This window comes from Meles meles, chromosome 20 (genome assembly GCF_922984935.1).
Source record: "Meles meles chromosome 20, mMelMel3.1 paternal haplotype, whole genome shotgun sequence".
In the NCBI taxonomy this organism is placed as follows: Eukaryota; Metazoa; Chordata; class Mammalia; order Carnivora; family Mustelidae; genus Meles; species Meles meles.
This window is the reverse complement of record NC_060085.1, coordinates 37,293,352-37,581,709: the sequence shown is the minus strand read 5'-3', so window position 1 is coordinate 37,581,709 and position 288,358 is coordinate 37,293,352. Positions and strand designations below refer to the sequence as shown.

The 288,358-nt window shown below is 42.4% G+C and overlaps 1 protein-coding gene, 1 non-coding gene and 1 pseudogene across 6 annotated transcripts; 2 read left to right on the top strand and 1 right to left on the bottom strand.

The window, feature by feature from the left end:
* Window positions 1-35,627: 35,627 nt before the first annotated feature.
* Window positions 35,628-35,758, bottom strand: LOC123933333 (annotated as a pseudogene).
* A 10,949-nt stretch (window positions 35,759-46,707) lies between these two features.
* On the top strand, window positions 46,708-266,336 carry FRMD4B (FERM domain containing 4B). 5 transcript variants are annotated; one of them, XM_045991686.1, is made up of 24 exons: window positions 97,383-97,500; window positions 144,752-144,851; window positions 152,165-152,230; window positions 154,192-154,286; window positions 160,917-161,009; window positions 172,206-172,290; window positions 197,682-197,738; window positions 198,540-198,562; window positions 225,123-225,206; window positions 226,912-226,977; window positions 229,830-229,887; window positions 231,499-231,585; window positions 243,063-243,139; window positions 244,600-244,738; window positions 245,222-245,363; window positions 246,254-246,387; window positions 246,481-246,600; window positions 248,122-248,350; window positions 251,312-251,368; window positions 253,489-253,636; window positions 256,154-256,273; window positions 257,377-258,188; window positions 261,327-261,459; window positions 265,851-266,336. In XM_045991686.1, the coding sequence occupies exons 3-24, from the start codon at window positions 152,165-152,167 to the stop codon at window positions 265,957-265,959; spliced, it is 2,934 nt and encodes a 977-aa protein (XP_045847642.1). In that variant the 5' UTR covers window positions 97,383-97,500; window positions 144,752-144,851; the 3' UTR covers window positions 265,960-266,336. The 5 variants fall into 5 exon arrangements, with proteins under 5 accessions (XP_045847643.1, XP_045847638.1, XP_045847639.1 ...); XM_045991687.1 differs by lacking the exons at window positions 97,383-97,500; window positions 144,752-144,851 and adding an exon at window positions 46,708-46,791; XM_045991682.1 differs by lacking the exon at window positions 144,752-144,851 and having other exon boundaries at window positions 97,016-97,500.
* LOC123933326 lies at window positions 260,257-260,404 on the top strand. The gene has a single exon (XR_006816561.1). It is a non-coding gene; the product is annotated as a U4 spliceosomal RNA (small nuclear RNA).
* Window positions 266,337-288,358: the final 22,022 nt, after the last annotated feature.

The window sequence follows — 288,358 nt, the reverse complement described above, 5'->3', positions numbered from 1 at the left end:
TGATCTCAGTATCATGAGTTTGTCCTGAGTTGGGCTCTAGGCTGGGTGTGGACCCTACTGAAAAAAAAAAAAGAAGAAGAAGAAGAAGAAGAATATCCACCCTTTGCTCACATGGATTTAAGGCAGTATTTTTGAAAGACCTACACCACACAGGTATAGAAGAGGAATCCAAATAAAGAATCAACATCAAACGAACAAAGGGCATGCAATAAACATAGCTGCCATGATGTCATGTATAAAAAGGAAAGAAGGATAAGATATATTTTATTTCAAGGAGAACCAAATCTGTAAGCTGAACGCACGAAAGGGTCACTGATCAGTGTTCTGGCTTCATTATTTATTTGTTGGATGTAACTGGCTTTTATTTTTAAATGACATTTTCTTTCGAATGAAATAATTCAAGGCTTTCAGAAACGTCATCACAATGGAAATTAAGTCTTCCATTTTATTTCAGTTGATTTTTTAAAAATATTTTATTTATTTGACAGAGAGAAATCACAACTAGGCAGAGAGAGAGGAGGAAGCAGGCTCCCTGCGCAGCAGAGAGCCCAATGTGGGGCTCGATCCCAGGACCCTGAGATCATGACCTGAGCTGAAGGCAGAAGCTTTAACCTCCTGAGCCACCCAGGCGCCCCTCAGTTGATTTTAAAAATAATTCTATGGGTCCACAGTCAGTTAATGTTTATTGCTTTTATTTTTAGGAGTTGGCAAAGGGACCATCTGTTTTTCCACCAACGGTTTCCAGGTTTTCTGTGTCTTCCCCTCTTCATGAAGTTTCCCAGCATGAAGTGCCGGGCAATGTTCCTGCTGGTGACCAGTTCCCAGGACGGTCCCGTGTTTTTCAGGGTTTGACCATTGATATGAGATGAGGCAGTTCTACAGTCCATTTGAAGTGTCCTCTTAGTCCAGCACGGATAATTGGCATCCTTTCCTTCCAAGGTGGACTTCACAATATCCACATTGGACTCCACAATCTAAGGGATTAGACTGAAGATTATAAGAGGAAATCTCTTTAGGACTCTAAATTGTTATCATCATGACCATCATCAACATAAGCACCTGATGGGGGACAATGTTGTGCTGAAGAAGCAGCCCGTAGGGCTCGAGGCTCAGGTGAAGGTCTCGGAATACAGTGGTGCTTTTCCCTACCCAGAGTATTTGTTACTCCCATGCTCATTTGGATTTAGAACACGAGGTCTCCTTTGACCCGGAAACCTCACCATTGAACATGCTCACTGACTAAAAGATATTTCCACTGAATCTTTGTTACATCAGGCACTACGGCTCCTGAGATTTCTCTTTAAATTTGCTGCCTTTTTTAAACTTAAAAAAAAAAATTCTAGGTAACTTCACATAACTACTATAAAAGGAATACAATCTTCATAGCCTAAAATTGAATGTTATCAGAATATTAATTGCAATGAAATCACACCAGTATTACTCAGTTCTGTCTACATCCGCTTGCCCACCAGAGGCTCTGCTTTCTCTCTGTACCACAGGGGACAGAATTGGTTTTAGAGATGGGCCATACATGTAACAGCACCAAACTGAGGCTGCCTGAGGGCTCTTCAGAGGGATTAAAAGAGGACCAGAAACAGATAACTTTTTACCCTGGGACACAATGTTACATCGCGGCCCCTCTGGGAATCCCATGATGTCATCTCAAGCAACGACCCAAACTCTACCCTTTAGCAATCCCTGGGTGGATTGGCAATTTCTGTCACCCCCAACATATTTTAGAAAATGTTGGTGAAAGCTTTCATCCTTAAATTAAAAGGGAATTGATGTAAGTGAGCTTACAGAAAAAAATCTCCGCTGTGAATGCCTGCATGAAGTTTGCTCTTTAAAGAAAGGTGTTGCAGGGGATGTGTGGGTGGCTCAGTCAGTTAAGCATCTGCCTGCGGCTCAGATCATGATCTCAGGGTCTAGGTCATGATCTTAGGGTCGTGGGATCAAGACCCACATTGGACTCCCTGTTCAGCTCCAAGTCTCCTCCTCCCTCTCCTCTGCCCCTCCCCCTGGCTCCTGCTCTCTCTCTCGCTCATGCTCTCTCTTTCTCTCTCAAATACAACAAAATCTTTAAAAAAAATTTTTTTTAATTAAAAAAAATATAAAAAGAAAGATGTTACAGCTGTGGCCCATATCAGACTGATTCAATCTTCTTGTCTCCCTCCTTCAATTTTTCCCTTCCTTCTTCCTTCCATTTTTCTCTTTCTCCTTTCTTTTCCCCCCACCCTTTCTCCTGCTTCTCTTCCTCCTCCTACTCCTTATTAGTCATCTTCACAGAACACACACCTGTGGGAGTTCATTAAGTGCAGGAGCAGACACACTTCAGATGTCCCCAAGGTATGCCCAGTAATTCCCAGTTAATCTAGGTCTGTGATATTCTTAGGGCTGCAGAAAAGCTCTCGGCAACAGTGCTTCTTTAGTTGTTTTTTGGTTTGTTTTTTTGTTTTCTTTTTTGGCAGGTAAAAGACAAGACCTTTATTTCTCAATGTTTAGGGTATTTAAAAATGCTGTGTCTCACTGCAGCTTTTACCCAGCTCCCGTCTTCTAAGAAAAGAAACCCAAGTCTAAGGAAATTGAACTTGGACATTGAACCACAGGTTCACGAGGCTGTGTTGGCATAAGCAAAGCCCATGCACATGTGTTGAGTGATTTCTGACACCCAGGTGATGATTCTTTCCCTCAAACAGAATTTTAGCTTTTATAAAAGAATGTGTTTCATTTATTCAATTAGGGGTGTCTTTTGCAGAGAAAACTTAGTCAACATTTTTTGGCTTTTCTATTCAGCTCTCCTTCAATCTCCTTCTTTTGGGACTTGCCCAGCCATGGTCTGTTTCCCTAGTCATTGTAGGAGCAGCCATTTTACACTGCAGGACCCTATTCTCTTTTAGCTCATGGTTTGTCTAGGGACAGTCACCTAACTTCAGGTAGACCAACTGCAGCTCTTCCTGGGATGCTTGAATTTGGGACCCTGGAGGTTGAGGTTTTCTCTTTCCAGGGATTGAAGTTATAAAAGGTGAAGCTTGGGAGCTGTTGTGTTTTTTATGCAGTACATCCCTATAATTACATTTTTATTTCTTATGATTTCCTTAATAATATTTTCTTCTCTGTAGCTTATTTCATTGTAAGAATATAATCTATAATACATATACCATAGAAAACATGTTATTCAATTATTTATGTTATCAGTAAGGCTTCTGGTCAACGGAAGGCTAATAGTAGTTACGTTTTGGGAAGTCAGAAGTTATCTGTGGATTTTTGACCACGTTGGGTAGGATTCGCACCCTTAATCCTGTATTGTTCAAGAGTCAACTCTAATAGTCTTTCTCCATATTATGGATTAGAACCCGAGGCCCCAAGAAGTTAGGAAATAGTCTCAGAATTACCCAGCTAGTAAAGGGCAGAACCAGGATTTGAACCTATGATGGTCCAACTTCAGAGCTTATTGGTTTCCCCAGATTCACCATTGTAACCTCCCTACTCACAGTTCTTTGATATTCTTTTATATGTGATAGCTGCCTTTTGTTGTAAAGGACGGACTGAAGACGGCAGTCTGACTGGCAGTCTCTTCCAGGATTTATAAAGATGGAAGGAACCTTCCAGGTTAAGTTCTCCAAACCCTAACATATTTTATAGATCAGGAGCTATAGCCTAAGAGGCAGGGGTATGTACCCAAGGTCACGTACCTAGTGTAAGGCAGTCCTGAAACTTGAATTTATCTTCTAGCACCAAGAAGTTTGCTGTTTCACTTAAACACATTCTTTTGGTCTGAGCTTAAAAACCATTTCCTCCACAAAACCTTTCCAATTCTTAGACTGGATGAATTGCTTCTGCTATAGGGTTTCCTACTACCCTCCCTTTCTCCACTCATAACATTTTACTCCTGCCTTATGTGCCTGTTAAACAGCCCATGTGCCCCAAATAGATAGTAGCCTCTGTGAAGGCAGGAACCCTGTGGGTCTTGTTCATTATAGCCTCTTGGGTGGCATATGCTTACTGTGTCTAAGTGGCAAATCAATGAGTGAATAGAGCGGCACCTGGGATCTGCAGCCATGTTCTGGTGTTTAAGGCAGTTGGACTGTATGGTATTAGAACATCTCTTCCAATCAAAATTCTTTGGTTTTTGCTCTGTTGAACATTTGCTGTTGTAATCATCTGTGTAGCATTTAAACTTATAGCTTTGGGGTCAGAAACACTCATAGATGAATTACCAGACACCATGTTTCTTTCTTCCTTACACATTAACTTCAGTTTGCTAGGACAGGTTTTGGTCTCATGGACACAGTAGTCCCTAGCAGGTACATGAGCTAAGACAAGGCCCCAGATGAGAAAGTGGGAGGAGAGCCATTAATTCAAACCATTGCGTACATTACTGGTGGTCTTCAGCATTTGTCTTTTGGAAGAAGACTGGGATGACTGAAGTGAACCTCTAATTTTTGAACTGGCAGGAAAGGTGTAATGAAGAAAAAAATTTATATGGCAGGATGGGAGCAGCCTAGTGAGAGAAGGTGGCCCAAGAGATAAGGCTTGAAAGATCAAAAATATCTAGGTGAATGACAAAAGAAGGAACAGGCTTCCCTTACTGAATTGAATAGGTGTTCTGCCTTTTGACTAAAAACTGTGTTGGATCACCTCAAGTCTCTTGCCTAGAGCTCATCTGCTTTTTCTCCTAAATTTTTATTTCACCAGTTGTATCAAACTCATTATTAAGAAACACTCCATGTACCCATGCAGCTGGATTATAAACCATCAGTTGAGTTTCCAACAGACACAAAACCATAAGAATGTTGGAGAAATGGAAATATATGTCCTTAGATGACTCTAGAGAAGAAGGCAAATATGTCTGGAGAAATATATTAGCCTCAAATGTAAGATGACTCTATGAAAGCCCCACCAGGTGTGGGGTTTGCAAGGGATAATCATATTACCATGTCTCTGCAGTCGGAAGGAGGAATGAAGTGAGGATCAAGATAAGAGCTCTACTGATGATGAAGCCACATTGTAGACTTGAACCAAAATTATCTTTGTTATATTCCATCTCCATATCTAGACTTTGGAGCCCAAACTTGGGAAGAGTTGAGGTGATATAGTAGACCCTTACCCACTAGTCTCATAGAGGATTACAACGGTAATGTGTCAACCCCAAGAGCAGGGCAGGTAGAACGTGCACACTTGCTGTAAGTATGCAGTTGAGGAGGGGAGAGGTCAAAGAGAGCAGAGTATATTAATAATTGGTATATTAATAAGTGGTCTTCTGCCATTCTTACCAGGTAAATTTCTCCTAGAGAGAGTCCAAAGGTTTGTCCTCTAGCCTTCATCACTTTTAGGGAATGTCCTTTGTTCTCTGCTTGGAACCATAAACAGTGGAGTTAGTGAGAATACTAAAGAGGTTAGATCCCAAGTTGCTCTTATTTCATTAAGATAATGTTGGCAAAGGATACTAGCCAAAAATACAATTTCCCAAAGACTCACTGCAAGGCTTGAAAATGCAAATACAGCTACCAGTATGGACAAAACTTGCAGTCCTTTGGAGCTCTCCATTCTTGATATGCCCAGGGTTTCAAGGCCCTGGTCATTTGACCTATGGCAGTCTCCTGTAAGACAGCATCTTGGGACTTGCCTCATAATTTATGGTAGAAGTTTCAAAATAATGTCTTTCTACACAAAATCCTTTTCCAAGGAATAGAGTCATTTGAAATGACCAGCCAGACTAAAAGATTTAGTATCTCTTGCAAGGTCCTCATGAGCATGCTTGAGAAAGAGACACATCTTGGCAAAACAGTCGACTTCCCTATTAATGTAAATAGGATTTCCATAATGAACCACGTGGTGGTGCCTTCTTGATGTAATTGCAAGATGCCTCCTTGGACGTGCTGAGAAATTTTATTTGCTACCATAAATGATAAACTTGTTTTCTGCAAAATACCCTCTTTGGGGAATACAGATCAGAAATATTCCCATCATCTTGGAGCCTTTAATGTGTTTTGCAGCTGAGTGTCTTGGGGTATATTTCAAGAAACCTCTGAACTAGAGTTTCTGATTCTGTCCCACAGAGAGCCGTGCTGTAGTGCTATTAATGTGAAACACTTGCTGCATCACAGCAATTTGGTGAAATTATAATTGAAACATGGTACTTGACCCTGAGGGGACCATGAAGAAAGGGATTTGCTTTGGTGGCTTCTCATGCATCATTTAAAACTTGCTGTCACTGAATCAAAGTCTCGCTTATATCTTAACTATGTGAACCCTGTACTGCCAGCCATTTCCGCTGGGTGACAGAATACCGTGCTCCTTGCCAGCCCTGTCATTTTGTTCTATTTGTCTGTCTTTATTTTTCCATAAATTGGATTACTCTGATTAATAATAGGATTGTGAAATAAGGGCTTGTTATGGGATTCTGGTGACTATCAAGCAGAATATAATTAAGCCACCGTCATGCCGTCTAATTGAGGAAAAGACATTTGGAATTAAGGGAAGTTGGCGACGTTCAGTTATTAATTTCATGTATCCAAGGTATTAAACTGAACTAGCAGGGGATTACTGATTGTCGGAATCCTTCTGAGATCCACCTAAAAAGAAGAAATTAAAGGGATGAAGTAAACAGGCTCTGTTAAATCATTGGGGGGGGGGGAGTTTGCTCGAGAGCATTTCTTTTAAGTCTTGTTTATGTTCTGAAGTCGTTTTAATTAAAAACTGTCAGTTGAACCAAATCAATTAACCCTCCCTGCTTCTTCTGTGGTGGAGGCTACTAGATGTGCCCCAGTAATTTTTCCCTCCTTTTTTCTAGTAGGAATAGAACTGGACATGTAGCCACTCAGACTCATATCTGCATTTCTCAGCCTTCCACCCCCAGTGGGTTGTGGCCATGTGACTATATCCCGGCCAATGAGACGTGATGTGAGGAATTAATTTGGGGGTTGTGTGTCCTAAAGACGTCGTGTGTCTGCATCATCTCCGTCTTCTCCCCAGTGGCTGGAGGCTGTCTTCTTCCTGAGCAGCTGGCTGAGATGAGATAGAAGCTGTGAGCTAGGGAGGGTAGGACAAACTTGGTTCTAATGTACTGCAGAGCCCCCTTAACCGGGACTCCCTGCGCAAACTTGTCCGTGCGGAGGAAATCAGAAAAGAAATCAACTGGATTCTTGAAAGCCAGAAAATCAAGAAATCATCTGATCAGTCAGTGTAAGCGTCTGACTGTTGATTTTGGCTCAGGTCATGATCTCGGGGTGAGATTGAGCCCTGTGTGGGCTTTGTGCTGGGCATGGAGCCTGCTTAAGATTCTCTCTCCTTCTGCCCCTCCCCCACCCCCTGCCTGCACATGCGCACATACTCTCTCTCAGAAAAAAATTTTAAAAAAAGAATCCCTTTGCTACACCATCCTAAACTGGTTCCTTCATTGGCCTTTGAAACCCACACGGTAGAGGTCACAGGTCTGTATTGAGGACAAAGTTGAGTGCTTCCAGCAGCAAATAACAAGACACCTGGACACACACAGGCTTAAACAGTGAAGCACATTTGTAAGTCTCAGAACATCAAGTTCAGACACCAGGCAGGCTTTTTGCGTTGCAGATCGAGTGGCTCAATCGTATCCCAGCCATATCAAGAAGCCCTCCTTTCCTTCTCCCTGTCCTTTGCCATCCTTGATAAGAGCTTCAGCCTCAAGCCAGGGGCAAATATGGGGGTTTCAGGCCTGAGCACCATGTCCAGACAGGACAACATTCTCGGGGAAAAGAGAGACCATTTTTTCTGTGGCTGCCTTAGGAGGGCAGAAAACTTCCTGGAGATCTCTTGCAGCACAGTTCCATTCATGTTTCAGTGGCCAGTCTTGACTCATCTTCCTGACCATGTCACTGACAAGGAAAATGAAGTTACCCAGGTCCACCACAGGGGCCGGAGTAACGTCTGCCTCTCTGGCTGTGTAAGGGAGGCATTGAGAAAAAAATGAACACACGTTGGATACAGTAACTGAAAAAGTGAGTGATGCTAGGCCTCCAACAGGGTCTTCTACAAAAAGGAACATAAAAGGATCTGGAAGAACATTTGAATGAAAAGGTTAATGTTGGAGAGTGACTTCAAAATAATGTGGGAAAGGGGATGGATGTGAGTGGAGTATAGACAAAACAAAGCTATCCTTGAATTAATAATTGTTGGAGTTTATGGGAATTCATTAGACTTTGCTTTCTGCTTTTGCATCTATTTGAAATTATCTGTAGTTAAAAAAAAAACAAACAAACCGTGAAATAAATAATCCAAGCAAAGCAACAGAAGAAAAAGTAGCATGCGAAATTTGATCTCTTTTCATGTTGGCAATAATGTTATCTAACATTTATTAAGTGTTTGCTCTTTGCCAGGAGCTCTATTAATCCATTCAGAATGGCTTAGGCCAGCAGGAGAATTTATTTACTGGTGGGACTGGAACTTGCAGGAGTAGCTTCAGGCCTTGGTAGGTGCATTTTTTTTTTTTTAAAGATTTTATTTATTTATTTGACAGAGAGAGATCACAAGTAGACAGAGAGGCAGGCAGAGAGAGAGAGAGGGAAGCAGGCTCCCTGCTGAGCAGAGAGCCCAATGCGGGACTCGATCCCAGGACCCTGAGATCATGACCTGAGCCGAAGGCAGCGGCTTAACCCACTGAGCCACCCAGGCGCCCCAGTAGGTGCATCTTTGTTTGTGCTCTCTTCCATGTTTGTGGGCTCTCTTTGCGCTATGGCCTAATTGCTCCTGGCTGGCTCCCATTTTGTAAGAATCTCCCCGCCCTTACATGTGGGGGAAGCTTTCTAAGACCCTCAGAGGGACAGTACCAAACCCTCTGTATACTGTTTTTTTTTTTTAAATACATACATACCTATTATAAAGTTTAATATGCAAATTGGGCATAGTAATAAATTAACAGTAACAAGAATAAAATGAAACTATAAAAATATACTCTAATAAAAGTTAAGTGAATGTGGTCACTCTCTCTCAAAATACAGTATTGTACTCACTCTTCCTGTGCTGATGTGAGATGATAAAATGCATGAAACTGCCTGATGCAATGAAGTGAAGTGAATGAGGAAGGCGTTGTAACGTGGTAGGTTAGGCTGCTATCGACTAATATGTCTAGAGGACCATGTGCCTGCGGACCAGAGCCGGCTATAGGTAACTGAGCCCATAGAACACCAGTGCAGACGAGGGGGACTGCTGTGGTTGGCAGCAGTGAGTCCCACGATGGGATCCCATTGAGCCAGTGTGAATCCCATACCCATGTCCAAGCAAGTCATGGCTAGGAGAGTGGGGTGCTTTTAGAGACCAGTCAAATTCCCTCCCCTTGGAACTGAGAATAGTGTCATTGCTGCTCAAACACCACTGACTAGTCTGATTCTTGTAAAGAGCATCAAGGGACCGTGCAAAGGGAAACAGCATGTTTACTGGGCAGGCAAGAACAAGAAAACAGATGGCCCTTGCACTTACACTATTGTGTCTGTTCCTACTAAAACCCCTCGGTGTATATCGTTATTACCCCATTTTACAGATGAAGAACCTGAGGCTTAAGAGGTCAAATGACTTGCCCACAGTCACATAACTGGTAATGATAAAACTAGGATTCAAATGGTGGAAGCGGATTTCGGGGACCACGTGTCCTACTGTCCGCTGGGAATCTCCAAGGTCAGTTCTGGTGAGATCTCACTACCATGGGTTTTGGAGTCAGATGGATCTCAGTCCAAACCACAATACTCACCCCTCAGGTGCTGGCTCTCTTAATCAGTGCGTAAGGTAGTATTGGCCTCATTCCAGAGCCGGGGAGTTTGAAGTCAGAGAACCTAAGTGACTTGTCAGAACGCAGAGTCAAGGCACTAGTCTGTCTCCCTGGCCCGAAAGCCTGAGTTCTTTCTGCCCCACCAGCATGATTCAAACTGCTTCCAGGGTGGGAGGGGTGGCGGATGGAAGCAAGCAATGCATGTTCTGGGACCTCTTTTCAAGATGGGAAGTCCATGTCAGGTTTTGTTTTTTAAAAGAGTTATATGCCTTTCTGTTTATTTTTTTATCTTTGAATTATGGGAAAGTCCAAATATAAAATATATACTCATATCTGTATACACAAAAAGATCATATACGAAAGACAAAATGATAGGATGATCATCTCTGTACTCGTTACCCAGCTCCGCTGATTTTAGCTCGTGACCAGCTGTGCTGTATCAATATCCCCATTCTCCCCTCCTTATCATTTTTAAAAAGATTTTAATTATTGATTTGAGAGAGAGAGAGAGAACACAGAGGGAGAGGGAGAGGGAGAAGCAGACTCCCCACTGAGCAGAGAGCCAAAGCGGGGCTTGATCCCAGGACCCTGAGATCATGACCTGAGCTGAAGGCAGAGGCTTAACTGACTGAGCCACCCAGGTGCCCTGCCCCATTATCATTTTGAAGCAAATCTCAGGTAGCATATCACTTCTTCTGTAAATATTTTAGTGTGTATCTCCAGAGTGTGTAAATATTTTAGTGTGGCATTTTCCACAATGCCAATGTTATATCTTTAAATTTAACAGTAATTTCTTTTTTTTTATAAAGATTTTAATTTATTATTTGACAGAGAGAAACACAGCGAGAGAGGGAACACACGCAGGGGGAGTGGGAGAGGGAGAAACAGGCTTCCTGTGGAGCAGGGAGCCCAATGCGGGGCTGGATCCCAGGGCTCCGGGATCCTGACCTGAGTCAAAGGCAGAAACTTAATGACTGAGCAACCCAGGCGCCCCTTAACAGTAATTTCTTAATGGTGTCATACATTCCATTAGTGTTTACCTTTTCATTTGTCTGATGGATGATATATTTGCAGATTGTCTGAATCCAGATCCAAGTAACATCAATCCACTGAGAATGGTTATGTCTTTTAGGCCTCCTTTAATCTATCAGTTTCCCCTCCATATCTTTTGTTTTCCCCTTGCAATTTGTATGTTGAGGAAACTGAGTTATTTGACCTATAGAATTGCTCACTGGCTGGATTTTGCTGATTTCATCACCATGGTTCAATTCACTGCATCCTGTTAATTGGTCCCTGGTAGTTGGATAGAGGGGTTTGATCAGATTCTGGCTAGATTTTGCTTTTTCTTTTTTCTTTTTTAAGATTTTTAAAAAAATTTTATTTTTAAGTAATCTGTACACCCAACGTGGTGCTGGAACTCACATCCCTGAGATCAGGAGTCATCTGCTCCACCGACTGAGCCAGCCAGGGCCCCCTCAATTTTGTTTTTTCAAGAGGAATTTATGGATGCTGCTCTCTTCCCTCAGGAACCCCGTAGTGTGGAGGGGGTCTTTCTGTCACGTTGAAAGACAGCAGAATCATGGTTGCCGAGGGATGAGAAGAATGGATTGACCAGGAAAGGACCTGAGGAACTTTCTGGGCTGATGGACGTGTTCTAGATCTGGATGCTGATATAGGTTACCTAGGTATTTGCATTTGTCAAAAATTACTGAAGGTAGATTATGCTCAACTACAAAATAAAAGGTTAGGTGCTGACACCTTATTGGAGAGTGCAATCCCAGGGACCAGGGGTGAGGGCAGAAAGGGGTGAGGCAGGGAAGGAGACAAGGTGCATTTAAGGAAGTGTGTCATAAACAAGGAAGCTGGCCATGGCTTTGGGACAAGTTGATCACTTGATCTCACAGGGGTGTCCTCGGAGAAGGAATTATCAAGCCTCAGGATAGTACAGATAGAGAGAGAAAGAGTTTGTCTGACAGTCCCTGGAGAGGCCAGGGGGGATCCATGAGTACCTCAATCTGTGGCTGAGACAGGCAACAGCACCTGGGTCTATAGCTAAAGCTAAAGCTAAAGCAAGTCATTGCAAAGGCCTCTCAGACCAGAAACAAGGCCACTGGGTAACTGCTAGGTGATGCACGATCGACTCAGGGGTAGGCACACAAAAGTCATTGACTATGGTTAACTGTAAAGTCTCCAGAGCCAGGTTGTGTGGCTCAAGTCCTGGTCTCCACAACCTACCAGTGAGGTGGCTTTGGGCAACTGACTTAACTTCTCTAAGCATCAGTGTCCAGAGAGCAGATGCCGTTGGTGCTCCTGGGCCTATCCTGGGACCCTTCTCTGTGGGGCTTCTGTGGACCCTTCTCACACACGCTGACAAAGCTCTTCGTGTCTTTCACCTGAGGGTATTCATTCTCTAATCACAGGAGTGAGCTCCTTGAACTGTGGACAGACCAGACATGCAGGAGGGAGAATCAGTATTTTCAGGAATGACCCTCAACCAATAAGAGATGGGAGCTGTGAAATAAAATGGCAGCTTCCTTGTCCCACTGTGGGAAAATTCTGAGGCATGCTCACAAAACCTCTCAGAAGGCTCCCAGAGAAACTGAGCCCTGGTTATTCACAACCATAACCAACTCCAAATGTTCTATGTATTGGCTTCCTTCCTTGCCCTGTCTTGCTCCCTCACTCCCCTCTCTATGCTTCTGGGAACACATCCCCAGAAAACTACTTGTCCCCAAGTCCTTGTCTCTGGGTCTGCTTTTGGAAAAACCCAACCTAAGGGCATCAGCCATTGGCAAAATATTGTAATGATCAACTGCGATAATATAGATAAAACCCTCAGAGCAGTGCCTGCTTCTTAGGAAATATAAAATAAGTAGAGCAGTTGTTTGGGCCCTTTTCTTTCAAGGTCACGACCAAGGATGACCATGCAATTTATCATCCGGTCTGGGTATGTTTGAGAATGAAAGTGGGTGCTCTGTGAATTTAAGAGACAACAGGTGAAAACTGGCAGTATTTCTAGAAAATTAGGATGTATTGTCAGGCAAGAGTCATGATTTCATTGGAACAGGAATTCCCTAAACAAAGGAATTTATAATTTTAAATACTCTTTAACTGAACTGTTTCATAAATTCACATTTGTACGTATTACCCTTCCTTCAAGTAAAGGCTCTGTTGATACTTGTGTTGTATCACTTTAGTGCCCAAAAGGGATAATGTTGAATCTCTCATTTTCAAGTCAATAATAAAATTGTCACTTACAAAGAACTAACAAGGGACATCAAGCACAGAACGGCGTGCTTTTCAACACAGTGGAAAGAACTATTCAAACTTCTCCTGGAAGAGAATTGAATTTGGAGAGAGTAAAAACTTCGTATGTGGAAAGCTAATACCCAAATGGGATGTGTTTGAAGGAATATTAAAATTACTGTCTAAATAGTGTTGACTGAGAATAGTCAATTCTCACAGTGAAGAAAGGTAGAATCCCAGGTTCCAGTAAGAGCTAGAAGGAGACTTGCAGTGCTCAGTATGGTGGTTCCCTTGTAGACCATCTGGAAGAGCTTTGGCAAATATACAGAGAGTTGGTTCTCACCCTGTGGAGGCCACACTGGCCTACAACAGGAGTCAGCAAATCATGGCCACAGGCAAGCTGATGACATCCAGCCATGCTCATTCACATACATACCGTGTATAGCTGCTTGGACTAGACATTGGGGGACCTGAGTGGAAGCAGTTGCAACAGAAATCATACAGCCCACAGGCTAAAGTATTTGCTCTCTGGCCCTTTATAGAAAAAGCTTGTTTGACTGCTGGCCTATTTTATTTTATTTATTTTATATTTTTAAGATTTACTTATTTATTTGGCAGAGAGAGAGGGACACAATGAGAGAGGGAACACAAGCAGAAGGAGTGACAGAGGGAGAAGCAGACTTCCCGCCAAGCAGGGAGGCTAATGCGGGGCTTGATCCCAGGACTCTGGGATCATGACCTGAGCTGAAGGCAGACGCTTAACCACTGAGCCAGCCAGGCGCCCCTGGCCTATTTTAAAAAGCATTCCAGAAGATTCTGGCATACCACCAGGGTTGGGAATTACTGTTGATCATTTGCGTCCTTCATTTATAAAAACAGGAAGCTGAAAGGCCCAGAGAGGTGAAGTGACTGGCCCAAGATTGCAACGCAAAGACAAGACTGAGAAACTTCTCACTTGCCTACCCCAGCACCTTCTGTCTCTCATAATGGGATCCTAGCTTCTGTTAAAAATCAGCCGCTTCACTTGACCGCTGTGGCGCTCAGCTGACAGCGATCTGTTTCGTGGCTGACAACATTTGATGATGAATAACACAGTGAATTGGCTTGTTGTCTGGCAGCATGACTTTCCCGCGTGCCAGAACGCCTTCCCTTTGTCACCGGCACCATCTGGGTGGAAAACTGTGTGGAATTTCCAACAAAGGGCATTTGACAGACACGTGCCGTAGAAATCTCTGAAGTGAAAGTCTTGTCGAGAGTGGCAGGGTCGTGTGTCCCAGAAGAGAGTCATTTATTCATTAGTTCATTCATTCAGCAAGCCTTTGCTGAGCTCGGTGCCGGGCTCAGGGAATCTAGCGTTCATCTTCATGGAGCCTATAACTCGATGAAGGAGGCAAACAGACAGTAATAAATAACTAATTAAAGAGAGAGGTAAGTGGATAGAAATTGATGACCACAATTGCCATATTATAGACAAGACAGGATACAATAGTAACAAGAAAGAGGCAACAATTACTGAGTGCGTGTTTAGCCGCAAGCTAAACTCCTACTGGGTTTGCGGGTACTGACTCATTTCGTGTTCGCATATAGGATGGGACTGCTATGATAACCCCCATTTTACAGATGGGGAAACTGAGGCGCACATTGGTTAATTGGCTTTTCCGCAGTCACGGGGCTAAGAAATGGTAAAGCCGGGAGGTAAATATACACAGTCTAGCTTGAGTCCCTAACCACTGTGTTTTATGCCCCGTGTGGAGGGATGCAGACCAAAGAAGGAACAGTTTATACTGACTGGTGCCTTTGGCGATGCTGGGGCCTAGATAGTAAATGTATGAATGAATGAATTAGTGGGGATATTCATATATCTATAAACATATATATGTATATTCTTAAGAATGATGTCTGGCGTAAAACGAATTGTCCTGAGGCCAGCATTACCCATGCTCATTTCTTTCCCTTCCTGGTGTCTGAGCTATTACCAGATCTTTCAATCCTATACTCTCATATAAAAGGTGAAATGCAATAATTAGATAGAGCTCATTAAATCAGTTAAATGATTCTGAAGTAGGAACCAGAGAACCATAATTTACTAAAATGTTTGAAGTATTAGTATGCAGTGAGAATAATAAAAATAAGAAGTCAAACTTACAAGATTACTATAAGAAAAAAAGGCAATCGATCGTGAACACAGAAGCACCGAAGATGTATTTATTGCATTTCCTTAGTGTACAAAGCGTTGTGCAAAAGTGCACGTGTTTGGGCAGAAACAGGCTAATTCAGATTCTCAGGGAATGTGCGTGCCCTAGAGGTTTGTAAGGTTCAGATTCTCTAAGGCTGCTTGGGGGGAATCAGCAGGCGAGCATTCCTAGTAAACCAATTTAAGGTGACATCTTTGGGAACCTAAAGCTGTGGGTCTTTGAAACAAGTTAGAGTGTTTTTTGCCACCCAGTAGAAGAGTCACATTCTCCCTGGTTAACAAGAACAGAATCCACCAGTCACTGCCTCCGAAAGCAAGGATGTTCCTTGGGGCTATGTTTAAATCTTTACGGCCAGCTTTGGCCTTCTTGGTAATTAGTACCCTGAAGGTGTCCAAGCACCTGTTGGGTTCTGGGGATACCTAACTCATGTGAGATGAAAGGGAAGACTATTTGCTGACTTTCAGACCTTTAACATGCTTTGCCAGCCCATCACTTCTCCACCTTTCTTGCTCTGTCTCCCCAAACAAAGGAAGTATCAAAGCCTTTTCCTTCTCTTCATCTAACTGGCCCACAGGGCCCTGTTTCCACGTTGTCTTCTTAAAAATCTCATGCTGGGCACACCTGGGTGGCTTCGTCGGTTAAGCGTCTGACTCTTTATTTCAGCTCAGGTCATGATCTCAGGGTTGTAAGAGATCGTTGGGCTCCACACTGGATATGGAACCTGCTTGGGATTCTCTCTCCCTTTCCCTCTGTCCCTTTCACGCCCCCCCCCTCCCTCTCTAAAGAAAACAAAAACAACTACCTCATGTTGATCATCTCAGACTGGGTTAGCGAAGGCAAAAAGAAAATGCCACCCGAAGATATACTGCTTTGGTATATAAATTATTCTGAGCTCTAGGTCATCGAAAGGCAGCAGATTTAGGAAGAGGCTTTCTCTGAACTGCTTGTATCAGCCTTAAGATAGGTCCTCCTGAAAAAATTCACTTGGCATAGATGGCCTCCTCAGGAATATCAGCAACTAGGGAAGGTTGGGTCTTAACCATTGCAGAGGAGACTAGAGGTCAACACCACACACAGACAGGTTTTGTCACAAACTATCATACCGCCTCATGACACCACCTCATACCTTGTAAGGGCCTGTTCATCTCCTAAAAATTATTTTCCATTCCTGGAGGGGCTCCATACCCCACCTCTCTCCCTATTAAGATGGTATTCAAGCCTGAATTCTAAGCCACCTCTTTGAGTGACTCATTTTTCCCTGGGTATGTAATGTGTATACATGAGGTATACACATTAATAAATTCTGCTTGTTTTTCTCCTGTTAGTCTTTTATTACAGGGGTGTCTGCTAAAAAACTCAGAAAGACAGAGGCAATTTATTTCTCCTCCCCAACATTAATCTTTCCTATATTTTCCTGTACTTTCATTGTACAGTTTGTGTGGTCACTGTTGAACATCTCGCATCTTCCATGAGTGTAGACTGTTTATCTAGTTCAGTTTGCACACCCAGCATGCATGTGGCCCCATACAGCAGCCTACTAAATAGATGTACAATGAAGGAATGTATTCTAGAAATGGATGAACTCTATTTCCTACCATCTTTGAGAGCTTTCTGGGGGCTCTGTGGTATAATTCTTTTTATTGGTTTGATATTTGCTTATGAGCTCTCTTAGTCGGAGTTCCTCTAAAGCAGAATCCGAAACAAGATTTTCAAAGCAGGAAGCTAATATGAGAGGAGATTTCCAGGAAGCAAAAGAGACAGGAGAAGGGAGGAAGGGAAGGAGAAAAGACCAAGAAATATGGTCTCTATGGGCAGTTGGTTTTCATCTCTGCCAGGACCCTGAGGCCCAGAGGCTGGGGTATCCACCGCTCCCTCACTGGTGAAGGTTACCCCAAGGGGTATTACCTTATGTTACCTGCTACAGAGGCAGAAAAGCAGAGAGGTACACAGTTGATGCATGAAGTGAGAGTTGTCAACATGGCCAGAACTGTCCACCTTGGCTAAGACTAAAATCAGGACAATGGGACCGTGGTGGGGGACACTGTAAGTGTCTCATTACTAAAGCAGGAAACATCTTTTCCAAACACATTTTGTAATCTAGATAGAAATGGTAAGCTGTGCTTTGGAAAGAATTAATCCACTGAGCCACCCAGGTGCCCCTGTGCTTTGGAAAGAATTAATTGGATTTTTTTTAATGTAATGTAAAGAGATTTTCATCTAGGTCAGATCGGGAGCCAACATTAATACCTTTCAAAGAAAGGTGGCCCTGGGTACTACACTCTCCATCTTGGCCATGTTTTTGTTTTACTGGAATTCAATAAGGCAGTGTGCTGAAAGGGGTGCACCCTGTGACCCCAAGGGCATGTCCCCTTGTCTGTAGACTGGGTACTTTATTTTCACTGTCTTTCTTTTCAATATCACTTATTTTCTCTCTCTCTCTCTTTTTATTATGGAAGCAAAGCATGTTTATTCTGGAAAATTTAGAAACTACAACAAAGAGCAAAGTCAGAAATAAAAGCCATTATTATATTTCCCTTGTCTTGATACAGCTAACCTAACCTTTTTGCGTATTTCCTTTCAGTGATTTATCCAGTCATTACAAAAATGTACCCATACTTCCTACCATATTTAAAATTTTCAACTTATTGTGAACATTTTTTCATATTGATAAAAATAGATAAGCAATTCCCTTCCTCCTTTCTTCCCTCTTTCTGATTCACTCTCTCCCTCCTGCCTTCCTACAATCCTTCCTTTCTTTTTAAAAATAATTCTAATTTTTGTTTGTTTACAAAAGTAATTCGTGTTCAATATAAGAAATATGTTATATACATATGTATACACTTATAGACAAACAGACACACACACACAGATACACACATAGATATAGAGGTGTTGGAAGAAGAAGGTAGAAAGAATTCTACCATCTAGAGCAGGAGTCAGCCAACTTTTTCTTTAAAGGGTCAGATAATCAATATTTTCAACTTTCTAGGCCACACAGTCTCTGTTGCAACAACTCAACCCTGCCTTCTAATGCAAAAGTAGTGTAAAAGAAGAGTACAGCTGTTCCAATAAAACTTTATTTACAAAAACTGGCTGCCAGTCCAGAGACCATGGTTTGCTGAGACTTGATCTAGGGAAAAGCACTAATAACATACTCCCAGAAGTACATCTTTTTTTTTTTTTTACAAAAATGGAATCATACTATGTTCATAAGCTATCTTGTATGTATTTAAATATTTATGAATGTCTGCTATGTGCTGACTCATGAACAGTGATGCGTACAGTTATGCAAACAGGATTGACCAGGGACCCTGCTCTCATGGCATTCACTGCATGAGACACACAATGAACTTAGCAAGTGCTCTGAAAGTCACTGGGGGGCTGTGATAAACATTTTCATGTATCATAACTTTTGCAACCAATTCCATATTCATGGGTATTTAATTTCCTTAATTGGTTCTTTTTTTTTAAGATTTTATTTATTCACTTGTTAGAGAGAGAGAGCAAAAGCAGGGGGGAGGGGCAGAGAGAGAAGAAGAAGCAGCCTCCTTGCTGAGCTAGGAGCCTGACTTGGGGCTCTATCCCAGGACCTGGAGATCATGACCTGAGCTGAAGGCAGACTCAACCATCTGAGCCAATCAGGCGCCCCTTCTTAACTGCTTCTGTCATAGATTACACAGTCATAAGAACTCTTGGGATTAAATCTTATGAAAAACTGGCATTTTTTACTTGGGCTGAATTCCTTAAAATGGAATTGCTGAGTCAAAAGGCATACAATTTATTTTCAGTCTTTTATTTGCTAGACATCGCCAAACTGCTTTCTAGAAAACTTACTCCGACTTAGACTTTCACCTGAGCTGAACTTTTTTCCTCCCTTCCTTTGTGCAACCAAATTGAGCTTCATGAATTGACAAAGTAAAATGAAAGTGACATAAATCTAAGCCATGAAACAGAAATGACGAGGTAGGGAACCATTTGTGGGAGAGGAGCCCTCTTTCAGATGTTTCGTCTCTGGGGACATCCTGTGATTTGATCTCTATATAAAGGTTAAAAATAAATCTCAGAAGTTCTTTAGAGCTAGCTAACATCCTTTATTAACTGCCTTTACCATGTGCCAGAAACTATGCTAAGCCCTTCATGGTCCTGATCTGAATTAAGCCCTCAAATGGAGCTGAGAAGCTACAAACAGCCCAATGATGGAGCAGGACCGTGACTTTGAGCTAGAGGAGACATCTCAAGCTGGTAGCCCCACAGCCCATTTCCCTTGGCTTACACAGTGTGGCCCAGTACAATGTTTAAAAAATGTATTGACATGGTTCTAACCATTTTAAAACTGCAAAGTCTGCAAGATCTAGGCACCCTGGGGCCCCACTGCCACGTACTGTGGGGTGGGTGAGAGGGTGGCTTCTTCTGCAATTGAACTTGTATTCTTTTTTTTTTTAAGATTTTATTTATTTATTTGACGGCAAGAGACAGATCACAAGTAGGCAGAGGAGGGGGGAAGCAGGCTCCCCTCTGAGCAGAGAGCCTGATGCGGGGCTCAATCCCAGGACCCCAAGATCATGACCTAAACGGAAGGCAGAGGCTTAACCCACTGAGCCACCCAGGGGCCCAGGGACTTGCATTCCGATAGAGATATTATTGAGCTAAGATGAGCAACCGCTCTGAAATTCATCCTCTGTCAACCAATAGTAACTTTGTTGTTGGGACAGGGCAGGGAGGTGTGGGGAGTAAGGGCATCCTGCCTCCTCGCCCAGTTCACTTCTCTTATTTCGTTGCTTGCCTGAGTTTGCGGCCCCTGTATTAACCGACAGGACTGCGGAGAAGGGGGCAGGTGTATGTCCAGCCACCATGATCCATCATGGGCCCCAGTGAAGGCGCACCAGCGGTTGGGGGACAGCTGGCTAGATGACTTTTGGTTTCTGGGCTCCTGCCTCTCTCCTCTCACACAGTCCTTTCTCATGCGTGCTTTGTTCATCCTCCAGATTCCGTTGGCGTACACGTCACCACACACTTCTTGGCCACGGAGTAGGTCTCTACTCCACCTCACCTTAGAGAACGGACTTGGCCATGACGTGCACATAAAGGATCAGACCACTGTCTCCTTCCCTTTCCCAGTCCATCTCTCTGCCAAACGCCAGTGCCCGAGACCAGGCCCTGCGCCCGCCTGTGCCCTGCTTGGAACCATGCACAGATTGGCTTTCTGCTGGGAATGGTTCTGACATTCGTTTAGCTCCTAACTCTCTGCAGCTAGAGAGCAAACTGAGGTTCAGACAGGCCTCGGGGCTCTGGGAGCCAGTGCTGGGCTAGCTCAAGTCTTTACCGGGCATCATCTTTATTTACTTAGAGCCCAGCTGTGCAAAGAAGAAATTGCTCTTACATAGCCCTGCTTCCCCTACCCCGGGCAGTGTCCCAGGTGAGGGGCGCCAGGAAGGAAAGGAGGATCTGAGAGCCTGAGGGGCCAGTAAAGAGTAAAATCTGCGTGTGGCCCCTGCACCAGCAGGAAACAGATTTAGGGACCCCTGAGGCCAAATAAGCCCAGAGAAGGAGGCTCCTCTCGGGTGCTACACAAAGCCTCCATGCCAGGAGAGAGCACTTAAAAACACCAGGTCTTCCTGTTCCTGCCTGCCCCATTCTTGCCCCATCCTGTCCATGCGTCCACCTGGCAGCCTCTGTCTTCAGCTAACTCTCACATCTCCATAATCTTCTAGAACTGTGCTATCTACAGAAGCCATTTGCCACATGTTAGCCAGCTACTGAGCACCTGGCATGTGGCTAAGCCAAATTGAGTGGTAATTTAATTATAAAATATACACAGGGTTTGGGGCTTAGTTAAAAAAAAAAAAAATAGGGTTGCATGGGTGGCTCAGTTGGTTAAGCATCTGTGTTCAGCTCAGGTCATGATCTCAGGCTCCCAGGATGGAACCTAGCTTTGAGCTCCCTGCTCAGCAGGGAGTCTGCTTCTCCTCTGCCCCTCCCCATGCTCATGTTCTCTCTCTCTCTCTCTCTCTCTCAAAAATAAATAAATAAAAGATTGCAAGCTATCACATTAATAAATTCATGATGGTTACATGTTGAAATGATAATATTTTGGCTATCTTGGGTCAGATATATTATTTTTTTAAACAGTTTATTTGGGGCGCCTGGGTGGCTCAGTGGATTAAAGCCTCTGCCTTCACCTCAGGTCATTGTCCCAGGGTCCTGGGATTGAGCCCCGCATCAGGCTTTCTGCTCAGCGGGGAGCCTGCTTCCTCCTCTCTCTCTGCCTGCCTCTCTGCCTAACTGTGATCTCTGTCTGTCAAATAAATAAATAAATTCTTTAAACAATTTATTTATTTGAGAGAAAGAGAGAGAGACCACGGGTTGGGTGAGAGGGTGAGGGAGAATCTCAAGCAGACTCCCCACTGAGTGAGGAGCCTGACTCTGGGCTCCATCCCATGACCTTGAGATCATGACATGAGCTGAAATCAAGAGTCAGACCCTTAACCAACTGAGCCACCCAGGGAGCCTCTTGGTCAAATATATTATTAAACTTTATCCTATTGGCTTCTTTTTACCTTTATTAATGTAGCCCCTGAGATTTGGAAATTGTCTATGTGCCTCTCCTTTGTGGCTCATGGCGTATTTCTATTAGACAGTCCTGTTGCCAAGTTCTCCCTGAGTCAGCCACTTTAAATGTGGTTCTTTATGACTTTTCTATGTGTTTGTTACATACATACACACACACAGGCACACATGTACACGTGTGTGTATGTATGGAGAATAGAGTATATATTCTCTGTCTAGGTAGAAGATAGGATTAAGGTCTCTTTACTGTGAAATTTTTTACTCTCTGCCCAAGTGCCCCTTGTGCTATTAGAGACCCAGTGCATGTTCAATAATGATTCTTTCTTTTTTTTTATTAATTTATTTTTTTCAGCGTAACAGTATTCATTGTTTTTGCACAACACCGAGTGCTCCATGCAATACGTGCCCTCCCTATTACCCACAACCTGTTCCCCCAACCTCCCACCCCCGACCCTTCAAAACCCTCAGGTTGTTTTTCAGAGTCCATAGTCTCTTATGGTTCGCCTCCCCTTCCAATTTTTTTTTTTTAATAAACATATAATGTATTTTTATCCCCAGGGGTACAGGTCTGTGAATCGCCAGGTTTACACACTTCACAGCACTCACGATAGCACATACCCTCCCCAATGTCCATAACCTCCCTACCCCTCTCCCGACCCCACCTCCCCCCAGCAACCCCCAGTTTGTTTTGTGAGATTAAGAGTCATTTATGGTTTGTCTCCCTCCCAATCCCATCTTGTTTCATTTATTCTTCTCCTATCCCCCTAACCCCCCATGTTGCATCTCCATGTACTCATGTCAGGAAGATCATATGATAGTTGTCTTTCTCCAGTTGACTTATTTCACTAAGCATGATACGCTCTAGTTCCATCCATGTCGTCGCAAATGGCAAGATTTCATTTCTTTTGATGGCTGCATAGTATTCCATTGTGTATATATACTACATCTTCTTTATCCATTCATCTGTTGATGGACATCTAGGTTCTTTCCATAGTTTGGCTATTATAGACATTGCTGCTATAAACATTCGGGTACACGTGCCCCTTCGGATCACTGCGTTTGTATCTTTAGGGTAAATACCCAGTAGTGCAATTGCTGGGTCATAGGGTAGTTCTATTTTCAACATTTTGAGGAACCTCCATGCTGTTTTCCAGAGTGGTTGCACCAGCTTTCATTCCCACCAACAGTGGAGGAGGGTTCCCCTTTCTCCGCATCCTCGCCAGCATCTGTCATTTCCTGACTTGTTAATTTTAGCCATTCTGACTGGTGTGAGGTGATATCTCATTGTGGTTTTGATTTGTATTTCCCTGATGCCGAGTGACGTGGAGCACTTTTTCATGTGTCTGTTGGCCATCCGGATGTCTTCTTTGCAGAAATGTCTGTTCATGTCCTCTGCCCATTTCTTGATTGGATTGTTTGTTCTTTGGGTGTTGGGTTTGCTAAGTTCCTTATAGATTTTGGATACTAGCCCTTTATCTGATATGTCGTTTGCAAATATCTTCTCCCATTCTGTCAGTTGTCTTTTGGTTTTGTTAACTGTTTCCTTTGCTGTGCAAAAGCTTTTGATCTTGATGAAATCCCAATAGTTCATTTTTGCCCTTGCTTCCCTTGTCTTTGCCGATGTTCCTAGGAAGATGTTGCTGTGGCTGAGGTCGAAGAGGTTGCTGCCTGCATTCTCCTCAAGGATTTTGATGGATTCCTTTCTCACATTGAGGTCCTTCATCCATTTTGAGTCTATTTTCATGTGTGGTGTAAGGAAATGGTCCAATTTCATTTTTCTGCATGTGGCTATCCAATTTTCCCAGCACCATTTATTGAAGAGGCTGTCTTTTTTCCATTGGACATTCTTTCCTGCTTTGTCGAAGATTAGTTGACCATAGAGCTGAGGGTCGATTTCTGGGCTCTCTATTCTGTTCCACTGATCTATGTGTCTGTTTTTGTGCCAGTACCATGCTGTCTTGATGATGACAGCTTTGTAATAGAGCTTGAAGTCTGGAATTGTGATGCCACCAATTTTGGCTTTCTTTTTCAATATTCCTTTGGCTATTCGAGGTCTTTTCTGTTCCATATAAATTTTAGGATTATTTGTTCCATTTCTTTGAAAAAATGGATGGTATTTTGATAGGGATTGCATTAAATGTGTAGATTGCTTTAGGTAGCATAGACATTTTCACAATATTTATTCTTCCAATCCAGGAGCATGGAACATTTTTCCATTTCTTTGTGTCTTCCTCAATTTCTTTCATGAGTACTTTATAGTTTTCTGTGTATAGATTCTTAGCCTCTTTGGTTAGGTTTATTCCTAGGTATCTTATAGTTTTGGGTGCAATTGTAAATGGGATTGACTCCTTAATTTCTCTTTCTTCTGTCTTGTTGTTGGTGTAGAGAAATGCAACTGATTTCTGTGCATTGATTTTATATCCTGACACTTTACTGAATTCCTGTACAAGTTCTAGCAGTTTTGGAGTGGAGTCTTTTGGGTTTTCCACATATAGTATCATATCATCTGCGAAGAGTGATGGTTTGACTTCTTCTTTGCCGATTTGAATGCCTTTAATTTCTTTTTTTTTTTTTTTTTGTCTGATTGCTGAGGCTAGGACTTCTAGTACTATGTTGAATAGCAGTGGTGATAATGGACATCCCTGCCGTGTTCCTGACCTTAGCAGAAAAGCTTTCAGTTTTTCTCCATTGAGAATGATATTTGCGGTGGGTTTTTCATAGATGGCTTTGATAATATTGAGGTATGTGCCCTCTATCCCTACACTTTGAAGAGTTTTGATCAGGAAGGGATGCTGTACTTTGTCAAATGCTTTTTCAGCATCTATTGAGAGTATCATCTGGTTCTTGTTCTTTCTTTTATTAATGTGTTCTATCACATTGATTGATTTGCGGAAGTTGAACCAACCCTGCAGCCCTGGAATAAATCCCACTTGATCGTGGTGAATAATCCTTTTAATGTACTGTTGAATCCTATTGGCTAGTATTTTGGCGAGAATTTTTGCATCTGTGTTCATCAAGGATATTGGTCTATAGTTCTCTTTTTTGGTGGGATCCTTGTCTGGTTTTGGGATCAAGGTGATGCTGGCCTCATAAAATGAGTTTGGAAGTTTTCCTTCCATTTCTATTTTTTGGAACAGTTTCAGGAGAATAGGAATTCTATTCTTCTTGAAATGTTTGGTAGAATTCCCCTGGGAAGCCGTCTGGCCCTGGGCTTTTGTTTGTTTGGAGATGTTTGATGACTGTTTCAATCTCCTTACTGGTTATGGGCCTGTTCAGGTTTTCTATTTCTTCCTGGTTCAGTTGTGGTAGTTTATATGTCTCTAGGAATGCATCCATTTCTTCCAGATTGTCAAATTTGTTGGCGTAGAGTTGCTCATAGTATGTTCTTATAATTGTCTGTATTTCTTTGGTGTTGGTTGTGATCTCTCCTCTTTCATTCATGATTTTATTTATTTGGGTCCTTTCTCTTTTCTTTTTGATGAGTCTGGCCAGAGGTTTATCAATCTTATTGATTCTTTCAAAGAACCAGCTCCTAGTTTCATTGATTTTTTTTATTTTTTTATTTTTTTTTTTAAGATTTTATTTATTTATTTGACAGAGAGAGATCACAAGTAGACAGAGAGGCAGGCAGAGAGAGAGAGAGGGAAGCAGGCTCCCTGCTGAGCAGAGAGCCCGATGCGGGACTCGATCCCAGGACCCTGAGATCATGACCTGAGCCGAAGGCAGTGGCTTAACCCACTGAGCCACCCAGGCGCCCCATTCATTGATTTTTTTCTATTGTTTTTTTGGTTTCCATTTCATTGATTTCTGCTCTGATCTTTATGATTTCTCTTCTCCTGCTGGGTTTAGGGTTTCTTTCTTGTTCTTTCTCCAGCTCCTTTAGGTGTAGGGTTAGGTTGTGTACTTGAGACCTTTCTTGTTTCTTGAGAAAGGCTTGTACTGCTATGTATTTTCCTCTCAGGACTGCCTTTGCTGTGTCCCACAGATTTTGAACCGTTGTGTTTTCATTATCATTTGTTTCCATGAATTTTTTCAATTCTTCTTTAATTTCCTGGTTGACCCATTCATTCTTTAGAAGGATGCTGTTTAGTCTCCATGTATTTGGGTTCTTTCCAGCTTTCCTCTTGTGATTGAGTTCTAGCTTCAGAGCATTGTGGTCTGAAAATATGCAGGGAATGATCCTAATCTTTTGATACCGGTTGAGACCTGATTTGTGACCCAGGATGTGATCTATTCTGGAGAAGGTCCCATGTGCACTAGAGAAGAATGTGTATTCTGTTGCTTTGGGATGAAATGTTCTGAATATATCTGTGATGTCCATCTGGTCCAGTGTGTCATTTAAGGCCTTTATTTCCTTGTTGATCTTTTGCTTGGATGATCTGTCCATTTCAGTGAGGGGAGTGTTCAAGTCCCCTACTATTATTGTATTATTATTGATGTGTTTCTTTGATTTTGTTATTAATTGGTTTATATAGTTGGCTGCTCCCACGTTAGGGGCATAGATATTTAAAATTGTTAGATCTTCTTGTTGGACAGACCCTTTGAGTAGGATATAGTGTCCTTCCTCATCTCTTATTATAGTCTTTGGCTTAAAATCTAATTGATCTGATATAAGGATTGCCACCCCGCTTTCTTCTGATGCCCATTAGCATGGTAAATTGTTTTCCACCCCCTCACTTTAAATCTGGAGGTGTCTTCTTGTCTAAAATGCGTTTCTTGTAGGCAACATACTGATGGGTTTTGTTTTTTTATCCATTCTGATACCCTGTGTCTTTTGATTGGGGCATTTAGCCCATTAACATTCAGGGTAACTATTGAGAGATATGAATTTAGTGCCATTATTAGCCTGTAAGGTGACTGTTACTGTATATTGTCTCTGTACCTTTCTGATCTACTACTTTTAGGCTCTCTCTTGCTTAGAGGACCCCTTTCAATATTTCCTGTAGACCTGGTTTGGTGTTTGCAAATTCTTTCAGTTTTTGTTTGTCCTGGAAGCTTTTTATCTCTCCTTCTATTTTCAATGATAGCCTAGCTGGATAGAGTACTCTTGGCTGCATGTTTTTCTCGTTTAGTGCTCTGAATATATCATGCCAGCTCTTTCTGGCCTGCCAGGTCTCTGTGAATAAGTCTGCTGCCAATCTAATATTTTTACCATTGTATGTTATAGACTTCTTTTCCCGGGCTGCTTTCAGGATTTTCTCTTTGTCACTAAGACTTGTAAATTTTACTATTAGGTGATGGGGTGTGGACCTATTCTTGTTGACTTTGAGGGGGGTTCTCTGCATCTCCTGGATTTTGATGCTTGTTCCCTTTGCCATATTAGGGAAATTCTCTCCAATAATTCTCTCCAATAGACCTTCTGCTCCCCTCTCTCTTTCTTCTTCTTCTGGAATCCCAATTATTCTAATGTTGTTTCGTCTTATGGTGTCACTTATCTCTCGAATTCTCCCCTCGTGGTCCAGTAGCTGTTTGTCCCTCTTTTGCTTGGCTTCTTTATTCTCTGTCATTTGGTCTTCTATATCACTAATTCTTTCTTCTGCCTCATTTATCCTGGCAGTGAGAGCCTCCATTTTTTATTGTACCTCATTAGTAGCTTTTTTGATTTCTACTTGGTTAGATTTTAGTTCTTTAATTTCTCCAGAAAGGGCTTTAATATCTCCAGAGAGGGTTTCTCTAATACTTCCATGCCTTTTTCGAGCCCGGCTAGAATGTTCAGAATCATCATTCTGAACTCTTGATCTGACATATTACCAATGTCTGTGTTGATTAGGTCCCTAGCCTTCGGTACTGCCTCTTGTTCTTTTGTTTGTGGTGATTTTTTCCGCCTTGTCATTTTGTCCAGATAAGAGGATATGAAGGATCAAATAAAATACTAAAAGGGTGGCAAAGACCCCAGAAAAATGCACTGTAACCAAATCAGAAGAGACCCCAAATTGTGGGGGGAAGAAAGGGGATAAAAAGAGGTTCAGAAAAAAAAGAAAAAAATTTAAAAATAAAACAAATAAAGAAAAAATATAAAAAAGAATGGAAAATATATATATATATTTAGATAAACTAGTCAAAAAACATTAAAAAAGAAAAGGGTAAAAGTTTTAAAAAATTAACAGAAGAAGAAAAAAGAAAGAAAAAAATTGAAAAAAGAAAAAAAAATTGAATTAACCGCAAGACTAAAGAATCATGGGGAAAAAGCCATGAGTTCCGTGCTTTGCTTTCTCCTCCTCTGGAATTCCGTTGCTGTCTTAGGAATTGAACCTGCTTTCCTTGATAGATGAACTTCGTCCTGGCTGGATATTTTGTTGATCTTCTGGGGGAGGGGCCTGTTGTAGTGACTCTCAAGTGTCTTTGCCTGAGGCGGGATTGCACTGCCCTTACCGGGGGCGGGACTAAGTAATCCGCTCGGGTTCGCTTTCCAGAGCTTCTGTTCCCTGAACGCTTTCCGTAGAGTTCCGGAGGACGGGAATGAAAATGATGGCCTCCTAGTCTCTGGCCCGGAGGAGCCGAGAGCCCGGGGCCCCACTCCTCAGTGCGCCCCCCAGAGGACAGCACCCAATCACTCCCGTATCCGCAGCCTCTAGCCACGCTCCGAGCTCACCCAGCCCGCGACGAGTTCAAGGTAACCCCGAGCTGAGAGTTCAGTCCTCGGCTCTGTCTCTGTAGCCGGCTTCTCTGTTCTAACACCTGCGAGCTCTGTGACACTCTGACACCCCCGATCCTTCTGTGACCCTGCGGGACCTGGGGCCACGCTGACCCCGCATGGGCTTCACCCTGGTTTAGCCTCTGGAGCACTGTCCCTCAGTGGAACGGACTTTTAAAAGTCCTAATTTTGTGCTCCGTTGCTCTGCCGCTTGCCGGGAGCCGGCCCCTCCCCCGCGGTCTATCTTCCCGTCGTTTTAGATTCACTTCTCTGCCAGTCCTACCTTTCAGAAAGTGGTTGATTTTCTGTTTCTAGAATTGCTGTTCTTCTTCTCTTCGATCTCACGTTGGATTTGTAGGTGTTTGCAATGTTTAGATAAGCTATTGAGCTGATCTCCTGTTACCTGATGTCGTCTCAGCCTGCTACTTCTCCGCCATCTTGACTCCTTCCTCCAATAATGATTCTTTCATTCATTTGACAAATATGTGTTGAACTCCTACTCTGGGCCAGGCTCCCCTGGGAGCTTAATAAACTTTAACTCCAAAGCTAGCCTAGTCTCTATAGGGTATGAATGATGAGCTTTGTTTTGCAGATAAGGAAATTGGAGTAGGAAATTTAAGTGACTTGCTCATGATCACCTACTGCGGCTGGAGATGGGATTCCAGCACTCCTTGGTCTGCTCCAAATCCTGTCCCCTTTCCCCTGTAGCATGTCCACGCTGTGGACGGTTCTTCAGCCCGGCCCACTCACTCCCTAAACCCTGACTTCTTCTCTGTGTATACATACCCATTACATGCTTGTTCATGGTCCATCTTTCCCAACAAACTTCATGGGAGGACAGAAACCATTTCTTTTCTGAGCACTGTTGCATCCCTGAAGCCTTGCGTGTATGCCTGACACCCAGGAAACACATAGAACATGTGAAGGGATAAATTATGGTCCCTTCTTCTCCTCACCATTATACAATTCATGTTGAATTCCATTTTCCTGGAGAGTATACAAATAGGAATAAAACTCTATAGCCATTCTCTCAAGAACCATAGTCACATAAACATTTGTTTTGTGTTTTATTTATTTAGAGTTCCATTATGCAAAGAAAAAATCCATTTATGTGAAAGCCTGGGGAAGAACTCTCTCTCTCTCCCTGTCGCTCTCTCTTTCTGCACGTGACGTTATGTCAGACCAACATGACAAAAACCAGTCACTTGTCTTTTGTCAAGATGGAGCATGCGTCCTCCTGACAGCTGGGTGCTGGTGGTTGCCAGAACCTTGGTGCAAACCTAGGACTGGAGGGCTTTTACAATGATCTTGGCATAACTTATTCATTATGGAAGCATCTGCATGGACTGTAACATGCCATGACCACCTAATGGTTATTAGACAGGAAGCCATCTTGCCCACCAAGAAGAAAGGCAGCCAGGTGTGAAGAGAGGACTCCTGAGTGATAAACCATAAGGAGTGATCCCTGGTCTCAACTTTGCCACATAACTCTCTCCCTAACCAGGAGAAAACAGGATGCATCCTGTTTTCTCATGGCTGTGAACCTTAGCTTTTGTATCTCTAAAATTGAGGACAGTGAAATTGATCCCAGAGAGGACAGGAATGTCTACATCTACCTTGTATAACTATTGAAAACAAAATTTATGGGGCACCTGGGTGGCTCATTGGGTTAAAGCCTCTGCCTTCGGCTCAGATCATGATCTCAGGGTCCTAGGATCAAGCCCCGAGTCGGGCTTTCTGCTTGGCGGGGAGCCTGCTTCCCCCCACCTTCTCTCTCTCGCCTGCCTCTCTGCCTACTTGTGATCTCTGTCTGTCAAATAAATAAATAAAATCTTTTAAAAAAAGGAAAGAAAACAAAATTTCTACATCTACCCTAGATAACTATTGAAAACAGGAAGGGAGAAAATGTTTTGGAAAGAAAAATCACAAGACTGAGACTCTGGAGTTGGAGTCAGTGACCTGAGTTTCACACCCAGCTCTTCTCAACAGGTTGTCAGACCTTAAACTGGTCATTTCATTTGTCTGGGCCTTGGTTTCCTTTCTGTAAAATGTGATCACTGGACTGAATGATCTTTACAATTCCTTGTAGGTTGGAAGTAATCTACATTTATTGGGGTGAGGATTAGGGGGTGGGTTTGGGGAAATGTATTCACTACTTTGTTTTTGTTTTTTTTTTCCTCCTACAAGGTGATGATTACTTAGGAATCAGAAACTCTTTGGAGGGTCACATGGTGTAAAAAAATGCATAGTGATTCCTGTGTGAATGTTCTGGAAGAAAATAATCTTTTCTTTAGAAGCATGAGACCCTCTAAACAAATGTGTTAGAGCACAACTTTTGTGGTCATCCTAAGAGTGTTCATGCACAGCTTGGCCTTTTTTAGGTACCATCCATTTCTGTCATCAATGTCTGTCTGGTTGTCTAGTCTAAATTGAGGGGTTTTGTGGTGGTGAGGTTGCGCAGGTAACGTTAGAGTTAAAATACATGGTGTTTTATTAAGTTCGTCTCATTTATAGACCTTGAGAGGCCTTGGGGTGATAAAAATCTGAGTTATGCATTGCATTAAGCAGAGTTATATAAAGCCTGTTGAATATTAATTTTGTAATGATTCACCTTACAGTTTTACGAGGCTAGATATAAAAAGATACTGTGAATAATTGAGCCTATGGTCCATAAAATGAAGTCTAGGGAAGAGAGAAATAATTGGAAGTGAAGAGAGCCAAGACTTTTCCTTCTTTGCTGAGATCAAATTAATTCAGTCTCAGCCCCTTTCTCCAAATTCAGGCCCCCTGGTTTCTTAGAGCATTAGATGAACACATAGTACAGAATTCAGCATTCATAAAATGTGGACTATATTATTGTTTTCATTATTTTTAGTGTAGCCTCAATATATTTTATCTTTATAGTCTGTATATTTTCTCTATCCTTTTTTGGGTTACATTTTTCAAAATTGCTTCTCAAACAAAGCAAAGTCTTGCACAGAGGAGATAAAATTATTTCTGTTACGTGTCTCTAAAATTGCACTTTGTGTAAGTTATACAAACAGTCAATAAGCATGTAAGAGGGTGCTCAATGTTATTAGCATCAAGGAAATGCAAATTCAAACCACAATGAGATACCAGCAAATACCTACTAAAATGGCTAAAATTAAAAGCCCGACAATACCAACTGCAGATAAGAACATGGAGCAGCTGGAACTCTCATACACTGCTAGTGGGAATACAAAATAGTTAAACCATTTTAGAACAGTTTTCGGTTTTTGTAAAATTAAAAATACCTCTCTTATAAGACCTATGAGACCTAGCCATTCTCCTCCAAGGTATTTACAGGAAAGAACTGAACAAACCTACAAATCCCTACAACGACTTGTACTGGAGTGTTCATTCCGCTGCATTTATGATAACTGCAAACAAGAAACAATCCACATATCCACCAGGAGATGAATGGCTAAACCATTTGGAGATATACCCATAAAATAGAATACTTTTAAATAAAACAATTTTAAAAAGAACAAACTACTAATAGGTACAACAACATGGGTGTATCTCAAAGATATTAGGCTGAGCCAGAAGGAGTCAGACACACAAAGAAGTTCGGACTATATGATTCAATTCCTGTGAAATTCTAGAAAAAGCACACTAATGCATAGTGACAGAAAGCAGAGTCGTGGTTGCCTGGGGCAGAGAGAGGAAGTAAGAGGGAGGATATAGTACATAGGAACATGAAGGGGATAGAAATGTTCTATATCTGGATTGTGGTGATAGGTATCAAAGTGTGTGTGTATTATCTGATGAACTGAACACTTGAAGTGGGAGTACTTTATTGTAGGTAAATTACACTTTAATAAAGCTGATTTTTAAAATGCCTTTTGGAGTATCTGTTGTTGGTTCATTTGTACCTCTAGAAACTGATCTTTTAAGATCTAGATTCCAAATCGAGGTTCAATATTTACTGATTGTTAGATTGTGAGTCTCATATACAGAATATAAAGTAGGTATCATAACTACCTTTGGCCAACCTTCGGAACCGCCTTAAGAAACAAAAGAGAGGGTGAATTTGTAAAAAATGATTTATAAATCATGATACTGTGCAGAAAATTGATTGTAACTACCATTATAGGGTTCACTCTGCAAGTCGGAATGACATTACCTTGATTTGGGCACATTTAAAATTAGTTGAGCCTCTTATCTGGACCCAAAATGAATTCTCCCCCTATTGAACACTGTCTAAGGGTACAGAATATCCTAGCAAATTTCCATAGCGTTTTAAAAATATCTACCTGCCTCAGTCCATGTGATATACTGATCAACCCACTCAGACTGTAAGCCCTTCACTTCCAGCAGTGACAACCTACACAGTCGTTCCTCTAAGTCAAGACACACCATATAATTCACCTGAGCTTGTCAACAAGGTTTAAATTTCATTTGACATCTCCAAAGAATCCTGCTTTCAGAGCAATGAGCTCTATGTCAGAGAATCTAGCCTAGTTGTAGGATAACAATGCAAATATTCACAGAGAGGCGTATGTCTCTTCTGCAAATTAACAGCTTGTATGCTGGGCAAGAAATTGAGTTTTGATTCTGAATGGACAGGGAGCGCTGAAAAGTTGGGTCCCAATTTAATCTAAAACATCACGCACATTCATTTGACAAAAAGGCACCGAGTACTATTTGCATTGTCCTGGGCTCTGGGGATCCAGCGGTGAATAGGACAAGCAAGGTCTTTCTCCATAGGGAACTTACATTCTAGTAGAGGGGTGAGTAACAATCAAGCAAACAGTGTAATTTCAGGATCATATGGGAAATACACGGGAGGAGAGAGTAACACAAACATGGGTTGGTACTATTTAGGATATAGTGGTCAGGGAAGATCATACATGTTGAGTTAGGATGATGAGATGGAACCAGACAATCTAGAGAAGGAGTGATCCGAGTAGTGGAGACAGCAAGTGACAACGGGCTTAGCGAAGTAAGGAAGGAAAAGGAAGCCAGCGTGGGAAGTATCAAGAGTGGAAGGAAGACCATCCTGAAATGAGGCTTCAGAAGAGAAGAGGGGATAGAGTTGAAGTTTTGTTCCCTGAAAATGAGAAGACATTGGAGAGTTTAAAACAAGGGAAAGAAATGATCTGATATGTAAATATGGCCCCTATGTGAAGAAAAGATTGTCTCGGATCAAGTGAGGAAATTAGTAAGATGGCTGTTGAAATAGGCTATGGGAAAGATGATCGCAGCTTTGAATAGACTGGTGGCATTTGAAATAAAGAGATGTGAGCAAATAGAGTGGTGTGTCCTAGAGGTAGTGCTGCCAGGGTCTGAGGAATGGAAGTGGGGGCGGGGGATGGGAAGTATACATCGTTTTCTGTCCTGAGCAAACATGAGCTGATGAAAGTGTTTCTTAGGAGACCACCTGCAGTGATAGGCTAGGGTGTCTGCATCCTTGGTCCGCCAGTAGGACCGTGGCCATATTACTCTGAAGGTTGGAATGGCAGTTGAGTATTTGGAAATATCCTGGGAGGGGAACTCCAGTTGTAAAGACCCTGTCATCTCTCTTCTGTGATTGTCCAGACATGCTAATAAGTGGGTGCTGGAAATGCCATGATTTTCTAGTCACAACATTTTTTTCCCCTAAAGTTATTTTCAGCAGACATCAGTTCAGGGCAATAGCCAAACTCTCTCTGGCTGCTGTCATTTACTGGCGTGTCACTGTTCCCAACACTCTCACACAGGAGACATGCTTTGAGGGATATACTTATGCTCCGGAAGACTTTTTGGAAGCTTGTCTCTTTTTGTTCATTATGGCTTGGGGATACTTTGTCAGAAATTTTGAACTTTGAAGTGTTAAAAAAAAATTATAGGGTAATATTAAATATTTAAGTATTGGTCATTTCTCCATGTGGTATGTGATTTTGGCTAAGACTGAATCTTTGGGCTGCTTAGTTCCCATGTTTATCATGTTGTATAGAGTCACAGATTCAATTTTGCCCTATTTAAGCAAATTTTAAATTTGTTTCAAACAAGCAAGGATGCCATTAAATTGCCCTGACCTCGGTATGTTGAGATTTTTGTCTTTTCTTTGTATTCATGGAGAGTAGTGAACATGAACACTGAAACAGAAGGACCTCAGCTTGTGAAAATCCTGCTGGAGTAACAATGAGAAAACTCTTTTAAAATGTTTAGGATTCTTTTGCATTATAAACATGATATAAGCCAGTCCTAGACAGTTTGGAAAGTTCGGGGGGAAAAAAAAATCAGCCATAGCCCAGTCATAAAGAAATTCATGAGATGTTGAAGTTGCCCATAAAATTCTAGGGTGGGAAGGGGCTTGTTGAATGATGGGATCCAACTTCTCGTTTTGCACGTGAAGAAACTGAGAGCTCTCGCTTCCTCACTGCCAGTTTTGAGCTGTTAACATGATGGTTTATGTGACTTCATAAGCACTTAGATTCTTGGGGACCTGGTAGAGACACAGAACCTGCTACAGCCTGTTTTTGAGCAAAGGGGATGTGAAGGTGTACCTGTGGTTCCCTCTGCCCCCTGGTGTTCAGGAGGAGACATGGTCTTAAATAGGGTCAGTGTTAACATTGCCTTGACCTCCATGAGCATTTCCCAGAGTGGTTTTTGGGCCACCTGCATTAGAGTCATTGAGGGTCCTTGTTGGAAATGAAGATTTCTGGGACTCAGCCCTGGTTTGTGAAATCAACTCTAGAGCTGGAAGCAGGAATCTGCTCTTTTTTAAAAAAAATTTAAACTTCAGTGAACATACAGTGCAATATTAGTTTTTGCAGTAGAATTCAGTGATTCGTCCCTTACATACAACACCCACTGCTCATCATAACAAGTGCCCTCCTTGATACCCATCACCCGTCTAGCCCATCCCCCGCCCACCTCCCTCCATCAACCTTTAGTTTGTTCTCTATCGTTAAGAGTGTCTTATGGCTTGTTTCCCTCTCTCCTTTTTCCCTTTTCCCCCTTCCCACATGTTTATCTATTTTCTAAATTTCACATACGAGTGAGATCGTATGGTATTTGTCTTTCTCTGACTTATTTCACTTAACATAATACACTCTAGCTCTGTCCATGTTACTGCAAATGGCAAGATTTCGTTCTTTTCCATGGCTGAATAACATTCCATTGTATATACAAACCACATCTTCTTTATTCATTCATTCGTCCTCGTGGACCCTGGAGCTCTCTTCAGTCTGGCTGTTGTTGATAATGCTGCTACAGACATGGAGGTGCATTGAATCTGTATTTTTGTATCCTTTGGGCAAATACCTAGTAGTGCAATTGCTAGATCATAAGGTAGTTCTATTTTTCAATTAGCAATAATCACGCCTTGGCTAAACCTCATTGGCTATGATACTGTCACTGCATAAAGCTGGTAGTTCTATTTTTAACTTTTTAACATGCATTTAAATTCAGTTAGCCAAGATATAGTACATCATTGGTATTTGATATGATGTTCAATGAGTCATCAGTTCAATATAGCTTTCTTTTTTTTTTTAAAGATTTTATTTATTTATTTGACAGATAGAGATCACAAGTAGGGAGAGAGGCAGGCAGAGAGAGGAAGAGGAAGCAGGCTCCCTGCCAAGCAGAGAGCCCGATGCGGGGCTCGATCCCAGGACCCTGGGATCATGACCTGAGTGAAAGGCAGAGGCTTAACCCACTGAGCCACCCAGGCGCCCCTCAGTATAGCTTTCTTAACAAACTCACCCATCCGTTGAAAAATAAGTTTGTCAAAAAAAAAAAATAAAACTTCCCATATTGAATCATTCAAATTCTCTAATCTGTGATAAATTGATGATGGAGATAGGTGGGTAGAGAGAGAGAGATACTGAGTAAATGGGTGAAAAGTCAGGGACTCTGCACAAAGAAATTGTCAAAGGGTTTTTCTGGGAGTGGAAAGAGGGTGAATGAGAGAATGGTGCCTCCCCTGTTCTATATAACTCAAAAACCTGGATTTGCAGAACACAAATCCTTTGGAATTCCTTTTTATAAGTATTCCTGCAGTCAAGCTATTTTTCTGAGAGACTAGGAATGCCTACAGAGTATTATTTCTTTGCTTGAGTGACGTGTATGGTCAGTGGGAGAAAGGGAACACTCTTTGTTGATAGAAGAGGCCATAGAAGGATCAAGCAGGGGAAGAGGTGAGATCCAGGTTCATTCATTTATTCACTTACTCGTTTATTCAGCATTTGTTCATTGAACACCTTATGTGTGCCGGGCATTGTGGGAGATGCTGAGGACCCTGGAGAGAACAAGACAGCAGGGTCCCTGTTTGTGCAGAGCTTATGGTCTATTATGGGGAAATGTCAATAGAGTTTAACAAGTTAATTTCAAATGGTGGCACGTGCTGTGAAGAAATGAGGGCACTATGCCAAGTATGAATGGTTCAAGAGCCAGTCTCTGGCGGGAAGGAACAGTGTGAGAGATGGCATCTGACCTGAGACCATAGTGGCAAGAAGAAACCAGCCATGTACATATCTGGGGAAGAATTTGCACAGAAAGGAAGCTGCGAGGACATGGTCCTGAGGGGCAGTTAGCTTGATATGTTTAGGGTGTATAAAGAAAACAGGCATGGCTAAAGCTTAATGACTAACAGGAGATTCAATATAAAGTTCCAGAAGAAGACAGGGCCAAGCCACATACTATAATCATGCCACAGGGAGCAGTGTGGACTCTATTTTAAGTGTAATAGAAAGCCTCGGGGACCTACATTCAGGGAGGGATGTTGATGTTTTCAGATTTGGGTTTTTAGAAAAAAATCACTTCAGCACTCAAAATTACATAGAAACTTAGAATCAAGTTTTTAAAAGATATGCAACTCCTTCAGGAAAAGAAAGCCATTGGAAACCACAAAAGAAGAACTAAAGAAATGGTCAGATCTATCATCTACATGGAAAGGGAAGATCGCTATTATAAAATGGTGGTTTTTATCAAAAAAGGATTTCTAAATTCACTGCAGTTCTAAACAAATTCCCAACAGCATTCTAAAATTGAATAGAAATATACAAATGCAAGAATTTAATAAGGGAGGTTTGCAAAAGAAGAAAAAGGAATGAGAACTTCCCCTAATTATCAAAATTTGTTATAAAGCCATAGTAATTAAAACACTGTATTATTAGAGGGGGGGGATTAAGAAATAGATCAATGGGACAGAATAGAGAACCCAGTGATGGACTGAACATGCATGGACCCTTCACAGGAGGTGTTGAAATTCAGAATGGAAAACATAGACTACCAGAGGTAAATGAGTATCAAACTTCAGAATATCAGAAGCTTCCTAATTTACACTTTGTACAAAAATAAATTGAGATAAATTGAAAACCTAAATATAGAATGTAAAAATTCAAAACCTTTAGGGAGGGAAGAATAGGATATCTTTATACCCTTGGGATAGAGTGGATTTTATAAGCTAGAGACACAAAAATCACACTCAAGAATAATGAGCTTGATGGATTTCACTATATCCAAATGTATAACTTCTACACAAAATAACATCATAAAATGAAAAGGCAAGCGACAAGCCAGTAGAAGATATTTGCAACCTGATATAACCAACAAAGGCTACATTTCTAGAATCTTTAGCAAATTCCTCTTAGTTCATAAGGAAAACTCAAACTATCTAGTAGAAAAATGGGCCACTTATTAACAGGCACTTTCCTGAGGGGGAGACATCAGTGAGCAATAAAATTGCAAAAAGGCTTTCCACTTCCCTGATCAAAGAAAGAAATGCAAGTGTAAAATCCCAGGGTATCATTTTATGCCTATTGGAGTAGCAGAAATTCAAAAGGTTGAGTTAACAAGTCACACTTGGCAAGGAATTGAGGTAAACAGGCACTTGGGAGAGTAAGTTGTCATTCTCTAGTTAGACTTGAAATTTCACATATTCTACAACAGATTCTATTGCAGACCGTAAGCAATCAACAGTGTTTCTCCAAGGAGGAGCTCTCGGCATTTTGCAAGGGACAAGTCTTTGTCACTCAGGACTTTCATGTACCTTAGAAAATTCAACATCGCAGCTCTGCTCCACCCCCGGCTCACAAAAGAACCCTCCCCCACTTCCAAACGCCCCCCCCCCCCCCAAGAGAGTTGGACTTAGCAGGAGAATGCCCGGCAGGTGCACAGGGCTGCCACAGTATGAATGTGCTGGGACAGCCTCTGCCACTGAATGGAGAGATCTGGGCCCTGAAGGACCGTGGAGGGTGTGCACTGGCGCATCCTTTGTTAAGACCAAAAACTGGACACCGTCCGAATAGACATCAGTCCAGAAAAGGAAAACAAAACTATGATATGGTTGTCTGATAGAGCGCTATACAAGAATTCATGACCTAGATCTGCATGCAGCAAAGTGAAAAGAGCTCAAAAGCAATGTTGACTACAGTGCCATATGCAGCATGATACGCTTTATAAAAAGTGTAAAAACCACAAGACTGGAGGATGTATTGTTTTGGGTAGACATGACACACAAACACACACAGGCACGCACATGTGTGAACTGGGCGGTTTAAATTCTGTGTGGTTCTATTTCTTGAAAGAGTAAATGGATGTGAAGAACAACATTAGTTCATTTTGGGTGATGGGCACATGGACCGGAGTTTGCCACATTTTCCTTTGCATAGTGCTGTGTTTTCACCCTCCCTCAGGCTGCTGGGTAGACAGTGGATAGGGCGAATGGAAAGGTGAGCAGGGCAGTGTGCATGGAGGCGGGGCAGTGAGGCTGTGCTGGACATGGATTCCGTCACTGGAGGAGCTGCGGGAGGACCCCGGCGTCCTGCCAATACCACTTTGACCTCCAAGGGAATGTGACCACTTTTGTGCTTCATTTCTCTATTGCCCAAAAGTTCTTCCTGGAATAACACTTCCTCTCGCTGCTTCCTCTGTCTTCTAAGCTATGATATTGTCACCTAAGCAACTCAAGGATTTGTCAGCTGCTCATATTTTTGTAGCAGAATGGGACATTCTGTATAAACAATTTAGGCGCTCTCCAACCCCATCCCTGCAGTTATGCTACTACACTTCTTTTAATTTTTTTCCTGCGTATTTTCTTATTGTAAAAATATACATAAGGTAAAAAATGACCATTCTAGCTATTTTCATCTTATTTTTATTTTTTAAGATTTTATTTATTTTCTTTTAGAGCAAGCTCATGCGAGCATAGGGAGGGGAAGAGGGAGAGGAGAGAGAATCTCAAGCAGACTCCACTCTGAGTGCAGAGCCCAACGCAGGGCTGGATCTCACAGACCCAAGATAATGACTTGAGCCAAAACCAAGAGTCAGAAGCCCAACTGACTGAGCTACCCAGGTGCCCCCCCATTCTAACTATTTTCAAATGTGCAACTCAGCAACATTAATTATATACACAGTGTTTTGCAACCATTATCACCATCCATCTCCAGAACTTTGCCATCATTCCAAATTGGAACTCTGTGTCCATTAAATAGTGACTTCCTTTCTTCAGTCCCCTTGTCCTCTGATAACCTCTCTTCTCCCCTCTGTCTCTATGAATTTGACTACTCTAGGCACCCCGTACCAGCAGCATCATACAATATATGTCCTTTCACATCTGGCTTATTCAACCTATATAGTGTTTTTGAGATGGATCCACAATCCATCAGGATTCCATTCTTTTTAAAAACGAATACAGTGCCATTGCATATATATACCACATTTTGTTTATCCACTTATCTGTCAGTAGACACTTGTGTTAGTTCTGTCTTTGGGCTACTGTGAACAATAAAACATATAATGCAGCTATGAACAGGGGCACAACTGTCTGAGTCCCTGCTTTCAATTCCTTGGGGTAGATACCCAGACTGGAATTCCTGGATCTTATGGTAATTCTATGTTTAATTTTTTAAGGAACTTCCTAGCCAGAACTGCCCACAATGGCAGCACCATTTGAAATTCCCATCTCTAATGTGTAAGGATTCCAACTTTTCCACATTTTCACCAACACTTATTAATTTTCAGTTTGAAAATAGCCCACCTAATGGATATGAAGTGGTGTCTTATTGTGGTTTTGTCCTATACTTCTCTTACAGTTAGTGTTAAGGAAGCATCATACATGTCCTCTGTCCAATCGATTGATCCATGATACCCATGGTTTGAGTATTTCTGCATTTCTCTAACTGCATTCCATGGAACACAGGTCCTGTTACAAGCTTCTGGCGTTGGGGGCTCAAGAGATATGGGATAGGAGAGGTTAAACTGAGGACCAATGCAAACAACAACAACAAACCCAACTCAAAAACCTTCCAGCAAAGTCAAATCAAGTACCTATCGGCAAATTCAAAATGTAGGTGTGAGTTGGTATCCTGACTCCCCATTCCTTGGTAGATATTAGTTCTTTCAAATTTCTTACCATGCTTACAGGGATTCTGGTATTTAAAGGTAGGCAACTTTGTATACAAGTGGCCCATAAAAATAAAAATGCCAACTCTTTCATGTGGTGCTCAAAAACAATTTTATCTGTTGCAACTTTGGAGGAAAAATTGGCCATATTGATGATGATGTGCAAAGATGGACTCTGGTGTGGGACTTCCCTTAAGGGATCCCCAGTGTTAATTGTGACCATACACCCTTTTCACTTTGAGTTAACTTTACAAATCATTTCCCATGCAAGATGCAATTTTACTGTATGTCCTCCCCCTTGAAGTTTGAAATATATATTTTCCAGACCCTGAAAAGTCCTATGGTAAAGAGACCCAACCAACGTAGTTTAAAGCAGTTGGCAAGCTATCTCTGTGAAAGGCCAGATAGTAAATACTTTTGGTCTTGTGTCTCTGGCACAGCTATTCAACCTGAAGAGTAACCATAGATAGTCTTTAAATGACTAGATGTGGCTGTGTGCCCAAAAAAAAAAAAAAAAAAAAAAAAAATTACTTGCAGAACTAGGCAGAGGTCTGGATTTAATTCACAGGCAATAGTTTTCTGACCCCCATTTAGACCATTGTGATTGAAGTTTGTTGCATCATGACCTTTCCCTCCTTTGTTTTTTTAAATGTAAAACCTGTAGTAGACCCTGAGATTCTGGAATTCAGATTTTAGAGGGTTTTAAATCTTTGAAGTGACACTGAAAGTTGATGGCATGTAACAGCTTTGTCACTTTTCTAGTACCTGGGTTTGCACTGGCGTGACACCAGAAGCAGTTACTTAGGGGGTGGTCTGGGCTAATTGTGTTCTACCATGCATAGACTGAAGCTCTGACCCCTTATATTTCAGAATGTCACTATATTTGGAGATAAAACTTTTGAAGAGGTGATTAAGTTAAAATGAGGCTTCTAGAGCAATCATGAAAAAGAACAACAAAACAGGAGGTATCACAATCCCATATGTCAAGATATACTACAAAGCTCTAATAATCAAAGCAGTATGGTACTGGCACAAAAGTAGATACATAGATCAATGGAACAGACTAGAGGGCCCAGAAATAAACCCATGATTATGTGGCCAATTAATCTCTGACAAAGAGGCAACAGTATTTTCAGTAGGAAAAAGACCATCTGTCCAACAAATGGTGTTGGGAAAATTGGACAGCTACCTGCAAAAGAATGAAACTGGACCATTTTTGTACACCAGACACAACAATAAAATGGAATAAAGGCTAAATGTGAGATCTGAAACCATGAAATTCTTAGAAGAAAATAAAGGCAGTAATCTATTTGATAGCAGCCATAGAAGCATTTTTCTAGATGTCTCCTTTGGCAAGGGAAACAAAAGCAAATTAAACTATTGGGAATCCCCCATGTTAAAAGCTTTTGCACAGTGTCGGAAACCAGCAACAAAACAAAAAGACAACGTACTGAATGGGAGATGTTTGCAAATGACATATCCAATAAAGAGTTAATATCCAAACTATATAAAGAATCTATGCAACTCAACACCCAAAAACCAAATAATCCAATTTTAAAATGGGCAGAAGAATATGCAGAAACATTTTCCCAAAGATAACATACAGATGGCCAACAAACACTTGAAAAGATACTCAACATCACTAATCATCAGGAAATTGCAAAGCAAAGCTATGTTCTAAACTCTAAAGTTCTGAGCCATTTCCTATTTTTGCCTAAAGAAATTCAACTGGAATTTTTATTGGAATCAGGATAAATGTTTGAAACAATTTGGGAAGGACTGCCATATTTACAATATCTTCATATTGATGACCATAGAATATATTACTTCATTTAATCAAGTCTTTTATGTCAATAAAATTTTAAAGTTTTCTTCATGTAAAAAAAAAGGGGGGGGGGGAAGGAAACCACAATGAGATATCACCTTACACTTGTCAGAATGGCTAAAATCAGTAACATGAGAAATGACAAATGTTGGCAAGGCTGTGCAGAAAAAGGAACCCTTGTGCACTGCTGGTGGGAATGCAAACTGGAGCAGCCACTGTGGAAAACAATATGCATGTCCCACAAAAAAATTAAAAATTGAATTATCACATGATCCAGTAATTCCACTAGTGAGTACATATCTAAAGAAACAAAAAACATTAATTCAAAGAGATACGTGCACCCTTAGGGTTATTACAAGTTTATTTATAATAATGAAGATTTGGAAACAACTCCAGTGTCCATCAATAGATGAATGGATGAAGAAGATGTGGTGTATATATATATATACAATAGAATATTACTCAGCCATAAAAAAGAATGAAATCTTGCCATGTGCAACAACAGGGATAGATCGATGAAGTTATAATGCTAAGTGAAATAAGTCAATTAGAGAGAGACAAGTACCATATAATTTCACTAATCTGTGGAATTTTTAAAATTTTTTTATTTATTTACTTGTCAGAGAGAGAGAGCACACAAGCAGGCAGAGTGGCAGGCAGAGGCAGACAGAGAAGCAGGCTCTCTGCTGAGCAAGGAGCCTGATGTGGGACTCGATCCCAGGACTCTGGGATCATAACCTGAGCCAAAGGCAGACACTTAACAGACTGAGCCACCCAGGCATGCTGCATCTGTGGAATTTAAGTAACAAAACAAATGAAAAAAAAAAAAGAAAGAAAGAGAGAGTGAGAGAGAGAGAGAAGAACAACAAAATACCAATCCTAAATTATAGGGAACAAACGGATGGTTTCCAGAGGGCAGTTGGGTGGGGGATGGGTGACAGAGGTGAAGGGGTTTAAGAGGATCCTTATTGTGATGAGCACTGAGTTATGTATAGAATTGTTGGATCACATTATTGTGCACATGAAACCCACATAACACTGTTTATTAATTATATGTGAATTTAAAGAAAAATAAAATGAGGCTTTAAGGTAGCCCTAATCCAGTCTGACTGGTGTCCTTATAAGAAGAGGACATTAGGACATACTAAGAGACACCAGGGATGTAGGCACACAGAGAAAAGACGTGGGAAGAGGCAGCTAGAGGGCAGCCACCTGTAAAGGAGAAACCACCCTTGCTGCCACCTTGATCTTGGGCTTCCAGCCTCCAGAGCTGTGAAGGCCATTCGAGCCACCCAGCATATGGCATTTGTTGTGACAGCCTAAGGAAACTGGTACAGAGGTGATCATATGTCATCTGCCCTAACTTGCTGAGACCTTGAACGACTTTGTTCACCCTCGGGTACTTAATATCACAAGTATCCTTCACTGAGTTTTATAGGGAAGTTACAGGATATGCTCTAATTGCATTTGCATATTTGGTATATTCAAAGATCTTAAAGACATATCCTTCATAAGTGCTACCAGTTTTTGTGGAATATATTCCCATAGTGCTTTTAGTTTATTTCTCTTTAGGAAGGACACATAGGGAGCCAGAGAGTATTATGCCAAGTGAAATAAGACAATCAAAGAAAGACAAATACCATATGATTTCACTCATATCTGAAATTTAAGAAACAAACGAGGAAAGGGGGAAAAAGTGAGACAAGCCAATAAACAGACTCTTAACTATAGAAAACAGAGTTGCCAGAGGAGAAGTGGGTGGGGGGATGGGGGAAAATAGGTGTTGGGGATGAAGGTGTGCACTTGCGATGAGCACCCCGTGATGTATGGAAGGGCTGGATCATGATATCGTACACCCAAAACTTATATAACACTGTATATGAAGCATGCAAGAATTAAAATTTAAAAAAGAAAAAACAAAAACAACGAAGAACTCACTAGCTGTGTATTACCTCAGACAAGGTACCATATTTCCCCAACTCTGTTTCCTCATCTTCGTAATATAATAAAACCTGTATGGGGGTGCCTAGGTGGCTCAGTGGGTTAAAGCCTCTGCCTTCGGCTCAGGTCATGATCTCAGGGTCCTGAGATCGAGTCCTGCATCAGACTCTCTGCTCAGCGGGGATCCTGCTTCCTCCTCTCTCTCTGCCCGCCTCTCTGCCTACTTGTGCTTGCTGTCTGTCAAATAAATAAAATCTTTAAAAAACAAACAAAACAAAAACCTGTATGATTTTCAGAGTTCCTAGAAGCATCAGCTGCAATGTGAGTGATTTGCCCCCCATACTGTATGGCTTATGGTGGGCACGCAATGATTAGTTGCCTTTCCAGGCAATCGGGAAATATCTGTTTCTCTCTTTTATGTCCTTGTTGTTGTTGTTTTAAGACTTATTGATTTATTTTAGAGAGAGAACAAGCCCAAGTGGGGGGAGGGGAAGAGGGAGAGAATCTTCTAGCAGACTCCCCGCTGAGTGTGGTGGCTAGTGCCAGGCTTAATCTTAATCCTAAAATCATGACCTGAGCCGAAGTCATGAATCGGCCACTTAACTGAGCCACTCAGGCGCCCCTCTCTTTTCTGCCCTTGTGATCTGAGCTGCTATCAACTGTGCAGTCTTTGTTAACACTAAAGAAGTAAGGGATTTAATGAGTTTCCTTATACCTGATGCCAGATGCTGCCTGTTCTATTATTATTTATAAGACTTAATTACCCCTCAAGGAACTTATGTTACCTGGTGGACACATGAAAGTTATAGAGAGATGTTTTGATAATGCAGAAAATGTACTGAGTCGTCATAGTGCCGATTCCCCCCATATCCTTCTGCAAGACACCTTCTCTCTCTCCGAGCTGCCTTTATCTTATCTGTAAAGTGGAGTCTGGGACTACACTATACCTCTAATATATTCCAAACCCAGTCTTTTAGCTGGAAGCCATGGGACCTAGGAGATGTGAGAGGTCTTCCTCCTGGTTGGGTACTACCCAAACCATCACCCTAGTCCCATGGCTACGCTCTAGCAATCTGAGATCCCACTATTTCAGTTTAATTTAGTTAGCATTTTAATGTTTACTGGGAAATACCTTACATAAAATAAGTATCTTACTAGCTTTAAGAGTCAAAGATAAGTGAACTGTTCTGTTTCCTAAAACAAATCTATTTTTGTCCCAAAAGGATACTGAAAATATTGCCTGCAGGAGACTCCCGACCTAAACCATGCCATCATTGTGGTGGTACTCCTGTTACAAAAGATGGACGGGTCACATGGTGTCAGTAAGGAGACGGGGGCCAAGGCACTGATGAACAAATCGTACCGAGTTCTTTCTGCGTTCTGCCGCCATCTTCCATGTCACCCCTGTGTCCTTGCCCAGGGAGAGCTGAGGAGCGGGTGGAGTGGGAAGGTGCTGCCGGGCTGGTCCCACAGTTGAATTTTATTTACCCACATGGCAAACCAGGGAATGCCACCCCTGACGCTTCCGCCCTCTTGTCCAGTTTGTGCACACCGGTGTGTGTGAAACAGTTTGGCCCATAGTTGACAAGGAGAAGCTCACTTCCTGACTCTCGGAGAGCTTCTGAAGAATGGCTATTGCCCTTTCTTTTATAGGGAAAATGCCAAGTACATGTAAATGAACATCTTCTGGCATAACACACACACTAAATTTCATCAGTATTCATGACATGCATTCCCTTCTCTCCACAACTGACAGCTGTTAAAAATGAGATTGGGGAGCGCTATCCTGGTTCCGGTGACTCTGGAACATGGATTCGGAGGGGAGGTTTTATTGATTACTCCCATTTTCACAGCCCTGCTTTTACAGCTTACTGTAATAAGGGTTAGCCCTGCAGAATCTCCCCTCCAGAGACAGCGACACCCTCTAGTCAATGAAATGCATTATGGAAGGGGCCAGATCAGTACCAGATCTCTAGTTGTTGAGGATTGCCTCAGTTTCATTTGTATTTTGAGATCTCATTAGGGTAAATTTCTAAAACTGTGATTAAACTGTAGCCAGCCAAGGGAAAATTAGAAGTAAATTAGAAGTATCACCAATCTGAGAGCTCCAGTTCTTTCCTTTGCGCATACAGAAGTTAAGGAGCCTCTCTTTTCTGTGTTACAGGCTTTGATGAGAAATCCAGAAGAAAGAATGTGTGAAAGAAAAAGATGACATCTGTGCACGGCCAATCCAATCTGAAGATTATTACAGTGAAAACGAAAAGAGGGCAAGAGAATACTTACTAGTAAGGTAAGCGGACATCTGTCTTATGCTGAAGTCTGATGGCTTAGAACAAGAGAGTGGGTTTCTACATGCCCATGCGTGAGTGTACATTGACTTGTCAAATGGGGATAGGATAGGATAGGATAGGATAGGATAGGATAGGATAGGATAGGATACATGATATGATCTAACATCAAAATATTTGTGCTCTAGCCATGAGGAAGAAAATCAGTACATGCAGTTAGCTTCCTATTCTCAAATGAAACCAAAATGCCCAAAAGTTGAATAATAGACTTGGTTTTTATAAAGGGGTTCTCTTCTCAGACAGCAAAACAAACAAAAACCTAGTAAGTCCTGCACTAATTACCCAGCGCCATCGACACGTTTCCTCCAGTGTATTTCTAATATTTTATACTCTCGGTTGTAAAATTACTATCTTTTTGTTCACAGCTGAGCACTTGACCCGCGAAGTCTAGTGGGCAGTTGAGCAAGCTAATGGTTGATTGTTTTCATGCATGCAATGATTTTCATGCTTAGCTTTGTTGTAATAAATGTGTGCTTTGTACATTTAGTATTAATACTTAGGGGATTTTTTGCCCCATTTTCCACTGCTTTTTATAAGATAATAAGAGGGGCAATGAAATATTTCATTATGGCAGTGCTATGCAAACCAAACTGCCAGGCGTGTCGGTAGTCTCACTGTATGATATCTCAGATGTTTCTTCATTAGCTGATCTCAAAAGTCCCTATTTGATGCACAAAGGTAATTTGAAGGATATTGACGTATAACATGCAGAAGTATGGGTTGTGCACAAGCAGAAAGTACAACAGTTCAGAACAGTATTTTCGCAGTCACTCAAAATGCTTCCTTGAGTGAAATAAATACTTGGATTACAATGTCCACATGCCTGCCAGGGAGGATTGTCACCTAGCCATCAAGGACACGGACTCAAGATTCTTGCTCTTCCACGAACCACTTTTATGAGTGTGGCCAAAATGATTAATCTTTCTTTGCCTCATTTTTTTTTTTTTTGAGTCGGTGAGGATGAGTAGATGAGACGAATTAATAGATACAAAGCGCTTGGAAGAATGGCGAGCTCACAAACAGGGCTCAGTAGTTCATAGCCGATTTGATCACTGAACAAAGTAGAGTGTCCTTCAGGGATGGAAGTTACCGTTGTTGGTTCTTTGTGGAGTAGGATGTGGAGGAGCCTAGAAGATGTAAGGGAAGCGGAGGGGACCGTCTAACCCCGCGATTGTAGGCACTGTCCACGCCGCTATCCCGGGAACCCATGACATTAAGGATAAAAGCTCTCAAACTCTTAGTCATTTAAGTACTTTGAGAAGAATCAGAAAATATAAACATTAAGTGATGTAGGATCTTAAATTACAAATCAGGTCATCTCAGACTCTTGGCTGTAATCTGTAAGGCATGGTATGATCTGGCCGTGGTCACTTATCTCACCCCTCTCCCTCTTAGCGTTCTGGGCTCATTCATTCCTTCTTCCTGTCCCTCTGAATCACACCAGCTCTTTTGCACACACTATCTGCGTGACACGTTACCCATGAGCCTTTGCGCTCACTACCCAGCACAGCCCTCCCTCCCTGCTCCTGACCCCCTTGCATGCTCCTTTCTGTCTGTCTCAGACCTGTCTGCTAAAGAGAAACCCTACCCCATGACATCATCTCCCAAAATATCGCCCCTACTGACATTCTTATCAACAGTAAATGTGATAGCCTTTTTGTCCATATCCTACCAACCGGGAACTTTGAAAATTCTTTTCATCCTTGCCATCTGACAGGTGATGAGCTTGGCTATTTAAAGTAGGTAGAAGAGAGGGGCGTCTGGGTGACTCAGTCAATTAAGCATCTGTCTTCAGCTCGGGTTCTAGATCCCACATCAGTCTCCCTGCTTAGCGGGGAGTTTGCTTCTTTCTTCACTCTGACCCTCCCCCCTCTGTTTATGCTCCCTCTGTCTCTCTCTCTCAAATGAATAAATTTTTAAAATTTAAAGAAATAAAGTAGGTAAATAAAAAGAAATAAAGTAGGTAACAGGATGCACAGATCGGCAAAAAGGGCAGGAGTTAAACATTCATTCACTCATCACTAGAGCCTGTCTCCTCTATGGCACTCATTCTTACAGGGAATTATTTTCTTTACTTGGTTCTTCAGTTATTTTTCCTACCTTCCTTACTGGTCTGTAAGTTCTGCAAGGCCCAGGATAGTGTTTTCATGGTAATATTCTGGGATCCTGGTCCAGCAGCTGCTATATATGATGTACTTAGAAACCATTCTGGGAGTGACAGAATGAAAGAAAGTGACGGGGTCCCTGATCTCAGGAGCACAGGTCTTGTTATTGAGACAGATGATTGCTTTACAGGACTAGAGGTTTGGAACTAGAGCAGGGAGATAATCAGTGGACCTCACAAAAAATTAGCCTCATGGGAGCAGGAGCGAGATTCTAAATGCTGACTCATCAACGCAAATAAGGACCAACTTGAACAGTTGTAGACCTGTACGGTTGGGCAGGATGTTTACCCTTCAGATGCAGGATTGTGTGGAGGTGGGCAGAGTTCAAGGGTGGGGCTCAGGGCAGTGATCACTTGCCCACCATTATGGAGAAATTTTAGTATTTTAATATCAATGCAGCTGCATACATGCATTGTTACTGAATATCAGCCCCAATTATAGTATACCTTGTTTAAATAACCAACTGCACCTGTCAGACTGGCAAGGATGAAAAAAAAAATTCTAAATACCCTCCGTGGGGAAGACATGGACAAAAAGGCTCTCAGAGTCACTGTTAATGAAACTGTCAGTAAGAGCAATATTTTTGGAAGCTAACTTGGCAGTATTTATCAAAATGTTAAATGCACATTTCCGTTAACCAGATAATAGAACTTTATCTTCCAGACAAACTGGTATGAGTCCAAAATGCTGTGCGTTCGCTCTAGTGTTGTTTTAATAACAAAAATATGGGAGCAGTTTATATTATCTGTTAATAGAAAAGCAGTAAATAAGTGATGGTATTTCCATCCAATAGAACGATGTGGCCCATGACATGTGCTAAGGGTTTCCTGCCGGAATTGTGTATGCTCTGCAAATAGTATAGCAAAGACTGTTTGTTGGAAGCAAATGAACATAACCCTATGTCCATCAGCGGATGAATGGACAAGCAAAATTTGGTCTTCAGTGGAATATTCTTCAGCCATAAAGAGGAACGAACTTCTGATACGTGTTACAATATTGATGAACCTTGGAAACATTACGCTAAGTGACACCAAAGGACCAACATCACACGATTTAACTTACATGAATTATCTGGAAAAGGGAAATTTATAGAGCAAGTAGAAATTTTCAGGAGCTGGGGATGAGGGAGGAATGGGGGGTTAGTGATTAATGGCTACTGTTTGGGGTGCTGGAAAAGTTCTGGAGACGGACATTGGTGGTGGTTGCACAATATTGTGACTGTAATTAATGCTAGTGAAATGTTCACCTGAAAATGATGAAAATGGCAGATTTATGTCCTGTTTTATCAGAACTTTTAAAACTTGAAAGAAAAAACAAAGGAACAAAATAAAAATTAAAGCAGGCACACACACACACACACACACACACACACACGTGCACGCGCGCATGTCCACGGGTACAATATAGTCTGGAAAGATACCTGCAGATTTTTTTAAAGATTTTATTTATCTATTTGACAGACAGACATAGATCACAAGTAGGCAGAGAAGCAAGCAGAGAGAGTGGAGGAAGCTGAGCAGAGAGCCTGATGTGCGGCTCGATCCCAGGACCCTGAGATCATGACCCGAGCCAAAGGCAGAGGCTTTACCCCACTGAGGCACCCAGGCGCCCCACAATACCTGCAGATTTTGATGGCAGTTGTCTAAAAGATTAAATGAGTAGGCAGAGCAGGAGAGAAGAAAACTTTGTCCTATATACTTGTGAATTTTTTGCATTTTTCACAGGAAGCATATATTTTAACATTTTTTGAATTGGAGGGTTTTCTTTAAGTCATCCTGACCTGTAGTAAAACCATGGAGTGTACAATTTTCCAGTCTGCTGCCAAAACAGTCCTGAAAGGTCTGTTTACAATTGAACATGTTCACATCTAATATCCCTCTGCAATGTTTAACCTGGAGTACAAATTTAATTACAATTTAAAATGCGAAATCATTTTCCTTTTCTAGATTAAATGATATCTTATGGAAAACAGGCTCTTGATATAGAAAGAATTTGGTCTTATCCCACCCTCAATGAAGACGGACTCCTCCATCTCATAACTTCCTGCAAAGCAAGATACTTGTATTTCTAGTTTTATATCCCCTTTGCGGGTAAAGCATCTAAGGCATGTTGGCTATAAAAAATAAGCCTCAATATCGGAACATCCAGAAATTTTTATGCATAACAGATTTTTTTAAAACCCTAATAAAATTCCATAAAAATAACATTTTAATGGGTTCCCCATTTTCCAAAATGTTTAAACCCTATCCCATGGTCACAAGTTTATGTAAGTAGAGAGAATATATGGAAGGGTGCACACCCCTTTATATACCTGTGCATTGTTTAATTGTGACAACTGAGGGCTTTCCTTAGCAGATTCCTGAAGGTATAAATGGCCAGCCATAAACTGTGCATACTCAGAGTATAAAATTTCAGGGGTGCTCGGTGGGTCCGTCAGTAGAGCATGCAACTCTTGATCTCAGGGTCATGAGTTTGAGCCCCAGGTTGAATGTAGAGTTTACTTTAAAAAATAAAGAGATAAAAAATAAAGTGCATAATTTGAGGGAAAAAATGTTGTAACTATCTGAGGAGAGGGATGTTATCTAAATTTATTGTGGTAATACTTTCACAATATGTTTATGTCAAGTCATTATACTGTACACCTTAAACTGACACAGAGCTGTGTGTCATTTGTGTCTCGAGAAAACAAAAAAAGTGTACACACACACATACCCCACAATGGGATATTACTCAGCCATCAAAAAGAATGAAATCTGGGGCGCCTGGGTGGCTCAGTGGGTTAAAGCCTCTGCCTTTGGCTCGGGTCATGATCCCAGGGTCCTGGGATCGAGCCCCACATGGGGCTCTCTGCTCCGCTGAGAGCCTGCTTCCTCCTCTCTCTCTGCCTGCCTCTCTGCCTAGTTGTGATTTCTCTCTGTCAAATAAATAAAATATTAAAAAAAAAAAAAAGAATGAAATCTTGCCATTTGCAATGCCGTGGATGGAGCTAGAGTGTATTATGTCAAGCAAAATAAGTCAGTCAGACAAAGACATACCACATGATTTCACTCATGTGGAATTTAAGAAACAAAACAGGTGATTGTAGGGGAAGTGGGGTAAAAAAGAGAGAGGGAGGCAAACCATGGGAGATTCTTATCTATAGAGAACAAAAACTGAGGGTTGCTGGAGGGGAGGTGGGCAGGGGATGGGTTAGATGGGTGGTGGAGATTAAGGAGGCCACTTGTGATGAGCACTGGGTGCTGTATGTAAGTGATGAATTACTTAATTCTTCTCCTGAAACCAATATTACATTATATGCTGACTAGAATTTAAACAAAAATTTGAAACAAACAAACAAACAAAAAAACCAAAAAGGCAAAAAGAGGGAAAGGAGAACGATGAAAATGACAAAATATTTTCAAGTATTATTAAGAAAAAGGATCCTCTGAGAACCGTGTCGTACCTTCTGTTGCATGTTCAAGCACTGTTTTGGCAATAAAATGAAGCAACACCTTAGAGCTGAAAAGCCAAAAAAAATAAAAAAGTAAAGTGAACAGTTTGATAAGTTTTGACGTATGTTTCTACTCATGAACCCATCACCATAATCAAATTAATGAAAACAACCATCATTCCCAAAAGTCTCCTCATGTACCTTTGTAATTCCCCTGGCACACCTACCCCCCCCCTTGCCCCAGACAGCCATGGATCTTGTTTCTATCACTGTATATTAGTTTGCATTTCCTACAGTTTTATGAAAATGAAATCTTACACTGTGAATCGTTTTGTCTGGCATCTTCCACTCAGCTTCATTATTTTGAGATTCATCCATGCTCTAGGATTGTGGATGTTCTGCTCCTTTTTATGGTTGAGTTGAATTCCATTATATGAATAACCTCCATTTGCTTATTTGTTCACCATTGGTGGACAGTTGAGTTTTCTAGTTTTTTACTATTACAAATAATGCTACTATGAATATTCGTGTATAAATCCTTATGTGGCTATATGCTTTCACTTCTTTTGTGTAAATGTCCTGTGGGAGTGGGATGGTTGGATTGCACGGTAGGTATACGTTAAACCTTTTGAGAAATCACCAAACTGCTTTCTAAAGTGGTTTTACAATTTTACGCCCCACCTGCACTGAAAGAGAGTTCCAGGTCCTTCACATTCTTGTCAGTACTTGGTATGACCAGTCTTGTTCCATTTTATCCATTCAAATAGGTATGTACTGACAACACGTTGCAGTTTTAACTTGCGTTTCCTAAAAGACAGCTGCTAAATATCTTTTCATAGTCTAACTTTCCATCTATATATCTTCTCAGCGAACTGTCTGATTCAATCTTTTGTGCTTTTTTTAAAAAATTGGGTGTTTTGTTTTCTTATTGAATTTTGAGAGTTCTTTATATATTCTGGATGCAAGTCCTTTCTCAGATATATGCTTTGCAAATGCTTTCTCCCAGTGTCTAGCTGATTTTCTCTATGTTGTCTTTTGAAAGGCAAAGGTTTTTATTTATTATTATTATTGAAGATTTTATTTTATTTGAGAAAGAGAGTATGAGTAGGGGTTGGGGGGACAGAGGGAGCCCACTGAGCAGGGAGACTAATCAGACTCAATCCCAGGATCCTGAGATCATGACCTGAGCCAAAGGCAGGTGCTTAACCAACGGAACCACCCAGGTGCCTCAAAGGGCAGAGGTTTTTAATAAGTTTAATTTGTTTCAATTTGAGTTATTACAGTGAGGGACATTTAAAAATATTTGTCAGCCCTAGTAATTTTTACATTTAGATACTCACCCTACATGATATCAAGCATATTAAAACACACACATATCCCACATTAAAGAAATTTTTGCTCTATTCCTTTTTAAAAGACTTTTTAATTCTGATTTTGAAATTATTTGTTTTATGAAACTCATCTAGTGTATTATTGGCTGTAATTCTTCAAGACTCATCCTGTATCCTTGATGATTCATGCCAAGGAAAAAAATGTAACTTGAAATTATTCTAAACCATAATGTAATTTAATATAAACTACAATTAATTTATCAACTAACAAAGTTTGACAGTATGTTAATTTTTGTAATTTTGTATCAATGCGAAATTTAATTTAACTTAAATATTTCTTACTTTAGGTTGAGTAGGTCTTTTTCTTGTATTTAGAAGCCATTAAGTTTGTTTTCTTCTTTTTTAGCTCTAAAATAATCTTTCTAGGCTCCTGGAAAATGTGTAGCTTCTAGACTTCAGATAAAACAGACTGGCTAAATTACATCTAAGGAAAAATATAATAATAAATTAAAATAAATAGAAAACCAACATGAGTTCTTTTTTCCCTTCAAAGCAAGAAATAACTTTAAAATCATCAAAGATGTGTATGAATATAGAAAAATCTAAATGTCAGATGAATGGTAGGGATCAAAATATGTGCCCTTCCTATGAAAGTCTGCTTCAAAACCCCTTAAAAACGATGAATACTCAACATCACTGATTATTAGGAAAATGCAAATCAAATTCCACAATAAGATACCACTTCATGTCCGTTAGGATGGCTACTGTGTGGGTGTGTACGTGTGTGTGTGTATTTCTAATAACTGTTGGTGAGGCTGGTCAGAAATTGGAATCCTGTGCACTGTCGGTGGGAATGCAAAATGGTGCAGCCCCTATGGAAAACGGTATGGTGATTCTTCAAAAAATTGAACTAGAATTACCATGTGATCTAGCACTTCTGTCCCTGGGTGTGTATGTAAAAGTACAGTAAACAAAGTCTTCTTGAACAGATATTGATACACCAATGTCGATAGCATTATTCACAGTAACAACAGGTAGGAACAAGCCAAACATCCATTGATAGGTGATTTGATAAACAAAATGTGGTGTATACATATATCCATACTAATGGAATATTAGTCAGGAACCAGAAGAAATGAAATTCTGACACATGGTACAAAATGGAAGAACCTTGAAGACTTCTGCTAAGTGAAATAAACCAGACATGATATGACAAATATCGTATGATTCCGTTTATATGAGGTTGCTAGAGTTGTCAAATTCATAGAGACCAAAGGTGGAATGATGGTTGCCAGGGGCTGGAGGAAATGAGGAGTCACCGCCTAGTGGATACAGAGTGTCATTTTGTGATGATGAAAATGTTCTGGAGAGGGACGGTGGAGTTGATTGCCCAACCGCATAAATGGACTTAATGCCACACAACTGTACACTTAAAAATGGTTCGAAGGGTAAGTTTTATCCTACGTATATAGTTTTACTGCAACTGTAAAAAACATTAAGAGGAAACATTTCCAAGTATTTCCAAATTTAAAAAGTTAATAGCTAAAATATCATCCTAATACATTTTAGTGATAGCCCACATTTCTTAATGGTGTCATGGCCCAAAATGACAGAACAATATTTTTAAAGGGAAAAGAATTATTTTCCTTTTAAATGATGCTTCATAATTTTGACTTTAGTAGCTCAAATTCAGAAACACAAATTGCTAACTGCCAGGCACTCTTAAGGCTTTACATGTATTGACTCATCTAATCTTCAAAGACTAGGATAGACTGTTATTTCCAGTTCAGAGATGAGGAAGGACATTGAGAACAGAGAAGTTATGTAACATGCTCAAGGTTACACAGCTGGTGAGAGGTATCGACACCAGAAATATGGCTCCAGAGCCCACAGTGTGTTTTCCTACCTACTAACTATTAAGAGCTGTAGTATCAGGAGAGCGGTCTATAAACTGCATGATCATTTCTAGAATTTCTACTGGATAGTTACACCTGAAAAATTTGAGTGTATTGATGCTCTATTAGTTTTTCTTCAGCAAAAGCTTGTGACTTGAAATATGTAAATATTTTATCTCCAACTGGAAATTATCCTTTACCATGTACACAGCTTTTTACTAGTGACAATGTTGGAGGAGATGAAAGAGAATGCTATACATAAAAACATAAGTTTTCTAGACTTTATCAGGGAAGCTCTGGAAAGGGAGTCTCCATATTGGAAGAAAACGTGAACTTATATTCTTTCGTTCCCCTTAAGATTTATGTCTCTCAAAATGTTAGGTTAATTTTAAAAATAATCATGTCTATGTTCAAGTAACTTTAGGAAAAGCTGAATTAAAAGGAGTTAGAATTTCTTTACTGTGGGACTTCTTAGGGGCTTAAAATACTATCAAATATTGTAAACTGCCAAGAAAGGGAAATCATATGTATAATATATTAAGTAATATGAGAGTGTAAATTATATAATATGCAGTTGTTTCCCAGAGTTCTTTTACCACTACTTCTCTCATGGAAAATCTTGAGCCCTGAGTGCTTCCAACACTTTGGGGCATCTTAGACACACTAGGGATTTTCCAAATCTACCACCAGGGGGCAGTTCCCCTCCACTTATATGCTGACAAACCTTAACCAAAACTTTATTTTCCCTCAGCACACAGGAGACAGGCTGACATTTTCCAAGCAGACTTTGCTAAAGATTTTCAAGAGATGAAAAAAAGAAATAAGAAAAATAGGAAACCCAAGAAATAGTAATTCCTGAATAAATAGCAAATCTGCAAAACTCTCCATCTTGGGCCAGTGTGGAATACAAATTCTCAGCCATATTGCTCGCCTTTTTTCCCTCCTGTTTCTCACCCAAGTGATTGTTCTGTCATCTGGACCTCCCAAGAGCATCTGTGGGTTTATCATCTCACAACTGAGGATAAATCCCATGGACCCTTGGGTTTTTACAGCTCAAATTATTTCTAATTTAAAAGTCCCAGGTCTGCACTGTGATCTTTCCTCTCAGACCTGGTTGGCAGCTCTGAGGTACCTCTGTTGTGAGGAACAGATATGGCAGTTCCATGAATGTTCCAGTCATGACTAAATGTGCAGTAAATGGATCACCCTCATGTCCCTTGCCAGGGCAGACATTATTAATCAGCAAAACATGTTTTCTTTGTAGAAAACTCAGAACATGTCTCACAGCCCTTCCTGACATTGGGCTCCAGGCAAGCATTAATTTTTTTTAAAGATTTTATTTATTTGACAGACAGAGAGAGAGACCACGAGCAGGGTGAGTGGCAGGCAAAGACAGAAGCAGGCTCCCCACTGAGCAAGGAGCCCAACTCGGGACTTGATCCTAGAACCCTGGGATCATGACCTGAGCTGAAGGCAGCTGCTCAAACGACTGAACCACCCAGGCGCCCCTCCAGGTAAACATTACTACCACTGGATGGCTGATAATGTGAGTAGGAAAATTCTCTCATCCAAGCCCCCATCTCAATTCCACCCCCTTCTGGAACCTCCTATGGCAACTCTCTCAGATAATCTCCAGGAACCTTTACCCCAAACACACACACACACACACACACACACACACACACACACACACACACATATTTGTGGGTTGAGCTTCTGTCTTCAGCTCAGGTCTTGATCTCAGGGTCCTGGGATCAAGCCCTGCATTGGGCTCTCTGCTCAGCAGGGAGCCTGCTTCCCCCTCTCTCTCTGCCTACTTGTGATCTCTCTCTCTCTGTCAAGTGAATAAATAAAATCTTTTTTAAAAAAGTCTATTTTAGATCCCCAATAAGGAAAGTCTCTATTATAAGCCCATCCGAACCTAATCCATACCTTATGTATAGTGCCCTACACATATACACACCTAATTAATTGGAAGAAAAGGGTTGTTAAATCCCAGTATGTTCCAGAGGCTCCAAACTTGGCCCACTCTGTTTTTAACTTCTGATTGGTAATGATATCATGTGATTATGCCCCATTTTGACTAGCATGTCCTTGGAGCTGCCTTTGTATGAGCTGCTCAGGAAACAGCCTGTGCTCTCTTCAGAACTTCAGCAACTGTCAGGCATAAAGAGGCCTTACCTGTTATGGGAGGCTTTGAAGCTAATTGTCATGCGACAGGTGGTTTTCTTTCTTTCTTTTCTTTTTTTTTTTTTTTCTTTCCTTTTCTTCTAACGCTGAAAGCTTATTTTAGCATTTAAGAATAAGAGGAGCAATACAAGGGTGCCTGGGTGGCTCAGTTAAGCTTTTGCCTCAGCTCAGTCTGTCTGTCCTTCTCCCCTGTTCCCCACCCCCCAGCTCATGCTTTCTCAAACTCACTCTCTCAAATAAATAAATCTTAAAAAAAAAAAAAAAAAAGGAGTAGTGCAGTGTAGACAGTAAGCTTGAAAGCTTGAACTCTGGTTGGATGGGTTCTACTCTTTACTGCACACTTAATTTCTTTAGAGCCTTTGGTGAGTTACTACCCAACACCTCCAAGCCTTCTAAAAAATAAGGTCAATAGTAATACCTGTCTTGCTGTGGTTCATTTGTAAAATAAATGTTATTGTGTCTCTACTTTGTAGCAAGGACAAGCAGCATTGGGTGGATTTAATGGAATGAGACATGTAACTAATTCGCCTACAGAATTGTGACTCCTTTGTTGTTGTTGTTGTTGTTGTTGTTGTTGTTGTTACTCCTTTTTTAAAGTACTGGTGTTTCTGCTGAAGCTGAAGGGGCAGAAGGAGACTATGGCTCTTGAATTCCAAATTGATTAGACATGAAATTTAGTTGGTAGACCAGCAGTCAGGATTTCGTTTTTATAAATTGCGCCTGCGGGGTGAACTTCCCCCAGCGGCCAGTGGGGTGTGCTGTGGGAACAGAGTTACTGCGGGACTGCCACAGGGGGTTCGGGCCACCAGGTCCTGCTTCCCCTCAGGGGTGTGGGGCTCAACTGGGTGAGCAGAAGGTTCACCCGTGCTGCGAATTCTGGCTTCTCTTTCCCGTTAAGTTTATCTCCGTCCACATTCTAAGGACAGCAGAATGAATTCACGTGTGCTAGACAGCCTCTCTGAGTTATAGGCTTTTGCTGAGAAAACGATGCGCTTGAGGAAGCGTGAGGCAGCAGCGACATTGAGGCTTTGGGTAATTGTTAAGAAAACATTATGGAAATACTATAAATGGAATATTAATTGCTGAAGAGAGATCATAACACTGCGGAAAGCAAGACAAGGGAATCTTGGGAAGCACTGGCGTGTCAGCCACCTTCCTGTTGTGGGAAGTTCCAGCCTGGCCACAGTGGCCAAGTTCTAATTAACAAAAGCTGAAGTGCTGTTGACAGCATCTATGGCTTTTTTAATATTGCTTTTATTTGGTTTGTGATTTTGAATCTCGTGTTCATTCTTTTAGCCTTGCCTCTTTTTTTTTTTTAAGATTTTTATTTATTTATTTGACAAATCACAAGTAGGCAGAGAGGCAGGCAGAGAGAGAGGAGGAAGCAGGCTCCCCGCGGAGCAGAGAGCCCGATGCAGGGCTCGATCCCAGGACCCCGAGACCACGACCCGAGCCAAAGGGAGAGGCTTCAACCCACTGAGCCACCCAGGTGCCCCTTAGCCTTGCCTCTTGATATCTGCTTCAAAAATCAAGCCAAGCCACCTGAGCAAATTTCAAATTCATCTTTTGATATTCAAAAGAAAGAACTGGGTCTTTTTTTTTTTTTTCTTTAAGAAAGAACTGGGTCTTATTCCAAATACGAATTTCCATGTTAAGATTTAAGGTAGTCAACATATGTCTTATGACAATTCATTTGTCTTATAAAATAATTACACTTCTGACATTTTGATAAGAGAAATATTCTTATCTTGTTTAATATTTATTCTTATCAGTGACATTGAGGATTTTTTTCCTTCTATTTATTCGCCATTTATATATCTGAGGAAAATGGCCCGTTACCATCCTCCTTTTTCTATCCATTTGTTCACTATATTAATAGATCAAGAAGGAAATCATTGATTCGGGGGTGACAGACCAAAGTACAAGTAATGGGTGTTTAATACAATCTAGATCACAAAGCCACTGCAAACAATTGGAGAAGGTGAATTCTCAGCTCCTGCCTAGTCTTTAAAGTTAGGTGTTATGTTTTGACATCTCCCTCTTGGAGTCAGTCTGGAGCTCACAGATGGCGGATTCATCTTTCTGAGGTGCGTATGGTCTCTGTGAGCTCTGTGGCAGGTTGCAGAGTGCTGGGAGAGAGAGGGAGTCTCGGCAGTCCATGCAGAGCCCATAGAAGAAGTGGGTGGTGCTGCTTGACAATCCTCCTCGAGAGAAGGCAGCGGGGGCATTTGTCTGTGAAGGAAGATGGCTCCCCAAGAAAGGGAGCTGCATGGTTCCTCCACCAGTCTGGTTGGTCATTGACTGAATCATATTCATTTCTCTATCTTGCATTCTGGGCAAATGTTGGTTGGGATGACGGGAGAATAAGGTACCAGTGACTCCGTCTGCCAAAATATTCACAGGGCACCTGGGTGGCTCAATCAGTTAAGCGTCTGCCTTCAGCTCAGGTCGTGATCCCAGGCTCTTCGGATCGAGCCCCACATTGGGCTCCCTGTTCAGTGGGGAGTCTCCTTCTTCCTCTCCCATTGCTGCTCCCCTGGCTTGTGTGCTCTCCCTCTCTCTCTCCTTTCTGTCAAATAAATAAAATCTTACCCAAAAAATCAGTCAGGTCGTTGAGTCCTTTTACAGAGAAAAGTTTTGTGATATAAAAAATTGTGATATAATAACAAAGGTGTTTATTAATGCAGTAAAGAGCAAGGTCAGGTGTACCATAATTTCAATCTAATCAGGACTGTGAACAGAATTGGGGGATACAGGCAGTCACGGTCATGTGATAGAAGATTATCTACGATTTCTGTTGAGACCAAGTGACCTGTTTCGCTAATATTTCTGTAGTTGGTTACTTATATTCAGAACTGAAAGAGTACTGATTTTTAAGTAGAAGTGAGTGAAAAAAAATTACACTTTTAAAGATGTAATTTTGACACTTATCCAAGTTCCATTCTTGAAATCCATACAAGGGTCCCCTGGAAGTCAGGGACCCCGACTGAAATCCCTCGGTCTCTGGCTGGTGGAGGCAAAGCGCTGACGATGCAGGGGCATGGAGGGATTGTTTGAGGTGATAGAACTGTTTAAGCTTGACTGTGATGGTGGTTAAATTACTCAAAAATGAGGAACTTCACATATGAAAATTAGAACTGAAAGAGAGGGATGGGGGAGAGAAACGAACAGAAAGGAAGATGAGTTCTGGGTTGCATATTGCCGCTAACAGGAGTAGCCCCTAAACGTTCCTTGTGTGTCAGAGCTGGGTTTCTTCCACAGTCATCGCTTTCTGGAGAGTCAGGGTAGCAGCAGTAGTGAGGCGAAAAAAGGACCCTGGAACAAGACTTTCCAGGTTTAAATCCCGGCTCTGCCAGATATTTGCTGGAACCCAGGGCAAGTCACATGACCTCTCTCTGTCTGTTTTATCGTCTTAAAACGAAGATGGCAATAACCGTCCCTACTTCATAGGATTATTTGGGGATTAAATGGGTTAATATATTTAAAGTTGATAATTAAAATAGCGCCTGGCATCTAGTAAGCACCGTAATGTCATCTAATATTTAGAAATGCTTGGGGGAGAAGCCAAGGTCATGACGAAGAGTTCAATCAATGCCAGTGATGGCATCAGCAATCACAGAAAGACTGTTTGGTCAGGAGAAGTTCATCATTAACCAAAACGAGTGTGTTTATATGTCCCTAAGACACATCAACTTACTTTTACTAATCTTCTAAATGCATGTGAAACTTTTTTTCTTTTTTCCTTTTTTGGCTCTGCCTACACCTCACTTCTCAGTTGTATCAACTCCCAACATCCTCTTCCTTTTCCAAATCACTTCCCCTGCTGGACCACCTCACATGATGTGTTTCCAGAGGACAAAGCCAGGGCCTTTTATGCAACGTTTGCAAATGAAAATCACACCCATAATAAAGGTGCCAGTTCTCTTATAAGACCCTGGATGACTTTACCATGAATATATAGGTTGAGGTTATTCATTATGACTGATATTTAATATCATTCAGATCGTCTACAAAACGGTGTTGAATATTTACAACATGGCAAAGTGTTCACCTGCCAAGTTTCCAACAGAATCCTGCTGGGATTTTCGTCCTGGGGTGTTTAATCTGCAAGTGAAGAATTTATTGAAGATAAGTTTCTCTGCCATCTACCAGGCAACAGCCCATTTATCTGGAGAATGAGAAACTGGGGAATCATGCAAACCTAAAATTATGAAATAATCCAAAAACTTCATTTAAACTAACTTCAACCTTCCTCAGTAAACCTTAAAGGCAATTCATAAGGAGAGAGGACATACGGGATATCACAGCAAGTTCTTTTTAATGTCAGTAAAAATGTAGACAGTCCGTTCTCATTTTTTTTGTGGAAGTTCTGTTGTATAACTGAATTAGGACTGGATTAGTAAATGCTGAAGCACCTTCTAAGGGAAACACAGGGTTAGGTTCTTGTGAATCTCTGGTCACAACATTTTCATTAACCAATTAATATATAACCTTGGTTTATGTGTGTTTCTGTTTCAAGGCACTTTACTGACTGTGTATTGTGGATCCATTAACATTGAACTCATGGTCAACAGAACTGTAACTCATGCCTGAAAGAAATGTCTCCAACACCCACATTTTCTCCATAAGGCACATCACAGTTTTCTTATTCCTAGAGACACTAACCAGCATTTCAGTGCTACGCTTTGGGACCATTTTAAGCAACAAAGTCACCAAAAAATGCACAAAAAAGCAAAATACAGTGTGCTAAAAAGACCACGACAAGGACACTTTTTCATGGCATGTGCACCGAAATAAGAAGGCAGGATGTCATCTTTGTTGACTGTAACCACGGGGCTTTGCTCAAGAGGTGAATTCACATGTTTTGCCCCCTGCACCTGTCTGAGAATGACTCTAAATGCAGCACATGTTTGATTTGGGGTTTGCAAGTAAATTTTAGCAAGTAGGTGAATTTGCAAATACAGAATCCGTTATAATGAGCATCACTTTATAAATAAGAAAAAGAACAAAAAAGAACTTATGTGGTCTGTCCCTCCATTCCTGAATAGGATTAGCTAAGTATAGAACTTACACTGGATAAATGCCCAGTGAATCCTATGTATATGCCAGAGCACAGCCCTCCCTGGCTCAAAGCCCACCAATCTCTCCATCGGAGAACTTGCAGAACTCGGTGAGGGGGTCAGCAGACTCCAGTCTGTGGGCCAAATCCCTCATGCTGGCTGTTTTGGTATGGTCCCAAGCTAAGAAAGGGGTTTTTTTCTTTCTTTTTATTTTCTTCTCTTTTTTAAATGGATGGGGGAAGGGGATCAAAGGAAGACTACTTCATGACACTTGAACATTTTATGAAATTTAGATGTTGGTGTTCAAAGGTGATGTTTTATTGGAATACAGCCCATGCATATTTGTTTACGCACTGTCGATGACTGCTTTTGTGTAATGTGGTAGAGATGAGCCCTTGCCACACACCGTCCACAAAGCTGAAAATATCTGCTATCTAGTCCTTTACAGAAGAACTGGATGACCTGTGATCGAAAACATTGCTAGTGGTCACAATGTAGGGTCTTGCACAGGGGATTGAGAGCTCTGCGTGTGGGGTGCCTGGGTGGCTCAGTGGGTTAAAGCCTCTGCCTTCAACTCAGGTCATGATCCCAGCGTCCTGGGATCAAGCCCTGCATTGGGCTCTCTGCTCATCAGGGAGCCTGCTTCCCCCCTTTCTCTCTGCCTGCTTCTCTGCCTACTTCTGATTTCTGTCTGTCAAATAAATAAAATCTAAAAGCTCTGTGTGGTGGGAAAATGTTATCTAGCAGGGGAGGAGGTAAGTTTTAGACAACAGTAAAGAGGACTTTTCCTTTCCTCAGCCCCACGTCCTCCTTTTCAGACAAGGTTAGATTTCAAATGGCTATTAATTAAGTAACTTGAGAATTTACTTCACATGATGAAGCAGGTTAGAAACTATCAGGTTGTTCCTGTGAACAAATCTGTTGAAACCAATTTAGGTGCAACTAGGGGAAATTCAACAAGGAGAAGTGAAAATGATGACACCAAACTTCTTGTGTTGGAATTATGCAACAAAATTCCAGAAGCTTTGTTTCCTATCAATTAAGAAAGTATAGGGGCACCTGGGTGGCTCAGTCGGTTGGGTGTCCGACTCTTGATTTCAGTTCAGGTCATGATCTCAGGGCTGGGATTGAGCCCCACATCTGGCTCCCTACTCAGTGGTGAGTCTGCTTGTCCTTCTCCCTCCCCATCTGCTTCTCCCCATCCCGCCCCTCTACCCCTCCCCAGCTTGTGCAAGGAGGCATGCTCTCTCTCTCTCTCAAAAAAGTACAGTTCATTTTATTTTGTCTGTATGTGGAGTTTTAATAGCTGAAAGTTGTCCTAGAGATCATTTAGACCAAGATCACCCAAGAGAATTTTCTGCATGTCTGGGCAGGTCCTGTATCTACATTATCCCTAATGGTAGCACTGATACATGCGGCATTTGAAATGTGGCTGGCAGGACTGAGGATCTGAATTTTTTGTTTTTGTTCAGTTTCAGTGGTACAGTTTCCTGTACCTTATGGAGCAGGTTGCATTTAGACAGACTTACGATGACAAACTGGCCGGCAGGCTTTCTTAAGTTTGCCTTGAATAGGGTTTTTAAAGGCTTTGGATTGTTGCCAACATTTGAAGACTGGGGGATTTTATATAAAGGCCCAAATTCTGGCTTCTTATGGGACATGGAGGTACCTGGAGATACCAGGGATGCCCTTTCTGGACAAGATAGTGGGATCTCCACTCCCCGCTGCTCCCTATTGTCTTATACTCAGCCTGCTGTATCATTTTCATTACCTGCTTGGTCTCTGTTGTCATTTGAATATGCAATTGCTAATCTAATTCAACCCCCAAATTTTCATATGGGAAACTAAAGCCCAGAGATAATAAATACCTTACCCAAAGTCTTCTGGTAATTAATAGTAATTAATAGCCCAATGGCCTTGTTTGAGCCCAATGGCTTAAACAAGAATCCAGGTGCCAGGCCAGCACTCTTTCTACTCCAGAGCCCTGACTGAGATCTCTGGGTGTGTACAGACAGTGGGAGAGGGGGTACCACCCGGTACCTGGGTGTGTCTGAGCTATACTCACAAGCCCTATTCTCCTCTACTTCCAGGCCATGGAGAGGTTGGACATTGGGTGAGTGAGGTCTCTGCTTTCCTCCCATCTGGGCTGACTCAGTGAGAGTCACAATGGGCAGTGAGGGCGTGGAAGGGATATAGGCCTGAACTTTCCCTGGCCATTTCCCTCCCCGACTTCCTGCCTCATTGTTTACCGTTGACATTTCCAAAGTTGTCAATGATGGCGCATCTGAGAACCCATTGTTGGCTGTTTATCCCACCTTGTATCTCTGCTGTCCCTCTGCTTATTTGGGTCCACCTTTGTTTTTCCAAAGGCCTTTTGACTTATCTCTGAGGTTCTAGTCAATTAAATCTTGGGACAAAAAACTTAAATGCGCTAAGAAAGCTTTTGAAACAGTCCTTCACAGAATGAGTTAAGTTGTATTGGGCATTTCTCTGTTCTCTTGTCCTGTTCAGGTCAAGGCTAATTCAGAAAGAGATATAGCTTAGTGACTTTGGAAATATATTCACCTGGATTTGAGCCCTTGCTCTGCCAGTTGCCAGATCAATGACCTTGGGGGAAAAAAATCCCTTAACCTCCTGGGTCTGAGTTTCCAGAAATGTCAAAATACCTACTTCATAGGGCTGTGGGTAAGGAATAAATCTGATAATAAATATAAAATGGAAGAAAGCATGGCGCCCGTGTCCTAACGAGTACCTCACAGATGGAAAAGATGGAGCGTTCATTTTTACCACATCCCTTTTCATACATCTGACATTCTTTCTCTAGAGAGGAATCTGCCCTGTTAATCAGGCCACACACCTTCTGAAATCCTTCCCTGGGGTTATCTTGTTTATAAGCTCAGCAGATCAACTACCGACCCATTTTAACCCCAAACATGTTTTCTTACAGTGCATTCTCCAAGTTCTGCTCTGTGTGCTCGGCATGGAAACTTCCACTTAGTACTTGATTCCTGACTTAAAAAGCCCTCTTCCCTCCTTTTTCCAAGTGTGGAGCTAGAGTTGGCATTCATGTACTTCTGCCTGTGATTCTTGCCTGCCCAGGATCCAGTTCCTCTTCTCCTAAGAGAACCCCAGAGAATTAGCCTTTAGGCTTGGGTGAGGCTCCTCCCCAGCCTTTTCTGGTATGAAGTTTAGACATGGGACTGAGGTCTGGCCAATCAGAGCTGGGGAAGAAGAACTGAATGATCCTGTTGGAATTATTAGGGAACAGAATCTCTCTTTCCACAGGAGTTGCTAAACTAGCTTGGTCCTCGGGCTCCCCTGGGAAGCAACAGGGAGATCAACCCTGAGGAGAGAGAACTGAGAGACAGGAGGGACAGAGTCCAGAGCATCAGTGCCTGAAGGCAGATACCCATGGGCTTTGCAGAAGTGTGAGCCAGTAAACTCCCCCCATTCACCTTTATGAGCTTTATTTATCCCTGTTTGCTTTGATTGGTTTGAGCTGGAGTTCCATCTCGGAAACTAGAAGAGTTCTGCTTAAACTCTGCCCTTTCTAAATTTCCCCCAAATCCATCTCCCAGTGTATTTCCAGTTACTGTACATCCATTTGTTGGTTCTGAATGATGTCATGTTTGCTGCATGGCTTTTCCCCCGAAGTGTACTTTGCTCTCTGGGAACAAATTGACTTGAAATCAATAGTATTAGTTTTCTATTGCTACATGATGCATTACCACAAAGCCAGTGGCTTCAACAACACATACATATTATCTCACAGTTTCTGTGAATCAGGAGTCTGGGCACAACTTCAGTGGGTCCTCTGCTCAGGGTCTCTCCAGGCTGATATTTAAGTGTTGACTGGGACTGTGATCTCATCTGAAATTCAAGATCTCTTCCAAGATCACTGACTATTGGCAGAATTCAGCTTAGGAGAACTGAGTAGAACAGTAGGAGAACTGAGGCCCTCACCTCCTGGAGGGTACCTGCAGTTCCTTGTCATATGCCCCCCACCAACATGCCAGTTTGTTTTGTCAAAGACACCAGAAAATCCTCTTTCTCTCCAATTTGCTAATAAGATAGAGTAACAATGGCCAGTGACAGCCCATCGCCTTTGGCACGTTGGGGGAGTCTAATCAAGAGAGTGACAGCCCATCATCTTCTCCATATTCTCCCAGCTGAAATCAAGTTTACAGGTCCTGGCTACACTTAAGGGAAGGAGATTACATCGGTCCTAACACCAGGGTGTGAAAGTCATGGGGGCCGTATTAGAATTTTTACCTACCACACCAACTTTACCTCCCACCAAACGATCTAAATCCAGTTTGGAACAGTAAGATACATCGATGAGTCAAGTTGTTCTGCATACATGTAGATTTCTAGTAAATACGTGTTGTTAGTTATAATGTGTGTGTGTGCATTTAGGATTGAAAAGATAGCTGCAGAAGGCTGAAGATTTCCCCCCAAAGCTATCAGAGCCTAATCCCTAGAATCTGTAAATGTTGTCTCATATGGCAAAGACTTGGCAGATGTGATCAAGTTGAGGTTCTTGAGATGGGAGGATTATCCTAGATTCTCTGGGTGGGCCCTACATGCCGTTACAGTTGTCCTTAAAGAGGGAGATGAGAGGAACACACGGAGGAGAGAGCAATGTGAAGACAGAGCTGGAGGTTGGAGTGATGTGGCCACAAGTCAAGAAAACCTGGCAGGCACCAGAAGCTGGAAAAACAAAGACAGGATTCTTTTCTCATGCCTCTGCAGGGAGTGTGGCCCTGTTCGCACCTTGATTTGAGGTCAGACCAACTAAATTTGTACTCCTGACTTCCTAAACTGTGAAAGAAGACATTTCTGCTGTGCTAAGCTGCTCGTTCTGTGGTCATTTGTTACCACGGCCGCAGGAAACGAGCATAAAGGCCCTACTGATGAATTGAGAATCAGATTTACAGTTCAGTTTTCGTAGCCTAGAGACAATTTGGCCAAATTTCAGCCTACTTTTAAAGGAATGCTTTTTCCCAGTGAGGTCCTTAGAGCACCTGCTTTGCATCTTGTGAGATGTTTATTTACAAACAAGTTACTCAGAACCACCTGTTCACCAATGCCTGTTATTAAGGGCAGATCACAAGTTTGGCTCAAGCCACTTGGGGCTACTTGGTGGCCAAAGCAAAAAGTGGTCTCCCAATCTAAAACTTTTCATATTCGATCTTTCTGGCTTTCTCCTCTTTCTTACTTTCTTCAGCGAGGGGGGTCGAATCCCCCCCCCCCCCCCGGGTAAGTGACTAATTCCGTGGGCACTACCATCTTTTATCTGGCCTCGAATATGTCAACCAGATACCTTGAGTATTTCTTCATTCAGCAAATATTTCTCAAGTTCCTGCAACGGGCCATGAGAGATGGAGATACAATAATGACCAAAAACACACAGCATTTCCTGTTCTCAAAAAAACACAGCCCATGAAAAGACAAATATTAAAGAGTCCCACAAATAAATGTGTAATTGCAGACGTTGGTAAGTCTGAAGAAAAGAAACGTGTTTTGAGAAGATTTCTTAGCATAAGAATGGTGCCTTGTCTGGGAGAATCACGGATGACTTTCTCCTGGACCTGACTTTTCAGCTGGGAGCTGAACGTGAGTTGGACTCAACCAGTAGATGGGGAAGTGGCCGAAGTTCCATGGGAGGCAGCAACCTACAATCCCCGTGTGACCAGAAGGCATGGTGCATTTGGACTGAGAGGAAAGTGGGAAAGTTGAGCAAGGTAGGACTGCAGAAGTAGGCAGGGTCTGACTGTGGACACAGAAGACTCTGGAAGGAAGGCGAAGCAAACATGGCTAACATGAAAAGAACTGGGGACATACATCTGCTCCCTAGCCTTCCACATCCTGCGACCCTGATTTCTTTTTTTTTTTTTTTAAGATTTTATTTATTTATTTGTCAGAGAGAGAGAGAGAGAGAGCGAGCACAGACAGACAGAGTGGCAGGCAGAGACAGAGAGAGAAGCAGGCTCCCCGCCGGGCATGGAGCCCGATGTGGGACTCTATCCCAGGACGCTGGGATCATGACCTGAGCCGAAGGCAGCCGCTTAACCAACTGAGCCACCCAGGCGTCCCGCGACCCTGCTTTCTTTTGGAAGCGGTGGCCCAGACTCAAGAAGCTATTATGGGGCTTTCTGTCTGTTCACTTGAGTGATTCACTCATATCATTGTCTGTTCACAAAATATGCACGTCTAACATTCTTGATTCTCACCTTAAAAGACTGTGAGCTGTGGATTGCAGCCTCAGTAATAGCAAAGATTAGAAAGCCAGGTCCCCATGTGCATCCTTGGAGGACAGCACGGCTGCCTGCAGAAGGCCAGCGAACACCTATGATGGTGTCGCAATGCAGCCTGGTGTAATGCGCTACACATCAAACCCAATTTAATGGCTGTGCTAACCCTCAGCAACAAACAATGTGTATTGATTCAACCCTCTTGGAGATCTAAGATTACCATTGACTTTTTCTGCCCATGGACCACTAGACTTGTGTTGAAGTAACACCTTCTAATTTAAAAGGAAGCATATTTTTTTCCTTGCTGCAAGGCAGAACCATTTGTTTTCTAAGATACATGGTTCTTGGCCACATAATATACATTCTCAAGAGGGGAGGGAGCATACTTGAGGTGCAGAAGGGTTTCTGCTGCTCATCCTGCTCCATGGGCATTTCTAGTGTAGTGTGTAACTGTCTGTTGTTAAAGCAGTGCTTTATTTCCTCCCGACTGAGGTATTTTGAGGAGAGCACTGTGTGTTTTATACAAGATCTCCTGGTTCTATTCACATATGCATCTATTACCTAGAACCACCTTCCTCCTTTGGCTGGATGGATGAATGAAATATTGCCACGGGATAATTTCTTGTCTCCCTGTGGACGTAGGAACATCCATGTCATGAGAAACAGTTGAAATGATTCTCTATGTATACCGCTCTCCCAGATCAACATCAACCTTATTAAAAAGAAAAAAATTCAGCGTCATGAAAATCCCAGCTAAATAGGCAGAGTCAAGAAGGTTTCAAGAAAGTTTCAGAAGGTTTCAAATCCCCAAGGAAGGAGGATGGCATGGCTATAAACAGGTAGGAGAAATGAAGCAAACAGAAATTGTTCACTTTTTTCCCCCCTTTTATCTCTGAGAAATAACTAAGAATAGTTGCTACAGTGTTCTTCCTATTGTCCTTTCCCATGCAGTTCACAGCGGTTGAGATGCGGAGTTTTATTGCCTTCATTCTGCTGCTTCTCAAAATGCTGCCTGTCTTTGTGATGCATGGTGAAGTCATTACTGTTCCCTTGAGATTGCCAAGGCAATCAAGGCAAAGTCTAAAGCTAGTGAAAAGGGAAGAGGAGGGGAAATCTTGATATTCTGAGCACCTTGCCTACTTGTCTCTGTCTGAAAGCTGCTGTTAGGATTAGATGACATTTGGGGAAGCCTGGATATGAAGCGGGGGTTACAGTCATTGGTGACTGTGTGTGGGTGAGTTTTGAGCAGGGTGGATGGGGGGGAAGTATCTGAGAAGAATTGGTGAGAGAACATGAAACTGCCTTCAGGCAGCAAGAGACAATGTAGGGCTAAGAGATCTGATTCTAATATCCAGTTACCACAGGTCAAATCCAGGTGCCTCCTGGCTGAGTCCAAGCTAAGCTGAGTGACCTCGAGTATATCATTTCATTTCTCTGTGCCTCAGTTTTATCAACTAAAAAATGGATCTCCATTTTATGGAGATCTAGATAGTCAAGTCAAGTCCATGGACTATCTAGATAGTCAAGATAATATCTCCATTAGAGAGCAGTTGGGAGATTAAGTGAAATTATTGTACATGGAAGTACTTGGCTCCTTAGTGCCCAATTAATATTAGTGACTGTTTTTATTGATATTATTGACCACTTCCATATGTTGACCTAGCTGGGTATCTTTAATCGACGCACTCAACAAACATGACTCTTGTGCCTAGCATATGTCAGGGACTGAGCTAGGTGTCAAGAATGTAATGAGTCGTGATCATAGAACACAGGAATTACAGTAATAGAGATGTGAGTCGACTATCCAAGTGGATCCAGAGAAGAGACATGATAACTCTGAGACCACCTGTACTGTAGAGAACCACAGAGAAGGTTTTAGTGCCCAGAAAGTATAAAGTTTCCCACTGAACTTGGAGGGTCTGAGAAGAATAAGGAGTTTGTTGTTGGCATTCTCTCAAGTATCCTCTGACTGCCCTCCATCTACTTCCCAGGGTGCTCATCCCAGTCCCTGCTGCCCGAGGTCCCCAACTTGAGCGTTTGACACAAATTCACACTTATCTGCAGTAAAACTTAGATGATTGGAAAGACTCATTTCAAGTTCTAAATCTCAGACAACTTGAGTAAATTCATGGTTGGGAAGGTAAGGAATGTCTGATGAGCTCAAGGACAGCCATTTGTGCTTTAGACTGAAACTCAGTCACATGGATTTCCCATTCTGCCTTCATCTCTTCCCCTCCCATGTCTACCTATGTTCACTCCACTGTGCTCTCTAACTTTTGGGTTATAAAAGGAAGGAGGGAAGGAAGGAAGGAAAGAAGGGAGGGAAGAAGAAGGAGGGGAGGAAAGAAGGAAGGTGTGCCTGGGTGGCTTGGTCACTTAAGCATCCGACTCTTGGTTTCTGCTCAGGTCATGATTGTGGGGTCCTGGGATCAGCCTTGGGCTCTATACTCAGCTGGGAGTCTGCTGGAGATTCTCTCTCCCTCTCCCTCTGCCCCTTCTCCTGCTTATGCTCTCTCTCTTTCTCTCGCTCACTCTATCTTATAAGTAAATCTAAAAAGAAAGAATGGGTGGAATGGAGGGAAGGAGAGAGGGAGGGAGCAAAGAAAGAAAGGAGTCAACATAAAATCAGCCTTCCAAAAGCTGGCCAGTCAGCTATATAGTCTCACTCCAAAGACAAGGCCTTCTATATTCCAGGTGCCCTTTTTCTGTGACATCGGTGGCCTCAGTTTATCTTTCCATTGTTATAAATTCAAAAGGTCTTTTGAAGTTGCATTTCCACCCATCGAGGCAGTTAAGGCTGGGTTTTGAAACCTGGATCCATCACCCACTGGCTGGAAAACCTGGTATAATTTCCTTGACCCTCCTCTGCCTCATCTGACAAAAATGGGGATAATAATAGTACCCACTTCATAGGGTTGGTGAGCACATGAGCAAGTTCACAGATGACGAGTGCCTAAAGTAGAGCTTGGCGCGTAGTAAGCACGCGATACATGTTAACTATTTTATTGTCATGTAGAGAGAAGTGAGATTTCTAGCTACATCAGCAAGCGGGGGAATATTCCTGCTGTGATTCTGAGCACTCAGCCCCTTGTGTCTGCAACTCGGCTTAAACACAACTTTAAAAATCACTCAGTCAGTGATTTGTTTGGATTTGATCTAGATGATTGTTCAAAAGCGCGATCCTTGGAAATCTTCCACTTCAGAAGGGTATGTCGAAACTGAGAATTGAAGCTGGTCTGTATCATGAACTGGAATTTCCATGTGAATTGTATTATAGACACGTCCCCAGACGGTTGTCTGGGACCTTGTAAGTTCCTCACTCCTATGATGGACTCCTTCAGAGCTCCCCCAAAAAGGAGTGCAAGGTCAGCTCTGGAACTGGAGAGTTTTGTTCATGCAAATATTTTTACGAAGCCAACGAGACAGGACAGCTTCTAATTTCTCATGCTTGCGACAAAGATACTTACCCTGCTGGGGGATGGGGCCCTGTGTGATTCATATCCTGTGGGATGAAAAATAGAATTCAGAAATCCAGAGGCCCCTTCCTCTCTGTCCTAGGCCTGAATGGCATTGCTCAGGTGCATTTCTGGTCATCCAAGCATACCTCACCTCAGACCGAGGCAAGGCGGCCAATCGTACCTTGTGTGAGTTGAGTCATATATGTCACAAGAATTTAAAAGGGACAGTGGTGAGTTCTTTCTTTTTTAAGATTTTTTAAAGATTTAATTTATTTATTCGACAGACAGAGATCACAAGTAGGCAGAGAGGCAGGCAGAGAGAGAAGGAAGCAGACTCCCCGCTGAGCAGAGAGCCCAATGTGGGGCATGATCCCAGGACCCTAAGATCATGACCTGAGCCGAAGGCAGAGGCTTTAACCCACTGAGCCACCCAGGTGCCCCTGTAACAAGAATTTAAAGGGGTCCTAAGTTAACTCTTTTCAAATCTAAAGAAGCCACTGAGAATGCAAGCGTAGGTGGCACCCTGGGGACTCAGAGTATATACCGTGTGGGTTAGTGGCCACCGCATAGAAAATTGGGATGGTCCCTGTAGAAACCTGGATAACATGTCTGGTGTGTTTTGTTTCACATTCAAGACCCCCGCAGGGCCACACCATTACCGCTCATGGACATCCAGGGCTAAGTGGCAGTGCATCCCCCCCTTTCATTGGCCATGCTGTCTTGGTTGCCACAGGAAAACATGGCCCTCGGGACTCATATCACCAGGATGACCCCCTTGGGTTTGCAGACCCTGTTCCATAGGCCAACTACAGATTTTCAGACATTAGGTGATAGCATATTCTATTCCAGTGAAACTCTCCTGCCTGCTTTCTTTCTTCCACAATTGTTGCCTTACTCTCATTAAAAGAGACTACTGTGGCTTCTGGGTAAATCATGATGCTATTTTTCTTCTTCTCGGTGACCAGTCCTAGGTCATAACTGCTTCCTGTCATCAGAAGACATTGGTTTGACAGTTTACCCTGAGAGGGAGTACTTATCCAGAGACGTTTGTCCACACACTGTATATGCTCCCATATGCTTGTGCTCACTCTCAGACACACGCACACACGGACACTCACACATTGACTCCTTTGCACCAGAACGCCAGGAGAACGTACAGACTTAGGAGCGGGACAGAGCTGATAGTGGCTTTGAACCCTGAGGTTGGCCAGATTTGGTTGATGGCAGATCATCCCGAAAGGAATGTCAGGACAGAGAGGAACAGCCAGGAGCAGGAGATGGGCTCAGAGGGGAAAGTGGGAAGCTGTCAAACTTCAGCTTTATCCCTTTGTCCTTTTGCTACACAGCCTGAGGGCAGCAAGCCAGGGTCTGCTCTGTGTACTAGGAAATTTCATTTGTTGTCAGAAAATCTGGTACATGGGAGGAAAGGGTGGAGTTTTGTTACCATTGCTGAAAGGTTTGGGGATCCTGGAGTGAGAAGAGCCCGTATGAACAACAGAAACTCCAGTTTGAACTGCCTTAAACAATAAGGGCAGTTTATTGGCTCATGAGACTGAGAAATCCAAAGAGTTTCTAACTTCAGGTGAGGTTTGATCAAGAGGCTGACACAGTTCCTTGAATGCTCTCTGTTCTGCCCTCCCCACGTAGAGCATCATCGTCACATTTTCTTCCTTTACTGTGGCAAGACCGGCTGTGGCAGTTTAGTCCTCACGTCTGTGCCTTCCGTGTACCGAGAAGAGACGGTAACTTTAGCCCAGAATTCCAAGCAGTAGTTCTGAGACTCTCTCTGACAGACTAGCTATGTCCCAAGTTCACTCCCATGCTCATCAGTTTATGCCAATTAGGTTTGCCCCTGAAAGTGGACAGGGGTCAACACAGGGGTTGTGTGAAGATAGATAACATGTAAAATTGGGATTATAACACCAAGAAGGAGGATGGGAGCTAGTGGCCACCTCACCACCAGGCCAACCTCTTGGCAATAGCTCATGATCTTCCTCAAGCCTTATTGGGACCGATGGCTGACACACTACTACCCTTCCCCTCTAGGCATCGTTAACATTGCTGCCTTAGACGTGGGGAAATGGAGCCCTGCCTAAGAATCTACCTGGCTTATTGGTTTCCTTCCGGACGAATTTTTATTTGAAATCTCTCCACAGCCCAGTAGATCTGCCTCTCCAGAAGTTCAGATGCCTCGCTCCAGGGAAATGACTAAGCCAGAATTCGCTAGTAACCTACTCCCTCTTCCTTTCATGGTGTCTGATTTACAAAGAAGTGCTGAACCAAGTGAAAGGCAGTGTCCTGCTAAGACAGTTTGAGTGGTAGAGAAATGGACACTGCTTTCCTGAAAACTCACTATGAGCCAGGGACTGTCGCTGGAGACACTGGAGGTGTGCTCCTCATTGACATGGCGGTGGTTTCTCTGTTTTACAGATGATGAAGCAGAGCTCTAGAGGGGCAACACAACTCCCCCAAGGGCTGAGAGCAGCTAGAGAAGAGCTGGGATTTTTACCTCAGGTTGGGTAGAGTCTGACTTCGAACCCTGAAGCGTCCTCCTCACGTTGAACTTGGGAGCGAGCGCTCCAGCCTTCTCCTCCCTGTTTGAAATTCTCCCCAAGCCCAGCCACCCACACTGTACGAGTGACCCTGTCATCCCTCTGCCAAAATCCATCAGTATCTCCAAATGCTGGTGGGCTCCATCCCAGGAGAGCCTGTCTTGTTCACCGCCCTGTCCAAACCTACCCCGTCCATCCAGTGCAGTGAGCCCTGACTCTTTTCTGATTTCATTTCCTTGTTTTACAGCACTTTCCATTGAAAATGTACATGTCCAAGTCCGCCTCCATCAACCCCTGCTGTCTATTAACTAATATGTTCCCCAAAGCTGGTGGGTTGTTTTATTAGTGTTCCATGGAGATGGGTTTGCTTTCCAAGAGTCTTCTGAAGAAAGTGTCTTGCTCACTGGGCGGAAACTTCAGATTACCAAAAATGGTGTCTGTGTGAGCATTTGGCTCTCAAACTGCAGTGGTGGGGACAGTGGTGTTTTATTAGCACGTGGGGGAGCCCATGATTGTTTTACTATTAATTGAAAGGAAAGTCTCATGTGTCAGAAATGCAGAGTTCTCCATTACGTCGAGGGGAACTGCTCAGGTCCGGTTTGCTCCTGAATTCCTTTTCAGACACAAATTTCCTCCCCCTCGCACCGTCCTGTGGATAGCAGTATCTCCTATCCATCCCCTTGATCAGGGGTCAGCAGGCCATGACCTGTTTTTGTAAATAAAGTTTTATGGGCACACAGCCATCCTGTTTGTGTATGTGTTGTCTCTGGCACTTTTTCACTAAATGGCAGAGTTGCATCGTCATAACTGAGACCCATTGTCCCACAAAGGCTAAAATGTTTACAATCTCGCCCTTGACAAAAAAAGTTCTGAGCCTGATCTAGGTCAGTAAGTTCCACACATATTCCTCCCAAACTGCCCAGCCCCCTTTCCCCAGGAATAAAACCTCACATGGCCTGGGCTCCCTCAAGGAAAAAAAAAAATTGAATACCTGGTGTTTGAAAGCGAAAGAGACAATCTCAGCTTCAGTTCAATCTCAAAAAAAGCAAGTGAGTGACACTTCTGTAACCACTTCCTATTGCTGGGCCCCTGGCAGACATTGCTAATCAACCATCGCACTCTTTCCCACAGAGCCGCAGATTCCTTCTTGAAAGCAAAGCCCAGGCAGACCCTACCAATCAATCAGAGTTGGCATTTGAGTGGAAAATCCCTTTCTGTCTCTAGTCCAGTGGCTGCCATCAGGTCAGAGAATCACATAAGACAAAAATCATGTTAAATAAAAAATTCTTGAATCTTCTTTCGGTTGCCATGTCAGAGACAGACATAGCATCTCTTATTAAGTCCAGAGCTGGAAATTAATCCACTGTCTCTGTTTCTTTGATGAAGTCATTGGCTTGTAATTAGGGCCCATGCTATATGAAAAGTGCCTCTGCCTACTATTTAAAAATAGGAGATTTAGGAGATTGAGGACTCAGTGCAATGTCCCGTGAGAGGCACCCAGGAACGGAGGTCCACTGAGAATACTCTAGAGTCTTATATCAATGTCATCCTCGTTGAGTGGCTTCACAGATGGAACCACTGGGAGTGTTTACATCATTTCTTTCTTACTTATAGCTAAACCTTATTCTTTCTCCTGTTGTTGAATTCATATACGGTATTGCCATGGGCTAGAGTGGAGGTATCTAGGTTATTACCATAGCTTCCTTAAAGCAAGCCACACTCATCCTGTGTTCTGGTTGACTCAGATTTCAGGAAGCCCCCTGCAGATGCTCTTTTCAAATGCTGGTGCAGTTACTTCCTCAAAAAAACTGGTGTTAATGGTGATAGTTAAGAATCCACTAAAGACAGGTATCCATTGACAACTGCGGTGACCTGCCCCAAAAACCATATTTGCTGCCACAAAACAGACTGTTCTAAGGAGGAGGCAGCATCCCTTTGCAGTTTCTTGCTGCTTTTTGCCTCCAGAAGTTGGAGAAGAGGACAGGAAGGAAAGTGAATATTTTACAAAGGAAAGGAGGCAAGCCTATTTAAAGGGGCAATTGGCAGGAGAAAGATATTCCGTCCTGGCTGGGGAGCATCTGAGCGCGTAGAAGTGATAACTGTTGACTGGAAGGACCCAGGTGCACTGGAACGCTTTGGTTTGAGCCTTGCACAGTTGGCATCGTGACAGCAAGTTGTAGGCACCGCTGTGGAGTGCTGGCTAGAATCCAGTGCAGGTTTTTCCAAGAGCCATTGTTCATCGAAACTGAAGCTTTAAGTTTTAAGTGAGTGACGGAGTGAGCATGCCTTCGGCCATTTAAAAATCATTTAAAAACCAACCTTGGCAAAAGGTTTTAGCATTTGGCACCTTGTGCCTTTTATAGAAAGGGAATAAGAAGTGCCCTCCCAGATGGCAGTAGTGGTGAGGGCCTTTTTAATAATATTTTAAGCTTTTACATTTATGAGGTCCCAGTAAAATTAAGAATGTGGTGTTATTGATATTCTGTGGGTGAAAAGGTAAAAAGAAATGCATCTATCCCTGGAACAGATGTAAGAATTTAATATGTATTATACCTGAGGTGCCTTATAACCAAATCATTGAAAATCCAAACGAATATTATTGGAAGTCACTTTAATATAAAGACTGTTACTATTAATTCTGGGGTACTGTTTCACTAGGAGGGACCAAGTTAAATTTAAATTTGAGTTTGATGGGCTGCCATGGAACTAGAAGGTCTTCCTACAGACCAGGAAACACGTCATCATGGATTATTTAATTTCTGGCACAGAGAAAGAAAGGACTAGAAAATATGGTACCAGAGTAAGCCAGACACTGTGGTGTATTTCAGGGCAAGGTCACTATGATTTAACAATGGTTCTACCTTAGCTTGTATGTTAGCTTTTCTCAAAGGTGAGAGGCCTCATAGAGAACATCAGCTGTTTCTGCCACCTGGCATCGCTTCACCTCCTTCTCTGGTAACAGGAACTTCCTTCACTGGGGTACATGTTCTTTCCACACTCTGACCAAGTTGTTCAGTAGAGCACTGCCAGCCATGCTACCCCACCCTCCTGGACCTTGGCATGGCTTCTGCTTCTGGCTGATCCGATCACTACGCACACCACCATCCCCTCCATGCAAACCACAGTGCTTACAAAAGTTATTCAGCATGCTCTCCCATGATTTAACCTACTGGAGCTGGCAGGGAAGAGCTGGCTCATGAGTAGGTTAGAAAGACATATGTCCGGAGCTGCCTTTGGTTGAGGGGGTTTTTTATACCCTGTTGAGATAGCACACCTGAGAAAACGAGTAGACCATGCAAAGGAAGTATTGGCAAGGGCAAGAAAGAAGAAAAAGTTCTTGGCATCCTCAAGGCCCATTTGACCCTGCCTATCCCCCCATTTAGGGAAGTTAAGAGAGTGACAGGTTAGATTCAGAGAGTGGAAGAGAGGTAGACATTAGGGGTACCCCAGACACCCAGACAATACTCTTCCTGTTTTGCTTTAATGAGTTAGTATTATGTTTCTGTTGTTTGCAAGCAAAGAGCTCTGGCAAATAAAGACATTACAGGCTCCGTGTAGCTGGCACTGACACCCCACATTTCTCTCCTAGCTGCTGGACCACACTTCTAACCCCTTCCATTCTTGCCTGCTTCAGCAAGCTTTCCTGGTGCTTATTAATATGCCATCACTGGGCTAGCACTGCCCTAAGGGTAGACACACATGGATATAACAAGACCTCTTGCAGCCTTATTCCATTCCCATGGAATTTTGGGTTCTGATCCAACCAGCTCATCTTTCTCCATGCCTTGTTGATGTCCTCATTCTCACTCACTCATGTGAACTTGACTTTTTATCTTTCTTGACCTACTTTGGTTGTGCCCAACTCCCCAGTACCAAGTGCTAAACCTACTGTTCTTCCTTGACTACTGGCCTCTGGATACCCCAGACTCTGCCTCCAGTGTCTGAATTGAACCTGTCACTTCTTCACTGCTCTATGCCTCAGTTTCACCATCGGTAAAATTGACCTATTAATAATAACTATTTCATAGACCATGGTAAGAATTAAAGGCTTAATGGATGCTTTATAACCAAAATCAATAGACTATAACCAAAGCTCTATCTGATACTTCTAAATCTAATAAACAAGTTTAAATGAAAAGTCACATTTTTTCATCCTTAGTATTAAAGAAAATGATATGATGAAAATGATTAGATTAGAAAAAAAGAAAGAATATGATTAGATTAGAAAGCCTGTAAATTTTTAATTTTTTGGAGTTCTATTATTGGACCAAAATCTCAGGGGAAGGAAATATATTTACATGGATTTTATTTCTTTTTTTGGGGGGGGTGGGCATGTATTTCCTATTTGAGTTTTCTTTAAGAGAACCCAGAAGAAAATATCCTTAGGGATAGACTTGTCTCTGATTTTAAGTAGAATTAAAGGTGCAAAGAGAGACCAGTGTGGTGTGTGTGCATGTGTGTACATTTGCACACATGCACACATGTGTGGAATAGAGAGAGAATGCTACACTGTATTTCATAACTGAAGTACATTGGACTTGTAAGATCTGACCCTGTCCTTAAGCCTCTTTTGTTTTTAAGCTGATTGCATTTGATACATATTTAAGGTTTCTGCACTTCAAAACCTGTCCAACCTGTTTCTCCTCCCTGTGAAGGATCCTGTGACTCTACTTGAATAGTGCCCGATGTTTCATAGTCTCAGGGGTAAGCATTAATGGCAGGAATGAGGTCCGCTTCTCCAGTTAACTGATGGGGAAGTTACCCTCTTTCCTTGTTGAAATTTCCCCCTCACTGAATCCTTTGCTTTGCTAGAAAAGGTTCTCTTGGACAATACTAGGTTACATGGCATTCTTTTTTACATTTGCTCTTCCTTGGTTAATGGAAGACACTGCCTAGGTAGGCCAGTTTTAAAGGGGGGATGGCGATAATACTTTAGAGTTTTTGAGGACATGAGGATGGGTCCATGTGCGTACAACTCCCTAAATCAATGCCGGACATGTAGCTTCTTTTCTAAGGAATATCAGAAGGGACTAGATCTTCCTTTTCTAAGGAATACCCATGTGTCCATTTAAGGCCCCTCAATCCACACTAAATGAGTACCTGTACGAGCCAGACAGTTCATACTAATGAGGAGGCGGGGATCTTACGTAACCTTTGTGTTTCCCCAGCGGAGATGCACACACAGGGTATCATCAGTATTATCTACACACCCAGCTAGTACTGGTATTCCTCCTGGCTGTTTTACAAACACACGGGCACTATACCTCTCCTGCATTCTGTACGTGAATGAATAGTACCAAAATCTGGACATGCCAAGATGGCGCTTCCTTCAAACAAAATAATCGTTCTGGATCTTTCTCACGACTTCCTTAGCCAGAGTTCTTTATCCCTTTCAATTGCTGTTTTTCATATATGTTATTAATGATATATTGAGGTCAACTGTAGTACTAGCTCCTGATGCCAGCAAACTCACCTCCCTTCATGTCATAGTGTCTATAATCTGGGCTGCTCATTTGGGTTAGTTAGAGATCTAGAAGGCCTAGAGTTGATGAGGAAACCAACTCTGTACATCTTAAGGTTGATAATTGGTTCAATTTCATCCCGCATATATTAATTAGGCCCTTACTATCTGTAGGATGCTGTGTTAGACTCTGGGATACAACAATAATAAATCATACATCCTCCTGTGATGTAATATGCAGCTGATGAATCACTGAACTCTATTTCTGAAATTGGTAATGTACCAGATGTGAATTAACTGAATTTAAATAAGATAAAATTTTAAAAAAAATCATACATCCCGCCCTTGACAAAGTTCCAGTCTAATGTAAACTGTATTGTTAAAGATCTCCTAAGGCAAAAGAGAAATCACACATTAATTGGCTTAATTGATAAGGAAATCATATGATCTCACAGAAGTGGGCATCCCACACAGTGTTTGAAGACTCCAGTTTCGCTTGTTGATCATTGGCTTGCTTAAGTGGAATCTCTGTCTGGCTTCATCATCAGCGAGTGGTAAGGTGGCTCTGCCCGTTCTAGAAAAAGTATCCCAGAAGCCCCCTCAAGAGACTTCACCTTGGTTCTTAATGACCAAGACTGTATCAGATGCCCTTCCTAAACCAATCATATGGGAAGGAGAATGGGATTAGCATAATTAGTTTAAGCTACCTATTTTGGGTAGAATGGATGTTGGGTAATTGCCCTAGGACCACTTGGACAGGCATAAGAAATAAGAAGTTCACTCCAGTGTAGTATATGCGATGATAAGAATCTCTGAGGTTCCAGAAGAATTGTCTATACAGAGTTTACCATATATTTTTATTTATTTATTTATTTTATAGAGCAAGAGAGAAAGCATGGTGGGTAGGGGTAGAGGAAGAAGGAGAGGGAAACTCAAGCAGACTCCATGCAGAGCACAGAACCCTAAGCGGACCTCGATCTCATGACCCTGAGATCATGACCTGAGCGGAAATCATGAGTCAGGCCCTTAACCAACTGTGCCACCCAGGCAGCCAGATGACCGTATTCAATCATTTGTTGATGCAAAAACTTTTTTTTAACTAAGCTAAAAGCTTTTCTGAAGTTTGATTAGACTATAATGATTGCATCTCCCAATGTCTGCCTCTGTGCTTCTTACACTGGGTTCATGCACTGTCCTCAACGGGTATTAGGAGGTACCCTAAGGGTGTATGGGAAACCAAAAATAAACATTGTGGACCTTCCTGTACCAGCATTTTTACTTAGTGTATTTTTAAAAAGAAAATCAAAGATATATTATGGAGAAAAATACAAAATCTCCGTGAATCTTTAAGATAAAAATTAGTGGAGGCACCTGGGTGGCTTTGTGGGTTAAAGTCTCTGCCTTCGGTTCAGGTCATGATCTCAGGGTCCTGGTGGAGCCCCACATCAGGCTCTCTGCTCAGCGGGGAGCCTGCCTCCTCCTCTCTCTCTCTCTCTGCCTGCCTCTCTGCCCACTTGTGATCTGTTTGTAAAATAAATAAATAAAATCTTTAAAAAAAAAAAAAGATAAAAATTGGTGAATTCAATTTCCCATTATTAAAATTGCTCTGGAGCCCACCCTTGGCCCCTGAAGGCTCTGCCATGTAGTTTACTTGAATGGAATAGTTGAAAAGAGCCAGTCTGCATACATGTTACTACTGTTGTGGAAGGAAATTAAATTAGTCTGGATGCTCTCCTTTCTACACAACCATATTCCAGTGATTGTGGGCCTTGGAAAATTCTTCTCCAGCTTGAACATAATCCGATGGATGTTTTTGGTAGTTGTGTTTTATCATGTAAATGAAATGTTTGGCGTTTATTTAATTCCATATTGAGTATCTTAAATTACTTATTTCAATTCTTTATCATCTCTGAAACTATATAGTGGCACGTATGGAAAATGACATTCAAAAAGGATGTCAGTAACTGTTGACATTCTCAGCACTCTTGTAGTTAATCAGTTAACAGACTTAAGTATTCTGTTTTAGAAATAGAAACAGGGAACAAATCCACAAGGCAAATGAGTTCAAGTCTTCTTATCTTGCTCTTAGCATAACTTGAAGTAATAGAAACAGAACTAGTTTCTGAACGTTCCAAGCACTCTTGAAAGGGGCTTTAGAGAATAAGCCACTTAGGAGGACAAATATGTCTTGTATAATCCCACTGCTACTGTCAAGACCTATTTGAATCAGGTCAAATTAAAATCAAGATGGTTCCACATATCACCTTCTTAGCACACAGTGTCCTCTGCTGTAGTAGAAATAGCTCACAGTTAAGTCATCTGATCACCTTCCTAGGTCCTAACCATTTTTTCCCAGTCTTGTTTTTCATCTGAGAATTGCCCTAATCCAGCCTCATTTTCTCCCCACTTTTTCTTTGGAAGACACTTCTAGTCCTAAGGAATAGTTTGCAAGCCTTGTTATTTTTGGCTCTCCGTTAATTCTAAGCTTTCTTTTAAAGAACACTCAATTTGTTTAAATGGGTGAGGCTCTCCTAGGACCATGGATAGCTTTTGCATGGGCATTGACTCAATGGTCAGGTTTATTGAGAACCTACTATGAGCCAGGTGCTAAGCGATGGCGGCACAATGGTGACAAGGCAGGCGCTCGTGGTGTGTATTGTCTGGAGGGGTGTGATTAAGCTGCTGTGATGGGGTACTCTCCTGCTATAATGGATCAACATTCAAGCTAAGGCTGGAAAGATAAACAGGAGTTCACTGGGTGAAATTCTGGAGTGAAGAAGAGTGTTCAGAACTGAAGGAACAGCAGATAAAAAGCCTGGGGCAAGGGAGTTGGAACCCAAAAGAAGACCGGTGTTGCCTTCTGTGATGAGGAAGAACATGGAGTAGGAATCACAGATAAGAAGCTGAAAACGTGACTCGGAATGTCAGAACAATCCTCGCAGTCCGATCTCATTATTTGAATTATTTACTGGCTTACCCATCATTTTCCCTCAATAAGTAGAAACTTCAGCTCAAGTTGAATAAATAGAGAGATATTAGGCTCCAGATTAGTTAGAGTGTTCTGCATTTCTGTGTGAGCAATTCTCTTTGTTTTCAAGGACATTAGAGTGAATGAAATGGAAGTGCCAGGCTTCATATTGGGGACACTCATTTCCAGGTTTGTCAGGAGATGAAAGCCTTTCTAATGCTCTCCATAGTGGAAGCTGGACCATGCGCAACACCACCGTACTCTTCTAAGCTGGGGAGCGTGTGGTGAATTAAGTACCAGATATCAACCCACTTGGCCACTGCATTTCAATCAATTTCATTTGCTGCTTAAACAACATACGTGAATTGGAAACTGCTGAGTTGAAAGAAAATCCAACAATCCCTGCACTGAGGATTCTTCCCTTAAGACTTGTTTGTTACAAATAGGTTTTTTTTTTCTTTCCTTCCTCTTAATCCTATTTTACCTTCAGTGACTTCTCTAGAAGTATTTCAATTCTGATTATATGGTATTGTTTTCCTGGTATTTCTTTATTCCTTTTAAATAACTGTTTCATCCATACAGCATGATGTATCTGTTTAGATAACATGGACTGTATCTGGAGGGGCATACAAAAAACTAGAAATAGTGGTAGCCTTTGTGGAGGGGAGACGGGCAGGCCTGCCACTTCCTTACATAGCATTTTCATGCGGTTTAGATGAAAAGGATTGTTTCCTCAGAGCTATGAGTTATGGCTTATCCAGCAGAGCCCAGGCTCGATTATAACCTCTCCTCACTTCCTCAGCCACATACCATTGTGCAGTAAACAACTTGAGCAATCTTACATGGCAGTTCTGGAAATCAGCGGGGGAACCAGGATGGGAGAGAGAGGTAACATTTCATTCACTGGAGAATAACCTGTGTATGATTTCATGTGCATTTCAGAATTAGAAATCTAAAAGTAATATGTGCTGATATAGCAAAGCAGGAAAAGGAAGGCCTCCAAAATAATAATAATAATAATAATAATAATAATAATAATAAGCATCAAGTAAACCAAACTCAAAATCACTATCATTAATTTGATGTATTTTCCTGTGGTTTTTTACCTGCCTGCATTTACTGAGTTTCACAGTAGAGTTCGTGTGCAGTAATTTCCTGCTTTTATTTTTACTCTGTTTTGTATAATAGACATTTTTTTCCAATCAAGAAATTCAAACACCTTTTCCTGAGAAATAAGTATTGTATGCTCATTGTAGAATATTCAGAAAATATAAGTAAAGATTTGAATGTATTCTATTTTTTTAATTTATTTATTTGTTTGCTTATTGGTAAGAGCTTTATTGAGATAGAGTTCACTTTATGTGTTTGAAGTGTATAGTTCAATGGCTTTTAGTATATTGACAGAGTTGTGTTCTTCACTATAAGCTAAATTTATGACATTTTCATTGACTTAAAAAGAAACCCTGTAACCGTTAGCAGTCATTCCCCATTTCCCCTACCCTCCATTCAGACTGCCCCACTGAGCCCTAGGCAACCACTACTTTCCATCCCTATTGACTTGCCTAATTTTATGTAAATGACATCATTTTTGTTGTCTTCTTTCACTTAGCGTAGTTTTTTTTTTTTTTGAGATTCATCCATGTTGTAGCATGGATCAGTATTTCCTCTTCTATTGTTACTTATTTTTTATAATTGCTTGATTATTTATTCTTGATTAATTTAGTCACAAATCATAAAATTCACCCTTTTAAAGTACACAATTCAGTGGTTTTTAGTATATTCACAAGGTTGTACAATGATCACCATAATCTAATTACAAATTATTTTCATTACTATAAAAAGATACCCCAGGGACTGAGTCAGTTAAGTGCCTGACTCTTGATTTCAGCTCTGGTCATGATTTCAGGGTCATGAGCTCCAGCCCCATGTTGAGCTCATGCTGGGTGTGGAACATGCTTAAGATTCTCTCTCTCCTGGGGTGCCTGGGTGGCTCAGTGGGTTAAAGCCTCTGCCTTCGGCTCAGGTCATGATCCCAGGGTCCTGGGATCGAGCCCCGCATCGGGCTCTCTGCTCAGTGGGGAGCCTGCTTCCTCCTCTGTCTCTCTGCCTGCCTCTCTGCCTACTTGTGATCTCTCTCTGTCAAATAAATAAATAAAATCTTAAATTAAAAAAAAAAAGATTCTCTCTCTCCCTCTGCCCCTCCCCCTCTTCTCTTTCTCTCTCTCTCTCTAAATAATTTTTTTTAAATAAAATAAATTATAAAAAAAAATTCCGTACTCATTGCTAGTCTCTTCCCATTCCATCCCCCCAAAACCCTAACAACCACTAACCTATTTTAGGTCTCTATGGGTATATGGCTTTTTGTCTGGTTTCTTTTACTTAGCATAATATTTTCAAGGTTTGTCTATGCTGTAGCATGGGTCATTACTTCATCCCTTTCCGTGGCTGAGTAATATTCCTCTATATAGCTGTACGGCCTGATATGTGTCCACTACCAAGTGACAACTGAGCTGTCTCCACTTTTTGACTCTTATCGATAATGCTGCTATAATCATTTGTGTGCAACTTTTTGGGTCAACATAACGGAACATATACTCATTATTGCTAACTCATCTTATATTATGTGGATATATCACTTTCTATTCAGTCTGTTCATCAGCTGAGAGATGTATGGGTTGCTTCCACCATTTGGTTATTAGGAACAGTGTAGCTATGAGCATTTGTGCACAAGTGTATATGTTTTTAAAACATATGTTTTCACTTCTTTAGCGTATATACCTAGGAATGGAATTGCTGGGTCACAGGGTAATTCCCTGTTTAACCTTTTGATAAATTGCTTATCTTTTCCACAGTGGCTGTGCCCTATTTTACATTCATACCAACAATGTGTGAGGTTCCTTTTTTTGTTGTTGTTATTTTTTTTTATTTGTTTATTTTCAGCGTAACAGTGTTCATTGTTTTTGCACCACACTCAGTGCTGCATGCAGTACGTGCCCTCCCATTACCCACCACCTGGTTCCTCAACCTCCCGCCCCCCCACCCCCGCCCCTTCAAAACCCTCTGGTTGTTTTTCAGAGTCCATAGTCTCTCATGGTTCATCTCCCCTTCCAGTTTCCCTCAACTCCCTCTCATCTCCATCTCCCCATGTCCTCCGTGTTCTTTGTTAACATGCTCCACAAGTAAGTGAGACCATATGATACTTGACTCTCTCTGCTTGACTTATTTTGCTCAGCATAATCTCTTCAGTCCCGTCCATGTTGCTACAAAAGTTGGGTATTCATCCTTTCTGATGGAGGCATAATACTCCATTGTGTACATGTACCACATCTTCCTTATCCCCTCATCCGTTGAAGGGCATCTTGGTTCTTTCCACAGTTTGGCGACCGTGGCCATTGCTGCTATAAACATTGGGGTACAGATGGCCCTTCCTTTCACTACATCTGTATCTTTGGGGTAAATACCCAGCAGTGCAATTGCAGGGTCATAGGGAAGCTCTATTCTTAATTTCTTGAGGAATCTCCACACTGGTCTCCAAAGTGGCTGCACTAACTTGCATTCCCACCAACAGTGTAAGAGGGTTCCCCTTTCTCCACATCCTCTCCAACACACGTTGTTTCCTGTCTTGCTAATTTTGGCCATTCTAACTGGTGTCAGGTAGTATCTCAATGTAGTTTTAATTTGAATCTCCCTGATGGCTAGTGATGATGAACATTTTTTCATGTGTCTGATAGCCATTTGTATGTCTTCATTGGAGAAGTGTCTGTTCATATCTTCTGTCCATTTTTTGATATGATTATCTGTTTTGTGTGTGTTGAGTTTGAGTTCTTTATAGATCCTGGATATCAACCTTTTGTCTGTACTGTCATTTGCAAATACCTTCTCCCATTCCGTGGGTTGCCTTTTTGTTTTGTTGACTGTTTCCTTTGCTGTGCAGAAGCTTTTGATCTTGATGAAGTCCCAAAAGTTCATTTTCGCTTTTGTTTCCTTGGCCTTTAGAGACATTTCTCCACATCCTTGCCAACTCTTGTTATTATCCTTCTTTTTGGTGATAGCCATTCTAGTGGATGTGAAGTAGTATACCACTGTGGTTTTGATTCGAATTCCCAAAGGATTCATGATGTTGAGCATCTTTATATGTGCTTAGGAGGCATTCATGTACCTGTTTTTAAAAAAATGTTTAAATCCCTTGCTTTACTTTTAAATTAGCTTATTTGTCTTTTTCTGATTTAGTTGTAGCTCCTTATATACTTTAGATAAAAGTTCCTTATCAGATAAAAGATTTGCAAATATTTTTCCCAGTCAGTGGCTGGGATTTTTCCCCCCCACTTTATTTATTGTATTCTTTGAAACACAAAAATTTTTAATTTTGATGAAGGCCAATTTATTTATTTTTTTTCTTTTGTTACTTATGCTTTTCATAGCATATCCAAGAAACCACTCTCTAACCCAGTGCCACAAAGATACACAATTATGTTTTTTATTTCACTCTTACTTTCATTTCTTTGATCTATATTGAGTTAATTTTTGTATACGATGTGATGTAGAGGTTAGAATTCATTCTTTTGATGTTACTGTCCAGCTGTCCTACCACCATTTGCTGAAAACACTACGCTTTCCCACTGAGTGGTGTTGGTGCTCAAAAATCAGTTGACCATCAATGTGGATTGATTTCTGCACTTTCGATCCTTATTCCATTGAGTTATGTATCTATCCTTATGCCAGTACTAGTCTGTCTTGATTACTATGGCTTTGTGGTTAGTTTTGAAATGTAATCTATTGAACATAACAAAACATCCAACTAAAACAGCTTAAACTATATAAGGTCTTTTATTGTTTAAGTCTCACTGCGAGTTATCTGAAAATAGACTGCTCCCAGGTAGATCTGACATGTAAACAAAGTCATCAAAGACCCAGACTTTAACCATCCCTTTTTCTCCTGTCTTTGGTTGTCAGTACATGTCCTCTTGGTCACAAGATCGCTGCTATGGCTCAAAGAATTATCTTCATCCAACAATGCCCCAAGCAGGAATCAAGGAATATGCTGACAAAATTCTTGTGTTCCTTTTTTTCAGAGGGAAATGTTTTTCAGAATTCTTTAGTGGGGCACCAGTTTAGTGTCTGCCTTTGGCTCAGATCATGTCCCAGGGTCCTGGGATCAAGCCCCACATGAGGCTCTCCACTCAGTAGGGACCCTGCTTCTCCCTCTCCTTCTGCCCCTTCTAATACCCCCCCACCCCCATGTGGCCTCTCTCTCTCTCGCAAATAAATAAACAAAATCTTTTAAAAAAGTTTTTTTAGAAAGCTTCACTTTACATCTTATTGACAGATGGAATGTCATGCTTTCCCTTAAATCAGTCAAAATGAAGGGTCTGAAAAGAGGGATGGTTGATGAATAGACAGCCGACACCATCTGCCAAAATATATAAACAGACAAAGAATAAATCAAAATCACCTGCAAGCCCACCAGACTGAGATTATCATGGAATTTTTTTTAGAGTAAAGGACATCTACCTTAAATTTCTTTGGTGCCAACTCCTTCTGGAGTGAAACTCCTGTTTCTTTCCTTTGTTATTGATTGAAGACCAGATCATGAAGTTCTTTTCCTCATTCTTCTCAAATACTGCCTAGAGCTCTCTAAGCTCTGGATCTGAAGAATATACAACTGTTTTCTCGACTCTATGAAGTCTCCATAGGCCCTGGGCCTGTAGCTTGCAGCTTTCAGCAGCTTTCTCTTGTTGACAGTCCCTTTTGTAGTTGAGAATGCTACGTCACTAATATCATCTTTAAGTTAATTTTAGGAAAGCAAGATAAAATAAATACCTTTATTTCTTTTCTTCTTCTTTTTTTTGTTTTTTTTTTTAAGATTTTATTTATTTATTTGACAGAGAGAGATCACAAGTAGACAGAGAGGCAGGCAGAGAGAGAGAGAGGGAAGCAGGCTCGCTGCTGAGCAGAGAGCCCGATGCGGGACTCGATCCCAGGACCCTGAGATCATGACCTGAGCCGAAGGCAGCGGCTTAACCCACTGAGCCACCCAGGCGCCCCTTTTTTTGTTTTTTACATGCCAAACTTTGTATTTTGTTCTTGCTGCCTAGGGCCAAATAGTCGAAATTCCTAGTAATAATCCTACCAAATCATTCTGTATTTTTTAGTAATAACAGGAAAATGTATTTTTTATAACTTCTTTGTTTGATGGCCAGAGTATACCTAGTCTTGTGAATTCTTACTACTTTGTAAACCTTCGATCTTGGCTGATTTCTCTTTTTCATTTTACTAGTTATTGCTACATACACAGTTTGATTGATCTTTGGAGAGTCAAGATTTTTTATGTATCTTTGGTTTTCTTCTTTCATTTATTGCATAGAAGTGAAGGTCCATTGGGTTTCAAGTAACAGCTCTTAACTCCCATAAAAAAAGTATATTACTTTTCATTTTCTTCTTCTTCTCATCACTGTTTTATTCTTACTTAAATTGGGTAACTCCAAAAGGTGGGCATTTTGTCCCCTTCACTTCCTGGAGGGATAAATAAGTCCCAGAGCCATTCATACCCTATAAATTATAGTATGGGGCCAGAGAAAATAACATCAATACAAAAAAAAATGGTCCTTTTGTCTCTAAATTAGGATTGAAAATTAGCAGGTATTTAAGATGCTTTTAAATGCTCTTCCCTCTGATCTCAGCAAATCACCCAGCTTCTCTTCGCCTTGGTTTATTTATGCATGAAATGGGACCAGCAAAACCTTTCTCCATTTGACCTTGGGAGAATACTGTGGAAATCAACTGATGCTATGCGTGGACCTGACTTTATTTAGAAAAAAAAGGTGCTACAGGGGCTTCTGGATGTCGCCAATAGTTAATCGACCGACTCTTGGTTTCAGTTCAGGTCTTGATCTCAGGGTCCTGAGATGGAGCCAGGCATCAGTCTCCTCACTCAGTGGGGGGGTCTGCTTGAGACACTCTCTCCCTTTCCCTCTGCCCCTGCCCCTCCCCTCCTCTTTCTCTCTCTCTCAAATAAATAAATAAATCATTTTTTTAAAAAGGTGCTAAATAGACCAATTTCTTACTATTTTAATTTTGTCCTAGTTGGTATGCATGTAAATTAAGTATAAATAAAAGGTGACAAATTATGGGGGTGGGAGGTAAGTCACAACATTGATACTATTCTTCTTTCAAGAAGGAGGTCAGCTCTTTCCCACTCACCTCTGTGGGCTTCTTTGGAACCAACATCCCCTCCAAGTGCTTTCTTATCTACATAGATGACTTCTAAAATTTGACTTGGCAGGAGCTTCCACTATCTGTTCAATGGATTAACTAGTAAAAATGGAGACAATGTGGCATCTAGCATGTTGCCCCCCTTTTGTACCTCATACAATAAAGACAACATCTCTCCTTTTTCCTTTGAGCAAGAAGAATTTGGCTTAATAAAATAAGAGATGAGATTTTTGAGGAAGATGAGAAGGCTTTGTTTTGTTTTGTTTCTTCCTTTTTTTTTTTTTCCTCAAGGAGTGGAATGAGTTTGCCAAAGGACAGAAACTGGATAGATGCCTTCGTGCTGGATATTATTTAGTTTGTAGTGTTCTTAGATCTTTATGATGCCAAAAAGCCATTCAAAGTCAGGACGGCGGCTGCAGCCTACTGCTCAGCCTAGTGGTCAGCCCTGGGCAATCTTAACTGGTTCCTTCCCCTTCTGGATTCTGCTACTTCCACAGACTCCCTTCCATCGCCTCCTGCTTGAGTCCAAGACTGGAAGATCCTCCTCACTCTCTCAGCCAAGCGGAAAGAGGAGTGAACACAGGGATGAAGGGAAGAAGACCACCCAGCCTCTGGCTCAAGGGGGATCAAACCAGAACTTCTCTCCCCACCAAGCCCTCCTACCTCTTCCTTGGTTGGGGTGGGATATAGAGGGGGGGAGGGGCAACCAGAGCCCCTGGATGAGGAGAAGCCTGCCTCTGCACAGTTGCTTTGAAGGGAGCACCTTCACCCATCAAATCCTCACCCTGTTCTGCAGGTTAACGCCCTGGGGTCCCCAGGGAGGGGTGGGGGGTGAGAGAAATGTTGACTCCTTTGGCTTAGTTATGTAGACATTCCCACAAGCCTATGCTAAGCCTTTTCCTCTCACCCCTGGAACTCTGCAGCTGCTGCCCAGATGGGCTTCCCTGCCTCTGCTACTGTTCAAACATCCTTTACTTCTGGTTTTTCTAAGTTCCACAAATCTGGGATCCGTCTTACCATAGAGGCCTCATTCTTACTGCTTTCTGCGTGGAATGTTATTTGGAGCATTATTTGTGTGTGTCCTCCCCGTCACGGAGCTCTCCCCTACTCACCCCTCTGTCTCAGCTGCAGTGTCATGTGATGCATTCCCTGACCCTCCCCCCAACCCCCTGCCACATCCTACATTCCATGTCTCCCTTATAACTCTTGTGGCAGTGCCCGCTTCCTCTTGTTACTTGGTCAGTTGTCTGCCTTCCCCCACTCTACTCTAAGACCCACCGGGACAGAGATCATCTCTGTTTTGTTACAGTGCATTCTAAGTACTTAGTCCCCTGCCTGACATATAATGCAAACTCAATACATAATTTTTTTAAGCTACAAGAGTATGTATTTGGGAAATGGAAGACCTTCTTTCTGTATTCACTGTTGAGACAAACAGTCATTCATTTGTCCGTTCAATAAGCATTTACTGGTTGCCTGCTATGTGCCAGCCACTGGGGAAAGAAATATGAATAAGACCTTTTCCCTACTTCTTCCAGTAGTTTCTGAATGGGGGTAGCTCCTACCCTACCCAGGGGCATTCAGGATGTGTGGAGGTGCTTTTGTCACTGATATCATAATGACTGGGGGACTCCTGGCTGAGCCCAGGGTCACAAAACATTTTCCAGTGCAAGGGGTATTCTTCAACCAAGAGAGACTATCCAGCCACCCACCCCCAAAACACCCCCAGGGCTTCCTGATAGAGCTTATAGTCTAATAGAGAAAAGAGGAAGTAGGGGAAATATCCTGTCACAGGAGAGATTCTGTAGCATTGCATGGCCCAAGGGAGACATTAGTGTTATAACTTGGCATCATTGTGGTGGAAATTTTTGTAATGTGCCCCACAAAGTCTTTCCCCCCAACTAAGGAGCCTCTAATTTAAATGAAATGATAAAACCAGAAGTCAAAGTACCATAATAAAAATAGTTGATGATGAAAATTAACTATTCCACATTTTTATGATAAATCACCAAAGGTAGGTGAAGATAATAGCAAATAGCATTCCAGTTCTTTCTCAAAGGACGTTAAGTTCATTATCGCTCTCGGTAAGTACCCGAAAAGCATCATAGGATCATAGTTGCATTCTTCCCTCCCCAGTCTGCCTCTTGGGAGAAAATATCAAGAGGGAAGAGTGTTTCCTCCCACAGAAGTCATGTAAGCGGAAGAGCGGAGTGTAGCATTTAACTAGACCAGGGTTCATCAGTTTGCATGACTGACATTTTAGATGAAGAGTTCCCTTTTGTGGAGGCTGACCTGGAGATTAGAGGATGTTGAGGGCCATCCCTGGCCTCTACCCAGCAGACTGCAGTAGCATTCCCCCCCACCCCCCAGCTGTGACAACCAAAACTGTCTCCAGATATTGACAAATGCCCCAGAGGGAGGGATGCAAAATTGCCCCTGATTGAGAGCCATTGAACTAGATATTGTTTTCATCCCCCTCAAGCCCAGAGTCAGATATTCAAGCTCTATCAGAATTTAGCCATGCTGGCTTTTCAGGTGTGTAGACAATACTATTTACAAATGTCCACTGGCACAGGGGTGCCTGGGTGGCTCAGTGGGTTAAGCATCTTACTCGATTTCGGCTCAGGTCATGATCTCAGGATTGTGAGATCAAGCCCCGCTTTGGGCTCCATTCTGGGCATGGAGCCTGCTTGAGATTCCCTCTCCCCCTCTCCCTGTGCCCCTCTACCCTCTCCACCCCCTTGCACTCTCTCCGTCCAAAAAAAATTGTCCACTGGCAGTGAATTTTTCATGGGCAGAAGGGACCACTGGAAGCTGCTATGTTACCCACTGGCTATCTCCTTCTAGAGACAGGAGTTGGCATTTCATGCTGTCTTCCCAGCATTGTGCTCTTCTTCCTGCTGATTGCTCAAAGGAGAACCTACAGGAGCCTCAGGGATAATGACAATTTCTCTTTTACCTCCGTAGCAGAACTCCCAGGTGTATGAGTAATGCTGTCACCTGAAGCATCTTTTTAAGTCTCCAGAGAGAGCTGCAGGAAATTACAATGTATTGCAGGGAACTGTGATGCTGAAGAGGAAAGAAAGTCCTCTTCTAGAAAGAAAGAAAGGAAATTATGAGCAAGATAATTTTGTAGCCTGCTTGATTTAGCTCCCTTTCCACTGGAAATTGCAGGCCAGCTTCAAGGGTGCGTGCCTGCGATCTGGTTTGTCCCATGTGGTTAGTCCATTTTAAGAATGATGCCACACTTGGGTCGCTCTTTTCTCCACAGCTGCACATCTGGGTTTAGTGGCCACCCTCCTCCCCCACATTTGTCCCTAGTGAGGAGGAACTTGCCCTTCCTTCCCTGTCCTAGAGCTCTGTACTTCTCCTTCTGCAGGAGAGGAAAGCTGTGTGGGGAAGAAGCAGCACCAGTGTGGACGTCGGTGTCTTTATTTGTCTTAGATCCAGCTCTGGGCATCCACGGCCTCTCCACGTCCCCCAGCAAAGGTTGGCTGTGCTGCAGAAGATGGAGCTTCAACAAGCTTTTCCGGAACTTGAATGAAAGTGACAGACTTGCCCCCTGCAAACTAATCACCACCGACTGTAATCTCCAACCCAGAGAAAGAGCTAGGAAAATAGATGTAGATGATGAGTTGAAATTAAAAAAGAAAAAAAAAAAAAAACAAGAAACAAAAAACCACAAACCTTACTTCTGTTTCATTGAAAAAAAAAATTTAAACAGTTCATGATTTGCGTGGAGTGGTGGTGGTAGTTTGTTTTCTTTGGGTGCTTACCCTTTGCCAGCTGCTACACTAAACACTTTCTATGGAATATTTTATTTCATTTTCCCCAAAACCCTAGATGGTGGATTCTGATATTATCCCCATTTTATAGATGAGGACACTGAGACTCTGTGGGTTTTTGGAACTTGTACAAGGTCTGAAAGAGCAGGGATTTAACTCAGGTGTCTTTCTCGTAGGAGACTCGTCTTCTACACATGTCCTACAACAGTGCTTTTCCCATGTAGTGTGAATCCCCCCAGAGGCCACGTGAGCACTGGGATTGCTGACCTCACACCAAGAGTTTCTGATTCTGGAGTGGGCTGAGAACATGCATCTCTCACCAGTTCCCCCAGTGATGTTGATGCTGCTGGTTCAGGTCCTGCACTCGGAGAACCTGACCCCACATCCCACTTCCCAGAAAATAGTATAAGCACTGACTTCGGAAATCTGGAATGTAAATGACTGTGGTCAGAATTGAGTGCTGACTTTAGACCTGTGCACAGAGAGATAAGAGCCCCAGTTTCTAGAGCATGTCTTCTGAGAGCCTGGTGTCATGAGACAGAGATAATTGACCTGTTGGAGGTTTTATTCTGGTATTCCCCTTGCTGCTCGACATTTCCGAGAATACAGTCACGCTGCCTCATTAAATCAACGTACCACCTCCATTCACTCATACGAAAACTCCCTTCTTGAAGTCCAGTAGTATTCCATTACAAGGATGACATTTCATTTTCAAATGATACGTAGTTCAGTTTCTTTTGATTCCGTAAGACCTAGTATACGCTTATTCTGTGTAAACACTGGGACCATTGTGTTTGGAAAACATCGCCAGAATGCTAATACTCGTGAGCCCAGAGGGTAGACTTACCGGGAAGAATTGTTTCCAAATCTTGGATCAGGTCGTGTGTCCAATGAACTAATTCAACAAAAACTCATACGTGATTTTACTGGTAATAAGAATAAGTAAAAAGTAGTAGGAGAAATGTTATTTAAAATTTCCCGATTATGGGTCCTTCCAAAACAATGGGCACTTTGAGAACACATTTTTGCATTCTGACTGATTGAGTTTCACCTGAAGTAAGATTCCAAAGGCACATCTGAAACCTGAAATAAAGCTGATTTACTTGTCGATAATCTGTTCTGAAGCCTTCTGAGCTAGTTCAGGAAAAGGGTTTTAGCACCTTACCTCTCTGCCACTTAATAGCCAAGATAACAGCCCAGGTGTGAAACTACCAATAAAAAGACCATTGTCCTACAGATGAATTCAGGAAACAAATAACATCCTGAAATTGGCTACAGTGCTTTTGCTATAAGAAAGTGAGTTGGGGGAAATCAGAGGGGAGACAAACCATGAGAGACTGTGGACTCTGAGAAACAAACTGAGCGTTTTGGAGGGGAGAGGGGTGGGGGGTTGGGTGAGCCTGGTGGTGGGTATTAAGGAGGGCACGTATTGCGTGGAGCACTGGTGTGGTGCATAAACAATGAATTTTGGAACACTGAAAAAAAATAAAATAAAATAAAGAAATGTTATACCATTATATGGAACTGAATTCTACACATATTCTAAAGGGAAACAGGGACTGGTGGTATGTGGGCTCCTTGGGCTCCTTTTCCCAAATGCCTTAGACGATATCAATTCCAGGGGGATAACTTCAACAACAACCACAACAACAAAACACTAATTGTCTGGTGACTTCAGGCGTGGTCCGTTTCCTTCAGTTTTGAGTCAGGAATAAACTACCTGTGCTGTTTTGTGCTAACAGCTGCGGCTAGACATATCCAGAGGCTGAATTTTCCAGAACCCAAGCAAGGATTCTCTTGTGAGCTTCTATGTTCCAGCAAATAGTGACTGGAAGCTATTTGCTAAAGACCAAGAGCACTCTTTGTTTTTCTCAGGAACAGATTGCTGCATGGGTTTTAGTACAGTGGATACGTAGGTGGGGGACCCTGCACTCCGGCTGGCAACAACGGGCAGGTTGTCATTTTCTTGGAGACCCTCACATGAGGAGCAAAATCGGGTTGTGCAGCCTCACAGACACTTAGTTGCTCTGAGACTGGTGTCTTCATCTCCTGCCTCCAGCACAACCAAGGAAACGTTCAGGGCTAATTTCCCCAGGGAAGTAGGGTCCACAGGGATGCTGTGGAGGGTTTTTTTCCCCCCTCCTGCCTCTGTGACTGCCCAGAGGTATTTATCAGCGTGTGCAGAGCAAAGCCCCTGTAGTGTAAAGTAAAATGCTCCCCAAAGCGGTTTAGGAGACGGGGCGTGTGTGTGTGTGTGTGTGTGTGCGCGCGCGCGTGTGCGTGCAGAGAACGTGCAAGCAAGAGCGCTGAAATGCAGCTCTCGTCTTTGCATGCGAAGAGTCGCTCCACGTCCCCCTCTGCCCAGCGCACTCGGGGAGCGCCAGGGGGAGTCCTCGCAGGCCAGGGCTTCCCGCGCCCCGGGAGCGCCGAGGGCTCGCCTGGCGGAGCTTAGCGCAGCTCGCTCGGCGCTGCCAGCCGGCGGAGCGGGCGGGGGCGGACACTGGACTTCTGTGTGCCAGCCGCAGCCGTTGGCTGGCAGGCGCCCAATCCCGGGGCATGCCGCCGGAGGCTGGCCTGGACGCACGGTGAAAGACGAGTTTGGTGGCAGGCTTGACCCCCCCGGGCTGCCCGCAGAAGCCGGCGGTCGGGCCGCGGCGGTGGGGCTGGGCTGGGCTGAGCTGCAGCGGTGGGAGCCGGGCCGCCCCGGGGTCCCAGGGAAGGGGGCGGCATGGCTTCGGTGTTCATGTGCGGCGTGGAGGACCTGCTGTTCAGCGGCAGCCGCTTCGTGTGGAACTTGACCGTGTCCACGCTGCGGAGATGGTACACGGAGAGGCTGCGGGCTTGCCACCAGGTGCTGCGGACGTGGTGCGGGCTGCGGGATGTGTACCAGGTGAGCCTGGGCGCGCGGCGCCGCGGGGGCCTCGCAGGATGCCGGGCGCTCTTGGGAAGCCGGTTCCACCTGTATGATTTGATTCTCTCTCTCCCTCCACCTCTTTTTTAAACTCCTAGCGGACTGCTTGATTCCTGGGTCCAGTGTTCAGCATCCGTGGATAACTGTTGCCTGACAAAGCTTGTGAATTTTCCCCAGTGGGCATGGGGACGCTTGCGAGTTAGACCAGCATTTGCAGACATCTGGTTCAGAGCGATGGTGTACTGCCTGGCACTTAGCTCAGAAAGCTAGCTAGCTGGAGCTTTGCAGCAGAGGGTCTGCGGGAAGCGACTTTGACATTCAGATGATTCCTCCCTTTTCGCTTTATTAGGGTGGATGGGAGTGAGCACTTCAGGACCGAGGATTTCACACCGATTTATGGTCAGAGGGGCCTTGCTGGATTGGCATTCTTTCCTTTGATTTTATTTCAGTTTTCCACCAGGCAGCCCCAACTTGCAAGGCAGAGCCAGGAAAAGCTGATTCGCTGTCTACTGGCTTTTGGAGGAAGGACAGCAAATTGTGAACACTTTGCAGGAGGATGATGGCTAGGGTAGGAAGGGGTGGCCTCGCAGATGGTTGGAATGCTTACGTTTGGATTTACTCTGCTCACACAACACAGCCTCTTTATTTCCCTGCTAGGTCCCATCCTGCAGGCAAAAAATGCAGCAACTTTGTTCAACTAAGAGACCGTTTATCTTCTCTGGGACTGCAGCTTCCCTGGATTTTTTTTTTTTTTTCCTTTTTGACAGTCATTTGTGGATTTAAAAGTCCTTTGCCTGGGTGGGTTAATATCTTTGAGATTAAAAAAAAAAAATCTACATTGCATTTAGGATGATTATACCTGGTGTTTACTATGGGACTGTATCATCACGTTTTCTTCCATGTGATGTGAAAGCAGCTCTATTACAGTTCCTCGATGCCCCCTACCCTGACCCCATGCCCACTATGGCTATCATTTATATATCATCATACTGAATCCTATATGTGATCAAGCCTCTGGTTTTGGCAAGCTGTAGCCTTCCACCCATCAAACAAAATGAAAAGAGCAGCCCCTGAGGTTAAACTGAGGGGATGTAAAGAATCAGCATCCCCTTGTCATTGTTGATGTCCGTCCGTATCATCCTTGTTACAACGTGAGCGGCATTTCCTTCATGCTTTCAGGACTCTTGCTTTAGAGAACATGTCTGTGATGTCTTGCATTTTGGGAAAATTCAGAAGCCAGGCTGAGATGCAGGACGGCCTGTGGGGGGTTTGAGAGTATTATGGAGCTGTGGACATATGCCTTCTGGCCACAGTACACAGATTACCTGGCTTTTGGGAGCCAGAAGTGTCTGCGTCTCGGTCTTTTTGTCTTTAGGGAAATCACTGTTGCGTTGGTCTGTAGGAGAAGTGACCCCCATAGAGTTTTGGTTTTGCTTTTTAATGTTGGAGAAACTTTCAAATGGAGAACAAAAATATTGGAACCAAACAGACAGTCTCTATGCATCTCTGCTCAAGGTTCAGGTTATGTATTTCTTATTTCTTTGCTGATAGTGACTAATGAGGTTAGGTTCCTGAATCCTGAGACACACACACCCCCATCATGGAGTCTCTATAAGTTTTATTCAATTATTATTTGTTAGCAGAAGTGCAGCTTGAAGGACTATCCTACTAAATTGTAAGTTTTCTCTTCTGTAAAATGGATGGTTACTGAGTCAGTACCCTCTCATGATAATAAGAGAGAGCATCTAAAATAATGGTGGCCATTTTTATGAGTATATTCATAAGTAGGAAAAGATCTCTAAAGTTTCCTAGGCTTTGGGAGAAGTAAGAATTCTCAAAATATTTTAAAACTTGGGAGAATCATGGATTTCTTAATTCTACAACACAAGTTAATTGTTAGCAAAGAAACACCATTTTCATGAATGTCTTTTAAATACTGAGCAAGAAAATAGTGACTTAAATATGTACAGAACTGAAAGGCAGTAAAATGAAGTGGTTGGTACCTTAGACTCCAAGTTAGAGAGACATAGGAATAAATCTAATCTCTCTCTGTGTTTGATCATACGTAAGTTACTTCATCTTACCCTGATTCAGTTTATCATTCATAAAATGGCAAATACAATAGTGCTAATCACAGAGGTTGATAAAAGAATTAACTGAGGGATGCCTGGGTGGCTCAGTGGGTTAAAGCCTCTGCCTTTGGCTCAGGTCATGGTCTCAGGGTCCTAGGATCAAGCCCTGCATCAGGCTGTCTGCTCAGCAGGGAGCCTGCTTCCCTCTCTCTGCCTGCCTCTGCTACTTGTGATCTGTCTGTCAAATAAATAAAATCTTAAAAAAAAAGAATTAATTGGTACATAAGATATTTAGCACATTGCCTAGAGTTTAAGAAGCATCATGTAAATACCATCTGCTCTGTCATTTGGGATTTATAATAATAGGAAACCCAACTCTAACCTACAAAATAAAAAGAAGGGACTTTTGACAAACTGAAAAGTTTAGCAGTTGATGAACTTCAGGTATGGCTTGATCCAGACACAATGTTTGTTGTCCAAGATACTTTTAGCCTTGTCTTTTTCATGTATCGGCTTTTTCTTCAGCTGGTTTCTTTCCTCATGATAGCGGATAGCTATAGCAGTTCTAGGGCTTAGATCCACATATGAACCCATCTAGAATGAAAAAAAAACATTTCTCATCTCCACCAGCTATCCAAAAAAAAAAAAAAATCCCAGTTTGCTCTCTGATAGATTAACTTAAGGTCTGTGCCCACCCCCAGTGCCATGCACTAAATGGCTTGGGAAATGAGATTATAATTCAGGCATTCTCAGTGGGAGTGATAGGAACCCCCTCCCCCCCCCCAGCAACAATTATTTCTTGGGAATGGGAAGGGGGCACCAAAAAATCCTACTCTTTTTGTGTATAAAGCACAGATATGCATACAATACCTAAACAGAGATACAATATATTTTTGGCATTAGAATTTGCAGGGGGAGGGGGTGACTAGCAAACAAAAAACTATCTATAAGACTCCTTAAGACGATGGTAATGAATGTAACTGTTGAGAAACACTAATTATACTGATAGGCTTGGACCAGTGGGGGAGCAGACCCATTTCTGCAGCTGGGAGTGAGGTTGGTCCCAGGCAGACCACATAGCTGCCAAACAATGGGGGAGGGTCAGTGCTCAGTTGGGGTCCAATCCGCAATGTCCACTGCACCTGCCTTTTTATTTATTTTTTATTTTTTTTTAAAGATTTATTTTTTTTGACAGAGATTACAAGTAGGCAGAGAGGCAGGCAGAGAGAGAGAGAGGAGGAAGCAGGCTCCCAGCCAAGCAGAGAGCCCGATGCGGGGCTTGATCCCAGGACCCTGGGATCATGACCCGAGCCGAATGCAGAGGCTTTAACCCGCTGAGCCACCCAGGCGCCCCGCACCTGCCTTTTTAGACTCTCAAATCTAGAGCTCTTTAAGTAAAACAGTTATTTGCCTAGATAAGTACAAAGATTCACGGCAAACACATTTCTAAGCATTTTGCCGCAGTAATTCAAGTTAACGGGGTGGGGGCCCATCATTAGAACACCCTTATTGCTCTCCAATAATTACTATTTCTCAATCAGTGTCCAGTGGTCCAGCCCAGTTCACTGGCTCATGAACTGGAAACCCCGTAGGGTTACATGTTTTATTGAACCCCATTTTTTTTTATCATCTTGATAATGAAAAGGTGTCATTTTCCTGCTTCTAGGCTGAAAAGTCTTTGTGGGAAATCCAGGGCTCGGGGACTCCAGAGAGAAAGAAGGGTGGTGCAGGAGGTATTTGTTACACGAAATACCTGGCAGTTCCCTGGGGGTGTTTTGTGTATTCATATACTATAAGTGAAATAAGATCTCCCACCTATTCATATGGAATTTGTCAACAACACCGTCGCCTGGCTGGCACAGCTGGGAAGGCATAATTTCTTTGGAATTGAACACTTCCTCTACGCCTAGATATTGGAGAGGCATGAGACTTGATTTGCCAAAAACCATGAATAATTAAGAGACTAGCTATAAGGCATTTCTGTAGTAACACGACTAAATAAAGAACCGGCGGAGGTTGTACTGGGGCTGCCTTTGAACAAAGACTTACTTTATGAGTGAAGGTCTGATTTCGGTTCAGGTCACAGGCAGGGATGTTCACCTTCAATCTGGAGCTAAATCTTAAAAGCTGATTCATTAGCCATGTATCTGTCCTGCTGATATCTTGCCTGGATGGGTTCTGTAATAGCAATTAATTAAGTTTAACAAACAACTGAGGTGGAAAATGATGGGAGAATGTGGTTGAAAAAAATCAACACCTTTGCTTTTTATTCAGTGTGACATAGTCTAACAAAGCCCTCAGTTTGTTCCTTGGGATTAAGTTTTCCCCTCATCCCGACACCTCAAAGCTAGAAATTCTTGCTAACCCTGAATGGAGTCGTTGCCTGCAGCAACTTGGACAGAATCCAAGATATTTAAGGGCCATAAGAGGCTGGGTCAGGTCCCCTGGGGCAGGCAGTTAGTCCTGAGGAGTAGCAGACCATGCAGACCAGGCAGAGGTTGTAGGCTCCAAGTCCAGCAAATTTGACCTTGACCAAATTGCTTTCCCTCCTTGAGCCTCCTGGGTCAAAGGGGAGAACCTGCGCAGGATGAAAAATTCATGAGATAATATCTATAACACTGAACACCCTGCCTGGTACAAGCAAATGCTCAATTAATGTTAGCTCTTGGGTATGTATAGTACGTAACACCAGACCCATAGAAGGTCCTTGATGAAGGGTAGCTAAGGGTGTTAGCTCTTGTTCTTAGAGGTGATACCAGTTCTCTGGAAACTAAATGCAGGCAAGGATGTTAAGTAAGAGAGACTGTGGCTTCCCTCATTGTATATTGGGTGAGCCTTGGGATTTGCACTTGGATTCACACAATAGACCCACATTTTTTTTTAAGATTTTATTTTTATTATTTATTTGACAGAGACACAGTGAGAGAGGGAACACAAGCAGGGGGAGTGGGAGAGGGAGAAGCAGGCTTCCCACTGAATAGGGAGCCCCAATGTGGGGCTTGATCCCAGGACCTGGGATCATAATCTGAGCCGAAAGCAGATGCTTAAGGACTGAGCCTCCCAGGCACCCCAACATTTCGTTTAAGCCAATACAAAAAATCTAGGAGATCACAGGCAGCTCCCATTAAGGTCTCTAAGGAAATAACCTCTCTATATGCAAGACTCTGATGATCCATAAACTGGTAACACATGAAATTTGCATCCCGCCACGTTGGCTGGGAAAGACCAATTCCCCCAAAAGTCAAGTTCCTCATTGAGCACTCTGTGGCCTGGATGCATCTCAAACCATGTATATTTTGCTTGTCCCCAGCCTTCACTCTCCACAGTCCTCTGAATTACACAGACTAGAAGAGGGCCAACAACTGGGAGCCACAGGAAAAAACTGCCCTGTCTCTCATTTTTGTAAATAAAGTTTTATTGTCATACAGCCTCCTGTTTTCAGAAATAAAGTTTTATTGGCACACAGCCCTGCTCATTCATTTACACGCTGCCTATGGCTGTTTTTGCACTCAGTGGCAGAATTGAGTCCTTGTGCCTTAACTATTTACAGTGGAGTAGTTAATACAAAGACCATATTGGCCACAAAGTTGAAAATATTTACTGTCAAGTCCTTTAGAGAAAGTTTGCTAGTTCGCACACTAGAAAAAAAAAGGCAACATATTGGGTAGAGAATGCTAGAGGAAGAAAAGTCTAAAATTCAATCATAGAAAGAAATAGAACTTGAAGGAATATGAAAGAATTTTCTCATCAAATGTCTAGTCGCCAGGAAATTAGTGAACAAATATTCAGGATGAGTGTTCAGGTTACTTTTACTAGGTCCTTTGTTGTGTTACATGATTGGAATTAGAGATTGATTCATTCTGTTGTTGGTTTATTTGTATCTAAAATCATGATCCAAATGCAGATCCAGCTCTGCAACTGTGCCAAGGCATTAGCAACACAAAGTCAAAATGGGCATTTTTCCTGCCCTCGAGGAATCTATTATCAAGGAAGGAGATAGTTAAGGAGATGAAACTTCAGGTACACAGTGGAGGCGATCTAAATCAGCCTGGATTAAAGCCAAATGGGTGGGGAAGGGAGCCAAGGAGGCTTCTTGGAGGAGGCAATTCTGCAGCTGAGGTTTGAGGGACAAGTAGGAGTTGGATAGATGAAGAAAAGCAGAAGGGCATTTCAGGCATAGGAAACATGGTTTTGGGAGGGGGCAGGGGAGATTATAAACAGTTTTTTAAGACCAGTGAGGGGAGAGAGGAGAGAGAGGGAGTTAGAGTCAGAGATTTTGATTGAGAATAATGTCTGAACTTGAATGATCTTTTACTTTAGGATTTTGATGTTTTTTCTTCAGAACTTCAAGGGCAAGGGAGAGGTTGATTTAGATCCCTCCCTGGCAGCAGTGAGGCTGATAGATTTGGGAGAGAGTGGCAGAGTGGAGGCGGGAAGGGGAGCTGGGAGGCTGTTGCAGTGATACAGATGTTAGTCAGGAGAGGATAGGTTGCGCTCTGGCAACAAAGGGCCCCAGTATCCTAATGGCTTAAAGAAGCAAATGTTTGTTTTGGGTTCACACTGTCTCTCCAATCACAGGTTGTCTGTGAGCTCTGCTCCCCACTGTCACTGAGGCTCACAGAACATTCCTGCACATTGCCAGTTACCAGGATAGAGAGTGAAGAGCTCTCTGGGGCTTTACCCTGGCAATTAAATGCTTGGCCTCTAAGTAGCTCATGTGACTTCTCTCAGGTCATTGGTCGGAGCTGATTATGTAACCCTCCCCATCACAGGGCCAGGAAGAGTGATCCTACCATGGTACCGGAGGGATGCTGTTGCAGATTTGGTTCCTAAAATGCATTCATATGCAGGATGCTTTCTACAGAGGACACTGAGATCAACACCTGTAGACGGGAATAGAAAGAAGCAGGAGAAGCAGAGGAGAAATTGGTCTATAATTCAGGCTCAGTGAGGGCTTCAAGCTGCCCTCATGGGTAGCTCTGGAATGGGGAGAGTTGTCCCCATTTGGAACAAGAGGGCTGTCCTTCCCCCGCCCCTGCCCGCCCAGCCTATGTCAACACATCATTGGAGGTTGGCTGCCCTTGAGAATGTGGAGTGACCTTGACGTAGGCTTCTCTTTAAGGGAGGCCAATCACCAGAAGGGGCTGAGAGCTGTCAGCTCAGAATGCTTCCGACAACTGAGGGAATAAGTCTGCGCACCACATCACAGCATCTTCTATGGATGCCTACCCAACAGGTGCCAGGATCAAAACCTGAACTGAGGAAGGGCCCATGGGAAGGAAGTGGGGAGTAAGGATTGCACTGTTGTGAAGGATGTAGAATCTGGCTTTATTTTAGAACACGGCCTGCCTCTCAGGCTCCCTGTTGAAGGGATCGGGCAGCCATGGAGTCAGTTAATAGCAATAATACCTACAGAAAGGAGAAAAAAACCTGGCAGATCCATGAAATGTGAGTCTCCTTATCATCACAGAGAAAATTCGTTTGCCATCTTTTCTGGTAATCACAGCCTAGGGTTTTATGGCAAGGAACGGAGATGCCAAGATCCTGAAAACTATGTTAATGTTCGAGCCCATCACTTCACAGGATGGGAAGACTGTAGAAGACTGCGAATATTTAAAATCAACAAGATCGGTCTCAGTGTCTTTGAAAAGCATTTTGGAGCCTTTGTGGCAAGCTTGAAAAACTAAATTAAGAATAGACTCTCCTGCCTTTTCAAATCGGCGTTTGTTTTTCCTCCTATCGGCTTGTCTTGGTGGAGCTGAGACGCAGAATAACTTCCTTTGAGTTGACTCCCCACTGTGTTTATCATGAACATTATATTTGGGATGTCCAATGTGGTGGTTGTGGAAAAGTGTAAATGATTCAAATGGGAAATAAGATAGGGAGTTCTAAATTTTGTAGACGAGATAATATGACGTAGGGCTGGGAAGGAAGCAGAAATGAAACTCGCATGAAAAAAGTTAAAGTGGACATCCATATGTAATTACATACATGGGTGCCTAGAGGTGTTCATACATAACCGGTATAAATTCTGGCATCCTTGAAATAGACTTGGCCTGAAAGAGTCTCATCCATATGATAAATTATATCGTGCCATTTTCCCCTAATGTCTTAATCGTTTTCAGTCTCTTAAATTTTGTGTTTGGGCAAAGCTTGCTGCTTAAATAACTATGTTTCTTTAACTGATGTTTCTGAATAGCTCACAGCCTTGACTTGGCTATGAGTTACTAATTATCTAGTAGCTGCTGTGTGCTGGGCCTTGTGCTTGTCACTTTGCGTGTGTTATCTTAAAGCAAAACAAAAACCCCTTAAGGGAATTTTCCAATATAGAAAAATATGAAAGATGAGTAAAAGTCCATGCACCTACCTCTCCATGTTAAGACATCTTAATATTTTGCCATGTTTGCTTTAGATACATTTTTGAAGTATAATAAATTTGAAAAAAGAGAAATATAATAAAATTGTATAGAATCAATTGAAACCACCATTGTACTTCTGCTATCTCCCTAGAATCCTCCCAAGAAGTTCATGTTTCTCATTCCTGGGCATGTTTTTATAATTTTGCCACATATGTGTGTATGTGTTAATATATAGGAAGAATCTTTACTACTTCTGTGTCTGGCAGATTTATATAAGGATGTATCATTCTGCTCCCTTGTTATTCTCTCAGCAAACTTTGGGGACTTGCCTCTAAATTTGTTTCAATCCCTATATTCCATTGCATGAATATAACCAATCTTTTGTAGGTGGACACTTTGTTCATTTCCCATTCTTCAGGGACTCAAAATACTGCAGTGAAAATATTTGTGTTTGTCTCCTTGTGCTTATGAGCTAGAACTTCTCCAGGGTACACACAGAAGATCTTTAGCTATAGGAGATGATGTGCCTTACCTTTGTCCTTCTAACAGTGCTATGAGATGATATCATGGACCTCACTTTATTGGTTTTGTATACTTATTAACTATTAAGTCACAGTGTTGGAGTTTGAACAACTCTGGTTGACTCCAAGACTCAGCCTCCTGCCACTGACTTGCTGCTTTATCTATTAAAAGGTAAACAACAGGGCGCCTGGGTGGTTCAGTGGGTTAAAGCCTCTGCCTTCGGCTCGGGTCATGATCCCAGGGTCCTGGGATCAAGCCCCAAATCGGGCTCTTTGTTCGGCAGGGAACCTGCTTCCCTTCCTCTCTCTGTCTGCCTCTCTGCCTACTTGTGGTCTCTGTCTGTCAAATAAATAAATAAAACCTTAAAAAAAAAAGTAAACAACACATAAAGGTAGAATCTCATCAATTCATTCACTTACTCACTCAGCAAACACTGAGGAGAAACAGCCCGGCACTCAAAAATGCAATCTGTACTACTCAGGCTGACTGAATTCAAATCCTAACTCACCTTTTATTACCCATGTGAATTCTTGGGAGACTGATTTCTTTTTTTTTTTCTGCTGTAAAATATGGATAATTATAGTATCTCACTTAAAGTATTTCTCTCCCAGGATCATTACCGAAATTCATTGTAGTGATAGTTTCAGTAAACGATGTTAGATAGATGTGCGGGTGGATGGATGGTTGGGTGGGTGGGTGGAGGGATTAGTGCCCAGCAAAACGTTACCTTTATGTGTTCCATGTGCTCAGTGTCTTATGTATATGAGTAACCATCAAACCCCCTACAATCTGCATAAGTCTTGGCTCCTCCTTCCTCCTCTCCACCCCGGATGAAGAACTACAGACTAGGGGAGCAAGCAGGACAGGGGCACCTGAGGACTCGGGGAGACACTGTGTCCCCATGGTTGCATGGCACAACTTTTGTTCTGAGACCCTGACAACTTCTGACTCTGGCACGAGAGCAAAGATGCTCCCAACTATTTAGTTGTTTTCTTTCTTTCTCTGCAACTGAAGCTATTGAACTTTCTTCTTCTCAACCCTGACCCCTAGACTCATATGCACGAAGGCTCTGGGACCCACTGGCAGCTGTCTCTCTCATCTGGGTAAGCTCTCCTCCGATATGACCCTGAGATTGGCAACTGCTAAGGAGACCCAGTTATTTACAAGCATCATGCTACCCTTGGGTAATGTAGCCAGCAAATATTTTTACAGAAATGAGTTTGTCTCATTAAAATGTGATTAGATGCTTATTATCTGAGAGAGAAAAGGGCCTTGATAAAATAGGGAAATAGAATGAGCTGTAGTCAGCTGGACCTGGTTTAAAATCCAGACTTCATGACTTACCAGCTGTGTGACCTTGAGCCAAGCTGCTTAATTGCTCTGGGCCTGTTTCTTTGCCAGTGCAAGAGATAAAATAAATAATACTTACATTTACATGGTTTGAAGGTTAAAAATAACAGCGTTGAGAAATGGTAGCTTCTTGGTTGGGAAAATGTGGACCCTTTGCACAGACTTGGTCCTAAGCTTAAAGTAATCATGCTACAAGTTATGTGAGTGCAAAGACTGACCAGGGTGTGATTCCAAACATGATCGTTTCATAGCTGTGTGACATGGGCCAATTACGTGACCTCTCTGTGCCTCATCTTCTTGTGCATGAGATGAAGATGATAATGGAACCTATCTCCCAGGGTTGCTGAGGGGACAACACAGATAAATCAAGATGTCACTAGGGTGGCTGGCTCATAGTAAGCATTTGAAAAGTGTTAGTGATGGTTATTTCTGTGTCAGGCATGGTGCTAAGCACTTCATAGTCACTATTCCATGTAATTCTCCCAACAGTGACAGATAACAGGTATTACAGAACGCACTTGGCGAGAGTGGGAGGTGCGCGGAGCTGATGAGTGATGTGTCCAAGAGCAGAGATGGGAGTTCACTTCTGTCCAAAGACAAACCCCATGCCCTCAGCCATCACGTGCAAGGCGCTTAGTTTACAAACAGCTCAGCCCCTTCCTTTGCCCCCTTTGCCTGCCTGATGCCCTAGGACTTCCCCAGACCCCATCTCTCCCTCGACCAAACCCCGTAGCCATAGCAGGAATCGGTGAACTGGTTGAGAGTAAACGGTGTGCTTGCTCAGTCCAGGCTCCAGAAGTAATTCAGCTCACGCCATGCTCCTATCTGAAACCCTCCAGTGACATTCCCAACTCAGAAAAAGCCAGCCCCACCAGACCAGCGTGGCCCTGCATGACTGGCACCCGTTTCTCTGGGTTCTCTTCACCCCCGCTGCTAGCGAGCACACTCAGCCTCTCGTGGTAGCACCTCACACTCGTCCCCTAGCTCTTCTCCGGCGACACTGGCCTCCCTGCTGCCCAGCGCGTGCCAGCCTCAGAGCCTTTGCCCTTGGGGTGTGGTCTGCCTGGAACCCGGTCTCCTAGAGTCCACATGCGCGCTCCCCGCCTCACTCCCTGCAGGTTTTTCTTCAGATGTCTCTCCACCCGCCAGGCCACCCCGACCCTTCCCTCATCCTGCTCCATTTTTCTTCCTAACCCTATTGCCAGCTGACATTACACCTTTGTTGAGATGCTCCTGTGAGTCTGCCCAACCCCAATGTTGGCTGACGACGTGCAGGGACTTGGCTTTGTTCACTAGCCTCAGTGCCTGGAACCTGATAGATCCTTAGGAAATACTTGTTGACAAAATGAATGAAGGAATCTGCTTAACATTTTAAGAAGGTCACTCTAGCCACCCTGCCAGCTATGGCCGGGGAGGGGTGCTGCTGCTTTTTTTTTTTAGTACATTTTAAAAAAAATTTTATTTATTTATTTGACACAGAGAGAGAGAGAGAGAACAAGCAAGGAGAGCAACAGAGGGAGAGGGAGAGGGAGAGGGAGAACCAGGCTCCCTGCTGAGCAGAGAGCCCCACATGGGGCTCGATCTCAGGACCCTGGGATCATGACCTGAGCCGAAGGCAGATGCTTAACCTACTGAGCCACCCAGGCACCCCAGGACGCTGTTACTGATGCTGGGGACCTGGGTAGGAGTGGCAGCAGCATGTGGTGTAGGGAAACACTAAGAATTTGGAGGACAAAAAAGTAGCATGAGGGGATCTCTGTCCAAAGGGAAAGGTTGTGGTCTATAAAGTTCTAGAAACTTCATAGAGGAGGAAAAGACATGCAGGTTGAAATGTGTTTGAATGTGGATATTTATTGTTTTTCAGTACTGAAAGCAGCCCCAAAACAATATTAAATATTGATGATTGATAATAAATCTGTTTGGGTTCTCTGATGTGTCTGTGTTCCCAGTTCATTCAAGAAGCAGGGTTTTGGATAGGAGAGTGGGTAATTTCCTGCAGGGCACATGAAAATGGGCTCATCCGAGAGCCCCGGCTCTTGTGGACAGCCAGCTGTGAGTCCCCGTCTGAGCCCAGCCCAGGGTGGGGAAGTTGGCAGCTTCTGCCGCTCTTGTCAGCTCCGACCGTCAAGTGATCGCCGCTTCCTGTGCCCAGCCCTGTGGTTAGGTTCTGGAAGGTGCCCTGTTTTCCCTGATGAATGCTGACAGACACTTCAGACATTTGCTTTCTTTTTCTTTCTTTCTTTCTTTTTTTTGGGGGGGGGTGCATTCTGTGGACATTGCTTATCACTCTGACCCTGTCGCCTGCCATTCCCATCCACTGGGTTTATGGATAGGAGGACCCTTTGGATTTGCCTGGATTCCTGAGAGAAGAGGGGAAAAATTTTTTTTTTTCTGGTCTTCATTAGTGTTTAATTAAAAGCTTGTTTCCCCTAGCTCTTTGGCTGTGTCCGGGCTTTTTGAAATTCTGCAAGCACAGACAATATAAAGAGAATCTGACCCTTTGAGTTACAAGAGCTGGTTATTGTGTCTAATTATCAACCTCAAATAATGACAGAATCATAATCCCCAGCACAAAAAGTAATACTGGGAATTTCCCAAATAATTCAAGACAAAGTACACTTACTTTTAATAGTCTAATGCCAGTTTTTAAATGAAATTATTATTTAAGTTTGAAACAATTTGGTCAGGATATAAAGAATCCTAACTCTCAACTCATATTTAAATTTATGGGGTTCTTTCTTCCCAAAGGTTTTTATATATTAATATTCTAGGTCTCCATGCCAGGCATAGTTCTAGCCAAGCTCATAAGATTTTGCTCTCAAATACCTTTTGGAAATGCTTTTTTTTTTTTTAAGCAAATGTGTTTTTCCTTTAATAAACTTCAGAAGCCAACTCCAAGTTTCAAAACAAAATTTTTTTTTGAGATGTTAGTGCCAGAGTCTGAACAGTACCCTTTATTCACAACCAAACTGGATCAGTTTAGGGTTTTTTTTCAGGCTCCTACACTACATAGGTGACAAATACAAAACTTTGCCATACCTTTATGCGGTATATTGTGTATCTTAAGCAAATCAAATTTAATTATGGTCTTTCCATCCTTTTCTTTTTTCTCCTGACTTTTTTCTTTCTGTATATTTTCTCAGAGCTAACTAGGTCATGTTTTAAGGATATGAATAATTTATCACATATATATATATGTATGTAGGTGTTTGAGTACAAATATACAAATAAATGTATAAATACACATGCACATATATATGTATAAATATATGACTATATCTGAAGTTTTCCTGCATAGGAAAACCATGAACCAACATATTCACCAAACATAACTTTTACCTTTTCCCCCCAATCTTCAATACCGCTTTTTTTTAAAGATTCCTTTATTCATTTGAAAGAGAGAGAGACAGGGTCAGCACAAGCAGGGGAACAGGCAGAAAGAGAGGGAGAAACAGGCTCCCTGCTGAGCAAGGAGCCCAATGTGGGGCTCGATCCCAGGACCCAGGGTTCATGACCTGAGCCAAAGGCAGACGCCCAACTGACTGAGCCACCCAGCTGCCCCTCAACATCACTTTTAAGTTAGGTTATGACCCTGAAATAATTGCTCAGTATCAATAATATGGTTAAGTTCCATAATGGACGGTATTTTTTAGGAAGTTGCTATCAGTTTTAAGTTTAAGGCATGGGAAGTTGTTATCCATTTTAATGAAGTTCAGCAAGTGAAAATTAGTGAACAATGTCATTTGTTTCCATTGGTTTAAAGGGAACAAACTAGTGAACCGGAGAGCTGCCTATGTGCCGAAGGGGCCCTGTCACCTCCCGGCTCGGCTCCCCGACCTGTGAAATGGGGCCATGGCATGTTGCCACAATGCGGGGGGACTGAGGATTTCAGTAAGAAGAGTAATGCAAGTCGCTCACAATGTGGTGCTTGCCCACTCTCCTTCTTCCCCAGCAACCACCCACCCTGTGCAAGACCAGGTGGGTAGTTACAGGCAGGAGGAGGGGATGATGAGAAACACCCATGAGGTGCGCCTGGGTGGCTCAGTCAGTTAAGCGTCGGCCTTCGGCTCAGGTCATGATCCCAGGGTCCTGGGATCAAGCCCCACATCCGGCTCCCTGCTCAGCAGGGAGTCTGCTTCTCCCTCTCCCTCTGCCTGCCTCTCTGCCTACTTTTACTCTCTATCTCTCTGTCAAATAAATAAATAAAATCTTTTAAAAAAAAAAAAGAAAGAAAAAGAAAAACACAGACCAAGAGGACGGCAATGCTGTGCCTTCCTATGCCAAAGCAGCTTCGTTCATTATTTACGGGTATTTAATGACATCTGTCTGTTTTAATAGAACTTGTAATGAGATGAAAGGCTTTATCTGTTTCCTTTGAGGGATATACACTAATCCTTTGGGAGCTGAGGATGTTGGAGTCAGATGGATGTGAGCCATGATCCTGTGCCTCATCCCTGACTGGCAGTGTGGCCCAGGGCATGATGCCTAATGCCTTTGAACCTCAGTCTTGTCATCTATGAAATGGGGACATGATATCTCCTAGTATCATTGGCGGGTTTAAATGAGAGAGTGCTGTGGGACTTCTTAGCCCCACACCTGGTGTGTGACAAGAACTCAATAAATTACAGTTTAAGGAAAAGACCCCAACCACTAAAATAGACAGAAAAGACAAGAACAAACATGCTAGAAATGGGATGCTCTTTTCTTCTCTGTCTCAGGAAACTTACCTAAAATAAGGTAAGTTGCTGCACCTTTTTTGGAGGCAAGTTTAGTGATATCCAATCAAAATGTGAGAGGTGTGCCCTCTCTGACCAAACACTTCCGCTTTAGGAAGTCATCTTAAGAATATTCTCACATAATGGTGTGTGCGCAAGATTTTCATTGCACCATTATTTGAAATAGCAAACCACTGGGAGACGTGAATAGGAGAATGCATGACACAATGGTAATTTCTTTACCCCGCGGCATTCCATGAGATCGGGAGGAAGAAGGAAGTAGAGCTATAGATCACAGCTTCCCCAGATTGTCGGGAGATAATTTTGAGTAAAAACAACAGCACGAGACACAAGATGAGTGTGTGTGTGTGTGTGTGTAGAGAGAGAGAAAGAGAGAGGAGAAAGAGAGAAAGAGAAACAGATATAGACATCAACCAAGAAATGTGTGTATATATTCCTTTCCATGGGAGAACGGGGCTGGAAAGACATACACCAAACCATTGATACTGTTTACCCCTGGGCAATGTAAGTGGTTGAAGGGAGCGCTTTCCACTTCTTTTACTTTCATAATTCTGAATTTAAATTTTTTATAGCAAGGCTTTATATAATTTTTGTACTTTGTAAAATTTCCTACTTAACACAGTTGAACCAGGCTATTGTGAAAAGTGCTTCTAGGGAACAGGAATCTGTCCCACTTAACCATGTGTCACTGCTCCCAGAATGAAGTATGCCCCCCCCCCAAGTGTTGGTCTTGTATGTCCCTTTAATAATGATTACTAATCATTATTGATGTGGTTACTATTGAATAAAATCTAATATCTGTACTCATTTAAATGAGTACCATGGAGTTTTTTCATCATTAAAAACAACCAAAGTCCGTAAGTATAATTGTTATAGAAATGCATGGCTTATTTTTTTAAGTAATTTATTTATTTAATAACTTTTATTAATTATAAATTAATAGAAATAAATATTTATTGGTTATTTGTTTATTTATATGACAGTGAGAACATGAGCAGGGGGAGGAGCAGAGCAGAAGGGATAGGGAAACTCAAGCAGGCTCTGCACTGAGCACAGAGCCCAACATGGGGCCCTATCTCAGGACCCTGAGGTCATGACCTGAGCTGAAACCAAGAGTTGGACGCTCAACTGACTGAGCCAGCCAGATGCCCCAAAATGCATGGCTTAAAAGTGAAGGTACTTTATCAGTGGTATATATTCATGAGATTTTTTTTTTAAATGTATAGTGGCATACATATTATATTAATGTGTATGCCAAGTTTTTTACAAAGGTGAGACCATCATATATACATCTTATCTTAAAATGTATTTATTTACTTACATGTTTAGATACTGATCTCATTATTTTTGGTAACTGTTGTATATTCAGTCGTACGACTGTACCATAATTACTTTCATGAATCCCCTAGTAGTGGGCATTTAGGTTATTTCCAATTCTCATTAAGACAGTGCTGTAGTGAACATCTTTGTATAAAAAAACATTTGTGGAAGAATTTCTGTAAGATAAATAAATATCTTATGAGGAGGGAATTTGGATTTCCAGAAAGGTTGTACCAATTTATCCTACTGTTGAAGGAATAAGAGCCTTTCTTTTTTTCCATACCCTAACCAATAACTTTTGATTTATGCCATTCTCCTAGCCAAAAATTTAGCTCTTATACCTTTTAAAAATTTTATTTCATTTATTAGTGGAGCTGTCCGATTTTCATAACATTCTTAAGGGCCATAATGCTCAGAACACTGGGATTGTTCTTGCCTGAGAACACCGGGAGAAACACATTCTGCATTTTAATACAGAATCAAGTGGTTTGCATGTTTTCGAAGCCAGACTTGAGAGCGAATTTTTGTGTCTTAGAAAAGGTTTGTCATCTCATTAATTCTGTAGAATTAATGTAAGTCTATGTAGAGCATTGCTGATTAAAATCCAAGTATCATAAAGATAAATTGTCATTCAGCCTCTCCATCATGCCCTACAGTCTGAAGATTCAGAAATAGCGGGGAATACATCTTTCTTTTTACATTTGCTCTATGTTTGTGTCGTACTATGGTTTCCCTGTTCACTCTCGAGTGAATTTCAGCAATTTTATCTCTTCTGTAAATGTTCTCTACTTCATTTAGAGAAGCCGGAAAAGGGCTCGCCAAGGCTTTTAGTTATTTATTTTGTAATAGGGGATAAAGCTTGGGGCAGGAGAACAGAATGATTCACCATCTATCCTCTCTTTCTCATCTTAGATGAGAAAGGCCTCGAAGCTTCTCTGGCCCTCTAAATCCATATTTATTAATTTAAACATAATTTTGCCCCAGTTGAATTGTCTCAATGAGATTTCATCGCCACAAGTGATCATGAAGCTGTCTTTCGTCCCATCTTGGGAGCCACCAGAACCGATTACGTAGATGATGGAAACTGCTGGTCCTGTTAAGGTCGTGTTATTGGAGGGAGAGCACCCCGAGAGTGAGGGCGGATTGACCTGCAGATTTGTTTCTATATGGAGTTCCACCAGGGCCGGCCTCACCCGGAGGTAAATTGGACCTGTCACAGGAAGCCCTTCAAAGAGGGCTTTGTCATGTTTTAACTGCACAGCTCTCACGTTGGCGTTCTGCTAGCATACCATCTCCCTTCAGGAGGCATTCACCGGGCAAATGGCAAGAAGGCAGGTCCTGATGTGGATTTCCTACCATGGCGGCCAAGGAGACTAGTCTTCCTCGGTCTGCCCTCCAGTTCAACTAGGGCATAGGCCCAGGGCCTCGACCTGGTTCCCAGATACCTGCACGCCCTTGCATTCGGAGTGGAGAGTGGTGTGGTGAACTAGAGGAAGGAAGGAGTGGAGAACAAGTGTGGTGAGCTGGAGAAAGGAGGTTTGAAAGTCAGAACCATCCAGGCATGTGGGTAGCCACATAGACACGATGGGTACATGACATGATCCTGGCTGTGTTTGTCTCTGGTGGGTTCTCTTGTTTCCTATTTGTTTTCTAAGCCTGCTTCCAAGAGCCACTTTTTTCCTTCTTCTATCCTGAGAGGCCTGATTTGGTCAGGAATCAATATCACCCTCCATGTAACTTGGGAATATCCTGGTTGGTCCATCAGCCAGTGCTTCCCAACTTCTCTTCAGGTGATACAGTACACAGACGGCGATAATGTTGGTGTGGCTCTCAGGATCAACATTCATGACGCTGCTCAAGGCTTGGGTCACCAGGGTCTCAGGCTGCTATTAAGGGCTGAGAGGACCAATAGCTTAGGTTAGCTCTTCCCTACTGTGTTTACAGATTGGCTGTGAAGCTGCGGTCGAAGGGCTCCATGATGACCTTTTCCTCTTGCCACTGATTGGTTTAGCATAAATATATGACCCAGGGTGGCCGGCGGTGGGGGTGGGGGGGGCGGACAGTTTGCTGATGCATTTCCTGAAAAGCTCTCTTTACTCTTAAAAAGAGACAAAGAAGAAAGAGATGGTCCTTCTTTGGAAGTAGGCATGTGATGCCCAAAAGAGTGACAGTGATATTGTAACCAGGAGGAAATGTCAGCTTGAGGAGAACATTCTGAGTGGAAAAACAGAAGGAACCTGGGACTTTGATGGCATTATTAATAATGTAGACCTCATCAACCTTGGAACAAACCTACCCTTAGATACTGAGATAATGGATTCATGTCATTTTTTAAAAGATCTTTCTTTCTTTCTTTCTTTCTTTCTTTCTTTCTTTGAGAGAGAGAGAGATTGAGAGTACGAGCTGGGGGAAGGGCAGAGAGAGAGGGAGAGAGAGAATCTCAAGCTGACTCCTCACTGATCTCACAGCCGAAGGCGGGCGCAAGTCATGATCTCACAGTCATGAGATGAGAGGCGGGCTCAGTCTCATGACTCTGATATCATGAGCCAAAACCAAGATTCGGTGGCCCCATTGATCCATATTATGAAAGTTATTTTCACTTTTTATTACTTACTACAATAAGTTTTCTGATGTAATACCTGCTCGGGACTGAAGATCAGGACTTACAGAAGAGTTGTCCAACCAAAAAAGTGCTTAAAATAAGAAACTTTTGAGGAAAGAATGGGGAAAGATCTAGAGATATATTGGTGAAAGGAAGATATTTAAGTTCAGAGTGAGATGGATAGAAGTAAAAGAAAACTCCTTTTAAAAAAGTGTTTTCTTTAAAAAGTATAGTTTCCTTATAAATATGACAGTAGTCTTGACTGGATATATTTTCTAGCATTGCAGCAAAATATTAGAGAAAGGGAAGGGATTCTAATTAATAATTGCAAGATGCAAAAGATCGTACAAATCAGAAGCCTGAACCTGGAGCCAAGGTGTTTAATTTCAGATCCTCCATTTGCAAGTTCCTCGCTGTGTGACTTCGTGTAAGTTACTTAACCTCTCTTTGCTTCTGTTTTCTCATATGTAAAATAAAGATGGGGATAGTAATAGTCCCTGCCTCAAATGTATTGTTGTCTATATACTTATAAATATGGGAACAGGATCCAATGTATATTAAGTATATATAATATATAATATATACATTAAGTATTATATAAGTGGTATTATTATTTACAGTTAAATTAAATAATATGATACAGATGATACAGTTATCATCCAAACTTGTACTCAATACAGATGCTTCTATCACTACACAGTTACTGGAGTGGATAAATTAAGAAGACCTATAATACCAAGTGTTAGCAAAGACCTCCCATATATTACTGGTGGCAGTGAAAAAAAAGTGTGGCCTTTTGGGAAATTGTTTGGCAGTTTCTTAAAAAATAAACATATGTCTGCCTTATGATTATTAGTCAAAAGACATGAAAACATGTACATTCATATACATACACAAACACACACACCTGGTAAAAGTATTCATGGGATATTTGTGTATAATATCCTCAAAGTGAAAATAGCTTGGGTCTCCGTTCATGAGAGAGGGGATAAATAAACTACAATATAGTCATGAGGTAGAATACTACTCGGCAATAAAAAATGAACAAACTGCAAATATATGCAACATCATGAGTGAATCTCAAGAACGTTTTGCTCAGCAAAAGAAGCAGGCATACGGGACTATATAAGGGACATTCAATCTGTGTACATTTCTAGAACCAGAAAAACTAAATCTGAACAATGGTTGCTTGTGGGGAATGGGGAAAGATTGGCAGAGGTAATTTTCTGGAAATATTCTACATCTTGGCAGGGCCGTGGAGACATAAGTGTATACATTTGTGAAAATCAATCAAATTGTTAATACTGAAAATACATATATTTTACTATATAGAAACCATAACACAGTTTTTAAAAATGAAAGAAAAAGCACTAGTGGATGATTTACAGGTTGTGGGTGGTGAATACCTTTTATCCCAGGTAGCGGGAAGATACCAGAGACTTCTAGGGTCACACCCAAAGGCCCCAGGAGATGATTCACGCTCCTTGTTAGCCAAGACTCAACAATTCAAGCATCAGTAAAGGCAGTAGTCTTGATTGTAGGGTAGTACGGTTTAAAACACATACAGGGGCACCGGGATGGCTCAGTCGGTTGAGCATCAGAGTCTTGATTGTGGCTCAGGTCATGATCTTGGGGTCAGAATATCAAGCCCCACGTCAGGTTCCACACTCAGCGGGAAGTCTGCTTGAGATTCTCTCCCCCGTGCATGCTCTCTCTCTCTCTCTCAAATAAAAATTTAAAAATTAAATTGAACACAATGTAATGTATTTAAATGCGTGTGTTTATAAATACTTAAAAAAGTATTTTGGCCACCATCAGAAGTGCCAACTCGTTATTTTGAAAACTAGTAAGTAAAGAATCAGACATATGCTCTGTGTCTCCTATGATGAATTGTATCACTGGGTAACCTATCAGTAGATAAGAGGAAAGGTCTCATTAGAGAAATATTCCAGCTACTAAGTAAAGGGTAATAAAATTAGAAATTCACCATATTGCAACCCTTAATCCATTAAATGATCTGCCCTATTGAACTAACATCACAAGAGAGAAGGCCCTCCTAATGAAAGAACACAGGTGGTAACTGTGAGACAGTCTTGTAAAAGAATATCCAGCTGGGTGGCTCAGTGGGTTGAAGCCTCTGCCTTCGGCTCAGGTCATGATCCTATGGTCTTCAGATCGAGCCCCGCATCGGGCTTTCTGCTCAGTGGGAAGCCTGCTTCCTCCTCTCTTTCTGCCTGCTGCTCTGCCTACTTGTGATCTCTGTCAAAGAAATAAATAAAATCTTAAAAAAAAAAAAAAGAATATCCAACTGGACTCTGATTGAACCCTCAGATTCGACCAACTTGTAAGAAATACAGTGGACAGAGGACCATGTTTAATGACACCATAGAGATGTAGTCAGCAAAACTCAGATGGTGGAATGTACAGGACAAGCAGTCTAGTTTCCTCAATAAATTAATTGCAGTGAGAGAGAAAAGAGAAAATGAGCAAGAAGGGTAGAAGGAGAACCCATAGATTAAGAGAGACACAAGAGAAAGATTGACAAATGGCGACATATGGATCTTTTTCACATCAATGTTCGAACTTGAAAAAAAAAACTTATTAACAAGATAGTTGGAAATTGGAGCACTAATTGGAAATGTGATGATATTAAAGAATATTTTTAGATATATATCTATAGATATAGATAGAGACTTTTTTAGGTGATTGGCACTATGCTTTTTAAAAGAGTCCCTATCTTTTGTATTGAAATATTTACAGATGAAATTATTTGACTGCTTAGATTTGCTTCAAAGCAAAAGGACAGACGGACAGACAGCGGGTGAGAATATTAATGAAACAAGACTAGCTGTGTGTTCATACCTGTTGAAACTGGGTGAGGGATGCGTGATTGTTGACCCAATCTGTCACTTTTTTAAGTGCTTGAAGTTTTCCACCATAAAAGGTTTTGTTTTGTTTTGTTTTTTTTAAAGAAATGCGAAGGGAGAGGGAAAGGGGAAAACAAAACAGCAGACTGTGCAGAAATACAGGAAGGAAACCCAGCAGCATGCCTGAACATTCTCCCCTGCATGCATTTCTTATGGCCTCTAGCAGCCAAATGGAAAGGCTGTGTTTAAGAATGTAAGCCCTGGGTTCGAATCCTTTACACCCAACGTGGGGTGGGGAAGGGGGTGCCGGACTCCCTAGGGCCCAGTTTCTCATTTGTCAGATGGAGAGGAACTAGTCCTCACTTCAGAGGGTCGCTGTCAGGATGAAAGGAGATAATCTTCATCAAGCCTGGGACCTAGTATCTGGTACCAATTAGCACTCAGTAAATGTGGGCTCTGGGTTATTACTTTGTTGAATGTGGTCTTTAAAATGAGAACATTAGACAGAAGTGAATACATACACTTTTCCATGGATGTTGGCGCCTTTTGGATGACTTCTGAACTTCAAAGGCCTTTTCTGGTTCCTTTTTCCAAACACAGAGATAAGATCAGATTTTGTAGTACTTCTGTCCATCCCCTGAAACATTGCATGTGCCTGTGGTGATACCCAGGCAGAAGTCAGAAAAAGTGACAGACGTTGCTTACCTTTCTCCCTACCTCCCTTTCACCTCTGTTTTTTCCATTTATGGGTAAAGAAAGCAAGAGAATCTGGCTAGAACAAGACACTTCCCTCTTTTTCTTCCTGGAGGGGAACATGAGTAATGGACTTTTCCATCAGGGTTGTTTTTCCTGGACATGGTGTCCCCCACTCCAACGGCTACAACATGCGATCCTGAAGGAGACCTTAAATAAACTTCAAATGTTCCTTATCGGGCAGCGATGCTGTCCCAGCTTCTAATAAATTATATAAGTTATGAAGGCGTTTTCTGTATTCAGTGCTCTTCCTTTGAAAACAGAAGTTCTATTCATTCACGGGATTAGGTGAAAGTTTGCCGTGTGCTGTATGTTACATAGCCTTGAACTAGGCAGAGAAGGAGCCATGTGGCTGGCTTTTTCATCCCCTCCAGGCCTTCCCAGAAGTTCACCCTCACCAGCACTCTCCATTTTTCTTTATTACATCCTCCTGCTTTCTTGAAACATGGGTCTTTCCCTCATCTGAAACTACCTTTATTTATCCATTTATGTGTGTGGTTTTTTTTATTTTTTGTGCCTTATAGATGTCTCTCCTTTTCACCCCTGCACCCCCAACACCTAGCCCAGTACCCAGAGAACCAGCTCCAGGACCAGGCTCTGATTTTTAAGTCCTAGTGCAAAAAAGAAATTGTGAAGGCTCCCTGTATTAAGGATTACAAGACAGCAGAGAATAACCTCAAGCCTGGGCCATTTCCGAACATGGGATCCTGGAGAATTACACTGGTCATACGCTCATTATCATGAAGCCTGGCACCTAATAGACACCCAAAAAATAGTTATTGGAGTGAAAGCAAATCTAAGAAACACCAGGTCTCCAAAGAGCTCTGATATACAAATTGATAAGAGATGAAGAACAGAAACCAGCACATGTGTGAAAGGGATGCAAATTTTTCAACTGCAGGGTTGGCCATGAGGTTGAAAATATAATGATCGCTCTGCTCCCCTTGTGAAACCCCAATCTAGGCTGTAAATCCCTGACTTCCTTCGCAGGGCCCTTCTCCTACACGGTGCTTAGTGAGTCTCTGGGCCAACCTGAATTAAGTTCTAGGGGAGGAAGGAGAGCAGGATGAGGAGTCATGAAGGAAAAACACACCTTTCTTGAGTGCAGGTCTCACTGAATTTAGGAGATGAGCTGGCTGTCGAGGTTGCCCTCTTGGTTGATGAAAAATGGCTCAGAGCGAGGCTCAGCCGTCAGAGTTTTAGAAAACCAGTACATAGCCTGTGATGGGCTGTGGGGGTGTGTCTGGCATTCATCAGGAACATAAAATGTTCTGTGATCTTTTGGGGGAAGCTTTTCACAACGATTGCTAAGACTCTCTCTGCCTTTGAAAATTGAGACTGCGCTATGGTATAGTTTTCCTTAAACTAGTGGACATATTTCCCGGGTCCCGCTTGCAGCAGTGGTAGAAATCCCCACCGAGTCACCAGCATGCTAGTCCGGGCTCACCAGTTAGTTATCTGGTCATGGGATGGTGTCACAGTTTGATTTTGTAGATGTCATTTCACGTATGTTCTTATGTCACTGGGACTTATTCCAGAGTATAATTTCCTTACTGCTGGGATTCCTTTCCAGGGCTCCCTAATGTGGTTCGTCCCTGCCCACTGTCTGTCTGCCTAGCCATTGGGAAGACTTGTTTCAAATGGGGTGTGGGGTGAGCTTTGCTGCTCTTCCTGTTTGGGCCTTGGAATTCCAGTTTTCTAGGGCCAGCGCCCAACTGATTCCCAGAACTTCTGTCTGATACCTGGGTAATACGGGATAATTATCACTTTCCCGAAGATGGAATCCCTGGCACCCAGACCACCCTGTGATTTGCACCCAGAGCCCCCCAAGATCCCCAGTTCTGGGTTGATAAGCAACCCCCGCCCGTGGTGGAGCAGTGTTGGCCACCTGGTTAGTGGTATCTGATATTGCTATCTGTCCTCCCACAAATGGATGTGTTTTGTTTGTTAATGAATTTGTTTTTTTTTAATTTTTAAAATTTTTTAAATTTAAATTCGATTAATGAACATATCATGTATAATTGGTCTCAGAGGTAGAGACCAGTGAATTCTTTAAAAAAAATTACAAGTAGCTTGAGCACAAGTGGGAGTTGGAGTGATGCAGACATCTTCGGAGTCGGTCTCCCACTCTTCTGCCTGGTGTGAGATACCCCAGTAGCCTCAGACGCATCACAGGAGACTTACAATTCTAGAACAAAGCCAAACACACTTTTATGATCCCTATAACTGAGGACTATGGGGTAGAGGGTTTTTTTGTTTTTTGTTTTTTGTTTTCATTATTTCTGAATCATATGTTCATTGCATGATGGGAGGGGGAGGTTAAAACAGAGATCTGTGATAAGGAAGAGATGAATCAGACTCTGAACAGGCAAAACCAACAGACACTCCGACAGTCTCTCATTTTAACCCTCCCACATGCTCTCATGGCCATAACCTAGCCTTGTCCCTGCCCTATATTTAGAATGTCAGCCTTCTCTTGGCCCTTCAAGTTGGCCTGGCCTCAAGGGTTTAGCCTGTCCTGTTGCCTCTGTTCTGAAACTGGTCATTGAAAGTCTGATTGTCCTTCAACATGAGAAACTTGTCCCCATACAGCTGGCAATGTCCCATTGATTCTCTCAGGAGACTCTCCAACCCAGCGAGACAAGTTGCCATTTACGGAGTTGTTACTGCCATATGTACACAAATAGAAGGTTCCACAAAATATAAAGTAATTCTCCATTTTCCCAGTAAGAAGATTCAATACACATGTTTGGGGCTACCTTGAATATATACAAATTTAGGAATGCAGGTTACATAGTGGGATACCTCCTTTTAGGATTTCAGATCATGTGTCCTATAGATTGAGAATTTGAGTGATTATTGTCTGGCGCTCTCCCTCTTTACGCAGTGGTTTTTTTCAGCCCCTTCCCCTGTGCATTGGCCCTGAGACAGAAGCCCGTCTTTGAGTTGTCCTCCTAGCTATCCCAACCACATCTTCACTCTGGCCTCAGACATTTGAACAACAGTACTTTTTTGAGTCTCCATAGGTGATATTTCACTGGGGAAATGATTGCATGACATTTTTCCTTCTCCCATTCATCCTGTAAGGGCACATGCATGGTCTCCCGGCATAACCACCTGCTGCGTGACCTTTTACTTTTTTTTTTTTTTTAAGATTTTATTTATTTATTTGACAGAGAGAGATCACAAGTAGGCAGAGAGGCAAGCAGAGAGAGTGAGAGGGAAGCAGGCTCCCTGCCGAGCAGAGAGCCCGATGCGGGACTCGATCCCAGGACCCTGAGATCATGACCTGAGCCGAAGGCAGTGGCCTAAACCACTGAGCCACCTTTGTTTATTTTAGAGAGAGATCAGGTGAGTGGGGGAAAGGGCAGAGGGAGAGAGAGAATCTGCAGCAGACTCCCCACTGAGTGCACAGCCAAGCATGGGGCTCCTCTCATGACCCCAAGGTCATGACCTGAGCCAAAATCAAGAGTTGGACCCTGAACCCACTGAGCCACCCAGGCACCCCTGCATAGCCTTTTAAAGTGATATATAGGGGTGCCTGGGTGGCTCAGTCGTTAAGTGTCTGCCTTTGGCTCAGGTCATGATCCCAGAGTCTTGGGATCGAGCCCCATATCCGGCTCTCTGCTCAACGGGAAGCCCGCTTCTCCCTCTCCCACTCCCCTTGCTTGTGTTCCCTCTCTCGCTCGCTCTCTCCGTCAAACAAATAAATAAAATATTTTTTTAAAAAAAGTGATATATAAGTAACTTGTTTATTCTAACATTCAGCCCCTCCAGTTGTGAGGTCACACACCCACAAATAATTACTAAGTCTGTATTGAATTCTTTGCCACCTTTTCCACTGATTTTATCAAGTGAGCTGAATAAGCATCCAAACCTGGCATTGATCGAGGTTATTTTATGCTATTGTGTCTTCCCAGACTGTGTGTTGTGGCTCAAAGTAATCAGAGTCTTTAAAAGGACTTCAAGGTAAAGCCACTCCCTCACTGCTCAGGGGTAAGATATTTTTTTTGGTAGAGGGAAGTGGGAAGGACTTCCTCATTAAATGCATGTGCTATCTGCCTATCTACCAAGCAAATTCTTTGTGTTCTATTTGCAGCATCTCATTTAATTCCTCCAACACTCCTAATAAGATGGGGACTTTTATTTCCACCTTACTAAAGAGGAAACGGATTTTCAGAGAGGTCGAGTAACTTTCCCAAGGACAAACAGCTATAAAATCCTAAGTTTGACTCTAGAATCCATATCCTTAACCGTACCACACTTGCACAAAATTTCAGAAGCTTCTTTTTATTTTATTTTATTTTTTTTTAGATGGAGCATGGTGCCATGTCACAAGCTCTTACTTAACCATTCTAAAAATAACACACGGATTTATTATTTTTCCTGGATTCTGTATATTTTTCTTTCTGCCCCACCTCGGAGTATAATACACTGCTACTATTCCCTATCCATTCGGTAATTTCAATAGTAACGCTTCTGTTCAATGCAAATGATGAAATAGATCCATTTTTGAGACCATAGCCATCCTGCCAAGATTTTTTTTTGTTTGTGACTGGCATCTCTGCTCTTGATTGATAGTTCTGAGGCTGTCTCATGGAATTCTGAGTTTCTTTCTGGGGCATGAAATGGGTGTGGGGACACAGTTGAGTTCAGTATTCCTTCTGGGTATATGCATTCGGTCGCCTGCCTTGTGCAGGATATACACAGACTGAAGTGCCAAAATTGACCTGTGGAGTTTCGATCGGTTAGCCCATTGCTGAATAATGATCCGTCCCATGTCGTGCATCATCGGTGAAGTTTAGAGAATAGTAAACAGCATTTCACCATGTGTTTTAGAGATGTAATGAAGAGAAATTTTAGGTAGCCAAAAGAAATAGCAGAAGTTTTGGTGCACCCCCCCCCCCTCCCCATTGCTCTCCTGACTCATGTTGAAAGGCTTTTGTTTCTAATCAAAGCAACAAAACGGTAAGGTCATTTCCTTGCGATTATACTGCAGCGGAAGGCGTCAGGGTTTTCAGATCCCTACTTCCACCAGCTTTTATTTGGAGAAAACACACACACACACACACACACATCACAAGCTCTTAATACATGTGTCTTTTGTCCTGCACCTTCTCTCCAGTCCCTTTAAATGAGCCGAGATCATGGTTCGGAGGTAAGAACAATTTCTCTTACAATGTCTGACTGTATGTATATATATACATATATATATATATGGTGCTTCGTGAGCTCTCACTGGCATTTCTTAGCAAAATCTTGGGCAGATTTTAATATTTTACTGGGGTGGAGTCCTCTAAGTACTAATATTCCAGGATTTGACTTTCAGAAAAGGAAACTCCAAGGAAAGTTTATCTCCGCTCTTTTCAAAAAATTACTCTTTCCAAAAAAGAGTTGGCTCTGCTCCAGTTTGACACCAAAATGAAGATGGTCCTTAACACCTACCTTTTGGAGCGTTTTCCTGTCTTTGTTTTAAATGTGATCTCTGCTCCCTTAAAGGTCCTAAAAGGCTGGTTTCTTGTTTTTACTGTGAACTTAGCAGTTGTGGTTGACGTGTGTCCTTCTACCTCCCTGTTCCCTTCCCCCACACACCCTTGTTCTTTTCTTTCTTACTTTCTTTTTTTGTGGTTGTTAATTTGCAAGGCTCGAGATCCTTTATGAATATGGAAAGGACAGGGAGAGGGCAGGAACTGTGTCAGTAAGCAGCACAAAAATGGTTTTGGATTTTTAGTTTTTAATCATGTCCTCAGTACAATATGTGTGGTGACCGCTTCTCTATCTTTGTGAGCTCTTGGCAGCAAAGATTCTGTGGGGATGGACCTAGAACTCATTAGTAGCCTTTCTAAAAGGACCCATCAATGTTCTTCCCTGTTTTGCCAGGAAAAAGAAGCAGGAAAAGCGAATTCTGTCCCCGAGTCTAGTTTATGGCGAAGATGTAATGTTATCAGAATTCAGAAGCTCAAGGCACTGACCTTGGCAATATCATTTTGGGGGTGGCTGTTAATTAATTCATAAAACTTGTATGATTTGTCATAGGAAGTTCTACATCCTAATTTAAGAAATTCCCTAATTTAAGGGAAGCGTTTTTTTTTTTTCCCCCTTTCCTCCCTTGTAATGTAGTGTTGGTAAACTCATCAAGTTTAAATCTGAGTGTCCAGTTTTGTTTTGGTTTTTTTTTTTTTCTGATAGGTAGATGTCGGAGATGGAGGAGGGGAGGAAAATCTGGGTTGACTTTAGAAAACAAAGGAAATTGTCTCATTCAGGAGACTGCAAAACCCTTGGGTATAGAAGGAAGTCTGTGAAGGAAGTGGGTAGGATTGGGTACAGAAGAGAAACATCAAGGAAATAAATACATCACAATAGGGACTGGGGTAATACACCCTTGCCACAATGTAACACCACAGTGTGGCCTGAGAAATGAATCAGCACTGTCTAAATTAATTCTGTGTAAAGGTTTCCTATGATCTGAAGGAGTAGAAAGGAATAATCTTAACCAAAATGTAGTCCTTTGACCTGGTTCTCAGACTGGCATTATGGTGACCCAGGGGCTCATGTCAGATGATCCTATTCTTTAGACAAAGGCCGTAGAACCTCTCTAGAAGTGGGACTCTCTTGCAGTGCAGTCTGTTTGGGAATCAGAAACTATATTTTTTAAGCAGAAGATTTAAAATATTCCCTGACATTCCAAAGTCCAGGTCAGAGCATTTTCTGTGCGTTCCAGGGAGCCATTTATTTGGTCCTCCCTTTGGAGTGTACAGGAAAGTGGTGACCACTAGAATGGGTGTTCTTACCCCCTGTCTCCCCACCCTGGTGCAAGTGTTCAATAACTACTGGGTAGGAGAGATGGGTGGTGGACAGAGACCACTGGTTGAGTAGAATTGTAAAATAAGTTCATGCCATGGAATATTTGAGCCCAAAGAAACCTTGTAAGTCACTTTCTCTGGTCCCTTCATTCTATTACGGGCAGGATTAAAATCCAGAGTTGTAGGGGAATGTTTTGAAGATCTTATCTCCCATTAAGGGCAGGGCACAGCTTCAAATCTCCAGATTCCTGATTCTATACTCTGTCCACCACTGTGTTGTTTCTAAGACCCGCTGATTGCTTTGTCTAATTCCCAGCATCTCTGAATTACATGCAACTAGGGTTATTTCTCATTTATGCATTTCTAACTTGGGACTAAAAATGCCCAAATGAAGTTTTGCTTCTTCTTATGCACTGCTCACAACTATTGGCAAAAACCAACAAGCAAGGGCATGAACGACCTTAAGAAAATGAACCCCTGCCTTGTCACTTTCACCACAAGCTGTGGTCCTACATAAAATATACTCCAACACTTTCTCTTCGCTTTGAAAATATTGGAGGAACCGAAAAACACTAGTGAGCTCTTAGTAAAGTCCTGGCTCAAGATCATAGTTCAGGTAGAAAACTATTGTTTGTCCCTGCGATGGATTTCATGAAATTCCAATTAGGACTGTTTTACTTTTTTTGCTTGATGTTGGAAAACCGCAAAAATTTTCAAATGAAAGATTTTTTTTAACTGGAAAGAGAAAGCTGAATATAGGCTAAAATATACATTAACATATGTTAATATGGCAAGGATAGGCAGACAGTTTATCATTCCAATAAAAGTAAGTAAAGAAAAGCAAGATAACGGGAACATTCTGTTAATTTTAGAGGCTTCCCCTCACCCCAAAGGATGTTGGGGTGTAGATGAGGCTGTAAAGATATGTTCACTTCTGTTCTCTTCTATTGGTTTATTTTCTCTTTTGGTTTTGTTTTCTTCTGTCCTTGAGAGTTAGAATGAACAAGGCAACAGAACTTGTATTTACTTTCAAGATTTTACCGAATACCACCCTTTCAATTTAATGTGTTTAGATTCAGGTTTTCCAGTCAGGAATGGAATTAGTCCAGAAACTGACCTTCCGTAACAGAGCATCTTTATCTGGTAGAGCAGCGGGATGGAGCTGAACGGTACAGCGGACAGAGAGGGAATGGATGGCAGGTATGACTCCGCCACTTACCCATAAGCTCTGTGGGCTGAGGGGAGTTCATTCTTCCCATTCAGGCCTCCAAGTCCACATTCATGGGGAAAGTAGTTAGACCGCTGAGGTTCATTTCCAGCTTTGAAATGTTCTGCCTCTATTATTTGTAGTGACTTCCTTGTCACCTGGGAAAATGGCAGCTCTCTCTGTCTCTCTTCTCTGCTTACCTCCACCTCCCTCACTCTCATTCCTCTTTTTCTCCTCCTCTCTCCTTTCTTCCTTCCTCTCCACTGACTTTTTCCTTTTCATCTAGGAAGGAGTTTAGGGCACGGGCTCCAATGACCCAGCTGCCCGTAGAACCCGTGGCAGGAGAGGGGGAGGAGCATATTAAGTCGGACCAAGTGGGAAATGGCAGAATTACTGAACCTACAAATGAACCAGACCCCAGGATGCCCTCTAGGAAGAAATCAGGACCTTGTAAAGAGCAGAAGCAGCTCTTGTACTGAAATGGGATACTGCTTCTTGGATCCCAAATTCTTTAGGAGGCAGTAGCTATTTCTCCCATGTGGGTGTGCACTGCCTCGGTGATGGGGGGGGGGAGGGGGTTGGAGGCTCTCAAGGGTGAATGAGTTGCCTCTACTGCACTCTTAGGAAGGCTGAGCCAGCAGGAAAGCGCAAATGGGAACTCTGTAGTGACTCTTGGTAGCTCTTAGAAGTTTGACTTGTAGTTCATTTGCCACGTACTCTAGGGGAGTACGAAAAGCTCTTGACGGGAAATGGCCATGAGTAGTGGAATTTAATTAACCTGATTTTGAAGTCAAAGGATTAAACTAACAGGGGTGCATTTAGATAGAAAGCAGACAATGTTGACTACAACCGATGGTGACACCAACATGTTCAGCAACCCGCTGGTAACGGTTCTGTTTCGGATGGGCTCTGTCTCAATGACACCAGAGCACGAGGAAGTGGTAAGAGTGCAGGGTTGGGCATCTTTGCCTGGAAACCCCGCCTTGCCCCTTAGGAACTGAGTGACCACGCCCCCACCCTCCCCCAACCCCAGACCATCTGTTGGGGCTAGTTAAAATTGCCTGATAAGGTTGTTGAGGGGATTAGAGCTAGCCTCTGGCATTGAAGCCATACCTAATAAAAGAGAGTTAGTATTATTTAATGTTGTTATTATTATTCATCTAGCCCAAGCATAGGAAATGAAGTGTCAGAAAATAGGCAGACACCACCAGCAGTTGGAGTCTGTGCAGTAATGATGGGTCATTTTCTTCAGGGCCCTTCATGTTCACAGTAGCATAAATATGAACCAGTTATTGGTCATCCCACATTTGGATCTCTGCACAGCTTGTCACTGTAAAAAATTTACCAGCCTTCTGTCATTTCAGACATATGGGCTTGCCTGAGCCATAGTCATTTTTCTGTATTTTACTGTATGCAGGTCCACAAATAAGTGATCACAAGGTGTCTGTTGTAGCCTTCGACCTTGGGCTTGAGATCAAGGGTCTATCTTTTTAAGGACCTGGTTCTAAAACGCTTTAAGGATATGGACCCAGTACAAATCAGATCAAAATTATAGGAAGTCTTGGGGCACCTGGGTGGTTCAGTGGGGTAAGCCTCTGCCTTCAGCTCAGGTTATGGTCTCAGGGTCCTGGGATCGAGACCCGCATCAAGCTTTCTGATCAGCAGGGAGCCTGCTTCTCCATCTCTCTCTGCCTCCCTCTCTGCTTATTTGTGATCTCTCTCTGTCAAATAAATAAATAAAATCTTTTTTTAAATTATAGGAAGTCTTCCTGGCAAGAGTCTCACCTGGACATTGTGCTTATATTGGGGGAGGGGGCAATGTTTTTAAACCCCTCTTACCTCATTAGACCTGTGAAAGGTCTTTGTGTCCCAGCTAAGGAGCGGGAGTAAACAGTGTCTTTTAGAGACATGGTTAAGAAACAAGTTGGCCTCTGTGATACCCAAGAAATGAGTTTTTCTGGAACCTTCTTTTTATCCCTTGAAGTGTGGTATCCCCGAATTGACATGGGCTCCACAGAAGGCATTCAGGATCTAAGAGCCAAGTCTTTCCATCTGCTCCTCTGCAGCCTATTTATACCGGTCCTCTGGGAGCAGGAGTCAGAACTTTAGCAACAAGCAGGGTGTGGAGGAGGCAGGCTCCCTCTTGGTACTTGGCCTTGTGTTGAGTTGAGAGTCAGGTCACTCTAGGGGGATGTGAAGGTAATTGCTCCACTCACCGTTAGTACTGCCATCCGGCTTCAGGGATTCGTCTGAAAATCTGCAGAGATTTTTGCAGTAACCGCTACATTTGAGCTGGAGCCGTAGGATGTTGTTTATGGTAACAAACATCCCCAAGCGCCCCCCTCAAGGTGCAAGCACCCCTCTTTATTAGAGCAGGTACCGAGCTCCAACAGGCCCCCAAATCTTGCTTTGCATTAATTATCTTTTTTAAAATCTTTTCTTCTTTTTTCTTTTAAGATTTTATTTGTTTATTTGACATAAAGGGATCACAAGTAGGCAGAGAGGGAGGCAGAAAGAGAGGGGGAAGCAGGCTCTCCGCTGAGCAGAGAGCCCGATGCGGGACTCAACCCCAGGACCCTGGGATCATGACCTGAGCCAAAGGCAGAGGCTTAACCCACTGAACCACCCAGGCACCCTTCTTTCTTCTTTTAAAAATAAACTACTTGTAACTAGTAATCCTTTTAAATATTTTACATGCAGAAAGACTATATGGCTTCTCAATTTTTTAAAAAATGAATGAAGTAACTCCATTCCTTCATTCAAGTGAAGTTTACTGAGCAGCTGGTTGTTTTGTTTTATTTTTAAGATTTTATTTATTCGAGAAAGAGAGCATAAGCAGGGGGAGTGGCAGCAGAGGGAGAGGAAGAAGCAGGCTCTCCACTGAGCAGGGAGGCTGATGCAGGACTCCAGCCTAGGATCCTGAGCCAAAGGCAGATGCTTCGCTGACTGAGCCACCTGGGCACCCCATGACCAGCTGGTTTGATAGGGTGCATGCTACAAGCTGGAGAAGAGGGATGAAGAGACAGACAGGGTCCCTGGAGGAAGATCCTATAAACAAATTATATCGTTATTTAATTACAATTGTGAAAAGTACTGCAAAGAGAAGTACAGAGAGCTAAAAGAAAAAGTAGCACTCCTAATAACAGTTACAGAGCCCAGAGCTATTCCAGACCCTCTGTGTACACCAGCTCATTTAAACCTCAGAGCACAGCACCACTGTTGTGTCCCTTATGCAGATCAGGAAACTGAGGAACAAAGGGATGAGGTCGATTGCCCCTGGCTGTGCTGCTAGCTAATTAGCTGAATCAGGATTGGAGCCCCTAACAATGTGACTCTCAAGTCTTCAATCATAACAAGTACACAGTTTGTGGCTTCGATGGTAAAATGACTTTTAATCTTTATTTTTAAGGATAAATTGGGTTGGCCCAGCTGGGTTAGAGTGCACTTTCCCTACTCTCTTGTGCTTTGAGGTGGGAAAGAGATCACACAGAGGAAAAACTAGAAGAGGACCAGGTGGCTGGAGCCCAGAGGGGGAGGGCATGGCTGGGCAGGAAGCAGGGGGGCAGGGTGAGGTGGGTGGCATCGGGGATGGGCGCTTTAGGTCAGTTCTGAAGATAAACCCCTCCATTAAGACCCTTTCGGGAACCTTCCATGCCTATGATATAAAGACACTGAGTGGATGGAGCTCTCCTGAGCTGGCACGATTCTTTCAGATCAACTGACTATTCTGTATAGAAAACGACCTGCTTAAAGTTGTTTTATGTGCATCATCAACCTGACCCATTGAGGTCTTTTTTAAGACAAATATGTTTTCCACCTCTCCGGGGGCCCTCGGAACTGCAGGCACCATGATGGTTCACGTCGCCACGTTGTACCTGTGGCAGGTCCAGGGGTCAGCATCATCGTCATCAGCATCACCACCATCATCATCATCCTCACGGCTCACACGCTGGGGCAGGCACTGTGTGGGGCACTTTCCATGCATTCTGGTGTTTCCGTCTCAAATCCATGAGGTATGTAGGTAGGTAGGTGCTGGTACTCTGAATTTTTCAGATGGAGGAACCGATTTACAGGGTTTCGCTCACTGCCCAGCGTCCCGCCAGCAGAATCAGGTCTCGCAGCCCGGGTTGCCCGGTGTCAAAGTCCAAGCGTGCTTAACCCAACGCTGTGTTGCCTCCCTGCCTAGGGCATTTCCTATTAGACAGAAACCCATCCAAAGTTAATGACAGAACTGATTCTAAAGCTTGGTTTTTACATTAAGTTTCCTTTTCTAGCCCAACAGTTAAACCTCGTGGTAAAAAAGAGACTGGATAGAACACCATGACTTTCACCGTGACCTGAAGCAGCCTTGTATGTTATTGATTTACTGGCCCATAGAGATAGATACTTGACCAGCCCAGCCGCAGCGGAGTCGGTTAACACTGGCAAAAATAGGGGGATCTAAAGGGATTGGGAGATCTGTTTTTGGATACATCTAGCCAGTGGTTGTTTGAAAGAGAGAAATAAGAGGCAAACCAGAACGGTATTAATAATTATTGGGTGCTTACTATGTGCCAAGCACTGTGCTAAGTTCTTTACTTGTATTCATTCCTTTGATGCTCATGCCAGCTTTATGAAGTTGGCTCAGTCCTATCTCCATGTCACAGATAAGAACCAGAAGACTTGTTTCTCATTCTTCCATTTTTGCCTCTCCTTGCCCTTATCTCATAGTAACAAGATTTTTCTATTATAGGTGTCCCCAGGTCATGTCTCCCCTACACCTAAAAGCCTCCGATAGCCTTCCCTTGCATTTAAAATAAAGCCCACTCCCCTTACTATGACCCACAGTGAAGTAAATGACATAGCCCAGTGTTTTCCAGACGTCAGTATGTATCCAACTGACCCAGAGGGCTTGCTAAAACAGATGGCCGAACACCATTCTGCATTTCTAGCAAGCTCTGGTGGATGGGGAATACACTTTGAGGACCACTGATGAGCCCCTTATTAACTCTGTGACCTTGTCTCCTGTCCTTTTCCTTTTGGCCACCCAGCTCCAACCACACTTGCTGCCATTTTTTTTTTTTTTCTTAAACTGTTGATTCTTAGTGATAAGACTTCACTCCCGAGGGAGTGAAGCTTGGTTCTTGGGGGGCAAAAAAAACCCTTAGATATTATAATAGTTTGGGTCCCTTCAAAGCTGAACTCCACCCAATAGGAATACAATGTATCTGTGGTTTTAAAATTTCCTAGAGGAGGAGGGTATGGTGGGGGGAGGGGGGATGGAATGTCTAGAGTTTCCTCAAGAGTGCAATAATGAAAAAAAAGTTGTGCAGCATATCTTAAACAAAGCATACTCCTACCACAGGGCATTAGCACTTATTTGGCCCTCTTTCTGGAATGTTCTTTTCCCAAATATTCCCAAGTCTGACTCCTTACTATTCCCAACTCAGGTTAAGTATCATTTTCTCAAATGTCCCTTCCTGATTACTCTAAAGTAGTAAGTTTCCTGTATCACATTATTCTGTTTTCTTATTTTCATGGCACCCGGCATGATCTGAAATCATCCTGGTATTGATTAGTTTTCTTGTTTGTTGGCTCTCTCCTCTACTAGTGGGCCTTTAAGAAAGGAGCTCCTTGGCTGTATCCCTGCTGAATATCTAGAGTCTGTGATAAATTCTGGCACCGAACCAGAGCTTGGTAAATATTAGTGAATGCAGAAATGGTTGGTAATCACACAGTTGATAAAACGGTCATGCAGAGATGTGAAGCCAGACTTTCAGACCTCAGACCTCCTGAGCAAGCACCCCCGAACCTCAAGGGTCGTTAAGTGCGGGCGCCTCGCAGGCATGGAGCTGTCACATATCCTGGGTCCAGCAGATTACTGCCCCCCCACTCCACCTGTGTCATCTAACAGGCAGGGGGAAGAAGCAAATTTTTCCAAATTTTTTTTCCAAATTGCTGAATTCCAATCCTACCACTTAATTTTCTCCCATGGTTACCACAAGCAGGAAAAAAGGGGAGGAAAACCCCATTAATTTCAGATGGGGAGATGAGTGCAAAGAATTATAGATAGTCATATCCTCCCATTTTACAAATGAGAAAACGGTGGCTCAAAAACATTTGACCAAATGCCCAAGGCCTCAGATCGAGGAAGTAAAGAGGCTGTACAGAGTACCTTTTTCCTTCTCCTCCTCTGGGGTCTCTCCTCGAGGCTGACACCCCTGGCCATAGCTCCATCATCATTAGAGCGTCAGCCATACCCAGCAGTCCCCTCGCCCCAGAGCATTTCCTGCATCCCAGGGAATTCTACTGGACACTGATGTGAAAAGCTGTGCCCTTTTCCTTTCTGCCCTATCTTGATTTAGGAAAGCAGGAAGGTCACTTATCATCTGTACACCAGGCAGAGAGAGACAGAGAAGCAGGCTCCCCGCTGAGCAGAGATCCCGATGCGGGGCTCGATCCCAGGACCCTGAGATCATGACCTGAGCTGAAGGCAGAGGCTTTAACCCACTGAGCCACCCAGGCGCCCGAGTAGGTGGTCAATTTAATGAATGTAAGCAGAACGTCAATTAGCTGCAACACAGAAAGAATGGCATAATGGTGGCCATTTATATAATTTTATATAATTTGTTCTACAAATACTCCTAATTCCCAGCCACAATATTCGTGGAAATCTGAGGGTGACTTCTGCAGGTTCCCCACCTTCCGTCCCTGCCAGCCCCACAGGATCCACTTTTCTTGTTTAAATAAATCACTTCTCTTTGATAAAACTCTTCCCTGTTCCAGTGCCTTAAACCCTCCAGGACTCAAACGGTGTCGGTAGTTAGAATAATGGTTCCCAAGACAGAAAATCCCGGACTTTGATCTCCAGGGCTGTTTTAAAATTCTCTAATTTTTTAAAAGTGCATTCCTTTTCATTGACTTCAGTCTAATAAAATGCTTTGGGGACTGGCAGTGTGAGTCCTGGGGGCAACCAGGTCCTCGCTAATGGCTCACTGCAGACCCCCCAAAGCATCCCTGGATGCAAAGAGCTTCGTTCTCTTTACAATTCTAATTTGACGTTAATGGAAGCCTTCCCGCTATGAAGTACACAAGAGGAAGCCTTGCAGGTAGGACCTGCCTTGTATTTTAGTGGGTTTTTTCCTAATTTTACTTCTGGCTGAATATTTTATAAGGATCAGGAGATTGAGGCAGGAGAAAGCAGGAACTCCAGTCTGGAGTCTTGGCTCTGTCTAGCTGTGCGACCATAGAGAGGTCACACCCCTTCCTTGGGCCTCATTGGCCTCACCTGTAAAATGGGGGTATGACACTCTGGCGTGTTAAAATGTGTAATATTTAAAAGAATCAAAGAGAAGTGAAGGCACTTTGGAAATTCAAAGCACACTAGACAGGCAAAGTGATATTACTCCTAATTAGAGCATTCAGACCAAGTCTGGGGTGGCCCAAGCTACCTGTTCCTTTCTCTGCAACAGAGGACAAGGGCACTGTAGGCAGGATCTGCTCGCACTGGAACACGGCCTTCCAGGACATCTACTCTGAGGGAGTGGGTAGCAATTGCTTCGTCTTTATTAATGAAAGGTGTAGTGATCCACTAAAAATTACATGTACTCTACAAAGCATGTTATGCATATTGTCTCATGTGACCCTCTCGGGCCTGGGAAGTGGGTGCTATTATTATTCCCATTTCCAGATGGGGAAAACAAGGCTCAAGAGAGTCGAGGTAACCCGAACAAGGCCACACAGGAACCGAAGAGCGGAGCTGGGGCTTAGACCCTGGTCTGTCTGACTCCAGAGCCTGTACTCTTGACCTTCACACTTCTGGAATAATACGCAGTACTAGCCGCTTCTTATGGAATGGTTAAAGGGCAGGAGGCAAAAATATTCCCAGAGAATTTCCAGGGAGTATAAGTGACTTGCCGGAAGTTTCCAGCTAGTTAGAGGCAGAGTCAGGCGGAGACATCATATCCGTCTGACTTCTGAAGGGCCGATCCCAGACCAGCTCCTGGCACCAGGTGTGATCACCCCCCACTGCCCCGACTATGATTGAAAAGGCACTAGAATTCTGGCATTTTAATGATTTCCCAGTGAGTTTGCAGAAGCCACCATCCAGGCCACTCTTACCAGAAGTGCCCATGCTTTTTTTTTAAATGACCCAGCCCCTCGCCGCCTTCGGAAAGGTTATTCCAGAACAGCAAGTCCAAGAAGCAATGCTGAGGCAGAGCCACAGGGGAAAATATTTGGTTCCCTGGAGACAGCTGTGCATGCTGGTGAGAGAGATTTCCTCTCACAAGACTTGTCCCTTCTGCGGGAGGCAGAGCGGAACCGAGATTGAAACAGAGCGGCTGTGCAAGTGAGGGGAAACTTGCCGACAGAGCATAATGACACGTGCTCAGTTCTGCTTGTGAATGAAAAAGCTGGAACCGTCTTTCACCTGTGCTTTAAGGTCACGGCGGCCCCCGGCAGCAGGAAGAAGAGTTCTAGTGCTTTGAGATAGTCCAGAAGGATAGCAAGATAGCAACACAGCTGGTTGGGATCTGGCCGTTAAGAAGCAAAGGAGTCGCTCATTGGCCAGGGAGACCTTGCCAGAAAGAGGGAGAAAACTCAGAAGCGGAGTAGCAGATGGAAATAAAGGGAAATTGATTCATTCCACACATATTTAGTAAGCCCCATGACGGGCTGGACACTGGTGTAGGAGCTAGGAGGGCAGCAGTAAGTGAAACTGGCATTCCAGGGGCAAAAGAAGCCGGAAAAGCAAGTGACATTGAACATGTTGACGGGCTCAGTGCTCTGTGGGCAGGTATCATGAGTCCCACTGTCAGGATGTGACACGTAAGTCTTAGAAAAGTGGGCTGAGCTTTCGATGCGATTCTGTCTAAATCCGAAGACTCGCGGTCCCGTCTTCACCTGGTATCTCAGTGGCTTCAGCATCCAGACATGGTGCTCTGGACCTCATCCTTTCTCTGAACCCTCTCTCTCCCAACGAACTTCTAGAGGGGTGTACTGGCACACCTTTCCTCAGCGGCTCTCTGGGGAAAAGGGCGCCGATGGGTAGCACTTGCCAGTTTCTGTGGTGTGAAGACCCTCACCTTGGCCGATCTCCTGCTACCACCGTAGCCTCCTTGATTGGGAAGAGGTGAACACTGCTGCGACACTGACTCAGGAGACATAAATAACCTCAAGAGCAAAGAGAACAGTAAAACTTAGCCAAATAACTGGAAATGATGACTTTTGAGGGTTTATTATCTGCAATCATTTTTTTAAGATTTTATTTATGTATTGGACAGAGAGAGACAGTGAGAGTGGGAATACAAGCAGGGGGAACAGCAGAGGGAGAGGGAGAAGTAGGCTTCCCCCTGAGCAGGGAGCCCGATGTGGGGCTCGATCCCAGGACCCTGAGACCATGACCTGAGCCGAAGGCAAATGCTTAATGACTGAGCCACCCAGGCTCCCCTGTAATTTTTTTTACGTAAGCTCCAGACCCAACGTGGGGCTTGAACTGATGACCCCGAGATCAAGAGTCACATTCTCCACCAACTAAGCTAACCTTATTAATAACCTTATTACTAGTAATAACCTTATTACTAACAGGTACCTTATTACCTGTATCTTAATGTAATTATTTCATTACTAAATTATTTTTTCTATTTCTTCATTCTATTCTTGTTACTTCATTATTTAATTCATAAGTTTATATGCTGTAACTTTTAATATTGGGTCGTGCTTCACAACCGGCTTGAAAAGGGGGCAGTAGACTCTTAGGATATGTGGAGAGTCACCGTTCTCTCTCTCAAAGGATTCCTTTCCCCTCGTTGTGTTTTCTGATTCCGGCCCAGAAATTGTTCTTGGCTCCTTTTTCGTATTTCCTTTGTCTCCTTGACCTGTGGCCTTCCAGTTTTTTTGTTTTGTTTTATTTTAATCTCCGACACCTATGTTAGCTTCGAAAAAAGACATCATCCCATGTGATCAACGTCGCCTGCATTAAGTGACCAAATTTTCTTCACGAAATATTAGAAACCTGTAGGTAGAGAAGGGAGTGTTTCTTCTCTGATGATAAAATGAGTCCTGGACATTTAGGATTAAGAAATTTTCTGTATTGTCTTCGGTGTGCTTGACGTTTCCATTTTCACAGTTTGGTAATGCTTTTCTAAATTCCCTACCCAAATGTGACATTTCTACCAACCCAGCTAGGGCTCTGGACCTAGTACAATCCGTTTGTAATATTTATAAACTCCCAAAGGACTGATTTCAGCCTCTACTTGTACTTGGACCACAAAGAACAAAGAGACTTTGAAAAGCATGAATCAGAGACATTCTAATAGGCGTTAATGAAAAATGGAAACGTGAAAACTCTGACAATGAATGTGTACCCTGAAACAAATGTAAAGTTGATTTTGGTTTTCTAATTAATTTCTGTTCAGTTTTAAGTTTCCAGGGCAATATATGTGATTTATGTGCCCTGTGGATGGCTTACATTCAGCCCAGATTTCCAAATGTGCTGTGCAGAGAATAAACAGTACCTAGAATATCTTTCAGTTACAAGGACGGCAGTTTATTTTTAAAATCCCTTCACCCGAGCGGTGCTTGTCTTAACTTTCAAGTTTTTGAAAGACGCAGTACTCTTGCTCATTCCTACAGGCTGTTTTTCACGGGATAAGAGAAAACTGACAGTTGGCAAAGCAAAAAGTTTCCAAACCACAAGGGTGTCTGCTACTTGCATAATCACCAAAGCCAAAATTTCCATTTTCTACAAGCTGACGGGAGAGCTTCATTTCTGGTCAGCCTGAGCTGCAGACAAGAGCTGAACTCCCCGGCGGACCAGGGGCCGTGCTCCTGGCTTTTCTTGGTTACACTTGGTGACTTTTCCTGTTTACAATATCTGTGTCCTCCCATTTTTTCTTTTTCTTTTTCGACTCGATACTGTACCCTGACGTCTAAAAATATAGCCTAACAACTGGTTTTAAGCAAGGAGGATGTTTCTTTCTGGAAAGGAATGGCAGATATATCCTGCGTGGTTTTTTGAAAATAAACATTTGAGGGGCACCTGGGTGGCTCCGTCATTAAGCATCTGCCTTCGGCTCAGGTCATGATCCCAGGGTCCTGGGATCGAGTCCGACCTTGGGCTCCCTGCTCAGTGGAGAGCCTGTTTCTGCCTCTCCCTCTCTCTCTGCCCCTCCCTACTGCTCATGCACGTGCTCGCTCTGTATCAAATAAATACATAAAATATTAAAAAAAAAAAAAAGAATTCAGTAGATAAAGTAGATAAGATGTAGGTCAAAGAACATGACAGAGAGCAGGTTAGCGTATTTAATTCTACTTCATGCTGTGGAGAATATAAGTAGCCAGCCCAAGACACAACCTGGTCGCAATCAGAGAAGGACAAAGAATTTATAAGCATTTCCCCAGCTGGGCATACCATCGCAGTTAAAAATGGCAGTTTTGAGTTAGTCTGTTGATTATCACGGAGAAATCGGAACGGCTTTAATCCTCATCTCTTGGGTTGACCACTCTGTCCAGGGTTTAACGGGTAAATCGATTTTTTTTTTTAAGATTTTATTTATTTGGGGCGCCTGGGTGGCTCAGTGGGTTAAAGCCTCTGCCTTTGGCTCAGGTCATGATCCCAGGGTTCTGGGATCAAGCCCCACATCGGGCTCTCTGCTGGCGGGGAGCCTGCTTCCTCCTCTCTCTCTGCCTGCCTCTCTGCCTACTTGTGATCTCTGTCTGTCAAATAAATAAATAAATTCTTTTAAAAAATATTTTATTTATTTATTTGACAAGCAGAGATCACAAGTAGGCAGAGAGGCAGGCAGAGAGAGATGGGGTGGGGGGTGGGGTTAGCAGGCTCCTTGACCAGCAGAGAGCCCGATGCGGGGCTCAATCCCAGGACCCTGAGATCATGACCTGAGATCATGACCAGAGGCTTAACCCACTGAGTCACCCAGGCGCCCCAGGTAGATCTGTTTTCAACTCCAATGTGACAACGTGTCCTCTTTATAATCCAGGAGAACTTTTTCCTTGAGAAGAATAATCATTTAACCAACTTAAAAGCATCACTGACAGTTACCATTATAGCACTGAGCAGCTCCCAGAGCATTTCCACGGATCCTAGTGCTCCGTGCATGAGGGTAGGAGAAAAGCTAACAGTGCACGCCAGGCGCGGAGCACAGACTCTAACACCTGATCTATAACCAATAAGGAGAGTGTATGACTGGTGATATGGTTATCGTCTGTACGTTTGAGGCACATTTTAGGTTCAATCCATATTATTACAAGGGACAAATGAAGCTAAATAAGATTGATTCTTAGTGTTCTCATTTCACAGGGGCAGAAACTGAGATTTAGAGAGATACCGCAAAATCAATGCCAAACTCTTAGTTAAACAGCAGAGCTGGGACACAACCCAGGCCTCCCGATTCCTTTTTTTTTTTTTTTTAGATTTTATTTATTTATTTTAGAGAGAGAGGGGAAGTGAATGTGAGCAGAGGAAGGGGAAGAGAAAGAAGGAGAAAGAGAATCTTCAAATGGACCGTGCTAGGCGTAGAGCCCAACCGGGGCTCAATCTCATGACTCTGAGATCACGACCTGAGCCGAAACCAACAGTCGGACACTTAACCGACTGAGACACCCAGGGGCCCCCCAGGCCTCCTGATTCTAAATCTTGGCACACCTCTTAGACACCAAATTGGTGTCTCCCAATGGCCTTCAGCTCCAGAATTAAAAAGTAATTTTGCTTCTTTTCTTCTTCTCTTTCATGCTTTGAAACCTGCCCTTCCTTTTCACTGGCCTTAAGAGATCAGGCTATAATCTGATAAGCAATCATCTTTTATGAGAATGTCCTCCCCAGGGAGTGTCTGCCAAAGCTGACCGCGCTTCCCGGCCAGGTTGTTGCGGGAGCTGCAGGAGTGGCTGTCCACCGGCCAGTCTTTCTTGTTTGCTTTTTTCCAGCTTCTGCCAGAAAGGAGCTCACACTTGAATGTTAACATCCAGAAAACACGGTTATCCCTCCCATCTGTATTGGGAGCCCCTTCTCAAGAGCAATAGCCCAGAAGAAGTTCTCTCTATCAATTTCCTAATTTCTCATACCTCCTGGGCGAGACATGAGTTTCGCAGGGGCTCAGAACTCAAGTCCATTGCCAGTTGAGGTTTTCAGAGCCTTCATGATTGTCTGAGAATATTTAATTGTTAGTCATTTAGTTCTTCTCCTTACCTCTAGAGCAGTTGTTCTCAGCCCAAGACGATTTTGTCCAAGAGACACTGGGCAATGTCAGAGACCCGCATGGTTGTCACAAGCTGTTACTGGTATCTAGGAGGGAGAGGTTAGGGCGGCTGCTAAGCATCCGACAGTGAACAGCAAGGAGGTATCGGCCACAAATCCTGGTGCCAAAGCCGAGATACCCGGCTCAGAGCAAGCCTTGCTGATGTATGTTACTACCCAGAGCAGGGCTTGCATTTGGAAAGTGCTCAGTGAATCCTGGTTGATCAAATGAATGAAAACATGTTTCAGAGCTTTCCCACTGAGTTTGTTGCACTGTGTTCCAGATGGCATCGTAAGCCCAGACTATTGTAGACTCCCATCCAGGAGGCCACATACCAGATCAATGTCATCCAGCACCTGGAGTGTCCACGTGAGCATGACAGAGTCAGCAGCCCACGAGGTGGGGATTAATTCTGTCCTGTTGTCCAGGGAAGATCAATAGCGAATGCACAGACGCTGTTTTTAGCCCCTGCCCATGTTCCTTCAGGGCAGCGCAGGGAGGTAGCCAAGGAATGGGGATTGCAAAAACCCTGCTCCTCTCCTGGTCTTGCTGCCACACCCTGATCTGAACCCAGAAACTCTGGCCTGGTGAATCTGGATGAGGCTTTTCCAGAACAGTGTCTTACCTGGTGGTCAGACTCATATGGGAAATGCCTAAGCTGGCTGTTTGACTATGTCAGACCTCATAGACGGGAAATGCTTTAGAACAGAATACAATACAGCAGTGAAAGGCACAGACTCAGAAGTCAGTGTCTGTGTTTCCATTCTTCGGTGTCTCCTCCTCACTGTGACTTTGCAGGGTGGAGTCCGCCGTTTACCTTCTCTGAACCTCGACTTCTCATCCACAGAATGGAGCTAGTATTCGAATCTGCCTCACAGGCTTGTTATGAAAATGAATTTAGGGGCACCCATGCTCGGTTGGTGGAGCGTGCGACTCTTGATCCCTGGGTGATGAGTTCGAGCCCCATGTTGGGAGTAGAGACTACGAAAAGAATAAAAACAAAATAATGCAAAATAATAGAAAATGAATTTAAACAGCCCATGTAGGGGCGCCTGGGTGACTCAGTCAGTTACATCTCTGCCTTCGACTCAGGTCATGATCCCAGGGTCCTGGGATTGAGTCCTGCATTCGGCTCCCTGCTCAGCAGGGAGTCGGTTTCCTCCCTCTCCCTCTACCCCTCCTCCCACTCATGTTCTCTCTTGCTCCCTCTCTCACTCTCTCAAATAAGTAAATACAATCTTTAAAAAAAAATAAACAGCCCATGTAAATAAAAGAAAGGGCTTGGAATAGTGTCAGGCACAGAGTCACTGGCCATTAATTATTGTTAACTTTTATTTCCCTAAGTCAGATTACTCAAGTTACTCAATTTAGTCTTTGGGAAATGGAATTCTCCCCTTCTTTCTCATTCGCCCCACACCAGCACATTTTCCTTTCTTCCTGTCCTTTTAGGCCACCTGCCTCTCTCTTTCACTGTCTCTTCTTTGTCCTCCACGCCCAGTGAACCTGAGAGAGACACACAAGAGGCCTACTTTTGTGCAGCTAATGGAAGCTGAGAGTTCACCCCAGGTCATAGCAACACGACCTATGACAAGTGACCTAACCTCTTGACACTTCAGTTTCGTCACCTACAAAATCTAAAGATTACATCTCGTAGGGATATAAGTAGTGTGAGAAAACGTACTGCCCATGTGCTATGTGACATCCAGTGGTTATAGAAGGTAGGAGAATCATTCACTGATACGGGAAAAAGAGGCTCCCAATGACAGCACGTTGGGAGGGTAGGCACCATCTTGGAACAACTCGAGGGAAAACCACAGCTGACTCCGTGTGGAGACATCTGTGTCAGTCTAGGCCATGCTCTGAACGGGAGTCTCAATAGCTCATATTCAGTTAACACCCAGAGATGATATAAAGGAGCCCTATTCAGCCGGGGTTGACATCATTTAGGCGAAATATAAAACTCCGTCCACTCAATAGATCCCAAAGTAATGATGTCCTAGATACGCCCTTCTACCTCTCTCCAGTTCCTCTAGAATCTCTCATCTGATGAGGAGTCTAATAACATGCCTTGTTCTCAGGGTGGAAAACTTGTTTGCTGTGTAGGAGCCTGTCAGGACCAAGGCTCAGGAAGTGTTTTGGAACATCCTCACTTTACCTTACTTAGATTGTGTAAATGGAAATCATTAGTGAATGTATTTCATTGTTGACTGTTTCTAGGTTCTGAGCAGTTAAGACCGTCCTTCCGTCAGCAGATTCTTACTTACCACACACGGTCTTACCCTGTGCCAGGCCCTGTTTTAGGCCCTGGGGATACAGTGGTGAACAAATCAATCAAGGTCTCTGTCATGAAATCTACATTCTGATGGTGAAAGGTAGAGACTGATATAAACAAAAACAAGATGAACAAACAGAGAAATATTAGCTGTGAAGAAAATAAAGCAGCATGACAAGAGAGAGAGTATCTAGTCTCCACTGTATTTTGAGGACAGGCCTCTTGGAAACAGTGACATTTAATTTAGGATCTGAAAGATGTAAAAGCACCCAATCATGCAATGACCAGGGGAAACGGCATTCCAGAGGGAACAGCATGTGCAAAATTTCAAAGAAGGAACAAGCTTTTATGTTGAGGAAGAAAGGAAGGGCCCGTGTGTCTGGTGTGTTAAAGCGAAGGCAGATGGGTCGGAATTAAAATTAGAGAGGGTTACGTGGACACCCTTGGCAAGGGAAGAAGTTAGATTTTCCCGAGGTTCGCATGAGAAGCTGTTTGGCAATTTTAAGTAAGTGAGGGGATTTCATCCGTATTTTAGAGATACTGCTCACGCAGCCACGTGGAGATTGGATCGTCAGGGGACTCAAAAGCACGAAGCCCGGTCAGAGAGCTGGTTTTGCACACACCCGGCTAAGGGTGATGGGAATCGGACTCTGGATGGGCTACCCCACAAAAAATCCTAAGGAGTCATTTTGATGAGGCAGGCCCTCTCATGCTAGGCTTTCAGAAAAGGTCAAAAGGGAACAAGAGAGAAGAAAGGAAAGGAAAAAAAAAAAACCCAGCCTGCTGCTTCCTTTGCCAAGCTTTCATATTTCCTTGTTCCAAAGAACTACTAAAGCAAAACCAAAGAACGCTGAGGTTCTGGTCTTTTTCTGTAGTTGTTATTTCCTGTTGCTTTTTAAGCTGACCCTGGTCATTATGAATGGTCCCACACTGCTGTGTGTGGACTTGCCTTTGGGTTTCTTACCAAGTCGGCCTCATCTCTCCTCTCCTAAATCGGGTAGTCGGGTCTAGGGTGGGGTGTTGTCACACAGACTTGACGCCCGCTGTGGGTTACAGGTCCAGATGCTCCATGAAGCCAGAGGTCTGGCCTGTGGCCGATTCTCACTTCCAACTCTGCCCTTCCTCATTTGACCAGTGACCAGATGGGCAAGGTCCTTCCACCAGCACCCAGTGCCTAGCGTCTGAGGACCCACTCTGCCAGCGGGGAAGGAAACGCAGGGCAGCCACAGACTAAGGTGGGAGTTTTAATCCAACCTGCACAGTTTTAACCTCTGTGTCCCTGGGGTTAAATGGAGGAGGAGGTGGCAGGAAGGGATTCAGGTTTGGTTGGGGTAAAGCGAAACTTTACAAAGAGATGATTTTTTTAAATATGTTTTCTGTTCCGTGTGAGGCGTTGCTGCCCCTGGGGACGGGTCACACCTGAGACTGTTCAGACAGTCTCTGTGGGGTTTGAGTGGTTCTGTCTGTGTTACGTCATTTCACCCAGACTGGAGAAAGAGTATGGCCCACTGTTCTGTGTTTGCTTATGAAAAGAAACATGTACTTCCTTTGAGACTTCTTAAATGAAGTGTTGTGGCCTAACTTGACAAATTAGTTTCTGTCTGGCATTTGGAGATTGAAGAGCTCATAACAAAGTACAGACTTGGGGCACCTGGGTTGTTAAGCATCTGCCTTCCGCTCAGGTCATAAACCCAGGGTCCTGGGATTGAGCCCCGCATCGGGCTCCCTGGTCAGCGGGAAGCCTGCTTCTCCCTCTCCCACTCTTCTCGCTTGTGTTCCCTCTCTCACTGTGTCTTCTATTAAATAAATAAATAAAATCTTAAAAAAAAAAAAAAGTACAGACTCTTAAATCTTAAGGCAATTTTTTAAAATTTTTTTTTAAAGATTTTATTTATTTATTTGACAGACAAAGATCACAAGTAGGCAGAGAGGCAGGCAGAGAGAGAGAGGAGGAAGCAGGTTCCCTGCTGAGCAGAGAGCCCGATGTGGGGCTCGATTCCAGGACCCTGGGATCATGACCTGAGCCAAACGCAGAAGCTTTAACCCACTGAGCCACCTTTTTTAATCAAAAGAGAGAGAGGAGAGAGAGAGAGAGAGAGAGGACACTCTGTAATGAGGTAGTAAAGAACACAGACTCAGGAGCTAGTCTGCCAGCTCCTAGAAGCTGGAATCCCAGTTCTACCTCTTACTAGCTGTGTGACCTTGGACAAGTTACTTGGCCTCTCTGTGCTTTGGTTTCCTCAGTGTAAAGTGAAGATGATAGAGCTGTTTACCTCATGGCATTAAATGAGTTGCTCCATATTCAACACATTGAATATGCTTCAATAAAATTTGTTGTCTGTATTTATAGATATAATCATTGTCATCCATGAACAGTTCCCTTTAAATATAACTCCTGTTGTTGAAATTAGAAGAGAAAGCATTAGTGGGAGTTATGTTTTAAATTAAATTTAAAATGCCTATTTTTTTCCCCTTTTGTTGTTACAGTTTTTTTAATTAAAAAAAAAATTCAGCCTGTTGCAAACAACAGCATGTGAATACAACGGTATCTCTTAGCCGAGTAACCTTGTGCAGAGCACTTATGCTCCAGCCTGAAAGTCAGAACCTGAGTTTTAATCCCAGGTCTCACCTTAACTAGGTGAGTGGCAATGGACATGTCCATTCCTTCCTTGCCCCATATCCCAAGTAAGTGGTGGTTATTAAATGCCTTCTAAGGATTTTTCTTTCTTTTTTTTTTAAGATTTTATTTATTTATTCGACAGACAGAGATCACAAGTAGGCAGAGAGGCAGGCAGAGAGAGAGGGGGGAAGCAGGCTCCCTGCTGAGCAGAGAGCCGGATGCGGGGCTCGATCCCAGGAGCCTGGGATCATGACCCGAGCCGAAGGCAGAGGCTTTAACCCACTGAGCCACCCAGGCACCCCTCTAAGGCTCTTTCTATGTACAAGTTCTAAATTCTAATTACCCCGAGTCAGCCTACATGATTTTTCATGCCTGCTTTCAAATGTTTTGTTTTCCCTCTTTTTCCCCACCTATCCAGTCCGTTGAAAATGGGCTGCACGGGAAGGCCCTCCCACAATTTGTCACCATAAGGCGTAGAGAATAGCAGCTGTACAGCTAAGTGGTTAAGAGCTTGGGCCCTGGGTTCGAGTCCAGTTCTGCCATTTATAAATCTTGTTACGTACAATCTCTCTAACCTCATTCACCTGTAGTATGGGGAGAGGAGACTGCCTACCTCTTGTGGGTATCATGAGGGTTGGATATGTGAATACATGAAAAGTGCTGAGTGCAGGGCCTGGAATATACAGAAAGGACCAGTTAGTGGTATTATCGGTGTTGTCATTAAAATGCCTGACGGGAGGAGGGGCAGGCGGTGCTGCCAGGCATCTGGGGGTCTCAGTCAGTTAAACGTTTGCTTTCAGCTCAGGTCATGATCCCAGGGTCCGGGGATCGAGTCCTGCCTTGGTCTCCCTGCTCAGTGGGGACTCTGTTTCTCCCTCTGCTCCCCCGCCATGCTCGCACGGGTGCATCCTCTCCCTCAAATAAATAAACAAAATCTTTAAAAAATAAAAATAAGATGCCAAACCAGGTGCCAGGCTTACAGAAGGCACGCAGGAGCTCGTGGTCCCCTCTCTTTCTATGCTGCCCCATTAGCTCTGGAGAGTTTGTTTGCTCTGTGCTTGTTGACTGACTTGTTAACTCTACCGATCATTTATCTTCTTCAAAATAGGTTAGTAATCTTCCTCCCATTTGGAAGTTGTTTGTGTTTTTTTTTTTAATGGTAGGGTAAATGGACTATAGGAAGGTTTATTAGCTGTTTGTTAAGCTTCGGGCAAATAAGGAAAATAATAACTGTGCTTTGTGGAAGTGGTTTATTTCACTCTCGGGGGTGTCGGATGAAAAGCTACCAGGATAGTGCTTATGAGGCTCAGAAAGGTTAAGTACCTTCTCCAAGTTAACCCAGCTAGCAAGAGATAAAATATGATCTCGAGGGGCGCCTGGGTGGCTCAGTGTGTTAAGCCGCTGCCTTCGGCTCGGGTCATGATCTCGGGGTCCTGGGATCGAGCCCCACATCGGGCTCTCTGCTCTGGGGGGAGCCTGCTTCCTCCTCTCTCCCTGCCTGCCTCTCTGCCTACTTGTGATCTCTCTCTCTCTCTGTCGAATAAATAAATAAAATCTTTAAAAAAAAAAAAAAAAATATGATCTCGAGCCCGAGTCTGGCTTAGAACTTGTGCAAGTGACATCATTTCCCAGACCTTGGTGGTTTCCTGGTGCTTAAATTGAGGAAGGCCCCCCAAAATGAAACCAAACAAAATACGGATACCCCTTTCGAGGCATGCTTAGAGGTTGAAATACTAGAAGTTAATGAAGGTCAAGTGTCACACCCTCGGCTTGGTGCACAGGAGACCCGCCTTTGACGTGGATTTTGTCTTTTCTCTGGTGCTTTGTGAACTTAAATAGGGGTTTGCTTATTCTCATGACACGACTCCTAGGAACCTGGCAGATAATAAATTTGGGCGAGGCAGACACCACAAACCTCATCTAAAGAGGGAGCTGCTGTACCCCGCCTTCCCCAGCCCAGTGTTGCCACGGAGGAAATCCAGCCCAGTGTTTCCCAATTCTTCCATCTCAATTTTTCTTCAGCGGCATCTTCTGATTTCTGATATCACCAAGAAAAATGTATTCATAACAAAATACATCCAGCACCTTTCAACCTCTGATTTAAATAAGGGACAAAGGCAGGCCTTTCTGTCACTACCAGTGAGAAAATCAGTACTCTGGCCTCCCGGAGAAGCCATCCTCCCACAGTGGAAGAGCACGGATGTGCCAACATGGGCTTAAAACTGTAACTTTTTTTCCCTTCAGTTCACCTCCACTGTGCTTCTCCAGCTTGTCCTGTATGGTCTCTTATCACGTCACATACTGAGATGTTCTTTCAGTTCTCCCCACCAAATGTCGGCCTTTCTCCTGGCTGTTGTACTTGTGAATTGTGCATCTGTGATTATGCTAGATGACTTGACCATAGTAATGGTATCATCTGGGGAGTCCATCCTTTGGTAACCTTTTGTTCTGATTTATGTGTGGATACCTGTGGTCTCTGGGATGCTGGGGTGGCTCAGTTGATTAAGCATCTGACTCTTGGTTTCAGCTCAGGTCATGATCTTGGGGTCCTGGGATTGAACCCTACATGGGGCTTCATGCTTAGTGGAGAATGTACTTGCAATTCTCTCTTTCCTTCTCTCTCTGTCCCTCCCCACTCTTAAAAAAAATTATATAAAATAAATATAAAATATAAAAAATAAATAAAAATATATTTTGTACCTAAAATAGATATTTTATTAAAATATAAAATATAAGAATATATATATATATATGGTATCTTAGAAAGATGCTTTTAGTTGCAAGCAGCAGAATCCAACTCGAGTTAGTTTCAGAAAGAAAAAAAAAGTCTTATTAAAAGGATTTATGAAAAGAACACAAGGCTGCTTCATGGCACCAAAGAGCAAGAATTCACCCAAAGCAGCAGAAGTGACTACAAGTGACTAGAATGACATTAGGAAAGCTGACGGCAACTCTCTCAAAGCTTTCCCCTTCAGGTTGCATGATTTCTCTTGCCTCTTTCCAGCTACTTGTGTCCTTCATTCTCTCTGCAGATGGCTTTCCTTTTTGTCCACACACAGCAGAGGAGAGCTGCCCCGTCCTCTCAGCCTCAATTCCGGATTCCCTGGACTGAGGATATGATTGGCTCAGCTTGAGTCAGGTGTCTGTTCCCTGGTCCAATCAGCTGAAGCCTGAAGCGGAAGGGGTAGGACCAAGTTGTACAAATATGGCCACCACTCATGGTGTTTATCCTGAGATGGGCAGACTCACCAGAAAAGCATTTACTATTTAATTCCCTAGGGTAGGATGAGGTGTTGACAGAAGGAAAATGGACAAGTCCGAGCAAAGTACGGTGGAAAGGAAAAAAGATGTTTTTTGAAAATCAGAAAATAAATTCCTTTGGATTATGCAACAACAGAGAAACTTGAAATATTTTATGAGTTTTGACATATTCCTTAATGGATTCGTGTTGTGTCAATTGGTCTCTTGAGTATTATTTTATTTTCTCTCACCATAATACGTGTATTTGGGGTTGGTTTGTGTGGGTTTTCGAGAGAAGTACAGTGATTTGAACTGACACATTTATTTCTTTCTTCCCATAGAATGGAATAGTGGAATAAAAGTTGATTTTTGTTGTTGTTGTTGTTCAGATAGACCTTAATTTAAATCTTGACTTGGATTTTTTTCTCACTGAGCTAACTCTGGAAAAATTACTAAATTCTGTACCTCAGTTTCCTTGTCTGTAAAATGGGGACGTTGTCAGATAGATTTTCTGTCTTTAACACTTTAATGAAATAATGTACATAAAGTGCCCAGCTTAGTACCTGAAACAAACAAATATTTGTTCCCTTTCTCCTTGCCGCCAAAAGTGTGTACTTTGCTGAGTTAAGGACATAATCAGGGGCCATGGAACAAAGTAAAAGCTTCCCCACTCACTTCTCCACACCACTTCAGTGGTTTCTATGGACCATGTCTCCATAATACCGTGATCTAAGCAACTGAGCTAGTTTTCAGACTTTTAGAGCAGAGTTTAATCACAAATGTAAATGCAATAATTAGTATTTTTCACACAGAAAAACCATTGCTTACCCCTCTCTGAGCTTCAATTTCCCCATCTGTTAAATTGGAGAAGGTCACAGCAATCCACAGGGTGACTGCAGCTCAGAGGTGATATGTATAAAACACCTGGAACAATGGGACGTCTATAGCTGGTGCTTCGTAATGGAGTGATTTTCTCTTTAAATTGGGTTTATATGTAATCTGAGTTTCCAGGTCTTATAGTTTGGTACAACAGCTGAGAGAGAAAATGCTGCCCATCCCTTTTCAAAGTGATGCAGAATTTCCTCATACATGGGCAAAGTCGGTAGACACTGTTCACCATGACATTGCTTAAAATAGCAAAGGACTGACGGACATCTAAGTGTGTCTCAGCAGGAGACTCACTAATTATTACATTATTATTACTCAATAATTATTACTAATTATTACTAAATTATTACATGTCCACTTGTTACTTACTATAGAACCTTTCAAAAGAGTACAGTTGGTTTCTATGTGTTGACACTCGAAAGATCACCAAAAAAGAGCCTAGTTCCACTAGAGTTGAAAAAATATATATATATATAAATATATACAATATTATATATAAGAATATATATCATGTATGTGTGTTTCTGTATACATATAGAATCACAGTACACACACACAGTCATATATAAATTTATGGATAGTTATATACACACAAACACACACACAAATATTAACAATACTTGCTTCATTTGCAAAACAATGTCCAATATAATAACATTGCAAAGCAAACCATTTAACATGAAATTTTTGAAAATACGTACATGTATATATCTGAACATATATGTTAGAACAGTCTGCGCTGATTCTCCTCAAACTGACAGGGTGGTGATTTTTGCAGATAAAATTATTTAGAACATGAGTTAATTAAGGGGGCTCTTTGTATTCTGTGCATTGTTTAAATATTTTACAGGGGGAGGGAGCTGTCTGGCTCTGTCCAAAGAGCATGTGACTCTTGATCTCAGGGTCATGAGTTCAAGCCCCACAATGGGCGTGGATCCCACTTAAAAAATAAAATGAAATCAAATAAAAAATAAGTAAATAAAGAAGTATCTTACAGAGACTATTTCCCAGTGTTGCAGTTATAGTGGTAAAAATGTAAATATAATTGGAAATTTATACTGACTTATGCTGTTCTTCACTATGGGTCTTAACTGTTCTAAATTACCATAGTGACATGCTATAAAGAGGACAGAAATTGGGGCATCTAGGTGGCTCCGTGGGTTAAAACCTCTGCTTTCGGCTCAGGTCATGATTTCAGGGTCCTGGGGTCAAGCGCTGCGTTGGGCTCTCTGCTCAGCAGGGAGCCTGCTTCCCCCACCCCCACCCTGCCTCTCTGCCTACTTGTGATCTCTCTCTGTCAAATAAATAAATAAAATCTTTAAAAAAAAAAAAAAGGAAAAAATTCCATTTTAACTCTAATGTTATAGGTTTTCCTTTATAATTGTGTGTTTATTATATTTATTAAAATATATCAATGAATATAGGCAATTTCATTTGAAAAATTCAATATTGATTCAATGAAAAATATAGTAGTTTCCTCTAGGAAGGAAACCAGAAATATATTTCATAGTATAATCTTGTGTGCGCTGTTATGAACATAATTTTTTCAACATAGTGATTTGTCTTTACTTTTCATTTTTTTCTTCTTTCAAATCTAAGAAGAAATTAATTCAACTATTGATGAATTCAAGAGCTAACACCAAACAGTTAAGTCCTATTTAGGATCAAGGCTGTTGAGTAACTCAGCTGAAGCCATTCTTAGGCCGAGGACATCACATGTAAACTAAATTATGAATCAAGTTCAAGGGTCTGCTTGCCAGCACCAGCCCTGATGCCGCCCTTGCTGTCTTGTCTTCACAGATGACAGAAGGCAGGCACTGCCAGGTGCACCTCCTGGATGACCGGAGACTGGAGCTGCTGGTTCAGGTAGGTGTTGCCCACAGAGAGACAGCCTGTACTGGTTCCCTCTGTGAGCCTCGTGGCCTGTGGTCAGGCTACTCGCTTATTTCTGCCAATGACTAGGGATCATTTGAGGGGCAAAAGAAGAGTTTCAAAGTCAGACAGCTTGGTCTACGTGTAAGTGTAGTTATGGTCTTGGGACAGGAATTTGAGACCCTTGGGTTCCAACCTCAGCTCTGACACTCAGTAGCTGTGTGACCCCCAGGAAGTGACGACTTCTCTGAACCTCTTGTTGGTAAGCTGGAGGCCATGATGTTTCCCTGAAAGGGTTATTGTGTGCTGCAAATCTGCATGCTGCCACCTTCTTGCTACATGACATTGTCCAAGCTAAATACCCAGTATCATCAGCTGTGAACAGAGATGGAGAAGGCCTAGTTTTCCTCATAGAATTATGGCTAAAAGCAAGGTAGATGTTATATGTGAATGAAATCCTTTTGTAAAATACGTGGAGTATATGAGTGGTGGTATTTTGATTGTTGATCCTTCTCTCTTTATTTACCCCACACTGTGGACCAAGGACCTGAAAAAATTGTGAAAACCCCCTCTGAGAGTCAAAACTGTAGCTACAGCTAGAACTCTCTCCTTTGACCAAACCTAAACTCTTCAGAGGCTCCTTTCTCACCCACGATGCTTAGGCTTCATTTAGAATGAAAGTAGTAGTCAATACTGTTCACCAGAGTAGACCTCTTAATCTAGATTTCTGTCTATTTCTTTCTTCTTCTTCTTCTTCTTTTTTTTTTTTTTTTTAAATCATGACCATCTTTCTTCCCCAACAACAAACATCCAACTCTCAAAACACCATAATAAGCCCTGAGTTGTTTGGCTCTAAGTTCCAAAAAAAAAGCACATGCAGGTGCCGTCCTGCGTATCCCCCTTTTCTTCTGAGTCCCTCCAAATCAGGTCTCCACTCTCACTCTGGATGTTTCCTCTGATTCCAAACCATGCTCCTTGACACCACGTCCAGTGCTTCTCAAAAGCTCATAGATTACATCCTTCTTCTAAGTAAGTGTTTAGTAAAGACTGGTGATGATCATCAGTACAATGAGTAAAATCACTCCAGCTCTAGAGAGAAATGAAAGGCTCAGGCTTTGGAATCAGAGGAACTGGGTTCAATTCCCCGCCCTTATTGACCCTAACATCAAGTCAGGTGCTTGTTTCTCTTGACTTTGGTCCCCTCATCTCTAAAATGGCAATAAGAACCCCCTATCTCATAGGCTCCTTGTAAGGATGAAATGAGACAATAAATAGAAGGAGTCCAGCACAGTAAATGGTAACCAGGAGTAGCGTAGTAGTTTTATCTGTGAACGCACAACCTTGGGTCTTCAATGTCTTCAGCTGGCCCTCACGAAGCAAAGTTATTCCTACAGTCCAGAAGGTGAGGTGTTTGATATCTTTGACTTGATCACTAACCTCACACTACATATAAGAGAGTATTTTTCCAAAGTATCATCAAGTTAATAAACATACTATTCCCTAGAGGACAAAGTAAGGTCCTGGACTGAATTGCAAAATACATGAAAACGATGATCTCATTGAGGTTCCTATTATAATTTCTTCCCCTTCCCAATCTCTCAGAAAATGTGTAGTTGATTAACATGAATAGCAAAACGAGGGGGGTGTATTTAAAAACAAACCATCAGGGGCACCCGGGTGGCTCAGTCAGTTAAGCATCTGCCTTTAGCTCAGATCATGATCTCAGGGTCCTGGGATTAAGTTCCACATTGGGCTCCCTGCTCAGTAGGGGAGCCTGCTTCTCCCTCTGCCTGCCACTCCCCCTGCTTGTGCTCACTCTCTCTCTTTCTCTCTGTCAAATAAATAAATAAATAAATAAGATTTTAAAAAATTTTTAAAACAAGCAAACAAAACTTCTCCAAACTATTTGGGGCAGAGAAGGGTTGTAGCTTCTGATCATCCTTTTATTTTAACAGCCCAAACTTTTATCAAGAGAATTGTTGGACCTTGTGGCTTCACATTTCAACCTGAAAGAAAAGGAGTACTTTGGAATAACATTTACAGATGACACGTGAGTGTTTTAATCATTTTCATTTGTTTACCTTTCATGGGAATGACCTGCTCCCTGTCATTCACAATCAGCAGAAAAGGGCAGAAATGCTCCAAGAATTAGAATATGTCCTGCTTAGTTAAAGATTATCCGAGACTTTCCTCCTAGGACTATTGCAAAGGGAGAAGAAAGGGAACTGATCATTTTTAAACACCAAAATATTATCTTAATGTTTTAGAAATTTGTTATAATGAGTTGCTATTCTTGGGAGTCTATCTGCATAGTTTTTGTACTGTAGTTATGTGTGTGTGGTCATTATTCACTCATCTCTGCAACAAGAATTAATGTTTTGGGTGTTGGTGGCAAGAAAGTTTAAAGGCAAATGTATGGCCCACCTGAAAAATGTGTTTCTACTTTTAATTAAAAATGACCTTTTTTGATCCCGGGGTCCTGGGATAGATCCCCGCATCAGGCTCTCTGCTCAGCAGGGAGCCTGCTTCCCTTCCTCTCTCTCCCTGCCTCTCTGCCTATTTGTGATCTCTGTCTGTCAAATAAATAAATAAAAAGCTTTTAAAAAAATAATAAAAATTTTTTTTTAATTTTTAAATGACCTTTTTCACTCCCCCCTATGTCATTTTGTTACCTCTTTACAATCTTTTTCTTCTACTTACATTTTTTATGTTAACTTGGACAAAGCATATATTTATCAATGATATAAATGCTTTCTGAAATGAAACATGTGTATAATAATAGACTCATAAGAAGTTAAATCTCCATGTAAAAAATGTTTTGGTCTTACCAGTTCTTTCCTGTGTGTGTGTGTGTGTCTGTGTGTGTGTGTGTGTGTGTGTTTGTGTGTGTGTTCTGACAGTCCCATTTGCCTAAGTTATTTGCAACCTGACAGATTATCAGAGGGATTTTTCCTCTTTGTGAGGATAATAGCCAAAGAGTTCTTCAAATATTAAAATTCAAGCAAATGCATTCCAGACACAAAATATATTGGCCAACTACCCAGCATTCTTTCTGTAACTCTCCCAATGTAAATGTTTTTTCAGTTCTTTAATTTACCAGGCAGAAAATAATTTCAAGATGGGGTTAATTTTTTTAACACCTTGCTTCTGATTATTTTCAGCCTGGGTGGGCCACAAGCCTAGCCACACACACACACACACACACACACACACACACACACACACGCACACATCCCACAGGCCGGGCAAAACCACTTGTCAGGAGACAGAAAAACCTGAAAACTCTGATCCCAGACCCAGGATGCTTCCTGAATCGGAAGTACACTGGACAAAAAAAAAACACACTTAGACATTGCCTGCCTCACTCTGATTCACAAAATTATCAGTTTACCCAACAACTATTTGAGACCCTATACAATCAGTCCTCTGCTGGAGGAAATAGGGAGTACAGACATCCATTGACCACATACTCTTAGCTGGAAAGACAAGGCTAGTTCATGTAAATGTTCATGTAAATTAGTGATTAAACACACACACACACGTGCGCGCGCACACAGGCTGAAAGTGATTGTACATGCAATAATTACAAACAATATATGAAGCCTAAAACACATAATAGCTAAGCTATCTGGTTGAAACACTGTGGTTTAGAGAGGTCACGTAGAATAGAGGCGAAAAGCATGAATAGTAATTTATCATTCAGCTAATATTTCTTGAGTGCCCATAAAACGCCGGGCATTGTTCTATGTCCGAGAGATTTAGCTGTGCATGACAGAGACAAAGTTCTTGTTTTCACCTAGCTTATATTGCAATGGTATGGTCTAGCAGAACAAGTAAACAAATAGATAAATGAGAAATTACTTGAAATGATAAGTGCATAGAAGAAAATGATCATGGCCATGATGAAGAAAAGTTGGGGGGGGTGGTGTTAGATAGGGTGGACGAGGAAGGCTTCTAGGAGGAGACATTTAATAAGAAGGAAGATCCAGTTCTGCATACGTAGAGGGAGGCATTCCAGACAAAAGCCGGGGTGAAAGCTTTGAGATGAGACAGAGCTTGACTTTGTTTTGTTTTGTTTTTTAATTTTGTATTTTTGAGAAAGAAAAAAAAATCCAGTATGACTGGAACATAGAGAGTAAGAAAGAAAGTGGTGCCAGTGAAGGGCTGAGAGGGAGGCAGGGAGTGGCTCTTCTGGAATTGTGGTAGCTCTGAGATTTTAGGACAGTTACTTAACATCTCCGCTACTCCAGTGTTCTCTTTGATACACTGGGCATAATAAATACCCATATAATAAGGACTACATAAGATAAATGTAATATGATGCTGGGATTATGTACTGTTAAGTCCGGTAGGGTATGCCCAGCTCATAGGTTAGGCACACGCTGAAAGGTAGCTGTCATGCTATTGTTGGTGCAGTGGTAAGTTCAGTGTCCAGAAGGGGCCTAATGGATGACTAGAGTGGAATTCTCCCAAGAGAATAAGTACAAATGGACAGGGCAGGGCAGGTAGACTTTGGATGAAGGGGAGAGAAATGGATGATGACATTCTAGGAAAGACTCATTTTGTGGCTCAGTGCGTGAGCATGGAGATATGACTGGGGTGCATTTGCCCAGTGATGAGGAGCCTGGCCTGATGGTGGCGCAAGAGGTAAGAGGGACACAATCATAGGTGAGCCCTGCGTGTCACATAGATGGGAGAGGCACCCTCCCCCCACCCGCCCAGGCTACTGTAGGATGTTTGCACAGGAATTACATGATTTATGACTGGTGTTGCAAGTTCCCCAGGCTGCAAGGTTTCATGATGGGCAGAAAAAGGGGGTCCTGGCCACAATGGATGGCTTCTGGGAAAACTCCCAGTTCAGGTGAGCCTAACCAAACAGTGCATAAATCAGTCATTCAGCTATAAGGTCTACTCTTCAGAAAGAAAAGGTATAATATGAATGACTTCCTTTAATGCCTTGAGCCATGTTCCCCCCGCCCCTTCTACTCTGGGATATCTTTCTAAATCCCCTACTGGGAGAAGAATGTCTCACTGAACCGTCTCCTCCAGCATTCTCGTTTGGCGACAGGGGTTGATGGTTGTAGTCTTTCCAAGAAGCCTGGCTCCATACTGTCCTCCGTGTACTCCCCTGCACAGTCTGTTTTTGAATTACGACCAGTTTGGAAGGTGTCTTCTGGCTATAGCTATGTTTATTTTCAGAAGAAGGAGCTGGACTTTGGGAGGGGGAGGGGGATTTGGCCATTTCCACCTTTCTGGGGAACAGGTCTGGAAAATTGCTTCTGTCTCAGGGTGTCTCCTTGGAATGTCTTGGTCACAAGCCCTAGCTCTTTTTTTTTTTTTTTTTTTTTTTTTGTCTGGTAAATATTTTTGGAAAGTATTTTCTTTCAGCCCTCCCTTTCCCCCGCCCCCATAAAACCACTGAGTGGGATCCCTCCCAGGATGCTGTCTGAATGGAATTTCCAACTTAGATGCCACATCAGCCATCTGCCTTTAGTGAACTTCTCTCAACAGAGGAAGACAAAGCTGAGGGGGACATTTTGTCAATGAAACTTGCTACTGTCTATGCCTCCACACACAGGCCAGGAAGATAAATGGAAAAACTGAATTACACCATTACATAAGAAAAGTAGTGATGGTGACCAACAAAAATAAATCCCCGGTCCTGTTGGAGGGTAGGGTAGAGTACCTTGAGATTCCACTTGGAAGTACCTCCTGGTGATCTGTGTGCAGAGGCAGTCTTTCACCTCTAGAGGGCAGTCTTGCCCTCCTGAACCAGCAGCTCTGAGGTTCACCAAAATGGTTCCCATCCCCTTCAACCCACTTCATTTTTCTTTAATTCTCTTGTCTTGAAAGACTTTGCTGAATAAGCTTTGCTTATAAAGAAATAACAGTTTTCACAACACAATTGTGACTTTTGGTCACCATCCCATTTGCTGGGTGTGAGCTGATGATGGGCTTTTGGACTGATACCATTGCAGACCAAAAAAAGCTTGCTTTAGGGTTGAGCTGAGCAGCTTGATAGAGGAGGCTGTACAATCAACTATCTTTTTGAGACATTGATTAGCTCTAGTATATTTGCTGATGGAAAAACTTGAGCAACGCAGGTTAGAAGCAAAAGCACTTTTTGATCTCATTTTAGTCTTAAAGACCATAAAACAACATGTTAACCTTATGTGTATCTCAGTGGTAGAGTTATGGGTAATTTTCAGTTTTTTGTTCTTCCAATTTTATCTTGTTGGTGAGATTATGGATGGGGTTCTTTTTTTGAAGTTGTTATTATTATTATTATTTTAGTAATCTCTACACCCAGTGTGGGGCTCGAGTTCACAACCTCAATATCAAGAGTCACTTGTTCTTGCAACTGAGCCAGCCAGGCATTCCTGGATGGATTTTTAAAACCTAATTTCTAACTTACCCTTTTTTAAAAAATTATTTTTATAGTACATATACATGAATGTCTTTTTATAAAAAAATTTACTATCATGATTGAAGCCAATCCCTTTTGATTGCCTCCCCACTCCAAATGTCACAGTTTGCTCTGTACCTCTCCAGAACTATAAGAATTTCATCCACATATAATAGTGTTTTCAGTGTGCATCTTTGGTTAATATAATTGATTTATGTCATATATGTTATTATACAACTTGTTTCATTCATTCTTGGACATCATTCCATGCAAGTAAATGTAAGTATATATTGTGCTCTTGTAATAATGCCATATCTTTCCTATATAAAAGCAAAAAGCACAATTCCAAATTAGTCTCATTTTCCCTAAGAAACTGTTAAGACCTGATACTATACACTATGTTATGTACTTTAAGACACATATTTGAGGTGAACCATAAGAGACTATGGACTCTGAGAAACAACCTGGGGGTTTTGAAGGGGCAGGGGTGGGAGGTTGGGGGAACCAGGTGGTGGGTCATAGGGAGGGCACGTATTGCATGGAGCACTGGGTGTTGTGCAAAAACAATGAATACTGTTATGCTGAAAAAATAAATTAATTAATTTTAAAAAAGACACATATTTGAACATGTCTGAGATTGTCATATGTCTTTAAATCAGCGATTCTAATCTGGATGAAATACAGTGGAAGAGTCCCTCACCTTCTAGCCCCCTATCTTTATATATATGTGTTTTTGAACAAGCAGTGTTTCTTAGAACATCCCCTCATATCACTTATATCATCTTATTTATCTTGATATTTCTCCTAGGAAAGCTAAGGATAATTATTGGAAGCCTCATTTTATAACTGCAGAAACAAAGACACACTTTTTCCAGTGTTGAGAATAATAAGTGACAGGGATCAGCCAAACGTTATAAAAGCTGATTCAATATTCTAGGTGCCTAATACACCAAAGTCCTGTAGTGTAAGTCCTGAGCTCAAATCCTGGCTCTGCCGCTTTTTTTGCAAGCTTATTGTAAAATACAGCCTTAATACATAAAAACTTCCAGCTCTGTGGGGACAGAGTAACTGTTATTATTATGAGTAACTGTTATTAATGATTATTATTACTATTACTCTTATTATTGTTTATGTTCACTTTTCCAATCTACTTATAATGAATACAGCTTAGAGTTTTCTGAGTTTTTTAAATTATTTATTCAAGGACCAAAAAAGGTTGGAAAATATCTTGTGGCCCATTATAGGTTTTATTGTAATTTGACACCCCACCACCATTTGCATGTTTTTAAGCTTTCTATAAGCAAGCAGAATGGAGTCTATGCCTTCTGGGAATGTACAGTCCAAACAGACCAGCTGGTTGGACCACCTTGGAAAAGTCCTAGAAACAAATCCCAAGCCACAGCGTCATCCTTTGGATCCCTCAGAGGTCAAAATTTAGGGAGAACTATTTGTATTCATGAACTTGCTGATGCTCTTGAGTAAATAAAAAATACATGCTCAAATATTAGGAAGTCCATAATATAGAAACAGCACTCAGAGAATATGGAACCCCACGTGTTATAGAAAGCTGTACTATTGTTCTTTGTGTCTTTCTGATTTCGTGAAACCAGGCACTTTCCCCTTCTTGACTCTCTGCAGTATTTCAGATATCATATTTAATAAGAATGTGAAGATTAATATATTAAGTTTCACCTAGTTTTTTACCTCCAAAGGTACCAGGTAGTATCAGTTTCTTGTTTATCCTCTCAGAGATATTTTATTCATATGTGTGTGTGTGTGTTTTTAAATTTTAAAATGGCTATATACAGTACTCAGGTTGTGTACCGTGCTTTTCCATTTCACATCATCTCTTGGAAATTGTTCAAAGTAAGTTTGTGAAGATACTCTCCATCTTTTGTATGGCTGCCTGGTGTGTCGTTGCTCAGTTTAAATTCATGTTCTAAGCAACACCTTGCTGGATATCTAGGGGTTGTTTTGAGCCTTTTTACTGTTACAACCAGTGCTCAAGTAAGGGACTTTATACGTGAGCCATTTCTCACATGTGCAGGTTTACCTGGATCAATTCTTGGAAATCAACAGTCTGTCTCAGAGGCAAATGCTTTTATAACTTTGATAGTAATTGCTAAATTAGCCTCATTACCAGTTATAACATGTTATATGCCTGCCTTCCATGTATGACAGTAACTGTTTGCTCACAGCTTTGCCAACACTGCGTGTTATTGAACCTTTCTCTGACCTTCTGTTTAATCCTTTTTCTTTGCTTTGCCCTCACAGAGGTCAGCAGAACTGGCTACAGTTAGATCACCGCGTTCTTGACCATGATCTGCCCAAGAAGCCAGGCGCCACCATTTTGCATTTTGCTGTGAGGTATGTATCCATAGAAACATCCAGCGTTCCCACCTCCCTTTAAAAAAAAAAAAAAAATTCTGGTGATCAGATAGAGAATAAAAAAAAAAAAAGAACAGACCTATCAAAACATTATTATGTGAGGAAAATTCTCTACTGTCTTAGTGTGGAGACGAAGTTGCCATAGATACTGTGTAGAACTGCTTTCTTTGATGATGAAGGGTAGGATCACCTTCCTTTATGCCTGAAAGTCCTTTGGACCAATTTAAAGCTGGAAAACATAGGTTCTTTGTTTTAATACATAAGGCTGTTTTCAATTCAGAATACTTTTAGGATTTTTATAATTTGAAATATGGCAGACATTTACTGTTACATGTTATGTATGAATGTTTCCTAGGCAAGGATTGCATTTACTGTTACATGTTATGTATGAATGTTTCCTACGGCAAGGATTGAATTTTATACAATTTCATGCTTTAGTTTGAATAGAAGATAAAATGCAAACAAATGTTCATGGACAGAATTATCTTAACAGTGCAGAAATCTGAATTCAGCTTGCAGGCAGAGAGATTGCTGAGAAGGATGTAAGGAGTCCTTGACTTGTCCCCTGGCTCTGCTTGGGCAGGTCACTTACCCGTTCCTAGGGCGTCCGCACATTCTTTCTCCAGAAGTGGATGCGTTCAACTCAATCAGTGATTTCTTAAGGCCAGCCCATGGTGGGAATAGTTTTCCACATGAAATATTCACACTCTCAAATAAAGAAAATGTTACAGGGGCGCCTGGGTGGCTCAGTGGGTTAAGCCGTTGCCTTCAGCTCAGGTCATGATCTCGGGGTCCTGGGATCGAGTCCCACATCGGGCTCTCTGCTCGGCAGAGAGCCTGCTTCCCTTCCTCTCTCTCTGCCTGCCTCTCTTGTGATTTCTCTCTGTCAAATAAATAAATCTTTAAAAAAAAAAAGAAAATGTTACAAAAAGTAACACCTGTGTTCCTGTACCTATAGCTTAAGAAGTAAAACATTCCCAATTTTGCTGAAAGCCCCTTTCTGTGCCCTGGCAGCTCTCCCCCCCACTAGCTGAATTTGATGATAAATTTCACAATAAGTTGTTTTCCTTGTCTGAAGCCAAATATGATCAAATAAGTCAAGGTAGTAGATTTCCCAGGAATCCAAATAAGTTTTCAGAAAGCTCGAGCAACCTGAAGAATGTTTCTGTATTCTGAGCTTGTGTTATTTTTCGGATATTGAAATATGCTTTGTTTGAGGTGCCTGGCTAGCTCAGTTGGTAGAGTGTGGAACTCTTGATCTCTGGGTTGTGACATGTTTGACAGTTGGAGAGTTTAGTTCAGAGGCAAATGGGTTTATAATTTTAATAGCTTACTTAAAAAAAGAAAGGAAGAAAGATGATTTGTTTCATGACCTAGTAGTGGAAGCTTCTGATTTTTCTTTTTGGGAATTTTTATACTCTGATTACCTGGCAAAATCATGTTGATTTACACAATTTTTTTTTTTTAACTTCATTTCATTTACTTCAGTCTGGTCCATGAAACCCAAAAGTATGGTAATAACCTTTTTTTCAGCATTTTTTTTTATATGAATGGTGATTGTCGACGGTAGCTGCTCCTAACTTGGAAATAAAGTATTGGCAATCTCCAATTTGGTTGTTTTTTTTTTGTTTGTCTGGTTTTTTTTGCTTTCTGCTTTGATATCTGGCTTGGAATTTCTTTCATACCACAAGACATGTTTTTGAAACCCAGAAAGGAAGTAGCATAAATGGTGATTTGTCCAGGAGCATAGCTAGTGTGGAGAATTGCGCAGAAATCCTAAAGAAAGACATAGGAGTTTCCTAGAAGGAGGATGACACGAGTGCTTGTGTTTGTGGGAATGGCAGGAAAAGGCAAATGCAACTAACGAGCAGTCAGAAAAAGTGCATATTCATCAGTAAGCGGGTCAGAGCATAGAGAAATTTTAATCTTGTGTGTGAAAAATGGCTCAACATAGGTCCGTATATTTTTTTACAAAAGATTATAGTTGCACCATAAACATTTCACATTATATGAACTTACTCTCCTCCAGCCTTCCTCCCTCCCACCACCCCTGTGTCTGTGAAAATCCTCTTTGTTTGCACTTTCAAAATTTAGGGTCCAGTCTCCTATGGAGCACGTAAGCTGTTTCCAATTATGTATATTTTAATGCAGGCTGTGGTTAAGATCCTTGCATTTTCATCTTTGCACGCGTGTGTTACTTACGTGGCATAAGCTAGACCCTCTGTCTTTGGAGAATTTAACAAGTACCATTTATTTAGTCATCCTCCTCCGATTGTGAACTCCGCCGACAGCTGATGTGTGGTCTAGTTTTGGTCTCAAAATACCAAAGGAGAAAACTCTGTCTCCCTTCTATTCAGTCATTCCTTAAGGCGGCCCTATCTTCTGGAAGCAGGTTCCTGAGATGCCCGAGCAGCCTGCTGCTTGTTTCCGTGAGTTTCAGCACTTACTTGAGCGTTATCTCTCGAGAGTGTCCTGTAATCACATGGCGTGACTTTCCCTTAACTTCTTGCGTGTTCAGAACCCTTATCGAGTTCTTAATTATTCACTTAATTTTTCCTCCCAACAGTATAGTGAGATCATAATAGTCTTTGTTATTATTCCAATTAAGTGCTTGTTGTTACTCCAACTTAATTAAAGAGATGATAAAGCAAAAGCCACAGAGAATTAAGTGAGCTGATGGAGGTCATGCAGTGGAATGTCGTTCTTTGGAGGGCTTGGAAGGGGGTCAGAGGCGCCCTGTGAAGTCTGGTGCCTCTCAGAGGACCTCTACCCTCTTCTTTTGAGAGAACAGAACCATGGGTGAGACCGACATCCCCATAGATACCATCACTGACCCTCGGAAGTTGCCTCTGTCAGCTACACTTTTAGCCATTGAAGAATGGAACCCAAGACAGATTTTTGACTCTGGATATTGGTCCCTCCAGGGGGCTCCAGAAATACACCAGCCCTCTTCAGAAATACACCAGCCCTCTTTTTTTTTTTCTTCTTTTCAATGGAAGTGTAATTGACACACCATGTTACATTAGTTGCAAGTGTACAACATAGTGATTTGAGAAGCCTCTACTGTATCCGGGGCTCACCACAAATGTGGCTACCCTCTATCACCATACATTACAATACCACTGGCTGTATGCCTCTGCTGTACCTTTCATCCCTGTGACTTACTCATTCTGCAACTGGAAGCAGTCACCGAGGTGCAGTCACAAAGCAGTGAAGGCGCAACGACAAAGGATTCCTGACAGGGGTAGCACATGATAAGGATGTGCCTCGCGGTTATTGTCATTGCAAACAGAAATATTCATAGGCCAAGGATGAAGATAAGGTTCTGGAAATTATGGTGTTCTTACAATGAATAATTGGTCACTTTAATAAAAGACATTTGTTTTGTTTTGTTTTGTTTTAAGTACATTGCATTTCAGTGTTTCCCCACAGAGAGAGGGATGCGTATCTGAATCATCCTAGGAATCTTTAAACTAGACAATCATATCCCTCCAAGCCCCAGATCCCCCACATTCCTGGCCCAGATTCTGACCCGGTGCACGAGAGATGGAGTAAATGCAGTTTTGTTCAAGTTGGTTGTGACAGCTAAAAGAGACATCGGGATAATAAGTGAGTTTACAAAATGCTATAAAAATATAAGGAAATACAATTTTTCAAAAAACTGTAGTGTTTGTGAAAAAGAAAAAAAAGCATACAGTTTTGCTCTCAAGTAGTTCTCTCTCTATGGATATGTAGTATTAACCCGGTGGCAGGCACTGGGCTAAATATTTGATGTGCATTGTGTCACTGAGTCCTGAGCTAAACTGTGGGGTCCTGCAGATCTGGGATTGGGGAGGGGGGCGACTTTCACTCAGTTAATTCCCCCCAGAGCACAGGGAGGAGCTCAGAAACACAGGCTGCTTCTGCATGGAAGAAAGAAAACACTGAAGGTGAAGGGCACTTAGCATTCCCTTTATGAACTTCAGGATTAATCCTTTGTCTTCTCTTCGGTTACAAAAGCTCAATGATATGTGCTAAATACGCATGTGACACCTGGGTGTATAGACGCCCCATAATTTATTTATGCACCGTATTTCATTGAATCAATTCTCCATTTTCATGTGAGTCCAAACTCCCCCAGGTTGCTGGGGGACTTCTCCAGGCTGGGGGGCTGTTATTTGCTGCTGTAAATTATCTTCTGCAAACACAGGGGCCTCCTTGGTAATGCAGCCCAGATGTGAACATTGGAAAAGCTCGAAAGCTAGAGAGCATGCAAGCATTTAAATCAGAGAGCAGGGCCTTGGTGTGACCTCACTGGAAAAGCTCCCATTCCCTCAGGGGAGACAGGGGAGGGCAGGCGGAGGTGTCTCAGGCTGGTACCACCCAGCTCCACATCGAGCCACATCTTTATTCCCTTCTTCTGACTCTTTGTTGCTGCCCCCACACCACCCCCCACCACTCCCCTCTGGTCTTCCGTCTTCTGCTGGTTTTCCTCCTCCTCCTCAAGTCCCCTCTGCTGTGTCCTAGGGCTATAAGAGACCACTCAGATGCACCGCTAAGGCATTTGTCTATGACACTCAGGGCTGAGAACTCCCTGCATGACCTGGAGAGTTCTAGTACAGATGTGGGGGAGGGGAGGGAAAACTGCCACCTTTTTCTGCTGAAACTGTTGCAAACATGGAGCCTTAGAAAAACTTCGAAAGTTCTCTCAGCACCTGGTGGCCTGGTTCTGGAACACTCAGCCTTTAAAAAGAGTTAAACTGAAGGAAGCGTGATGACTATAACCTGTGGGTCCCCATCATTCCACCGGACTTTTTTTTCTTTTTTTAAGAAAACCAATTATACAGAATACAAAGCAACAGGCAAAAACATCAAACAAAAACTTTGGTGAAAAAAGAGATTTGTTAATATGGAAAGATGCCCCCAATATAGTCAAGCAAACCACAAAACATGTGACATGATTACACTTAACGTGAAATACATGAGTAGGGAGAAAGTCTAAAATGCTTACAGTAGTTAATCTCTGAGTGGAATGATTCTGGGAATGATTGTTTTTGTCTTTTTGTTAATCTCTATATATTTTTTCCTACGATGAACACATTACTTAAGCATTTTTTTTATGCAAACAGCAGTTAATTTCTGGGTAGAATGATTATGAGAATGATTTGTTTTTGTCTTTTTGCTTATCTCTCTCCATTTTTTTTCTTACAACGAACACATTACTTAGACATTTTTTTTTTTCAACGCAAGCATTAGGATTGATAAAAGGAAGAGAAGTTAGAATATTTGTGAGGGGCTAGCCGGGAGTTATTTTAAAGCTATCAAAGAGTAGATGACCAACAATAAGCAGAGGACAGGAAACTATCTCTTCAAGGAGGAATGTGATCAAAAGCCCAGAGGAATAACTAATTCCTCCTACTGTGGGCCCAGCAGAGGCTCTTGGAGGCAGATGTGTGAGGTCAGCCGGAGCTCTGGGCCACCCACCACACTCACCTCGAAGGGGGCAGTATCCCGGAACCTAGAGAAGGTGACTGTTGGCTGCCTCAATATTGACCGTGACCTCCTAAGTGGCGTCACCAATTCCTGACCTTCCAGGCACTTGGTCAGAGGCCACACCATCCATGAGGACCCGACGTCCTGACTCATATGAGAGATCCAGAAAGACAGGGAACCCTTCAAAACTTGTGCTCAATCCTGATTCCAGTTTTACAGGATTATATTTCTCAGTGTGCTTTCTGATATCAAACATGGTTTGTGGGAATCGGCTCACTCTCCTCTGTAATCTGTCCTCGGGGTGACATCGAAAGGGCCGAAGGAAAGAATGAGTAATGTAACGAGTGCAAAAAGCTGTAGCGTGCAGAAGTTAAAGCTTGGCCGTTAGTGCAGGGTTTCTTAATAGCGGCCCTTCTGACATTTGGAGCAGGTAGTTCTTCACAGGGATGCGGGATGGTCTCAGCGTCCCGGGCATTGCCCACCCAGATGCCAGTACACCCTCCAAGTCAGGGTGATCCATAAATGCCTCCCACACTGCCCATGCACCCCCACTCTGTCCACTGAGAACTGGTGCTTTAGCTTTTCTCCGGGGTTCGAATCCCAGCTCTGCTATTTTCTCCCGCCGTGGCTTATTTTCCTCACGTGTAAAATGCACCTTGTTGTTGGAAGATTAAACCTATAAAAACATATAATGTAGACCTCAGTAAATGTTAACGATTATTAAGGTATAAATGAAGAGACTGCCTCAATCACATATGGAATGGGTTAAAAAAAAATTCCATAACATGATACATGGTCTTCAAATGTGGGAGGTTTGGGACTGTCTGGCTTAGGTCAGACCCATTCACGGTTGCCCTAGGTGGAAGATCTCATCGTTTGTCTTTGTCATTCACGGTGCCCAGCCATCCTCCCCACCCCCCATTTTCCCTTTCCTGCCTCCCTTCTTGCCCTCTTCTCAAAGCCTGTGTCCCTCCTTTGCTTGTGGAGGATGGGAGCAGGCTGTTTTGCAGTTTGTAAGGGAAGAAGTCACACTTGGATTCTTATGGGTTGCCTGGGGCAGAAGACTTCTTTAGAACCCTTTCGGACAGGTCACAGAAGGCCCTTACCCTCCGGGGCCTCTAGCCCATCCCTGGGGAGCTCAGAAAGAGCCACACCACAGCCGTGAGCAAAAAGGCAGGTTCCTACAGGCTTATCTGGAGGGCCCTCGCTGGTTCTCCTAGAGATGCCTGGAAATTCAGAAGTGAGGGAACGTCTTTTGGCAGGGGAGCACACTGTGGAAGCAAATAGTGCTTTCCTTGGGGAATTCTCTCAGACGGCACCCCTCCCAGAGATGAAAGGAGCATCTGGGACTCCCACGAGCCCTGCATAATGGCATGGAGAAAGTACAGTATTCTTCAATTACACCACTGTCTTCAGCACGCATTATAAAGTGAGAGGACGGTGTGGCGGGGTCATTACAAGCAATAAGCAGAGATCACCCTGCTCAAAATGTGGACCAGGATCTGATAGGGATCTCCTTGGGCCCGAGGCTGTGCTGAGTGGCAGAAATTACCCACAATGACTGACCGAAACCCAGAAGGAGGCCCTCACCAGACGCCACTCACAAGCCCAGTATTGTTCAGAATGCAAGGTCATTGAGCAATTCTTGCCCGATGCACCGTCTTTGAAGATATCACTGAGACATAAAGAAGGCCCTGGAAAACGAAATAGGCTTAGTTGTGGAGAACAAGTCGTAACTGGTCAGAAGGATTTCTGTTTGACAGCATTTTCCCATTCTGGGTCAAAATGGACACCTTGGGGAGCAGCTGGGTGGTTCAGTGGGTTAAGCCTCTGCCTTCGGCTCAGGTCATGATCTCAGGGTCCTGGGATCAAGCTCCACATTGGGCTCTCTGCTTGGCAGGGAGCCTGCTTCCCGCCCCCCTCTCTGTCTGCCTGCCTTTCTGCCTACTTGTGATCTCTCTCTCTGTCAAATAAATAAATAAAATCTTAGAAAAAAAAAATGGACACCTGGGGAGCATTTTGTGTCCTTGAGAGAAAGAGCTTAGGAAGGACACATGCTAAAGTTTTAAAAAGCTTCTCAGCTTAGTCAGTGCCTACTCTTATGGTCCCATCCACAGAAGGAAAAGAATCGAATAATAATGCCCACCACCCATTGGCTACTGAGTGACCTGCCATCCGCCCTGTTGAGCACATTTAAAACATCTCATGTTTCTGGGGTGTGGGGCAGATGAAGCATGGGAGCACTGAGGAGCTGCCCAGCCAGCTCAAGGTCCCAGGACGGGGTTCTCTCCCCAACTCCATGGTGCTGACTTTGGGTCACCATGAATAAATGTCCCAAGAAGAAAATATTGGCCACCTACACGTAAGTGACTATCGAAGAATGGTCCATTCCAAACAACTCCCATGTTCTATGCTTTTTGACAAAACCCTGTGTTGTCATCAGGCCAACAGGCCTGCCCAAGCCATCTTTGTCACATCACTGAAGTGTGATGTTCTGTTATCCTTGCTAAGTGGTTAGGTGAACACCTGTCCCGTCAGGAAGGGACAAAGATAGCTAGGGGAGGAACACATAAACTAGAGACAAACCTCTCCAAGCAAACTCTCTTCTTAAGAAATTGTACTTATTAAGCTGTGTGAGGTTTGTCTCTGAAGCATATGCCTAGTCAGAAAGCCTGAGCTCATTTCAGGGCTGGAAATTGAACCAGGGCCTTCAACTTCACAAAGTCTTGGTGAAAAATCACTCACAGTAAGCACGCAGAAAGGAAACAGTATTCTTTTGCCAAAAAGGGGCTGGAACAAAAGGTCTTTATTTTACAAGTCTGGGAGAGTTCATTTTATTTCATTAAGAAGCCCTAGATTTTGTTTTCACTTCATGATACATGTTGATAGGTGTGCCTGGGGAGCTGTTCTCCCAAAGGACGACACTCACTTTTCATACGCTCCATAAATATGAAGCCATTACAATGGCCCCCTTGAGGGAGAGATAGGATTCTGGATTGAGAGAGCAGGTAATCAGATGCCTAAGAAGAAAGGTAGAAGGCAGCAGGGCAGGTCGCCAAAAGTGGTGGGAAACAAGATAGGGGCTTGTTTACTGGAACGAAGGTACAGTCAGGGGCTTGAGAAACAAGGTGAACCCAGTTTCTGGTACAAAGCTGTACGTTCAGAGTTGGACAAGCCACAAGCTGATTTAGGGCTGGGCCACCCAGCCCCCTGCATGTGGTCTCTTGAATTCCTGAAGATTAGCAAGAGGACTGGTCTGGCTGATATGTCCTCTCCCTGGAATGGTTTTCCTCCCTTGGCTACCTGGTGAACGCATGCATTCTTTAAGACTCAGCTCAGTCGTCCAAGGGGACGTTTCGTGTCCTGTGACACTTAGGGCTACGGATTTCAAGCTTGGCAAACTTCTCCCTCTTGATTCGTAAGCCGAGCTAATTGCAACCCTCCTTCAGGCCCCATGGCATTGTGTGCGTATTTCTTTTCATTGTGATTGTTATTGTACGAAAGCGTTATATCACATGGGTTTGGAACGTGAACTTTGAAGTCTGAGAGGCCTTAGCTCAAGTCATGGCTCCACCACTTCCTACCTGTAGGGCTTAGAGAAGATGACTTGACATTTCCATCTGTTTCCTCATCTGTAAAATGGGCCCATAATTTGCTACCTGTGGCATCTGGTTGCACTGAAGATTAAGTGAAATGATTGTTGAGAATGAAATGAAAACATGAAGGCTCTTAGAGCCTGGCTAGCCCTAAGCAGGAGCTCAGGAGATCATAGAGGGCCCACTGCTGTGGCCCCTTTCAGGAAGCTGCCATTACCTCAGCTGACAGGGATAAAGTACTTGTAGAAGCAAAGAGAGAAGACAACTGGCACCACCACCACCTAGCTGAACTAGAAAGTCCTGCAGGATGCACCATTGAGTTGCCTGGCCTGGAAGGAAGAGCGCTCAACCCCAGAGAGGCTCCTTATGTGGGATAAGCAGTGGACCAACCAAGTCCCTGTGATCCCTCAGAGGGAGTGACAGAGAAATAGTGGACACAGAGGGAGGCAGGAAGCAGAAGCCGCCAGTCAGAGAAAGAAGGGCGAGTCCACAGTGGGAGCTGAGCGCACAGAAGCAAGCGAGTCACTGCCCTGAGGGCCACAAAGCCTGGGGCACCCCTGAGCCCTGCTGCCAAGGCTGCTAGAGGTCTGGGATCTTACACTCAAAGCCGGAGTCGTGGTCCCCACCCCGCCACCACACCGCATTTAATTCCAGAGAATGGGTTTTTATTAACAATTGTTAATATTTGAGTGTTTCTCATATATTACTTAGTTTAATCCTTTCAAGACCCCCAAACCATGACACGAGTGCAACCATGACACCCATTTTAGAAGAGACACAAAGAAGCTGATGATCATGACCACAAGGCCACACAGCTAATAAATGGTTAGAGGAAGGAGTCCCTATCTGGACCTTTACAGTTCCAAAGCCTGTCTCCCCCAAGCCCCACGTTCTCCTCCATGTCTGAGTCCTTCACCTTCCTTCCTCAAAAAACTAGCCGTCATCAGTCTTCATTAATCTCACTTATGAGATAAACCCTTGTAGGGGAAACTATAAAGGATTTATTCTCTCTGGAACTCCCCTCGATGATTCAACATTAGAGGTGGAATTTTTCCAATGATTTTACCATCACCGTGATAAAATCATCCACAGTCCTTTTCAGTTTCATTTATTTATCCAACATCCTGTCCTCTTTGAGGGGGCAGGGGATGGAGGACAGATGCCAAAGAACTTTCATGATGGCGTGCAGCTAACACCAGGCTCCCTGAGCCACACCACTTTCTCTTCCAGGAGCCGACCTGTGAGCTGTCTTGGGGTGTTAGGTCTCTTCATGCATTATTCATCAAGCAAAGCTCCAAACTTGAGAAAAACTTCTGTGCCTCATCTGGGCCGCTCACCCACCCAGAGCTTCGCGTTCCCTGGCCAGCCTCATCATTAGGATATTTTTGAGAACAGACAAGAATAGTGAAGGACTCCCCTCCCCTCCTTACAAGGAAGGGGCTGTCTGAGCTCTCTTGGGAGCCAGGACTAAAGCCCAGGGAAGGGGGTGGGGAGAGGCCTAGAATACTCTTATTTGCATGAAAAAAAGTCCAAGGTTAAGTGCTTTGGCTTCCCGCCAAGAGAAAACCCGGGCCTGGAAGGATGGCAAGAAAGAAGCAGGGTGTGATTGAAATTTGGCTGGTTGGTGCCTGGCAAGGTGGGTGTGGGGCCCTCACAACTCAAGCCTGAGACCCAGGGCGGACGTCAGCATTCCATTATGTACTTCTCACACAATCGACTTCTACTTTCAGCCCTCAAAGCTCACCTGGGCTGTGTTTTGAAGCTGAGGTATTACAAGCTCCCAGAACACATGTCCAAGAATGATCAGCACAGATAAAGCTGGGTTTGTAGTTGGATATCATTTCCGATTTCTCTTGAATTCACTGTCCAAAACACAAAAACTTTCTGTTAAGAGATTTTAACTGCATGTAATTGATATCCATGAATATTTGCACATACACGTAGACATACATATGTGTTACAGACTTCTTTTAAAAGGGAAAAAAAGCACAACTGTTTCCTAGTTCCCCAAATCCTCTCTGCTTTTGGGGACCGTAAATGAAGACATGACATCATGCTGAGGGAGGGAAAGAAATCTGAAGAAACCAATTTCTATACTATTTTTCAGGTTTTACATTGAAAGCATATCGTTTTTAAAGGATAAAACCACTGTGGAGCTGTTTTTCCTGAACGCCAAGTCCTGTGTGCACAAGGTAAGATGCCCCAATTGTGACATTCAATGAATGACCCCAGACGAACTGGAGTAGGAGGGACAAATGGTATTGCCTAGATTTTCCTGTCCAAAGAAAAATGGCCACAATCTTTTCCATGGCTGTTAAAAAAGTATAAAAATTTTAAACAAAAGGCCGCTCTTCTCAAATTCTGAGAAAGGCAGCCATCTACAAGGAACTCATGCTCACACACAATTACCATGGCCTTAAAGGCACCTCATACTCCACACAGAATATTCCAGAAAGATACAAAGAGGGAGCAGGCAGATTGGGATTGAAACCTCAAAAAAGTCATCCTGGAAATCTTGTTTCACAGAGTTTCCCCTACCTCTCCCGTAACTCCGAACCAATCTTACTTAGGGGCCTCTGCTCAGAGCCACGTGTTTTAAAGCAGTGTCTCAGGGGTGCCTGGGTGGCTCAATGGGTTGAGCCTCTGCCTTTGGCTCAGGTCATGATCCCAGGGTCATGGGATCAAGCCCAAATCTGGCTCCTGCATCCAGCTCTCCGCTCCGCAGGGAGCCTACTTCCCGCCCCCACCTGCCTCTCTGCCTACTTGTGATCTCTGTCAAATACATAAATAAAATCTTTTTTTAAATAATAATAAAAATAAAATAAAGCAGTGTCTCAGTAATCTATAGTGAGGGACTAGTTTTTTGCTATATTGTTTTTTATTTGTATCCAATCTTTGGAGGATACATTGCTTTTGTAAAGTGCAGTGCTAGAGAAATGATCCCATGCCTGGATGTCAGCCTGCTCTAAATCATTCTCAATTTTGACCTTACGCCCTTGCAGACTATCCTTGCGTTCAAGGCCACACTCTGTCCCCCTCAAAGCATACCCTGGGCCAAGGCAGGGAGCCTGTGAACCTAGAGATGTTCATCTGGAGTGAACTTCTCCATTCTAGGTTATAGTCTCAGTGTCTGGGATCTGAGAGCCTATGCCCATTTCCAGGGTCTCCCAGGGCCCAGAAGCGGGGAGCCCCTTCTGTCTAGATACATCACCCTAAATCCAAGGGGTGCCCAGGATGCCTGGCCTAGAAAGACAAGGGGGACAGACTATATATGGGTTAGGGAACCTACACTGGTACATTTCCCATAGGTCCCAAAATGTTAAGGGTGGCTCCCTAAACACACACACACAGAGCTTTAATCGACTGAAGACTCAGACTGGGCATAGTTTTTGTTGGATTTTTTAAAACAGCTGTATTGAGGAATAATTGACTGTACATGTTTAAAGTATACAGTTTTTTAAGTTTTAACATGTATAGTAGCCATGAAATGATCACCAAAATCAAGACAGTGCATATACCCAGCAACTGTACATCTGCATTTTCTCACAATGGAGCAGTTTCTAGAATTTCTAGAATTTTCTAGAATTGTGTATAGACGGAATCCTGCAGTAGATAATGGTTTTTGTTTTCTTTTTTTAAAAGATTTTATTTATTTATTAGAGAGCAAGAGTAGGGGGAACAGCAGAGCGAGAGGGAGAAGCAGACTCCCCACTGAGCAGGGAGCCCAATGTGGGGCTGCATCCCGGGACCCTGAGATCATGACCTAAGCCAAAGGCAGACATTTAACCAACTGAGCCACCTAGGTGCCCCATCTTTATGTCTTCTTTTGATAAGCATAATTATTTCGAGATTCATCTATGCTGTTGCGCGTATATCAGTGGCCCATTCCTTTTTACTGTTCAAGTATTCCATTGTATGGATGTACCTTAAATTATTTTTCAGTTCCCCTGTGGGGGTTTTCCCCCCATTTTTTCCCAGCTTTATTGATATATAATTGACATATAACACCCTATAAATTTAAGGAGTACAATAGAATGATTCGATACATATATATGTTGCAAAATGATCCATTCAGCTGTTGATGGGCATTTGGGTTGTACCAGTTTGGGGACTATTACAAATAAAAATGCCATGAATATTCATGTACAAGTCATTGTATATACACATACTTTCTTTTTTCTTGGGTAAATGGAACAAAATGGCGAGGTCCTATGGTAGATATGCTTAATTTTTAAGGTACTGCCAAAATGTTTTCCAAAGTGGTCTTCAAAAATCAGTTGTTCATATATGCATGAGTTTATTTCTAGACTATTTTGTATTTTGTTTCATTGATCTATTCGTTAGCCTTTTTGCCAATAACATTGCTTTGACTATTATAGCTTTAGAATGTCTTGAAATCAGAACAGACTCTAGATTGTTCTTTTGCAGCGTTGTTTTGTTTATTCTGTTCTTTGTATTTCCATATAAATGTTAGAATCAGTCTGTCAGTTTCAAAAAAATGGAACGAAACAAAACAAAAAACAAAAAAATACCTACTGAGACTTTCATTAGGATTGCTCTGAATCTATAGATCAATGTGGAAAGAACTGACAACTTAGCAGTATGGACAGACCCAGGACACAGAATATAATCTCCATTTATTTCAGTCATCTTTAATTTCTCTCAGGAGTGTTTATAGTTTTCAGCCTACAGGTCTTTTGTCAAATTTGTCCTTAAATCTCCCATATGATTTGATGTAATTGTGAATAGTACCTTTCTATTTCAATTTCAAGTGTTCATTACTGGTATATAAAAATACAGTTTGTTTGTATTTTGTATATTGCTCGTGAATCCTGCAAACTTCCTAAACTCACTTATCATTTTTGGTAGCTTTTTTGTAGATTCCATCGGATTTTCTTATTGAGGTTCATGATATCTGCTAATAAAGAAAGTTTTAGCCTATCTTTATTAGTCTGCCTGTTTTGTTTTATTAGTTGTCAAGTTTGTAGACATAGTTGTTCAAAACATTTCCTTATCTCCCTCTTAACATGTGGTCTACAGAGCTGTTACCTCTTTTATCCTAATATTAATACCTGGTGCCTTTCTTTTTTTTTTTTTCCTAATTTGTCTGGCTAAAAGTTGATCGCTTTTGAGCTTCTCAAAGAACCGGCTTTTGGTTTGAGTGATTTTCTCTGTTGTTTTTCTGGTTTCTATTTCATTGACTTCTACTATGATCTTTATTATCTTTATCTTTTATCTTTATTATTCCCTTTCTTCCTTTTTCTTTGGGCTTCATTTGTTCTTCTTATTCTAGTTCCTTAAGATAGAAACTGAGATCACTGTTTATAGATGTTCTTTTCTAACACAGGCATTTAGTAGATAAAATTTCCCCCTGAGTACTGATTTAGTAGTATCCCACAAATTCTCACATGTTGTGTTTTCATTTTTATTTACTTCAAAAGATTTCAAAATTCCTCTTTGAATATCTTCAATGGCCTCTTGTTATTTAGAAGACTGCGGTTTGGTTTTCAGATATTTGGGGTTTTTTTTTTTAGAGGTCTTTCTGTTATTTATTTCTAATATAATACCACTGTGGTCAAGGAACACACTTTGTAGGAATTAAATCCTTTTAAATTTATTGAGGCTTGTTTTATGGCCCAGAATATGTTCCATCTTGGTAAATGATCCATGTACACTTGGGAAGAACGTGTATTCTGCTGTCACTGTGTGGAATGTTCTGTGAATTTTATCACTGCTTTTGATTATGAGGGGCATTGGTATGGCTTTCTTTATGGTTCTTATGATGGGTGTTTATTGAGCATCTCGGACTTGTGGGTTTATAGTTTTCATCAATTTTGGAAATATCTTAGCCATTTTTTTAAAGATTTTATTTATTTCTTAGAGAGAAAGAGAGAGAGCACAACCGGGAGAGGGAGAAGGAAAGCAGAATCCCCACTGAGCAGGGACCCTCACTGGACATAGGGCTCTATCCCAGGACCCTAAGAGCATAACCTGACCCAAAGTTAGACACTTACCTGACTGAGCTACCCCGGAGCCCCTATCTTCGCCATTTTTTAATTTATTTCTAATTTAATCCCACTATAGTCAAAGAGCCCCTATCTTCGCCATTTTTTAATTTATTTCTAATTTAATCCCACTATAGTCAAAGAACATATAGTCAAAGAACAAATTAAATTCTATTTAATTTATTGAGACTTTTTTCACGACCCATGATATACCGTAGTTTTAATAAGTAGACTTGGTTGGTAGTATCATTCAAGTCTACTGTATTTTGCTGATTGTCTGTCTGCTTCTTGTATCAGATATCGACAGAGAGATATTGAAATCTCCAGCTCTTCCTGTGGACATTTCTATTTATTTTTGCAAGCTGACCTAATTAAAATATTAGTTTTGTTTCATGCATTTTTTTTTTAAAGATTTTATTTACTTATTTGACAGACAGAGATCACAAGTAGGCAGAGAGGCAGGCAGAGAGAGAAGGAAGCAGGCTCCCCGCAGAGCAGAGAGCCCAATGCGGGGCTCGATCCCAGGACCCTGGGACCATGACCTGAGCCAAAGGCAGCAGCTTTAACCCACTGAGCCACCCAGGCGCCCCTGTTTCATGCATTTCAAAGCTCTTTTGTTAGGGCATAAATGTTGAGAATTGCTGTGTCCTCTTGGTTATCACTGTAAAATTATCCTCTTTATCCTGGTAATATTATTTTTTCTGAAGTCTGTTTTGTTTGATAGTAATATAATCACTTCAAGTTTCTTCTATTAGTATTATCATGGTAAATCTTCTCTCATTCTTCTGAACTATTTGTATCCGTATATTTGAAGCGCACTTTTTGTAGACAACGTATAATTGCATCTAGATTTTTTAATGCATTTTGGCAATCTTTGTATTTTAACTGGTTATGTATATACTATTTACATGTAGTAGAATTTTAGACATGGTCAAGTTTAGGTCTGTCATCTTCCTATTTGTTTTCTGTTTGTCTCATCTGTTATTTTTTCCTCTCTCTGTCCTCTTTTGGATTTATTGTGTATTGCATGATTCCATTTTACCTCTTTTGTTAGATTATTAACTATAATTTTTGTTTCGTTCTTTCCATGGTTGCTTTAGGGTTTTACATTTTTTTAAGATTTATTTATTTATTTATTAAGATGTATTTATTTATTATTTTAGAGAGAAAGAGAGAGGGTGCCCAGGGAGGAGCAGAGGCAGAGGGAAAGACAATCTCAAGCAGGCTCCTCGCTGGGCAGAGCTTGACATGGGGCTCAATCCCAGGACCCTGAGATCATGACCTGAGCTGAAATCAAGAGTCTGAAGCTTAAGTGACTGAGCCACCCAGGTGCCTCTGGAGTATACGTCTTTAACTTGTTACATCTACCTTCAAGTGACATAATACCATTTAACGTGTAGTGCAAGAACCTTACAAGAGTGTATTTCTCTCTCCCCCATCAGCCTTTATGCTGTCAGTGCCGGACATTTTACGTTTTGCTATGTTATAGATGCACACGACATTGGCGGTTTTATGTGAACATTTGGTATTTCTGCCTGCTTTTAAGATTTTCTTTTTATCAGTGCTTTTGATTATGAGGTGCTATGGTATAGTTTTCTTCATGTTTCTTGGTATTGGTATTTATTGAGCATCTTGGGCCTGTGAGTTTATAATTTTCATCAGTTTTTGAAATAGCTCCATCATTTTATCTTCAAATTTTTTTTCCTATTCCCACCCATGCCTTCTTTGCAAACTCCAATTACACATACACTGGACAATGTGAAGTTATCCCACAGCCCAGTGATGCTCTCTTCTTTTTATTTAGTTATTTTTGTGTGTATGCTTTATTTTGGATAGTTTCTATTGCTATATCTTCAATTTTATATCTTTTCTTTTGCAGTCTAATCTGCTGTTGGTCTCATCCAGTATATTAAGTTTTTATCTTTAGAAGTTTGATTGGGATCATTTTTATATCTTCCGTGTGACTACTTAATTTTTTGAACATATGAGATACAGTTATAATAATTGCTTCAAAGCCTTTCTCTACTTATTCTAATATCTGTGTCAGATCTGGTAGGTTTTTTTGTTTTTTTTTTTTTAGATTTATTTATTTATTTTTTCAGTGTAACAGTATTCATTGTTTTTGCAAGTTCTGGTAGGTTTTGACTAATTCATTTTTTTCTCCTCATTATGGGTCATGTTTTCCTGCCTACTTTTTGCATGCCTGATAATATTTGAATGAATGCTGGATATTGTTTAATTTAAATTTGGGGCACTGCCTATTTTTATATTCCTGTAACTATTCTTGATATTATTTTGGAATAAAACAGAATTACTTAGATGCATTTTGACTTTTTTTAAGTCTTAGTTTTATGATTTATTAGGCTGACCTAGAGCTCACTCTAGAACTAATTATTCCCCATTACTGAGGCAAGACCTTCCTAAGTGGTCTACTCAATGCCCCATGAATTATGAGTTTTTTCTGTGGGAGCCAGCTCTGTGTGAGGACCAGGCACTCTTCCCTTACATCTTCTTGGATAGTTTTTCCCCAGCCTTGAGCAGGCTCTTTCCATGCATGCAACAATCAGTACTCTGTATATCTTCAGGATTCTCTCCGTGAAGCTCTCCTATCTCTGGCACTCTATTCTGCAAATTCTATCCATTTTGGTCTCCCCAGTCTCTCAGATCTGTCTCCTCCACTCAAGAGAGTCTACCAGTCTACCTTGCTCGATCCGTGTAACACCTTCACAGCCCAGGAACATTCTCATGGCAGTAAGTGGGGACAGTCACAGGGTTCACCTCATTCAAGATCACTGTCCTCTGTTGCCTTTTACTCACTGTTTTGAAAACTTTTGTTTCATATTTCTTGGCTGGTTTTTTAGGTTTTTTTGGATATGGTTCTGTTTGTTTATTTGTTTGTATTTGGTGAGAAGGTAAATCCAGTCCCTGTTAACCCCTCTTGGCTAGAAACAGAAGTATTCAAATCAGAGTTTTGGGTTAAATCTATGGAGAAAGTAAAATGTCTTCAGCACCAAAGATTTTAACATAGCCTGTCTTTGTTGGGACTTGAGCTTCCCTAAGAACTCCGAGAGTTGACTGATAAGTAGATACCTATATAGCAAATGCAGCATTTCCTGAGTCAGGAGAAAACATTTCATAAACCACCGTTGGTCATTATCTCCTATGTGGAGAAGTACAATTACCCCTTGTTATATTTTTCACCACCTAGCTGGCCATGGGCCAATGAAACAGTTTCCTTGATTGCTTCTTTGCTCTGTTGCTATGTAAAGACAGATACAGGGAAAATTTTAACTCATGATATTTCTCTTGTAGCTTTGTATGCCAAATTCTGTTGGTCTTGAGGAAGTACTGAAAAGTGGAGTTCATTTAACTTCTACTTCTTTTTATGAATGTCAGTTCTTGAGACATCCTTTCTAAATGGAAAGGGATTTTGTGACTTGTCAAAGAATTTAGACCTTTTACAAAATATAGTATTGTTAGGCATTATGACCTATGAATATTTTTGCAATAATTTTTTAAATTCAGTTGTAAGAATTTAGAGTTGAATAATACATTACATTATGTGTTAATAAAACATAAAAAATTTTTTTAATTTTTTAAAAAAGAATTTAGAGTTGAATATTTTCTATCTGTCCCAAGAGATGTTATAGGATCTGGTAAGTGATAACAGGATCACATAGCTATGTGGTAAAGCAACTTCTGAGTAATTTCTAAGATATATGATAATTTAAGAACATCACACATAGGGAATAACATCTGAATCATGGACCTGGGAGTCAGTGAGTTTTATGAGAACATAGTTTCGTCTATAGAACACACATGGGTGGATTACTGATTAGTGAAAAACCGTCACTGACGTGATAGCTGCTGTTAATTTAGGGCTGGATATGAGGGTAAACGGGGCTTCCTTCCACACTGTGCCGAGGACATGCTTCCCACCAGTGATGTGTTCAGCACCTCTAGTCACCCACTACCCACACTTCTTTCTTCCTACCAGATAGCTGTCCCTGTCTTCCAGCTCCTTCCTTCCACTGAAGACAGAAACATATACAGGCAAGGAAAGAGAGCTCTTATTTGCGGATACTAACAAAGCCACAATATCTTTTTGCATGCTTGGTTAATAAGAAATATGACTTGTGATAAAGTTTCATACAGTGGCTAAAGCTCTGGGTAGCTCTGCAAGTGTGGATTTATGTTTAAAAAATTCACCCTTCTGGGGCACCTGGGTGGCTCAGTGGGTTAAGTCACTGCCTTCGGCTCAGGTCATGATCTCAGGGTCCTGGAATCAAGTCCCACATCGGGCTCTCTGCTCAGCAGGGAGCCTGCTTCCTTCTCTCTCTCTCTCTGCCTGCCTCTCTGCTACTTGTGATCTCTCCCTGTCAAATAAATAAATAAAATCTTAAAAAAAAAAATTCACCCTTCTGAGTATATCATTGGACACGCTGGGTGGTTCCCAGTGGTATCGTAAATGTCATTGCCCATGCTGTATATCGAAGAAGCCATTGGTAGCTTTCTGTTGAAAGACATATTGGACCTCATTTTTGAGTTTGGGTATCCCGGGAGAGTCTGAAAAAGGAAAAGAGAATTTTCACTTTTGTTTACTCCAAAGCAAATCCCCATGTACACAGTGTCATAGGAATTGGACATTCAGTGAATTGTTGTACACTAACGCAATAAACGAATGGATGCTGTTGACGATGAACGCTTGCTCCGCAAGAAGTCCAGAGATGAACAAAACGGCTTGTCTGTTGTATCACATGACCAGCATTAACTCTGAAATGTATATAAACTTACTGAGACACTAAGCATCTAAAGTGCTAAAAAAAAAATTCATTTTCCTGGTATTCCTGAATATCATTTAGCAATGCTATGGTAACTCTAATTACAATTTTCAGCAAAGGAGTAAGAATGATCCTGTAACAGAGAACATTGAATGTATAGTCCAACTTTTATTTTAAAAAGTTAAAAGCGCATTAGATTGTTCTCTAGTTATTGTAGATATCAGTTAAATGTCAACAGTAATCTTACAGAAAACTAGTTATGGTCGACGTCAGTTACAAAGCCATTGAGATATAGGCCAAAGTCAACCGTGGCTAGAACTGAGTACATAGCAGAGTATTTATCTAGCAGTTCTTTCCTACTTGTGCCTGCTACCTGCCAGCACTGTTTGAGGCTGTTTATAACTGAGCATGCTCCAAGGATTTCTTGATTTTTCTCCTTGACTTGCTGAGCCATTTTTTCCCATTTTAAAATGATCTGGTGAGATTGGAGCAGCGTTTCTCATTGTGTGACCTTTGACTACTTTTATCAGATCTGCAACAAGTGATCATGTTTAATGAGCAAGCTCTTGCCTTCTTGCCCCTCTCCAGAGCACGGAATCAGAACGGAGGCGAGGGATGGAGATCAGCCTTTTCAACAAAATTCTTTGGTGATTTTCTTGAGCACTTTAGTTGAAGAACCACTGGGTTTTCTGCGTGTTAAACATGCAGAATATTTAAATATGGGTTGAACCTGGCTTTGTGACATACAAATCAAGGTCCAGAGACGACCTCTAGAAAGATGCCTTTTCATTTCTCCTCTTCTTTCCTGGCAGTTAAAACAGGAAAGGCAGGGGCACTTGCCTTTAACCCCTGGCTCAGTGGGTTAAAGCCTCTGCTTTCAGCTTGGGTCATGATCCCAGCGTCCTGGGATGGAGCCCCGCATTGGGCTCTCTGCTCAGCAGGGAGCCTGCTTCCACCTCTCTCTCTATCTGCCTGCCTCTCTGCCTACTTGTGATTTCTGCCTGTCAGATAAATAAATAAAATCTTTAAAAAAAAAAACAATACAGAAAAAGCATTTCCCTCTTAAGAACAGGAGAGCAGAAGAAGATACGAAATTGCTTTCCAGCTCTGAAACTAATTGGAAGGAAAGAAACGTCTGCAGAGCCTTTTCTGTACGTGTGTGTGTATGTGTGCCAGAACTATGCTAAGGGATACACATTTCACTGCATTTGATTCTCACTCTAGTCCACGAAGAAGAAAATATGTGATCCCCTTTTTAAAAATAAAAGAACAGTGGCCCAAGCAGGTTAAGTTGTTTGCTTAACATCACAGAGCAAGTAAAGGTGGGAAAAGTATCCTTAGAAAATTATACCAGCAAGGCGCTGTGGCCCATAAAAGCACCTCTCGTTTGTCTCTGCTTTTCTTTGATCATTGCTCCAGGGAAATAAAAGTGTCTTCCCTACTTTAAACCTCGGCGGCTATTGTTACAGGGTGGGTAGATCACAGCCCCTAACGAGTACTGAATACGTACAATTTGCTAGGTGCTTACTGTGTATATTCATTCATTTAGTTCTCCAAACCTTACCTAAGTTCTGTTATTGTCCCCCATTTTACAGGTGGGAATACTGAGGTAGACAGGTTAAGTAACATACAGAAGGCAGTATAACTAATAAGTGGAGGAGCCAAGATTCATCCCAGGCAGTATAATGCCAGAATCTAGGACTTTAGCCACTAAATACACTGCTTCTGGGTGTATGAGGGTTATCTACTCCCTTCCCCATGGGGGAGGTAGATCTGAGGCATCTGAAGTTTAAGCTCCTCCTTTCCCTTATTCTCCCCTGTGTTGCACATACTCATGGTCTTAGCCCACGGTGGTACAGTTGCCTCCGGACACCAGGAGCCAAATGGCTTCCACAAGCTGGGCTGGGGGACAAAGCACTCATCTCCTCTCTGCAGCACATGAGCCTCATGGAGGAACAGAACCTACCAGAAAGCCACCAACGGCCCCGTGTGGGTCAAGTGTTCCCCGGGAGAGTGCTCTTGTCTGAGTTGTTGGTCAGGTGAGGGCTCCTGAACCTGTTTGGCTTCCTCCGTGAGAATGCAGAGGGGCACACCTTGCCTTTGCAAAACAACCACCTGTGCCAGGTGGCGATGATGTGGAAATTCCGAAACTGATACTGGGGAACCCTGGCAGAGCTCAGCGTGTGGGCCAGCGGTCCACCTTGGGCAGCCTGTTGCCTGAGAGGAGAAGCCCGAATGCCCAAAACGGGACTGCGGGCGTGGCCCCCGTTACCATTTCTGGAGGCCTCCGTGACCACATCTGACTCTAGTAATCAATGCACAATTATGACCACCACCCCTTTTTTAAAACCAGTGATTTGAAGACATACTTAGAAAATTAAAATAACATTGGCCACCTTGTCTACTGTGTATAAAAATTTTTTAAGGGAAAGGCAGGAAAAGGCAAAGCAAGTGGGGTTCAGGGGGAGGATGAGGATGGCAGCTCGACCTCCTGAGAGCTCCCCAAGCAGCAGACCTTGTTTTTTTTTTTCATTTATTAGCTTATTTAATCCTCTCAACAATGGATAGTGTTTTTTATTATCGCTTTAACAAACAAGGAGATGGAAACATAAGTAAGTTAAATAATTTGGCCATGGCTAAATTGCTCATTAGTAATGATGCAATCACTAGGCAGCCTAGCTCCAGAAAGCAGAGTATTTGCCTTTCATTCATTTGTTCATTCATTCGTGCATTTATTCATTGATTCAGTAAAAATTTACTGCCATCCTGTTTAGGGCCAGCATTTCTGAGGAGTGCTGCGTTATCAGTATTCTAGCACAAGGACCTTTCCATGGCCTGTCCTAAGTCTTAAGGATTATTTCATTTGTACATGTGCGTGTGTGTGTGTGTGTATACACATGCATGCGTGTGTGTGTGTGTGTGTGTTTTAATCCTCGAGTTCTTTTCAGGATGCTAAAATAATTTAAAGGATCAGCAGTAGAAATTGAATTTTGCTGGCTCCAAGTTCTGTCTACACAGAGGCGAGCGTGCCTCCTCATAATAACCAGCCATTGGTATTTACCAAGTGAAGTCACTAAACCAAACATCAGAGTTGGTTGGACGGCTAGCCAGTCCACGAGGAACAAAGAAATCTAATACTGTACTTTAAAGGGCTATTGCGAGTTTTATAATAAATATTTCACCTTTTCCTGTTTCATGTGGTTTTCCCTCTGTTTTCCTGACATTGAATTTATGTGCATCTTAAACCATGAGCATTCGCCTTGTACATTTGTGAGAATCAAAGTTTTCCTAATAATAGCTTATAACACAGGCCAGTTCGAATCCTTGGGGACTTGCCCTATGTGCCCAGTCATTTGCCGTTATCACCTCTGTGAGATGGTAGAGGGGGTGTTGTTTGGGAAAAAATGGGGTCCACAGAGGTAAAAGAACCTCATCACACAGTAAATAACAAGGAAAATACCTTCCAGGTGGCACCAGCCAGGGGAATTTTCAAAGAATGGATTTTTTTTTGTTCACTGGTATGTCGCCAGCACAAGTAGGCACTCAGGTATTTATTAACTACATTGAGAAGAGCTCTTAAAGATGCAGTTTAAAAGCCTGGATTTCCTAGCAGTGCCATTTAGCATGAATTATCTTAAAACATTTAAACTCCACATTCATACTGTCAGTAAAATATCATCTCAGAAATGAGTTATAAGAAGAGCTCTACGGCTAAATTTGACTGAAAAAATCGTAAAAATAGTATGATCAATGTTTGGTCAAAAGCTGGGGGGGGGGTAGATGGTCCGTTCAGCTGAAAATATGATATCTTAAATGCAGGAATGAGTGAAATGACTCTGTAAGATGTTTTCTCAATTTATTCTAGAAATCAAATTTCTTTATGTTTCCTGCTTTTGAAAATGCTCAGCTTGACATCCTTGAAGAGGCACATCTTGGATTTCAAAAGGAATATGGCAAAGAAACTTCCCAAAGCGAATTTACCCATAGCAGATCTCTCTCTCTGTCCATCTTTTTACCTGTCTTTCTATCAGCTATCTGTCATCTCTTTGTTCAGCCCATACTAGAGCCAGACGTATGTTGCCTTTCTGCAGTGTTACACATGCTCAGGAAGACTTGGGAGGAAATTTGAAGGGCTATCTTTATATTTTTCAAACAGAAGAAATTGATGGAAGAGTCCCATTTCATAATTAAGTGGGCCTAATAGTGATGTTTTGCAATGTGTATTCATTAGGAAACAGACTAGGATATCCATTTCAGTTAAGCCTGTTGAATTGGCCACAAATAGTTTACCCATGTAATATACACTGTAAGTGTGATTGACTTCTCAGCTAAAGGCAGTGGTTCACGGGTGCTTGCCACCAACTGAGATTGTTTGCTCACTTCTTGGAGAGACTGTCCAAAGTTTGGCCCAGTGCCCGCCATGAGGAAGTTGAGGGGTGGGAAGGTTGGGCACTGAGGACAGGGAGTCCCACCTGCCTTGCTGTGAATCCTGGTTCCACCACTCACAGGTTGGGTGGCCTTAAGCGACCATCTTCTTGTCTTCTTAAGCTTCAGTCTCCCCACATCTCTTCTGCACAGGGCCATCCTGAGGATTCAGTGAATTAATATTTGTCAACCTCTTGGAACAATTAACACTTCAGTGTTTCTTGTTTTTGTTGTTGTTATTGACAGTATTATTCCAAAATTCTGTTACAAGATGTTTTCATTTATAAGAAGTGCTTTAGCATTAGGGCGGCTGGGTGGCTCAGTCGGTTAAGTGGCTGCCTTAAGCTCAGGTCATGATCCCAGGGTTCTGGGATCGAGTGCCGCACCGGGCTCCTTGCTCCGCGGAGAGCCTGCTTCTCCCTCTCCCACTGCGTGCCGTTCTGCCTACTCATGCTCTCTCTCTCCGTGTCAATTAAATAAATAAAATCTTAAAAAAAAAAAAAAAAGAAGGGCTTTAGCATTAAAAAAGCACAGTCACAGCATAAAAGGAGAATGTTAGTGAACATATTTTAAGCGTGGTATGATCTATTGGGAAAAATAATAAATAATAATGAAATATAAAAAATAATCACTAACCCAACCAGATAGATACACAAAAGTCCTGAAAATAAAAAAATCATTGCATATTTACTCAAGCCAAAAAAAAAAAAATCTAGATAGGATACTGACTTTAGCAGAGCTTCTTTATTCGAAGGCTTAATTTTAACATCGTGACCATAACTTTCTCCTGATTCATCCTTTTCTCTCTCTAATCATCCTTGATTACCTTGTAAGCCACTTTACACTGTTTTTAAAAAATACGACTAGTTTCTCAGCTGCTCACCCCACTACTACAAATTCAAACTGTAACCGTAAATTGGTGCCAGGGTGCACTTAGGCAATTCGATGCCGTAATTAAAGTCTGCTGTGCATGTCAGCTTATAACGCACAAGGATAAGCCCAGAAGTCGAGAGCTTGGTTCTAAGCCTTTACTTAATGATGCTCATTCATCTGTTGTCTCCCCCCATATTTATCAGATGTGGGTGCCTTGGAACCTCCATGCTTATTAGCAGAGCCTGACCTATTTAGGCTCCCTGCCTTTCTTGCATCGCCTAACAATTTGGCTGTAGATCGCCACACCTAATTTTCAGGGCAGACTTATAAACATTCACTCCCTTGCTTTGAAACTCTGTTGGAGCAAGAGTTTATAAAAAGGATTTAGATATTGCAGAATGGGGGGGCTAGTCTCTCTCCGACTTCCCATGTGACCATCTCATTCTTCCTGGACTTAAGGAGAGTAAAGCAGAGCCTCAAGATCTCAGAATGGTAGGGGTGAGGGAGGGGGGAGGAGTTGTGCATAGAAATGAAAATTGGGAGTAGAAAGACTTAGAGTCCTGATATTTTTTGTAGCATTATCTCATAGAACGCTGTCCTCAAAACGTTTTGTGTTTTTTTCTTAAGTATGGATTAATTCATTAAAAATATTTTTTGATTCTCCACGATGTGGCAGGCGCTGCATAGATGCTGGGTGTACAGCTCAGCAAACAGATCTCTGCCTGCGTAGACTCTGGAGTCTCGTGCAATGAATAACCTATTTCACAAGTTGTATGTATCTAAAATCCAGTTCCTAGGCAGTTTTTCTAATTGTCTCATTAATGTTCATTAGAGCTTTTGGGGTTTTTCCCTGTTCTGATCCAGAGTCCGATCCCAGCTCACACATTGTAGTTAGTCATCGTGCCTCTGTAGTCTCCGTAATTGGAAACAGGTAGCCAGTCTTTCTTTGGTTTTTCCTCCACCAGTACTTTTGAAGGGTATAGGCATAGGCCAATTGCTTTGCAGGATGTCTCTCCATTTCTGATGTATGGATTTGTCTAATTCAGTGGTTTGAAACATGTATCATGTTGGACATGTCTCAGAATCATCTAGGAGGTTGGTGAAAATGCCAAGACCCATGCCCTGTGCTATTTCATCCTGTTTTACTTCCCTCAGCGTGGGCCTCTGTATTCTTCATTAGCTCTTTTCCCAGCAATTCCGCTACACCCCAAAGTTTGCGGGCCACTAGTCTAACGTAATTTCCCTGTGGCAGGAATACTATCCAAGTGATGGATGTTCTCGGGGTATCTTGCAAAGAGGCTGGCAATGTCAGTATACCTCAGGGTTTTTTTTTCTGTATTTAAAAGATTTACTTATTTATTTGAGAGTGAGAGTGAGCACATGGACAAAAGACAGAGAGAGAGAGGGCATAAGCAGGGGGAGAGGGAGAAGCAGGCAACCCAGTGCAGGGCTCGATCCAGGACCCTGAGATCATGACCTGAGCTAAAGGCAGACATTTAACCAACTGAGCCACCCAGGTGCCCCATCAATGTGTTATCGTCCATTCTGCCATACATTTTAATGATCAAAATGTTTCTATTGCGGTAGCCTTGGAATTAGCCATTTTTCCTTTCCGTGGGGAAAGGTGTTAGAAATCAAGATCTGGTTTCTATTTAAACTAGTTGGAACTTCATCCCAAAGGGGGAGCGGGAAGGTGTCATCTGTCCACCTAAAAATAAGATGCATTGCATGAACCATACCTGGGCTGATCCCCAGGAAAGTACAGTCTGCCTGGTTTTCCTTCTTTCTCATTTCCATATATTACTTTGTTTATCCTCCCAGAAATGAACACTAATTCACATGCTGCAAAACTTTCTCTTTGCTCCTATCTTCGTTGTGATCAAGTTTCTGAGAAGCGGTCTGCCCAGATACTTTGGTCATAATGCTTATGTCGTTGAAACTGTGATGCATGCCCACAGAAACACCTGTAATGCATTTTCCTTTTTCAAAGCATTTTTATATCTTGTTTTTCTTTTTGTCCTCAGGCTCTGTGAAACATGTGAGACAGGTATTATTATTTTCCTTGCATGTTTTTAGAAAGTGAAGCCTGAAGAGCAAAAGACTTTCTGGCATCTAACACCAACTTGTGTTGGGTGTTTTAAGTTTGCATATCTAGTCCTTGACTCCTGGTACTTACAGTGCCCATGGCTCGTGAAGCCTGGGCTGTGTTCTCGTGGTTCAGAAACTCATTCTGAGTTGAAAAATCAAGGCAAATCAACTGAATACTGAATCAAGAAACACAAGAAGCATTTCCTTTTTTAAAAGGAAAGATAAAAATGTTCCCATCTTGCGGTGCCTGGGTGGCTCAGTGGGTTAAAGCCTCTGTCTTCTGTTCAGGTCAGGATTCCAGAGTCCTGGGATCAAGCCCCACATCGGGCTCTCTGTTCAGTGGGGAGCCTTCTTCCTCCTCTGTCTCTCTGCCTGCCTCTCTGCCTACTTGTGATCTCTGTCAAATAAATAAATAAAATCTTTTTTAAAAATGCTCCCATCGACTTTTTACTTCACCTTTTAGTTGGTCTTCTACAAATTTTATTGAACACCTGCTCTGTGCTAGGCAGTGTTCTAGGTCCTGGAAATAGAGCTAGGGCCAAATAGATTTTAAAAAAAAACATGACCTTAAGGATCTTACCTATGAGACAGGGGTAATAGTGGGTGGGAAGAAAAACAATAAAGAAACAGTAAGGTGTGTAACGCATTCGAACGTGCAAATAGGATCACCAAATACCGGCATCCAAGATGCTCACTGCTCAGCTCCATGCCGGAAGGTGCAGTGAGATCTTGGACCTAAGCAACTGAGGACGGAACTGCCACTAAGCAAGACGAGAAATGCTTTAGGGAAGATCAGAATTTCTGTTTGTTTGCTTCTTAGCTGTATGTTAGAGTATAATAGACATAGAGAAAGTGCATGTAATCTAATTACATTACATTAATACATTACATTGCATTACATAAATTTACATTACATAAATTACATTACATAATACATTACATTACAATTACAATACATTAATCTCTGCAGCTCAACAAACTTCCACAAATCGAACACATCTGTGCAACTAGCATCAATATCAAGTAAACAGAATATTATCACCTGAGAAGCCCCTCACCTGTTCTCTTCCAGTCATGAATCCCCCCACTTCGGTGACTTTTAATAGCATTTGTTATTTTTGGCTGCCTTTATATTTCATATAGCTGGAGTCACACAACATATGCTCCTAGATGTTTGTCCCATTTTTGCTCAAATTATGTTTTTGAGACTCATCTGTATTGTATGTAGTTTAGGCTAGCTTGTTTGCTTCTACTGCTGAGTAGGAGTCCCTAGTCTAAATATACCACAGTTCATTTGCTCATTGATGGGCGTTTGGGTAGTTTGCAGTACTTAGTTATTACAAACAGCACTAGTGTCCATTGTTTAGGGGACGTATGTGAACATGTCTATTAGGTGTTTACCCGAGAGCAGAATTGCTGGGCCATCATGTATATGTTTGTTAAGATTTGATAGACCTTGCCAAAAAGTTGGTCCACAGCTAAGTTATAAACCACCAGCAGTGAGAAGAATGTAGTTTTGATGTGTTAAGTAAAATCTCTGCTTCATGCAGTGCGATCAGAAGGACCAAGTACATTGCAAAGAAGTACACCAAAGTATTACTTGAAGACGACTTCACTATGTACCCACAAATTGGAAATAAATAAACTAAAACTTATTGGCATTATAAGCTTTGGTGAAGAAATTTAATGGTAGTCAAATATGTTAAAAATAAAAATCCTACATAATGATAACCAGGAAATATAATGAAAAAGAGCATTTATAAAGGAAAATATAAAATACTGAGTATTAACCCTAACATTGGATATGTGTGATCTTTATAGTATATTGTAAAACTTTATGGTCACTATAAAACCATTTCTTTTTTTTCTTAATAAAGTTATTTCAGCATACATGGTTGCAGAGAGGAAGGCAAATTATTATATATATATGTATATATATATATATACTTTTTTAAACTTGACAAGATTATTTTAGTATATGTGATGCCGAAGCAAGCACTTGACAAGATTATTTTAAACTTAAAAAATATGTGAAAGAGAATGTTAAAGATTATTATGGAAAAGTAAAGCACTTAGATATTGAGATCTATTTTAAGGGAACTTTGATGAAATGTTATAAAACAACACAAAAATTGAACAGTGGCCCAGACCAAAGTAGATTACCATAGATATAATAATATGGAACAATGTAACAAGCAACATGGTGCATAAAGCAGAGAGAATAACTTGGAGAGAATCTTTGAGCCTAGGCTTTATGATAAATATATTTGTCCCTCACTAATGCTCTAAGCAAGCCACAAAATTCAATATTATCATTCCCCATTTTGCAGATGAGGAACTGAGTTTCAGAGAAATAGCTTGCTCAGAACCGCAAAGATTCTTGCAATGAGGGAGATGGACCCCAGTCTCTTGTGACTTCATAGGCCAGGAGGAGGAGAACAGATTGAAGGATACAGTTTCTACTATATCCTAGTTTCTGCTATATACTAGACAGCACAAAGCATTAACACTGGTAGCTCAAACAAAAAATAAGTTCTCAAATAGGTAAGTGAACAAAGGGTCATTTCACACATGGGCAATAGCAAATAATATGCAATTGTAAGGGAGAGGCTCAAATTGATTAGTAATCAAAGAATTGCAAATCACAACATTTTTACGGTATTGATACTTTTCTAACTAAGAAGAATAATTTTGTTTCATGTGCTGTATAAAAACACGTACACTTCCCTAAGATGGAAAAATCCATGAGAATGATGTCTTTATCTGGGTGATGATCGCATGAGTGTATACATGTGCCAAAATTCACCATGCTGTGTGCTAAGATTTGTGCTTATTACTGTAAATACCTCAATAAAAAAGAAGAAAAACGCTTTAAAATACAGTCAGTGGTGAAATCAGAGTGACTTGTGAGAAAATAGAAGTAGAAATAATTAGATACTGCCAAGGTTAAGGTTGGTATAAATGTTTAACATGGTTTTAGCTTTAATAAAACATTGAATTTGAAATCCAACTCCTCTTAAGAACCACAGCAAAGAGGCAGTTATGATCACTTGCTTAACTCACAGTGGACATTAAGGCAAAAACAAAGCAGCTGCTCAGAAGAGCACAGTCACTATTGGTCTTAAGAAACAGAAACTTCTCCCAGGGGTCCTCATGAAAGACTATTACCTGATGTAATTAACTATATCCTCCACAACACACGAAGAGTTATTAAGATAATGAGGTTCTGAGGGTTGCTTCCTATATAGTTTCTCAGTAGAAGCTGAAACACAAAAGCAGTTTTACCTTGGAGCAAGACTTATGGTTCAGGTTTGTAAGTTTCTGATGCTTCTAGCTTAATCCAGGAATATAACTGAGAGAATCGAGTTCATTGGTTCTCAACTGGAGAATCTTTGGCACCCAGAAGACTTTTGGAAACGTTTGGAGACATTTTTGGTGGTCGTAACCTTGAGGGGAGAGGCTGCTCCTGGAATCTAGTGGAAAGAGGCTAGGGGTGCTGCCTAGCACCCTACAATGCACAGGGTAGCACACACCCCCCTCCAAAAAAATGATGATCTAACTGCAAAGGTCAGTTATGCCAAGGTTGCAAAACTCTGGTCTAGAAAAACAAATGGAAAATATATATCATCAAGACCACCCTCCAGAAACATTACCTCTCCCCACCAACTTAGACAAAAAAGGACAAAATATTAGTCCATTTACACAACGGGAATTGTGTGGTAATTATTGCCTGGTTCCCTAGGGGCACCATTACTCCTAGAAGACAAGAATTAGCACAGGGAAGGATGCTTCTAGAGGCCAGCAAGAACTGCCTTGTAAGATAGTGGGTAGATCCTGAGTGTTGATGTACCACCACCACCACCCCCTCATCCTACCCCCCGCACACCAGACTAATTGTATGAAACCAGTGAGTCCATACCTATCTCTAGAATTCTCTGATCTGGCAGATTCCTCCTCCTTATAGATGTGTCCACAGAAGGAATTAAAAAGTCTCCTGGAAGCTACATCCATTACTCATTTGTGTGCTTATCGCATCTGTTCTTTACACTCTCTGTCTGCTGGCTTAGTGGTAAACCAAAGCGAGAGCATCTAAACAGCATCCAAGTCACTGTTCTTGCCAATTTTTGAGTATTAACCAGACTTTGAAGTCTGGCCTGGCTGAGCAGTGGATATAGTTGACTACCAGTGTTGGGAAGTCCCTTTCTCTCTGTCTGTGGGCAGTGATGCTCTCTGGCTCGCATCTGCCCAGCTTTGCCCTGACACACAGCGGGAGAGAGCTTTCTTCCCTCAGCTCTAATTTGGAAAATCCCTGGGAGTGTCTTTGGACCAGTTTCCATCGCTTGTCCGCAGAACGATGATTGTGTTTGCACACAAGCCAGAAGGGAAAGAAGCAGCTCTGAAAAGAGTGGGATCTTCTGCCCAGAAGAGGGGACGAGTACCAGGCAGTCGAGACACATAAATATCCCGTACTCTGGGAAAATAGGTCAGCTTTTTACAAACTTTTTCTTTTGAAATTATTTCAAACTTGTGGAAGGGTTTTAAGAATGACACAAAAAGGATGCCTGGGTGGCTCATTTGCTAAGCATCTGTATTCAGCTTAGGTCATGATCCCAGCGTCCTGCATCTGGCTCCCAGCTGGGCGCGAAGGCTGCTTCTTCCTCTCCCACTCTCCCACTCTTATGTTCCCTCTCTTGCTGTGTCTCTCTCTGTCAAATAAATAAATAAAATCTAAAAAAAAAAAAAATGGCACAAAAAATGGGGTATGTCCCTCAAGCCAAATTCACCAGTCATTAATATTTTGCTACATTTGCACTCCCTCCCCCTGCCTGTGGATGTGTAATTTTTTTTTCTGAATCATTTAAGAGTAAGTTATACTGTTTATCCTTAAATAATTCATTGTATAGTGCCTAAGATCAAAGACATCCCTTATACAACCAAGTTACAATGATCACCTTTAGAACAGTTAACATTGAACCTATACTGTTGCATACTGTACTTTCCAATTGTCCCAATAATGCCCTCTGTAACAACCTGACCTCTTGACACAAGACGATACACTGTGTCTGTTGTTGTGACTGCTTAGTCTCCTTTCCTTAGAAACAGTTCTTCAGCCTTTCTTTGGCATTCATCCTATCAACATTTTCGAAGAGTATGGGCCAGATATTTTATAGAATGACCCTCTCTTTGGGTTTGTCTCATGCTTCCTCACCATTAGATCTAGTGATGTGGTTTTGGCCGGTTACTACGCAGTGGGAACCAGCCGGTTGGTACCAGCAGTGAGAGCCGATTCTCACATGGCTTCCCAGCAGCGTGTTCTGTGAGGTCATATTGGTAGTTTGAAATCAGCCGCGGTGGGACTATTTGCACCATGGACACCAACAGATGCTACAAATGAGGGATCATCCCTCCTCCTCCAAGTTTTGGTTGTGAAACATTTCCATTTACCAACACATCCATGCATATAAGTGAAGTTGTGTCCTTCTCAATGAATACTTTCTGGAGGCACATGATGCTGGTCTGTCCAGTTATTGGTGACATCACTTGATTAAGACTTTATCTGCCTGGAGCACCCAGGTGGGGCAATTGATTGGGTGACCCACTTGTGGTTTTGGCTCAGGTCGTGATCTCATGATCGTGGGATCGAGCCCTGCATTGGGCTCTGCTTAGAGTCTGCTTGGGTTTCATTCTCCCTCTGCCCCTCTCCCCTGCACATGTCTCTCTCTCTAAAATAAATAAATAAATCTTAAAAAAATTTTTTACTGTGAGGTTTTCCATTTAAAAGTTGGCATTTTCCCCCTTATCATTACATTTCCCCATAGAGAGATACTTTGTGATTATATAGATACCCTGTCCTGTTTCTCACCAAACTTTTATGCAATAGTTTTTATTTATTGAAAACAAGTGCCTGCACAATTAGTACTGCAATGACTATAAATGCTAATTTTCTTTTCCTCTCATTTCTTACACATTTATTTGTTGGTGTTCTATAAGCTACTTTTTAAAATAGACTTAACCCTAGAATAGCTAGATAATTACTGATACACTTGCAAACAAGCTGACTTCCCCCAGCCCTTTGTCAAGTAGTTGTACATCCTAAGTATTTGTGAGCAAGTGATTCGTGCCCGTTGTTGTTCAGAATAAGTTTCCAAGAAATACTACATCAATACAGAAAAAGGAGTTGGGTCTTCAGAAATAATTTTCCCATTCTAGGTGTTCGTGTTTGATGATAACTTACCATCCCATCAACAGAAAAGGTGGCATTAGGAGTCATTTTTCGGTCTTATCTGATTCCACTTTTTATCAAAAGCATGCCTTTGGAAGATTCCTGGTGAGAGATTTACACTGGAGTCAGAAAGTGGTGGAATGGAAAGAGCACTGGACGAGAAGCCCAGAGTCATAGTCGAGGCTCTGGGGTTCAGGAGCACACATCATGTCCCCGATGCTCAGTGCCATCATCTATAAAATAATAGGTCATATTTTCACTAAATTCCCTTTCGGATTGTAAAACTGTCTTTTATTCTCTTCTACTTGTGAATCAAAACCTAGCGTTTACCTCATTAGCAAAATGTTTTGGTCCACTGAGCTAACAAGCCAAGGACAAAAAGAAGATGTCCGATACAGAGCCTGAACCTAGTGACCTAGGGACTGGATTCGTAAAGCAGCTAAATTAACCATGACGGTAGAGCACCAAGACTTGGTACTGTTTCATATCACGCTTGTGCATTCAGCCACATCACCTGACTCTCTTCTCTGCTCCTCTTTGTTTATCCCTGACATTCATAGAAACCTGCGGAGGATCCCATTACCTCTTTCTGAGGAGATCCCTCTCTCAAGTGTTAGCTTGCCCAGAGTCCCTATAAGGTTACATCTGTTGCCATGGTTATAAGTAAAAGAAATCTTCCATCCTCGGACAGACAGCAGTTTCTAAAGAACGTTTGCACTTCAGGCATGAAATTCTGGAGTTCTGTGTATGTCTTCATTGAATTTCACCATACGAAATTGCTGAGAACCGGGCAAATAGTATTATTTTTGCTTGATCCATTGTTTGGTGAGCTCCCGGCACAACTCAAGTAACCTTGGCAATCGGTATTAGAATTCAAAATATGTTGCCTTGGGTTTCCAGACAGTGGTTAGGAGGAAGGTGAGGTAGGAGCTGAGGTATATAAAAGAATGTAAGGCTTGTCCAAACCATGGATTCTCCTATCTCCCTGGAACCAGAGTCCAGGAGGCCCCGCCTCTCAGCCCACCCTCACTTTCCTCCACCAGAATTGCTTTGGAGCAACTTGCACAGGTGGAAAAAAAAAAAAAAAAAGACCCACAGGTGAGTTGCATATTTGCCTCCCCAATCTTCTGGAGCTGTCTGGGCCTGGCACTTTTCGTGCTTCAGCTCCTTGTCTCAGCATTTTTAATATTTAATGACCCTTCTAAGGTAGAGAATTATTTGGCAGCATTCTTAAGAGTTTCTGTCTGAGGCCTTTTCATCTGCTGAACTTCCATTTACTAAATTGAAAAGTTGATGTCTCAAATATTGTCTGCATCATTCACCCAACATTCTGATGAGGCAGAGAGGGTCATGGGGGGTCAGAAGAGCTAGCAGTCATTTTCGATATATTTTCTGCAGCTTTCCTTCTTCTGATATTGAAACAACCCATTTTTTTTCCCCTTTAAGACAAACTGGACTTTTAAGTTTGGGTGCAATTTCAAACTCAAAGTGTTCCTCTCCCTGTTACCCCCTCCCTCTTCCCGAGTTTTGTTTTGGTTTTTTTTCTTTTTTCCTTTGAGCCTAAGGAATTCAACCTTTGTAAAAATTTGTCTTGATCAACACCCATCTCACCTGTTGGATTAAATGCTTCAACATCTTTCCCCAGATTAGAAAACCACTGTCTCTTGCCTGAAAGACAGAGGGCAATTGATTCTTAGAATCAACCTGGCTTCTCTTTTATAATCTGTTTCTAGAGATTAGAAGCAAGCTTTGAATTCCAAGGCTCTGGTCCTGTCAGTTTTTAAAGAAAAAAAAAAAAAAAAACACACTTTGGAGCAGATCCGTTGCCTCAGGTTTCAGAAGGGAAACTTAGATGTCACAGGATAAAATTCATTTGTTTTCATTTTGTGATATAAGGGAAACAGATAATTATCACAGCTGGCATTGTAACGCCCTGGGTTTTTGGTTTGTTTATTTTACTTTATGGCTTTTAGAAGAATTATTGTTCCTAGTTTGTTTTGTTTTTGAGAACCCCCATCAAATCACTGGGAAACGTGACAGAAAAGCATAATCCTTTCAGAAATCCCCAGTGAGCCAGCTGCTTCTGGGAACCTACCTAGTTCACCTTTACTTTAAACTGCTCCTCGTTGATGCCTTTGGTATAACTATAAAAACTCCTCAGCCTGAATTCAACAGGTAGAAGGGAGAAATAAGGAATTCAGGGCAATTTCTAGGCTCATGAGTTCCATAATCTCAAATACTCTGTACTTCCAAGTACAAAACTTAAGCAAGATTATATGGAATTGTTCTAGTGTGGGTTGATGCTTACATCAAAGTATTTTTATGATTTTTTAAAAATAAAGATCCCTCTCCATCGTTCATCGTGGTAATATATGATGTGGTAATGGTATGAACATATATGATCATATTTAACAAAATAAATGAAGGTGTATGTGAATATTGTTGCAGCAGTATTCCCTTCCACACTTAGGCATCGCTACCAGGGTACTGAGAAAGCATTCCTGTTTTCCAAAGCCCAGAATTCCTCTCTTTGGGGTGGGAGGGATCTTAAAGGACAAAAAAATAAAATAATGGGTAAAATGATAGAGTTCATCAAACTTCAGTAAAATGGAACAGAATTTTGGTCTTCTCTAAGTATGTGATGTAGCTGATTCTTAAGACTTTCCAGTTCACCTCTTAATGTATAGCTATTCATTCAACAATGTGTCATTGATGCAGAAATGAATTTAAATTTTTAATAATAGTGGCACTGTGTGTATATTAAAAAAAAATGTGGTGACACAGAAAAAAAAATCTCAGGAAAACACAGAACAAACAATCTAAGAAATCTTCAGAGCTTAAAAATGAACCTGCAGGGATGAAACTTATGCATTGAGAAGTTCTCTGAATTTTCAGCCTCGAAGTCATTTGTATTTTTCTAGAATACTGCTCTCTAAACAAAATTCCCCCACAGCTAATTAAAATGCACACACACACACACACACACACACACACACACACACACTGCGGCTTCCCCTGAACCCTGGATGCGCCCCTCCACGCCCCCCTCCCTTTCCCCTGTAATGGTATGCTCTGCGTTTGATTGTAAACTAGAGGTGCCAAGCTGTGACAGCTTCCCCAACTCCACAGCCATTTGCTACAACCTAGGGCAGCCTGTGTTCAGTGATGCTTTTCTTTTCCCCCGACAGGGGCAAATCGAAGCGGACAGTGAAACCATCTTCAAGTTAGCCGCGCTTGTGTTACAGGTAAGAATCCTGCCGGCTGCTTGTTGTCTGCGCCTTTCTGCTTGTTGGTTTGTGAACTGCCCACAACTCCGAAACTTTTGCATGGGGCCAGTGGCTGATAGATTTTTAAGCCAGCTGGTTGTTTGCCCGTGAAATACGTGAGCCGCCGTTTTCTGTTTTAGCCTAATCTGCATGAGCTATATAGTGTGATATTGTATGTCGCAAAGCAAAAGGAAATTTAGACTGCTCTGGGGGGAAAGAATTAGACTGTACTTCTGGAATAGTTGAATTTGGGAAGCGGCGATTGTTACAATAGCTGTAATTTTCATTTAAATGAGGTAACTTTTGTATACATTTTCTTGAGGTCGAGTGTGAGAGCCCCTTAATGCTTAAGGACACGAGTAGCTGAGAAACAAAGCGTGTTCCTGTGCTTGTTGAAAAAGAGAAAACAAGTAGCGTGCGTTGATTCACCTATGTCCGGTTGAAAAGGTCTGTGTCCAGACTAAAAAGTATGCTGCTTGAATAGACAAGCATTTATCACGTGATCTTAGAGCTCTAACAGAAGACATAATCATCTGTGCTTTTTCGGATATATTTGTCTCTTCTGTGAAGAATAAGAAGTATTTAATGGCTACTAATGCATCCTCTCACCAATGCCACATTCTTCCCTGTGGCCCTAGAGAAAGTTCCTCGTGGACACTCTTCAAAAACAACACTCAGTCACTTTAAGAGGGAAACGTGACCGCAAGTGAGATTCATTTGCTTCATTAACATAAATACATATTGATCATCTGTCTTTGTTTTTTTTTTTTTTTATTTCAGGAAGCCAAAGGGGATTATGCCAGGTAATGGTTCCTTTTGTGATATTACTATGCAAAATAACCCTTGCAAAACCCTCGCTGAATGCCGTTACTTTAAATAACAATGGATGCAAACTCAAAAGAAAGTAGATCTCAAGGCGGGAGACTGAGATCTCTTCCCTCTTCAAATAGGGACCCATTCTTTTTGTGAATGAATCCAGCAAGGAAGCTTTCTTAGAACTTTTCAAGCCAGAGTGACAGTGAATTGTAAACAGAAGCCCTCCAAAGTTCTATTTTTCTATTATCGTTTAGCAAGACAGAGAAATCCCTAAAGAGCTTTGGTAGCCGTGCTGACTTTTAAAAATTTATAAATAATCCTGTGTTGGAAGAGTTATAACATATGCACAAATATATAAACTATCAGCTGCTTAGTCAAGGGATTAATAGCGGATTTCTTTCTGCAGCTGCCCTGAAGGGGCCTCCCCCTTCAGACACTTGACCTAACAGGGGTATTGTTGCCACTGGGACACTTACTGGTTTGAACTGCCTAACTGGCCGCCTCATCAGAGTCTTTATGTTTGAATTCATGCTCTACCTGCTCCTTGCTGCCCTTTTAATGCAGTACTTAGAGTCGGAGAAATCGAAATGGTTAAAAGGTGAAGGCAAGGCCTCCTGTTAGAATCAGCCCACAGGCCAATGACCCATTGAAAGCCTCACCTCCACCATGTTAATGTTCCACTCCTGGTAAACTTTCCCCGTAGATGATTTACAGATGACCTAGGACTAGTTCCCAGCCAAGGTTTTGAACAGGACGCTCCTTAACAGACCGATAACCGAATAATGCCTTCCGTGCCTGGAAACATCCAGGCAGGGCGCACTCCTTCACCTCGGTAAGTCCACATCCTCTCACCTGCCCCTTCAGTTTGGCAGAATGACTGAGGAGCCCACAGAACACCACGATCCGCTCACCACATCCATCAGCTTTGTTTTGTGCTGTGTTATTTTTTAATTTTGTGTTTAAGTTAGGAAGTATGCTTTGAAGGAATCAAAAATCTATAAACACCATTTTTTTTTAATTAAAAGAAAATGTTGGGATAAAAGGAGGCTAAATGAGTTTCTAGGTCCTTGACATCCAGCTGCTGTGTTCTCCGCTCTCGGCTTTCTTGGAGGAGCCCTATTTCCTAGGAAGACCAGATAAATGCGAGGAATGTCATCGTGTTGGGGGGATGAGTCTGAAGTTGATTTATAAATGAGGGTTTTAGGGCCAAATGCTCACTCTCTGCAGTCTGTGAACTGCTAACCCTTCCTTCCCCATTTCCTCCCCGCCAGCCATGTGATGGACACTCTCTAAGCCTCATATCCTCATCAGGAAACGGGCATCTACCCCTTAGATTAATGGGCATAGAGTGGGAAATCAAATGTATGTAAACATTGCCCAAGGCAGTTTCTGGCACACAGCAAGCTCTCCATACACTACAGCTAATATTGTCAATTGTTCTAGTATTACTATTGCCTTCCTCAGTATCATCATCCTGTCCTGTCTCTTGGCAACCTCTGAAGAGACTATTGGGACGAAGGTGGGTCTGAAGAAGCTGTGTTAAGGGAAAAAACAGAAGAGAAAGGTTGATATCCCAGACCTCCTTTAAGGTAGATCTCTTGCCTATGACTGAAGGCTCTAAAGAGAAAGTCCGCAGGTAGTCCAGACTTTTTAGCCCTAAGACTTCAGGGTTGTTGAGCTAGTCTGGCCAAGCCCAAACCAATACTCTTTTTTAACTTTGCCTTGAGCCTGGTGGTTTCCTGAGTGATGACTAGGCTGATTAGTTGGAGGACACTTTTTGCAATTGTCTAAACCTCACTGAGTAGTAGAAGGAACTTGAGTCTGCGCGGGAAGAAACTCGCAATGTGACCTCTAAGTGAGCCGTTTGTCCTTTCTGGGCCTCAGCCTCCTGGTCTGTGAATTGGGATTCATGAAAATAGCAACTCGGCAGGCTGGTTTTCAGGAGAATAATGTGGAATGACTTTGTAGGTTACCGGTTGTTTTGCTAGCAAGCAAGAAGAAGGAGCTGTGAGCTCTTGTCATTGGGTTTATGATGAGGCAGAACTTTGATTCCTGGCTACCACCCACCCCCCTCCCTGGGATGTGATCACCTCCTCTTGTGAACAGGGAGAATATATGTTTCCTCCAGACTTCTGTTACAGAACTAATTTAAGAAAAATAAGATACTATGAGGCAACGTTGTGTATGGGTTAGAGCAAAGATACTAGAACCAGACAGCCTTGCTCAGATCAAAGATCTGCTACTTATTACCTGTATAATCTTGAGCAGGTTTTTTTTTTTTTTAAAAGATTTTATTTATTTATTTATTTGACAGAGAGAGAGAAATCACAAGTAGGCAGAGAGAGAGGGGGGAAGCAGGCTCCCCGCTGAGCAGAGCCCAACGCGAGGCTCCATCCCAGGACCCTGAAATCATGACCCGAGCCGAAGGCAGAGGCTTAACCCACTGAGTCACCCAGGAGCCCCTTGAGCAGGTTATTTAAACTGCCCAAGCCCTCAACTTCCTCATCTGTAGAATGGAACTTACCTTAATAGTAAACACCCCCTAGCATTGCTGTGAACATTAAATGATTTAATATTTGCAAAGTGCCTTGAACAATTGCTACAGTCCCCACTTTATTATTTCATCGTATTAGTGGAATGACTTACCACCTGCCTGACGTTTCAAATATGAGTTGTTTCCCAATTTTTGCTGATATATAAATAATGCCATGATGAACCTCTTGGTGTACTAAGGATTGTGATGATGTGGGATTAAGCAGAGGAAAGTTCCTTAAAGAGGCAAAATACAAAGTGCTGAAGTGAAGTTTCCATATTCTTGATACCACTACATGAAAATTCTGCGAAGTTCATAGCTTCATCCAGGAGCACGCACCAAATGCCTAAAATGTGTCAGCCTCAGTCGAGGTACTGAGGAAGCCGAGAAGCCTAGGCTAGGGCATTTCCTTCCAGGGAACTTGGCTTTCTATCTAGAATTACCTCAGTGGCTATTCTGAATCCCACTTTTCTGTTGGCTTACATGCTGATGGCTGTAGCCCTTGGCTTTTAAAACTTCATTGAGTTGCCTCACTGAGGTTTAAGCCTCAAAAAATGTCCCTGAATATCTTCCAAGACCAGGGCAACCTGGCTTTCTCAATTAAAACAATGATTAAGTCCTACTTCCTAAGGCTGCTCTGGTCCACCCACTCCTTGTAAATATCTCCCTGTTTCTCAAATGTAGCATTTCAAAGCTGAAGCCAGAAGCACCCCAGCCCCCAGAGCTTCCCTGACTCCCCTTGTATGACATCAACTTTTTCTCTTGGATCACCTCCGAGGATTTCCCCTTTTCCCCTCCCACCCATCTCCTCTGTCAGTCAGCTCCTTTCTTTCCTTCTCTTCATTATTTTTTTAAGATTTTATTTATTTATTTATTTATTTATTTATTTATTTATTTGACACAGAGAGAGATCACAAGCAGGCAGAGAGAGAGAAAGGGAAACAGGCTCCCCACCGAGCATAGAGCCTGATGTGGGGCTCGATCCTAGGACCCTGACACCATGGGGTCATGAGACCATGACCTGAGCCGAAGGCAGAGGCTCAACCCTCTGAGCCACCCAGGCGCCCCTTTCCTTCTCTTTAGCAGACTTGCTTTCTCAGCCCTCATTCCTCTCCACACACCCTGACCCAGCGCTATGTGTGTATAGTTTGTGGGAGCGCTTTCGACGACATTATTTTCAAAGTCCATGCATGATTCCATTCAGTCCCCACCACAAATGTTATCACTGCCATTGAACAAATTAACAGATGGAAAATCAGGCCCAAAGAAACAAGGCCACACAGTCAGTGAGCTTCCAGATCTTTTCTGGTGCCATCCCTCACAATGACCTCCACAGAACCCCAGTTATCTTCCCAAGACATTAAATGTGATCGGTTTTGTTCGCTTCCAAGAATCTCTTCACAGTTTCTCGTTGCGCAGAGATGCCCCCTCCAACACCCTAACCTGGCATCAAGGCTCTATGTAATCTGTATTATGTATTGTAATTTCCCATACTCTGCTATTTATACTCCTTAATATCTGTTCATGCCTCTCTTCTGGGTTCTCCAGTTACTCTGTAGTATTTTCCCTTCATGGCTTTGCTCAAACTCTTCTTCCTGGAATGCCTTGAAAAACAGCAGTCCTCCCCCTCCTTACTTAACTTCCTGCTATATTTCCTTAAGAGTATTTTAAGTGAACATTATCATAACCAGTAGGAAACCTTGCTCTCTGGAAGTTAATTAAAATAGTAGAGTGAGGACTTTCATTCTCTTTAAATAGTTGACAGCCTGAATTTCCAAGTCAGCCTTTAAGCTGCAAAGATAACAAGCTGCTTGGGTTACACAACACAGACAACGCAGAGAATTCCTGAAAGCTGACACTCCGAGGAGGGGAGGCTTTATCACTGAGCTAGCTCCAAACAAGTTTGTAAAAGCAGGGGTGGGATGGTTTTTTTTTTTTCTCTCTTTTTCATTTTTCTTAAGATCCTGAAAGTTACCAAATAACCATGGGATTAGGACACTTCTGCTTATACAAAAAAGTGAGTGACGACAATTTACCATTCAGTGCTGGGTCAGAATGAGCGTATATTGTCACCCAGCTTCGAATGGGAAGGAATAATTCACAATTTACAGCTGTGCTACAAAATGCAGCTTATTTCCCATGGGAAAGGACCTGATGTGGCTGCCCTTAGAGTCGTTAATGAAGGGAGGGGGGGAAGAAAAGCAAAGACTTTAAAGAACTTTCCCCCGCCTCATTCCTCCCTCTCTAGAGCACTTGAAACTCTAAAATGTCCTTCCATTTCCGAGCCTGTAAAATCAGTTACATTAATAAAAATAGCAGCTCCCATGGGCTTGGTGCTATGCAGGGTCCTTACACCGATGGGGAGGCAGTAGTGACGACAGGAGCTTTTAGAATTTAACGGGATTAAATCCAGATTTTTTAAAAAAGATTTTATTTATTTCTTTGATAGAGAGAGATCACAAGTAGGCAGAGAGGCCGGCAGAGAGAGAGAGGAGGAAGCAGGCTCCCCGCTGAGCACAGAGCCCAAAGTGGGGCTCCATCCCAGGACCCTGAGATCATGACCCGAGCCGAAGGCAGAGACTTAACCCACTGAGCCACCCAAGCGCCCCTAAATCCAGATTTTAGAATTTAGAATTCAACGTGGGTTCAAATCCAGACGCAGATGCTTGCTGCTTAACTCTGGCTAACTAACATCTCTGGAACCCAGTTTCTGGGTGGTAAATATTACATGGCATTGTTTCATGGTTCCTAAAATGCACCATCTTCACATCAACCCTGTGATGATAGGTGCTGTTAGTATCCCCGTTTTACAGATAGGGAAACTGAGTTGGCGGGGTGAGCAAGTGGCGTACTAAGTCGCAAGGCTAGACACTGGCAGAATTAGGACTCCAAGCCTCATGCTCTTTGCCACTGAGTCTCCCGTTTCATACTCCAACACAAATCCTTGCTAGCAGGATAAAGAAGACTGACTGGACAGAAGTTAAACCTTTTTGCCCCATTTCAAGCAAAGGCTTTAATGTATCAGTCAAACGCTTTTGTGAAAAAAAGCTTGAGAAGTGGCTTTTCTCTCTCCCTGTGAAACGATTATTTTAAGGTTTGACCTAAAGATAGAAACAAGTTCTTTAGCATATCAGTTCAGTGCATAAATATTTTTGATGATGTAAATTTATCTGTATTTACAGATGTAAATACATTTTTTAAAAAGATTTTATTTATTTATTTATTTGACAGACAGAGATCACAAGTAGGCAGAGAGGCAGGCAGAGAGAGGAGGAAGCAGGCCCCCCACTGAGCAGAGAGCCCAATGCAGGTCTCAATCCCAGGACCCTGGGACCATGACCTGAGCTGAAGGCAGAGGCTTTAACCCACTGAGCCACCCAGGTGCCCCTGTAAATACATTTAATGATGTAAATACATTTAAGTGTTAGGTGGTTTTACGTGTTTTACAGACATTAATTCATTAATCATCATCTTCACACTATGAACTTGGTATAATGTCTCTGCACTACAAGTGAGCTTAAGAAACTTTGTGTGGCATTATATTGAAATTACCATATTATGGCTTAACGCTTCCCAATGACTTGGTTAAGTATCAAGAGTTATGTTGAATAAACAAAGCTAACAACACGGGGGGATCTGTGGACAATGGAGTGTGGGGAAATCCCTGGTTAAGCGTTAAACAAAATTCAAGTTCTTTTTGTTAAGTTTCGGATCTGCTCGTGTACATAGCGGATTTCCTAGAAGAAGGCATGTCTACAGTATTTCCTGTGCTGGTTTTTCCCTGACATGTGAGCCTCTTGTCTGACAATATTCTCTGGACTTCACTTTGTAAAGTGTGGGTTTATTCATTTGCTGAAAACTCAGTATTAAAATGCCTTTAAAAGATAGGCAGTTTGGGGGTGTCTGGGTGGCTCAGTCATTAAGCCTCTGCCTTCGGCTCAAGTCATGATCGCAGGGTCCTGGGATCAAGCCCCGTGTTGGGCTCCCTGCTTGGTGGGAAGCCTGCTTCTCCCTCTCCCACTCCCCTGCTTGTGTTCCCTCTCTACCTGTGTCTCCCACTGTCAAATAAATAAACTCTTAAAAAAAATGGGGTACCTGGGTGGCTCAGTCATTAAGCATCTGCCTTCAGCTCAGGTGTCATGATCCCAGGGTCCTGGGATTGAGCCCCGCATTGGGCTCCCTGCTCAGCAGGAAGCCTGCTTCTCCCTCTCCCTCTGCCTGCTGCTCCCCTTGCTTGTGCACTCTCTCCCTCTCTCTCTCTATCAAATAAATAAATAAAATCTTTTTAAAAATAAATAAAAGATAGGCAATTTGGAGAAATCTGTTCTTTGTACTCCCTGTCAGATTCATTACTCCCCTTGATTTTAATTGCATTACCTCGTAGGCAGGGTGAACATTCATCAAGCTCTGAACTCTGAAGAGCTCTAAATTTGGGGAAAAAATCATCCATCCCATATGATGGGCACTTTTTCTGTTCTAAACAGAGTGTTAGAGCTGGCTGGTATCATGCATTTAGCCCCTGATTTTATAGCTGATGAACTAAGGAGTGACATACCCATGACAGCTCAGGTAGACAAGACCAGACCTGCAGTCTGGGTGCCCCACCCACCTCAGATTCATCCCTGTAACTTGCAACTGGGTAAGCAGGCCTGGGTGAATCCCTGCTGTCCCTGCTGGTATGCAGTGAGGGACAGCAGGCAGTGGACACTACCCCAGTAAGTGGTGTTATCAGTGCACTGGCCCCAAGTCTAATATTAGTCACTGGAGGAGATAGTTTGAGAGTGAGAAAGCAGGAAGTGAACTCTGGATCATCAGTGCCCTTGGATGCCTTGCCTTTTTCTCATTGTTCAACCCTGTTGATTAAATACCTAGAGTGTGCAAGGCGCTAGACCCAGCAAGGGCTGTGACGGAGGCAGACCATGTTTCTAGTCTCCTTTGTTGGAGACGCCAGGGGAAAACATGGACTCTGGATTCAGACAGGCAGGCAGGAGTTTGAGACAGTCTCCTGGTGGCATGATCTTCAGCCTGTTTTAAGACTTCTGAGTCTAAGGTCCCTTTTCTTTAACAGGTTTGTTTTAAGGTTACCTTAACCTCACCCCTAACCTGAACCCTTTCAGGCTGCCTGGTACGGAGTGGAGATGTCAGAGTACTTGGAAGTCAGCTTGCACTGATAAGTTATAGCAGAGTGCATCGTCTTTTGAATTTTTTGTTCATATGACACATTCATTTCTTTTTTTTTTTTAAGATTTTATTTATTTATTTGACAGGCAGAGATCACAAGTAGGCAGAGAAGCAGGCAGAGAGAGAGGAGGAAGCAGGCTCCCCGCTGAGCAGAGAGCAGATGCAGGGCTCAATCCCAGGACCCTGGGATCATGACCTGAGCCAAAGGCAGAAGCTTAACCCACTGAGCCACGCAGGTGCCCCAACACACTCATTTCTAACATATATATAGACGTATATATTTTTTGTTTATTTATTTGTAACAGTTATGCATACAGACCCATACAGCATCCTGTTCAGAAAAAAAATAATTACAGGGCGCCTGGGTGGATCAGTTGGTTCAGCGTCTGACTTGATTTCGGCTCAGTCACCATCTCAGGGTCATGGGATGGAGCCCCACGTCTTGCTCCCTGCTCAGCAGAGTTTGCTTGAGATTCTCTCCCTCCCTTTGCCCCTCCCCCCACTCCCACATGCAAGTGCATCTCTCTCTCAAGTAAATAAATGAATAAAGTCTTTTTTTTTTAATGAATAAAATGTTTACAAAAGAATAACGTGGAAAGGTTGGGGTGCCTGGGTGGCTCAGAGGGTTAAGCCTCTGCCTTCAGCTCAGGTCATGATCTCAGGGTCCTGGGATCGAGCCCCACATCGGGCTCTCTGCTCAGCTGGGAGCCTGCTTACCCCTCTCTCTCTGCCTGCCTCTCTGCCTACTTGTGATCTCTGTCTGTGTTAAATATATAAACATCTTTTTAAAAAAATGTGGAAAGGAATAAGACAGAGTAACGCGTTCAAAGAAATGGATACAGATAAATATCATTGGAGGTTCTAATATTTTCTTTCTGTTCGCCCACATACCTTTCCAACAAAGAGACCGTTAGCCACTGGATTCTGAAGTTCAACGGAGCTGAGTTTAGTTCCAGATTCTACTTCTCAGGGGTGAACAACCTTAGCTAAGTTACTGAACCTCTCTAAAGCCCAGTTTCCTTATCTGAATAGGGATAATTACAGTTCTTTTGAAGCCTTTTTTGAAATATGATTGACATGTAAAATTAGTTTCTGATGCAGCCGTCAACATGATAAGTTAATTGTATGTACTGAACAGTGATCACCACAGTAAGTCTAGTTAACCCCCATCACTGTAGGTAGTTATGAACTTTTCTCTCTCTTGCGATGAGGACATTTAAGATCTCTCTTTGCAACTTTACAATATGCAGTACAGTCTTACAGCATTTGGCATGCTGCCTCGTTTAAGATAGAGGCAGAAAAAAATTAAGCTATTATTATGGTTGTCATGACTTACAATTGTCTCAGGATGGTGGGCGGAGAAATGTTTACAGTTTTCCTTCTTTGCATGTCACTGTGTTTTTGTTTATCAGCACCAAAAACACAGTGCTTTTGTCAGAATTTTTTTTAGAGGTTTTTTTGTATTTTTAAAAACAAACTCCAAACTTAACACAGTGACTTAACACATCTCCCGCCCTGCATCCTCATTCAAAACGAATGTACGACTTGTGGAATAGTACCCACTCTGCCTAATGGAAACTTCCCAAACCAAGGCTTAAAGCTTTTCCCTTCCACCCATGACAGGGAGCAGGGGGCCCATGACTTCCCACAGCACGTGGGAGGGCCTGGCCAGAACCTGCTGGCACCCAAAACCTGTGTGTCTTTGTCAACAGGCTCATTCAGTGTTGGGCACGGGTGCCCGAGGCTGGGCAGGCAGAAAGGAAGCAGTTAAGACAATGGAAACCTACCAGGGAAAGAGCTGTTGGCAGGGCGGACTTCGTGGGTGTGTGACCGGTGCAGTCACACGGGAGGGCCCCACGCTTGGTTGGTGCTCTTTGGTCACCATTTTGAAATTGTTCTGAGCTTTTGACAAGGGACTCCACATTTTCATTTGTCACTGGGCCTTGCAAGTTGTGCGGCTGGTTCTGACTGTTGAAAATTGTAAGGCGTGGGGCGCCTGAGTGGCTCAGTGGGTTAAGCCTCTGCCTTCAGCTCAGGTCATGATCTCAGGGTCCTGGGATCGAGCCCTGTATCGGGCTCTCTGCTCAGTAGGGAGCCTGCTTCTCCCCTCTCTCTCTGCCTGCCTCTCTGCCTACTTGTGATCTCTGTCTGTCAAATAAATAAATAAAATCTTTTAAAAAATTATTATAAAAGATGGGGCGCCTGGGTGGCTCAGTTGGTTAAGCAACTGCTTTCAGCTCAGGTCATGATCCCAGAGTCCTGGGATTGAATCCCACATTGGACTCCCTGCTCCTTGGAGAGTCTGCTTCTCCCTCTGACTTTCTCCCCTCTCATGCTCTCTCTCACTGTCTCTCTCTCAAATAAATAAAATCTTAAAAAAAAAATTATTATAAAAGAAAGAAAATTGTAAGGCATGGGGAAGGCCTGGATGTTGAATGGATTCTTAAAAGAAGGAGTTCTCTGGTAGGTGTCTAAGTTGGTGCTCCACTGAGAAGACTGAAACCACACAATTCCACAAGCCAGCTTTTTTGCATATATCTGGAACATCTTAGCCCTTTCTGATTCCATTTTGCATGATCTCCAAGTCTGAGGGACAAAGAGTAACGTAACTGCTACCTCATAGGGCTCCATGAAAATGTACAAAAATAATGCCCTTAAAGGGGTTAGACTAGTGCCTGGCACCTGGAGTACACATTTCTGAAAGCTTCCCAGATATTCACTACCTTATTGCTTGTATCAATTCCGAGAGCTAGGTATGATTATTTTCATTTTACAGCTGAGGAAACTCAGGCCCAGAGAAGTGGAGTGACTTGCCTGAATCACACAGCTGGTAAGATGTGGAGCTGGGATTTGAACCCAGGCCCTCTGACGGCAGAGCTCGTGCTCTCCACCATTGTGCACGCCACTTTTACCATTATCTGCCAGGTGCCGGGCCCCCTTACGTTCTTTCTATCACTTTGTCCTCAAACTGGGATGCTCATTCTACAGATGCGGGGACTGATGCTGGTTACCAAGGTCCCTTATCTTCCACAAACAGAATTTGGATCTGAAACCTCCTTCTCCAGATTTCCGCTTTGCCTTTCCTTTGGATGACTCCTCAAAAGTGAAGCCAAAGGATGTTTAAGGGTATCTGCTGGACGGGGCTGATAATGATATGCAGTCAGACCCTGGGGAGCTCCTGGACCCACAGGCCAGATGGCTGCATGGCGTGTTTCTGGCGACCACGACGTCACGTCCTCTGCAGAGCTCAGGCCCTGGCGTCATGCTGGGTTCCCAGTCCAGCTCCATCCTGAGGGGCCGTATGGGTTTCTACAAGTCTCACCTCTTTACTGCTCAGTTGTCCCACCTGTAAAATGGGGGTGGTAATTCTATTTGTGGAAGAGGATTCTCGGGGGGGATTGTGTTTACATGCTCAGTTGAGTGCCTAGTACATTGTTAGTATTTCAAACTATAAAAGCTGTTTTGCTCCAGCTTTCAGAAAAAAAAGTATTGCCTGTGTTTGAAGAGAAGCATATGCTTTTATTTTTTTCATAGTTCTTAGCTATTCACAGGGCTGTTTTCAGACTCTTGTTTGGACTTCGTTTGTTTTTAATTTTTTTCAAAATGCCAGCATAGTCTTGTTTGGACTTTAAAATGAGAAAAGGGGCTTCATCACCCTTTTACAGAAAAGGCAGGCCTGGTTCCACCCGTTAAGGACAGGACGGAATAAGGCTAGGAATCCAGGCCTCTGCATTTCACGACTTCTAAGTATTTTGCATTTCAGAACACTTTGCTTTTCACACCTTAAAGACTTGATGCAAGTAAACAAAAATAAAAGGCCCCAAGTTCCACCTTAATAGACCCTAGACAGCGACCAACCTCACAGTGAGGATCAGTCTTGTGCCAGGAGCGAGGGGCCACCCCATGCCATCGCTGATGCTTGGTACAAAAATGAAACTCAGCCTCCAGTGGGCTTTTCAGATAGCGGCTGGCTCAGACATCTGCATATTTGGTGTTTGGTAGGAACAGAAAGTGGCATGACAAGCCATTCAGGGTCTACCTAAGCTACAGGATGGCATTTGGTTTGGTTGAAGAAGCATTGAGTGGACAACAGAACACATATTCAGTCTTATTATCCGTGTTCAAATGGTTGTTGTGGTCGATATATTTTTTTTTTTTAAATAGAACTTCATTTACTTTTAAAGATTTTATCTATTTATTGGAGAGAGGGAGATCACAAGTAGGCAGAGAAGCTGGCAGAGAGAGAGGAGGAAGCAGGCTCCCTGCTGAGCAGAGTGTGGGGCTTGATCCCAGGACCCTGAGATCATGACCTGAGCCCTGAGCCCTGAGCGGAAGGCAGAGGCTTTAACCCACTGAGCCACCCAGGCATATGTGATCAGGAAGGACACACCAAGTCATACATGCAGGAAGAAGGGATAAAGCTTTGGGCCTTCAATTGTCTATACGTAATTTTCACTTGTCTTGTAGGCAGTGTCCCAGGAGAGGAACAGATTTCTTTGACTTCACATTCTTTTATAGGAAGATAAGATCTATATTATTTTTCTTCCATGTGCCCTTTATTTCTAACTTGAGGGTTATATGGCAGATCATTTTTTTTTAATTATAGTAGAATATACATAACATAAAATTTATCATCTTAACCATTTTTTAAGTGTGTAATTCAGAGGTGCTAAATATATTCTCATTGTTACACAACCGATCTCCAGAACTCTTCATTTTGCAAAGCTGAAATGCTGTGCCCATTAACCATTCTCTCCCTCACCCCCGCCCCAGCTCCCAGCAACCACCATTCTACTTTCTGTCCCTATGGATTTGTAAAATATTTTTTATTTCACTATGTTTATGGAATTTCATGTTAATCTGCTTCTCCGCCTGTCATTCTTAGGAATTTTCCTTCCTCTGCAAGAGTTGAAGTTTCCAAGTAGACACGATTAGAATCCTCAGCAAGCTGGCTAATGTTGAGAAAAACCTCTCATCACATTTTCATTATTATTAGAAATTCTTTAGACTTAGAAAGAAAAAAATAGTGTGACTGTTGATCATTATCAGGCATGCAGATGGACAGAGTAATTTGTCCTCTGTTACAGGTTAGGCCCCAGACTGAAACAATGGCAAAAGAATTCAAGCTGAGAGGACACTGTATTTCCCACCAAGAACACAAGCAGATTTCTTGCTTCTTTGGTACAGTGCTGAGATAAGGACACAAATTCCTTGACTTGGTCATGGTGGTGGAAGAACAAGATTCAAGGCTGAACTTGAACGAGTTACAGTGGATTCTGTTGAACCAATCCTAAAACTGCTTACAACTTGGGACTTGGCAGGGTGTCTTCAGAGTTCTTTCCCTGAGTCGTTTATTACCAGCCTGGAGGGTTGGCAGGCACCTTTAGCAAATAAAAACAGGATGCCTCCTTAAATTTGAATTTCAGATAGAAAATAAATACTTTTAAAATTCCTGTACTTAACATACAGTGTTATATTAGTTTCAGGTGCACAATATAATGATTCAACAATTAATAATCTTTTTTTTTCCACTATAAGTGTGTCCTAAGTATTTAATCTGGCCACTCTGACCTAGACCACCCACTGGGAATTCTTCTTCTTCGTCTTCTTCTTCTTCTTCTTCTTCTTCTTCTTCTTCTTCTTCTTCTTCTTCTTCTTTTAAAGACTTTATTTATTTATTTATTGACAGAGAGATCACAAGTAGGCAAAGAGAGGGAGGAAGCAGGCTCCCTGCTGAGCAGAGAGCCTGATGCGGGGGCTCCATCCCAGGACCCCGAGATCATGACCTGAGCTGAAGCCAGAGGCTTAACCCACTGAGCCACCCAGGCACCCCTGGGAATTCTTGATTACCATCACCCATCTGTAGCTTGGTCTGAGAGTAGGGGTGTAAAGGGTTTGGGAAGCTCTTTGGTTTCACTTGCTGCTGTCAGAAAGGAAAGAACACATTTATTGAACATAGGCAGGTGTCTTCACAGTATCCTGTTGCCGTCTTCCCAAGAACCCTGTAAGACAGGTAGGTCACTAGCCCTATTTTATAATGAGGAAGCTGAGGTTCACAAGTTAGTTTACCTAAGGCCACAAAAATCCTACCAACCCAGAAACTTGGGACTGACTTCAGTTCTCCGTGCAAACCTTATTACTACACACCCCAGGTCTAGAGCCAGCTGGTTGGTTGGTCTGTTGATTTGTTTCTAAGTGGAAGCTTTGCAGTAGCCCACATCCAGGTCCCGGCTGCCCATGGACAAACTCTGGCAGACACGGGGCTGGCTAGGTGACTCTTCTAAACCTCAGTCCCCTCGTCTGTAAATTGGAAATAGTGCCTACATCTAGGTTCACTATGAGGATTGATAGAGTTCCTATAAGCAAAATGCCCATCACTTGTCTGCCACGCAGCACACACCCAGGACAGCCCCCTTTAAAGCCAGTTTCTTTCATTGTCCTGCTAAGGAGCTGAGGGGCGCTAGGGAGCTGGAGATCACAGGCAGCCTGGAAATGCATGTTCACACCTTGAACCCTAGTGAAAGAGCTTCATTTTCTCAAGATGTGGGGAGGGGAGGCACCCCTTTCCTGGAAGCAGTGGGGGCTCTGAGGCTTCCCCAGGAGGACTGGAGGAGGGCTTACGTAATCCTTCCAGGGATTTGGCTGGAGGTGTGATTGAGAAAAGTTTAAATGGGGCGGGGAGGAAACTCTAAGAATGGAAAGACCTTGTGACTTGGGAGGGGCGTGCTGGAGGTCTGGCTTTGCCGGCCCCTCCCTGCTTCCACTCCTGCCTTCCAATTCCCTCCCCTTCCAATTCCCTCCGGCTCCTCCTCTCCCCATCTGCTGCTCCAACCTGGAGTCCGGGGAACGAGCCAACCAGCTGCTGTTGTTGTAGACCTAAAGCCACCTCACTGCAGAACCCCTTTGCTTTGGTAAGTCTTCAAACCTCGGTGGCAGGCAGCTTTCCCCTCCCGGGACTGCGGGTTTGGACCAAAGGAATTCAGCTCTCCCAACCCGCTAGCTGCTGTTCCTTCAATCTAGAGGGGTGGAAGGCAAGGAGGGTACTTCCTTTTAGCTACTGGGAAATTACCTTGGCTCTGTAAGCACTTTTTCCGGACTAATTATTCGCCATTATCAGTAGTGGCATTGGACTCGGAGTGAATGGGAGCCCCAGCTTTCCACCCTTTGCATACAATTGACAATGAAAGTGCCAGCGTGGGTCCTACGTCCTCCCACTCCTCCCAGGACTTGGGCTCCTGCAACAGAGATAACTCTTCAGGAGTGGAGAGCTTCCTATGAAATACTGAGTCAGTATTTAAAAAATGGGGCACGAGGGATACTTTGTGTGGTTTAAGGAGCCTTGGAGGGGATGTTGGGCTTCTCACCTGAAGTGAGGATCAGGTGGGTTTGGATGTCCTGCTTTAAACTTCTGCTGAAAATGGCTGGGGTCTGATTTTGTAGCTCTTTAAAAAAAACCTTTTTAATAAAGTTCGGTATCTTTGCTATTAGGGGATAGCTGTGAACTGTAGTTGTTTTGGCTGGTTCAAGAGTGGTAACACATTCAGTTTTGTTATCTGTGTTCAGATCTCTTATGCGGTTTAATTCAGGTTTTGGCTCATACAGATTAATCTAGTTTTTAAAAACTACCTGTCCTTAAAAAAAAAAAAAGGCTATCTGTCCTCCCCCAAGAAACTATCCCTGGCCTAGAACCAGTCAGTGGCCACCGTATTTATAAATTCTGGAGCCCCAGGTTAAGCGGATGAGTCCTCCCTTTCTTCCCTAGCGACCCCTTCCCCCTCTTGTCAGAATCTGGAGGAATCAGGCAAAGTGGGTCAAGCACAGGCTTGGAGTCCCATCTGCTACTTTCTTATTGTGGGAGTTTAAATTAATCACTCTTAAATTTCAGTTTTCACAGAAATGAGGAAGCTGGTTATAATAGCGTAATATATATAGAGAGAGGCTTTCTCCCAAACTCTGCCCCCTAATAATGCCCAATGAGGGTGAGAAATTCAAAGCAATTCTTTTTGGGGACTCAATGACGTGCTCACTTGGCATCACTCCTGGGTCAGCCCCCTAGAGTCTCCTGAAACTCAGCCTGTCCTCAGCCTCTGGGACCTTCTTTTCTATTTTAAATGGTTGCTTACTGTCTCTTTTTTGAAAATCTTGTGTTTTATGATGTGTATATTCTATTATTCTGTGGCAGGGCTTCTCAAGTCATGTGTGAGACAGATTGCTGGGTCCCCCTTTGAGTCCTTCTGATGCAGTAGGTCTGGGGTAGGCCCCAGGAATTTGCATTTTTAACAGGTTCTGAGATAAAACTGATTCTGCTGGTCAGGGGACTGTGGTGTGATAACTCTGCACTTGTCACCTTTAATATCCCCTTACCTAGGAATTAGTAGAAAGAAATTTACTGTTACAACTCCCAGTTATGAAGTCAAGGAGCTAATAAACTAGACTTGTCATGGAAAGCCAAGTTCCCAGAGAAATGACAGAAATGTGATTTGTTAAAAATTCAGACAGGGTGATTTGAAAGTCTGGCCAGCAAAAAACCACTCTAAGTAAACTGGTAACATACCTTAAACTGCTAATCACTGAGTGTTAATCAGTCCCGTAGTCAAAAAGAAATCCGTGTTTATACACAGTAACCAGGATCCTTTCAACACTGACATGGTTAAGCAAGCTGTCATCCTTAAACACTGGATCCAACTGGAACGTTTTAGGAGTGACTCGGCACCCACTGCACCATTTAACAGACATGAAATGGACTTTCTGTGGCTGGTATGATCATTGCCATGTCCCGCTCTTTCGGGCGAAGTACACGGGTCTCTAGCAAGCTTAGATAAGGAAAGGGCTTATCACCAGGGTCTTCCCAGGGCAAAGCCAGGAGACCGGCAAATGTTTCTAATTAGCGCATTTCCTAATGACTGCAAATCTTTAGTTTGCATGGAGCCCAGCATTAGATAGAGCTCCCTTCTGTGACAACTTGCCCAAGTCCCCAGATGTCCCTTTTCATACCCTCTTACTTCATTTCTTTTCTCTCCCCTTTACTTAATTTCTGATGATACTGAGGCTATGGTAGACTTCATCTTGAGTGTTCAAACAGGCATTAACGCTAGCACTTTTATATTTGCATATACATTTTTAAGCAATATTGTAGGTACCCATAAGTATTTATTTATTTATTTATTTGTCTAATTCATTTTTAAAGTAATTTCTGTGCCCGGTATAGGGCTCGAACTCATGGCCCCAAGACCAAGAGTCACATGCTCTGCCAACTAAACCAGCCAGATGCCCCTGCATATACATTTTTATGAAATGGATTTTGAAGTTGTTTTTTTTTTTTAATTTTATTTATTTATCTGACAGAGACAGAGATCACAAGTAAGCAAAGAGGCAGGCAGGGTGGAGGGGAAGTATGCTCCCCGCTGAGCAGAGAGCCCAATGAGGGGCTCCATCCCAGGACCCTGAGATCATGAGCTGAGCCGAAGGCTGAGGCTTAACCCACTGAGCCATGCAGGTGCCCCTGGATTTTGAGTTTTATATGGGTAAAAAGACTAGTCTTAAGTTACTTTTTTTTTTTTTTAGATTTTTATTTATTTATTTGACAGATAGAGATCACAAGTAGGGAGAGAGGCAGGCAGAGAGAGAGAGAGGAGGAAGCAGGCTCCCTGCCAAGCAGAGAGCCCGATGCGGGGCTCGATCCCAGGACCCTGGGATCATGACCTGAGCGAAAGGCAGAGGCTTTAACCCACTGAGCCACCCAGGCGCCCCATTTTTTTTTTTTTTTTTTTTTTAGATTTTTATTTATTTATTTGACAGATAGAGATCACAAGTAGGGAGAGAGGCAGGCAGAGAGAGAGAGAGGAGGAAGCATTAAGTTACTTTTTAAAGAGCTTAGTTTATTTCTTTGTGTAGTAAAGTTGCTACAGACATTTCCACTGGGTCATTATATTCAACATGAGCTTTTTAGGCACTTTTGCTTTGTGTTTCAGGTAAGAAAAACTGTAGCCTCAAAAGGAAAAGGGAAGTTTAGCGGTTTGGTTCCCCCCCCCCATTTTTTTTCAAAGTGTCCTAGAAGCCTAGGGATGCCCCCACACCAGGCATACGCAGCTTCCGTCTTCAAGGGAGCTCAGCGACTGGTCTGCTCTGGGAAGCGCGGGTAGCCATCGTTTGCTAATTGCCTGCCCCCCAGTGTCAGAATGGCAGGTGGCTGGTCGTCACTGTGAGCATGTTCCTAGTTAGCTGCAAACAGGTGCACACATTTGCCGGGGGTGGCTGTTTCCACACAAGTGCTCCCGCACACACAAAGGGTAGCCTCGTTTTTGCCAACCATGTGGCTTTCTCAAAAAGGAGTGAGGTTGGCACATTCCTCCAGGGCTTTTGAGGTCAGTGAATAAAAACAACAGCCCAAGAAAGGGGGCTTGAGACTGCCAAAGGGACATGGCCTGAAACATAGTTGCAGGAGCGAAATGATGGGTCATGGGCTGCCTCCTTCTAGAAGGCCATCAGCGTAGGACTCTGGAATACCTAATGGAGGCGTTCTGCCTAGATCAGACGCTGCATGAGCACGTTCTTCAGTGTGACAGCGAATTCCTGCTGAGGATGAAGACAAGGAATTCCGGTTTAGTTACTGAGAAGTAACCAGTCTTGGAGATTTATGGGTTTTCTCTCTGGCCAGGACCTGGGGAAATCAGTCCGTCTTGGCAATTCTGGTCAAGTGCATCTTTCAAATAACACTTCCTTTGCCATTAAGGTCAAGAACGCCCAGTCAGGGTGAGTGCATTTAGCGCCGGGGAAAGGCAGAGACATCTCCATCCAGGGCTGCTCACCTCCCAGCTGCTTTGGGGCCCTCCCTCTGGATTCTGAGGTTGATCCCGATTCATATAAACCAAACCTCTTGCCCTGCGCCGCCTGGGGAGGGGCCCGTCTCCGCAGAAGCTCAGTCAACCCGCCTGGCCTCCGACTCCCCAGCACATTCCCCAGGGCTGGGTTCTTTCCAGGGCGAACCAATCAGCACTCAGCTACTACCAGTCCACTCAGACGTGAAATCCTTCTTGGCCCCGAACTCTGGAAATGATCGGGATTAACCTTAGAATAACGCGCCAGTGTTTCTAACACCCTGGTAGGTTGACTTTTTGGTTCGTCAGTTACCACCTCTTGCCTTTGGAAGCGCCGCAGCTCTCCCCCTCCAAAGGGCGGTGAATGGGCTGCGATAACCGCATTGGATGTAGTTTCTGGTGAGGATTATATCACGCAGAAGAGTGCCTAAAACATGTGTGTTTGGTTTAAAGAACAAATCAGAGAGTGCACAGCTACGTAACCACACCCAAGAAGGAATGTTGCCAGGACCCCACCCCACCCCCAGCCAGGACCCCACCCCACCCCCATTGTGTACCGTGCCCCTCCCCCCTTCAGTTAAATCCTCTTTCCCCGGAAGTACTCTGACTCTGTTGTACATATTTTTTTGTTTTGCTTTCTACTTTTAACACCTAAATATGAATCTCTAGTTTCATTTTGCTTATTTTTTAAAAAGATTTTATTTGTTTATTTGAGAGAGAGCACGAGCTGGGGGGAAGTCTAAGCAGAGAGCCCCGCATGGGGCTCAGTCCCAGGACCTGAAGATCATGATCCCAGCCAAAGGCTGCCACTAAATGGACTGAGCCAGCCAGGAGCCCCTATTTTGCTTATTTTAGAGCATGGGATTGTGAAGTGTGTATTATTTGGGGTCTTGCTTCTTTGCTTACTATTTGCGAATTTCATCACGTGTGAAGCTGTGGTGTATTTTCTTTGCTATATGGTATTCCTTTGTTTGAATACACTACAGTTCTATCATTCCTATTGAGATATTTGAGTTGTTTCCTTATTGGTTTTCTCGGGTTTTGGTTGTTTCATGTTTTTATTTAAATTCTAGCTGGTTAACATATGGTGTAATACTGGTTTTAGGAGGAGAATTTAGTGATTCATCACTTACATACAACACCCAGTGCTCATCATAACAAGTGCCCTCCTTAATGTCCATCATTTAGCTCTCCCCCGCCAACCTTATTTGTCTTTTTGTGAGCAATGCTGCTATAAAGTTTACTCTTTTGTGTAAGTTTCTCGGGATATACCTAAGAAAGGATCTCTGTGTGTAGGATATGCAAATTTCCAAAATGATCATGCTGATTAACATTCCCACTAGCAATGGATGAAGTTTCTACTGCCCTACACCTTCATGTAGACTAGGTATTATCAGAGTTTTAAGTTTGGTAGTCTTATACATAGTAATGATTCATTGAGGGCTTAATTTGTGTTTCCCTGGGTACTTATGAAACTGAGCACTTGATTCTGTCTGTTGGTCATAGGGTTTCTACTTCTGTGCACTGTTTGCTTTTCTGTTAGGCTGCCTGTCTCAGCCATCTTTGAGTCCTTCTGGGACTCTCTCTTAATGTTGATAGCTAATGTCCACGGCTCCATTATCTCAATATCTGTGGTGGCTTGTTAGAAATGGGCTATTAAATGGGTTCTTACAGGAGAGTGATGTTATAAGGGAAAGGATGTTTCTGCAAAAGCACAAATGACTAAATATGTAGAGGTACCTTAGGAACCTTTTCTAATACAAAAAAATAAGGCTTTGTCCTTTCCTGAGAATATAATCATTTGGGATGTGGTCCAGATTTCACATTTGTCAAAATCACTTCTATAACTCTTTTATTTTTGCACTACTGACAATTTGCACTGTTAATAAATTTTTTGAAACTGGAAACCAGGGTGAGGAGCTGAGAAAGTCATCTCCCTGTCCATTCTATACTAATAGCTTATGTCACAAATTGCAGAGCGAGAGTGATGGCCTGTGGTACGTTTTATATCTAGCCTGCACAGTGTTTTCGTTTTTATTTATTTTTTTTTTAAAGATTTATTTATTTGACAGAGAGAAATCACAAGAGAGGCAGGCAGAGAGAGAGGAAGGGAAGCAGGCTCTCCGCTGAGCAGAGAGCCCGATGTGGGACTCGATCCCAGGACCCCGAGATCATGACCCGAGCTGAAGGCAGCGGCTTAACCCACTGAGCCACCCAGGCGCCCTTTATTTTTGTTTTTTTGGGTTTTTTTGTTTGTTTGCTTCTTGGTGGAGACAGTATTTTAAAATTAGATATCTTACATAAAACTCTGAGATTTTTGCCTTAATTGTTGGGGGGAAAATGTAATCATTAGGCAATAGTGGTTCCACATTCCCGCGTGGCAGAAATTACGTGGATCTAAGTGGTGGTTCCCTATCAGCATTGGAGTCAGATTATGTTTTCCCCCATATTCAGTCTCTCTCTCTTCCGTATCATTAGAGTTTGTAGCTGTGGCTGTCCCAGAAAAGACTCTGTATTGCAATGTCCTTTGCCTTAAGCATAGCTGTATGATTGTTCTGGCCAATAGACTTAGGGAAAGCGAACAGATTTCATGTTCTGCCCCTGAATAATGGGTTTGTCCTCCCTCATTGTTGTTCCTTGACCTAATGGCTGAAATGTCGCCACGGTGACACAGTGATGGGCTGTCTTGGACCAGGTAAGGGATAGCAACAAGAGAAGAGTTTGGGGCCCTGGATATGTCACCAATCAAAATGTTGATCTCTGTCACATATGGTCAAGTCCAGTCCATATCCTGAGTAATACTGCAAATGTATTTTACTGCAAATACTGAAAATGGGCAACATTTTCCTTTTCTTCATAGTCTTCACCATTCTTAACTGTGTTTCTGTTTCTTTTTTTTTCTTTTCTTTCCCTTTTTTTTTTTTTTAAGATTTTACTTACTCACTTGAGTGAGAGAGAGAGAGTACACTCCTAAGTGGGGGGGGGGGGTAGGGAGAGGGCGAAGCAGACTCCCCATTGAGCAGGGAGCCTGACATGGAGCTCCGTCTCAGGACCCTGAGATCATGACCCAAGCTGAAGGCAAATGCTTAACCCACTGAGCCACCCGGGCGCCTGGTGTTCTTGTTTCTAATACTGATTCTGACTTGCCTATTTTTGGTTTTGTTTTTGTTTTAAATTTTATTTATTTGACAGAGAGAGACACAGTGAGAGAGGGAAAACAAGCAGAGGGAGTGGGAGAGGGAGAATCAGGCTTCCTGCTGAGCAGGGGGCTCAATCCCAGGACCGTGGGATCATGACCTGAGCCAAAGGCAGATGCTTAATGACTGAGACACACAGGCACCCCTGACTTGCCAGTTTTTAGCTAGCTTAGATAGTTGAATGCCTAATGCCTCTCTCACTTGGCTTTTGATAGGCATTTGTACCTAAGGGCTATTTTTTTTTTTTTTAAGATTTATTTATTTGACGGAGAGAAATCACAAGAGAGGCAGGCAGAGAGAGAGGAAGGGAAGCAGGCTCTCCGCTGAGCAGAGAGCCCGATGTGGGACTCGATCCCAGGACCCCGAGATCATGACCTGAGCTGAAGGCAGCGGCTTAACCCACTGAGCCACCCAGCCCCCCCCCCAAGGGCTATTTTTATTGGGATATCTATAGTCTAAGAGTGCCACGAGAATTTCATTAGGTCTAAAAGATACAATTAGAAGTTTTAGGGCTGGATTAGAAAAAACTTTATAATAATTTGAGTCAGGTCTTTCAAACTCAACATTGTGGGACGCCTGGGTGGCTCAGTGGGTTGAGCCTCTGCTTTTGGCTCTAGTTGTGGTCTCAGGGTCATGGGATGGAGTCCTGAGTTGGGCTCTCTGCTCGGCGGGGAGCCTGCTTCCTCCTCTCTCTCTCTCTGCCTATCTCTCTGCCTGTGATCTCTCTCTGTCAAACTCAACATTGCTAACATTTGGGGCAGGATAATTCTTTGTTGTTGGGGCTCTGTTCTTTGTATTATAGGAAACAGAGCAGCCATCCTGGCCTCTGCTCAGGAGATGCCAGTAATGCCTCCTTTCAGCTGTGACTATGAAAAATGTCTTAATGTGACTATGAAAATGTCTAAGCCTAGCTGTCTCAGTCAGTAGAGCATGCAACTCTTGATCTCAGGGTTGTAAGTTCGAGCCCCACACTAGCTGTAGAGATTACTTAAAAACTTAAATCTTTTAAAAAAAGAAAAAGTCTTAATGGAGTACCTGGGTGGCTCAGTCAGCTAAGCGTCTGCCTTCAGCTCAAGTCATGATCCCAAGGTCCTGGGATGGAGTCCCACATCAAGCTCCCTGCTCAGCATGGGGTCTGCTTCTCCCTCTCTCTCTGTTCCTTCCCCTGCTCACGATCTCTCTCGCTATCTCTTTCTCTCTCAGATAAATAAATAAATAAAATCTTTAAAAAAATGTCATAAGACATTGCCAAGTGCCCTCTGAGGAGCAAAGCCACACAGGTTAAAAGCCACTAAAGTGTATTTCTTTCTTTCTTTTTCTTTATTTTCTGAATTAATATACCTTATTATTTTAGAGCAGTTTTAAGTTTCCAGAAAATTTGAGTGGAAAGTACGGAGTTCCCATCTACCCTCTTTTTCTTTCCCCTTCATGTCCCACCCCCAACAGTTTACCCTCCTATTAAATCTTGCACTAGTGGGGTACATTTGTTACAATTGAGTCAATATTATTACATAATTATTAACTAAAGTCCCTAGTTAAGTTAGGATTCAGTCTGTGTTGTACGAATTTATAAATTTGGACGAATGCGTAATATCATGTGTGTCATTACAGTATTATTCAGAATAGCTGAACTGCCCCCAAATCCCTTGGGCTCTACCTATTCAGATAAACTCCTTTTAAAGTAGTCTAAACTCTGCTTAAAACGATCCCTAAGCTGTATCCCTATTGATGCACATTTTGGTTGCTTCCCGGCAATTGACGGTTCCCCAGAAAAGTCTTCGTGAGTGAATACTCATTGTTACTTAGGATACCGGCCCATGAGTGATCTTTGGTGCTATATTGATTCATTCAACCCCCACATCCAGATGAAGAGCATCTTACCACATCTTATAACCACGTCTTATAACTGGGGTGGTTCTAACTGTAGCCGCCCCCCCCAACACCTGTGGGTTCACTTTCCACAGTTTCAGTTGCCCATAGTCCGGGAGAGATGATCCTCCTGACAAATCGTCAGAAGGTCCCTAGTAGCCTAATGCTAGGTCTCAATGCCTTGGTTGTTCCCCTCATGGCATCTCCTCATCTCATGTCATCGTATGAAGAATGGTGAATATAGGACAATAAGGTATTTTTAGAGAAAGAACAATGTTCATTTAAGTTTTATTACAGTACATTGTTAAATTGTCTATTCTGTTGTGGTTTTTTTTTTAAGTTTTTATTTATTTATTTGACAGAGAGATCACAAATAGGCAGAGAAGCAGGCGGAAGAGGGGGGCGGGAAACAGGCTCCCCGCTGAGCAGAGAGCCCTATACAGGGCTCGATCCCAGGACCCTGAGATCATAATCCGAGCCAAAGGTGGAGGCTTAACCCACTGAGTCACCCAGGCACCCCTATTTTATTATTATTATTATTTTTAATCTCTTACTATGCCTAATTTACAAATTAAACTTTACCATGGGTATGTATATATAGGAGAAAAGACAGTATATAGGGTTTGGTACTATTTGTGGTTTCAGACATCCACTGGAAGTCTGGGAGTGTATATCCTGTGGATAAGGGGGGACTATTTTATAGTTCAAATTACTCATGACAGTTCCTTGAAGGGTGTCTGTATGGCTCAGTGGGTGAGTGGTTGATCTCAGCTCAGATCATGATTTCAGGGTCCTGGGATCTGGCCCCGTGTCAGACTCAGCCCTCAGCAGGAAATCTTCTTGAGATTCTCTCTCCCTCTTTCTCTGCTCCAACTCCTCTAAAATAAATTAATAAATCTTGAAAAGAAAAGAAGAGAAATTCCTTGAAAAGATGACATGTCAAAGACCAGGGTTTATCTTTCAATAAATCCAACACAGGGAGTAGTTTTCTTCTGTTGAAACACATAGCTGTTTCTTTAGTTAGGCACTAACATGTAACTTGCTGGTGTTTACCAAGCATATACTAAATGCTTAAGTTCTAGAAAAATCTCAGTGTTGTGAGATGCTGGTGCTTTGAGGACACAGGAACTGAAGCCTTCTTAAAGGGCCTCAATGTCAGTCGTCCCATTTACTCTCAGGGAGCTCACTGAATAGAATGATGGATAAAATCTCTCCCTTACTTCTATCCCCTCCTTTCTCTTTTGCTTCCGCATACTAAGTGTATAGTATGTACTCGATACATACTTGCTAAAAGAGTAAATGAAGTAAATAGCAGCTTCTACTTTAGTGAGTAGATGGCCACAAAGTTAACAATAACCCAAAGAGGTAACTGAGTGCTAGGCTGACTCCTTGGAACATGGCATATAGTTCACATGGACCCAGAAGATAATAATACATATGTCATTGGTGGTGACAATGAATAACAAAAAGTGTTGTCCTTAGCCTATCATTTAGAATATGTACATGTATTTTCCCTTCACAAAAAAAACTCCCAAGCCAACTTCTCTGAAAAAGGAAATGGGATTTGAAGGACAGAGCATAAAAGAAATTATTAAGAAGAAAAATAAATATCATTACTGAGAGTTGACAGATGACCTTTAATATGAATAAATTGGATTGTGGTATATTTTGGTTTTCAGGAAGCCCAAACCTGTTTTCCAAGATTGTCAATGTGGTTAAGCCATACTGCTTAGATTTCAAATGAATAGAAAGATTTATTCTTACGTAAGAGCAGGAGCCAAGTGACTTTTTATTTCCTGTAGCAATTTGTAAAGCAGGATCTTTAACCTTTAGGAAGGGCCACAGCCTTCCTTTTGAAATGTAATGTTGACAGGTGCAAATCATAGGGTCTCCAATCCAGGTGACACTCAACTCTTGGTTCTTACTGGAAGACAGTAAGCGTATGTACAGTTTGCTCGGTGGGTTCACTTGACTGCCCTGTAACACAGTCAGGAAATGTGATGGTAAAGCCAAAAAACAAAATTAGACAGTGAAAGAGAACCACTTATATCAAGCCTGCTCTGGTGACAGGAGTGAGCAATTTCTAATATAGCACAGTACAGTGAGGGTCAAATAAAACCTGTCTGCAGGCCATGCCTGGTTCCCCAGATTAATCTGTAAGAATTGACCTGTGAGTGTTGAATGACTGCTTTGGGAAGAGATTCACCGTGCTTGGGTTTGGTCCTCCGGGTGGGGGCTTCATTTCTTTGAGTGTGAATCATTGGGGCAAACCCCAGGGAAGCTAATGTGAAAATTGCATGAATGATGGCTCTTGAAACTAATTGGTTCAGTGTTTTCATTTGTAACTAGCAGGTGATCCTGGGATCATGACTTGAGCCAAAGGCAGACACTTAACCAACTGAGCCACCAGGTGCCCCTATATAAACTTTTTTATTGAATTGATATCTATTATGAAAAATTGGTGATACTACCCGAGTGGTTTTGTGATAACCAACATTCCAACAGCATTATGTGTCCACTAAAGGTCATTATGAGGGTGCTATAGGGACACAGAAAAAGTATGTGAAGAAATTTGAAGAATGCTGTGTAAAAATGGAATATCCATCATAATAATAATTATGTAATGGAACAGATACACATAAGAAATATACAATGAAAATGGCTGCAAGTTTATCAGGAGAGTAAGGAAAAGAGGATTATGACACCTGAATACTGTAATTTTAATTTTTTTTTTTTTTGTCTTTTTAAAAACTTCAAAATATCAAATGGCTTGGGGTGGGGGTTCCGTTGGCGGCTCTCTCTAATTGAATCCTTAGCCTTACGTGTGTACTGATGGTATTTGGCTATAGCCCAGTATCCTGTGGTTATTTAGCAGATTTCCTCTGGTGGCCAGGTTGGATGCTATTTTAGGTAATGGTGACTGACATTACTGTATTCCTCTTCTTTTCAGTGATGAAAATGCCAGGAAAGATTTAAAGACCCTACCAGCCTTTCCCACCAAAACTCTTCAGGAGCACCCATCCCTTGCTTACTGGTAAGCCAAAGCAGGACGACAGGTGACCCTGCTATCATAGCCTCCACTGAGAAATGCGTGCTTTTCAAGAAATTAAAAGAAACGTAAGTGAAGAAAGTATCCCATAGCCCATCGCGTGCGTCTGAGCTGCTATAAGGACCTTGGTCCTTTTCTTGAAAGGGTCTTGTCGAAGCTTACTGGGGATCATTGTACCAAGATGGTTGGTCGTTTGTGAAGTGTGGCTTCGTGTCTTCTCACTCACGTGTGTTGAAGGTCTGTAGAGGGAGCTTTTTTTTTAAGCAGTTACTCTTTTTTTTTTAAATTAATTATTTTTGTAGAGGGGGCTTTTAAGTGAACGTAATGCTCAATATATGTGCAGTCACTGGGTAATGTGGCCCTAATCTAGCAGAGTGCAATATCCATGCTATAAAATACAGATTTCTGTGGATAGAGGTTTTCTTAATGGCCAGAAACTACCTAACTGATCAGAGGTTTCTTCTGTGGCCAAAAATTGTTGTATATTTTAAGTAGTTCTGTTTATATTTTAATGAATCCATAGCATCTATTTTCCATACAGTGTTTTTCCTTGAAAAGTACTCCCCCGCCCAACTTTGAATTGGTTACGTCCCCTTGAAATAGAGTTTCCTTGATTTATGGTTCGGAATCCTGAAGATAGTTTTCCTTTCCACTGAAAAACTGATTACAAAATAAATACTCAACATGAATAACTTTCATAGGAGAGGTGAAATGCATTTCCCACAGAAAGAGCAAAAGTGAGTCCTGAGACCGTGTTGCTTCCTGAGTCTGGAACCTTCCAAACCTATTATTGTTAAATGATAGTTTCTGGGTGGGGGGGACCATTTACTGCTAATTACTGGTTGTGTAGAGATAAAAACATTTACCCTTCTAGGTTATACTTGAGATATGACAGGTATCTATCTGTAAGTAGGGTACAGTAGCTGAGTGATAATCAAAGGTGACACACTTCAACATAATTCTTACCTTTCTAGTCAAGTTTTTTTTTTAAGTTTTTGGGTTTTTTTTTAAGTTTTTGGGTTTTTTACTAAATCTCTGCTCCCCAGTATGGGGTTCGAACTCACAACCCCAAGATCAAGAGTAACATGTTCTACCCACTGAGCCAGCCAGGTGCCCCTCTAGTTAATAGGTGTTATCCTGGGACAGTAATGAAGGGTTTTCTCTGAAAGCAGTGTTTCCCAAGTAGCGAGTGACAGGAGAGTATTTGGGGTTGTACACAAGACTCAGAACAGTTTAATCCTTTCTAAATCTTTGTGGATAATTTAAGGAAATGCCTTTAACATTTGCTGATCTCTTTTTTTAAGCCTTTTAATTTCCCTAGAAAGGCTCACTAATTAGCATTAATAACATTATTTTGTATTTATTTTTATCTCATTCAATTATGGCAAAGAATAAGTTTTTCATTTGATGAATTGATATTCTCTTTCCTTTTCCAATAAAGTTTTTAAAAAGTATTGATATATTTATATATCATACAAAATATAAGTAAAGTCTTGATGAGGTAGCCAAATGTCTGAGGTTCAGGAATGAGTGTCCTACAGAAACTAAAGTTAGCCAGTTTCTGTCTCCCAAACAAGTTGGTAAAGGTCTTTTTTCTCCAGTTTTTCAACAAACCACCCGAGAATCTTGAAATTGAGTCCGTACCTCATATAATCGTACATTGCCATTTTTTTCATTCCTTGTTTTACAGTGAGGACAGGGTAATTGAGCATTATTTGAAAATCAAAGGTCTGACTCGGGGTCAAGCTGTGGTCCAGTAAGTATCTACCCACTTTTGCTTAGATAGAATTTTAATGCATTCTGTTTGAAGAAGTCATCTGAAATGATTTCCTTTGTGTAGTGTGTGTGTATGTTTCATCCCCATCTGGTTAGAAAAGCCTTGTTATGAATTATAAAAATGCCTTGAGTCATTCTCCTGTTGCTGTCATCAATTCAGATATTTTCCAGAGTTAGGCAGGTGGCAAAACTGAGAAGTGCAGGCCAGATGTTGGGGCGATAGGGAATGGTGGAGACTGAAGTAAACTGGAGAGCTGTTACCCTGAGTAGAGGCAAAGTTATTCAGTCTCAGCAGGCCTAAAGCTCTCAGAGCTGATAGTTTCCAAGAAAAGGTGGAAATTCTGATTTTTAAAATCCAGTTTTAAACATTGCAAAGTAATTTTAAGAAAATTGTATTACAATGCAACCCAAACAAAACTCGTGTGGAGGCCATATTTGGTTGCCCGGTTTGTGACTCTACTTTGGGTGGAGCATACAGTGTTGGTGTTGGATAAGCTATGTCTGTCTGCATGTTAACAAGAACAGACCATAGTGATATATTTCTGCATTTTAGATTTACAGAGTTGCTATTCATTTGTTTGTTTGTTTGTTTTTTAAAGATATATTAAAATAAGCAGGGAGCCCTGATGCTGGGCTCAGTTCCAGGACTCTGAGATCATGAACTGAACCCAAACCAAGAGTCAGAGACTTAACCGACTGAGCCATCCAGGCACCCCCACCATCCATTTATAAACAATAGTTCAGAAGCTATGTTAAAGTTTTAAAATTATAAGAACTGGGGCACCTGGGTGGCTCAGTGGGTTAAAGCCTCTGCCTTCAGCTCAGGTCATGATCTCAGGGTCCTGGGATCCAGCCCCGCATCGGGCTCTCTGCTCGGCGGGGAGCCTGCTTTCCCCTCTCTCTCTGCTTGCCTCTCTGCCTCCTTGGGATCTCTCCCTCTGTCAAATAAATAAATAAAATCTTTAAAAAATTAAAATTATAAGAACTAAATTTATAATTTTATAATTTTAAAATTATAAAAACAAATATAACCTTTTACTGTGGTAATTATAGAATAACTTTTATGTCCAAAGACATTCTTTTAAAAACCCACTGAATACAGCTCAGAGCCTGTGAGAACTGAAATAAGGACCTAGAGACTGCCTTTCCTCTCCCTGGTCAATGTATAGCTTTCCCTCACAACCTCTACCTCTTGCACTGATCTCCTTTTGATCACAGCACACCTTCTGTGGTCTTAAGGCAGAAATCAAAAGTGAGCAGTCCTGAAGTTCGGTCGTGGACATTTGTGCCTGTTTTCAAGGGGGAGGGTGAAGAGGAGTAACAGATTCCCTGAAGGATTTTAGGTTAGGCTAATGAGCGTGTTATGAAGTGTCCTTGTTTAAGTGCAGAGTCCTTTTCCTTCCCTTGATCTTACTGCTGTGGCTCCAAATAAGAGGCTGACTTAGGGGTTAAGGCTCTGGATGGGGGAATCCCACTCACTTTGTTGGAATCTTGGTTGTGCAGTATATTTGTTGCATGTTCTTGGCACATTTACCTAACCTCTTCTATTCATCTATGCGCAGTCCATTTACTTTTTTAAAAAGCATCAAATTACTGATTACAAAACCCAGAGCATTTAATATTCAAAATGTCATTAAAAAGTCCACTTGTCCTCAACAAGAACCTCAATTCTTCATGAGCAGAGAGGAAGTCTTACATAAAACCTTAGAAGTACACAGTCAATACTTGTTGAATTAGAAATAGTAAATGGAGAAATCATTGTTTTAATTTTTATTTTAGGGGGCATGTTTTTAAAAATCAGATTGATATACAGTAAAATTCATCTTTGTAGGGACGTGTTTCTTAGAGTGTAGACCTAAGAGTTAAGTGTATATTTCTAAGAGTTTACCACAATCAGCAAATGCAATCACTTTATTTTTTTTAACTATTTTTTTTATGTACATATGTATGTAATTTCTAGGCTCAACGTGGTGCTCCAACTCACAGCCCCAATGTCAGGAGCCGTATGCTCTACTGACTGAGCCAGCTAGGTGCCCCACAATTGCTTTATTTTTCACTTGTTATGAGCATGACCCAAAAGTTGATTCTCATTGCTTTGCATCAGTAAGTGCTTAGTTTAAAAAAAAATACTTGCAGGGGCGCCTGAGTGGCTCAGTGGGTTAAAGCCTCCGCCTTCAGCTCAGGCCATGGTCTCGGTGTCCTGGGATCAAGCCCAGCATGGGGCTCTCTGCTCAGCAGGGAGCCTGCTTCCCCCTCTCTCTCTGCCTGCCTCTCTGCCTCCTTGTGATCTCTCTCTGTCAAATAAATAAATAAAATCTTTAAAAAAAAAATACTTCCAAGTTGGGTTTATGATACATGCAGTCCAGTATGTTTCTAAGCCATAGAAATTTTAGTATGCAGAAAATAACATCTCTTATAGCTTTTGGAAATTGAAGTTTTGTTAGCAACTGCCTAACATTTGGGTAAGGTAGGATAGATGACTCCCTAGAGTGGCTTATTCTGTTTCTACTGCAGTGAGAGGCATTAGCCATGGTTGTAATGAGGAAAGTAGATACAAATTGTGTTTCTTTTCTTTTCTTTTTTTTTTTTTTTAAGATTTATTTATTTGAGAGAGTGCGAGCAGGGGGAGGGAGAGAGAACCTTAAGCAGACTCCCTGATGAGCTCAGAGCCCTGTGTAGTCTGGATCTCAGGATCCTGAGAGCATGACCTGAGCCAAAATCTGACTGGCAGAGCCACCCAAGCACCCCACGTATCATATTTCTGTACGGCACTCTTCCCAAAATGGTCCTCTAATTTATTAAGAGATTATAATATATATTCCTTTTTCATAGGTATATGAAAATAGTAGAAGCTCTACCCACCTACGGAGTCCATTATTATGCAGTAAAGGTAAATACTTTTGCATAACAAAGCTTTCCTACCACCCATGTTAGTTTGTGAGTTAATGAATAGCACCAACTTCTAAAATTACATAAATTAATGTGCATATGCATGCAAATTATCTCTATAAATTTCAACATTTAAAAATAATTGATGGGGCGCCTGGGTGGCTCAGTGGGTTAAGCCGCTGCCTTCGGCTCAGGTCATGATCTCAGCGTCCTGGGATCGAGTCCCACATCAGGCTCTCTGCTCGGCAGGGAGCCTGCTTCCCTCTCTCTCTCTCTCTCTGTCTGCCTCTCTGCCTACTTGTAATCTCTCTCTCACTGTCAAATAAATAAATAAAATCTTTAAAAAAAAAAAAAAATAAAAAAAATAAAATAAAAATAATTGATATTCTTAAAAAATAAAAGCCTGATTATACTTTATCATTTGTAGCAAATTATAAAGCTCGTTATTTTTTGTAAAATACTTGCTACATTCAAATGTTCTCCCAAAACCTCTGTGAATCCTAACATACTCAGATTGTTCTCGTTTAGTGCGTCTGGTCTTTTACCTATTTTTGCTGCTGTTTCTCTTCCCCGGTTGTTGACCGCCTAATGCTACCAGATACTCACGTGATAGAGCCTTTATAGGGGAATCATAAACTTGCCACTGTCATTTCAACAGATTCATAAAATTCTCAAATTTTTGCAGGATTTGCAATACCAGTTTTCAGTTGGTAGATTTCATATTTGTGTAGTATTTTCAGGTGCTTTCAAGCAGGGAGAGATTGATTCAGAAATATTTTGAGAGGTTAGGGATAAAGCACCATTAAGAAGGGGGTCTTATTTGAAAGGAGTTTTATCATAGATCAATCTTGAGTGACTTTTCAAGTTATAACAGTATTTGCAATTCAAAATGGGGGGTTAAATAGTAAGTACTTGCATAATGAGGATACCTTGTACTAACAATATGTAGCAATTCAACTTCTGTTTCTCCTGATTCTTAATTTGTTTGCATATGGGTATATGGTTAAGCCTACATTTTTCTTTCCCCGTGTCAATACATCCTTCACTTTGGCAGGACCTAAAAGATAAATTTGTGAAAAAAAAATTCCTCTCCTCCCCATATGTACCTCAAAGTGATGATTCAAACATCCTGCCATTGAATCATACAGTTCTCCAAAAGAGTATTCCCAGGTTCATTGTTAAGTGGGGATTATAAAACATCAGGTTTGGAGCCCCCTTTCTCATCTTTGTAATTCTTTGGAAACTTCTGTGACCATAATAGCTGGTTACTAATCAAGAGAACAGAGAGCTTTCTTCTTCTTTTCAGTTTCTTTTCTTTTCTTTTCTTAGCTTTACACTCAGGATTAATTTTATATTTTCTTTCTTTCCTCCACCTGTTTAATCAAGACAGTAATGATTCATTCTTTTTAATGGCATTAATAGTATTGGTCTGTTTTAACTTACAGATCTTTTTTGAAGGCATTTTAATAGCAAGTTGGGTTTTTAAGTAATTTGTTTGCCAAGACACTTTATTTTGACTTGGTGATATTTGTTAAAGGATGATATTGGTAAATCTTCACCTCTAGAAGACTGAACAATTAGGGCTTGATTCTCATGCTTTTCCATCTTCCAGGATAAACAAGGACTTCCTTGGTGGCTTGGAATCAGCTATAAAGGAATTGGCCAGTATGATCTGCAAGATAAAGTGAAACCTCGGAAAGTAAGTGTGAATCATTGTAGACACATAGGAGAGCTTGAGCTATTCTGGATTTGGAATATTGCTTTAATGGGCACCGAACAGTTTCAGACAAATAACTTTGGTTAGTGAAGCCATGGATTCAGAGTAGGCTCAGGTTAAGTGAAAGATACTTTTTATAACTAATTTATGTACCCTTCACCCAGCAATCATTTATCCTAAGGGAATCAAGTTATGCACAAAGACTTAACTCAAAGGATGTTGACCCCAACTTCATTTATAAATGCATCCAATTAGATTTCTATTTTAAGGTCATAGGAAAAGGAGGATGACATGTGTTTTCCAAATTTTATATATTTTTCTGTTATGTAAGCATTAAATATTTACTTATATACATAATTATATATAATGTTAATATATTTTATATAAAGTATATATAATATACATATTATTAAAGTTATAAATTATATATAATTTTATATGTAAAATTATATATAAAATATTCAAGTTGTTATATAAAGTATGTATATATAATATACATATAATGTACATACATATACATACATACACTTACTGACATTGAATGGATACACAGGTGGATGAATTGTGAAGACATAAGCCAGAGTCTTTGGTGCTGGCTCCTTCTCAGTAATCCAGTTCTGATTGATCTTTTTACTACTGCTGCTATTTTCACTTATCTCTGGTTCACAATTTTCCACACTAAACACGTCTGCTTTTTTTTTTTTTTTTCTTTAAAGAAAAATAAATTATGTGCTGTTTATTAAAGGTCACACTCTCTCTCGGGTTTGGGCATTCTAGACCTAATAAATTACGTTATTTTCAATGTGAACTGGGGCCGTGATGCTCTTTCTCTTGATCCAAGCACAGGCATACATTCCGTTTCTGCCTGTATGAGAATGGATGAGTCCACCTAGACAGCCCCCCGCCTGCCCCTGCCTACTGTGTATTATAATGACAGGAAGGCTTACTCACACTGCCCTGGTTGGTTTTGCCGCCCTCCCTGCACTCTGGTGGCATCGCCGGGCGTCAGTCACAGCAGTGAAACAGTGACCTATAATAGCAGACCATGTGTTATCACACCCCGACATCGCAGCCTTGAATAACTGCTATCATTTCCATCTGTCTCGTGCTTTCATGTCTGTTAGGAAAACAGCCATATTTGTCATGAAGCAGTCTTTGTCATCATACCACCGTGTTCTTCATCTTCTAGGTGGTTTTTCAGCTTTTATCAATGCTCTCAACCTTCCATTGAGTTAAAATAATTAAACTCCTTTTTTCTCCCCATTTTACGGTTGGGAACCTGATGCAGACAACACAGAGAGGTGGCCCAGGGCTCACCCCCTTCTCATGCCAGTCCTGCCCTCCCAGAGCAGACCAGCTGGGCATTGAGGCTTCTTACTGGAAATTCTTGATAAAAATAATAAAGTGTCATTTTGCGACTAATATCCATCTATGTGGGGGACGGGAAGGCTGCATGCATGTAATCGCATAATAAAATGATGTTTCTATAAGCCCTGTGACCAAGATCAGTCAAAGTAAGGTATACTTACTTGATTTCCAGGAGGAATATCAATAATGCTGTCTATACTTGAAAATTTGCCTCTAAGAGCAAATTTCAAAGAAATAATGTTAGAAATGACAGGCTTGCGATTTTTTTCAAAACAATTTTCAAAATCATTTTTATTTATAGTTATTTTTTTTAAAACCAAAAGTTATACAAAGCCATTATAAAAACAAAACAAAATACAAACTACAGAAACATGTCAGTTAAGGGGGGGAGTTCTTCTGCAATGCCCATCCCTTCCCACGGTAACCACGGTCAAAAGAATGACAGTGGTTCATTGAGACTTTGTCAGTGTTTATCCTAAGCTTTCCAGAGAGAGAAATCTTTCTAGACACACTATTTCATCCCATGTCCTATTTCTCCAGGTTACTTTACAAACACCTCTCTCCTCTCTCGTTCAAAAGCTGCCCAGTATCCATTATGTGGAAATACAGAATTCATTTAACTGATCGGCTTTTGATGGACATTATGGTTGTTCGGTGGAGGTCTGTGGTGGGGAGAAGGAGCATAATGAATCCCAATCAATGCAAATAACTAATCCCTAGTTTATCTATTTTATAAAACCAAATTATTACTGATTAGGTTTTCTGGGGGTAGACCTCAACCTTTATTAACATTTTTCAGTAATTTATTTCTCCCCTGAATTTTACTTAAAGAAATAATGTTCAGGAGTCTCACTGGTTTTGCTGAGTCTTGCGTGTCATATGTAACTTAAATCGACGCACAAGTCATCTCTTAGCGAATGTGGCTTCATGAAATTGAGAATCCCACAGAATATAAATGCATCCACTAAAGACAACCAGGCTTTCTCCCAAAATAATGGTGTATTGGAGTCTATGCAGTATCATTTGCAGCAAATTTCCTCTCAGTTGTTTATGACTCACGGTCTTTTTTTACATTCACAGTTTCATATGAATTGGTCAATATTGTTTGACACTGATCACGGTCGGGCTTGGTTGTTCATCCCAGAGTTTAGACAAGGGTCAGAAGACACAGCCTTTTTTTTTTGATTGGCAGAGTTTTCGCTTTCATTTTCAAGACGTGCCATTCAACTCAAAAAGGACCCAACCGGGCCATCTTGTGTTACTACTGCCTCGTCTTCTCTTTCTTGGTCATCTTTGCAGCTGTCCATGCTGTACCACCGCTTATGTCCTCCTCCTCCTCCTTCTGTTAAAATCTGACAATGGATTTTGCTTCCATCTGTTTATTTTTCCGTGGCCAAACAGCCTACGGGTTTAATTGGAGGGAGGATGTTCTACAAGTCACTGGCCTGGCCTACTTGGTCCAAATGAAAGAAGCCGTCATTGAAAGGGCTGTGGGCACTGACTTGTAAAAAGGAGGATCATGCTTCAGCTGTTTGCATGACCTGGGCACACAGCAAGTTACCAGTGGCCGAGCAGGAATGAAGGTCAAGATTGGCCAACCCTGAAACAAAGGCTGAGATGGGAGGCCGTGGAGATGCTCAGCCTCTTGACGTGCTTGTTACACACACATGCTGGGTTATAATTATGTAGCTTAAAAACAGGCTAGAAGGGGGAAGATTTGCCATTAAGAAGAGAGACTGATCAAAGCCAAAGGCTATTTTGAAAAAAGTGTTCATCCAAGACCCACAAGCTGAAGCTTTCTGTCCTTTCCATATGAGGTCTATTAGCTGTAGCCCAGGAATGGTGGGGACGATGTTTCTCGTACCTACCAGAACTCCCAGCAAGTGCTCTTCGTGTATTTTGGCTCTCAGCCTCTTGCCAGTCATGGGGACGAGGTGTTTTCAGTCTTTGTAGGATACTGGTGCAGAGCAAGAATTTGGGAAGCAACCCATAGCCTGTCTTTGGTGTCCAGAATCCGTTTGCTGTGTGACCTTGGACATGTTGTTTAATCTCTCTTTAAACTCCGTCTCTTCGTCTGCACCACGGTCATGCCACCAACAGCTGAGGGTGTCTGTAAGAATTACATGAGATAATATTCAGCACTGTGCCTAATACACAGTCATCACTACGTAGCTGGCTGTTGTTCTCCGGTAGTCATAGAGAAAGACGATTTGAAAAGGTATGAGAAATATTCTTGGTTAGAGAAGGACCCCACATTGCTACAGACTCGGAGCCTTGGTGTTCTTTTTTTTTTTTTAAGCCTTGGTGTTCTAAGAGTCCCCACTCAGATTTTCTGTTTTCAGAGGCTCTTAAGCACTCTGCACGGATTTATTAATTGTAGTGCCCTAAGGCATGAGGCAAATTAAGAGAAATTTAAAATTCTGAGTAACAAACCACAAAAATTCAAGGTATTAAAAATTCAGATCACAAGCAGTTTTTTTTTTCCTTTTTAATTCTCCCTTTATGCATGAAATGTGTCATGCAAACTCTTATGGAATGTGAAAACATACCGGAACTCAGCTTAATTTCAAACCATAGGACATTTGAACTTAAAAACCGTGAAGTTTTATATTTTAAAAAAAATGCAAGCTTGTGTTCCTACTAGGTTTTTATTGCTCATTCGGTATTTCAAGGAAAACTGTCATTTCTTCACAAAGAGGTAGAGAGGGTCAGTGGCTAAGTGAAGCATTGATGTCTGTCGTGACTGATTTGTAGCCCTCCAGCAAGTTATTTGACCTGGGAAAACCAGACCCTTTCCAAGTTGGGAGAAATAAAAAAGGCAGGCCAGTCAAGGTGTCACCCGCAAACCCAAGTGGGATAAAATGCCTTTCAAGATCAGTATCTTGGTGCATTATAACTGCTAACCAAGTCTTGTGATGTACATCATCACCTAGGGGCATTTCAGGGTGGGGAAAATGTTCTTAGCCTTCTGTTAACTGATTTTTTTTTTTAAACTATTGGAATCCCCAAATGCCTGGAGCCAGATGAATTAAGTCACAAGCACAGGAGTCTTCCTGTTTCCTGTCTGTCATGAAACTATAGGGTTCATTTCATTGAAACTTAGCACTTACTTTTATAAGCTCGGTCTCTTGACGTTGCTCACCACTCCTGGTTTTTCCACCACCTGCTGCCCCCTCACCGGGGAGCCTGATGGGGCTGGTGCTTCTTTTTTTTTTTTTTCAATTTTATTTTATTTTATTTATTTGACAGAGAGAAATCACAACTAGGCAGAGAGGCAGGCAGAGAGAGAGGAGGAAGCAGGCTCCCCGCGGAGCAGAGAGCCCGATGTGGGGCTCAATCCCAGGACCCTGGGATCATGACCTGAGCCGAAGGCAGAGGCTTTAACCCACTGAGCCACCCAGGCGCCCCGGGGCTGGTGCTTCTAACACCGCTTAAATTCTGGATGAGCATAGCTGCAGAAGAAGGATGCACACGGACTGTCCAGTCACACTTTCTATGTCGGTACATAATAAAGTATGGTGTGGAAGGAAAGAATGGAATTAGAGAATGTCAACTGGAGACCGGTCCATCCTGTTTGTAAAGTGTCTAATTAAGCTCCAGCCACACCAATAATCAATCTGATTGTTAAAGCCTCCTGCAGAGTCTGTGGGAGGAGAGCTCAAATCCTACATGGGTTTGAAATAAGAAACCAGACCTGTAGTCCTTACCGGTTGGCTGACCTGGAGCTGTCACTCAGCCTTGCTGGGTCTTTATTTCCTCAGCTTTCGAATTCCAATAATTCTGTCTACTCTATCTACCTCAGAGATCATTTCGAGGATCCAGTGGGTTGGTGAATTCTTTTCCCGAGCAGATTTTGTTTTCCTTCCTACCGTATTCTGATTTATGGAACACCATAGATATTTTTCTTCCCCTCCTGTAAGCTCATCACAGGATTTTAAGCAGTTCTAAGACAAGGAACTCTCAGAGAATCGGTTGGGCATTGGTGAGTCTCCATTTCCATTTCACAACCGGCAAGCAGAAGGAAAGAATTCAAGGCAAGCAGCCTGATTAGTCATAAAGTCTAATTGTAAGGAAGGCTGGGAAGGGTAGTCTTTAGGTGGGTGGCCATGGGCAAAGCCATAACTCAGGGTGTTTGTTACTAAAAGGAAGGAAGGAGAAAAGATCCAGTGGGTGATAAGTAGTTTCTGTCACACTGTGTTTGTTTTCTCTGAAGTCTTAGGGGGATGGTCAGTGAGAAACTAATGAGTGAGCAAAGAAGTAAAACGATAAATTTTGGATAGTTTCTGGTGGAAACCAAATGAAGGGACAATAATGGGATGGGTGTGGAACACTCAGTGGGTTCAGGGAAGGACATTGAGAAAGGTGACATTTAAGCCAGGTCCTGAAGAGTGAGGAGGAGTCAGGCTGTGAAGAATGGGTTGGCACATTCTAGTCAGAAAAGAGTGTATGCTGAGCGGAAGGAGGTAGGCACATCATAAAACTGAGAAGAGACCGCCATAGCTAGAGCTTAAAGGCTGAGAATTTTCTCTGTAGAAACAGAAGAGGATGTGTGCAGAAGAGGAAGTGGCTGCTGGATGTTGCAGGTTTGCCTGCTGGACAGGCAAAACCATTCAGTTTCATTGTTTAATCCACTAGTTTGTATTTGTAGGCATTTACCAAATGGCTGAATTGTTGACACATACAGGGAAATGAAAGATAGCACGTTAATAGGATTGACTTGTCCAAATACCAATTTGGACATTTATCTACAATAAGATAAAACATTGTCAAGAAAAATGTTCTAGGAAGGGACAGAAACAGTAAAAGCTTCTTGGCTTTGTATTTACGACTAAAATTGGTTTGGTTTTAATTCATTCATCCTTAGGGAGCAAATTGATAACAAGAGAGTACAGTTTTCCCCAGTTTTACAATTTAACAACAAAAATGTATGGAGCCCATTTTATAAGGACCCTGAGCTAGTATTTTATATTCTTTATTCCATTTAAGGAAAAGAGAAGTCCCTGTCATTAAGGACCTGACAGCCCATCTGGAAAGACAGAAATACATTCAAAGTTAGGGGTTTTCCTGAAATATTTAATAACGGGGCTGGATATCAAGCTGTGAGAAGGGATGCCAGTTGTAAACATCCAAATGAGCCCTGCAGGTGGCCCTCAGCAGCAGGTTGGCCCTGGTCATACTAAATGCTTGGGAGGGGGGCCAGCGCTATACTGCATGTATTAACAGGAAGTCATTAAGTTGGCCCCGGAAGGTTCCAGATTTCCACATCCCCTTGGATGGTCAGAGTTTTATATTACGCATTTCCCAATGACCAGAACCTCATCTGAACTCTTTCTATAATATGCTGAGTGTTGTACTCCTTGCATTTAAGATGTGATGTTTCATGTATGGAAGGTTATGATATCACATCTCAAAAGGTAACTTTCGCTACCCAAGTGCATCCCATTTGGGTGTGTTATAACATTTTTGTTCAGCTCACCTGACTGTGTTAGCATGGCCTCTTCTAGTCTGATGGGTGGTGTTCAGTCCCTCTGGTGGGTAACATTTGCATTTAGAAAATCGGAAAAACCATTTCTTATGGGGATTACCTAAGTGAGAAAAATAGGACCCCAGCATTCATTATTTTGGAGCAAACATTTTATCTTCTACATCAACACACTCCACCTACCAAAGCATAGGTATATCACCAAAAATTATCCTCTGAATCAGGCTTTCTCAGTCTCTGCACTGTTGACATTTGGGGCCAGATAATTTTGTCCTGAGCATGGCCTGATAGTCACATCCCTGGATTCTGCCCACCAGCTGCCCATAGCACCCATCCCTGCAGTGTGACAGCCAGAAATGTCCAGATACCACCAAATGACCTGAGGGTTGTGGGTGAGTAGGGAGTGATGGAAATATCACTGGCTGAGAACCACTAGTGCAAATACAATTTGAGAGTCCCAGAGTCCTTTTCTGCAAATGGCTGTTATAACTGCCGGGTTGTTTTTTTTTTCCTTGTGAGGTTGGTTTGAGAATTATGCCATGTGTTTGTTAAAAGTAACACATCTCGGGGCGCCTGGGTGGCTCAGTGGATTAAGCCGCTGCCTTCAGCTCAGGTCATGATCTCAGGGTCCTGGGATTGAGCCCTGCATCAGGCTCTCTGCTCCTCAGGGAGCCTGCTTCCTCCTCTCTCTGCCTGCCTCTCTTCCTACTTGTGATCTCTCTGTCAAATAAATAAATAAAGTCTTAAAAAAAAAAGTAATAAATCTCCATTGAGTCCTCTTCCCAGAAGAGTGAGGCAGGATGGGGTGCTTTGGTTAGGCCCTGGGATTTGGGGAGCCCGGTTGTTGGTTGTCGCTGGTTGTGAATACCAGATCTGCTCCCATTTAGCTTCCAGACCTTGGGCAACGTATGTAAACCTCTCTGAGCCTCGGCGGTCTGTCTCACAAAATGAGGCTCTAAGTAGTAACCCCCAGTAGGGTTGTTGGGCAGACTCACTCTCAGGCACAGAAGCGTTAGATGGATAGCAGGACGGCTGGGGGGCACCTGGGTGGCTCAGTGGGTTAAAGCCTCTGCCTTTCAGCTCAGGTCATGATCCCAGGGTCCTGGGATCGAGGCCTGCATCAGGCTCTCTGCTCAGCAGGGAGCCTGCTTCCCCCCCTCCCTCACCCCGCTCTGTGTTAAATAAATAAATAAATAAATCTTTAAAAAGAAAAAAAAAAGAGGGATGGCTGGATAGAAGTGGTCAGTCTAGCTTTCTAAAAGCCAATGATCCTGCAAAATTCTGTCTTTGTGGGACTCCAGAAGGCAAAACACATCCACTAGCTTGATCATGAATGCTAACAGTACATTCATCAAGTATAACTTTTTTGTAAATGAAAAAAAAAGCATAAATCAATAATAGAGTGATTTGGTTTTACTTCCAGTTATAGCAAGGGATCACCCGACGTGAGTCACTGTTTGAGGTACAGTCATACAGTACAGCTGTGACTATCCCAAATGTAGTCATTTCCAGGTGAACATTGTAACTGCTATTTAAAAAAAAAAAAAGCCTCTGATGATGCCTTTCCCATCCTGGCGTGGTGTATACCTTTGGGTGACCCCTAATACTGATTTAAGATTCAAAAAGACAGTTTGATCCTTTCCGTCCGAGGCTTTCCCTCAGTCTTTTATTACCCCGGGAGGTCCCCTCCCCCCCGCCCTCCGGCCTGGGGCAGGTGCACACTCCTCAGCGCTGTTGCACGTGTCAGGGCACGTTCCTTTTTCTGGGTACCCCAGACAGGAGGGAGCTTGCTACCGTGCGTGTCTGTGTGGGCGTGCCCTTGACCCGCCCCTCCCTCCTCCTCTCTGACCTCCGTGATAAAGGAACAGTGAGCAGGTTTCCTACCCAGAGGGTGTATCAGGAAACCACCGATGAAATCAACAGAAATACAGCAGTTTTACACAGGCTGAAACTCACAGAATTGGAAACCCGATGTGTCAGTGGAAAGACAGAGGTAGGAACCAGACAGCTCTTTCTACTTCTGTTTCTCCTATTAAGTGGCTGTCCTCCATCCTCACAAAGACATGATACAACATTAGGGACTTGGATGGAGCATCCTTCATAACAGTTACAACTAGCCTTATCACTTACTGAATGTTCATTCTAAACCAGACACTGGGCTAAGTGCTTCATAAACATAACCTCACTGACCCCTTGCAATAACCCTCTGAAGCAGGCGTTGCTCCCATTTTATGGATGAGAATGCTGAGACTCAGAAAAGCGAAGCAACACCCTTCCACTGCCCTCCCCCCAAAAAACAAGTGAGGGAACCAGAATGCAAACCCCTGGTACACTCCACCATCCACACCCTAGCGGCCACGGTCAGCACGAATTAAGTGTCATTCCAGTTCACTTGGGCTATTACAGACACATCTGTGAAATCACATTTTCCATAAACTTTTGAGATTTCAGGTGAAGAAACGGCTTTGCCTTTTAGACTTGAAGACTCAGTCTCGTACCATTAACTTCTTTTGCAGACCCAGTTGCCATCAAATTATTTCAAATTCCTTAAATAAACCAGAGCCCTTCACCTTTTTTTTTAAAGATTTTATTTATTTGACAGACAAAGATCACAAGTAGGCAGAGAAGCAGGCAGAGAGAGAGGGGGTAAGCAGGCTCCCTGCCAAGCAGAGAGCCCAATGCGGGGCTCGATCTCAGGACCCTGAGATCATGACCTGAGCTGAAGGCAGAGGCTTTAACCACTGAGCCACCCAGGCGCCCCAGCCCTTCACCTTTTAAGTAGGGTTTTTTGCTTGCAGAAGTACATTTGCTCTCGATGCAGGGACTTGCTGAATGGAGGCAGAAGCGCTAGTATTTCACTTTTGTAAGTGATAAGAGGGGGAGGTGGTGGCTTTCAGAGATCAGGTTTCAAGTCCAGCCCCGGTTTTTATGTGTGTGGGAATGGACGCAAAGGAAAACACAGCTGAGCTGCATTGTGGTTCTTCCTGTAGAACCTGTTCATGCCCAGAGTGAGTAAACCCGGGGTAGAAATATCTCCTGGAGACAGCCCCCAGTGAAATTTGTGCCTGGATTCAAAGCAACTCATTTCCCAGGAAGTTATCATTGGGATCCCCGCTCTGGCCTATTTTAAAAGAATGTGTCTCCCTTCTGGGAAGATCTGCCAGGGAGAACTTTGCCCTCTTTCTCCCTGATGGTAGGGGGGAGGAGCGGAACTGGGGAGGTGTCACTCGCTAGAGCTGCTGATGTCAGTAGCGTGTCAGCCGTGGGAGGCTCTCTTTGTGAAACTGAGTTACACCTAGGTGTCTTATGAAACTCCGTTCAGAGCTCACCGGAGCTGCTGTCTGGGAGAGGGGAGGTAGAACGAACTTCGGGGTTTCCCTTCACAATTCTGTCCCATTTTTGGAATCTCTGGATGAAAAGAAATGAAAGCGTCCCATCTACGGACATTTTAGGAAATGGGTATGTAGCTTTAAGCTTTCACTAGTTAAACTCTTTCCACCTGGGTGATTGTTGTGGTTACACTGACTGCATGTTCGGACCACGAAGGGCTGTGTCCTTAGCGTGTACGGGTTTCTCTGTGTTTGGGGACTGAGGGTCCACTTTGAACACTTGTCTCCCAGTTAACGCGTGCACACGGATGTTAAGTTCGTGCTGTTCCTTTACGTGAGGTTCACATGTCCGTAAAAAGTCTTGGCTCCTGTACTTTGGGACATGGTTGTGCTTTGCAATTAGAAAAATTGAATTCTCCCCTAAGATTCTCTGAGCATAATTTCAAACTCCGGCCAAAGTCTACTAATCACCAATAGTGGGACAAGTTCCAAGTTGAGAGAAAAAGCTGAGGCTCAGGCTAATACAAGGGGGTTGGGAACAAACCCAGAAAATACAGCAGGGCACTCCGTCTCCTGAATGGGCTGCCTTTTACAAATTATTTGATCTTCAAATGCACGTTGCTAGCTAACTTCTGTTTCTCCCAACCAGCTGGCAAGTGACACCGAGTGCAGCATTAGAATATCAGTGGCGGGAATATGAAAGTCTGTTGACAAAGATTGGAGGCTCTAGCAGAAAACAAGAGGGGAGCCGCATATTTACCCCCCCCCCCCCCCCCCCCCCCCCGCCCCAGCTCTGCTCCAGTTCCTGGCGCTGGGTTTCTGTTGCATTTAAGGAACTCTTTTAGGTGGGAAACTGGTGTCACAGAGAAGCACCCCTGCTTGGGGTTCCGTTTTACTTTCACTTTGCATTCTTTTGAAATTTCATCCTGTGGTTCTACTGAAACATCCTTTTGACCATATTTCCATTTAAATATGAAGTCAGCATCTTTGATCAGAAGGCATGTGCTTACTGGAAACTGCGAGGATTTCCTAACTATTTTTTATTTAGTGTTGAGTCAGAGGAAGAATAATAATATGCGTGTTCCCCACACTTGCCTGGTTACTGTCAGAGAAAGGAATAGAATGGTTTCAGGTTGTTGGTTTGTAAAAGACTCATCATGTATTCGTGCTTTGCCTTAGTGTGCCTTCTTGATTATTTGGTGATTAAGCTGAGTTCCAGAGTTGGTAAAAATCAGCATTAATTAAAGTGGGGTGTCTGTTCTGTGTTCTCCATTTCTTAGTTATTCCAATGGAAGCAGCTGGAGAACTTATATTTCCGTGAGAAGAAATTCGCCGTTGAAGTTCACGATCCACGGAGGTAAGGATGACGGCCTTTCCTTTGTATGGTCCCAGTGACCATCCCCATAACAGTGCTGTTGGGAACATTCATGGGCAGGGTTTTGTGCAGACATGTTTTCATTTCTCCAGGATAGACCTGGGAGGGGAACGGCTGGGTCAGTGGTAACTCTTTCTTTATCCTTTGGAGGAACTGCTACAGTTTTTCCACAGAAGCTCCACCATTTTGCATTCCCACCAACGATGTATATGGTTCCCTTTTCTCCACATCCTCCCTAACAGTTATCTTTAGTTGTGTTTTGTTGGTTTTTTAATAGTCATCCTGGTGGCATACAGTGAGAGCCCATTTTGGTTTGGATTTGCATTTCCCTCATGACTAATGATGGCTAAGTGTCTTTTCATGTGCTCTTTGGCCACTTGGGTACCTTCTGTAGAGAAATACCTGTTCAGAACCCGTGTTCGTTTTTTAATTTGGTATTCCTGGTCACTTTTAAAACAACAGTTGCCAAGTTATAACCACGGATTGAAGTCAGGATGGGAGGCTCTCCGAGCTTGTCAGAGGAATTCATTATCAGTCCCCAGGGTTTGCCTTTCAGATATGTTTATGGATGCTTGGAGGTCAGAGGGATGGGGGAAACAGCTGTGACAAAAAGAGGACCAAGAGATAAGCCAAATTCCTACAAAGAACATTAGTACCCTTCTCCCTCCTTCCCCACAGCATCTGCCTGCCCCCGGTCCCCTCCTTTCACCCTCTCCTCCTCTGACCATCTCTCCTGCTCTTATCTGGTGCACAAGCAGGACACTGGACCAGTGTCAGACTTGTATATCTGCAGACCGTATTATCTGCCCAGCCTCTGATGATGTCAGACCCACCCAAGCCTACCTAGATCTGAAATGCTCTTCTACCTTGAGGAAGGTGTTGACACTGCCCTCTCAGTTGGGTTATCTTTGATATATGATCACCTGGATTCCTGACCTCTTGTGAGGCTCACACATCCTGTGTTTTGTTTTGTTTTTAAGATTTTATTTATTTATTTGACAGAGATCAGAAGCAGGCAGAGAGAGAAGGAAGCAGGCTCCCCGATGAGCAGAGAGCCACATGTGGGGCTCGATCCCAGGACCCTGGGATCATGACCCAAGCCGAAGGCAGAGGCTTTAACCCACTGAGCCACCCAGGCACCCCCATCCTGTGGTTTTTAAGTAGAAGTTTTTAGTACAGCCCCTAATTTGAGTACTTCTTATCATTTGGGGTATGTGTACATGCATTTTTGAACACGCCAGTTTTACCAAAAAAGAGATGATCCAGGTGCAGTGGGTTTCTTCATAAAAGGAGAAAATCAAATCTTGGCTCCTGTCGGCATCAGAGTGTGGCAGCCAGAAAACAATTAAAAAGATACTTCATGGTCACATTCCTCAGTGGGTACATTTTGTGGTGTGCTGGGCCAGAGGTGAATGAATCAAATATTTTCCTCAATCTTTCAGGATTTCTGTGTCAAGAAGAACCTTTGGGCAAAGTGGCCTCTTTGTGCAAACGTGGTATGCAAATCCTTCCCTCATCAAGTCCATCTGGGTAATGGCAATTAGTCAGCATCAGTTTTACTTGGACCGGAAGCAAAGCAAAGTAAGTCACTGGAGCGTTTCTATAGGAACAGACTTCCTTCCCTCATTTGCTTTCTGTTTCAAAATAAGCTTTCTCAGAAAAGATGCAAGCACATGGGTTTCTGTTCTTTGAGTTTTTGCTTTTTAAACTTTCCGACCAACTGTTTTAATTTTTCTTACATTTAAAACAGGGGCGCTGTATAGCCTGATCTAGGAGTTGTAAGACGTGCCAACTTCCCGGCACGTGTGTACGTGGACACAGGTGGCGTTCTAAAGTTAATGACTGAACTATACCATGAGAGAGATTCATGCGTATTTAAACTTTGTCGATGTAAAGCCTAAGTCTTACATATATAATTTTTTCTTCTGAAGTGTCACTTGGGCATGTAAAAATTCTAAATCGTCCTCTGTGTTAATATACTTATTCCATAGTAACTTCATCATTTTATTCATTTAAAATAGGTTCAGTTGAGTGAATTCTGTTTCCATGTTGTATACCTCTTAGGCAAAAATTCCTTCAGCCAGGAGTTTAGACGATATCGCGATGGATTTGACTGAGACAGGAACACCGAGGGTCTCCAAACTGGTGACGCTGGAGGCAAAAAGTCAGTTCATCATGGCGAGCAATGGCAGTTTAATCTCCTCAGGTAACGTTTTTGGAAAGTACCAGTGATCTTTACTTTTCACTTTGGTCATAAACTACTTTGGGGGCTGATAAACCGCTTATAAATGCATTTTAGGCCCATTATTTGGGGAATGAATAAGCCTATCAAAACCTGCAACATGTAGCATACACCAAAGTTTTAAGACGTGGAAAGAAAGTTAAATTATACATAGTCAGCTTGTATGAACAACACTAGTTACAAAGATAGTGAACGCCTCAGGATAACATGAAAGGACATTTTCTCATCTGTTCTATCGAGTTCTTCTTCTCCCAATATTTAGTTTTTGATTCAGACAGTTGTCTAATACTCCGCTTAATATATAGTCAAACGTGACTACAAGCGTCAAACCTCACCCCAACCCCACCTCCCAGTGTGACTGCTGCCCTGAAGCCCTTCCTCTGTAGAAACTCAATCTCTTATCACTGAGTATAGTAACTTCACTCAAATGAATTCTCCCCATCTAAATCCTATTGTCAGCTCTTAATCTGAGGCACAGAACGTTCCTTTACCTCGCTTGCCTGCTTTCTACCAGGACATTCTAAATAACTATCTCCAGGAACATCTTACCTTCTCTCCTGCTCAGAAAAATGAAATTCTTCCTTGGGTGTGTCTGAAACATTAAACATTTTATCATTGCTTCTAAAATGACTGAGCCAAAATACAGAGGGTATATATAATTACCAGGCTCCATTCGATGCCCAGAAGCATGAGAAAATGTTCTCCAGTTTCCTTTTATTATGTTCGGAAACAAGGAGAAAAGAAATAAATTATTATTTAATAGCAGGCCGGCCTTAAAAGTCCTTTGTCCTTTAAAAAAGGAAGGAAACTTGCCTTGTATAAACCTTCCCTGCCCTCCCTTCGAATCCCTCCAGGTTCTCAAGACTCAGAAGTTAGCGAGGAGCAAAAGAGAGAGAAAATCCTGGAGCTCAAGAAGAAGGAAAAGCTCTTGCAGGAAAAGCTCCTGAAAAAAGTCGAGGAGCTTAAGAAGATCTGTTTGCGGGAGGCTGTGAGTGTCTTCTGCTTTGGGGGGACTCGTCACGCTGTGGCTGACAATCTGGCGGGTGTCACTTACCCCTCTCGGCTCTGTCCTGTTTTATAGGAGCTCACCGGCAAAATGCCAAAGGAATATCCGCTGAACGTAGGTGAGAAACCGCCTCAGGTCAGAAGGCGTGTAGGCACCGCGTTCAAACTGGATGGCAGCCTGCTGCCGAGTGAAGAGGTAGGAGCACCAACGCTGAGCATTTCTATTAACAACAGGACAGAAGAGCAGCCGGCTGAACGGGCTGACTTGTTCCTTTGGGTTTTGAGTCCCTACTGAACCTTGCTCTCTCGCCACTTGAAAGTGATGTAGTAGACCAAATGGAATTCTTTCTTTCATGCACAGTCCAATTACGGTTGAGTTCTTTCTCACTACTTTACTCCTCCCAGGCACAGAGAGCGTTAAACAAACCCCAGATGTTTACAAACTGAGAACCTTGACCATAAGAAGGAAGAACTCCAGCATTAGACGCTTCCACAGAGAAACCTTTGACAAATACGTTTGCCCTTTCTGATGTGTCATTTTTCAGATCTCAGTTCCTCATCCATAAAATGAGGGTCATCCTCATTCTTCCTGCTAACGGATACAGGGTGTCATAAATGACATAATACATGGGCAGCATTCAGGTATAATAAAGTTCTAGTATAGGGTGAACTTTTTCATTTGCATGTCATTAGATTGTAGGACCCTACTGCCATTTCTTGCCCAGATTTAGCCATCTTGGCTGTAGAAAATGATAGCATTTTCCATCCATAATAGAGTGAGCTTTGCAAATTTTTAAAAAGGTGTCTTTACTTATTTCAGAGAGAGCACCTGCATGAGCAGGGGGAGGGGCAGAGAGACAGGGAGAGAATCTCACACAGACTCCCCGCTGAGCATGGAGCCCAACACAGGACTTCATCCCATGACCCTGAGACTGTGACCTGAGCCAAAATCAAGAGTCAGACTCTCAACTGACTGAACCACACAGGCACCCCTGAGCTCTGAAACTTACTGAGTATACCCAGTCCTGAGCTAAGCAGTGCACACATATTATCTCATTTAAACTTTGCCATATTTTTACAAGGTAGATATTCTCTCCATTTGAAATGGAGATGCAGAATGAAAAAAAACCTGCAGCACTAAGAAATTAAGCATGTTGGGGCGCCTGGGTGGCTCAGTCGGTTAAAGCCTCTGCCTTCGGCTCAGGTCATAATCCCAGGGTCCTGGGATGGAACCCCGCATCGGGCTCTCTCCTCAGGAGGGAGCCTGCTTCCCCATCTCTCTCTGCCTGCCTCTGCCTACTTGTGATCTCTGTCTGTCAAATAAATACATAAAATCTTTAAAAAAAAAAAAAAAATTAAGCATGTTTCCAGGGTCACTCCAGAGGGAACCACCAGAAAGAAATCAAACCCAAATGTATCTGTCTCTAAAGCTAAGCATATAAATACAACCTTCTGTGTCTGTGAATCTTGGCTTAGGAATCTCTCCTTGAAAAATATAATCGTCACCTGACCCACTACATGAACGAAAGGCCCTTCCCTTCTTTAAAAGGAGAACAGTCAAATTAGTAAGAAGTATAAGTAAGTGGATGAGGGAGGTCTTGTCTTCTAGAAAAGTGTTGGAAGATGCCTGTGCAGTCAACTTAGGAAGGTTTTATTCTCAAAGAGCATCTGTCTGATCTGAGAATGTGCAAGAACTGGTATCACTGTCTAAATGCAGGATCCTGCTTTGCAAGACCTGGAGAGCAATTTCCTAATACAACAAAAGCTAGTCGAAGCTGCGAAGAAACTTGCCAACGAGCCAGACCTTTGTAAAACCGTGAAGAAAAAACGAAAGCAAGATTACACAGAGGCAGTGAAAAAGCTTCAGGAGATTGAAAACGCGATCAATGAATATCGAATCAGATGTGGAAAGAAGCCCAGCCAGAAAGCCACCGTTATTCTACCAGGTTCGTAAGAAGTAAGGTTTTTCCGGTCGCATAGTCAATGTGATGGTAGTAACATTTCCCAGTTGATTGGGTGAGAGATACAAGAAAGGACTGGTTTAAAAGTAAGTTTCTTCGGGTGAAAATGGTTTGGGATGTCAGTCTTGCAAGTGTATAAACGTGGTTTTCACGGACATTCTCACTATGGCAATACTACACTATTGCGTTGCTTTCGTTTGGAGGTTGAAGCATTCATAGCAATATTGGTTCATAATCACCTTTTACTGGCCTGACGTCGTTGCAGGAAAATAGAGTTGGCAGCACAGAGTAGTAAAGAGAGCCGGGCCTACCCAGCCGTTTCTCAAAGGGTTTTGATGCAGGGACATACATTTGTTGAAGGGCCCATCCAACATTTGTGAAGAGAGTTCTTACAATTCCTGTCAATTGTGGAGGCTATTTAAAGCTCGGGACAAATGTTGTGATAGAACATGAAATGCAGAAAGCAGGGTATTAAATCATAACCACAACGTGATCCCGACATCATGTAAAGATGCACCTACAACAGCTGGTTGGGAAATGTTTCAAAATGCTGGTGGTTGTGGAATTTCAAGTAACCTGTTTTTCTTCTAATACTTTGCTGTATTTGCAAAATTGTCAACATTATATCCTTAAGACTTTCATAATCAGGAAAAAAGTTACACTGAAAATCTCATTTAGGTCAATTTCAGGTTCACTTGGCCTTACTTTATCAGCATGGTTTTCAGCCTTGATCGTTGGTTGAAATATGATTAGATTTCCTTGATCCCAAGACTGTTTTTTTTTTCACATTTAAACGTCTGTGAAATTTGAATAATTTTACACTAGTTGGTATGTTACAGTTACAATTGGCAATACTTTTTCTCGTTTTACTGAGACATAAAATAATTATGTCAGATTGGATGAAACGTGGTGACTAGGTTTGGCGTATACTCGGGTTTGGGGAGGTATGGTTTATAAAGCAGAGATACAGCTTTTTGGAAAGGGACGAACACTTGTTCATCAGCTACAGCTGGAGAATTTAGGATGGCTCTGAATCTAAATGAGACGTCCAGTTGGCTTTGGAGGTGGTTACACTCTGGACCTATGGAGATGGGTGATTAGCAATGTACTTAACTTTCATAACCATTTGTTGTGGCCCATTCATCCGCAAATGGTGCAAGATTCAAGTGATCTCCTTTACAATGAGTGACATTTGGGCAGCAAATGGTGCCATGGTTGAGGATATATGGGGTAAGATTTTTTTTTTTAAGTGTGCCCGACAGCTGACTACACTGGCACCTTGCCTTCGGACTCTACTGTGTGTACAGTTAAGAGATCGTCTGCCCGGCTCTGGTGGAGATTACCATTTGGAGATCAGATGGGAAAGATTTCCTTCATAATGGCATCGAAGCCTACCTTGCCAGGACCTGACCTTGTGTGTGGAATGATTTACCAAGGCAGATGTGCACATCTGAGTTGCTTCCTGTTGCTACATACATTTTTTTTTTTAACATTGGATGGGTAGCACTAATACTTAGGAGCATGATGGGTATTTCCAACCACCAGAATGCTGTGTCTACGTAATAAAATCAATAACTATAGCTAATATTTATTGAGCATTTGTCCTGTACAAGGAGCTGGGCTAAGAGCTTGACATCCATTATTTTAATCACCTCATCACTGCATGCTAGGTACTATTCTTACTCCCATTTTAGTTGAGCCAAGTGAGGCCAAGAGGGATGAAGTCATTTGCCCAAGGTCTCACAGCTAGTAAGTGTCAAAACCAAGATGGGAACCCAGGTCTATCTAATTCAGTGGTTCTCAGCCAAGAGCAGTTTTGCACCCCCAGGGGATGTTTGGCAATATCCTCAGACATTTTTGGTTGTTGAAACGGGGCGTGGCGGTGCTGCTGTTTAACAGCGGTTGGAGGCTGGAGATCCTACAATGCAAAGGACAGCTCCCCCCAAGCAAAGATGATCTGTCCAAAATGTCAGTATTGCCACGTGAGAAACGCGGGTCTAACTGAAATGCTTGTGTACCGCCAAGTGTTCACCTATTAAGAAAAGTCCCTCTTCTTCAGGGAGGGGTCGAAAAATAATTTATACTAACAGCAGTTATTTTCAACCCTCATTTTCAAATGAGGGTTCAAGTGTATTTTACATAACATTTCGCATTTATGACATGAATGGCATGATTTTTCTTTCCAGTTTGTTGGTCGTAAGCCCTCAATGTATGAGGTAAAGTTTTCATGCCATGTAGAAGCTAGATTGAAAACTAATTGAAAACAAAAACTGTGTTGAAATCAGTTCTAATTTTCTTAGAGATTCTATTTCTTTATTTGTTTATTTATTTATTTAGAGAGTGCATGAGTGGGGGAGGGGCAGAGACTGAGGGAGAGAGAATCTCAAGCAGACTCTGAGAGTGGAGCCCAGTGTGGGGCTTGATCTCACGACCCTGGGACTCCCATGACCTGAGCCAAAATCAGGAGTCAGATACTTAACTGACTGAGCTACCCAGGAGCCTAAATCTGTTCCATTTTAGGAAACAGTCTAGTGTCAGGGCATCTGGGTGACTCAGTCATTAAGCATCTGCCTTTGGCTCAGGTCATGATCCCAGGGTCGTGGGATCGAGCCCCATATTGGGCTTCCTGCTCAGTGGAAAGTCTGCTTCCTCCCCCACTCCCCCTGTTTGTATTCTCTCTCTTGCTGTCTCTCTCTCTGTGTCAAATAAATAAAATCTTTTTAAAAAAAATAAAAGAAATAGTCCAGTATCATATTTGTACAATTCTAAGATGTTTATATCTTTATTAGTAAATGATTCCATTCTTGTTAATTATTCTTAATGCACTATAATTATTTACACTTACTAAGTAAAAATAAGATACTCTCTATTGAGAATTGCTTTATGAAATTCACCGTAGGTGTATAAATGCCCAGTTATTCTAAAGGCACTTACTTTTATTCACAGAAGACATAATCCCGTCGGAGAGCAGCTCCTTGTCTGACACTACCACCTATGATGATTGTGAGTAGCTCTTCTTTTTCATTTTCAAATGTCATATGTTCTGAAATACTAAGACAATTTCTTTAAGTAAAGCCTATGTGTTATTCTTTTTTTTTTTTTTTTTTTTTTTAAAGAGTTTATTTATTTGACAGACAGAGATCACAAGTAGGCAGAGAGGCAGGTAGAGAGAGAGGAGGAAGCAGGCTCCCTGCGGAGCAGAGAGCCCGATGCGGGGCTCGATCCCAGGACCCTGAGATCATGACCTGAGCCGAAGGCAGCGGCTTAATCCACTGAGCCACCCAGGCGCCCCCTATGTGTTATTCTTTTGGGAAAAGTAGAATGAACTAACTTACATTTATACAGAATGGTTGGGGAAGGGAGATTCTGATGAGCTTCTACTGAGGTTAACTCAGCATTAAACACGGTACCATACAGACCACTTGAACTTAGGAAATCAGAATGCTGTTATGCAACTAAGTCAGTCTCTCAGTAAGGGTTTGTGAGGCTCTGTAGAATTTTTTAAATTAGCATTCTTAGTTATTATTTTTTTTTTTACTTTTAAGTAGGCTCCCCACCCAAGGTGGGACTTGAATTCAGGACCCTGATATCAAGAGTCATATGCTCTACTGACTGAGCCAGCCAGGCACCCCTCTGTAGGATTTTTTTTTTTTAAGATTTTATTTATTTATTTCACAGATAGAGATCACAAGTAGGCAGAGAGGCAGACAGAGAGAGAGGAGGAAGCAGGCTCCCCGCCGAGCAGAGAGCCCAATGCGGGGCTCGAGCCCAGGATCCTGGGATCATGACCCGGGCCAAAGGCAGAGGCTTTAACCCACTGAGCCACCCAGGTGCCCCTGTAGGATTTTTTTTAAACGTTTTCTCTTGAAGTAATGACAGGTTCACGAGGAGTTGCATAGATATTCAGAGCCTTTCATGCAACTTTTCCCAATGGTGAATCTTATATATCTGGAGTCTCATCTCAAACTGTGAAATATAGTGTAGACTTTGATTATCCCTGTATTCTGGATGGCTAGGAGTTTATTTTCCTTAGGAAGAAATTGGGTTACGTGTCATTGTATTGGTTTCATAGAGGAAGGCCGCATGTTTTGATGGCCTGTGTTTGTTCAGCACATTTGATGGTGGAATGGATTTCATATCGAGTGGGAAAGTGCTTCCTTATAATCCCTGGTGCTTAAGCAGAGGAGTGACTGTCTGATATGATTTAAAGAATTCTGGGAAGCCACTAACCCATACGGCCTTATCTCCCCCATCCCCACCCCACCCCAAGTTTGATGGTGCATGAAACTCCACCATTCCAAAATTTTTCCTTTGAGCTGAAGCTGGGTCACGTTTTCCATTCCTCTTTGAAAATGCAGATGTCAGCAGGAGACATAACAAGTCTCTGATGACTCAGCATACATCAATTACATCACTTTCAATGACAGAATGAGCCCCTGGTCAGCCAAGGAGGCCTAAGAACTTGAAAGGTGAACAAAAGTGATCCACACCAGCTTTACCAGCCAACTTCCTTTTGGCCCTATACACGCTGGGGGTTTTCTTTAATATAATTCTAGAAAAACTATAGTATCACCCATTCTACCAGAATGATCTCTCTGCTCAGAGAGGTACCTGCTAAAATGGGAAAAGTTGGATCAGGCGCACAAGAGAACAGTTGACCCTTGAACAATGTGGGGGTTAGGTGTGGTCCCACCCCCTGTGGTTGAAAATCCAAGTATCGCTTTTGACTACCCCAAAACATAACTACTAACAGCCTACTTACCATTAACTTAAACAATTAGCACATATTTGTATGTTACAGTCAAGTAAGCTAGAGAAGAGAAAATGTTACCAAGAAAATCATAAGGAAAAGAAAATGCATTTACTATACTATACCAAATTTATCGGAAAAAAAAATCTGTGTATAAGTGGACCCATGCAGTCCAAACCTGTGTTGTTCAAGGGTCAATTGTAGTCAGTAATTTCCGTTTTCTAGTGTATAAAGTATAAAAATAAATGTTCTGAACTAATACACTTCTAAAAACATCAGATCTTCTGATTTGCTTTTTGGAGGGCTGGAAAGGTATTTATTGCCTTATTTATTTACCTACTTACTCATTCATTCATTCATTTACTTATTATAGCCAATGACACCTTCACTCTCGGGGGGCAGCGACCAAGTTCAGTACCTCATTCTCCAAGAATTCTTCCCCCCAAGTCTCTCGGTATTGAGCGAATCCATTTCAGAAAGTCGTCCGTCAATGAACAGTTTGTGGAAACCAGGCAGTCCAGGTGAGAAATCCCATCTCCAGGGAGGCAGATGCCTCATAAGCCATGAGACTTTTCCTCTGAAATCGTTGACCCTTTAGGGCATTACCCTTTATATCCTTTCAGAAGGGGTTATCTTGCAAAACCAAAGCATAGAAACTCACCCCGTTATTTGTTTTTGACAACAAGCACGTTTCTAAGAGATCTTTTCAAAGCATTTGGCACTTTCCTATATTTTAAAGTCTGTTGGATTTATGTTAGGTTCCAGGGGCGTTAATTATAATCTGGATTTGGATATAATGTCTGAAGTTCCATTTCAAAACCCATGCTCTCAGGAAATGGACATTAAATACCACGCTCTCAGTGTGAGTGACAGAAATGACTTCCACTCTTTCCAAGGGAAATGAGACTTCCACTCATTTTGAATCTGTAAAATAGATAATGTGACTTTTCTTCTTGAATATCTCAGATAAATATTATCCAGGCAATAAACACCAGATTTTTAAAAAGATGACAGACCAGTGATTCTCAGAATTTGGCTACATGGATCAATACTACTTAAAAAAAAAAAAAAAGGACCCAAGATAAGATTACCAAATGTTTATTCTGCCTAATCAGAATGTTCACATAAGTAATACCATGATTTCATTGAAAAAAAGACATGTAAATATCAAAATACAGCCATTGTCATAATAATAATAATAAAATGAAGTGAACATTTATTGAATGCTTACTATATGTCAGACACTGTTCAAAGTATTTTAATATGTATTAATGAATTTAATCTGTAGTGTGATAACTGTCATTATGATTTACAGGTAAGTACACTGAGGGCCAGAAAGCGTGAATAACCTGTTGGGTTCCTGTAAATGTTGGAATCAGGATTTGAACCTATGTAGCCTGACTCCAAAGCCTGTGGAGTGATTTTAACCATATGTCACACTTAGTCTTAAAATAGAGGAAGATTATTTAGATTAAATAATTCTTCAGTTAGGAAAATAGCACCTTGCTGTATTTCTCCTTTGTCAAAGACCATATCAGGCCCAGCTGTTAGATTAGCCTTTAGAACGGTTGCCTAAACGATGGAAATCCGGGTGTCTAGAGCTGTGCCAGCCAGTGCAATTGAAAGTAAATAAAATTAAAAATTCACTTACTGAGTCATGCTAGCCACATTTCAAGTGCTAATGGGCGCACATGTGGACTAATGGCTGTAATATTGGCATAGATATCGCACATTTCCATCGTTGGACAGCCCTGGACAAACACATTTATTATATCAGGGGAAACAAAGCTGTTGCAGCAAAAGGAAGACTTATCACCAGAAATCATTATCTTAAAAATTACTATACCTACTTCCTTAATAGCTTAAGATGGGTTTGGTCATTGATCCAGCAGTTTCACTTGGAGGAATTTTTCCTGTTGTATTAATTAACTACAGGATGCTCCATCCCGTTACCGTTTACTCTAGTGACAAATTGAAAACAACCCAAATGCTCAACTCGTGAGTTGTTCAAATGAATTAGAAATCCGTACAGTAGAATGCTCTGTCATTAAAATAACATTGTGGATGAATAGTAACCAACACAAAACATTAGATAGTTTTTTTAATGTGAGTTTTGAAAGAGAGTATAGAGTAAGATCATATTTTGTTGTTGTTAAAAACTCTAAGTACCTATAAGTATGGCTAGTAAAAAAATATCTGAACATAGTGTTGAGTGGCTGTCTCTGAGGTTTCTGATGATAGATATTTAAATTTTTCTTTTTAATCTGTATTTTCAAAATTTTCTGCGGTGAACTTGACATGCTTTTGTGATAAGTAAAAATGTAATCAGAGTCACGTTTCATTGAAGAATGAACTTCAGATTGTCTTCTCACTGTGTTGGGTAGCCAACAAAGTGATTTAAAGATGTTACCTTCTAATCCATGGGCCCGCAGACAACAGCCCACTGGCTGGATCCATCTTGCGACTTTTTTTATATGGCCTACGAGCTCAGAAAGGTTTTTATATTTTTAAATAGTTGGAAGGAAAGTCAAAAGCAATAGTATTGGGGGACATGAAAATTACACGATATTTGACTTTTGGTGTCCACAGTCAAGCCCTGTTGGCTCACAGCTACCCGCATTCATGTACATGTTGTCTACACTGCTTTTGTCCCTCAGGGGCACAGGAGAGCAGTCAGGACAGGGACATGTGGCCTGCAAGGCCAAAAATATTTACTCTTAGACTCTTTACAGAAAAAGGCTTTGCTGCCCCTGCTCATAGTTGCTTTCAATCCCTTCTATTCAGTACATTCTTTTTTTTCTTTTTTCTTTTTTTTATTTTTTTCCTTCATCCTTATGACTAGAGAGATCATTTGTGTTTCCCCCTCAAACTCACCCAGGACATACAAGGATACTAAACCACAAAGACACCCTGCCCTGTTTTCTTCAATGCTCCTTTCCTTCAGCTTCCACCAAGTTTCAAATCAGCTGTTGACGAGTTGGCCAGAGATGCTGGGAGGCTCATCATCTCCCACATTCTTCTTCTTCTTCCCATCACAGGGAAATGCTGTCGACCCACAGCAGCCCTTACAAAACCCTGGAGCGGCGGCCCCCCGGCGGACGGAGCATGCCCACCACTCCCGTTCTGACCCGCAATGCCTACAGCAGCAGCCACTTGGAGTAAGAGTGCTTCCTTCCAGTGACTTTGACACTGTTGATTTTGCTTTACTTTGTTGGTCTTGCTTTGCTTTGTCGTGCGTTTTAATCATTTTAAGGGACTCGATGCAGTGGGACTGCGTTACAGATCCACATTTTCTACTTAATGGTTCAGCGACATTGGCAAAGAAAATGTATTGAAGAATAGGCTTTGTGCGGGTAGATAGGAGATTTTTTGTGCGTGTGCCTTAATTTTCCCAGCCAGACATCACTGTTTGTTATTCGGTGGCAAGGATGAGGATAATGACACGAGCAACACGTTGAAGCGTTTAGGGAAGGTTTCCCTCGCTCTTTTATAAGCCTGATATTTTTTTAAAAATTTTTAAGGTTTTATTCATTTATTTCTCAGAGAGAGAACACAAGCAGGGTGAGTGGCAGGCAGAGGGAGAAGCAGGCTCCCCACTTAGCAGGGAGCCCAATGTGGGGCTCGATCCCAGGATCCTGGGATCATGACCTGAGCCGAAGGCAGACACTTTACTGACTGAGCTCCCCAGGTGCCCCATATGCCGATATTATTCAGTACACATGACAAGCCAAACTGTAGATCTCAGATCCTGTTTTACCTCCTCGTTTTAGGGATGAGGATTAAGAAAGGTTCAGTGTCTTACCCAAGCTCACACAGCTGGGAGATGGCAGAGCCTAGACTCCCCCCAGATCAGTCTGGTGTCAGAGCCAGGCTCTCCCCCGATCAGGGCACCCTCTGCCCTAGTCTTTGTCTCCTTCACTCCTGTTGGAAGAGAGGAACCTCCAAAGATGCTTGGGCTTTTGTTTTAGGCTTTGATGCAGCTTGTGCATCATCTGTTCTCTTCCCCGCTCTCGAGTAAGGCTTTGGATCGCACAGTTGTAAGAACCTGGTTCTCTTCTCATTCGGATGATGACACAGTGCACCTGTGTGGCAGCCGATGGGTTATATGAACAATGTGTCCTCTCGTGCAGTCAGCTTCGGAAACCTTGAGTCTTACGGCAGTTCAGGGTGATGAAACCCTTCACTGCCATGTTCATGTGTTTCATTTCAGTCTGTCCTTTCTTTCTTCCTCTGTTACAAATTGGCCTCTCTCCTCCCACAGACCCGAATCTTCAGCCCAGCACTGCCGCCAGCGCAGCGGAAGCCTCGAGTCTCAGTCCCACCTGCTGTCTGAGATGGACAGCGACAAGCCATTTTTCTCCCTCTCCAAATCCCAAAGAAGCAGTAGTACGGAAATCCTGGACGACGGGTCTTCCTACACCAGCCAGTCAAGCACGGAGTATTACTGCGTGACGCCCGTCGCCGGCCCCTATTACACTACCCAGACTCTGGACACTCGTGCCAGGGGCCGGAGAAGGTCCAAGAAACAGAATGTTTCGACTTCAAATTCAGGAAGCATGCCCAACCTAGCGCAAAAGGATAGTTTGAGGAATGGCGTCTACACAAAGAGCCAGGAACAACCTTCTTCTAGTTACTATATTGCTGGGTACACACCCTATGCAGAGTGTGATCTTTATTATAGCGGCGGCTACGTCTATGAGAACGACACGGAGGGACAGTACAGTGTCAATCCTTCCTACCGTTCCTCGGCCCACTATGGATACGAGCGCCAAAGGGACTACAGCAGGTCCTTTCATGAGGATGAGGTCGACCATGTGCCCCACAACCCATATGCAACTCTCCGGCTGCCTAGGAAGGCTGCTGCCAAGTCGGAGCATATCACCAAAAACATCCACAAGGCCTTAGTTGCAGAGCACCTGCGTGGCTGGTACCAGCGGGCCTCTGGACAAAAGGACCAGGGGCACAGCCCACAGACTAGCTTTGACTCAGACAGGGGATCGCAGAGGTGCTTGGGGTTTGCAGGTCTGCAAGTACCCTGTTCTCCCAGCAGCCGAACATCCTCCTACTCTTCCGGTAAGAACACCGTGGACACGCTTGGTCCCCGGATCGAATTTACCTCCTCTCCCCTGCCCATGCTGCCCCCAGACCACTCCCCTCAGGGAATCACAGGACCAGTACCCAAGATCGTGACCCTGGTACCATTCCGTGGGGCCACAGTAAGAATCGCCAACTTAAAAATTGTTCTTCTCTTCGTCTTTCCAAAGAACGTGGTCCGCGGTGCTCGCTTTGGCAGCACATATACTAAAATTAGAACACAGTCCACAGGAGTCCACTGTAGCAATTGGTAGATTCCAGTCCAGCAAGTGTTCATTGAGCACCTACTCTCTGCTGCCCTGTGTGAGGGGCTTTCAGATAGTGTATCTTTTCCACATGTCATAAAAGTGTGCAGGTCCCTGATGTCTGACCTGTTCAAAAAGTACGGTAAACCCGTCAGGTAGACAGAAAACATTAGGACTATGCATCGTTCCCTGTTCACCACCAGGAACTTGATCCTCTAAGGGCAGTTGGTTTTGAAAGTTCGGGTGGCCATGTGAGGCTCCTAACAATTCTGATGGGAGCCAGTAATTTGTAAGGTCTGTTCCTGGCACTGTTCTACGTGCTTCTAGTATCTTGACTCAATTCAGTAAGTTGTCATATATACTCTACGTTAGGGTTGACGTAAGGGATTTTCAAAGATAACTTTGGTTAGAGAGTTTCCCTCACACACGGACTTTGGCCCCTCACTCCACTAAAATCCATGGCAGACTTACTGTTTACCCCTCACCAAGTACAGAAATGAGGGGAAAGAGGAGTGTTTGCCTCGGGTTTCATTGATTCAGCAAACAAGCAGGCATATCCCGGATGCTGAGGAGCCAATGTTGACCCAGTTTCTGGCCTTGAGGAGCACACAGTCTAGTCAGCAGCCAGAGGAATGTATACACAGTAAGCAATTGTTAGGGTCTAAAATGAATGAGTTCTTGAACTACATGAAAACCTGAAGTCATGTGTTCTTCCCCTCCTTCAGGCATGACCCCTTTGGTAAGACACAGCATAGGGATTCCCGAATCACTGTGTAAGAGTCAACGAAGACTGTGCCTTTAAAAGTTTCCCAAGCTTGTTGACCAGAGGCATTGCCATGGAGATTTCTGTTTGGGTTTACAGTCTCTTCTGTTGTGGAGGACTTTGGACTTCCGCTAGAACTTTCCCATTTATTACCACATCTAACATATGAAAAGGCTCCTGTCCTTATTCCTGGTTAGTTATGGCTCTTATCTAGGGAATGCCTTTCTTCCCCCCTCAAGTTCAGGGCATGGTGTGAGAATCTTTCAGAAAACAAACACCAGGAGGGTGTTAGAAGGAACCAACAAGGAGGGCTGAGATGCATATGGATGGTCATCAGGGCACAGGGCTGGGGTGATGCCATTTTAAGCAGGGAGGCTGGCGAGGAGCAGGTGCACCTCGGAAACCACAGCGTTACTGGTGGTTGACCCAGTGTCTGGGGCAAAGGTGAGAAAGGACTTAGTGCTTCCTGAGTCACACTCAGGAGGGGCCTGGCGGGTAGCTGGAGGATTTGGCCCCACAGACCAAAAGGCATTTCCACATTAAAGAATTAAAGGGATGGAATTAGAGCTCCTCGAGAAAATTCCCTTTTTGGAATTTTCCTCATTCCCGTCAACATTTCACAGCTACAAAAATTTACAACAGGCATGCGCCAGGGAGCGTTTCCTGTTATCTGCCAAAGTAGCTGGGGGTTTTGTAGTTCCTTGGTCATCTAAAGACTCTCTTGGTGACTCCGTTTTGGTGGTAATGACAGCCACCATCTCTGGGCAGCTTCCCCTGGGCCACGCCGCATGCTCCATGCCTTACTGCCCCATCCCGTCTGATGTGTGCCACAGATCGTGAGCGCTGTCGTCAGTCTGTTATCGCTGTCCTCATCTAGCTGTGAAGGCGGTTCTGGTTTTGAAAGTGGAAATGACCCTGGCCAAGCCCCAGGACTCGTTAAGTGCTTGAGTGGGAATTCCCTCCCAGCTCTGACACCTTAACCACCAAGCTTCACAGCCCCTGACTCAGAGTTATGAAACATTCTTAGAAACTCGAAGTGAGCTTTGCGCAGTGGCAGTATCGTAGCCAATGAGGTTTATCCGAGGCGCGATTATTGCTAATAGAAACTCGAAGTGAGGGAATTACATCTTTGAGTCAAAAACCTCATGACATCCAGGACCACAGATGAGTTTTGAAAGGCGTCTGCCGTGCACTGGTCACGAGGGCTTTGTGGGTGTGAGAGAGAAGAGGAGGAAAGTGGCCGCCAAGAACAGGAAATGGAGGGTGACCAGAAGCATCCATGAGCGGGGCTGGTCTTGGACCGGCTTGGCGTTGTGGTCACCTGCATCCCGGGCATGGAGCAGGACTGGTTTTAGAGAGAGGACAACAAACGCTCCATGATGAGAGGTTCACTGGGCTTTGGTCCCAAACCTTGCCCTTGCCTTGTTCTAGTTCAGTCCCTCAGTAGAACTAAGTCCCTCCTGTACTACTTATACTCTCCCCCCTTTCCACCACACACACTTACTTTTAAGGGAAAAATTATGCGTTGATCCTGCTAGCAGCTTGTGTTGTCTTGGGCCGAGGAACAAGTCATGTCCCAACAGGTCAACTTGTGGAGTGCTTTTCCTCCAAAGGCCTCTGAGAAACTCAAACTGGTCATCTTCTCTTTACAAATAAAGCCTTACCTGTCCAGCCACCCTAGCCAGAATGGAGAGACTCTCTCCATATATGAGAATGTTTTTTCGACTGGTCTTGTGGGTTATTTTTTACAGCCTGCCTTTCAATTAACTTTATTCCCATTGATAACATCGATAGTTGTCATTTTGGGGGTGTTTACTCTATACCAGCCACAGTGCTAAACATTCTCATATATAACCTTATTTAATCCTGGTATCATCCCTGTACAGGGTATATTTGCATTATTATCCCCACTTTACAGGTGAAGAAACTGAGACTTAAAGAGAATAAACTATTTGCCCAAGGTCATGGCTGGTGACTAAACTGGAATAGGATAAAACATTGGCTTTTAATCTTTGCACATGGATGATTATAATGTACATCTAAATGGCCTAAATAGTCTTTGCTTTGAATATTCGCACTAATTTTGTCTCTTTCCCTTTTTATTTCTAGTATCTTCTACAAATGCTTCCGGGAACTGGAGGACCCAGATAGCAGTAGGGCTATCCGACTACGAGACCCCGGCACATTCTTCCTACACCAGCTGCTATGGCAACATCTATAACCCTTTGCCCTCTCCAGGCAGGTGAGAAAGCAATGCTCCAAAATTCTAGTAGCCTCTTCCTGGTCAAATAATTGAGGAATTCTATTCTATTTTATGAAAGCTCAAAGATCACCAGACTATAGCCTATGGGCTAAAAGCAGCTGCCACCTGTTTTTGTAAATTAAGTTTTATTGGAAAACGGCCATGTTCATTCATGTACATTTTATCTATGGCTGTTTTTGTACTGTGAGGGCAGAGTGGAGTAGTGACAGAGCCCTCATGGCCAACAAAGCCAAAAAAGGTTTGTTGACTCCTCATCTAGAATGTTGAAATTTGACTTCGTTCCATAGTCTTCTGTAAGGTCTTAAATTCTGTATCTGATGGGGTTTTTTTTTAATTGCAGTACTTACTTTAAATGGTATTACTAATATACCCATTTAAGACTCTCCTGGAACCTTGAAAAAAAAATACCTCTACTCCAGAAAAGGCTGTTCACATAAAAATTCCTCGTAGACAGTTGGTGGGCTTGATTTCAGTGAACATTTGCTACAGACACAGCCAGCTGTCCTATTTGTAATCGGTTCTTTGTAAACATTGGGAGGAAATATACAAGAACAATTTGTTAAAATGTGATTTTAAAAAAGAAGGCTAACTCCACATTACAGGTTTTTCACTTATTTGTATATGCAGGAATTAAGTTTGAAGAGGTCTTTTCTCCCTGTCACTTTTCACAGAATATAATGCACACCCATCATGCCAAGAAACAGAGCATTTTGTTTAGTTTTGTTTTTAAAGGTTGTTTTTTTTTTTTTAAGATTTTATTTGTATATTTGACAGACGGAGATCACAAGTAGGCAGAGAAAAAGAGAGGAGGAAGCAGGCTCCCTGCTGAGCAGAGAGCCCAATGCAGGGCTCCACCCGACCCTGGGATCCTGACCTGAGCTGAAGGCAGAGGCTTTAACCCACTGAGCCACCCAGATGCCCCGAGCATTTTGTTTTTATATAATTTTGCTGTAGGTCAAATTGCTTCAGGCATAGGGAGAATTACACAGACAATAACTTGTCAAAGTGTCTGTCCTGGTGAATTTGAGAGGTTAATTTCTTTTCTTTTTCTACTTCAGCTTTTTATTTCGATTCTAGTTGATTAACCTGTGTGGTAAAATTGGTTTCAGGAGTAGAAGCCAGTGACCCATCCCTTACATACAGCACCCAGTGCCCATCACAAGTGTCCTCCTTAATCCCCATCACCCATCTAGCCCGTCCCCAACCCACCTTCCTCCATCAACCCTCAGATGGTTCTCTATCGTTAAGAGTCTCGTATGGTTTGCCTCCCTCCCTCTCTCTCTCTCTCATTTTTTTCCCTTCCACTGTGTTCATCTGTTTTGTTTCTTAAACTCCACACATGAGTGAAATCATAATTTCTTAATAAAGTGCTCAGTTTTACAATCGTTTTGGAGGTATTCAATCCCCTAAACCTTATTATTCTTCTCCTTGTTCCAGGAGAGTTTTTCTTGGCTTGAACCATTAGGCCAATTGTCTCAGCTCAACAAAGGGTGTTCTCAAAATAGAATTTTAGTGAAAATATACCTCAGGGGACTTCAAATAGCTTGAGTTTCTGTAAATAATGCTTGCAAATGAGTTAGGAGCAAGAACTAAAATGCCTTTGGCCCAAAACTGGAGCTGCACTTTTCCAGGCCAGTTCTCACCGTTTTGTATGATTCACCTGCAGGTAGTTTTCCCCGTTGGTAATAGTTCGACTTTCCTTTTCACGGACTGCGTGAGAAACAGTACCAAAGCGCCTAAGACAGTTTGAAAATCGTTCACACCACTTTCACTGGACTCGGGAAGTAGTAAACATTTTTAGAGAAAATCTGTTTTTACCAAGTATGCCTGTCTATCTCAAGAGAGCCGGCCTGAGATGGCTTGCCGTGGAGTCTGGTGTCAGAGGTGGGGTAAGCTACAGGAAATTAGAAACTATTTAAAGATCCCTATTGTGTGTGCTCACATGCACATCGTATGAGCTCATTGTGGAAAATTAGGAAAATAAGGTCGCCTGGGTGGCTCAGTGGGTTAGGCCGCTGCCTTCGGCTCGGGTCGTGATCTCGGGGTCCTGGGATCGAGTCCCGCATCAGGCTCTCTGTTCAGCGGAGAGTCTGCTTCCCTTTCTCTCTCTCTGCCTGCCTCTCTACTTGTGATCTCTGTCTGTCAAATAAATAAATAAAATCTTTAAAAAATAAATAAATAAAATAAAGGGATAAATAAGTAGGAAATCTTCTGCCATCTAGAGATGGTAGCCATTAGCATTTTGACACATTCCTCCATTTTCCAGTGTCCCTTTTTACATGTTCATAATGACCGTGACCATGATGATAACTTTATGTGCAGTTGTACACTTCTCATTGTCTGAATTTCTGTATCCCAGTTTTATACTTCATATCACAATATAAACATGTTCCCATATTTTTTAAAACTCTTTAAACCGTATTTTATGTTTTCCACATGACTACGCTCAGTAAATCTACCACACTTCATGTAACAGTTCCCATGCTTTGAATTTGAATGGTTCTTAGATTTTCTCATTTTTTTATTGTAATGTTGCTGTTAATGTCTTTGTGTAAATATTTGTCTGAATTCCAGATTATTGCCTTAGGATACATTCTAGTAAGTAGAATTAATGGATTAAATTGAGAAGTGTTTTTAAGCCCTTGCTTTCCAGAAAGATTGGCCAATTTACCCTCCCAGCAACAGAGGTACAGGTGTGCTTATTTCCATCTATTTGCCATCGATTTTTTTTTTTAATATATACCTCAGAGTGACCAATTTAACTTGACCTACTAACAAAGCAAGTATCACAACAGCCATCCATTAAGTTTTAGAAATTTGCTGTAAAATTGTTATTTTTGAGGAAAACATAATTTTTCAAAGAAGAAATTGGGTTTCAAGATAAAGATGAAAAGAAAAACTTTAGCTCTGCCCTGAAGTTAAAGATTTAAGTAATTTTTAAACAAATCAAGTACATAGTGTTTGAAGATCCTCTCCCCCAGAGTGTCTGGCTCTTAACATTGACAGAAAGCTACACATTTTTACCAGTAAAAATTTATTTCCAAGTATGCTGTGGCATAATTGTCAGTGGCAGAGACTTTCTAAGATCGTAAATGGCAACATCTCTTATGCTCCCTAGAATCTAATGCAGTCAGATTCTTGGCTCTATGCTGCAAGTGTGTTTTCCAATAACTTCCCCCCCCACCTTGGCTTCCTGTTTTCTGTTTCCCATCCTCTTCCTAATCTTACTCTCCCTCTACTAGGCAACACCGAGGGCTTCTGTCGCGGAGAATGGTTGTGTCTCCCGAAATGAGATCAGTTTTCAGTTCTCTTTTGCTCAGTGTAGCCAGCTGTAGTAAGTAGAGCCCTCAGCGCTGTCTTCTCCATCTTGCCCTCGTAGCAGGAGTCTGCCTTGTCCTGGCTGGTGTGTGAAGCTGTGGAAATCCGACTTTGTGTTTATCATAGAGGAAAACACTGAATACCTGATTTCACATAGTATTCCTTTCCTCAGCTCTCCTCCCAGTGATTTTTTAACCAACCCAACTAAAGACGTTTACAATGAAAAGAAACCTACTAACTCTCTAACCTGTTCCAAGTGACTGCTGCAGGAATGAGGTTTTGCTTACTGGAATGGTTTGTGTGATAGGACGCCTTCCTTTGGCTGTGCCATCCAAGTATGCCTAGGATTTTTGTATGCGATACTGTTTCCCATTTATGCTCGGCCCATGGACCCTAGGGATGTGAGGTTTGTCCCTGGGTGCCCCTGCCTGCCACTAAATATATTCCTTTGTCCCTGAGGAAAGCATCTAGTATAATCCCTTAATGTGAAGAATATTTAAAATGTGGCTGTCAAAAATACCTTTTAAAAAGTTAAAAATACGACTTTCACACAGAGAGGAAATGGGCATGTGACAAAGATTTCTTTAACTCATTAATGAGAGAACTAACAGAATGGGAAAGCTGCTTCCCAGAGAATTCAAAAGACTGAATTCAGCCTAGTGAAAGATAAGACGTTGGAATAAGATTACTAAATAAGATTAAAAAACCAGTTAATGGCCTACAGGGCAATAAAACTATAACCATAATCTTTTTATGGTAGACCAAAGTTATCTGTACTTCTTCCAAAAAAAAAAAATCTACGAGTTAACCTGTAACTTAGCACAATCTGGATCCTAATCCGTGGTTAAAAATAAGTGAGACAAAGGAATATCTCCCTAGAGAATCAAGTACACCTTGCATGGGCCTTTTTGACAATGCGCCAGTAGGACAAGGAAAGAACACGCCATCATCCTTTGCCTTGACAGTGCTTTCTATTCTTTGAGTAGAATCCTCTTTGTACTCTGGTAATAAAAATGACCACAAGTAATAACTCTACTGGTTTCCTTTACTAGACAGTACCCAGAGATCAGCACAGAGGGAAGCCGGTCAGAAGACAGCCTGGAGAGCAGGGAGCAGAGGCTATTCTGGCATGAAGATTCGAAGCCTGGAACGTTAGTCTGAACTGCCGTCGGACCTCTTGGCCAAGCGCTGCGTCCTCACACTAGTGTGCCTTGCAAAATGTGTTGTCTTCCCAGAAAGCCGTTCGGCTCTAGAAAGCCAAAGGCATCCGAGGTCCAAGAGAGGACTGACTGGCCCCGGAAGGGAGTCCCCCACGGAGGCTGAGCCTGCGCAGAGTCCCTGAACGACTTGCCTTCCCCCCTCGGGGCACTTACCCGACAGAGCGAGGTGGAACTGTTTCCAAGGGAGGACTCAGCCTCGATCGGTAGCAAGCACTTTTTAAGGGAATAAAAGTTTTTGAAGGCAAACCGCAAAACTGTGACCAGTGCGTTCAGGGTCTCCAGTAGGAAGGACGGGAAATTGCAGAGCACAATTCAGAATGATCACATGCTCTCTCTACCCGCATCTGAACCATTTAGACAGTATTGGAAAATTACTTGAAGAGAAGCTGGATTCTCATGAAGTTCTGAATGAGTTGTAAATGTTTCTAGGATATTATAAAGAGTGATGGTTTTCATAAGCCCCGTAAAATGGGTTCTGGAGAGACTTATTGCTGTAGCATCCTGTAATATAACTTTATGGTAGCAGATTGGGAAAAACAAAGCAGCCCACTGAATAATTGACAAACTCTGCTTGGAGAATGTTCTAAGGTACAATACTATTGGGTTCCTTTTTCCTTTCTACACCAGTGGCCTGATGGGTTACATTATTCAGGCTTGTAACTCTCCCACTTGGCTGCCATTGGAAATGGCAGACCTGATACGGAAAGTTTTTCTAACCCAGAGTTTGAAAAAGTATTTTAACGTAAAACAGAAAGAACCCAGAACAAAACGAAATGAAAAAATAAAAGCCACAGCATTGTCGATGAATTGCGTGCCTTAAAATGGTGAACGTTAGAAAAGTAAGCATATTGTCCAGACTCCGCGGGGGGGGGGGGGTTCTAAGTCACCAAATGACAAAAACAAGATTAGGCATTAAAGAAAAAAAAAACCAGAAAAACAAAAAACTCTAGGCTGCAGTAGATTTAATTATGAGGCTAAAACTACCTCATACTTTACTCCGAAGAACTAATTAGCTATGGTTTATTGTAGTGTGTTTTTTTAAAAAAACAAAAGACAAAAAAAACACAAATATTTCCACATTCTAGATTGCTCTTTTTTGTCATCTTCACTTATATTCCATAAAAGGTGCTCCCTTCCCCCCCTTTTATACAGGTTTCATGTTCATATTGTGAATAGAGAAGTTTCTGAACAACTTTTTTGGAACATTTTCTATCTATATTCCAAAGCATGTAATATATACATAAAGATGATTTGTTAAACTGGTCCTTAGTCATTTGTATCATTAAATATGAAGTTTGGGGGTAAAATTTGGAACAACAAGAAGACATGCAAAAAAAATAAGTTATTCCTTTTTGCATATTTGTATAGCCTTCTAGAAACAGAAATACCCTTTTGCATATTCTTTTACTGTTCTGACTTTTTAAGACCTATTATTTTTTTTACACAGGTCAATAAAAACTGAAGGTGTGCTACTGAAAATGTTTACGTCTTCTTCCATCACATTCAGGGTTCAAAGCAGTTTAAAGTGTTCTACTTCAAGTAGTCATGTTGGGCAAGATGGCAGGTTTTCAGTTAGAGTATTGCAGTATTCTATTGAATGCCAAAATGCACATTTCTTTCATATTTACATCTTTGAAATCAGGATGCATCTTTTGATGGATGGCATGCTCTCAGTGAATTGGCAGTGTTTGTTTCTTTCTTAGTGCTCCATAAAATAATGCTGTGTCTCACAATAAAGTTGTCTTAGAATTGATGAAATACGGTAGTTTATTGCCTCACTGAGGATGACAGATGTGGATTTTTAGGCTTCCTGATCTCACGAATGTTGTTTATTTGTAACAAGTCATTCATCCTAGTTTTGCCGACTGCCAACCAGGTCTTTTAAATTCAAGAAAATGTTTCATCTGACATCTATTTATCCTGCACAATGGGGAGAAGGGAATGGGAAATGAAATGTAGGAAGACCTTCATATTTCTCTGCAAGTATCTCAGATGGAAATAACCTTCTTCTGTTCAAGAAAGGGGATGCTCAGAATTACAAATACACTTCAAAAGAGCACATGGAACTTGGCTCCCAAATGGTTAAAAAAAAGATACAGAAATGGAGTGGCCCTGCTGTATGATTTTTCTCCCCTATCTTTTTATGAAAACCTCTCTCCAGCACATTTGGTGTGTTTAACCAAAACATGGCAGAGGTAAATTATTCAACATAACCCATCGATCTGTTTTCTTATTATATGGTGTCATATCTTCCTGATAAAAATTTTAAATGCAAAAAAAATTCCTTTTAATTCAAACACACAGCAGATACATAACATAAGAACTTTACTGTGCCCTGGGAGCCTAATGTTAACCAGATGTAAGGACTGGTCATTTATTTTCTGTTAGTTCAAATTTTCTTCTATGCATACAGTAATGTTTTTAAAATTCAGCATATTACAAGGACAGTTTACAACTTGTTTTTTTTTTTTTTAACCTAGTGTAGCTTGGGCCTCTCTGTATCAATATATATGGATCTACCTCATAAAGATATATATTTTACAAGGTGGATTTTTTTTTAATCGCCTCACCTTCCTACTGCTTATATTTTTTCTATATTTAAGAAAATTCTTCAAAATTCTTTCTTGTACTCATAGAAGCTTAACGTTACAAGTAATAAAGATTCCAGAATTGTTTCAAACTGTTAATTTGGCCTGTTCTTAGGAACAAAGGTTCAGACTAAAGAGTTCCTTCAAATCTTAGTGCTTCAGAGCGTTCAGAAGTGGAATAATGACTTTCTGCAGGACCGTAGAAAAGTTGAGATGATTTTCTAGAGTAATTTCCAAAGGATCAATGGTAAAAGACAAGTTTTTTAAAAGTTCAACTATTGTGGCCTCTAGTTCTGTGAAGACAAAAATGAATTGCCAAGGAAAACATGTTAATTTAAAAAATGAACTCCTAGGGAAGTGGAAAAAACAAACAGATACAAAGATACACATTCCTGCGCATCATCAGATTCATCGGGCATAAAACTACTCTGTCGAGTCATAATCACAGATTCTAAACGCTTTCTGGGGGCACCTGGGTGGCTCAGTGGATTAAGCCACTGCCTTCGGCTCAGGTCATGATCTCAGGGTCCTGGGATCGAGCCCCACGTCAGGCTCTCTGCTCCGCAGGGAGCCTGCTTCCTCCAGAGTCTCTCTCTGCCTGCCTCTCTGCCTAGTTGTGATTTCTCTCTGTTAAATAAATAAAACATTTAAAAAAAAAATCTGGAAAGCAGCTTGTGGTTTCCTATTTAAACGCTTTCTGAACTTAACTTTGATTTACGTCCCACTAACCGTTTCTTAACTCCCCATGTTCCTCACTCAGGTTAACACACGGCATTCTGTTAGTTTCAGGTGTACAATCCATCCACCCAACAATTCCACGCATGACTCAGGGCTCACGGTCGCAAGAGCATCTGGACCACCCTCTTGAGTACCCCTAACCCGGAGCTCTGACACAGTAAGTTCCCATCTGTGCACGTTGATAAGGCAAGTCATTCATCGCTCCCTGTGACCTCACAAGGCATGGAGATGCAGTTCGTCTCCGCAGAGAAAAATCTGTTTAACACAGAAATGGAGCCCGGCATGGATGCAAAACTTAACTCATCCTTCTCCAACTTTCTGTTCAAGCCCTTTGCCTCTCGTGTTCTTCATGTTTCCCACTCCAGTCCAGTCCCCTCCTCTGGGTCCTCATCAGACTCTCCGCCTCCTCTCCACCACCCATCCTTGTGCCACCCCAGAACAGCAAGAAAATAAGCATGTCCTGCCACAAAACTGAGTTGGCATTCATAGATTTCTGGGTCAGTGTGTGCCAGGCTGGCGTGAAGTGCTGTGTGTGGGAGCTGCTCTAATCCCCATGGCAGCGCAGGGACTTGATGTTATCTCCGTGTCACTGGAGCGGAGTTTTGGGAAGAGCAAGTCATTCGCCAGAAGTCATGCGGCTCTTGGGAGAAAAGCAGGAAATAGATTTTGATTTGTCTAACACCAAATCCTAAATTAATTGCACTCTCGTTCCAAGAACAATTTCTCTATAGTCAAGGGTAGCAAACAAGATTTTTAGAAAAAATTCATTAGGGGTGCCTGGGTAGTTCAGTCGGTTAAGCAACTGACTCTGAGTTTCAGCTCAGGTCGTGATCTCGGGATCCTGGAATCAAGCCCTGTGTCAGGTCTGCTTGGGATGCTCTCTCTGACCCTCTCCATGTGCTATCTCTCAAATAAATACTGAAAAAACAAAACGTGTGTGTGTGTGTGTGTGTGTGTGTGTATGTGTGTGTGTAATCAAATTGAGTGAATATATGCTAAGTTCAGCTGTCCTTGCTTTTTTTCCCCTTCCTATTACCAGTGGCAAAAAGGCAGCGGCAGGCCTCAGGCTGAATATGGGTGAAGATAACCCTTATCTGGGTTCCTACCCAGCCTTGCAGCCTGGGAGGCGGAGTGATGTATTGCTATGTGAGCTCATCAGTGGACCAAGTACATTTGTTAACTTCTTTTCCAGTCAATAAAATGTCTCACACCAGTGAATATACTTGTTACAATCACAGATAACCATAATGAGCTAAATATTGATCAGTAGCACTGAAAATAGCTAACGATCTTTCTCCAGTTCTGATGGTTCAGGGCAGTATGATAATATGAGGTTTATAGGCTCTGCTACCATGACCCTGAGGAGTCCTCTCAGAATTGACCTCTATCAGATGTATGTGCCTGGGGGCTTTCACTGTTGATTGTCCTTGGAAAGAGTGAATCTGGAATTAATCTATTAGAATCTGAGCCCAGTGCCAGAAAAATCCTTCTAATACTTCCAAACTTCTCTACTTTTGATGCCTCATTGAGTCTATCTCCCCTGCAAAAGAAAATAGGAACCATGCATAGAAATTTGTTTTTGCAATACCTAGCTGATTAGTAACATCAACACACACACAAACATGTTTTCTCCCTTTTCTTTTGCTTTTGAACATCAGCAGTCTTGACAAGAATGGTGATTGGGACCAAGGGAATGCGGTGGGCAGCTGACCTAACTGCTGAGTTTTAAATAATTATCTCTTCTTAAATGCTTGTTATACTTAAGAAATGTCCAAGAATTAAAAGTTCTGGGATTTCCAGTTAGGGCTGTACCAACAGCTATGGGGCATTTGGAAATGTGAATGTGTTGCTGTATTTTAGAATCCCTCAATGATTTGGAAATACTACTGGTGTATAGGGACCAGGGACGTTAAACAGATATTAGGCATGGGATGGTCCCATGCAACAAGTAGTTGTTCTACCCAAACTGCCCAAAGTGACCCCACTGAGAAACCCTGGGCATCCACTAGGAAAACATGTTAAATCCGATTGTATGGGTGCTGCCTTCCCACATTTAAAGCAGAGATTTCTCAATTCTGAAGGGAAGAAAGGGAAAAGTAAAGGACGGGGGAGAGATTGTATGTGAGCTGAAAAGGCATATATCCAACAAATATGAGAACACCAACTAGGGTCACTGTTCTAGGCAGTGAGGATAGAATGTTTACCTGAAGCTGGCTGTTCAGTCAATGAGGGAGAAACGGAAGGGACCAATGTGAATAACTTAGAAGCAGCATTAGTCTTATGAAAGCCAAGCATGGTGAGAAAAGAAAGGATGGAGATGGTAGCCTAGGTTGCGGGGACACAGTGGGGCCTTTGGGGAGGTGATGCTTCGTCCAAGGCTTGGGCAGGAAGAGAAGGTCCGGTTAAGCAAGAAGGAAAAAGAGCTCTCCCACGGTTAAGAGAATGTCACCACGGAGGCGCCTGGGGGCTTAGTTGGATAAGCGTCTGGCGCTTGATTTCAGCTCGGGTCATGATCTTACAGGTCATGAGATCAAATCCTGCATCAGGCTCTGCACTAGCCATGGAGCCCGATTAAGATTGTCTCTCTCTCTCTCTCTCTCTCTCTGTCTCTCTCACCCTCTCCTTCTGTCCCTCCCCCCCTCACCAAAGCCCTAAAGCTAGAAGCAACTTAGCCAATTTCAGAAACTAAAAGAATAGAAGGACATATTATTCCAGGATGGAAGAAATATAGGTAATTATATTAAAAAAAAAAAAAAAAGCTACAAGGCCACCTAGGTGACTCAAACGGTTAAGCGTCCAACTCTTGGTTTGGGCTCTGGCCCTGGTCTCAGTGTTGTGGGATTGAGGCCAGCATGGGGCTCCACGCTCAGCGCACAGTAAGCTTATTCCCCCCGCCACCGCCCGCCTTTTCCCTACCACTCAAATAAATAAGTAAAATCTTTTTTTTTTTTTTTTTTAAAGATTTACTTATTTGACAGATAGAGATTACAAGTAGGCAGAGAGGCAGGCAGAGAGAGAGAGAGGAGGAAGCAGGCTCCCAGCCAAGCAGAGAGCCCGATGCGGGGCTCGATCCCAGGACCCTGGGATCATGACCTGAGCTGAAGGCAGAGGCTTTAACTCGCTGAGCCACCCAGGCGCCCCAATAAGTAAAATCTTTAAAAAAGAAAAAAAGGTGCCATTTTTGAGTTCTCACTATAGTCCCAACAATGGGCTAAGTGCTGTCATTTGATTTACTCCTTCCTACAACTGTGTGACAAAGGTGGTCTTAGCCCAGAAAAGGATACAAAGAGAGAGGTTCAGAAAGATGACCACGGCCTTGGTTACCAGACCACGGAGTGAGTTGTAAAGCTGAAATTCACGCCATCTTTGTCTGACCAAATCTCATGCTCTTTATTAACTATGATATTCTACAAAAGCAGTTGATCACCAAGCACCTCTCTTAAATGGAAGCCAAAAAAAAAAAAAAAAAAGCAAAGAGAAAGGAAGATGCAAACCAAACAGCTGCCCCGGGAGGAAGAAGGAGGGAAGGTCAGTGGGAGGGATGGAAATCTGATCGGCAAGATGAAAATAGGGGGAAAGACCGTCTTGGGCGGACTGCGGTGTGGGTGTTCAAGATGGGCACGTCAGACAGTTCTGATCCGGGTGTGGCTTGACCATGTTCCTAATGAAGGGCCAGCTGGGGGAGAATTATCTTTGTAAAGAGGGTGGAGGAAAAGAGCAAAACATTTGGGGAATGGACTCTAAAGGTCAGTGGGTTGGTCATGAATAATGAATTAATAATGAACTATCATCGCAGCCTCCCACCCCTGCTCCCTTGCAACCCAAACACTTAACATTCCCCAGAAAACCATGCTTCACGTTGTCCTCTCCTCATTTTCAAAAGAAATGGGCTCCCTAAAGAGATCAAAGATTGGGAAGCCAGAGTGAGAAAGATCTCATCAGGCAAACTAGCAACCCAGGACTGGGAAGGACATTCTCCTCAGCCCTTCAATTACCAGAAGAAGTGGGTGTCTGGGTAGACATCACCATCTTTATAAAGCGGTGGTTAGATGTGTGGACTTTGAAGTCAGGCAGACCTGGAGACGGGCTGCCGGGCTCGAAATCAATGCCAGCCTCACTACTCACTGAACCCTACAAACTTGGGTAAGTTTTCTAACCTCTCCAGGCCTCAGTGTCCCCACTAGTCCCCATCACACAAGGGTATTTGTGGGCTGAGCAAGACACTGCATGTAACAGTGAAGCACACATCATCTCTCTCAGGTGCTTCATGAGATAAATTATTTCCTCGGAAAAAAAAAAGATGGGAAATGATGATTGAGTATTAAATGAGATCTAGAAAGTTGGGGTTCTGAGGACTGGCACTGCCTTAGTTTAGCTACTGAAATGACAACACTCTCGAAATTACTCACCACTGTTGAGAGCTGATTACATTTCAGGCACTGTCATGAGCACAGTACCATATTGGAATTTTTTTTTTTCTTTTTTAATCCTTAACATCCTTACATCTCATCAGGCAAACTAGCAATCCAGTTGCTAGTTTTTATTACATTTTATTACATTTATTAGATGTAATAAATCTACAATTATTAATCCCAGACAGAAGCTCAGGGAGGTTGAGTGCTTTGCCCAAGTAACGTATCTCAAAGGTACCCAGGCCTGGAATGCAACTCAAAAATGCATGAAACAGAACCATTTAGCCTATGCACTCAAGCTGATTAAGGTGTTCTCCAGACTTTTCAGCCAGAGCTCTCCTGTAAGCCCTGGACTAGGGCGATGTGCATTTGCAAGAGCCAGGGAGTGAATGCCTGCTTAAACTGGGTGCCCAGCTGCCTGACTTGCTTATCCCGGGCGTGGCCCTGCTGCTGGTTCAAGGATTGCACCTGCCTTTTTATGTGCAGAAGAACGCAAACAAGCCACCACCCGCAGAGGGGCCAGATTCAGCAAATGAAAATCAAGATGCTAGGTTCAATTTTTTAAAAAAAAAACAGCTCTAGGGGTTCCCCGGGTGGCTCAGTGGGTTAAGCCTCTGCCTTCCGCTCAGGTCATGATCCCAGGGTCCTGGGATAGAGCCCCACTGCAGGCTCTCTGCCCAGCAGGGAGCCTGCTTCCTTTCCTCTCTCCCTCTGCCTGCCTCTCTGCCTACTTGTGATCTCTGTCTGTCAAATAAATAAATAAAATCTTAAAAAAAAAAAAAACCAGCCCTAACTGCCAATATTTTGTCATTTACTAAAAAAGAAAAAGGTAGATACAGGACATTTAGGGCACCCTGGAAAAACTCACCGAGGGACACCAAACAAAATCATTAAATTCAGAACATGTACCATAGATATGGGACACGTGGCAATGGCATTTGTCAGGCCACTGCCCACTGGCAGATGGGGGCAATAATAGATGCTTGAGAAGCTCTTGTAGATGGTTTTCCAGAAAGATCTGTGTCACACCCTCCGGCTCCAGGTAGAGGTTTGCCCTGCTCAAGCCAGGATGTTTCTCCAGACCAGGAGCTTTCTAGATCAGGCCCAGCTTTGTCTGAAAAAATGCAGAAAATGTGTGGGAGCTCTTCCCACAGAGCATGCCGGAAAAAATTACCTTTCCTAAACCCTACTTTTCCTCTGGCGGAGCATTCCGGTTCCTGCAAAATTGGTCAATGAGGACCCCTAGAGGCAGACTTAGATCATCACAGGCAGCCGGTTTCTGACGGTCCTCCCGGAGATACTGATTTAAAATCCTATGTGTACTAACAAGTTTCAGCAGTCTGGCAGGGGGAAAAGAAAATCAATTTTGAGTGTCCGACACCTTGATTTACTAGCTGTGTCTTCTTGGGTAAATCGTTGTAAATTTTTAAAAACTTCATTTTTCTCTAAAATAGGAAATAGTAGTTCTAGCAATCTCAGGGTATTGTAAAAATTCAATAAAACTGACTTAGGAAGTTAGCACAATGCCAAGGACACAGAAAACCTTCATAAATGTTTCTTGTCATTACTGTCTGCAATATGACACTACAAGGCTGTGTAATATAAGAACGTTGTTATTAACAATATTTACTATTATTAAATTTAAATATCAATACAATTGAAAGAATAAATGTTATTAATATTTAAGATTCATTGAATGCTAAGGCCAGGATTCGGGTGAAGTGATTGAGCTCTCGCTCAGGTGCAAAAATGTAAAGGGGCATCAGAAAACCCATTTGAGGGGCACCTGGGTGGCTCAGTGGGTTAAGACTCTGCCTTCAGCTCAGGTCATGATCTCAGGGTCCTGGGATCAAGCCCCGCATTTTGCTTTCTGCTCAGTGGGGAGCCTGCTTTCCCCTCTCTCTCTGTCTAGCTCTCTGCCTACTTGTGATCTCTGTCTGTCAAATAAATAAATAAAATTTTAAAAAAGAAAAGAAAACCCATTTGACAAAATACGTAATACTGTAATGCCGTCTTTTTTAAAAATTGAAACTTAGGCAAAGAAAATTCACAATGAACAAAATGTTAACACTTTAAAGAAGGGCAAGTTCAGTGTTACTGGTCATTCCTTTTTCCTCGGGTTCCATTATGGCTCAGCACCACACTGCAGTGTGCGAGCACTTAAACCTGACAAGCAGAGGAGGCCAGTGTTCTATATACCCATTTTACAGATAAGGAAATAGAAACCCAGAGCCCAGAGGAGCTGCTCAGATATACTGCCCATATAATCAACTAGAGGACCAGCAATCTCCCCCAGTCTGAATGATTCTAAAGCCGCGTACCGTCCCCTTTCTATCTTGTTCATACTTCCCATTCACGAAGTGATGTGGACTCAAAGTTCTCACTTATTATACCCCACTGTATAATTCCACTTGTACTGTGTTTAGAGTTGCCAGATCTAGCGAATTAAAGGGTGGCCAGTTAAATTTGTAGTTGAGATAAACCACAAATAATTTTTAGTACATGTTATGTCCCATGCATATCCTTCATTTTCTCTGGCAGCCCACCTCCCCACCCCATCACCAAAGAGACCAGATATTCTAATAAACAGAACTCACAGTTTCAAAATGGAATAAATCTGCTGGATTGATCCTGTCATTTCTGTGCTTAGCACAGATCAGTAATGGTAAATGGCTTTGATAGAGTTACAAGCTCCCCTCCCCGCAATAAAATAGAAAACTGGCTTAGTATCTTCGTTTAAAGGCAAAGGGACTGTTTGAGCCTCATCTGGCCTTACAAAGCCCTTCTTTTGGTCTTTACTGTGATGTTCTAAGAAATTACAAGCCTGAGTTGAAGTAAAACAATAAAATGCTTTAGGTGTTCTGGGTTGCGTGTCCCGCAAATGCTATTTGTTATTTTGAGATCTCTGGCTCCAGGAGCCATAAAGTATTTCCTTGGCAGAACAATATTCCGAACCCTAATGATTTGCTTCCATTCACAGCACAATGAAGATGACTGAGAACGAATGAAATTTGTTCTCTAAAAAACTGGTAATCATGTCGCCCACCTGGAGCTAAACCATTTGCAAATTTCACCCCTTTAGAGCTCAATAAATTGAATATATTGTCAGAAAGTATTTCTTCTAATAATGTTACTGCATGCAGATGAAGAAGGAGAAAAATATATCAGGGCTTACCTGAACTTTAAGCACTATTTGAATTATTAGGTTTTTAATTACATAAGAGTGAATCATTAAAACCTGTCAGCAGATTCTTAGCAAATTGCATGACTTGAACACCATTTTCACTTTCTAATTCACACCCTACTTACCCGGTGAAAACTTCCTAGCTCCCTCCCAGATTAATACTGGTGTGTGTGTCCGTGCATACACACATACATGCATGTGCTTACCCTCCACCCCCTTCAGTCTGGGAGCTCTTAGAGATCAAGGACCGTATCTTACTTAAATATGTATTCCATTTAGAACCTAAAACTTATTCTTTATCTAGCAAAGTCTTGTGGAATTGCACGGCATACACACGTTGGATGAGTTTGCTAGGGCTGCATAAACAGAACCAAAAACTGCATGACTTAAACAACAAAAATGTACTCTCACGTTTCTGGAGTCTGAGATGGGGTGATGGCAGAGTCCGTTCCTGCAGAGGCTGCGAGAGGGAATCTTCTATAACCTCCCCCCGTGTTGCACCTGAAATATGAAAGTGACAAGAAGGCACATTCACTTCCCACTCCTTCTGTTTCCATGGAGGGACTTCAGCTAAGCTCATGTAGGTTCTACCTAAGAAGCAGAAAAAGAAAACATACTGGTACTCCAACCCTACAACGGACCGGCTACGGAATTTTTGTGGGTGAACCCAACTACTGATTTTGTTTTCAATGGTCAGGTGATGCTACTATGCACCGTGGGGCAGGAGAACAAGTGAGCTACAGCTGGCTTCTCCCTTGCGTCTTCCCTTCACCTGAGAATCCTCTTCCACATTTTTCAGTGTGCCTCGCCCTAGAGCAGGAACACTGGGCAGTTCCCAGCCCTGGGGTAGCCCTAGTTTCTCTGCGCAGGATCATGGAGGTGGAGACCCGCCATTATCCGGAGCTGCTTTCGGAGTTCCAGGTAGGGAAGTGTTGGTTAACCTGAAGCCTGCATCCCCGGGAGCCTCCTTAACATGCAGGCTTCGATTCAGGAGGTCTAAGGCCAGGAGTCTGACCTGCATTTTTTTTTTTTTTTTTTTAGATTTTATTTATTTATTTGATGCACCGAGAGCAAGAGCGCGAGCACTCAAGGAGGGGGAGCGGCAGGCAGAGGGAGAGGGAGAAGCAGGCTCCCCGCAAAGCAGGGAGCCTGGTGATGCGGGGCTCCATCCCATGACCCCAGGGTCATGACCTAAGCCACCCAAGCCCCCCTCGACCTGCATCTTGAGCGCATTCCCATGCACACCTTTGTTTCTTGTCTGTGGTCCACATTAAGTAGCAAGATGGCGCCATCTTAGAACCATCCCTTCTGATCCAGCTTTTATCTGTTATACATACATATATATTTTACTTTCCTATATGACACCGGTGTGCTTTGCTGAATTTGAGTGGAAAAGGGGGTAGCATTTATTGGAAACACCATAAAACTCCAGTAACTTAACTGGTCTCCACCTTTATAATGATTCATAAATACTAATGTAGTGCCAATATATTAAATCTTATACGCACAGCTGCCCAGGTGGCAGTGATTCTTCATTGGGGATCTGCCCACACCATTATCACAAGCGTTCCCAGCTCCTCTGCTAAACCTTAGAGTTGCTAGAGCCCTGTGACTTCAACGCCCAGCTCTGACACCTGCTAGCCCTGTGACCTTGGAAAAGTCACTGGGCTTCTTTAAGAATCTATTTTCTCAGGGCGCCTGGGTGGCTCAGTGGGTTAAAGCCTCTGCCTTCAGCCCAGGTCATGATCTCGGGGTCCTGGGATCCAGCCCTGCATTGGGCTCTCTGCTCAGCAAGGAGCCTGCTTCCTCCTCTTTCCCTCTCTGCCTGCCTCTCTGCCTGCTTGTGATCTCTGTCTGTCAAATAAATTAAAAAAAAAAAAGAAGAATCTATTTTCTCTCCTCCCTTCCAAGGTCTGACGTGCAGTTTAAGGATGGTGCGTACAAAATGCATGGCGCATGACAGGCTCAGTAAACATACATTGTGAGCTAGTGGGGGTGGTGATTTTGCGATTTCGTGACCTGACTCCCTAAGCTATAGTTGATGGATCCAGGGGTGCATGTTTGACCTAAGCCAGGGCACTCACACCCCCTCTGAGGAATTCGAAATTGGGAAATGAAAACATCAGAGATCGGGTGGTATCAACATTTGACATTTGAATCTTTCTGCTAAAAGAGCTGTCAGGGGACCAGCAGGATGAGCATCACCTGAGAGCAGGTTACTTGACACATAATCTCAGAGTCCAGCCCAGACCGGCCTGAATAAGGATCCATTTTTAATAAGGTGCTCGTTACAGCTTGAGACACACTTAGAGGAAAGTCTCTTATCCTCTTGGAAGGCGTCTCTGTCATCTTTGTATCTTCATACCTGCATATACAAATGCAGATATTTATAAAATATTCTCAAAGAATGCCTTATCTTGTCTTTTTTTTTTTTTTTAAGATTTCATTTATTTACTTGACAGAGATCACAGGTAGGCAGAAAGGCAGGCAGAGAAAGAGAGAGGAGGAAGCAGGCTCCCTGCTGAGCAGAGAGCCTGATGCGGGGCTCGATCCCAGGACCCTGGGATCATGACCTGAGCTGAAGACAGAGGCTTAACCCACTGAGCCACCCAGGTGCCCCCTTATCTTGTCTTAAGCCTGAGCTAGCTCTAGTTCATCCCTGCTGGTTGCAACCTCCAAATCTCCATAGCATTGCAGACCATATTCTGGATGTTAGAGCTTTTCCACCATATTCTATAATGAAGACGAACTTAGACATGGAAGAGAGGTTAGGTTCTAAAGTCAGCCCTTAAGGTAAAAACCGTATCGGGTCAAAATATGCCAGAAAATGGAATAAAGATGTGCCGTGTTAAAAAGCAATACACCGGTTTAAGAGGAGCAAGATAGCGGAGGAGCCGGAGACCTAGATTTTTGTCTGGTCCCAGAAATTCAGCTAGATAGTTACCAAACCATTCTAAAGCCCTACAAACTCAACAGGAGGTCGAATTAAAGAAGAGCAGCAATTCTGTGAATGGAAAAGCAGCCACTTTCTGGAAGGTGGGACATGCGGAGAAGTGAATCCGAGATGATAGTCAGGAACATACACCCTGAGGGTTGTGGGGCGTGGGTAGCCTCCACCAGCCGGCTACATGCGAGTGAGAGAGTGGTGGAGCACAAAATTGGAACGTTTAGAAGTCTGCTCCTTGGAGGAACATCGCGCCAGAGGCTAAGGGGGGGGGGGCGGCTTGCGGGGACAGTGTGGTCTCAGGACCTGTGGCGTCACAAAAAGGCCAGAGGTGTCTGAGTGTGGCAGAGCCCCAGGTATCAGAGCGGGGAAGCCGGATACAGACACAGAGCCAAGGAGGGGTTCTCAGCTCAGTGTTACCTTAAACCATGATAAGGCACAGTCGGGCCACTGCTCATTGATCAGGGACCCCACAAGCAGCAGATCCAGAGAGACCCCCTCCTCCTCCAGGAAGCGGCGCAGCAGCGTACTGCAGGAATCTGCTGGGTTTGGAGAGTCCAAACAGGGCCGTGCGCCAGAGATAGAAACGTGTTGTCACAGGATGGGAGAGCGCAGAGCACGGCCGGAGACCAGGGAGACGGGGGGACTGAATGCTTTTCTCTGAGGGTAAACTGAGAAGTGGGACCCTGAGCTCTTGGCTTCTATGGGTCAGAGATTGGGAGGCCACCGTCTTCATTCTCCTCCCCTAAAGCTGTACGGAAAGTGTTCAGGGAACAAATGCTCCCAAGAGCGAACCCGAGCAGATTACTTAGCCTGGCCCCTGTGAAAAGTTCTGATCAGGAAGGGATGCTGTACTTTGTCAAGTGCTTTTTCAGCATCTATTGAGAGTATCATATGGTTCTTGTTCTTTTGTTAATGTATTGTACCACATTGATTGATTTGCAGATGTTGAACCAACCTTGCAGACCAGGAATAAATCCCCCTTGGTCATGGTGAAAAATCCTTTTAATGTACTGTTGGATCCTATTGGCTAGTATTTTGGTAGAATTTTTGCATCCATGTTCATCAGGGATATTGGTCTGTAATTCTGTTTTTTGATGGGGTCATTGTCTCATTTTGGGATCAAGGTAACACTGGCCTCATAAAATAAGTTTGGAAGTTTTCCTTCCATTTCTATTTTTTGGAACAGTTTCAGGAGAATAGGAATTAATTCTTCTTTAAATGCTTGGTAGAATTCCCCTGGGAAGCCGTCTGGCCCTGGACTGTTGTTTGTTGGGAGATTTTTGATGATTGCTTCAACTTCCTTACTGATTATAGGTCTGTTCAGGTTTCTGTTTCTTTCTGGTTCAGTTTTGGTAGTTCATACGTCTCTAGGAATGCATCCATTTCTTCCAGATTGTCTAACTTGCTGGCATATAGTTGCTCATAATATGTTCATATAATTGTTTGTATTTCTTTGGTGTTGGTTGTGATTGATCCTCTTTCATTAATGATTTTATTAATTTGGGTCCTTTCTCTTTTTTTAAAAAATAAGTCTGACCACGAATCTTATTAATTCTTTCAAAGAACCAGCTTCTACTTTTATTGATCTGTTCTACTGCTCTTTTGGTTTCTTTTTCATTGATTTCTGCTCTGATCTTTATTATTTCTCTTCTCCTGCTGGGTTTACATTTTATTTGCTGTTCTTTCTCCAATTTCTTTAGGTGTAAGGTTAGGTTGTGTATTTGCGACCTTTCTTGGTTCGTGAGGAAGGCTTGTATTGCTATATATTTTCCTCTAGGGACCGCCTTTGCTGCATCCCAAAGATTTTGAGCAGTTGTGTTTTCATTTTCATTTGTTTCCATGAATTTTTTCATTTCTTCTTTAATTTCCTGGTTGACCCATTCATTCTTTAGTAGGATGCTCTTTAGCCTCCACGTATCTGAGTTTTTTCCAACTTTCCTCTTGTGGTTTAGTTCTAGTTTCAAAGCATTGTGGTCTGAAAATATGCAGGGAATGCTCCCAATCTTTTGGTACAGGTTGAGACATGATTTGTGACCCAGGGAGAATGTTCCATGTGCACTAAAGAAGAATGTGTATTCTGTTGCTTTAGGATGGAATGTTCTGAATATATCTGTGATGTCCATGTGGTTCAATGTGTCATTTAAGGCCTTTATTTCCTTGTTGATCTTTTGCTTGGATGATCTGTCCAGTTCAGTGAGGGGGGTGTTAAAGTCCCCTACTATTATTGTATTATTGTCGATGTGTTTCTTTGATTTTGTTATTAATTGGTTTATATAGTTGGCTGCTCCCATGTTAGGGGCATAGATATTTAAAATTGTTAGAACTTCTTGTTGGATAGAAACTTTAAGTATGATATAGTGTCCCTCCTCATCTCTTATTATAGTTTGGCTTAAAATCTAATTTATCTGATATAAGGATTGCCATCCCAGCTTTCTTTTGATGTCCCTTAGTATGGTAAATTATTTTCCACCCCCTCACTTTCAATCTGGAGGTGTCTTTGGGTCTAAAATGAGTCTCTTGCAGATAGCATATCGATGGATCTTGTTTTTGTTTTTGTTTTTTTTAATCCACTCTGATAAATTGTCTTTTGATTGGGGCATTTAGCCCATTTACATTCAGAGTAACTATTGAAAGATGAATTTAATGCCATTGTATTGCCTGTAAGGTGACTGTTATTGTATATTGTCTCTGTTCTTTTCTGTTCTATTTACTTTTAGGTTCTCTCTTTGCTTAGAGGACCCCTTTCAATATCTCTTATAGGGCTTGATGACTGCAAATTCTTTTAGTTTTTGTTTGTCCTGGAAGCTTTTTATCTCTCCTATTTTCAGTGACAGCCTAGCTGGATATAGTATTCTTGGTGCATATTTGTCTTGTTTAGTACCCTAAATATATATCATGCCAGTCCTTTCTGGCCTGCCAGGTCTCTATGGATAGGTTTCCTGTCAATCTAATGTACAGGCCTCTTGTCCTGAGCTGCTTTCAGAATTTTCTCTTTGTCTCTGAGATTTGTTAGTTTTCCTGTTAGATGTCAGGGTGTTAGAAACTGTCTCCCAAAATTTTAAAGAAAGAGGAAAAATATATATATATATATATATGTAAATATGACAAAGGGATGGAATATGGTTGTAAAGATGAAAATTAAAGATTTTAAAAAAGGAATTGATAAGTTGGTAGAAAAAGGAAATAAAAAATTATTTTAAAAAGTAGAAAAAAAAGAAAAAAAGAAAAATTTTTAAAATTTAAAAAAAATAGAGAGAATGTGATCAGTCAAGAGACTAGAACAAAGCCATACACTAGAATTAGGCTATATTTTGGTCTCTTAGAAGAAACTGTATTCCAAATATTAAAATAGGAAAGAAGAAAATTTTTTAAAAATAGGAAAAGAAAAAATAAAGAAAATTAAAAATTTTAACTTTGAAAGACCAAAGAGTCATGGAGAAAAAGAGTTCTGCAGTTCTCATTGATCAGTGAACTTGGTCTTGGCTGGATGTTCTTGCTGATTTTTACTGCCTGTTGCAGTGATTCTCAAATGTCTTTGCCCGAAACTGCCCCAAATTCTTCATAGTATACATATCTCAATATCATAAAAGCCATCTATGAAAAACCCACAGCAAATATCATTCTCAATGGGGAAAACTCAGGAACACAGCAGAGCTGTCCACTATTACCACTGCTATTCAACAATAGTACGAGAAGTCCTAGCCTCAACAATCAGACAACAACAACAACAAAATAAATAAAAGGCATCCAAATCAGCAAAGAAGTTAAACTCTCACTCTTTACAGATGATATAATACTTTATGTGGAAAATCCAAAAGACGCCACTTCAGAACTGCTAGATATCATATAGGAATTCCATAAAGTGTCAGGATATAAAATCAATGCACAGAAATCAGTTGCATTTCTACACACCAACAATTAGACAGAAGAAAGAGAAATTAAGGAGTCGATTCTATTTATAATTGCACCCAACCCATAAGATACCTAGGAATAAATCTAACCAAAGAGGCAAAGAATCTGTACTCAGAAAGCTAAAGAGAAAGAAATTGAGGAAGACACAAAAAAATGGAAAAACATTCCATGCTCATGGATTTGAAGAACAAATATTGTGAAAATGTCTATGCTACCTAGAGCAATCTACACATTTAATGCAATCCCTATCAAAATACCATCAAGATTTTTAAAAGAATTGGAACAAATAATCCTAAAATGTGTATGGAACCAGAAAAGACCCCAAATAGCCAGAGGAATGTTGAAAAAGAAAACCAAAGCTGATGGCATGACAATTCCAGACTTTATCTCTATTACAAAGCTATAATCATCAAGACAGCATGGTACTGGCACAAAAACAGACACAGAATTCAATGAAACAGAACAGAGAGCCCAGAAATAGAACCTCAACTCTATGGTCAGTTAATCTTTGACAAAGCAGGAAAGAATGTCCAATGGAAAAAAAAAAAAAACCATCTCTTCAACAAATGGTGTTGGGAAAATTGGACAGCCGCATATAAAAGAATGAAACTGGACCATTTCCCTACACCACACACAAAAACAGTTTCAAAATGAATGAAAAACCTCAATGTGAGACAGGAATCCATCAAAATCCTTAAGGAGAAAATGGCAGCAACCTCTTTGACCTCAGCCGCAGCAACTTCTTCCTAGAAACATCACCAAAGGCAAGGGAAGCAAGGGCAAAAATGAACTATTGGGACTTCATCAAGATCAAAAGCTTTTGCACAGCAAAGGAAAAGTCAAAAAAACCCAAAAGACAATGACAGAATGGGAAAAGATCTTTGTACTGACATACCAGATAAAGGGTTAGTATCCAAAATTCATAAAGAACTTATCAGGCTCAACACCCAAAGATCAAATAATCCAATCAAGAAATAGGCAGAAGACACAAACAGATATTTCTGCAAAGTAGATGTCCAAACGGCCAATAGACACATGAAAAGGTGTTCAACATCACTCAGCATCAGGGAAATACAAATCAAAACCACAGTGAGATACCACCTTACACCAGTCAGAATGGCTAAAATTAACAAGTCAGGAAAAGACAGATGTTAGAGAGGATGCGGAGAAGGGGAAACTTTCCTACACTGTTGGTGGGAATGCAACCTGGTGCAGCCACTCTGGAAAACAGCATGAAGGTTCCTCAAAAAGTTGAAAATAGAGCTACCCTATGACCCAGCAATCGCACTACTGTGCATTTACCTCAAAGATACAAACGTAGTGATCTGAAGGGACGTGCATTCCAATGTATGTAGCAGCAATGTCCACAATAGCCAAACTATGGAAGGAGCCCAAATTTCCATCAACAAATGAATGGATAAAGAAAATGTGATATATTTATATATAATGGAATACTGTGCAGCTATCAAGACTCCCCAAAATCTTGCCATTTGCTACGTCATGGTTGGAACTAGAGGCCATTATGCTAAATGAAATAAGTTAATCAGAGAAAGACAATTATTATATGATCTCACTGATATGAGGAGTTTGAGAAATAAGACAGAGGATCATAGGGGAAGGGAGGGAAAAATGAAACAAGATGAAACCAGAGAGGGAGATAAACCATAAAGAGACTCAAGCTCAGGAAACAAACTGAGGGTTGCTGGAGGAAGAGGGGTGGAGGGATGGTGTGGCTGGATGACAGACACTGGAGAGGGTATGTGCTAATGGCGAGCTCTGTGAATTGTGTAAGACTGATGAGTCATAGACCTGTACCCCTGAAATAAATAATATATGTTAATTTTAAAAATGCGATACACCATCTTGCAGTAAATCCAACATAGCTGATTTTGGAATGCACTGATACTTCTTCACATGAGCCACAGAGGAAGTAGTACCTTCTCTTTCATGATTACATTGTATGAAAGTACTTATTTTTAAACCCAAGACTGAGGAGACTGGCTCATTCGGTTAAGCGTATGACTCTTGATATCCGTTCAGGTCAGATCTTGAGGTTCTGAGATCCAGCCCCGCCTTGGACTCTCTGCTCAGCTTCCTCCTCTCTCTCTCTGCCTGCCCCTCTGCTTACTTGCAATCTCTGTTAAATAAATAAATAAAATCTCTAAAAAAAAAAAAAAAAGATTCACTCTCTCCCTCTCCCTAAGTCCTCCCTTCCCTACTCCCCACCCCCCCACACACACATGTGTGCGCTCTCTCTCTAAAATAAAAAGCAAACCCCAGACTCCTAATCATCACTGAAAAATCACATTATGGAAATTGAGAAAACAGATGCATATTTCTCAGCTCACATTCATCTTGGGGCCTAAACTCATGAAAGAAATGACCATCAGAATTCCTTACACAATTTAAACTGGTTTTCCGTGACTTTTTCTCTCTCCCCCTTTTCTCTCTCTGGCATGTAGTGGTGACTTTTCACACATTAAATGGGAGCATGTTTTCATTCTCAGTATGTTATCACACATTTTTGAATACATCGCAGGCGCTCCAATTCTAGCATTGGGGGCAGCCACTAGAAGTATTAAAGGCTATACAAGATAGTAAACAACCCGGCAGTAATTAGCCTGAGACCACTGCTGCAGTTCAGGGGTGCTCGTCTCCCAGAGCACCCACAGTCACACAACCTTCGCTTGCTTTCCAACATGATGTCCTCTAACCCCGTCCTTTCTCCCTATCATATCCCACACTGGCTACGTCATCGTAGCCCGCGCCCCTCTCTGACAAGTTTCACTGTAAACTCCGTATGCCCTCAGTCCTAGCAAATACAAATTCTTTGTATTGATCAAGACTTGGTGACACACATGTGAAATGTTTAGTTTTCTAGCCACTCAAAAGTGTTAAAGGCTTCACAGGATAAGAAATAAGCCCACACCTCGCTAACAGTCACCTTCTAACACGCTATCTTTACAAGATAGTGCTGTCTCTCATCCACACCGCTACTTTAAAATGGTCCTCGTACTACAGTGTGAATAAACCTTGAAATGTTTTGCTAGGTAAAATAAGCCAGACCCCAAAAGACAAATACTCTATGGTTCCACTCATAGGAAAAGTCTAGAATAGGCAACGTCATAGAGACCAGGAAGTAGATGAGCGGTTACACAGGGGTTGCAGGGAGAGGGGAATGGGGATTTCTTGCTTAATGGTTACAGAGTTTTTGTTTGGGTTGATGAAAAGTTTCAGAAACACATAGTGGTGAATGGGACTAATTCCGCTTAGTTGCATGTACTTAATGCAAATTTTATGTAATACCTATTTTAAACAGTGAAAGAAATGGGGGGAAAATGGTTCCTACTTTCCGCAGCATGAGGTCTGTGTACTTAAGGTCCTATACTCTAGCTAGCCTTACTGCTTAATAAACCCAAGGAACCCCATCCACTCCATTCAAAACTCTTCCCCCACTCTTTCCTCATTCTCGCCAAGCACACTCTGTGTTCATTCTCATTTCCTTGGGTTTTCACATGCTCTTCATTTATTTATTGAATTAATTATTTATGAATTATTATTTTATTAAATTATTACCCGTAATGTGCCAGGTGACAGAAATACAGGAGTTTCAGACATGGGCTCCCTCCCCTGGAAATTTGCAGTCTAATCAGTGAGTCAGTCGAGTTCATAGGTTAATTGTAACATAGTGCAAAATGATATGATCAGGGACCCCTCAGGAACTGGGTGTGGGCAATCAACATAATTGGGGGCAGGGTACAGTCAAGGAAAGCTTCCTGGAGGAAGCGTCCTCTGAATCTTTGTGTGTGTGTGTGTGTGTGTGTGTGTGTGTACGCGCACATGAGCACAAAAAATTGCTGCCATCTTGTCAGTTTATTTTAAGGGAGATGTATCACTTTTGTAATAATCAGCATCAGGCGATACTGGAAGATATCCTAGAACAGAGTCAGTAGTGAGCGGTTTGGTATCATCATCACTTAATGGGTTCTTGTCCAAGAACTGTATCTACAGAACCATCCTAACGATAATGAGTGCTTTATCATGCTGTAATCCAAGCACGGCAGATGAAAATAATCACGATTTTCTAAAAATATGAAGGCGAGAATGACTTATGACTAGAGAATATCATGCACAACTTGCTCGGCCCATGGTTTTCTCCCTTCTTTTATGAGGTCTCAGGGTAAGGGAAGAGTGTTCTAGAAATTAAAAGGTAAGTTAAACTTGCGATATAGAGAAAGGCCAATATATATGGTCCATCTGAGCCATTCCTAAGATTCCGTGTAAATAAGTGGAAAAAGTGAGACTCCTATTATTTGGGGTCACTTTCCGACAAGGGCCTTGTTAGTAGAAATAATGATAATAAGACCTAACGATAGGGGAACCTGGGTGGCTCAGTGGGTTAAAGCCTCTGCCTTTCGCTCAGGTCATGATCCCAGGATCCTGGGATCGAGCCCCGCATCGGGCTCTCTGCTGGGCAGGGAGCCTGCTTCCTCCTCTCTCTCTCTCTCTCTGCCTGCCTCTCTCCCTACTTGTGATCTCTATCTGTCAAATAAATAAAA

Coding starts and splice junctions, on each gene's coding strand:
- FRMD4B (XM_045991682.1), top strand. CDS start 97,339: ATGGCTTCGGTGTTCATGTGCGGCGTGGAGGACCTGCTGTTCAGCGGC. Junction 161,010..172,205: donor ATTTTGCATTTTGCTGTGAG/GTATGTATCCAT, acceptor ACTATTTTTCAG/GTTTTACATTGAAAGCATAT. Junction 261,460..265,850: donor CCTTTGCCCTCTCCAGGCAG/GTGAGAAAGCAA, acceptor TTCCTTTACTAG/ACAGTACCCAGAGATCAGCA.